The sequence below is a fragment of the Adelges cooleyi genome, unplaced genomic scaffold, assembly GCF_023614345.1.
Source record: "Adelges cooleyi isolate 19-005CV unplaced genomic scaffold, UGA_ACOO_1.1 ACOO_flye_CR_arks_rails_tigmint_CR_PRNA_108, whole genome shotgun sequence".
NCBI classification, from domain to species: Eukaryota; Metazoa; Arthropoda; class Insecta; order Hemiptera; family Adelgidae; genus Adelges; species Adelges cooleyi.
The window spans coordinates 3,289,120-3,531,090 of NW_026095761.1; the positions used below are offsets into that span (position 1 = coordinate 3,289,120).

The following is a 241,971-nucleotide window of genomic DNA, read 5'->3' on the forward strand; positions in this document are numbered from 1 at the left end:
ATGAAATTAAACATTTTGTTTTAAACAAAAAATGTACATTTTATGTTATCTCGGGCGGTATAAAAATAAAGACTGCATCCGTAAACTCAAATCATGTAATAATATTTTCATTAAGTTTGTTGTAGTCAGTAATGTTAGTACAAAAATCGTTGCATGCGAATATTGTTTCTATAAGTTTTGAAAATAATTTACAAATATAAATTTGTATCAACACGTATAGTTTAATTAATTATGGTATTTAATGTAAAAATATTGCGTTATATTTTAACATATGGATAGGAAAATAGAATCAAAATTCAATCAACCGAGTCATAATTTTCAAAAATCCTTTGTAATTGAAAACATATTATGTTAAAGCTGATATTGATATTATTGTCGACAGTTGTTTTATGTCTTTACTGGATCTTAATCAAATAATCTATTAGCTCTTAAGATGTAACCATATTTAAATTATCCGATTTTAAATATATCTAAAAGAGTTATACGTATCGTTTCTTAATGAAAATAAAAAAAATTGATTACATTTTTCTGTGAATTCCGTTTTACGTTAACTCCACGCTGTCTCCAAAAGATGGCGCTAGACGAACTAAAATTTAATTTGCAATTGAACAAATTTTATAGAGTTATGTACTTACCTAATATTATAGTGTGTTTTTAAAAGCATATTATACTTACATAAGTATCATTGTGTATAAAATGTGCGTCAACCACTCTTTATCATCGTTAAAAAATTAAGTCAAGGGCTGATGATAGTTCAATTTTGCTAAACCAATAGAAAATGTATACAATTAACTCTCGGTCACCTTAATTTTTCCAGTTTTATAATAATAACAATAATTTGTTTTATTATATAATATATATTATAAGTCACAGTTTTGTGGGTGTTTGATGTTTACTATAAAATTAAGTTAATAATGTTGTAATTGTTTATTTAGCTATTTTGTAGTCTACAATCGTTTTTTCTTTATAGATTACATTACTGGATTTATTTATATTATAAATTGGAAAAAATTCAATTTACCAAATAAAATAATGCAAAATATTGTTTTAAATACTGCGACACGTCATTAAACATAATTTGTTTTTAAAAAATACTATTCCATGAACTGAAACTCGGAATTAATTGAGTTGGTTACACGTTTTAATTAAACACTTCTAAACTAAAGAAAAAAAAAGAGCTTTGAACATACCATCGTTATTTTTATATGGTGGTTTCACATCTAAAAAGACCATTTGCCGCCAACCGACGACATTTGACCTGCGGTTAGGTTTGTCATTAAATAACTTGACCTGTGCAGTGTGCAAGAACATAAACGTTTGGTCATTGCCCGGCCATAAAAGCTAATAGGATTTTTTGAGGATAAACAAATTCGGTTCATGCGAGCAAGATAAGTTATATAGCATTACAAGTCGTAAACTATCAGTATCTGAAACTTTAGCGAAAAGTCCACACTACGATAGACATTTGTGGTCGGCTTTCTAAATTGTAGGCTCAAACATCATACAATTATACAAAGCATCAATTTAAAAATATAATATGAACTATTGATCGACTAAGGTTAGACGATCTGACTAATAAAATGTAAATTATTTCAACATAAACTATTTATAATAAGCATAACATTACTAATACTGTTAGACCGTGTTTTCATGTCAAAAGTACCAAATATTTGTTCAAAATTATTGTTTAAAAGTATCGGTACAACAAATAGCCTTCATATTGACAAATATTAGATACATTTGTTTTGACTTTGTTTACTTAACAAAAATCATTAATCAAATATATTGAGTAAACACAAGAAGAAATATATTATATCAGAACCGAGTTCTGCTACTCGAGCGAAAGAAATATAAAGTTATCTTTTTTTTTTATTTATTGTCTTTGTTGATTGTGCAGTATGTTTTGTACACAGAACCTTTTTTTTTGGACTTTAAAAATATTCATAATGTTTTATTTGTCAACCGTAATTGACATGAGTTTTTTTATGTGGTACATGTTTTTTTCTTTATTAAAAACAATCTGTACAAATAATTAAGTGCGATACTTTTTTTTTATAGACATATATTATATATGTATATATTTAATATTTACACGGCTTGAATAGAGGAAGCCATTCATCGGTAACACTTCAATGTTACAATGTTAAAATTACACATTGTTTACAATATGTTTTTTTTTCATAATACATTGTTATGTATTTACGTTAATTTTTAGCACATTAAATAGGCGAGAAATGATAGCATGTCGGGTAATAGACTTGAGCAAAGTAGTGATATTATCAGAAACCCAATTATTATTACACTTGAAGGTTTTAATATGTTATCGGCAAGCGAAACCGCTTTGAAAGTTTGATTGATAAGCTAACAGTGTAACGACCTATTCCTAATAAACGAGAGAGTATTTTGAAGTTTTCGAGTCTAGTGTCAGCGAGAAATGATTATTATCTTACCGAGTACGGTTATAATATTGTGGATTTCCCAGTGCCGGAATATGATTCACAAAGTCCCAAAACTTAATTGTTTACAAATTAATCAATCATACGAGCGCAATATAAATCATACTAGTTCCAAAGTTGTTGTTCGTGTGAAGCGACATTAGTTATCAAAGTAACAAAAGCACTCCAGTTTTGATTATGATAATTATTTATACTGTACAGTGTTTTGGTGAAAAATTATTCGCTATAATTTTGTTTATAAATCCACGGGGTCAATTAGAAATCGGTGGAAGATGTTTGTTATTGTTAAAATTTTAAACTTTTATGTTAAAATATTCACAAGTAGTATTGAAGAGCAATAGTGGAAAATGTTTTCCACAAATTGGCATGCCACCCGCGGCATCGGTGTAGCACAATTGCCTAATCAATACGCCGGGCTATCTCAAACAAATAAACATAATAATATACCCTAACATTATGCTGTAAGTTATTACTTCCTCGTCAGCTGCTGCTGTATAATGTTTATTGGCACACATGAATAATAATAATATCCAATATCACACGAAGCGTAATATTAACGTCTACTTATAATGTATAGACTATATGGACACATTTTGATTCTAAATTTAACTAACACTTTTGTAACACGAATAATATTATATTTGTGTTTAACTGCAGTTTAATTATAAAACATTGTTTACATTTGTTAATAAATAACCTGAAGGACTAAAATAATAATAATGTAATGAGACATTGAACAAACATAAGGAGACCAACGTTGCCTTTATGAAATACACGTGACTTCTAAAGTAGTTAGGTTTTATGGCCAGGGGTCAAGTTAAGTCAGTTCAAAATTTTCGTGGCAATTTTCAGAAAGATCAAAATCCGTCCCATTTCAAACATTGTTTTATAATTTTAACGAATTACTTACTCGATTGATTTATCCGTTTACTCGTTTTGTATACCCGATTAATTTACTCAATGTGTTACACATTTACTCGATTTATTTATCTATTTATTTGACATAATATGCGCTTATTCACTAGAATTAATTATTCGTTTACACAATTTCTTTACCCCATATATTCACTAGTTTACTTGATTTCATTAATCGTTCACTTCAATTATTTACCCAGTTACGCAATAAATTTACTCGTTATCGATTACTTTTATTTTATTTACAAAATAATATTTGTGTTCTTAGTTATTTGATAACTATAATTGTAATTTTTTTTTTTATTATTATAATTATATTGACTTATTTACTCGTTTACTTTATTAATTTTTCTCATTTACCCGATTTGTCTATCAGTTTACTTAATTTATTTACTCGTTTACTAGATTTGTTTAATCTTTCAATCCATTTATTTATTCAGTTACGCGATTAATTAACTGGTTTATTCTTTTTGTGTACCAGATTAATTAACTCAATTAATAATTTTCTCAATTTATTTAACTTTTTATTCGATATATTCGCATGTTTACTATAGCTGTATATTCGATTACTCAATTTCTTTACGCCATATATTTTCTTTTTTTATAGTTTACTTGATTTGATTAATCGTTCACTCTAATTATTTACTTAGTTATGCAATGAGTTTACTCGTTTACTCTATTTGATTACCAGATTGATTTACTCAATGTATTTCTCATTTACTTGATTTATTTAATCATACAATTAATTAGTTTACTCGATTACTCAAATTTTTTGCTCGTTTATATTATTTATTTAGTTGACTTATTTTTATTATATTTACAAAATAATATTTGTGTTCTTAGTAATTTTATTGTTATAATTATAATAATGCTATTTCTATTATAATTACTTGATTTATCTTGTCAGTTACTTTATTTACTTACTTTCTTACTTTACTTACTTACTCATTTACCCAATTTATCTAATCGTTTACTCGGTTTATTAACAAATTAATATTTTTGTAATTAGTTGTTTTATTATTATTATAATTACTCGATTTATTTACTTGTTCCTCTACAAGGAGAAACATTTGAAAGTCTAAAATGTAAAGTCAACATTAAGAGTAGATGGGTGCCATAAAATATATTCATAACTCATATATTTCTCCTGGAAGGGGAGGAAATTAGTGCCTTCTTAGTAAAACAAATAAATAGTTTTAAAAAATACACCTAACCTAACGGGATATATAGGAATTAAGGAATTATTATTTTGAATTATTTTCGACCATACAAGTCACCAACTTTTACACATACTTATTAACAACTTTTTTTATTATGTACTATAAAAATAAAACTTGTATACATAGATGACAGTTAACGTGTCTTCCTTGTTACCAAGCATTTAGATATTTTTGTAAGGTTATCAAAATGTACAATCCTATTATTACTGTCCATTGTTATCTAGGCGATTCTTTTTATTATTTACTTGACACTTATTATTACTTATTTTCTCAAGGAACATGATAAAATTAAAAACTTCTAAGTAAAATGTACAAGTACATAATATTATTACATACTTATTCGGAAAAAGAGGTTATTATATAGGCAACGTTTTCGTTGGTATTGTTTTATATTTAAGTATTTTAATTTCGAACCCAAGTGAAACAATAAATTAATAATATTTACAAAAATAGTTTTTTTCCGAAACTTATCGACTTGGTACTTTAGAGTTTTCTTCTAAGCCGATTAGACTATAATGTTATATGCATTTCTCGCTGTTAACATTACTTATAGAATTACTATTAACTCAATTATTTCTTTCCGAAGTTTTATTTATCATGTACATTTAATAGCGCCGTCTTCGCAGTAAAAATATTAAGCGGTAATTAAAAAAGTTCAGTTTTGAATAGCTAATTAAAAACCTAGTCTTGTAAAAAAAAAATATATATATATATATCTGCATTCTGCGAAAATTATTGTTGCCGCTGCTTGTTCTCGCTATTTGCACAAGATCCGGACATTCTGCGTGAGCTGCTAATTACTATAATATAATAATAGTTGTATGAAACCGGACAAAACTGAAAGGGAAAATATTAAAAAGAACAAAACAATCCTAAAGTTCCATTGTTCATAAAGTTTTGTAGTCTTTTCACGCTTGATTACTATACTTCCAAGAGGGTTATTATTTTTTACTTTTTGCAAAAGCAGAGCTTTATCATTATGTTATGGTTCAGAACAAACGAACTCTGTGCATGAACATGATTATTATCTGTTGCGAACCGTTTGTGTGCTTTGCGTTTGGATCCAGCTTATACCGAGATTTGGAATACAAGCAAAACAAGTTGTCCTATATCTGTATATAATAAATACAAATGATGTGAACTATATATATATATATAACATTTTACTTATTACACTTTGTATGGGAGTATAACCACATACACAAAGGTCGATATTGAAACGTATTATAGACAGGCGAGTGGGGTGGAAGGACAAACGTGTAAAAGGATGATAAATTATAATAAGGGGCCGGGGGAGGGAAAGCATGTGTGCTTTTGCGATTGCGTATGAATGGACCCGTGGTGGCAAGATGAATGTTTTTGGTAGCGATGATAATAAAATTATCACCCACAACCCTTAAATTTTGTATTGGCAGTATTTTTTTTTTTTGACAGAGCAAAAGCGATTCCATTTACAAAACACGCTCACAATGTGTGAAATATTAAATGAAAATATTATCAAAAAAAAAAAAAACATGTAATATATTGGTAAACATATATCATGTCGGTTTCTGTGCCAATAATCACACACTTTTGTTGGAATCCGTGGCGGATTTTCGAATTTTGTTTTCAACCATTTAATATATTATTTACAAAAAAAAAATAATAAATGGAATTAATCAAACACAAAAAAGATTGAGGTAATTTCGAATTTAACGAGGAAATAAAGAGATATTTTTTTTGTAAATTATATTATTTTATTTTGTGAAATCACCTCAAATACATATACCTAAGCAATAGTCATAGAGGTAAGTTTACATAGTAAAAAAATAAAAACATATTTAAATGTATTATATTATGAAAAAATACACTTTTAATGCGCACAAATTAATTTGCGAAAATCTGTATCGACCAAACCGTTCTTTACAATCGCTCAACGAGAAGTTTATACAATTTACAGTTCTCTACTTTGAAAATTATTGAACTACTCGGCTTACCACATATTAGAATACATTCGACGTTATTTTGATTACATATTAAAAAAAATCAATATAAAAACATTAACCAAAACAACTTACTAATACCAAAATGTTATGGCACGAGGAAATAAAAAATATTTTAATTAGGTAAATGAATTCTATCGAAGCACTAAGTTCAACTTGCCAATGTTGTACGCACCTATTATATATATTTACATTTTATAGATTCGACGAGGAGCTGAGAAGGTAATAGTATGACAATGATGTGTTTATATTTTATGTTTACTTTCAATTTCAAACCCACAATATCTCCTAAGCTGCAGGATCGATTTCTTTATTATTAGTATTTTATTCGGTGATAAATTAAAAAAGTTCCCAAAGTTTTTTCGGCCGTAGTTTTGGGGCTTATGGTATTGAAAATTAGACAGAAGGTAGTTATCAAACATCCGTTGGTATTGCAACAACATTTTATTTAATTAAAGCGAAAATTAGAAAAAAAACAGTTAAAAAAAAAATGTTGGCCTAAACTTCAGGTCGTCAAGTGTAGATCTGTGTGTATTCTGGAAATACGGTCATTTTACTGTATATTAGGATATAGTATCTTGATAGCAATGGCAACGAATTACTAAGTAAGACAAACGATCGACATTGAAACTAAAAATACAAATTTAAGCCCATATCATTACAAATTCAAATTTTGATTTTTTTTTAACGCAAATTTTATAATTTTACCTAATTTATTATCATTTAATGAGTTGATTTAATTTATAATACATTAATTTAGCCTAAGGAATTTTTTAAAAGTCTCTTGAAAAAAAAAACAAAATTTTGAAATTGGGCCTTTGTTTTAATAATCATCTCAATCCTACCATCAACCGATACGCATCGAAACGTTGCAATTACACCGAGTTAGATTCTATGCCTTTGGGCGTTTATTTATATAATAAAAAACAACTTAAAATAGATCACAATATAATAATATCAGTAGACTTTAACAGTGTTGTAGGCCACTTCAATAATTCTTAAAGAGTACTTGTGGAGTTCATATTGGTCGGCTTTATTTGATTATAGGGGCTATGTCAGCGTATTCTGAACAGTCAACAGGATATCCCTAGGATGTTAATACAATACGATGAATATTTTAATAAATATACTATGTAATTTTAATGTCGGACGGGTACGGAAACCGTCGGAGATCAACATAGATATCAAGGAAACGTTTACCCTCTTAAGCCCTTACAGAGGATGCCTCCTATAACTCATCATTATTTTGAAACTCCAGTCGGAGGCATAACTAGGATTTATTTTCCAGAGGGGTTAATGTGGATTCGTCAACTGTTCTTTTTAATATAAAGGCGGAAGCGACCGGATTTACTTTTAAGTAAAAATAAAAGACAATTTTGGAGCGAGGTGCTCGACCATCTCATCTGATTTCTCTACTAACCCGAATAAAGGCCAACGAAAACCGTTGAAATTATATGTTTTACTTTGTATAGTATTATATTTTTTAAATCGGTTATCTTATAAGATAAAAATTAGAAGACCGCCAAAATTGGTATGTCAACATACAGAATGATCCGTTTAACGTATGACGCTAATTTTATCCGAAAATAACTACACTTTTATTGTTTTACCGTTTTAATATTGTAAAATAACATTAACAAAAACGTTAAGAAAAAAAATACAAAATTGCTTTTATTTTAAGAAAAGATGACACCTCGTACACCTTCGCCCGGTTGATAGGTTCAGTTGGTATAAAAATAATTCGTTTTAGAGGAGGGTAAAAACAAAACAAATTGTGAAAAGTCGAGATCACGTCGTTAAAAGCACTATGAAAAACAAAAAATGAAAATGTCTTATCTTAAACCCTTTAAGATATTGAGTGATTCGCGATAAAGTGATCACCCTGTACATTCACATCAACTGCTACAATTTAATGGTCTTTCCGCGCCGTCCAATAAAAATCTATACTACATATAAATAGTCTAAGGTATTTTTGAACACTTATATATTTTCATACATACATATGCACATAGAGCATTTTTTTTTAGCGGTCTAAACGATTTATAAATTTTCCGAGGCCGCTGTCGAGTAAGAAAAACGACGAGATAATATGTATTAAAACTTGCCATGCTTCACTTTTCGCTTTTTGCAAGATATCCCCGTCCGCGATCAAGGGACGTGTGGGGGGGGGGGTACTTGGGTGCAGAGCGGGGTTGTACCATATATATATATATATATATATTATATGTATGTATATACTTATAGCATCGTGATATTTCCGCCAGTCAGTCGACAACGTCGTCCATTAATCATTTAATTTTGACAAACGCGCTTAAGGGTTAATTTTATTTGCGATTTCCGCAGTAACCGTGGCGTCAGATGCCGCCGATGGTCTTCTCAGCCTCCGGGCCGCCGAGCTTCTTGATTGTATAAAGATTTTATTTTTACTTTAATTTTTTTCTTCCAGTGTGCCGGTAGATTTGTGTCGGTACAGTTGTACATTTATGTTCGACCGGATATCCTCTAAAGCTCGTCTAAAGCAAACACAGCCCATCAATGTAATTGCACGAATGCCTTGTTCACACCCACGAGTAAATAGTGTTCCTAGAAAATCCCGTCTTCGGGCTATTTTTTCTCCCACCCCCCACCCCCCCTTCTTTTATTATTAATTTAATGTAACCCTATTAGCCGATAACTCGAGCCATCTGATGTACACATACATTATTGATTTAAAATTCGGCGTATGTACAATAATAATAAAATCTTGCAAAAAATATCTAATTTTCGAAAAATAGACATAGTGGCACAATTCAAGTACAAATTATAGACATTCTTGTACAATATTTTATATGACTTTATCAAGTAACTAACACGATATAATCAATACCAGACAAGTTTGTAGTTCATATTAATGCTGTTCAAATCAAAACTTTGCACAAATATAATGTCTAAAACGCAAATTAGCTTTTTTGAATGTCAAGCCAAAAAACAAGTGGATTTAAAAATAATTGGGTTGGTGAAAATTAAAAGTCTACTTTTCAATATTATATATTTTTTTTTTAATTCAGTTATTTAAACGTTTGTAATCCGTTTAATAGACTGGCCAAAAAGTTTTACAAATGTCGTTTTTTATCAAACAATCGACGAAACGCAAAAATTAAAATCAACTAAACAATAATAAACAAATAAGCAGCTATTTAATCTTTAAAAAGTTAAAATACCTCTTTGCAGGATCAAATTTTGGGAAATATTAGTAGTCTACTAATATTACCTCTCTTAAGTCTTTTAACAAATAGCTCTTGCTTTGTCTCCCCCATTAAAAAGGCCTTAATAATGTTATTGCTAATGATTCGACAGTTTTGAATAACTTCATTATCTTTAATCGTAATTTCGAGATATTAACTTGAGTGAGAGACATTGCATCTTAAGTTTGGAATCACGTTCATGGTATCTGTACTGTAAAGTTATGTGTAATAACAATAAATAAATTATCTAGATTATATCAATAAGTGATAACGACTTGCTTCTATTATAAAGCTTGAGGTACTTCAAGAAACGCAAAAAAGGTCAGAGATGAATTCCCACGGAATTATTACTATCTGATTTGTTTCCATCGTTAACTTGAGAATTTATTATCTATGAATAGAAGCCTGGATGACCTACTTTTGACTTATGCGTCCAGAGCGGCGATATGGCTTCCGGGCTTTTTGGATTTCAATGGCTATGGTCTTTTTTTCCTTATAAGTCAACAAGTCATCCGATAAATGTGTGTTAGCCGTTTTGTTGTCATCTTAAATGACAGGTACTCTGGTTGAGCCTCAAATCCACTTGAACCTTTCAAACACATTACATAACTAAATAAAAAAGCTCTTCTGTATCTCCGAATTATAAAGTTATAATGTGTGTTTTAAAATTTACTTTTCTCGCCGAATCTCAGGCAGAACTTTCTAAAGTTTGATACCTAAAAAGTTTGGTCACAACATACCATTTGGATATTTGAATTTTATTTATTCGGATTATTATGATGTTTTCATTTGTACTATAGGCAACAAAAATATTAATCTTCAAATAATGTTCATTTTTTTATTGAATCGAATAAATTTATATCAAAGCAAAAGCATTTTATATAACTCATTTTTGTATGCTTATATTTAATTCGTATTTTCCTAAGACCTAAATACCTATACATATCGCACTTCTAGAATAAGACAGTCACAAATCAAAAATGTATAGTCTTAAGAAAAAATGATTTGAAGTTTAAAACTAAGATAAAATGTTCTTAACCTACGCATTCGAAACTAAAATCTTAAATACTTACAAACATGCATTACAATATGACATTTTCAAATATTATGAAATACTCTCTTAAACCCAAAATGTTAGACCTACGGTGTCTTACAATATCGAATGCGGCGTTCTTATCACATACATGATATATATATATATAAAAACATCTTTAATGATACCTTTAATAGGGTTTCGCCCCTAGGTTATATCTTAAACGAGTTTCGACGAAGGGCTAACGTTTGCGGAAAAAGGTTCGGGAAGTTAACGGCAAAAAGGACAACTGAGAGTTTTTTTTGGAACGAAGTTTTTTTTTGGTAATGCTTGTTTTTCCTCTTTTCAAAGTAATAATGAACGGCGACGGGGACGGCCTTTGCAAACAATTTGCCAACTTTTTCATTTATGTTATTATATTACAGCTTACACATTGATGTTGTTTAATATACACCGCTCTCTTCTTATAAAAAAAAAAAAACTGAAATGCACAGTTTTTTCTAACCACTCGAAAACGGTACTTCGATTAGAGAACTAAAGAAAAAATAGCCCTAGTACAATAATAATACAGGAATCTCAGCTGGTCGTGAACGCAGTAATAATAACAAACATTGCATTGTTATGCGGAACACCTGCTAGAAAGTTTCAACTGTCCGGTTCGCTATATTCACAGCAGGTGCTATGAACTGTTTCCGTTGAAAACGCGTAGAAAAACACATTTTGTGACAGAGTATACTTTGTAACAACTTTTCTAGAAACAGAAATATTTTCCACCGTACAGCAGTTATATTGCTTAACCATCCGTTAAAATAATATGCAAAGTATCAAGCACGAACCATATCATGGAATAAAATTACTATAGATTATTTTTTATAGGCCAATATCAGAGTTTAGACCGACTGTTTAAGATGAGTTGACAATTTATCGTCAACAACACTATTCGCGTTCTTCATAATAATCTCAATAATGTCACAATAAGCTGTTTTAATGGTAATTAATTTACTTTCATACGCAATGGTTAGGTTAACGCTCGATGAAATTCCAGTGCAGGAAATATGCACATGACGATTTAGTTTAAACTTTTATAAGCCTTGTTGTTATTGATCAGTGAAATATAGTATGTGTGACTGTATTTATACCTATATTATGTTTATCTGGAATTTGTAACATGATTATATATCATGCCTTGATTGGATATTCAAAGTACGCTTCGGTTGCAGTATAATACATTATTGTACATAAAATCCAAACTTGAACAACAAATTTGGAATGTATTGTAGTACAAACTCAGAGACCTTAGAAGAACATCTATATAGATCAAAAGCCGACCTGATGCGTTGTGCGTTATTCGAGCATTCAAATCACGCAATGTAGTACATATTTTTTTTATTTCGATAACAACTGTGGTTTTGAATTCCATAAGTAGTCACTAGTTTGGTAAATAATAATAATTATCGTCGCAATTTTTGGTAGCGGAGCGTGGTCGTACGGCTCCTAAACGCACAGTAAATACTGAGTCAATGAAAAGTGGACAATAAATTAAAAAAAATCAAACTGTGTTGGAATTTTATCTTTGAATGGTATCTATTCTAGTCCATCAATAATATTATTGTTCGCAAAGGGTCCTTTGCTTATGACATGTATATTATAATAATATGAAAAATTCCACACATCCATCGTGCTCATCATTTATCTATATATATATTATAATGTGTAAAGTAATAAGATCTTTTCGGTAGTGTGTTTGGCCTTCGCGTTTCCGGATGCAAATAAATTCTGTAAGAGCTATTTATAAAAAAAAAAAGAACGACCATTGGAAACAGCGGGTTGCCGAATGTAAAACAAATAGTCTGCGGCGTGAAAAACATCCGAAAGCGGTTTATTTAAACGTTGTGTAGCTCATTTGTCATTCTTCGTGTTATATGTATGCTTAAAGTGTTTTGCGGTCGTCCGGTCCACACTAATAACACACGGACGTTTTACTGGGCCGGTATGTGTTTTTGCCGGGCTTTACCGTCTGTCTGCGTGTGTGCATAGCTTGTAAACATAACATGCGCAGAATGTAATGTTTCTGCTCTGAAAATGCGATTTATATGTTATAAAATACACGAAAATCGTAATAATACGAAGGGCTGCGTGGAAAAAAAGATCAATGTCAATTTTTTAACATTCTGAGAAAATCATGTTTTTAATTTCAAAACGTAATACATTTTGGCTGTATGCCTAAACTTCCGGCGGTCGTTACTCTCGACTAATCTGTTTTTTTTCATTGGTTCGAGCGCATAAAAGATACAATACATCAATACAAATAATGTGATACCAAAATCTCATTTTCAAAAAAAAATTGACATTGATCTTTTTTTCCACGCAGCCCTTCATATACATTTTAACATCGATCCGTGTTCGCTTGAAGCAAAAAAAAAATAAAATGCGGATTAACTTTTTAGTCCAGGTTTTTTTCTTTATTTTTACCGTGAACTAATAACGATTTTTATTTTTCCACGAAAAAGCTTAAGTCCTTTGCTGGAAAACGACAAAATAAAACTAATTTAACGACTTTTTTATTAACCCACATTGAACTTATTTGCACTTGTGCAGACCGTAAGGGCGCATAATGCTCGCCTTAAATTAAAATATATTCGTTAAATATAATTTCATGGAAAGTAAAAAAAACTACGTTACTTTTCCACGGTAATTAGTAAGATGTTAGGTTAAGTGTTGATAATATGATGATGCACCGTCATATTTTCGATAAATCGTGAAAAAAACAATGTTTGAAAAGAATGCATTCATGGGAATGCATACATTTAATTTTCATTCCTTTTTGGAGGAATGCAATCATGAATGCATTAGATTTATTTTTAAGGAATGTGAATGCAAATGGAAATTAATAAAATTCTCAAAATAAATGAGAATTATCTTTACAAATAGTCTTAGCCAAAATTTGAGTGGAATCATTGTACTGGTTAGTCAGTGGTCGCCTGAAGGGCGTGGGCAGCATTTCAATATGGCGTTAACGACTTTAAGTCATCTACCAGATAATCACCACAGTAATGCAATTTTGATGGTAAGGGTGTAGAAGATCTTGGCCAAAGATTGGGATTTTCTTGTTTTTTTTTTACTATTCAATCACAATCATTTAGGTAAAAGCGCCATTAAACAGGCTTAGACGGATTAGATAAGCGATAATAAATGAAAAAAAAAAATAATAGTAATACTTGGGCAATGATGTTAAACCGGCCCGAGTCTTTATATTAATAAGCTTATTCCAAAATAACGTTTTCGATGACGAGTAACGTAGAGGGGATTTGCGCTGATTTACACTTTGAACAAATGTTAAGTACATGTGTAAACTGCTTTATTCACCTAATTTTGATTTAACAGATGAAAAGCAAAGGTATGCGTTTTGCGTAGTTCAGTTAGGTTCACCGTGGGAATTATTATAATTTTTTTTTTTAAATTGTCTAAGAAAAATCAAATATATTTATTAGACGATATTATAAAAGTGATTTCGGCAAAAATGTTTGACGTGATTTATTTAAAAATAAACTCTATAATGTTTATTCCGTTGAGTATATTTATATATTTGAATGTTTTGTTCCTTTTGTTTTTTTGGTCTTATTCCAAAAACACATAACGGTAGATAAAATATAAAACTGAAATATTTATCGCTCGTTGAAAAAAATAATTAGTTTTTTTTTTATAATGGAATGTTTTGTTTAAATTGGTTTTTTATAAAACATTTTTAAAAGCCATAATAACATAATACCTGATGACATGTATTTCGCAATACACAATGTATACACGTAGAGAAAATTGTGTATAATATTATAAAAAAGTTTCAATGTATTCGTTTTTAAAAACATGATTATATTATACAGGTATTATGTGTTACATATTAAATAGTATACTATATTTTGTACTATATCAATGAAGTAAAATATTATAACATTGATACTTAAGAGTACTATGAAATATTTTTTTCAGCTCAAAAAAGTAGTGATAAAAAATGGGCCATACTATTTGACTTACTCATTGTTAATGTAAATTAAAGCAATAAAAAATAATATTTGTTCAACAACCAATTTTGAATCAATACTTCTTGAGTTTTAAACTTAAATGGCAAAATATTAAACCCCTTTTTTTAGTCCAAAAAAGTTTCCCAGAAAACTCTTACAATTAATAAACAAATAAATATTTAGAAATATGTATAATTTTGTATGCTATAACATATGGTTTCTGTTGTTGAAATAACATATTTTGTTTGATAAAATAAAAAATCTAAAATTAATTAAATATTATATCTGCATACTGTATAAAAAAAATCTTTTAAAAAGGTAATTTGAAATGTATTATAAACTCAAAGCAGTGTGTAATACAACAACATTAGCTTACTTACTTTGGTAGTGACTCAACTGAAAAATAAAACTAAACGAATAAAATCTTAGACCAGATTCGGATACAGCGATTGTTTTCGGATTGTTGTTGCCAAATTGTGTTGTAAAGTAGAAGTTTTTTTGTATAATACAAAAATTAAAATTAAATTTTCCTTTGAACGGTTATCTAACCGGTTCGGTTTGCCAGCATATAGTGTTAAGACGACGGATTGAGTGGTCCAAGAACTATAAATTTTATTCGGATAACATATTAAGCTTTTCGCTGGCATTATATTATCCGCCTTTGATTTTTTTTTCCTGGCAAACGAAAATTACTATAAGAATGCTGAAAAAAAAAATACCGTTAACATTTTCGGTGGCTAAAATGTTTTTGAATAGGTCTTACCGACAATGTGGGTGTTGTTAGTGACAGGTAATTCGGAAATGTAATGAATAATCTACCTATTGGCGGTAGTTCTAGTATTTTTTTCTTCTGTAGCATAGCCAAAACATAATTCAGAGCTAGTCAAGGGTAAACCCGATTTTCTGTCGGTGACGTAGAAGTGTATGTTTTAACAAAATTACAATTTCCGTTTTCAATACTCCTAACCGGATTGTTACGTTGCGGTTCATAGTCATATTTTCCCACACACACCAAGACCAGAGAGGGGGGGAAGAGCGATTGGGATAGTAAAAACATTAAAATTTAAAATTAGCGCTACGTTTTATTCTATTGCAACAAATCTATCTCTCGCTAAAAATTCAGTGTAGGTATATTGAAAAACGCTCATTTTAAATCTAAAGTTAACTCCACAACATGACGTGGTTGTGCCCACTCGAAAAACATATTACATCTCGGTGATTAATACTGAAAAAATTATGCCTGTGTCAACGTGGCGCAACGATAGTAACCTTCAGTAGAATAAAAACTTTAACGCTGAACAATTGAAATTGCCCATGTTTTCCCTTCCTAATCTACATCTAATGTACACGCGCGTGATTAATTGAGGTTAAGACTTTTATTTTCTGGAAAAATATTAATCATTCGTTTTTGTCTATTTTTAAGCAAGTACAAGCTGTCTAGAGTGTTTTTTTTTTTTATAAAATAAGTATAATACTCATCGCTTCCTTGGCCATTCACCTAAAAACCCTCGCAAAATTTTAATTTTAGAGTATTAAAAATGTAAGTAGAAAACAATCAAATTTAAGGGTTGCTAAGTAAATAATCCCATCCCCTGTGGGTGGGGGCCAGAATACACCCGCGGTAGTCCATGCCTGCCGTAAGAGGTGACAAAAATGGACCTGAAGGTGGGCCGCAGCGCCTTTAGTACTGGCTATAGGTGGATGCTTCATAAGCAGGTACAGCTATAGCCAGGCAGTAGTAGGTGTGCGACCATGAACACGGCTGCTATACTGCGATGTGGAAGGCAACGGGCAACCACCACATTATAGTCCCAAGACCAAATTCCTACAAACTCACTAAAGGAAGAGGAAGATCTAGAGCAAAGTTCATATCACAGACATGTGGAAACGTAGGCCTAAAATATGTAGATATTAAAAGGAAAGTAGAAGACAGACTGGAGAAGAATTGTAGGAAGGCAATACCAGTCGGAAGACTGAAAAACCTAAAGAAGAAGAAATAAATAAAATGTACGAGTTGCTTAATTTTAATAATAAAAGCACTGAAAATCTAGAAAAAATATCATAGGTTTTTAGTTGTTCGTGGTGTCGCATATTGTCATTTAGTTATGGTTATTCTGTTTCGAGCATTTACTAACTTGTAGCTATAACGTAGAAAAAAACATTTTGTTAATACCCTGACGATTAGGTTATCCATTAATGAAAAATAACCTTAAGGACTAAATTAACAATGTTATATACGACACATATCGCACATAGTTTTAGTATGATTATGTTGTATGGCTAGGGGTCAAGTTTGGTCAGTTCAAAATTTTGCTTGGCACTTTTCATCAAGATCAAAATCTGTCCGAAAAAAATACTGATTTATGTTTTTTACTCTATATATTTGCTCGTTTACTAGATCGTTTTACTCATTTACTCAATTTATTTACCATTTGGCTCGTCATATTTACTCGTTTACTCGATTTGTTTACTCGTTCACTGTATTAATTCACTCGGTTACGCGCTTAATTTACTCGCTTACTCGATTTTCATACCTAGTTGCTCGATTTTTTACCCGTTTACTTGATATAGTTACTCGATTTGTTCACTTAATATTTTGATTTATTTACTCGTTTACTCAATGTATTTACTTGTGCACTAGATTTGTTTACTCGTTCACTCTATTTATTTACTCATTTACTAGATTTTCGAAATAACACTTATCTATAAAATAGTTCTAATGTAATATTATAAATACTATATACATTATTTTCATTTTTAATAAATATCAGAATTTTTTATTTTAGAAAAATATGAGATACAGAATGTTTTATTATACTCTTTCTGTTTTGTTTGTAAAAATTATGACACTTGAATCACAAGTGAAAAATATTTTTTTCAAAATTTCATTAATAACTATTGTTGTTAGTGTATATTTTTAAGGTTTTAATTTTAGCTTCGATGATAAATGAACGTTGTTGGTTTTTTTCACCGCTAAAGATTTTTATGTTATTTTTTTTATTAAGTATCATTCTTATTATTTTAATAACACAACAATTCAAAAAGATTTTCGAATAATGATTCGACGTTATTTTTAGATTATTTACGGTGGTTAGTACCAAGTGTTTTACGTTAATCATAAAATGTCTTAGGTCATACTCCATTATCAGTCAGGTCGGTTATAAATTCCCATTTAGAATTCTGCTTTTAATAAAAACTCATGTAAAATATCGGATGTTGGAAACAAAATTACACTTTGTTTGATTATGAAATTCAACATTACAATATAATATTATGTTATTAACGCAATCATTCACTATAAAAGTCTGAATTAACACTGAAATAATAAATATTTGTAGTTGTCCGTTTATATTACACTTAATGCATATCATGATAATTATACATAAATGCATTGATATTTATTAAATAATTATTATATGGACTATATTTTGTACTTAGTTTAACTATTTAAATTAACATAAGTTGAAATATGCGCGTTAAAAAAATATCACGTCTGTTTTCTCAAAAGGATCATTTATAATCAAGTGAAATAATCCTAGGCTGTAAATTTTATCTTGGCACCTCGGGGGACGAAATTCCCGCCTCGGTTTGTTTAGTGTCGGCAAACTTAATACTATCAAACGCAGACGCAACGTCGAGGAGTTTTACAAAACGTGCCAGAACCTAAAATAAAAATAAAAATAAGGATTAAATCTTACTAAAGATAACAGCCGCGTATGATTACTGGTCGGTTTCAACGAGGCGCGTGGCCCTCGTTGTACAACCATACTGCTGTATAACGAATTCCGTTTAACGGTTTCAAGGATGGATTTTTGTTTTAAATTTTATTTTGTAATTTTAACACTGAACTCAATGTATGCAATGCGTATGCCCGTTATTGTTTTGTCCGCGATGTTTATTGTTTTTTCTATGGTTTGTCAAATCTATGACGGAGTTATCATCATATCATAATCATCACCTATCCTAACAGATATATATATAATGAACTAGATTGCTAAAAATGTACATGCCGCCAATCACTGAACTCAATATAGGGAACGCGTATTGCCTATAGACGGCTTCTTATAAAAATGTCCCCGGGTAGGAGGCTACCATTTTGTGTACTTTTATTGTTTTATCCGTGATATTTATTGTTTTTCCTATGATTTATCTTGTATATATATGACGGTGTTATCACAGAATAGATAAAATTATCATCACCTAACTTAACATTTTCAGACATATCATGGAAAAATGACGTATAATTTTTACTTTCCATAAAAATGTACACAAAATGGCTGCCTTCCAGGTGGGGTCATTTTTCAATCTGAATACGCGTTCCATATATTGAGTTCAGTGCCGCCAATAGAGATAATTTAAGTTACCGTTTTCCGTCATCTTTGTGGGAATTAGAACCTTATCGCATGTTTATAACTCTTATCACTGTTTATAACAATTGCAAATTAAGTTGACAGCACAGAATTATATCCATATACTATTTACTCTATGATCAATATATTATTTTATACGTACACATACATTTCACAAAAATGGCCGACGTCGACTTTAGGTATAATTTTTACTTTCCATGAAATTGACACAGAAAATGGCTGCCTTCGGGGTTAGGTTTTTTTTTTCAATCTGAACACGCGTTCCATATAGTATTAAATTCAGTGACTTTGAAACGTGCAATCGTATGTTTCGCTTCGTTATAATAGTTTACCTGGGATAATCAAATTGTATGGGTAAACACAACGGTTTTTTTTATGTTTGGCCGATTCGACGATTTTATTACTTGAAATAATCATGACGCCATCGTTGTGACGACTGTCTTTCGATAGGTCAACACGGTTTTGACGGAGTATACACAGCTAGACGTCAATCATTAATAAAAACGCCCTGTGTACACCATTTCGCAATGAACACTTTGTGACATTGAATATTCGGCCCATTGGCAATGAAATGATATTAATAAAAAATTACAAAAAAAAAAAAAACATACACACAATTCAAAGCACGGCCAAACCGTTGATTTGGACTTTCCCACGCAGCAATAAACAAATAATAAGATGTACACTATTGCCGCGGGGGTTGTTATCTACCTTATAATACTATTATGTTATTGTACCAAATAAAAAAAGGAAAATATTTGAGTAAAACATATATATTCTACTGTAAGCCGGAATAGTCAAATTTTCTTATGCATACATTTTCAAAAATCAAAAATTGCCCGGCATCATTTGGCCACACTAGAACTGACACAATGATAATATTATTCACACGTGAATTCGAGCACAATCCATACCGATCAAAGTCAACCGCTCATGTGACATGTCGTTTTATAATACTAAACATGTGAGGTAGGACACAATAATAATATAATATGCAATGTTAAGCGATTGCGAAAAGGCTTAAAACATCATCGTATAAATCAAATATATATTTATATAACTCGTATCAATCAAACCTCAACATGGTCGGGATTAATACATATTGTTTGCCGGGAAAAGATAAACTCGATATAAACGAAAGGAACGAAAATAGTTTGTAAGATTTTTTTTTGTTGAAAACCAAAAACCAAAAAAGAAACAATATCTAGCAAGACGACCGGTAAAGCTCTCTTTTCTTTGAGAAATTTAATATTGGTAAAGATGTGTTTAAAAACAAAGTTGGCAATGATGAATAAAATTAAAAGTACAACTATTATAATATTTCAATTTAACAGTAAAAAAAAATTAAATATTGTGTTTTAATAAATGACGAACAGTCTTTTTTTCCACTTTTAATATTATGTACCGTTAATCTTAAGTATGTAAATAGCTCTTTAAGATGGTTGTATAGGATTTTGAGATTCTTTAAAACTTCCATTAAAATCAAACGCGTCGGAACAACTCCCTAATGGAAAAGCGAGGAAACAAAATGAAACAAAACTTTTTAAAATAAAATAACAGCGTTTTCTTAAAAATGTTTTTAACGTATTAAAGCGCATCAAAATCCGGACTGAAGCATATAAAAGTTCTTTATTGTATGTATAAACTTACTACTTCAACGGAATTTCTGAACATAACAAAAAATTAAACATAAAATTATACACATTAGTAATAATTATTCGAAAACTATAAAAAAAAAATTCAACCATTACTTTGGTAACCCTTTTTTAAAATGTATATTTTATATTTCAATTTTCATAGTATAAAAATACTTGTTATAAGTTTTGTTTGTAATTGTTAGTGCAATTCGTTTATTCGTGCAATTTTGTTATGAAGTGCTATGTAGTTTAAAATATGTTGCCTTATATTTATATATTACATAGTTTTTTTAAAATAACACTAAAATGCTATTTACTTTTGACCTAAGTACTAGCATTGAGTATAATATACTGTTAAAATAATATAGTGTACTAGTCATACATAGCTTAGTGAGTGAAGTCTATTTATTACATAACGTGAAATATATTGTCAAAAAATGTTCTTTGGAAAAAAACAAAAGTTAGAAAAAATTCTATACATATTTCAACACTTGAAATGAAAATCTTCACGCGATATGACTGTCGCGTCGCTGTTTTGACGGAAGAGGCTATTATTATAGTAATATATATTTTACACATGTATGTTGGCAAATTTTTTTTTTTATATAATATTACATTTTTCCACTCGTAAAAATGAATACAAAAATTAAGTTTGTACTTCTCAATGTGCGTGCAAAAACCAAAAGAAATTGCCAAATTAAATATGTAATATTATATGCATTCGTGAAAACAAAATGAATGTTACTCAACTCAAATTACTATCCGCATAACATAAACCGACTAAATAAATGATCTGCGAGATAAGATAAATGGATATTATTTCATTATTATTATTTTCATATTTTTATTATTATTGTTATTTATGTCGTTTGTCTTCCGTTCACGACGGTTAGTTTCCAAAAAATGAAATAGGTATATTATCTTATTCACGACAAAACAAGAAAAATTATGGGAAGAACGTACAAAAAGTTTTTGATCTATATTTCTTGTTTTGTTTTATAATAATACATCAAAAGTTGATATCGCGTAGCATTAAAAATACAATTATAATATATAAACCCTTAACGTACGGTCTTAAAAATTACTACCAAAAGAATAAAAAACCGTTGGTATTCAGTAAATGGCAACACATCATAATAGTCAGTCAAACATTTAAGGACTGCATTTTGTAATATTTTAAGATATTATTATGCAGGGAGGGGCGATTAATTTATGTTAATATACTGGAATTTCGATTTATGAGTACTCAAAATTTGTTTTCTGAGTGCTCTACTAAAAATGTATGTTTTCAGTTAAACATATTACAAAAGCTACTAAATGGAAACCTACTGAGAAAATTCTATAGTTATTTCGACCCCTCCTAAAAATAGTTTCAAGGACACCAACTAATCTTATAAGTTATAATATCATTAACATATGTATTGTTGAGCACTCAACAATTTTTTCCAGCTTTGTTAAGCATTTTTAGGGAATATGTTAACGAATGTCAATGAAAAGGGTTAATATATGTATGTATATGAAGGGCTGCGGGGAAAAAAGATCAATGGCATACAGGCAAAATGTATTACGTTTTGAAATTAAAAACATGTTTTTCTCAGAATGAAAGAGAATTGACATTGATCTTTTTTCCCCTCAGCCCTTCATATAATTTGATATTTCTTATATATAGTAATCGTATACTAATTTCTATCACATTGTAAATACCTTTTGACGAGCGATCATTATGCGTTCCGTCGTTTCGGTAATTCCCACCATTGTCCCGAGCCCGTCCCTAAGCCCTAAGTATATATATTCTAATTTCTACCTAACCTTGATATGTTTACCTACTGTTAGAGTAATCTGCATTTTATCTACAAAAGTCACCTCTTGTATATCACAAAATCCGTTGAGTGATTCAGAATTTGGCGCATTAAACAACAGCTATTTAAATATGTTTATAATGTCGTTATAAAATATTTTATTCCACAAAACCGTTATATTAAAAATATTTCTAATAATTCATATTTCAAGTAGTACCCACAAGGGACTTATATTTGTATAGGATTTTCTAAAGTAAGTGTTTCAGAGATAGAACTGCCGGTCTGGAATTATTCACAATTAGTGACTCAATTTCTTATTAACTATGCCATTAAAGTATGAAACTGTGAAAGCTAAGTTGTTTGTATGATTTGACCCTGGCGGTATTCAAATCATAAGAAATACAATTATATTTATCAAATCAAATTATATTACATGTTTCCATGCGTAACACAAATTCAAAAGTCAAGGCTCACGGCTGTATAATAATGCTCAAGCCGTAATCAAGCGTACACTTGTTGAGTTTTTCTGTAAAATGATTTTCTCCTCCAATACTTTGGCAGATTTTCAATACTTATGGCCTACTATCTAAGACGTTGGTAAAAAATATTATACTTACCAGTTGAAAAATCCTCAATTTTTACGGAGCTATCTAAGTGGAGCAATATCTTACGGGTCATTAAAATTGTTACACTCCGTTTTAGTCGAAAATAATACAACTAATTGGAAGCACCATGTGAAATTATTGGCCCGAATAAAATTGAGCGCTTTTAAATTAAATATTTGCACTAGCTTGGTTACAAGTAGCCACTTATTTGTGCTCGTTGAAAACCTCTTCGAATAGTATAAATAATACTCATGCTAAGTGTTCTACAGGCGGTTGTTCTTAGATGTAATTCATAGTTATAAACATCTTCGTGGGTTCAATTGACAGTCAAGCTATTCGATTGAATAGTCATCTCATTTGTGTAAAATTTGAATAATAAATTTGTTGGGATTTGTATTGATCGTACTTCGCTGTATATTAAAAAAATAATAATAATAAAAATATTTTTCTTTCTCAAGTTCAAATATAACCTCCCGGACGACGTTATTCGCAGCCGCAAGTTAATAGAAAATGACAGTATGATAATGTGACAGATTTGTATTTGTCCAAGCCCGAAAATATTATCGTGCTTCCATATTTCTAGCTTATTAGCTAACAATTTCAAAATAATTTTTTTATTGCCAACTCTGTTTCTTGAGGCGGCAAAACGCTCGTTGACCTTGTTCGATATCGTACGGGCTTTTTACAGTGTTTGCTAAAGGGGTTGAAAATTATATAATGGCGGTACATCTCTTTGTAACGTCTTATTACACGGTCCTGTGACTGTCAAAGGGACCCCCCTCAGGCGCTTTGGCAATATCCGTTTCAAAACTGAAATGGCCGTAGACTATCTCAAGATACCAAATGCCTAGTCCCACGGTTGAGTGAGTGTATGTGGGTTGTGTGAACAGATCCGACAAGAATACAGGCTGATTGCAACTTTGTAATTATTCTTTTTGAAAAAATATTTGATCGTGTTATATTTTAATAGTATTTAAAATTACTAATTATTCACATTTCTTAATACTTTCCAGAGCTCTATAGCGTTAATACGTTTCATTGACTTAAAAAAATAATAATTTGCTGTACATTTTGACCGGTTGATTTTGGATAATGACTTTTAAAATGATTAAAATTTATAATTAAGGTCAAAAGGTGGAGTAATGCGCACAGATAAAAGTAATACTATACTTCATTATTGTTCTTGACCTAAAGTTTTATCTTTAATAAATTTAAATGTAACTATCCCAAACTGGATTTTTTTGTTGAGGGGGGGGGGGAGCGAAACGATTAGATTATTTATGAAAAGGGTTTAGTCCAAAAAGTTAAACTTTCGGGAAATTAAAAATAATTGTTTTTCTTGTGCAATTTTACTTGGAAAAAAATACTCATTTAAATTTGTCAATACCAATTTCATACCAGCTCTCATAAACGGGATTGCGTATGTATATAGAGTGATGTAAACCAAAACTACTTTACCAATATATTTTATTACGACTTTTACAATGTATAAATAATTAATAGGAATTTCTTCCTGACTTCGCAATTACATTAAATTTGACTAAATGTTTGAATAGCCATAACAAAATGAATCATATCATACGAATTGGACTCCTTTCAAAAGTAAAATACCGAACATATTTATACAAAAAAAGTCAGTTTCCACAAAATTGTGACCTATCGCCTTTCGTAAACAAACAAAGGTTTGTAAAATGCAAATTTTTATTTAAAAAAATCAAAATTCTCAAAACTGCTGTGAAACCAAATGGGCGAAACGCAAGCGCCGCCGTGACGGTTCACAACAAGTGTGTCTCGCCGCCAGCACTACAACGGCGAACGGTCGGATTCAGTATCGTCGCGGCCGGCTTTTGTCCAACTCGTTATGTAACACCTTAGGCTTTTTGCGGTGTTCGCATGTGTCCATGGCCCGTTCGCCCAAAGGTCGACAATGTATTAATTAATTCCCAAAAGGATTTCAACAATATAACAACAGTTATTATTGCTATATGCCTACCGTCGCCGTCCATAATAGCTGTAGTGCCCGTCAGCAGTAAGAACAGCAGCTATGAAATCCACAGCCAACGTCAGGTACTACCAGAGAAAGGCCCTGGGCTCGTCGGCAGACCAACCGATGAAGAGGTTGGGCGTGGACTTACACCATCAACTGGGTTGCCACAAAGGCCACAAGTACGACATGAGGAGTTCGAGTTTTGAGAGTTCCGGCAAAGTGCTACCTTGGACCGGGTAAGCCAAAATATTTAGTAGCAACCGTTTTGTACATTAGACCGATCGACGTGTACAGTGGCATAACCCTTGTGTTTTACTCCACTGGTCCTTGGTGAACCGGAAATAGCCTTAAAGATTTTGCCTTAATGATAAAAACAAAATTACACCAACAAAGCGTTGTGCTTTTTTTAAATACTCAATTCGAATGTTAAATTCGGTTCAAGCCGACGGTTAAGGCTTATACTAATTATTGAGTGTAAAGGTATCATTACATTAGTGATGTTAACTAGATGATCGCTAATAATTATGTGTAGGGTTCGGACGCTAAGAAATCATCGAAATAAGCAATTAAAAACTTATTTACAAGCACCAAATAAGCACTTACAAAACATGGAAATAATATTAAAAAAAAAAAAAATTAATCTCGAAAATGGTAACCCTCCATCAACTGCAAAAAAAAAAAATAAATAAAAAAGAGGGTATCCCCATCTTCGACGTGAAATGATGATGGATTGACATATGAAAATTGAAAAGTGTCAAATTGTATATAATTTAAAAAAATATAAATAATTTTTATAAAAAGCTAAAACTCCTAAGCTTAACTTTTGGTTTCCAAAACGTTGTCCTGATGATCATACCACGGCGTTTAACAAATATTGTTTATTTTTTAATTTTAATAGTTTTATCAAAACACACCCTGAAGAAAAAATCATAGAGTTTTTATCAGTGGCTAAAAAGGCAATATGCAAAAAAAAACAGGAAAAACTATTAAAAATAATTTTTTTTTTTTAAAACTATCAGAATAAGCAAAAACAAAATTTCATACTTAAAATGATTGTAGGACAACATACATTTTCACAGGAATCTTCTAGCTTGGTGAAAGTAGAATAAAACAAAATAAATAAAAAATAATCGTCATTGCGGTTTTAATGGGTTTATTTAAGTAGAAATCTAAAGCCTTGCGGTTGAATACCTTGTATTTTAATACCCTGTATCTTCGGGATTTAATATCAAAACCATTCGGCCTGGGTCGCAAAAATATAGTATACAATACAATGTGGTGTACACATTTATTTTTCTAGTGACATAACATTTAAAAAATGATGTATTATGATGTTTCGGCGAAAAATATCGAACGCAAAGGGCATTGAGAGAAGACCCGAATAAGTTTGAAGTTATAGATAGATACCTTTTTACAGGTAGCCGCGAGATTAACAAGTTTAGCGTCCGCACAAGTGTTGATACGCGAAGAAAATAAAGTTTTGGGGTATTTTTTCTCCACCCTTTGGAAGACGGTTAAATACAGATTCGCATCCAGGCTAAAAATATTTTCTACCATGACTTACAAGAACATAATACCATATATATATATATATATATGTATGCTTCGAGCATGATTTAACCGGAAATCGCTTCCATGCGCCGCCTCTAAGTATGAAATAATTTGCAGTCGCCTCGTTAAGTAGAACACTGTACAGTGTGCAACTTTAGAGCGGTAATAATTTAATTAAGATTAAATATTAAATTCCGCGTATTTTCGAAATTCTTACAATAAGGCTCGGTACTTAACACCGCCTAAGGGTTCGACTGAATATTTGTGCGTACATACGGTAGCTATACTATGCTGGCACAAAAAGTTATACTATTTTTTTTTTACTTTTGTAAAGCGGACGTGGTTGTTTTTTTGTTTTTTTACCTATTGTAATAAAAAAGTACTACGGTCGACGGACTCGATATGGATAGGCGAGCTTTTTACACACACACATGTATAAAATATATTTGTCTTAGATAATATGTATTACAATGTTAGATTGCTGCTACGGGAGTTTTCGTTGTTGTCGTGAAACGCTTAGAGGATTTAAGGGGACATCCACAATCCTGTGTAATACACGAGTGACACATAAACCAGACCAGGCCAGCCTAGATTTTTTTTCCAAAATCCAAAAACCAATATATAAATACTTACACGGCGTGCATCGATTTCCTCGCGTTCACGGTAATACTGTTGTCGCATTTCACCTTCTAGATTTGTAAAAGTCCAAGTCGTGCCCGACCGAGTTTATTATATACTATGTACTAGTTTCGGGTTGGCGTTTAAGTCACGATCCGGCGACGCGTCCAAATCGAAATGAAACCGATTCATTAAGAACAAGACGCTCGTTTTCCGTTGAAATAATTCTTTAAAACCAAAAAGTCAATTAGACATACAGAGCGATCCATCTGATCGTACATATAGGTATATACTTTACAGGTCGATGCACGTTAAAAGTTCAAACGCTAACAATTTTTTTAAAATTTTTTTTATACATGTTCATGAAATTAAAAACATTATGCTCCCATTTGGAAAAAAACCTAATTCATACCTTTTTTTCGTATAAATAACGCATAATATAGGTACATATTATTTTACTATATTCTTCAATGCTTAGGACATGTTTGTCTTCGTTCCTGTTTTAAATTCCACAAACACGTAGACAAAACAATTTAAAAATTGTTAGCGTTTGATGAATCACCCTGTATGTATCCGGTAATCCTTATTTAAGCCCTCGCGTTTGCCCTCGAGTTGTTTTAGTGTATACAACTACGAGTATGTACAGGGTGATTTCAAAAGTTAACAGAGCTCTGGAAAACACCAATAAAAGGTATAGTGTTTTGTTTATAATATTGTAAAAAAAACATTAATAAATATGTTTTACGAAAAAAAAAAAACACCTACAAAATTATTTTCCAATACTTTTTTGGTGGAAATCATGTAGGTACATGTAGCTATTATATACATATTATAATGTCTAGGAAATGTTATTGGAACAATCGTGTCGTTAGTATTTGATTATTTCATGCTATAAACTGCTTTGGGCTTTGGCGTGATCCGAGTTGAGTTTGAACAGATTGCTACGTCATACTCTTCTTGTATTTCCCGTTTTTAACCACATCACATAGTTTGATGAAATACATTTTCAGAGTTTTAGCCCAAAGTTTTCGACCCACTTTTCAGTAACAACATTATGTTCTCAAGTTGTACGCCATTATTTGTAAATAATATGCCAAACACATAAGCGAAAGTTAGGCGGAATCAGAAGGATTTTTTTTTAAAAACGGTTAACATAAAATGTAACAAAAACCGGTACAATAATAATATTTAAATTTCGATTTGATATAATTTTATAACAACTGTGAAAATGGTCGCTCTACCGTTTGATAAAATAAATAATCAACTTTTTACAATTATTATTTTGACAGTTACCGCAAATACTTGGATGATAAAACAATGTAGACAAATTTAAAAAAAACTTGGATATTTTTATCAGTAACTCATTTAGTGCATTTATAATTTGACTCTGTAAAATAATGTATTACATTTGTTGTTAATACTCGGTTTGAAGTTGCTCGATGAGTTTTTTCGGCTCTAATTGCTTGTGTTTTCTTAATCAATTTACTTTTCTACCGTTTCATCTGAAAGTAAATAATTAGTGTAGTTTTTAAACTTTGATGGAAAAATTAGTTTTACATTTTCTTTTTCGCCGAGAAAAAAAAATTATATTAATACATTTTTGTGCGTCTTAATATAGTTTTAACTTGAATCTTTATCTACAGTTTTTCAAAAGTACAGTGCGAATCTTAAGTAATTGTATTAATTATGTCAATCCAAGAGTAGAACGCGAGTCTGTCAACACTGTCGGTGGAGTTTTCTAAAGAATTCACCGCTCTCTTGATAAGTCAAAATGTTGTGACGTCAAAGAACCAAAATAAATTGTTTTATTTTTATAAACGGGTACTTATTTTTTATGCGATCCGTTTATTCTAAGTTTATCGTTAATAACATCGGTTGCCAATAATAAATGCAAAATATTTGATACGCCTAAATTGTATTTTAAATCATAATGGCGAGCAACTGTTGCCAATGGTGGTTATTAGCCTATCGTTATGAATACAGTGACCCCTGTATATATCATATATATATATAACATAATATTATAATACTATTATAAATTGTAAATCTTTAATACTTGAGACTTTTTTTTTTCTACCGAGTCCCTTAAACAGATGTTGTCAATTTTTCGCTTTCCTTATCCACGCAGCGATATTTCGTCTTAACTTTTGAAATATACAAGTATTCAATAAGTAAGTTACTTGCGACGCACTGCCTTTAATACATGCGGAATGAATATTTTTATATAGACATAATTTCAAAATCAGGATAAGAAGAAGACGAGATTTCCAAAAAAAAAAGTCGATGACATGATCGAGTTTTGTTTTTTTTTTTTAATACTTAATCAATACTTAGTAACTATACTAAGTTCACTTCTGATTTCTGCCCATTAATGTATTGTAGCTTGCAATCTTACATTATTATTATTATTATTATTATTATGAGAATACTTTGTCGCGTGGATGACATTTTAATGTTTTCACAGCGAATAAGCAGTGAAATAAAACTGTTGTAAATCTACATGCACTTTATAATTATATATAGATACAGATGAACGCAATAAAAATAGGGCAGGGTCGGGTGTGCAATATTATAATGTTTTGTACAACATCACAGCGATGTTTCTGTTTTTTATCAAGCACTAGGTCAAGTTTTTTTTTATGTTATTATCGCACCGAACACGATCTGGGTTGTAACAAGTGATGCATTGTACAAAAGACTTAAGGCGGTAGGAGATGGAAAACGAGCGTAGACATAGAGTCCATAACGTGCTTAACGAGAGTTGGAAAAACTTTGCCTTATCTCGACAATGAGATTATTTGGCAATTCATAATTACGACCAGACATCCCAACTTTGCAATATTCGAATTGTTGTCGTTGCATTTAACACACAAAGAATACGAAACGCACGTGAACAATATATAAGACCGTCGGCCGTGATCGGTTTTCAAGTTTTTTTTATACTATACAGTGTGATCCATTCGATGTAAGACACTCATTCCATTGGTAAATATAAATATTTTGAAAATTATTTTTCCCTATCTTTGAAAATGTCTACCTTCATCCCTCATACGAAAAACAAGTATAGACTTGGCTTTTTCAAAATATGTGAACATGTATTATTTTTAATTCCATAAATATGTGGACAACATTTTAAAAAGAATGTTGGCGTTTGAATTTTTCATTTGCATCCACCTGTTATTTTCTATGACTTCGTAAAGATTTGAATTAAGATGAATATTTTTGTTGGGTTTTTACAACAGTAACGCAGCAATTTCCCGTTAAATAATAATATTCACCCCGTCGATAACACCGTCATTGTGTTTGAATAGGTAGATAACTTGTCTATCATTATCTCAAAAAATTTCATTGTATCTGATGATCAATGTCAAAGGCTAACATTATTTTAAAAATTGTTGTCTATAATTAAAAATATACGTTCTCGTTTTAAAAAACAAAGTTTATACTTGTTTTACATATTAGGGATAAAGATCAACATTTTTTGATTACTGAAAAATATAGTAAAATATGTACTACCGAGTAAAGATGAAAATAATGTTCTTATTTTTCGAGAAAATTATTGGCTTACGCTAGATGGATCACCTGTATGTATTCGTTAATCCTTATTTAAACTCTTGCGTTTGCCCTCGAGTCGTTTTAGTGTATAAAACTATGTACAGGGTGATTCACTAAAGATAGGGCACTCATTTAAAAAAAAAATAATTGCAATATTGTAGTTTTTATTTTTGTGAACACATTTATGTTGTTTTACAATATTATAAAATTACTAAATACTATTATTTCTTTTAGTATTTTCCATTTATTAACATTTGAAATTTATACTCAATAACTAGTTTTGGATAATTACTTTTGAAATTTAGGACTAGAAGAGAGGTGGTGGAGTGTAGTATTATTTTTATCCGTGCGCATTGCTCTACCGCACTCTATCTACCGTTCTAAAAGTTAAACTTTAATAACTTTAAAAGTTAATATCCAAAACTGGTTGTCGACCATTCAACATTTTCAGGAGATTATTTTTAATTTAAAAAAAAAACTATATAAAGTTACCGTATATACGTTACCGTTTAAGTTTCAAAACTTGATAGAGCTGTTGTAAAAGGTGAAAAAAATAAAAATGAGAATATTGTCTAATATTGTAGAATTATATAAACTAAAGTGTTTTCGAAAGGAAAAACTACAAAAATAGCGATTATTTTAAGAGAAAATTATAATGCCTTGTGCGTAATGAATCACCCCGTAAGCCTCCATTATACAACCGGGTGGTTTAATAATATGTTAATCTTTGCGAGCGACCCCTTTTTTTTTGGCTTATGCACGGTAAAATTATAATCTTCGCACAAACATTAGAAAGGTGTACACAAGCATTGTGTTCTCTTCTCTGCGGTATAATCTGTACTATTATAATAAGATAAAATCGGTACCTAAAATAGTGCTGAAGTAGTAGAACGGCAAAGACAGGCGATAAATAAATAAACAGATAAATTCAACCGAGTCGTAAGTTCTCGAGTATATTCGATTGGGCATTGTTTTACATCGGCAGCTACCATTTTGGATACTCTATAATTTAATATAATACTATTATACAAATCCGAACTGGATGACCCCGTTAGGTTTACCGCAGAAATCATTCAAAGCCGTACGGTTAATGTTGTACGCCGGACCGGACATTATGCGTGTTGTCAGTATTGTATTATTGTAATATTATATTCCCGGATATTATGTCGGGTTGGGTAATTCACTCAAACCGAACAGAACACAATATTAAATGCCCGTAAACAGCAGCCGGTAATATATGCCGAGTATTTGCAAATACCGCAGAAACGGTTATTAATTGACTCGGCCGATTAATTATTATCGATGAAAAAAGTCAATCTATAAATGGGGTTTCTGTACTTAAACGATGGATTCTCAATAAATATAAGTATAACTAAAGTTAATTCTCTACATTGTAACGGATAATATTACCAACACGTTCATAGGTAGGGAACAGACCCGTTGCCTATCATAGGAAACTATGTCTACCGTTATTGACCACGCTCTGCTACCAAATGTCGTTCAAAGGGGTAGCCCCTTGCGAGACTCGAAATTACAGGTCGGGTGTGAAAGATAACAATTCAAATAGTTACCAGAAAGTTAACAATATTATCATATCATTATTATGATACTTATCGATTGGCTACGATTCTACGTACAAATGTCAATGCAACCAACTATATGTTACTATATAATTTATTAATAAAACCATTTTGGACATTTTTGCCAAAACGTCCTTTATACAGTTATTACAAAGTCCACGCTAAATCGATTAAAACAATAATCTATACGATTCTCAGTCCTTATAGCTAACATAAAATAGTTTCTCTACTATTTAGTCGTTAGTATTGCGTACGCGATTGTCATTTATCTACCATCTAGTACCAAGAACGTTCTGACAGTTATTCAAATGTAATGAGATCTAATATGGTAATAATTGTTCTCCATTTTAATGTATTAAAATTGTCTCCGTTAAAATGTATTATACGATTGGTTCAAAATAGAAAGCTACCGGCAAAAGCAGCTGTCGAGTAATATTCTCCTATTCGACAATTAGATAAGAAAGTTAATGTTTCCAGGCTGTGTAGGCGTCACTATGTTAGCTATACGGATAATGCATTTTCATATCACCAAAAACTTTGTCGTTCAACTTGGATGTATTATATTATTAATTGTTGTTTTTTGCCATAAAAGTAATTACGTTACATTAGTCAACGCGCTGTCACGATATAATGCTTGGCTTTTAGATTTTAATTACTTAGCATAATGTCGGACGACTAATTGACCGGTTCAAAAGTTTCAAACGGTTCATTTTTCAGTTTTTAGTATCCGGAAGTATATCATAATATAGTCGGAGTGACACTCAGTTTTATATTCGTGTAACTTTTCAATATACTGACATATAATTATTATGACATGAGTGGACTAACATAACATGAATGTAGTCTTAATGTATAATGTTCTTTAAATTGTATACAAACTCTGTGTCTGTTTTCGGCGTAACAATTATTTGGAGTACTTTGTCTATGAGATGTGAAATAAAATGTGTATTGCGCGTTAAACACATGTATATACTTCATATTAAACTAGACAACTTTTGCATTGAGTTTGGGGGCCCATATGCTGGTAGAGCAACGTTTACATGTATTATCATTGTAACACAATGAAATATTGATAATTTAAAATCTATAAACATTGCCCAACCTGCAAATAGCGGCTTGGTATTATTTTTGAGTATACGTTTAAACACTTAGTCGGCTATCTAGGTTAATATATATATATATATATATCAGTGGTGTTAAATGAATAAAATTACTCTCACACCGAGTGCTACCACTAGAAGAATGGGTGGTTGTCGTGTATCGCGTGCACTTCGGTGATGTTATATACAATAGCTCTATAATAATAAATCCCCAGTAAAAGCGTAGGTACTTAGTGTAAGTTGCCGTTTTAACGTGGGCAATTTCAAGTAAATAATCCCTTAGACGAGTAGAGCGGATTCATAACGTTTTCCGGCGTTTCTGTTTGAAAAACATTTTTTATCTTCGAGCTCAAAGTGCACATATTAGTTGTCATTTATATATAAAGGTACACCCCGTTATTTATTATCATTAAACGGCGAAAGAACCATAAATCACCGCTATAGTACGTCGTATTAATATTTTTTTTTTACTTTTACTACAACGAAATTTTTTCACTATTAATATTATATTTTATACACACTTTTTTTTTTTTTTTTGCTCGAAACGTTTACAAGGTTTTCGCATACGGTACCCACCGCGAACTTGGCGCTACTCGGGTCAGGAAATATCTTTCTCCGGATTCCTAACAACTAGAAATTGTAATATGTTCCACGAAATCGAATACCTAATGCGTGTATCGAAAGCAACGAGCACGCGAAAACGAGTTGACCCTATATTGTACCGTCGGTGGATGTGTATTATCCTTTTCCTTCTTGTAGAATAAATCTCGGCCGCCATCGTTGTTGGATGTTACCAAACGTCGACTTATGTCTGTATTTTAAATGAACAAAACGGTAGCTTGTAAAAATGTCGACGAGCCTAAAAGTATTTCTCATTTCAAATCCATTACCGGGTTAAGATAGGTAAGCGCGATGAGTGTTTGTCTTAGTTAAAAGCGCAATCATTTATGACGGTAAACAAACTTCGCTCCGGTTAAAATAATAATAATAATAATATTATCTTTGCCTCGGGTCTAAGGGCGCCAATGTCAATAATTATAAAACTAAACAACTCCTCCCATAAAGGCGCTTGGCTCTTCTAGACCTGAGCTGCGGGCGGAAAAAAGATAAAAAAAAAAATAAATATTTACACTTAAGGTTATACAAAGTAAAATATAAAATTATTAATATTGTGGCGGCAGAGCGTGGTTCAAATCCAATACATTGATATGAATGTATCTCGAATGATGTATCTTCCTCAAACATTTACATCTATAAAATTACCGATACGAGCGTTGCTTACCAATTATTATCAATTACGGGTGACTTTAAATATAGTTCCACTTATGTTGTTATTCCGGGCCACTGCATTTTCAATACGAACCTTTTGAAGTAGGTCGTTGAATTGTATTTTCATTTATTTCCCCTTTATCTTACACAAGTAATGTACGTGTAGTGAGGCCCGGCCATCCGTGTTTCGCATTACGAGCAATTTTACCCTTATACCATGTCCGACGCTTTGCACACTGTGTCACATATGTTGACTATCTTGTAATTATTGTAATACGATTACACGGTATTGAAAACGATAGAAAAAACGTAATATAGTCGTTCCAATGGTAAAAATAATTCGGAGTAATGAGACTAAATGTATGACAAAACGTAGAAAATAATAATTTCTACATTTAAAAAAAAAAATAATTAATTAATATTCCAAACAACGTAGTAATTTGTATAATATGTTTTAAGCTTTTTAGCCGTTGAGAGATAATACCTAATGGAAATACTAAAATTACACGTTTGGTTACGAACAAAATAATAACTAAATAAATAATATTATGTGGAATTATGTTGACATGAATTTGATACCCGGATTAATGATTAACTCACTCAGAATGATTAGTAACAATGTACTTAACATTGTTGTCGGTTGCGGCCATTGTTCGACACAAATAAAAGCCAAATCGTTATGAGGGTTATTTTTTTTTAGCTAGCTTTTATCTACATAATCCCAGGTCTGAATATTGTACGGTATACAAATATGTGAATCGCCTAACAAAATATAAACTATGTTATTACAGTTCTGCGTGAGAGATTTAGATTTCATTGGACGATAAAATTAAACCCTGGTGTTTCGAGTAAACAAGTATACCCGCATAGACCGTACCTATACAACTTGGCGAGAGTGCTTATTTTTTATCTGCAAACTAATAATGTTGGCCGTAAAAATATTATTTTAACCTTTGAACGCACACTTGACTGGGAATTGTTTTCTTCGTTCCGGGCGGCCGCACAAGAAACACCCTTGGTCACTTTTGTTTAAAGAAAACGAATAGTGTTTGTACAACTGTTGTCGCGTAGCCTTGAATAGATACAGCGCATTATCCACACACACACACGTGTCTCCCTCCAAACAAGTGAACTTCAAAAACGACCTATTATGTATTGTGCAATTCTGAAAATATTAGTTTGGCGAAAACTTCATAATTTGTTTACAATAACAATAATAATAATATGTATTGTCTTCTAGCCGTTCAACCCTAATGTCCTTGTTGAATAAATATTTATAGCGAACTTGAAACATGACGTTTAAAAAGAACAGAAAACAAAGAAAAATATAATAACAACAATTGTATCGAGTCCAACATTTTATTACAGTCCTTACGAATTTTTCCGAACAAATTATGAATTGAAATGAATATACACAACAATTTTTATGACTGAATAGTAATTGTAGTCGATAACTTTTTTTTATTAAACTACGAGTCATAACCGATCTCATTTGAATAAATTAGATTAAATATATTTTGACCATCCGGATTTTGGATAGTTTAGCAAAAACAATGTTTCATAGTACATAATACAGTATGTTAAAAAAATGACAATCGATCAAAACGTGTGCCCTTTTTTCCAAAAAAATAACTCTGTTTTCGTCCAATGAATATATATATATAGCTGTTTACATAAAACAATAGTCATCGCGCGACTTGAATAAACAGTAAGAAATGTCAAGAAGGCGATGATAAATCATAGGGAAGCTTGTATGATGAATCAAACGTCAACGACGCGCGTTGGCATGGAAGTAAAACAATGTTATTATGCATTTCAAAGTATAGTGAACGATAATAACAATATGGTTTCTAAACAACATGTTCAACTTAGGCTGTACATGTTATTTTGACGGCTCAAACACATTGTGATGTCAACAATAGAGCTTAACTAATGACAATGTATGGTAATGTGTAACACAGAATTTGGACTTCTATAGGACTGGACGTTTGAACAACTTCGTCTCCAACTAAACAACTAACGATGATAACGTTAAACAAATGTATTAATCAATAAATATGATAAATGAGTTTTAAAATTCGATTAGTGACGATTAGAAGCTGTAGAGCAAAATATGATGTGTTTAAACAAAATTTGTAAGATTTAGAGTTGAAGTTAGAAAAGTAGAAGCATAACAATGTACACGAGTAAGCAAAATTAAGTAAACGAGCAAATAAATTGAGTAAATGATGAATAAAATATCTGGTAAACGAATTGAATAAATTGGAGTAAAGTCAAATTTTCACAAGATTCAAATGCGTTTCCTTGTTGATTGACGAGAAAATAAATCGAGGTCATACAATGTTAGTAGTACGACGGTAATAGCTAATCACACAAATGTTATTCTGTAAATAAATTAAATAAGAAAATCAAAAAACAGTTTAGGTATTAACGGACATACTTTGCTCTTGAATAATATGGCACCCACCCACTCCAAATTTAACTGAACGTTGCACGTGGTCCAAATATTTCTCCTGCTTGAGGGACGAGTAAATGAATCGAAAAAAATAGAAAATAAATAAGCGTGACGCTAAAAATGGCATTTAGCAATTTTCTTGATGTGACCCTCAGCTGAAAAACGTTATTATGTTAACGGTTTTTTGTTTTTTTGATGTGACTATGTATAGCTTGGTTTTTTTTTTACCGGAGACAACAATAATAATAAACATTAATTCGAGGGCATGTGAAATGTTATAAATCGAAACGCGTGGATCCTAATTATTAAATAAATCATGATTTACCATAAAACAATATATTATTATTCAAAATCTGGCCCCAATTTGGAGCAATCGACAAACATGTTAAATTCATAACTCAAACCGACTCGAGTAATTATTTATAAAACATTTTTTTATAAAATTAACTGTTACTTGTTTAATATTTCGCTTTTAAATGTGTATTTAAATGTATTGTAATTCGTGTTAATCTAATTTGATGTAACTCAATGGCTTTTACTGTCGAGGATAATAATAAAAAAAATGTTTTAAAAATATATTGAAAAACGGTTCAGAAATTATATATTTAAAAAAAAAATACAATATGAACCAAATCGATTTTATCGAATGGATATTCTAATAAAAAAGTATACTATAATTGGATCAATGAGTTTGGTCATCGAGTTTTATTCTTTTAATACGAAATGTGTTTTTTAAATAAAAATATTTTTCCTCAACATACACATACAATGTTATAATAATATTATTTGGCCAACAGCACAACTATAATGGTAGCAATGGTTTGCATTACATATCATATCGGTTGTGGGTAAATAGAGTATAAATAAATACAATATACACAATAGAATTATTTCAAGGTCGCCGAAATCTAGTACTTGTCTACAAACACAGAATCGACAGCTTTCCTGGATTTATACAAAGGGATGTCCCTAACATTGGCCAAAAGAGTGATGTGGGTCAAAGGCTGCAACTTTGAATTGTCCTCGTGGCTATTAATTAATAAAAGCGGCAATGCCGAACTTAAGCGTTTGCCCACCACTCAAATGGACAATAGTGGGTTTCATCGATATACTGTTAATGCTGATTCTACTATTGGCACTTCTAATATTATAAATTCTATATTAAATTTCATATAAGATTATATTTAATCGCTTCCTTTTACACTTGAAGCCAAAGTCTTTGTAAAATTAATTTCAAAAGATCCAATGATAATGCCATAAAATGAACAGCATTGTGTGTTGGCTTGTGTTGGGGAATTCGATAAACATTAGAGTTCTCTTGGAATAAGCACAGATATTGTTAGTAACAATTTGTTACATAATATCAAGACAAAGTTAGATGCTGTTAGTTAACACGAAATGAAAGATAGTTTTGCAGATATGCCCATGCAGGCATCTCAGGTGCTTTTGAATAATTTCGAACAATAATGAACACTATTGAGATATGCATACATCAAGTGCTGCGGCGGAAATTTGTTAACTTTACTACGTTTAAAACTCCAAAGTCTAGAATGTATAAATATATATTAAATAGGTTAATGTAAATTTCAAGTCGCAGTTTTACTATAGTTTTCTAAATGTTTCAAAAGCTGTATCACATGTTTTACAAAAACCCAAATTTTGGATGTAGAATGTTCATAATGAATTATAATATTATAGCGATCCGGTATTATAGGGTGGCTTGTACAGTATATTATATTTATTACTCCATTCGCGAAACGTCTAAACGGTCTTGAAAAGTTATAAAAGTGTTAAAATGTAAATTGAAACCTTTTTTTTTTTTTTAATAAAAGGAATTTCGATACAATATAAACATGAAAAATATCCCATCAAAATTCGTTCAGAAATCTAAGAGCCTGTCACGCATACATATATATTTAATGCACTGCGTATAGTATGTGTGACGATGAAGTATCGGGTTGGATTCGGTTAGGAAGATATTTTTATTTCTCGCAGTTTAATTTATTATTCTATATATAATATACCTATGTACGTTAACAATGGAAGTTTATTTTCGAGCGATTTATCATTTTACCACCCTAATCCTCATAAGCACTTATGATTGACTCTCGATTTTGAACCACACACTCATCGCACCGCCATAACTATAAGGCTTAAACAACCTACAAACTTATTTTTTTTTTGATAGGTATTATAGTGTAAAAATCAATTAACTACATAAATGTCAATTAACTACCAAACATTAAACGAGAGTCATCGTTATGAATAATAACAAGGAATAAAACAAGTAAAGTAGGATCTGGGCAAAAGGGACGCGGCGCATGTTGGGGAGGAAGAGGTCACAAGTGTGTTTGAGTTATTAAAACCGAAAATGACAAAATCACTTTCAAATAAACACTTCTACGCGAATCTGTAACGGTAGAAATACAAATATCGATAAAAGCGTTGTACCTATAGTGCCAACAACAGGCTTAAAATTGTGTTTTAGACCTAACTTAGGTCTAATTTTCAGATTTTAAGCTTTCAAACTACCCCTAAAAGCGAAATGAAGAAAAAGTTCTCAACCCTTCTAATAATGATGTTTTGTTGGTTCGCAAACGTTTATCGGTTGTACTTATCTGTTGGTGTTTTTCTAAAGAATATTCCATACAAATGTAAATCTGATTTGACAATTAATTATAAGTTGAAAAATATGTAAATTTGTTATTTACATAAAATGTACTATTCAAAAATGAAAAGTCATGTTACAATATTATGTCATGAACTTTCCTATGTTGATTTGTTGTACAAGTTCTTTGCACTTTCAGTACAAAAGACAAAATTTTAAGTATGTTTGATTATCATTAAAGTTTTCATTTCCCATAAGTGTGCGCGTAGGTATTAAAAAAGTTTGTCGTTAAAAGTATCATTTTTTTAAACTCATTACATATTTAATTATAATTTTTTTTTTTTTAGATTAAGTAAACAAAAGTGGTGTAATTATGATTAGTAGTCGAAAAGTTTTTAATTTCACTATGTCCGACTATTTTTCTTTGACAACAAAATGCGTCATACATTTTTTAATAACAGCACTTATATAAGTAGGAAATATTATGCTCTCTCGCTACAACAAACAAAAACTTACACACAACACTATTCGATTTACTTTTGTTTGTCTTTGTTATGGCGTTTCTCTTGGAAACTAAACGATGTGGCGAGCACTGAAAAAGATAAAAATGTGGAGTTTCTAATATTATTTTAACCTAATAGAAAAACGAGATGAATTTGTTTCAATGCATTCGCGTGGTGATCGTTTATTTAACGTGATTGTTTTGAAGAAATAATAAAAAAAAATCATTGATAGCTGTTGTTTTCCAAGGCGCTTATGTACAATTCTTCTTGTTGGTGTGGCTGTGCTTAGATTTGGACAATCTTAGATGGCGCAAACGATCGATAAATCACAAGCCCACACAAAGTTGTAATTATATTTTAATGCACGACGCAGCCATTAAGTACTATTTTATGTTCGTGTAACGATTTAACCGACTGAAACAATAAATTGTCTATTTCGCAAAACGAACATGGACAATTTACACCGTTCTTGAACCGAGCAAATTTCACCATTATTTGTGTAATATTTATAACACAAAATGTGTAAGACATAATATTTTATCATTAATTGTCATGGAAATAATTAAAATAATAAAAGTGATTTCGGATAGAGAAAAAATAGATTTAAAAAGAGTGTAAATTTCATACAACGAAACAACTATGCAAACCGCGACACTGGACAACTGTAATTTCATAAAAATCAATCAATCTTTCCCCTAAAAAAAGACATTAATGAATGTGATGCGTCTTGTGATCAGCTAATTTTGTTTCACTTGTCAGCCGATTCTTCTGGTTTTCCGATTTGATAAATGCCCCTCCTTTCCCCTCACTTTTGAGTTTTTTGTTATGTATATATACGATGTCACGACTGTCCGCTCAAATTTTGAATTGATCTACGGCCAAAAGATTTACTCGAGACAAAATGTCCATCTGTATCCGTGGGATGGATCTTTTAACTTGAATACTAAAATCATCATGAGAGTAGACGATCAGGATGTCATGTCGTGATGGTTTGAGTGGGCGTCACTCGAAGTAGCCATTTAATAGGTATTTATCTTACCAGAGATAAGATGACAGGAGACATATTAAGACACGAGAGCTTACTAAAGAAAATAGTTGAAGGATAGATTAGAAGAGAAAGGGCATAGTGTGGAATACATCACTGAAATCTTAAAGGACATATGAATACAAGTACCCATGTACAAGCGGCAGCTCAGAAAGGCATGGATAGCTGCAACAAACTAATCTAAGGATTAATAACGGGAAAAAAATAGAATAATAAATTGTTATTACAGCAGAATTTCATCCGCTTGACTCGAATTCAGTAGACCTAGGACAAATCGGATGCCCGCCAATTTTTTTCGTCGACGATCATTTTTACCGTGCAAACAAATGGTTTTTTAATGTATCCATCGCCGGCTTAAGCGCACGTGTAAAATTTATGGGACGACCGGGTTGGAACAATGGCGGATACGATAAATTCATTCGGTGATGGGCGGCTGTTTGAAATGGAAAACAAATTATATTCGATAACGCTAATGTGTTTCACACGAGGTCTTGTTCATTGGCATAGCGAAACGGGATCTCTGGGATATTTTCAAATTTATATTACATTGTTATCAGACAAAACGGATCCCCCCCCCATTTTGTTTTGACGGCAATGGCAAGATTGTTGTCACTGTCACGGCTACTCGGCATTATCATAGATTAATTATTATTCCAAAAACCAGACGGCGCACTTCAATCGTTAACTGATAACCGAAATCCTCCTCGACGTTAGCGTGACCACGTTCTGGAAATGAAATTATTGTACAGAACATTTCACCATAATATGTAATCAAAAAAGTGTTCATAATATTTGAGTGATAGCAGTCAATAAGTCCAATGATGTTCGCAGTTGTGAAACAACAATTTCTCATGAAGAATTTTATTTTTCTACCAGTGGTCGCTCTGAGTCGATGAGGGGTTTGGTTTGTTTACATTTTCAGCAATTACATTGCTTTAACGGGGAGTGCAATATCTGGTTTTTGTCTAATCTGTGGGTATTATAAAGTAATTTGGAAAAGCCATCCGGTAAAAAGGTTTAATTATTACAGCAACAAGCGCTAAATATAACAATCAGTTTTACAAGGCAACCACATCTCGGACAAATGACAACTATATTAGATTATATTATTTTGTATCGGTGAAAACCAAAAGGGTAGAATCGATTTTTATTCAATTTTACACGAGAATAATAATTATAATTTAAATATTTTGATAAAAACGACATTTGTTATAATGTTTCCTTATAGAAATTGTGTAACCAATAGAGAAAAAGGATTCATTGGTAAATATTCTAAGATTGAAAGCTTGTTTTTGAAAAAAATGTTATTTGTAGCCTTTTGGTTTAACTCGTCATCAATTAATTTATAAATAAAGGTAATAACATTTTCCTTGAAAGTTATTTCTTATCACTTATCACCATATTGATATATAGATATTTTCAACCATCGCAATAATTATTATAAAATATATTTATTTAAGTATCGAAGTATTTCAATATTTGTACCGATTAAGAGAAAATTTATATACAATTAATATGTTTTTTCGTGTTTAGACAATATGATTTATTAAACGAGCATACTTGTGAATATTTGTATCAATTAGTATAAGAAAACTAAAATTGAATATATTTTAACCAATGGTCAGCTAAGCGATGGGATGAGGATATATTTTCTTGAATGACCACCAATTTCGCTTAGGTTTGGTCGAGTCAAAAACCGAAGATTTATATCAGAATACTAATGGTTTAAAACTATTTTTGAACATAGCTTTGTGTCAGTTCCATCCCTAACGATTATTAAATTAATTAGATTGGCGTCGACGTTATGGTTACAATATACATATATATCATGGACTTCTCGCGAAACTTTTCACAAAAGAGTCATAGATGCTTTCACGGGCGCCAAGAATAAATTTACATGGTAATGACCGGCTGTTGTTTATGTTCTTAAGTCCCGAACACCGGAATGCCGCCTAAATAACACGGGAATTTTGTCGCCGGGGACTTTGCATATAAACGACAACTGCAATTCATTTGCGACAATACGATGATTTACAAAATGTAAGCAATTACACCAGTGCGTATTATAAACTTTACCGTATATACTTAAGTTTAAACGGCGTATAAAATGTGTATTTACTTACTAGAATCAACCGTATTCTCCATTGATATGTTGCACAATACTTAAACGCTTTTTTCGTTGAAGGTATATGATCACTTTTATTTATTTTCATTAATTTAAACTTTAATGCGAACCTTATAAAAGTTATAAGTAAATGTACTACAATACTTCGGTACAGAGACAGTGATTAATTTTAATCGACAACTTTTGGTCCTCTACACAACTCGATACGGAGGTATTCTCGACCAAATAGAGAAGACTATTGAAATTTTGTGGGCATTTTAAATTATAGTTAATCGTTACTAAAATTTGACATTGGATATAATATGCGAGTCATAATTACCATTTTCTTAAATAACCCTAACTTTTATCATATGCTAGTATTTGATGAAATTCATAATGCATTCACCTTTCGGTTCAATGAAAAACAAACCACAACTAGTAGTACCAAAATCCCGGCACTAACATTGTGTATAGATCAAGAAAATTTAGGCTAATAAAACTGCTATGCTCAGGCTTTTACCTCGAATAAAAAAATGTTCAACTTAGTCGACGCATTGACTGTAATTCGACAAACCGGTCGAGTAGAGTACCTGATTGTCCTAAATAAAAAATCAAGTAATTAAGATACTCAAGTAGACCTTTCGGTGGAGAATCCATTAACCGCCGGAATCGCTGTTGGAAGGCTTTTGAGGATTTTTTTGGCTATATAACACTGTTAATAAAATTGAACCCACGCGGTTACGCCGTGAAACCTTTATTATATTATTATTTCGACTATTGTTCGTGACAAATGATGGAACGGCCACGGTCGCTATAATATAATGTAATATCATTATCCCGTTGTTGCCAATCAACCGAAAAAGCAATTACCAACAGTTCTTCAGACTTTCAATCAACCACTATACCTATTAGCACACACACACACTCACACCGGCCAAAACTTGTGTACAGTTGCAACTTTTAAAATTACACAGACCTGGTCGGATTCGATACATGTCTCTGTATCAACGATAAAGCCATAATATGGGTATGACACTTTTTGCAGGTTATTTGCACGAATCCAATTTTTTCCACTTAACGTGCAATGTTTTTGACACCTGTTCTTGGCATTACAATCGACGTGAAAACTCGTGGCGCGCACACGGACATAAAAAAATAATAATATAATTTTTTCGACAACAATGCCCTTGTCCAGAATACTGTAATACGATTTCCCTGTCACTGAGCTTGTATTCAAATGTGCGTATAAATATTTACGTCAGAAGACTTATATATACCTACTAGATACTGATCTGGGCATATATGGAAGTTTTCAAAAAGAGAAGGAAGGCAAAAAGAAAATGTATATATTATATACAAGGTGATCATTTTATGGTAAACCACTAGGCCCTAGTGACTAGGGTTTTATAAGAAATCTAGTTTTTTTTATCATAATTTTTTACACAATGTGATATCAATTTTTTTCACAACTTGTGTTGATTTTACCACCTTCCAACTTAAAAACTTTTGAAACTTAAATGGTAACGCATAAATTTCATTAACTTTTTAAATTTAGAATAATTGATTAAAAATTCTTATTAGGTTGATCGTGGAAAGTTACACACAAAATGTGCGTATCTAACATAGATACAATTTTATGTTAAATGGATTTCCGGTACAGGGTTATCAAAATTGCATAATCACTTAATAATTAAAAAACTACTAGTCTATAACCATTTTTGAGTTTTTAGCATTTGAAGTTTAGATGAAGAAGGGAGGGCGCGGGTAAGTGGTCGGTGTGGGTGACATTAGTCTATCTCAATCCCAGTCTATACTTGCTCTAATGCTAATAACTCAAGAAGTATTAATCTCAAACTGGTTACCGACCAGTCGTTATTTTTATTACACCATTGTGGCTTTCATAGGTGAATCTAGTACATAGCCCATAGTCTTGCTATTTGGTTCTTAACAAAGGCATTCTTTGAAATAATACTTTTAACCTGAATTTAAAACAATTTTTTTTTATCATTAAACATAATAAAGATCTTGTTTAGAACTTTTTTTTTTTTTTGATATTCCAAATACCTATTGAAAGAATGTCACAGAGGATTGGGAAAAGTCGGTCAAGGAGAGAAAGAGAGCATATGCACAATATAGTAGCACAAATCATTTCGGGTCACAAATGCCTGATTATATTTATATTATTTATTGTATTGGGTATGCGCCGCGTTTGACGGATGATACCAATAACATAACATATCAATACCATTATCTCGGTATTACCAATATGGTTACATCCGCATGCGATTCGCGGGTTTTCTAGGACCACATTTTTTCGTATAAAAAACCGTGCAAACACAGCAATACTACCAATGGTATCTACCTTGATCTTTTTATTATTTTCCAGGGAAACAACGAAACGGGCTCATGTATACCTACAGTATAATATATTACAATAAAACATTCGACACACGTTGTACTTTTTTTTTTCATTAAACGAACATCGCATTTTTTTTATACCGGTCAACTGCAGATCACCAACATAAACCCTGCTGTCTATAAACTGTACGTCGATCCGGATGTTTTGAGTTTTGACAGCCGTTATGTTTCCAAATGATTATCGTTGGGACCGGAAAAATTGTCAGTGCATACGTGTCGCCAACGTAATCTGTATGTAGTAAAATTTCCGGATTATATTATGATATTATACATTTTAAACTAAAAAACTGATATTATCAGAGAAGGATCAAGATAGACTGCACGGCTTGTACAGTGTACTTTTCTTACATCTCATTTTCGATACAGCCAATATTAAATTATATTAAATGATACAGACGTAGCAGACTTAGATCATACATAACGTTATTAGTAATCCCAGAGTAGTGGAAATCAGCCCTGATAATATACCCTATACACAAAAAGGACGTTTAGGAGTTATGTGATAATTACAGAAGCATCGCTCTATTAAACGTTACTTATAAAGTTCTATCCAAGTGTATATTAAACAGAATGAAGCCGTGGGCAGAAGACATTTCAGGGGATTATCAAGCGGGTTTTAGACAAAACAGATATACTACAGACCAGATATTTATTTTGAAACAAATTTTCCAGAAAATGTAGGAGTTTGACAAAGAAGTACATGTATTATTTATCGATTTCAAGAAGACGTATGATTACATACATAGAGAATCTCTCTTGAATATACTAAGACAATTCAAACTACCCCAGAAATTAATTTACTTGATAAAAGCAAACATCAAAGTTGACAATATTGTATCACAAGGACTACCAGTAACGACTGGGTTGAGGCAAGGGGATGCCTTGTCACCCATACTATTTAATATAGCGTTAGAAAAGAGAAAAGAGGGTACTTTAGTTCGGATGGTTCGATGTGGGGCACCGCAAGGAAGTGACTTCTTGGGCGACCGCGACTAAGATGCGAAGACCAAGTCAGGAAGGATGTACAAACGATGGATCCAAATGCTGATTGGCATGTTTTAGCGATGGATATGGGGAAGTGGCATGATCTGTGTTTGACTGTATGATCTCAATGGTCTATTACAAAGAAGAAGAAAGCAGCAGATCAATGGGGACTGGCGAAGCCTTTTGTGATAATTTAAAGCGAACAATGCATGTATAGTACAACTGTTGATTAAGATCACATCAAAGTGTGACAGACATTATTAGCTATTTGTTACCAAAGGTGTTGAATTATTTGAACAACAATAGACCGAAGTATAAGCAAGTCAGCACGGCTTTCATTTTAGATGTTCGACTTAATCATGTGTATTCTCACGACAAGACAAGTCGGGCCTTTATTAACAACCCGGAACACCAGTCAAAACAGATCCTTTGATAGTATCAGGTAAGTCCGTTCGTCTTTCGGTTGACCTACATAGCAAGCAGTACATCTAAAGAAAAACTCTTTTGTTTTGGCCAAAACCAAGAAACCAAATACATGTATGCTGCTATTTTATAAAAACCGTTTTATACCATTGTCTACTATTATACTTGCCTACATGTACTTACTGTAATGGACAACATTTGTGTAAAAAGGTATAATATCTTGGCCGGCTATGTTTTTGAATACAGAATGTATATATTCTGCTTTTGCTTAGACAAGCGGTCTTTTTGTGTGGACGAAGTGAAATCCCGGCGAGCGGATGCAACCGACTCGAAAAGTCAGAACATTATCAATTCCAGTCATGCTCTCAAAAATAAATATAAATAAACTCATATACATATCTGTATATACAGACTGAGAACCCTGAGGGAAGTTGGTTTCACAGACAGTATCTGATAGATTGTTATATTGTATATACAGGGTGAGCGCATGATCATTTGTAATTTTCGCAGACGTTTACGCACAGAACGATGCCAACTAAAGAGAGTTAATTTTTTTATTGGTATAAAAATAAAATTGTTTTTTTTTATTTTTACTTTAATCATTCGGATAACATTAACTTGGAGTGATATTATATTAGTTCGCTAACCGCAAGTCGTCTGGACGACCTCGTTTGAAACGCTGTTGAAGTGGCGGTGGTCAAATATTTGCTCTTTTTGATTTCTATAGTGAGTGTTGGGCATTTTCAGCTAAATATTTAATGAAGTGTTGCATAGATTCCAAAATTCGGTCTTGGTTTAAATGGTGGTGCCTTAAAAACCATGTCGAATTGGTTATAATTATTCTCAGAATTTTATTTTGGAACACTTGTAGTTTATTTGAGTGGTTTGAATATATTAACCCCAGATAGTTCAAGCATGCGTAAGTAAATAATGGAGTATTTATTTGTGTACAGGTAGTGGGCAGTTTTTTTTACAATGTAGTTTTCCAAACATATTCTACTGAAACTCAAAAATTATTTACACTTTGACGCAAACGTCAAATATGTACATGCAATTATTTAAAAAATACTTTTAGCTGGAAAATTAATAACATAAGTAGAATTGTCTTTTTACTTTTGATCGCCTTATCCAAATAAAAATGTAATCTTTCTTTCTTTTCCAAACGTCTCCGTCCATTCTTAACCTCGCTTTTTTTTCTTCTTCGTTCCAAACTTTATCAAACCATCTCACCATCTCGCTTTTCATGCAACTGCTGCGACCAATATTCTTCTACCTATGTGTTAATTTATTTGTTATTCAAGGGTACATCGCAGTCAATGGCCCGACCACGTTCAATACTTATTTCTATACATCATATTGACATGACGGTTTTACTGGCCACTATAACGGTTTTTAAAAATGTCTTTTCACCCTGCATTCATCGCTACATTTCCACATCTTGCCGACTACAAAAATATTTTCATTATTATTACACTCCCCAACCACATCGTGTTCGGTTCCGGTTATTTCCTTGCTGTAAAACCACTTTAGCCGGGAGAAAATATAATAACAAAATATTATACAGGTTTGTTTTCTATTTTTTTGTATGAATTTTTTTCTCATATTTTTTTATCCATCTTCGATAACGTTTTTGTCGCCTTTGCGCTGTTATATTCCTTATGGGCGAATCTCTCCCGGGCGACCGGATCATCACGGTACCCAATAGTAAGTGTTCTCATCTGGAAGGGCCACAAACAGAATAATAAACTACCCAGGACACAAGGGTAAGGTGCGGATCGACCTCTCGGGCATAAAAACTTTATCGAATGTTCACTGTTGTATGTATAGGTTGTGTTTGAAGCCACGGCAACGTTATTTGGCCCTAAAGTCCTAAAGTCGCGCTGTACACCTTTAATCGCTGATTTTCGTTATATTTCTCAATCGACTGTGTTTAATTGACGGAAACAAACAAACGTTTAACAAACGCCTTTAGTACAAACAAGTTCTGAAAAAAGTAAATTTTACACGCCATAAAGTACCAAACGCATATTTTATACCTCTTCGATTTACAACATATTTTTACAAGTGCAATTATGAAACTCGAAACTTCAAAAATAGTTATCCAAAACTGGTTATCGACCAGTCAAAATTGTTAGTGCATTATTCTGAATTTAAAAAGTTAATGAAATGTATGCGTTACCATTTAAGTTTCAAAAGTCGACATAAAAATAATTAGTTTAGAGAGTAGGGTTAGGAACATAAAAATTTGTGGAAAATTGAGATCACATAATATAAAAAAAACACTCTGTATAAATATTATAGTATAATATTTTCAGTAAAACCGCATAAAGTTATTTTCTGTGTTATAACATTTAATTTTTTTTTTTTAATACAATAACCACGAGGTTTCTAATTGTATAGGTAACATATTTGACAATAAAAACATTGAAAGGTGAATAAGAAATAACAAAACGAATTTTTCCACATTAACCGCTTTTTAAATGTATAAAATACATTTTTTTTCGTCAGTCTTTTAGGTTTTAATTGGAAAATAATTTCTAAATCAACATTTTACACGTTTCCACATTTGAAACATACATTTTACCGTAATTATTTAATTAATATGTATAAATCAATATTGGCATCGCAGTGTTCTTGTTAAGAAAATAATTTGAATTGACGCCATTTCTATAAAACATATTATATTATATACATTATTGAGTTTCTAATGGGTCTTTTCTCTTCTCTCTTTGTGTAGACAATTTCTGGGAAAATACTATAACGAATATGGCTCGTGTTACGTTTTAACAAGGTTTCACTTTACATATTTTAATATTATATTTTTTTATGCCAAACCTTGTCGGTGGTTAACAACAACAGAGCTCTGTGCTTCCAGGGCAAGTGTATGTTGGGATTGCCCGTAGCCTTTTAAAACGAAATTACTAAAATATTCTTCTATGTTTTACTTGACGGTCACTCCAATGCCATTTTCAAACCATTATTATTATTATTTTTTTTTTATAAATCATCAGCTAAAAAGAGGAAAAGTAGATACTCAACTGCACACTATCAAACAATTTAACGCTGCTATATTATGAGAGAATTTAATAAAAGTCCCTTCTTGACACGCGCTTTTGGCTTTTACTCAAAAACAACTGAACACAAAATTAAACACAAACCATAAGTTTGGACGTTCGAGCAAAATTACCAAAATTCACTTGCTAGATTAATACCGGAGTAGGTATCATTTATCTAAATTAAAAATACTTTTAATTTCATTTAGAATGTAAATGAAAAACGGTGTTATGTGTCTGCGCGTTTTTCATAATACTAAAATATTTGTATATTTATTTTTTCTTTACAAGGTGCATGCAATAATATAATTACAACCGGGGGAAACGCCTAGTTACACGTGTGTGGATATAAAAAAAATATATTTGATCTTTATCAGCTATTAACGAACTGATTACACACATATCAGCTGTATAATAGTAATTACATCTATTGTGTCTCATACGTATACACATATAATTTGTGTAGACGGTATTGTAATATTTAGACTTATCTTTGTTCAACCTTCTTTGTGCACCGCTATAGTTATTTTGTCAAGAATTTAGACTTTAAAAAATTGCCAACAATTTGTTGCACAGTAGTTTAATTTGGAAAACCATAACTCTATTAATATTTCCACAAGCTTATACTGTGCATCGCTCGAGTTTAATTTTTCATAATCTTTGAATTTTCTAAAACACACAATCGATGCGGTACGACAAATCAGTGGTTGGGGAGCGGGGGTTGGAGGGGAGGGTTGCCTTTACATCTCATTAAGGGAATAGAATGGTACACGAGGAAACTGCATTCCATTGCTTTTGAACGAGTACGGTTCAATTAAAAAACACTATACTTCGAATACTCAGTTATGTGGAAATTTCCAACGGGAGATAAAAAGTTATTGGACTCGTAAAATTATAGTATGCCGTGTGCAACGGCTGACAAGATAAGAAAGAAAACATTCATAATGGCAAAAAAAAAAAAATTGCACAAACAGCAATTCGATCTAGGTAAGCTGGAATTTATAAGTGGGATTAGTAGGCAGCAATAGTGGCAAATACTACAACTGGGAGCGTTAAATTACTGATATCTTATCTGATGTAGCCGTTTACTTTCGGATCAATATTGCATTAACGGTTCAGACATAATAATATTGGCGGCGTTCAGTGAAACAAGTCGTACACCGAATTTGTGTAACGGTTTTCAAATATAAAACGCCTTTGTTAAACGAACAATACAACAGCTAATTTACCGGTCAAGCGTAATTGGTTTGTACAAAAAAGTAAAAACCATTCCAAACACATGCGTCGAGTTTCTCTACCGGAAAACAATTAAAAACATCAAAACTCCGACCATTAGATTAATTAAACATCCGTTCAATAACAATGGCAAGCCACTTACCGACTTATGTGTTTAGTAGAGATAAAACTACCAAAATAAATGAACAAAGTAGTGTAGAAAAGATTAAAAATCTTTTGATCTACCGCAACGGTTATCAAACGCTGAATTTCTGCATATATAATATTGTGTAAACCATAAAGTTTGTGGAACAGTTTTATCATTTATCAGGTTTAAAAAATTTGTAAAAATCAAAAACTTGTTGAATTTTTAAGTGGATTCAGCCGTTTTTTCCACGATGATGATAATATGTAGATATTAAATAAGGTCTTATATACTTTAAAAATATAAAGTCTTTATATAGTGTTTTACAGCATCAGAAGTTTAAAGTATTAGCGAGTTTGAAAAATAAGAGCTGAATAAAAAATCAGACGTTGGAAAAAAGTATAACTTATACGAACACACTCTGCTAAAAGTAATTACCCAAAACCGGTTATCGACCAGTCAAAGATTTCAAAAAAGCCAAAACAACACAAAATTCCAATAATTTCAAGAAGAACACAGTGTCTTACGTTAGACTGATCATATTGCGGTATTGTAAAACAATATAATCAAAAAACTTCTTAAAAAAAAAACACTATAAAATCGCATTTGTTTTAAAAACAAAACGAAGAGTGTCGTCTTGTGCTTATTGAATCGCCCTGTACATACATATAATTAAAAATACACTGTTCGAGACGGTCGTTGTACGCGGTTAATAAACTTTTAGCGGTAAAGTATGTATAAGACTATGTGCACATTATGTATACGTTGTGTGCATATTATTACCGACCACGTTAGGGTTTTTGGTCAGAGTTATAATAATGCTTCCGACATCTACTTGGGTTTTCTGGAAAACAAAAATTCTGAGGTGGCGGCCGCTGCCATGCAAACGTTTGCGTTGTGGCGTAAATAAGATAACTAATACCTTTTCGTACAACGTTGTCTTTGTAGAAACTACCGGCCAATTATAATGATGAACTGAAAAATAAGTACCCGTCCGACAACAGCCATAGCGTATAGGGATGACCTTGTTACCGTTTTTACACTTGGACTTGGCGCGCTGGTTTGTGGGCGGGACATTATGTATTTTGTGTACGGGAAACCTAATGATTTCGGACAGTGCCCGAGACGGTGATAATATTATTATAATCTGTGTGGCCGAAAAAGGTTATTCCGGGACAAACAACCCAGTGTTAACGAGTGCGTTTGTTAGGACCTACATTATACTATATAGTGGTAGTGACGGCGACTTAATTCAAAGGCGTGTTCCACCGTGCGATTTTACCACAAACTACAAACCCCCCCCCCCGTTCCCCTGTTCAGTAGGGGTCCCCAAGGGTCCAAGGTTGACAGACATAGAAGACAATTACAGAATTCCAAACGTCGAGACCACAATTTCTTGTGGACATTCTTATTGTACACATACAGTGCCCCGTCGGTTGACCCGCTGAAACATAATAGTTTTTAAGAAGGTTTTTTTTTGTCCATTTCGGTCAATCGAAACACACCTTTTTTTATTACTCAAGCAATCACAAAGTCGTCCGGTCCTACAGGATAAAACTCTGTGCGAAACATGATAATAACATGTCATTCGCGGTAGTCTTTGACTAGCAAACGAGCGCATCTTCAAGGGAAAGACTAACATGGCTAACGGTGCAACTGTCCCTTCAACGTCAATGGCGATGTTTACAAATCTTTACTCTAAGTAAACACAATTTAAGGTGTATGAGATTAAATTGTCAAAAAATAGCTTTACAACAAAACATATTATAGTATAGTTGTATAAGACGTATAGTATACTTACTCTTAAGCCCTCAGGAGCTAATGATATTTTTTTGGGTTACCATCGTTTATGGGTAGTATTTTATCTAAATAATATTCCATATAAATTGCGAACTAATTCGACATAAATTTAATTGTTTTTTTTTTAAAAGAGAATAATATCTGTAAATAGTTCTAAACGTATTATTGGTCTTATTGATTATTTTTTTTTAGCTTTTTAAAAAAACTTTGCTATCGGCTTACAGTTTAACGAGACTTTCAACTCGGCACACCCGCTCACATTCTGCAACACGATTAATGTTGTATTTTTTTTCTTCTTATCGTTAACCGTACAGGCTTGCGGTTTTTTAACAAGATTTTTTAACTAAACCCATCTAGCACAATATATATTACATAGACGTTATCACTGGACAGCTGTATCGCTTTAGATCAGCATTACCGCCAAGGCCCTTTCGGTCCACTAGAAACGTCTAACAACGTTTTCTCGGCTTATCAATGTGGTACACTATTTTTTTTTTCCACTAAAAGTTGTCGAGAACAAAAAAATAGACGTGGAACAATATTAGCCGGTGGATAACAATTAGCGGAAAATTACTCATAAACAACAGTTTTTTTTTCATATTCGGCCGGGAACCAACCGTAAATTAAACAGAGTTGAGATTTATAATTAAAAAACTTTATCAATATCGCCCAACTATACGGGGTCCATTTAGAATAGTAGTGTAATATAATAAAATATTGTACAAAAAAAACGAAGCGGCGAACAACATGTTTAGTAACTGTTTTTGACACGTTGATTTTTTACTTTAAAACATAATTATTTTTCTGAAAGTAACATAATGTTCAGTTATTTGCACAACTTGAGCAGACCACTTAAAGTGTTTGCGATTCATTAAGAACAAAACAATCGATTACTCTTAAAAAAATTAGAATGATTTAGTAGTTTTTATTTTTGGAGACATGCATTTTACATTTTTGGTATTTTACAATATTCCAATTTTTATATTTTCCAGAAATCTACCGACTATTATTGCTTAACCGGTAACGTAAAATTTATATTTAATTCACTTTTTAAATTGAGAATAATTTTCCAAAAATGGTAACTGGTCAATGACCAGTTTTGGTTGATTTTTTTTTTTAATGTTATTAAAGTTTGAAACTAAGGACGGTAAGTGGTAAAATTGGGAAAGTTAATTAGAAATTGGAAATAAAAATTAGAAAGAAATTAGAAGTGGAAGGCGTGCAACTAAATGTAATACTGCACTCCATCCTTTTTACAATTTTAAAGTTTAATACATTTAAAATAATTATCCAAAACTGGTTATTGAATTTTGTTAGAGCTTGTGTTTCAAAAATTTCGATAGAGCTCTGTAAAAAATTAACAAGGTGTATATAATATATTTAGTAATTTCACAATATTTGAAAATAACACAAACAAAATTTGTTTTCAAGGAGAAAACCTGCTAAAATTAAAATTATTTTAAGAAAATATAAATGTTTAATATCTTAATTATAAATAAAATATAGGAAACAAATTCTTATGTCATTATAAATTGCGAAAAATCAATTAAAATAAAAAATAATGTTATCTAGAAATTCTACATTCAAAATCCTCTGCCTACCAAGTACACAGTATTAAAATAATAATATAATCTTTGCTATAGGCACGTGGTCAAAAACGCTTATATCATAAACTCCAACAGTATACTATTTTAAGATTTTCATTTCATAAAAATCATAGCACATAGTTTTATGGACTCCGTAAGCAAAGCCAGTTAAGCCGGGGAGTATGTGATACAGCACGCAAGCAAGATAAACAAGCAATAAATGTAACACATAAGTTCTAAACGACATGTACAAATTTGATAAACGCATAAACGAGAATTAAGAACGGTGCATTCACCTCGCAATAAATAAAACAAATTCATTTTAAGAGAATAACGAATAAAAGAAAAGATTTACAAACATTGTTAAAAATTGTAACTTCTTATTTATTTATTAAAATTATAGTCATAGCTGACAGAAATATTATTAGAATAATAATTGTAGACCTTACGATTAAAATTATTTCTATAAATTCTAAGACTTATTTTTTTATTTTAAGACGAGTTATTGTTAATTATAATATTAAAAAACAATTATTTTTTTTAATTGTCTGATCAATCACCGTTTGTGTAATTTGTAAAATTAATTTTTTTTCTGATAGCTAGTACAGCACAAATATATCCAAGCCATAGTAAGGTGTTGGACGCGACTTGAAAATAAATCTAAATATGTACAGAGTACACTATTGTGTGTTTTTTTTTTTAAGTAATCTGATACAGTTGTACCTATAATTGATGGACCAAAACGTATTTTCACAAAATTAGCAGATAGCTCAAAAACACCCATCACTGTAACTACTAAGTACTATTTTGGATTCACGCCGAAGCATGAGTTATTATTCAAGTCAACGAAAAAAAAAGTGTTGGCGTAAAACTGTTTTTAAAAGAATTTTTTTCGTCGCCGGTTAACGAGACAAATAGGTTCATTCAACCGAAAACTTATTGTCTGTGTTTTAGGACCCTTAAGGGGGCTCGAGAGACTCACGTTCCTGGAAATTTCATGAGTTTTACAGGTACGGATTGTTTGACAGAAATTATATACTTGGAGTTTGAGCATTTGAAAGTATTTATTGTATATTTATAACGTATGCCAAAATGTCACCACCATCTCTCATTAGTGTTTAAATAATAATTCATTTAATTTAACTAATTAACATTATTTATACATTTATTATATTATTTTCTGTTAATATAAAATCATCTAGATTAAAACGGTTGATTTAAGTGTTATCATCATTAAAATTAGTAGGAATTAATTTTAAAACATTTTTTTTTTACTTAAAATTATCACGGATATATACATTACACTACTCGGCAATACGATTAACAAATAACACTATTATCAATTACATTATCAATGAAAACGTTAATGGTGCACTCCTTCCAGTGAGGGTGTTGAGTTTTCATTTCAAACTGGTCTCAAAAGTAAGGTAGGTCTAGTGTTTATTTTATCGATAAATTCACTGTACCTAATGATAATTATGAGCTTAAAAATTAATTTTTAGTATTAGGGTGGATACGGTTAGGGTTTTAGTTAATAAAGTTCGACTATAGATTTTTGGGAAACCTATTTTTAGACCTAAATCCTTAAAATTTGCTTGAAGAAGTGAAAAAAATAAAACAATTCTATCCCCTCTAAAGGAAAGGGGTTATGATATTTTTTTGGTTTGTCAGTGTTTATCGGTAGTACTATTCATGACGAATATTCCGTACAAATGTGAAACTAATTGGACTATTTTTCCAAAAAAAGTTATAGACCATCGTAATTTTAAGTTGAAAAAAATGTAAAGTTTTGGTGTGTTTTTCAATTTCGAAGGGGGGGGGGGGTGACTTTTTAAAATGTTTGGCCCAATAAAGTACACTTTTCTGGTCCTATAGAGTTGCTGCACGAAGAAATCGGTTGAGCGATTTAAGATATCGCGTATGTCCAGGCACGAAAATAAAAACACATCATTGTAAACACAACAACTTCTGAGCTCCGCGTGGAAGCTGCTAAAATGTGGCGAAAAATGTTTCATAAAAAAAAACGTCGTTTTATTCCAATCAAAGTGTTCGTTGAAACGTAAATAGAAAATAAATTGGCGAAGAAGAAACAGTTAAAAAAACCGTCGGCCAGGACAATGCCGGTTTGTGCGGTGATGGCGGCAGCTAGCCTATGTCGACGCTACACTTTGTCATGATTTCCACGTTACTCTTGGTGACGCTGCTGTTGGGATACTTGATGAAGTGTCTCATGGTAAGGAACGGATGCGACAGCGCTTCGGCAGCCGTTATCCGTTGGTCCGGCATCGCCGACAGCATTTTCATTACTAAGTCGGTGAACCATTCGGCGTCTTCGCGGTTTTGCACGTGTGCAAAGCCCGTGCTGAAACACTGAAACAAGACTTATTATTATGCGTTAAACGGCAGACCGTGTTATGCCCTTCCATTAGTTTAACGCCCATCGCCGCGGCATTGCTGATCGTTCCGAACGACCGTGGTTAAAACTATTTTACAATAAACACACTCGCACAAAATAGGAGAATATATTATTATTATTCGAAACGCGGTTAAGGTGGTTCTGAAAATATATATATATATATATCATGCCGAGCGAGCGAATGTCTAGTCTTGTACGCCGCATTTAAGAATGCTATGCTAGCTACAATCCGTCAAAAATGACAGCTAGAAATTAGCCGTTCATACGGTTTGATATTAAATAATTGCGTGTAATCTATCGTGATTGCCAATCACGATTCCTGTTCGAAATTATAGATAGATCTGCGTGACGTACATTTGGCTGGACTCGGCAGACACAAACACATGCTAAATGTACCCGTCTTCTCTCCCGTCCCGTCCCCATTATCATTCTTACCACCCCTCCCCTCCCCTTCTACTTAAAATCGAGCCAGTAGTTTCAGAGATTATCGTCACGGTATGGGGGGCATGGTCTAATTGAATCTACGAGTTTACTGGCCGAGTTTAGTGAATTGGAAGTGCTATAAATACATTTAAACATATTCAGCGTAAATTTGTATATTTTGCTGGGTGTATATTGATAATTGATCAGCCGCCTCTCCTGTGCTTTCTATTTTGCAATTATTATCCTCGCCAGCTTGTAGAAGATTCCAAGCGAATATATGTTTTCTTGAGAAGTTACTCTCAGGTAAAATAAACTCACCATATCTCCTTAGTTGCATTATTTCCGAAGTCCTTTTTTTCCCCTCACGTAATAACTATCCATTTTATATTCCAATATTTACCACAAACTATCCTACAAATGAACCCGCTGCAAGAAAGATGCGGATTGTCAATTTTTAACCATCTTTCTCTTCTTTGTAATATTGTACTGTCTTGTAAAATTTCTTTTATTTGTTATTATCAATATGTCAAAACTACGTTTATACGTGAATACTATACTCATAATAAATAAAAAATAAACGGTTTAAAAGGAACTCACTTTAAATCGTTGCCAACCTCTGGACAGCTGATGTGCGTGGAAATTCCGATCGGGTGTGTCGGAACTTAAGTAGTCGGGCACGGGAAGCACAGTGGTTATGACTCTCATAAGATGCTCCTCGTCGGTCACCTCGAATAACTTGACGCCGGTCACGATTTCAGGCATGATACATCCCAACGCCCATATGTCCAGAGCGTGATCCAATTGGCCGCAAAAGCACACTTCGGGGGCGCGATACGAGAGCGCTTGGAGTTTTTTGAAGAGCATTTTTTTCGCGTCTTTCATTTGAAACGCCCATCCGAAATCGATTATTTTTACCAAATAATTGTTGCATATGCTCGCGCAAAACATTATGTTATCCGGTTTGAGATCAGCGTGCACTATTCCCATGCTCTTCAAGCCAACCAAACCTGTAAGTATAAAAATTGTTCAAGATATTAAAGATCTATATTCAATACCGATTGGCAACAGCTACGCAAAATGTTCTTCTTCGTGCCAACTATTTGGAGACGACCATGACGACCGGCCTAAACCTCCATCTTCGCATACACCAGCAGTGTATTTTCTCTCATTTTGTCCGCCATCGAAGCCATGTGCCAATGCTACCAATCTAATGTCATCTTGATTCTCTCTCTCCGCACATAACCAAGTGAAGCCGTACACAATATCAATAATTATCGTGGTATAGTTTGTACCTTGTGCGATTTGCCTGACCACCGTCCTACACACGGACATGGGAAGTGCGCCCACGTTGTGCAGAACCGCTTGCAAAGTAGTGCCCAGCCTTTCAATGATGAGACAATTGACTCCCGTCTGCAATTGGACGGTATCGATCAGTCTGGCGTATCGCGACCGTAACGAGCACCGGTTCAATCGTTTCATGATTTCCACTTCTTTCAAAAACTGATAATGGTCCAGGGCGGAATTCTGTTCTTTCAACACCAAAGCTTTGATGACTACGGCTTGGCCCGTGGTCGAGTCAATGGCGTGGAAAACGCGTGAAAAACGACCGGAGCCCACCAAATGCTGTACGTTGTACACTGTCTTTGCGGTGCACACTTCGTTCGATTGAAATATCTGCCGACTAAAGCAAAAACACAATACCCTTTTTGAGTCGTTCGATACCGTACGAAATAAATAGCCTACCGCCATCATACCTATATTGATGGCAAAGGCGCTTTCCAATAATGTATTAATATAGGAACTAATATTATTTGCTTATTTTGCACCTCACTGCAGTAATTATGGTGTACAAACCTGTTATAGAATCAATATTATGTTATATACAGGTCATGTTCACCCACTACTTGAAAACTGGAAATATGCCCGGGTATTCTTAACTTGAACGGTGTATAGTAAAAAAATAAGTTAAAAAATTAAGCTTCGTTTTTTTTATCGTATAAAATTGCGTTGTTCATTATAAATAATAACGACGTACTAATAAAATGTTTCAAAAGTCAATGCCTATCGACGAATACTTATTAAAATATACAAAATTGTATTACTATACATTTACACATTTAGACAAAGTAGTTTTTCACATTAATCCAGTTACTTTTTGTTTTATATAATGACACAATATTAATTTCGGTAATATTGTTTTTGTTATTAGGGTAAAATATATAAATACATTTTTAGTAATCTACAAAAAAATATGTTTTTAATAATATTAACAGTCAACACTTTTTATCATAAATTATATATATTTTTTTTTAACATTTGGGAGTTTCGAATAATTTATGTTGTTCAACCCTAAAAAGAAGATCGTCTACAGCTATCGAGTTGAACATAATATTATGGACTTAGCGTCTCAATATGTCACGTGTAAAATAAAATATTAACTTTGTTTCGACGACAAATTGTATACAAAACAATATTTCACTTACGGATGATTAATTACGTTTGTCATTGTTGATTGCTTAGATAATATCAAATTCGTTGTGGCACGTGACATTAATTCTTTTATCGAACAACAAAACACAATAACTTCATAATCTGACTTGAACTTGTATGTTAAAGAGTTACAACCAATAATAGCTATATCTTTTATTATATGCAATACAATAGCGTACACTGTATGTTCACCGTGGTATATTAAACCAAATGTACATAACGACCAACAGGAAAATCGTGTGCCGGTATCGATGACTTACATTGTATTATTTATTTTTTACTATCTTATAACCAGGGAAGTATATTATTATCCGACAATAATAGCTGCATTGACCGAGTATCGATCGCCACGGATTAACGTCGATCAAAGAAATTATAAACGACAATATTATAAATTACAATTACTGAAAGAGATTTTACAAGAATAATTTGTTCAAAAAAAACAAATCTTAATAAACTGAAATAATTCAGTCGATTGTTGAATTTAATAATTGTTCAGATATAACATATTGACTGTTATAGGGATACGAAACATTAATTTAAAAATTAATAATAATTAAATTATTTAACATTTATACAACAACATATTATAATATGTTTTGTGCTGTAACACTGTAACATTAAACTTCTTAGTAATATTATATAATAGTTATTTGTTCTGAGAATTTTCCAGAAATAAACGTTTATTTTGGACATTTTTCTAAGAATTTTACCTAAATAACAATATATTTTATTGATATCTAATTGCAAGAAACTCGACGAAAATAGAGTAATTTTGGAAATAATTATTATTGTACCCTATATTAAACCCAGTTATATAATATTTTAGCAATTAAAGCTGAAATATAAGTTAAACGTACGGTTAATGTTGAAACATTATTATGTGAGACATAATAGTATTATAATTATTTAAATAAATGTTGTTATAATACAAATATTATAATAAAATCAAATGCGTAGCTCTTTTGAAAAAAAATTGTCGATTGGACTTTGTTGATTTCTGTTTTTTCATTATTTCCACAACACTTTCTATTGAACGTACAACATATTTTAAAAGCTGGGATAAAAGCGTTTTAATAGTTTGGAAAAAAGTCATTAACTACCTATAACAATAATTATTTAGCACCGCGGCGATTTATTATAATACCGTAGCACGTTTAAAACCAAAAAAACACACTGTTTTTTTTTTCTTTTAAAGGCTGACATTGACACCTTTATAATTGTAGTCGCCCTACCAAGTGTGCAGCTCTGTTGTCGACCGATAACACGATTAAAAACCGATCAAGCTAAACAATTCAGCTTGCAGAATGATTATTTAACACCGCGTGGAAACTGTATATTATCAATCATCGTATAACAGAGTATCGTTTAACACACCATTTTACATTGTTTTTGGGCGTGCTCAGTAATGCCATGTCGTTATCGTCCGCCCGTTAACGGTGTTTACAGACAAAGCATTAACTATTATACATAAATGCACGTTTTATAATAATATACTTACGGCGATACGAATCAGTAAAAGTATAAAGCATGTTTCATGGACAGAAGACCGGAGAATGATCGCGATTGAGACCTCTTTAAAGTATCAGTTACCTAACCGAATGGATCCACGATGAAGCTGCATCATATACGGTGGAAAAAGAATTGGCCAAATCATTTCCGGGATGGGACAATAGCTGGGAACGTACAGAAAACGAAGAGGTCAAGATTGCCCTTTACACAGAGAAAAGAAAATATGAAACAAGCCACATATCGAAATAATGGGGGGGGGGGGAAGGTCATGGTCATGAGAAATATGCGAGAGAGCAAAGTTTTTAAGACATCGCCAAAGGGTCTATTATTCCAAAACGCTCGGTAGTGCAAGAGGAAAATATTTTCAGATATGAGAGTTGTAAAATAGAAGGGTCACATCTGGTTTGTAATCACAATAATATCGTTTATTTTTAAAATACATTTAGAATATACATATATATAGTCAAATATCTTTACACACGATCAGAAATAATTTTAAAAAGCCAACACGGCAGGGATTGAGCATATCGCAGGTCTTCAGGAATTATAATAACTGTATAAGATGAAATAACTTAAAACATTATTGTACTTAGATACCTGAATGTCTCAGATACCTGTCATAGATAGCAACCTAGAAATTTACTATTTAAAGAGTGCAATTTTTGTTATTTGTTTATCGGTAGTACTATATCTAAAGAAACACTAATTTTTAACTAATTAGACATTTGTTAGTTAAAAAATATGTCTTTTTTTTTGTGTTGTTCAAGATTTAGAAGTGGAATAGGTGAATTTTTTTTAATTATTAGCTAAATAAAGTACCTTTAATGTAAGATTTCTGATCTATAAACTTGTTACGTTAAGTAATCAGTTTAGAATTTAATATTTATTGTAATTTTACACACACAAAAGACACACCGTTGTATCTCTCTCAGCTCCGCATCGAATGTCAAAAAAAATGGCAGCGACTCCTTAAGCAGCATTTTTAATGAAGATTTTTGAAGTAAACCAAAAAAAAAAAACAATTAGAAATTGATAAGCTTTCGTACGAACAAATATAATATTATTGAAGATAAAATTAAAGTCTATTGTAATGCCGAGTATGTTGTTAATTATCTCAAGATAAATTAATAATTATTTTCTAACTTGACTCGCTACCGTGAAATATTTTCCCAAAAATATGTGTTTGTTTTGTTCCTGTAAATGATTTTCACCCGAACAAATCTGAAACCACCCACGCCGAGCTCTCTAATTACACATAAGAGATAATAATTTATTTCCAAGTAAATCATTTGCAAGGTTTCGTTATAGGTAAGCACCCGTTTTATATAACAAAACACACGCGTGGTGTGTGGTACAGCAAAATTATGGCGACGCTGTAATAAAAAATTATTTATGTATCCACTTAACGTGGGTCGACGATCGCATAAGCCCGGCTCGAGCAACTTGTTGTTTTTCGAAATTATTCGGACGGCAGTCTCGCAGGTAGGTATATTGTAATGGAATTGTTAAACTCAAGTTCCCATAAAATTTTCAATTAAAACATTTTAAAAGTGTCTATTAAACCCTTAGAAACGCTTATGATAAAGTACTGCGGCAGTCACACTGTAAACATAATTAATATGTTATAGCTTGGCTCGTTTTTAACATAAGCCCCACAACAAAGATGGTTAAATTAACGTGGCTTTTCTATAGGGATGCCGTAGACTTTTTTATTCGATTGAAACATTATAGAATACCTACTTCTGTCATAGTATAACATTTTACTAGCCGGTATGAAAAAGGTTAAGGTTTTGTTGAATTTCCATATGAAAACCATTCAACTAATTAATAATTCATTTTTTTTTTTTGCGGCATATTTAAACGAACGAAAACAACATGGCTGATAACTATTTTAGTTAAAAAGGCAACCAAAAAACAAAAAAACAAACCCTCAACTACAGCTAAACTATTTCATATGATCGAAAACGGTATACCATAGGTATCTCGAGTATAATAATATTATACTTAGAAGGTATTTCAAAATATTCTATAATTATTATAAATCCTGATCTACCGATTGTATTCACTAATTTCATGTGTTTTCAAATGTGTTATTTTTTCAATTTTAAGCTTCGGCTTGAAGTAAACGCATAAATATTTCTATAGGTTTTAATTAAATTTGAATCCTTTCAGAGGTCCAAAGCAAAACTTTTAAAAAAACACTCACTTCAATAAAAACCCGAAGCTTAAGTGTAAACTATACATTACAATCAGTATTTCGTTTATCCCAAGTTGGTTTCAAGTATAGAATAAACTACAAATAACAAAGTTGAAGTCTTGGCTAGAGGATCGATGACTGCGTACGTACTCATACTTAAAGTTTAAACTTAAAAACGGAACAAACTATTTAATTACACTTGAGTTTCAAAATAGGAACACGGTGCCACGAGGGTTACTCTAAAGGATTGGCACATACCTGTCTAATGTGACCACTACTACCACATTGTGAACACACTTGTGTTCATTAGTAGAGTATATTTCGGTGTAACTATTTTAAGATGTAATTCCAAGTAGTTTACGTACATATAACAGTTTAAGAGCACAGTCTTAACAAATTCTAAACATAGACAATATAATAAAATATATTGTACAATCAGCTAATATATACTAAGAAATGTTTTTTCTTTTCTTTAAAATTTATCTTTCAAAAATATAATATTTGTTATATATAAATAAAAAAAGTTATAATCGCTAAAATTAATGAAAAAAATTGTTCGTTTTAAAAATGGAAGACGATTTAAAATGAATATTACTCGGTTTGGACTGGCCAAAGAAAAAAATCCAATTGTCGATTTCTTACAATAATGCTTTGCTAATAGAAAGGCAAAATAGTGTTATGTTTGCGAGAAAGCGCCGAGTGTATAATAATGTATTCAGTTTGATCTCTTCATGACCTATAGTAAGAATATAAACAAGTCGTTAAAATGTCCCTTTGGTCCAATTCTATGTTTGTAAATTGATATAGGTCGTTTTGAACTACCCAAAGTTTTCTTAGACAAGAAACGCTGTACTTACCTATAAAAATGTTTTATTTATTTTGAAAACGAGTTTATAGTTGTGTTTTGAGTGTATTTACTTTACATAAAAGCTATGTGATTTGATATCAACCAAAATGTGTGTGTACGATTCAATTTTCGTCCAGCCCCAATTTTCAAATTGGTATTTTAAGTTTTTTCTTTACAACTCAAGTACCTTGTTTCGGTAATTATTATTTATTGTGTATTGTACAAAATTATTATTTAAATAATTATACTAAAAGTAAGTAACACACAAACATATTATTTTGTCCTGTGAAAGGCCTAAAAGTCATTATTGACATGTAGTTTGCCAGGCTATATTTGTCTAACTAATGTCTAACAATGAATACCTGAGCCTTACTTTTTGAAAAACAAAAAAAATACTTTAGAAAATATAATACATTTTTAACATTATTATGGCCAGTTAAAATGTATTAATATGTAACAAACTATTATTAAAAAGTAAGACTAAATATTATATCATAATAGTAATAGTAGGTATTTCATTCGCTTTAAAACAATTAACTATACAAAGTTTACTAGTAATTAATACTGTTATAAATGACTTGACACTTGTAAATACCAAATAAACAATATTATTAAATCAAGTTGTATTAAATAGATTTTAAAAATGCGTTATTTATTTTCCGCAATAGTATCAATAGTAATGCTAATAAAAAAACCACTACACTTTATCTTCTAATTTGTTTAATGCCGACCAAAACGTTTCGATAAGCGTATAATAGAAATTTTAATACTCTATAATAAAACCGTACTTCGGAAATTAAAATGGCGGACATAAAAGAAGAAAGTAGGTGGATGGACGTTAAAAAAAAATCTATAAAATATATATTGTGCAATAAAGATAGGTAAGATAACGATGGTATACGAAGTAAGGACAGCTGGTGTATCGAAGTTCGTGGTATTCAGAATAACAAATAAGTTGAGCCAAGTACATAAACTTTATAATGTAGCCCTGTCACAAGTAAACCGTTAAAATCTGAAAAATCAAAGAAAAATAAACTTTTTTGCGCCAAAAAAACCAGACAGGCGTAAAAACTGAACTTGGAGTAAAAAACATATATAACATTACCTATGACATTTTCTCATCTTTCAAATATCTGACATTTGGATTCTTTCGCGTTCAGTTAAATCATCTACTAACTCGAAATAACGATGCTGTACGCAGGTAATAAAAAACATATATTTAATTGTAAGTATTATTATTGGTTTTTATACAAAATTTGTAATCGCTATAATATTTGTAATAATTTTGTGCTCTCATGCAAGCAAATACAAACGGTCATAAACACAAGTAATAAAACAAGATACTGGTAAAAACAAATTTTTTTTCCATAAAAAAAAAAATGTTAAAACTACAAAAATTGTGGTTATTACCCATACATGTATACAGGGTGTCCTACAAACATTTGAAAAATGAAATGACTTTTGTTCCAGTAAATATTTTGAAGATTTTTTTTTTAAATTAATTTATACGCATTTGCGTTATAAACACCACGTTTTTTTATGGCGCTTAACATTTTCACTGGTCGACAACCAGTTTTGGATAATTACTTTTAAAGCTATTCAAGTTTAAAGTTTAGGATGGGAGGTCGAGTGTGGTTGAGTAATGAGTACAGATAAAATTAACTATACCGCTTTCCACCTATCGTCTTAAATTGTTTACACTGACACTTATCACTTAACATAAAACCCATATAATTTAAATATATAGCTGTTAAAATTAAAAATTAAATAATATATATTAAAAACTATATTTTCCCCTACCGCGGGTCGTCTGGTAATACTATTTATACTTAAAAACCCCCAGCAAAAATTATTGTTCCTTTAGTGCTGATATTGTATAGAATAACAATGTTATTATTCTTTAAAAATGTACAGGAATGTGTTTCATCTCCGTTTATAACAAAAAAAAAACTGTTTCCATACTTTCTTTATTCTCCGCTTCCATATAAATTTCTAGTGCCTTGCCATCAAAGTATCTATAATATTTTAGGCCGTTTTATATTACAATTTCTGTTAAAAAAAAAAGAAGATATTTTTTAGGTAAGAGCGGTTGTTAATATTTGATATTCATCGAACAGAAAATGGTTTTCTTAAAAAATTGTAACATAAAATCTCTTAAGAAACTCAAATTTCAACACCATCAAATCATGAATGAAAAAATACAATTTATAAATAAATGCAATATATTGTTATCATAGATATAGTGATAATATGACTTATTTATTGAAATCCGTTTTTTCTTCTTCTCCCTCCTCATCTGGCTCTTTGTGCTGGTTGTTGTTGAATACGGTGACTGTCTTTGTCTGTAATACAAAATATTATAAGATATGGTAAAAGACTAACAACAATACTCGGAACAACCCTTGGATACCAGTAGTTCCCATACACACAAAAGCATGAAGCACTTCACCGTAGTATTCTTCGCTAAAAAAACAGTTACATCTTTATGCATTAATTGTGTATTTGTCGGTGAAATACACTTACAAATCAAATAATAGCTCATGCTCATATTTTACATTTTGTCTATAGCATTCATGTTTTATTGAATTGACATAACAGCTATATAATGATATAATTATTATAGTAGACAGCGATAAAAAGGAACAAGCAACATCAACAAAATGTGTTTTGTTAATACCTTAAACCTTTTAAGAAAAGCAAACGTTCAATTCATTTTCGCTAAATTATTTTCGAAACAACAATGGAACATCAGGTCAAAGTGTATTATGAAGACAATAGGTAAAAGATTTAACATACTTGTTATTTTAGTCTAATTATAATGTTTCTCAATGCCCACTCGACAAATGACGTGAACAACAATATATAATTATATAACTTAACAATAAACTTAATGCTACTATCTTACTTATATTAGCAACATAAAAAAAAATCATTACTTACTCCACCGTTATATTGACATCTTCTTTTATAAAAATAGAAAGAAATTTCAATTACTTTACAAAATTGTATATATTAAAAACCAAAGATTTGCCTCAATTTTTAGAAAATCAAACTCAATAATTTTATCCTGTTTTCTTTTTTCTTCATTCTCTTATTCACTCAGCCAATTAGAATTGGTCACCCTCGAGTTATCAATTTACAGTCCACATCATCTGTCACATCTGTCTCCACGCACACATTGCACTTTCTCGGAATTTTTTAATAAAATCTTAATTACAGCCATAACTATTTATTTTGTTGAGTATAACTTATAAATAAAAATCTTACCTGCGCATTCGGGTAGAGACGATGTATATTAGGTATATGTATTATTTAATTACTAGTTTTTTATTCTACCATCTTGTATTCGGTATGGAACATTTGGCATTTTAGTATAATTAAAAAGATTATAAATACAATTATTCATGATAAATCGTCAACTTAGTGTTGTATGCTAATTAGAATGTTATAGATCATAACGATACACCTTTTATGTCGACGAGTGTTTATTTCCATAGAAAACAAACGAATGAATTGTAAAAAAATGTTGTTTAGTAAAAACATTAAATGATCTTTAAAATTTTTAAGATTTGTCGATTTATGAGTAGTAAAAAACTTTTAGTTTTAAACGATATATTTATAGATAAAATAAATATAACATATTATGATTGTAATTTGTAATTTAACAAAAAAAATGACCTTAGGTTTTTAATTTAAAATTAAATTAGTTCTTACGTTGGATCAATAGTTCTTTTTGTTTCTGTAAAACAAAATACATAAACAATAATTCAAACAGAAACTCTTAAGGATTTAACTCTTTTCACTAAACTCTCTTTGTACCAATTTAGCCGGTCATTCACGCACTACCATTTCCGATGTAGCTTTTATTTGATGTGTATTCGTCAAGACCATAGACATTTTACTAAATGGTAGTTTATGACCCTAAAAGTTACAAAGAGAAAAAGAGGCAATTCGTGTGCGCCCTGCAAATTTTGAACCGACTCCCGGCCATAAAACTTATCATATTATGTGTTAAGAATTATACTTAAGACATTTTGAAATAACGAGCTTTTTGTCAATTAATGTGTATGAAAAGCAATACAAGACGTGTTCATTCACAGTTTTCTATTTTGTATTTATTTTTGCATTTATTGGTGCGACTCAATTAATCACAAATATGTATATTTTAAAAATTTGGAATTACACCAAATTTAAAATTAACGACCCATATATATTTATATATGTATTTTTTTATGCACTTTTGGAGTTACTCTCAAACTGATTTACTGATTTATTAATTTCTATCTAATTTTATCCGACCCCACCTGACCTAACCTAACCTTACCGCCATTTTCAATCTTATCTATCCACACAGTACTTACTATACTATTAAAGAAGTCAGCGCCTGGTGTAAGATGAAAGATAGACATAACAGATATATTTTCATACCTCGGGTTAAAAGCCGACTTAATTTTCAACCAATGAGTGAAACAGTGAGTTTTTAGATTTCAACATTACAGCCGTGTTCTTCATTTTGGTACAAAACTCGTTAAAAGTTTTTCAATTTGTGTCCCGTGAGTGCCATATTTTCCATGAATTATTAAAGATTTTTTTAATTTACATGCTTAATGGTCTTTTTAGTTATTTGGCGAAAATCGTCTTTTGTTCTTTTAAAGTACAAAGTACAGATTTATTCGACTATTTTAGTTGTCAAATAATCGACTCAAGTTTTATCAAATTTTTACCTACAAAAGCGACTTTCCTAAAAAAGCAAAAATATAGTAAAATTTATACGGCTTTTGGTAATTATGAATGAAAAACTATTATTACATTGTTATTTATATTATGCTTAAGCTGGTGTGATATTTTTTCGACTTTACAGCTGTAAAATTTCCATAAATTGTAAAAATGTAACCAATTTATAACATTGAATGAGTCCTCGTCATCGACAAACGGTTTAAACCCTTTAAGATAGCTTATTTATAAGATTAAAACAAAAGATACGCTTATTATTGTTATGATAATGTTTTGTGTTAAATTTTTTTTTTACCAAGTAATCCCTAACTTGTGAGGGAACTGTTTGCACACTACTTCCATTATTTTGTATTATCATCACAGTGGTCAAAGATTAGCGTTAAATTAAATCGCAGAATTATTATACATTTTTAGCAGTATTTATTTTAAACGCAATAATGTATAAATTATAATATATATTTGTATATTTTTTTTTCAGGTGAGTAAATATACTGTTTATCAATATTTACTAATCTTGGAGATGTGCGCAGAACTCGAGACGCTGCTCATTACCGTAAGAACGTTCTTTTTTTTTTCTCTACTGGCTGTATAAAATTCATATTTATTGACTGTTATTATTATATGAATAGAACCGGGGAGAAAAATCTTTACCTAAAAATATGATATTATGGAAAATTCATTTGAGACGAACCCATAAAACATTTTCTATAGCTTTGGCTTTTGCATATATTTTAGAATATTAAATTTCAATTTTTTATTACCAAACTATTGAAGTAGAGGCTAACAAGAATAACCCCTGAGAGTTGCTTATTTAATAATAATTTATGGCAGTGAAACTTAAGAACGGCTGACATCATTAAAAAAGTTGTGTACATATAATTTTATACATATATATATACCTAAGCATTATTAAAATGTACATACATAATTTACCAAAGGCGCAGAAAAGTAAGTAAATAATGTACCTAATATTTTATTTAAAATATGGTATCACCAACGGTGTGTTTAAAAAGAATACATAACTTAGTTGACTTAATTTACTTGAACCCGAAAAAAATGACCAACATATTGTTACATACATAACTAATATAATATTTGTTTGTTAAAAATCATAAGACATATTATTATTAATAGTCTTTTCAAGTGTTTGTCACTCTCGCTCATTGTTCAATGTTCATATAAGAAAACTTAAGGCAGAGTGTCGTGAACGATTAGTGGGTAAATAATATAAGTATCTTATTGTGTCATCAGTACATCTAGTGACATAATATTTAGGGAACATCCGAATGAGTAATTAAAAAAAAAACCACACATAATTGGCGATTGTTGACTAAATTAGATTATGACAGACCTCGTATCTCTGAAAATAGATATTTTGTGTCCTGTGATCAAGTCACAATGTACCTGCCACTAAGCACCGCTTTAGGTCGTCCATGAAATGTATACTATTGTTATTCAACGATGCATTTGATAACCATGACTTTTGCCCTTTCACAAATAACTGATTCATTTTATGAAATTATTATTGAAAGAGGGAAAAATTTAATGTTGGATTACCGCGAAAAAAGATTTAAACCGTTTTATAGTTTTTAGCTTCGCCGCGTACCCGAAAAGGTTTGTTTTTGTAATGAAGTGTTTTTTTATTTTTGTTTTTTTGTGTCTGGTTCTAAGCCGCCGAAACGATTTTCTCGTGTAGCCAGTCTTTGGATCGGAAATCGCACTTTAAAAGCACTTTATTGGGCCTAAAATGAAACAATTTCACCCCTTGAAATATCCAAACAATAGTAGAACTATACCAAAAGAATACCGTACAAAAGTCGTTTTTTTTTTTATTTACTGAATTATTATTACTCACAGCTCTGTATTTTTCCATCGTGATGTGCATATTATATGTTTTAATTAGACAAGACAAACGATATTTAATTTGAGATTACAAAAATAAGAATTTCTAACAGAGCTGTTCAAGTTGATGATTACATCAAACGGGTAGTACTTTAAGTAAACAAGAAATGGCAAACGTTTCGGTTAATCACAAGTCTATTGCAATTTGAATACATAATGGTCAATATCTGCCAAGTAGAAAAACAAAATATGTTTTTAAATGTATTCCTTTTTTACAGTTCAAAGATAAAACAATCCAGTCACATTATACAATATATTTTTTACCTGTAAAAAATATTATATTTCCACTAATACAATAATAAACTAATAACTAAACAATAATTTTGCTCTAAACAATTTTCATTTTGTATAGTTTCAAATGCTTTTAGTACATAGTTGTTGTATCGTAAAACTGTATGGAATCGATTAATTCTATACAACAAAATATAGGATGATATTAATACTTTAAAAATAACATGAATCTAATCTGGCCACAAACATTTTAAAAGGATTTAACAACGTTTTTATTACTACTTTTTATTTTCACCAACAGTTAACTTTGTACAATAATTATTATATATGTAACATAATCTCAACAAATATTAATATTTTTAGTACTGAAGACATGAGTTGTTATTTAAATGATTTAATATATACGATTTAGTTCATTTTTTAGGTATTAAATTATAGTTGTTTATTATTTTATTAAAGATGATATAATATATTGCAATATAAAGATTTGTGGGTTTAAAGTAAATTAATTTCTGTTTTATTATTAAGAGAAAAATTGTTTTATTGCTCCAAGTACTTGGATTACTTTGATTTATTATATCTTTTGTCCCGTGTGACCACTTAAATTCTACATTAATCCTATAGATCGGTGATACACCACTCCTAAGCCATTTTAAATTGCACACACAATAACAATTACCATTAAAAAAAAATTACAGAGATATTTTTTAAGGCAAAGCGGTTGTTGATATTTTTAATGAGCAGAAAATATATTTTTTTTAAACATTTTAATAAAATACCGCTGGAAGAATTTCAAATTATAATACCCTTTCGGACCATACATGAGCTCAAAAAAAAAACAATATTAATTTTGTTTTAATGTACTATTTATTATATTGCTATCAGAGATAAACCGTTACACGACTTATTTACATGAAATCCAGTTCATTGAGCTAGGGTTTGTTGAATATTGCGATCAATAATTAACCTGCAATAAAAACGTTAGTATTTGTTGAGTAACATTATTAGCTTCAAAAATCTAAGGGGTCGTGGTAATAGCTAACCGTACTACTCGAAGTAACCCTTGGATCCCATCAGTTTCCATATAACCAAAAGCCTCAAGCGCTGCATCGTAGAATTCATCGCTAAAAAACAAATATGCATCTTTAGGCATCAATCTGGTAGATTTACTATCTTACGTATAGCAACATTAAAACATTATTGTAATGAAACACAAAAAAAAAACATTCATTACTCACTTATCATCTATAATGAACTCTGTCACTATAAAAATAGAACGAAATTCCAAATACATTACAAAATTGGAGTTATTAAAATTAAAAACACAAAAGATTTGCCTAGGTTTTTCAGAAAATCAAACTCAATTATATCCTGCTCTCTTTCGTTTTTCTTTCTCTTGTACACTCAGTAAAGAAGAATTGGTCGCTCTAGTTATCAACATCCAGTCCACGTCATCTGCCACATATTCCTACATGCAAACATTGCCCTTTCTCAGATCTCTATCAAATCTTAATTACAGCCAAATAACTGTTCTTTTTGCCTTGCTCCATCACTTAACATACTACCACCACCTCAATTTATTCTTCCTCCCCCTTAGCGCCTAATTGAACCTATTAACCTGTCCTTAAGTTTTATCTCCAATCAGGAGCCAGATGAAAATTAATTGTCGGCATAAGTTTCTTCTATTTGTTTTGTTATAAAAAAAGAGTTCATCATTTGATGTGTTTTGTTTAAATTTGGAAAATATTAACGTATTGCGTTCAAAAGTTTTTAATAAAAAATTCTACAAGTTACAGTTCTCTCAGTTTAATTCAATAATACAGTAAATAAGAGCCCATAAAACAAACAAAAATATAAGATTGACAAAAATGAGAGGGTAGTCTGGCATGATTTTGTTTGAAAACAACTGTTGAACCGCACTCTAATCTCTCACACAGTATTTCAATTCAGAATTTACACCAATTATAAGTGAAATGAAGTTCAGTATAAATATTATAAAGTATAGTAATATTACTTGCACCCTCGGGTAGACGAGACGATTCTGTAACAAATTATAATAATTTAAAAAAAATATGGATTAAAATATGGTTCTTTAATGGGTATATATTTTACGTATGTATGTATTTTACCGGTATCGATTGCCAATAATTCGCTGTCTGAAATAAAACAAATGCATATTCCAAACAATAATAGTATGTAAAATATAAGTGTTGACTGTAAGTTGAAAGAGCGACATCAATTATATTAGTATTTTAATTTATTAAAACCAATGTTAGATGAAACAAAGTTGAGTATAATTTACAAATAATATTAACTATGATTTGAATTAAATGAGATATTTCTGTAACAGTGCTATAAATATAATTAGATAAGCAATAGGAAAACGAACTCAAAATTTAACACAATATATTTATCATTATCATTACACAAATATATTTAATATAATATAACATACAAACCTATTATTAATTAATTATTAAGAATGATAAAGTCAAAAAATGGGCAACGGCATTGTCAAAAAAACTTTTACCAATACATACATAAAGACATTTTTATAAACCACAAAATAACAGTTGTTATTGCTATTTATGTACACGTGTGTTTTCGTGCCTTCGTATATTGTACATTATAGTCGAGAACAGTAATTTTGCTTCCGAAAAATATTAAAATTACATTTGTATAAATAATAATTCAGAAGTATAAAAAAGCCGCCGGGATATCGATAAAAATTGCAGTATTTTTGGCTTTTTTTATCAAATAATTTTAATTTAAATGCACATCGAAATGTTTTAATGAAAATGAGTAGTTATCAAATTTGTATACGGATAGAATAAAGTTTTTTTTTTTTTGTAAAAATTAGGAGTTTTCCATTCTTAATTAATTGTTCATTCCATTCCTGATCTTCTCTATTTCCGTCATTAATCCTAAGATTAGTTTATTGCATCTCTCCGTGTCTCCTTTCTGTAGCTAGTCAATTCTTTAAGGTCATATTGTATTTTTTCTTCTTCGTGTCCTTCATAATAATTTAAGTCATACACTCAACAACGTCTCCCTAGATTATTGTTTTCAATAAACTTTCATGTCTTAATCTATGACCTACCTATCATCTTATCTCGTCTAGATTGGATACATCAATATAAATTCATACACCATTTTTTGACTACGGTACCAGTTATTATATACAGATGTAGCAGTCAATTTTTACACACCAAAAATATATAAAATACTTGTAATTATACAAGGGGTTTCCACCCTTGATAGAATTATTGATTGAACTATACTATATTCTCCCAATAAATCAAGAAATTGAAGGAAATTTTCCGCCAAAACACATTTCATACTTACTCTCCGGTGTAGTGTAAATAATGATGTCACCAGAAACAAAGGACCCTGTAAAGGAATAAAAAGAACAATTTGATTACTAAGTTGTTATGGTAAAAATTTTGTCGTTTACGAATACTGTTCTTTATTCTACCTTGCAACGCCAATGAAAAACACGGAACCAAAATTAAAATTGTCAAAATATGCATGACGAGAACTAAGAACGAATTACACCAGATGAACTACTATGTGAATAAGTTTACGGTTCGAGTCGGAGTACACTGATAAACGCAAAGTGCCAGAACATAACTATTCCCGAACAAAATAATAATTATTATCGACAACTATGCCAATATAACATTTATACACAATGTACACATTTTGTCAGAAAGCAATTATGGTTACAATAGTATAAGTAACATCTCTAGTCGTCAAAGTCGTCTACTAAAATGTGCGGTTCAATGTAAACAAGCTAAATCCAATTGTTTTACAGTGATGTATTTGATGTAGACAAATTTTCACACCCGAACGCACAGTCGATTATTATTAAATAAACAATTAAATAAAAAATATAATATTTTACAAAAAAAAAAATACAGTTAAATCTTAATTTGTTGTATTTGAAATGTGTTAAGAAGAAAACTAAGTGGAAGGTTGAATATGATTTATAATAATAATACGAATAGCGTTTGTCAAGTATTATTATATTATTTTTAAAACTCCCGAGAGACGTAAATAAGGTAAAAAGGTTTATATCCACCCGCAGCAATCTTTTTGAAACCCACTTTAAAAAACGACTAACAGCTTATAAGTCTCATTCTCATTCTTGCAGTTAGGTTTAATACGTAAAATGTATAAGACATTTTAAAATTTGTTTTTATTTTATATTTTGTTCTAATCGATATTCGTTTTGGGTAAATAAAAATTTTTTTTGGTACTTAGGTAGTTATTTATCGTTATATCCTAGAACTGTATGAAACCTATTTAAAGCCTTCAATGATGGTATTGAAGGCCTAAGCGATCTATACCCAGCACCAAACTGTTATTGCTTTTTTTAAGTTATAAGATAATATATTTTTAAGAACAAAAATAAAATAAAATGGGTTTTGGTGTTCGTCCATTATTGCACTAGAGGCCTCATTTCTTTCATACAGCATAATATTGGATAATATAAGTACTTAAAAAAATATATTTTATACTATTAGTTGGACCACACCTGTTCACTGACTGACAATATTTAAGTTTTAATAAAACCGTTTTGTTCTAAAAAGGACATTTCCTTGGAAATCTCTGTTATTTGATAACTAAAAAACAAATTTCCATAAAGCCAATGATAAGTGTATAAAAAAAGAAACTAGGAAAAACATTTAGTAAGAAGTTGGTGACATCTGTTTGTAAACCGGTGTTAAATTCCAGTTGTTCAACTACTGTCGTATTAACTCAAAAGATTAATTTCGAGAGAAATTGTATTAAAACAATATCATCTGTAGAAATTGTTTAACTTTAATGATTTAATTTAAGATATTATAAATAAAAATAATGATGAGTGATATATTTTTGTTTTAAAGAGAGGCATATTATGTTTTATTATTTGCATTAACAACATATTGTATAGGTCGTAAAGGCAAATGCGTTTTGCAAACTATAAAGATTTATATTTTCCTTATTCTCTCCTATGTTGTTCGCTTTTCAAATTATGCGTTCCCCACCTTGCCTAATTATTATCGGTATGGCGCCACAGCTGTACATATCGACGGTTTGGAAATCTTTTCCGAAAACCGAAATTGACCACCCGAATTGTATTACCGGAAACGTCTCGTCCCGGTTCGCGGTTTTCGCTTATTGTTTGCCAAAAGGAAAATCAATAATATATATATATATATATATTGTAACGATAACTTTACCGGCACTGTCGTCACTCACTCGCTTTCCATACAGTCTATGGAGATAACCTGTGTAAATATAAGTTTGACGCCTATACATTATACTTGTAGTGTAAATAGTACCGATGCGATTTCATTGGTGTCGACCGAGAAATCCATGCTATAGCATGTCAAAGGTAAATGAAACACTATCACCGTATCATAGCATCTTTTTGTGTACACTGTTCGATAGTGTAAACAGCTAGAACAGTTTGGGTATACCTTGTGTAAACATCAACGGTATAATATTGTATTTCATGGTGACAGCGTCACCTGATATGTCCATCAATTCAACGGATGCTACACGACGATGATATTTGAGCAGGTACTAACTAACTAAAGGACACGATTCGAGGCACTAACGAGTCAATCTGATTGCAGTAAATGTTAAAAAAAAAATACATATAAATTGACACAAAGAACTAATCGTGGGAAATCAGGATCGTTCAGAACTCTTTTAGTTTTACAATATTAATTTTAAAAAAACCTTGTCGGTCCAGTTTATGAAATTGTATGGAAGCTTGAGAAAATTTTAAAAAGTCCTAACACTTTTATTTTGCTACGGACCAACAGAAAACAAACATAATATTTCATAGCATGTTGACTCATAATATATTATTGCTGTCACAAGCCCGTCAAAACTGACATAAAAACAAGGGGGAGGATCATGAAGAAAGAGAAAAAAGGATAAATCAGCAGATAAGAGATAAATAAAAAAAGTGATGAGAATAGTGATTGATATACTTGATAGGGACTTGCTGTAAACCATGTTGTATGCTTTATAATTTAAAAACAATTCTGGGAGTTTTTGTATTCTGATCAACCGTTAAACACATTTCGATGATAAAATCATAATGACAACATAATCCATGCGAACAATTTGGACACCTAATAAGAAACAAACCCCAGATTAAACATATGTATTGTGAACTATTTGCCACGTATTGTTTCTGACAAGTGAGGAAGGTGATCAAAAGTGTAGTAAATTAAACAGCAAGCACAATAAACTCTAGAAGTACCACATTAGGTACAGTAATACTCATGTTGAAGATGGGTTTTGACGCGGTTATACTTAAAATTCATGTGAACAGACATTTTAATTACCTCGTCAAACGAGAATAGAAACAGAAAATAACATCACTGTTTCGTTTGAATTTCAACTACTATAAATTAATTTGTTCGACATAAATTGGATGAAAATGTTGCGATTTAGAACATTTCTCTGCCCATTGCACAATTCGCTTATTTTTATTTTCTCTTTGCAATCTTATACGATCACGACTGTTGTTATTTTAAAAGAAAATTCGCATTCAACTCGTTAGACGTTACAGACGGCGCTCGGCAAGAAATTCCCATGCGAAACTAGCAACGAAGTTTACTTAGGTAGTTTAAGATATCGTTAACTTTGTAGTGTATTTTCTCTGAAATTATTTAGACGAGAATGTCCTGAATAAGTTTAAACTATGCAGTAATGTACACTTTAACCTAATAAACGTCATCGTTGTTAGTTTTGCACTTTTTTTTTCTGCCAACTTCCCCTAATGAGTCTTACCAATAATATTGTGGAATTCATTAACGTTAAACAGAACTCTTGAGACAGCTCGAAAAATTTAATATAATTTTGTAGTTAAAAATAAAAATAAATTATACAATTATCTATAGTACGCTAATTGTTTTATTACATAATGCAAGTAAAATTGTTTAGAATAATTATAAGTATATACTGTTATGTGTACGGATATGGCTCCAATAAAAGATAATATGATCAGTGAAAACATGCGAAGAAGAGTTCACAAGCCTAAGACGAGTATTGTATTGCGTTTAAGTATCAACTTGACTGTTATTGTCAGTTTTTTTAATTTTTCTTCAATTTTGCAAGGAACAAAACGGATTAAATGAAATTATTCCAAGACAACCAATGTAAAATCAACCGTTTAAGCGTTCCCGCAACGCTCAGTCCTATATTTTGTGGCCGGACAAAGACTTAACCAAATATTTTTAACTAAAAAAAAAAATATCATGCGAGACGCGGCGTTGTTAACGGTAAACACATAAAAAAAATTATTATATTGCTTTTGTCAAATCAAAGAAAACGCTTAAACCCGGTAATATAATAACGGCTAAAAGTAAAAATATAACCGCAATAGTGGCGCGTGACTTAGCCGTTTTTAGTTCTTATTTTAACTGATAATAAACAATAGTGCCGTATTCTTCCTTCGCGGGTTCCCAAAAGATTATATCAACACCACAGAAAATAAATAATTAAAAAACTTCACAATTTTGCATTGGGTTCATTTGTGTTTAAGATACCGGGAAAACCCGTCTCTTCCGTTGTAGAATAATGAAAATTAATTAAAACAGTCAACAAAATATGATTGTGTCATATGCAAGTGCTTGATCTCGCTCTTAAAATTATAATTGATATCATTTCATATAAATATGTAGTTTAAAATAAGTATATATATATATATGTATATATACCTATACATATATATGTACCTTAAAATACATTTAGCGTGTGTTTGAAAATAATTGAAATACTTAAAACGTTAAGTTCACGAGAATTAATCCAGTAAATTCCTAAAATTTGAGTTTTCATATAAAAATGAAATGGATCATGGATGTATTTTTACTTGTACAACCGACATAGTCGTGGCTTAAAAAATAAAATAAAATTAGCAAACATAAAACTAGCTTTTATTTAACTTGCTTATAATAATATATTAAGTATATAAGTAAATATAAATAAAGGAATACTTTTAGTCACTTAATTCTACACAAAATGTGTGTCTTTAAAAATTATAATATTCAAATTTTAAAATAAATTATTTTTCAAAACAAAAAAAAGTTTACATCGTTTATAAGAACTATATAAATTTTAACACAATTCATTTTTTTAAAAATCTAAGAAGGATGGATAATTAAAAAAAAATTAAGTGGGAGGGTGGAAAATACTAGGTAAAAGAATTGAAAGGATGGTATCACCCCTTTTTTTGTTGTTTTATACATTATTTTTATTATTGAATTTTCAGAGATTCAAACATAGATAGACAGTTTTACAATTTCTAAATCGTTAATAGACCTAATGGACAGTGAACAATTTAAAACGACTTACACTGAAGCATATTTTCCCGAACATCTATTTTGTATTTTACTCGGTTGTCTCCGCTTGACAGTTATTTATTTTAGTTTTTTGCTTTCGAACGCAAACACTGTCCAAGACTTATTTAATATTACTTAAGTAATAACAAAAAATCACTGTAATCGATGTGTCGGAGAGCTTTCTGTGGTTCTTTAATCAATAAACCGTTATTCCATTACTACAATGTACCTACGACGGAATAGAATTGGGGTAAAAATGATTGTATTAAACTTAACTACCGTGTAAGTCTGAATAGTCATACAATGTTGTTTTTTTGATAAATAAGAAAACGTGTAATAGTAATATGTTCGGTGGTTTTATATTTTGTATTTTTTGCAGTTATCTGATAACAGTACAACATCACATGCATTTTTTTTGTCCATTATCCAGCTGTACAAATAAAATATGTCTAAATGGATTGAACGAAAATATTTTGTTATTCATTTCATGGTAAACCGCTTAGGAAATATATAAATTATGTATTACATATCAGTCTTTGGTTCGGTTTTTTTTTTTTTTTTTGTGAAAACAATATGTCTTAACTAGTTTCCGTTCGGTACAAGTCATTGCGAGACAAGCCCTAAAGCTTTTTAAAATCGTTTTTAATATTTTAAACTTGAGCGCTTTGATCGATATCCTTTTTCTGTTTTTCTCTAACACTAAAAAAACCGTATAGATTTTTGTAGCCAGCCGGAAATTCAATTATGTACGATCGTCCGATAATATTGTTTTCCTATCAAATAGCCACAATAATGGCTATATAATATTGCCAATTACAGAGTATCTGTATAGTATTAGTATTTGATTATTTCCAGTAACAAACAAAGTATACAATATTATATTATGTTTTTTCGTTAGCCGATAAATTGTCTGCAAATAATAAATTCACTCTGGATAGGTTAGGTTGGGTTTGACAAATCACATATATTCCGCTATTGCAGTTCAATACACTATTGCAACAATACAAATTGAGCAATTTCCGCTGGGAAAACTTTTCTGCTTATCTCACACGGTAATCCCCGTTCGGGACTTAAGTAATTCATTCCACTCTCGAAATAGATTTAGATTCGAATAGGGGAGATTATTATCTCCGTTTATGGATAGCCTGTACGCTACATACGGACATGCGAGTATGTGGCATGACTTTTCGGCATAAGCCTTTAAACGGGACATTAATTCCAGCTGTTCTCCGAAGTTTTTCAGAAACCAGCGCAATAAAGAAATTACAGACTTACATATTTCACGGGTGAAGTGTCCACCGTTAATTTAGCTAATTGTTTTCTGTGAAAAACTTATCAATCGGATATGACAAAGCAAAAATAATAATTAAAAACACGAACACACCCGCATAATTATAATTAAACGGAATAATACCAAACATTTTAATTTACACTAGAAAATGTATAATGATTCTAAAAATAAAATGCAATCAAAACTGATTATTGAACAAATGGTTTATCGGCGGAAATATAGTTGTTATCGTTGTATTTAACTAGTACCATAAAAAATGTGTACCACAGATGATTAGCATAGAAAAAGAACTACTGAAATATTAGAATAAAAACGTTCACAAAATCGATGGAGATACTATTGTTTAATTAATCACATTTATCATTTTTAAACTTATATCTTAAAAGGGATAAAAAAACAAACGGCCAAAAAAATAATTTTAGTACATAATATTTAAGGAATTTGTGTACCTTTTATTAAATAATTTATATTACATGAAATTATTAAATAAATTACTATTATGAAATGGACTAACAATAAATAAACTAATATTACAGAATTCTATACCTACAATAAATAAAAGATAACAATAACTGTCTTCGATCAATAGAAAATGGTGCCCAGTAGAGTTATACTAGTTAATATGTAAAACATAATATTTAAAAAAAATGTAGACCATAAAAGTGATACAATTTTGGGTTTCTAAAGTATAATATAAGAACAAAACAATAAATTCTAAATAGCTTATTTGTATTTTGTTATTTGAACAGAGTGCATAAATTATTAACAACTATTTAATATTGTTTAAGGATTTTTTCCACAAATAAAAAAAATATCGATAAAAATAAAACACATTTTATTTTTAGTAATACAATGAATAAGATTTAGTCAAATCATATAATTCGGTCCTCATTATAAGATTTTTTAATCAGATATTAGCTTTTAAATATTAGCTATTAGCTAATATCAGATATTAGCTTAATTTACGCTTTTTACAAAGCATAACTAAAATTGTTTTTGTCCAATATTACAATTTAAATAATACTTTTCTGCATCGAACTTGGAAATTATTAATTTTAACACAAGACTTTTTTCAATAAATTCGACTTTTGGTCACAGATTTAATATTTTCAAGTGTAAATATACATATTAAACTGAAAATATTTTTAAAATAATTTTGATGTTTTTTGAAAAATGTATTAATATAAGTTCTGTGCATAGTATTGTACATGTATATTATTAAACATATAATTTGTTTTATAACACCTTTATTTACAAAAGAAGCTTACACAATTTCATGGTCTAGACAATTTTCCGTTGAATTCATTTAAATTTTAAACAAAGCAAATTCTAATATCTTTTAGGCGAAACCCGAAAATTATGTTGGATTATAATAACACCTAACTATTTTATAAGCCAAAAAAAAAAAAGATGTTCGTCGGAAAAATGTTGAGAATTCGACAGAAATCAAATGGAGAGAACTGACCAAATATTATTAACTAGTATATATAATTAACCAAAAAACAAAAGTTGAAGATTGTTAACGGAGAAGAGTCAAAAATCATTTTGGCTACAATTTCTGAGCTTTCGACTTGCTACATGAAGAAATCGGTCCGGTGAATTAGGAAATATCATGAATCTTATTAACATGTGAAACGCGTTAAATACACACATTGTCCAATTTGTAATCTATCACTTCATATAAACGACACAGAATAAAATATGTAATTTGTCCACACTTATCAATATTAAGTCCAACTGCGTCTTATGAAAAACTTCGTCAGATATAACTTCAGCGTAGAATTATTTTAAATCATCAGCAAAAAGCAAATATTTACAAAATTTAAAAGCTGAACCAACGTCGTTGACAAATAAAATAAACAAAAGCGGCGATAAATAAGGAAAACCTGAAGTCAATTGAATCCATTCAGAATTGTTATTCTCATTTAATTTAACACATTGTTTCCTCCTAGTCAAAAATTATTCTATCCACGACAATAATGGACCACCTATAGTGATAACTTTATGTTAAACAAATATTTACCAACAAAATGTATCATATTATTTAGTATGGTAAATTATTGTCTATATCGTTGTGTTGTCTTGCTTCGGCTTGTATAAAATGCCACACAAAATATGTCGTCGACGGCTTACCTGTATAAACAACTCAATATCGGCTGGCATTTAAGACGTTTGCCTCCTTGGCGTGTTAACATCTTTATGCGTTGTTTGTTTAGGTTAAGGCAAATATTGTATTAGGGGAGCGTGCGAGAATAACTGACACTAAATTATTTATTATTTTACAATTGGCAAAAAACAGTGTTGAAGACCGTTAATGGAAATGGGTAAACTTTTTGAAATTTCTTTGGGCTTATAATGAACATTTTGACTACAATTTCTAAGCTATATGTACTATTTACTCGAATAAAGCGGGCGAGTGGCTTAGGAAATGCTTAGAAATATGTTTATTACATAATTTTATTTTGTTAGAACATTTTTATTTAAATTAGGTGGCGTCCTATAGTTTTTTTTTTTAGATATTATATACTTTTTTAATTATTTTTGCCAAATTACTGATAATTTAATATGCGTGAAAAAATGATATAAAATTTCAAAAATTGTCCATTGAGGGGTTCAAATGAAAACACATCATTGTAAAGTGTAAACCTTGTCAGCTGTTGCTCGTCGATGGTAATGCAATAGAATTTCTAGACACAACATACAAAGGACAGGACCTGTGTTTTAGGACACCAAGTACTAAGTACAAGTTGATCGGGACACGAACTACCGAAAACTATTTCAAATACAATATTGTTATCCTAACGAACTGTACATTTTTTGTAGTAAATAGTTATCTCGTTATTAAAACGGGCAAAAAATAAAAAAAATTAATGCAAATTAGCACCGAGTTTAGACGGCCTGAAGTCAGGAAAACCCAAAAAGAATTCCAAATACTGTGCCCATCGCCGACTAGGTAATATTTGATTGATGATAAATATATTCGTTTGCATTTTCTGGAACCGAAACGCTGGCGAATTCTGTCGGCCGGCGATGAGCTTTTTCCATCGCCTAAACTGTCAACCAGGTGGCGGTACTTAGATGACTTGACAGGACTTTGGGGAAGCGTTGCCGACGCCTTAGTTGCGGGTTGGGCCACCGCAAGCGTCTACATAGGCTTTTGAACTTAACCGCAACGGCGAAGGCGGTCACCGTGCCACACACGTGTTCAGTGGAAATCCGCGGTCTGTCGTTGTCGGTTATTCGATCGGTTGTTGTTTGTTGATCGTTTGTTGACGAAATGTTTTTTTAGTTTTTCGCACCATAAACATTAAGTTGTTCATATTTTTCGAAAACTCTATACCGCAAACGGCTCGATAAATGCACGCGCGAGGTCGACGACAAAAAAAAATAATATTATTATAATATCGTTTAGGTATGTTGAAATTCTTCTTTTAGAATTCAGGTACGTTTTTTTTTTTTTGTGTTTTTTAAAGTGTCAAAAGTGCATTTATTACCCATACTTGTACACGGTGCTCGATGAGTATTGTCGACTGCCATACTTAACTCAACGGTAGAGTCTTAATTTATCATAAAAAAAACATGATTTTTTTAAGTATTACAGTGCCTATGTAACACTAACCGCTTGCGTTCCCAAAAGCTATTTGAATAAATATTAAGTATTATCAATTTGTTTTGCACACTGTGGGACTTCAAAATTGGGATCGACCGTGTAAACGTTTAGTGGTCAACGATAAATAATAATCAGTATTAATTAAATTATATTAAATCTAGTGTAATCATATAATTTTAGTTTTTTTTTTCACGTGAACACAATGTAAATGGCGATTAAAAGTTCAAACAAGCCAAACAGATGTGACAATTCATATTTTTATTATTGTACTTACATAAATTAATATTTATTAGATAGTGGCTATTAACGACTTGGCTTACGTTGAACGGATTTGTTTTTAATCTGAGGTTATGCTACCATATCTAAACATAATATAAGTACTCGAGTCAATAATACTTGCTGAATTGACTGAACACGAGCTGTACATAATATTTAGCCTGGATAAGAATGATAACAGTGTTGGCCTATGATAAAATATGTGAGGCACTAGTTTTATCAATATTATGATTATTTCATCGATGGTATAATGTTATTAACGTTTACTTTTATCCGGTTGATACGTCGAAGGACGAAGGTTTCTTTTTTTTAGGAATTGATAAAACTTTTTAAAAGAAAATGCCCCGCACGAATTAATCCGAGTCTATAAAACTCCAAAGTCATACATGCCAAGTTCGGAAATCCAAAAATTAGTTGAGCTTCTATATATATATATATTTTTTTTATATTTTAATAATTATAAACGTTTTTATTGTTTAAAAAAAAAAAATTCTAACCGTCCAATCTTGATGTCGTCGGATTTATTGGTTTTTTTTTAGTCGCTTACTTATTATTATTTTTAGTGGCCGTTAAAGTGTCAACTAAAATAAAATTTAAAAAAAAACATTGACTTTACAGCCTTCTAAAAATGTTATCTGCCCAGTTATTTAGACCTCGTATAGAACATACTCATTAGTTTTTATATGGTAATCATTATAATGTATAAGCATTATAATAACGTGTGGTCACTCCAAAACTCGTTAAATAATGCCATATGGCGTTGTGTTGTCACCAACAACTCTGTTATTTGTTTGACATTATATCAACGAAATAAATATGCCTTTTTTTTTAATAGTATTAATATTTATAGATTGACTCAAGGACGAAAATAATATGACTCATAAATACCGCGGTGACAGTTGCAATAATTTATGCATTATTTTAAATTTGAAACGTTTGTTAATGATTTCACAAATATTTTTTTAAATTATTGATTGGTAAGCAAACATTGGCTACATTTTAAAAAATGCATTTAAAAAAACTCATTAAAATTCAGTTATTACTTATAACTATTGTTTTTGGATTTTTTTTTCTTTAATTTGGTACTCTATTAAAATTTTTGCTTTTATACAAAGAAATCTATGGGGGCTGTAGCCGCTACCTTATGTACTTAAATTGTATGCATTAAAAGGATATTCTAAAGTTTAATTTATTTTTATAACATAATATATTGCAATATGTATTTTTTTTTTACTTTGTAAGCTTTAACAATTGCTTGTATGTTTTTGAAGTGATTTTTTTCTAGCCCCCTCTCCCCCCTTTTTTATCTATAGATCCGCCACTGTGTACATCTTAATAACACGTTCACTGTTGGATGTCTACACAGACATGATCGACATTTGGCATTTTAATCCGTTTACACACTTTTAATGCAACACGTTGTCCAAAGCTCTTAACATTTGTTCGATACAGTTTTGAAAAAAAATATCAAAATATATTTCAAATTTCAATACCAAATTGTAGCCTTTTTACATGTACAATAAACGGTTACAAAACAAAACTATGTATATTATATTATACTATACACTTATAATATTATATTTTGAGCTTTAACTTTACATATATTATATCAAAACTGTTTTTTTTTGTGTTTCCTTTAACGTTGGCCAGAAGCTATCTCTTATGCTAAATAATAATATCATTACTTTTGAGGTCTACGGGTAATATCAAAGATAAAAAATACAAATTTGCATTTCTAATGTAAGTAACACATTACCATAGATATCAATCTTTCGTTCCGTATTTACACACACATACATTGACATATGGCACAGTTCATTCCAGTGCACATGTCCCGTGTTATCAACGTTATAAAAAAAAATGCAAGGTCTCGTTTCGCAGTAAAAAGTTAGACAAGGAATAAGAAAAATTATGCGTCGTTTTCTATGTAAAAAGCATTCTCGGCCGTCAAGTCCTATTTAGTCTATTTGTAAGCCATCGGCCTGCAAACGGTGATTTTTTAACAAATCCAACATGACAACCGGAAAGTGTATGTTGTGTACACAATATTATCATAAGACAATTTTCACACATTTCAAGTCCAACGCTGAATTTTCCATTTTTTTTTTTTTTGTTTAACAGCTACCCTTTTAATTCAAGCCGAAAGTGGCAATTCAATATATAATATGTAGGTAAATTTTTTTTAATTGTCACCTAAATAGAAAAAAACGCAATTTTATGATATTTTCAGCGTGCTCTGAACGTTTGAATAGATTTCTAAAATGTATTTCAAATAAAATTTTTGTATCCCGTTTTGTTCCTGACCTAATCTCAGAAAAAACTTAGGATTTCTAGTTTTTATCACCAAAAACAATAGTTAACACATTTCATTTGTTGTTTTGTAAATTGTTTACAATTTTAGTGGCACTTGAGAAATTTGTATTATTGCTGGCTTCGAACAGTTAAATTATGTTCTATTGCAACTTAGGAGTAGGCATAGGTATTAAAAGTTTTAACAAAACCGTGCGTTTTCAAATTATCAAGAAAAAAACTGTTGTGTTTAAACAGTAATGTAAAAATACTTTCAAGTTCAGCTATTTCAACAAAAAACAGACGTTGTTTTGCATTATCGTATTTTGTAACGCTCGCCTAATAATCTTGTACGGTAGAATGAAAACACAAACTCTAAACAGGAGGTCCCCAATTGGGTTGAAATCTAGAAATAATAATTATTTTTTTGCGTTTTACAAGCTTCAATATATACTCTACACTTACTCTAGTAACAGGACAGCAGCGACATTTTTTATCGAATAAAACAAAGTAAACTAACCGTTATGGGTATTAAAATGTAATAATAAATAACCCAATTCTTTTGTACCTTTTATTAAAACACTATTTCAATTGTCTTGGAAGTCTGCAAGAACTAATAACTAACTGTTAACTACACACAAATCGACAATACCCACCTATATGATATTATTATCCAGTTAACCGTAGGGACACTTTATAATATTATTATTATTATTATTATTATGTTAAGCATCGGGTCAGGCTAGGTTAGGTGCACAATCAACCGGCGGTAGACAATGGAATAAATATAACCCACTTATACATTATTATTATTATTATCATAGTCGGTACAATGTAATGCAAACCGGTAATTTTTGGCACACATACCCGCACAACATTAACAATTGAGTGTAAGGCACTAATAATATTGTGAATCTATTACAATAATAATTTTCTGAATGTTTAAATATTTACCTACCGGTTTTTACTCTCACAGTTGTTGTATATAATATAATAATTATCGGATTCTGAAATTGCAATTCCAGCTTAAATGTTTAATCGAACCGACCCCGTGAAAACGCAGCAACAGATCTGTTTGGATAAGTTTTGAAGAAGAAAAAAACTAAAAGTTTAGATGGAGAGAATTCGGGGTGGGTTACAACAGGTTTACTGGCCAGTTGAAATTTTAGTAGATCAGTTATTGTTAAAAAAGTTAATTACATAATTTTTTAGAAGTTGCCATTCGATAGCAATGTTTAAAAAACTGCCGTAAAGGGTAACTGATCATTTTTTTTTTTTTTTAATAACGATACGAACTACGTTGTTGATGTAAAATAGTCGAAAACAACATGTGTTCAAAAAAAAAAAAATTGCAATACTATAATTGCTGAAAAATAAGTATCTCGTAGTCGACTTTCAACCGTTTGTGAAAACTTCTTTTTTTTTAATAACGAACCGTGAAATTGTTTGAAGTTTTCAAACCACATAATATAGTACAATTATATTAGTAACTGACAATATTCGTAATTGTTTTAAATGTTATCAAGTGATCCGCCGGGAAGTAAAATAATAATCGTAGTTTGCACGATTGTTTTAAAAAAAAAAACCGTCAAATGTAAACAGTATGGAATACACTGTGCGTATTATAATATAGGCCAGACAGCTGCACCTGTTGGATTGCGTTTACAAGGTACCTACGGTGGGTGATTACTAGTATACTACGGTGCACCTATACAATAATAATAATAATTAAATTAAAATGTAGGTATAAAAAAATTCTTGTTTACTACTAGACCACGACCATAGGTACGAATAACACACACACACACGTGCGATAGGTAATAAGTATAATAATACAAATTCGAATAAAAATATCGTCGCGTGCATTATACTATTATTATGTAACACGTTTTGATACAATTTGGCGCCCACAAGGTTTTTGTGGTGAACTGGTGTATTCCTCGATAATTAGGCCCAATTGCATTGTGCCCTAATATTCCAATCGAACAACCCCGACACGATTGAACGGTTTTTTATTTTTTAAGTCCTTGTACGGTTTGTTTGTTTTTTTGTCGAACAAAAAAGCCACGCTAAAGCAACGACGGATCGAGGCACGTGTAGTAGGTGGTAATTCTTTGGAGAGTTCCCGTCTGTCAATACCGATAAACACAATTACATTTTTTTTTTAAAACGCGCTAATCCAATAGGTCGGAACATTTTTTTTGCAGATAACCGCAATCACCTGCTTGTGCGAGATATACGAATTTTGTTCTAATTTCAAATCTCTAACGTGTCCCAAAAACCTCTTGATATATATATAAACTAATTATAGTAATAGCGTTAAAGGTTACATGGGGGGAAAAATATATATCCTTACATTATAGGCTTCGGCCTCTGTAACTCCACACCCCTCGTATGCGCTCCTGCACTCCACCCTTAATCCCGTCACAATTTTTTAGCTATGTACTGTCGCCCGCACGTTACATTAATTAATTACATCTCTGTTGTAATTGTTTTACCAATAAATATTTTGTTTTAAGTGTAGCCGTTTAGCAATGTTAAGTGTTAGCTAGCTCCATATTTTTTAAACAAAGTTGTTTATAAGTAGTTTATATTGAAACACATTTGGGATGGGGTTATATTTTTCGAAAAATATATCAAAATTGAACGACCTTTATAATATTATTAAAAAATAATAATTTTATCCTAACCAAACACACGGTCTACACTTATTTTGCACTAGTCGATAAGTGTGTACACGGTGTAGTATGTACATATTATAACACCGGTCGTGTAAAACGATCCGGTCGCCGATAGTAATAATATTATTTTGCTCGGTCGTTTTTCCGTGGTATAATATGAAATTCGTTTCCCCATTACAACACCTACCGGTGTAGCCGTCATAGATGTACTATGTGGTGTTGTATTTTATCATACAGAGAAGAGAACTTTTGCCATTTCAACATCGCCGGCGGCGCGCCATTCCCAATGCGGCCCGCGGGTACATTTTTATGCAATGATAATTTTACTGTCGGCAGCCGAGCTAAACGGTTACAGCCCCAAGTGCCAAGATAGCAGCCGAGATCTCGTTTCGATATCGTGTGTCGATTTTCGATAAAAGAAAACCAAGTCCACGCAAGTAACGTTTTCGAACCGTTGGCGTGAAGTGAATATACCGTGAAGTCTCATTGGAAACCGAATTCCCCGGCGAAATTCCCCAGAGGAGGTATAATATACACTGGTCTGCGGCCGGCGACCGCCCCTCCTGGTACTACACTTTGGGCGTACAACAGAAATTAGAGAGCTATCCTGCCCTCCCCTTCTCCGGCCGATCGAAAAATATCCGCCCCCACCCCCCCCCTTTGCTTGACACATGACAAATGGGATCCACAGATTATTTCAGCCCGGGTGGAAACGACACTTGTTTGTGGTCGCACACAACGCACGCAGCACCCCTCGTGCTTTGTCCCGGACGCGTTGGTTTTGTTTCGCCCTCACCTGTATCACCCCTCCACCCCGACGCGTCTGTCCACCCCTACCCTACCCTCCCTCTCATTGGACGGTATCGGTTATTAATCCCGTAAGATTTTGGGGAAAACCCTCGGGACGGCCTTCGAAAACTCCTGCGATCTCTGCGATTGAAAATTTCCGTTTCGGTCTAGCCGACCGGAAACGCGTCCCGACGACTCGGAACATCCGTAATTCATACGGTATTCAAGTCTCGGTAGCCGATGGTTTTTCTTAATCTAATTTGAGAGTTTTTTTTTTAACGTAACAAAGTTTTTTACCCGAGAAAATTCGCGAGATTTGTTTGGAGACACGTTTTTCGCGTCACACCAAAATATGCGCAACCACGTTAATGCGCTAACAAAATAATAAATAATACCTGACCATCGAGTACGGTACAATGTTTCGATTTATATTTTACTCGTTTATAGTATTTTTTTTATTAATTTAATAGATTTATATACTCGATTTGTCTCGATATGTTACTCAACAAAGCCAACATTATCTACTTCTATATTTCTAGCTTAAGCTCGATTTTATTCTCAATTTCACGTTTGTCTGCTTAATGTTTACCCAATTATCGGCTATAGAAGTCGTTGTTATACATAAACTTTACACCGCATACACGCATTGTTAGTGGTTTCGGTGTCTATTTACACTAATTAATCGTTAACCTGCGTTTGCAAGTGTATGTACGCACTTTATGCACAGTTGTTGCGGCTCGATAGAATTATCCCAAGAGGGGACTCTGTTCAAACTTCTACATTTGACAAAACAACAAGCCTAATTAAATAACTCTCCATTTATTATCGATCAGACTTCCCGGCCTCGCGTTTATATAGCCTTAGAACGCTATTTTAAGACCCACGCTTGAGTTTTTAGCAAAAATTTTCGGCATACCAATCTTTGTAAAAATGTTGCTTTTTAAATTTTACGTTTTTTAGTTAGTATTAATTAATTACTCCCGAGGGGGGAGGGGGAAGGTTCACAAAACTAAAACTTAATCGACTTCTACTTGTCAATCTAACGTAACCACTACACCCAAGTTGGAATTTCCAACTATTAAGGGTCCCTATTAATTAACCCCTACTAATAGGGTCGCTGGCCTAATGTTCAGTTCAAATAGGTCAAATTCTATAATATACTTGCATCAGCCTGTCTAATGATAACTTTAATGCTATTCTATTTTTGTAACACTTGTTTTTACAACTCTTCGGTTATTATAATATGACTGTTTCCGTAATACCGCACTTGGCGTTTTGCAATTTGCAAATAAAAAAATATGTACTCATCATGTATGTAAAAATATTTGTCGCCATTGCGATAAGTAGCTTCTAATACTTAGGGCTATCGGTTTTGCCCTTATCTGTGTGCGATTAAGTCCTAAGCAATTATCATCCATTCGTGCAGTAATGTAAAGCTGGATTAATGTAAAAAAAGTCAATACATGATAAAATGTACAAGCTATAACGTTAATAGCTTGTAATTATATAACGTTAATATAAGTAGGTACTTAATTCATTAATTTATATTTGTACAAATAAAAACATATTTTAGCTAATATTAAATGCTCAACTAAAAATTGATTTTGTCTTTAACGGTAGTTGTTTTAAATAGATGACATGTAGGTAGTATTGAACTTTATAAACGGATATTTACATTTTATGAGTCCCAAATAATTATAATACTGTACATTTTTAGGGTGTATTTTAATGCCACAATTGCATCCGTTTGAAAACTCTTTAAAATCGTTATTCTGTCGACAAAACCGAATTTTAGCTTTCGACTGAAATATTCGTTTTAAAGTGACAAAATAATATTTATTCTATCACACTGTTTGTCTTGTTGAGATTTTAACCGGCAAACGCCATATATTTTGAGTACAAATTAAAATGAACTGATATATTTGCCATTGATTGAAATATTATATTATATTTACTACTAAAACTAAACATATGGTTTATATAGCATGTTAATGGTGAAATAGAAAGGAGTTGCTAAAAAAAAAAAATGACCATGCTTAAGCTTTGGGAATGCAAGTCAAGTGTTTAATATTTTACATACAATTTTGGTAGTTATGTTTGTTTACTTTTGAAGACTACTTATTTCCCGCAGACACAAAAAACTGTATAATTAAATTAACTTTATTTTGTATAAGAGTTACTAAGTACGAACTTGTGTATACATATTTTTAATATTATGGACTTAAATGATCCGACTGCTCTGATATAAATTTTGATATACAAACTAGAAGGAGACGAGGATATATATTGATTGTTTGATGTCATGGTGGGGTGGGGAGATAGTTGAATTCTTGTACTTTTTTAGCACTTCCCAGTGGGCTTTTTATTTTATTTTTTTTTTTTTTTGGCTATGCAGTGAACGATAACCGATTTACCATTATAATATAATATACACAATTTGATTTACATAGTTTTTTCCTTCCGTTTCAAACGTTACAGACCGACTATTAAGTGTTTTTGCTGCCAAAACTAGTCTATAAACTCTATTCCGTTTTGGTTCCATTTCCGGCATGTATTTTGGACGGCCACGTTCAGTAAATAATTCACTTTAATAATTTAAAGACCACTTTTTTGTTTTTACTATAAATTCGGTTAACTAGTATAGTACCTACATTGTGTTTTTTGAAAATATATCTAAACATTATTGTACATAATATTGTAGTCATGTTTTTTTTAATCTTATTTTTTACACACACAATGGGGAAACCGCGATAATTAGAATACGGTAATTATTGGCCACGGTCGAACACCGGTGAATTGGCAAATTACTTGGCAGTTTTCATTAGGTATATATTATATCCGGGCGTTACAATGGAAAATAATTAATTGTCGGTAAACGTTTTAGCGGGAAAGCCCTCACGAATCGACTCGAGTTGACTGACAATCAATGAAATGGGCAAAATAATTACTAGATAGATACAATGGCACAGTTGGCTCTGTATATTCATCAGGTGCAAAACGAAAAAAACATTTGGCCGTTTGGATTAAAAAAATAAATTTTAATAAAAACGCTGCGCGTGACCGGAAAAATTAAAAAACGACCAACACTGCATTTTCAGGGGGTGCTAGCTATTTTCAAAACCCTGCAAGCTTGAAACAATAATGAAAAATATATATAATCTCTTATCACTGATCTCTAGTCACTAATCCTCTATCAAACGTTAGATTTTATACATAATAATATAGTATATGTCTATATTATTTATGTATCACTAATATTTCATTGATACTATCTTCTTCTTCTTTGTATTCGACCATTAAGATCACACTGTCAAACATAATTCTTGCCACTTCCCTCTATCCATCGCCAAAATATGACAAGCAGTATCCTGCTCCACCATTTCAACATCCTTCTTCACTTGGTCCTCCCATCTTAGTCGCGGTAGTCCCGAAGGTCCCTTTCCTTTCGGAGCACCACATTGCACCGTCCAAACTATCTTTTCTCCATGCATGTCCTGCCTATTGAAGTCTCCTTTTTTTGTTTCCCTAATTATATCAGGCATTTGATACAACTGTTTAAGCTCTTTGTTTTTTTTTCGAGTTCTCCATTCCCCGCGATTTCATATAAACATAGTCCGAATATTCTTCTTGATACTTTTCTTTCAATAATCAGAAATTCGCTTTGCTCAGATTTCCATAATGTCTACGCTTCACATACGTACACTACCACTGGACAAATGAGAGTACAATACAGCTGTATCCTGTGGTTCTTCGATATTGTTCTTGCCTTTAACAACTTATTTAATCTGTAGTAACATTTATTGCCGGATTGGAGTCTCGCTATTATTTCGGTAAGTTCATCGTTTTTTTTTAGTCAAGATCGATTCCAGATAATAATTTTAAACTTTTTTACTCTCTAAAACTTGTACTGCCCAACTTCTAATGTGTGGATGCACATGATCCGCGACCTCTCCTCTCCGCACGATCATATACTCATTTTTTTTAGCATTTATTTCTAAATCTACTCTTTTGGCCGTATCTAATAATTTGTCCAGTGGCTCGATAAGATTTTCCTTACTTTCCGCCAATAATACTATGATTGATACTATCGTCTGGTCATAATCGATAAAGTATTTCCCTCTAAAAGAAATTAAATGTGAATAAGGCAGGCTTTTTGAGACTGTTCTGACTTAAAGTTTATTAGTGTTTGAATATAATATGTCTAGCACCTCCCTGAAAGTGCACCAACGATGAGCAGTTTTTATTGTGCCGACGGTGATTATTTCATGACGTTTACTGACGAACGAATGACGCGGAGTTTATAAATTAAAAAAAAAACTATCAACAAGACCGACAAAACGGAAGAGCGGACGTGGCGACCAGCTTCCGGTTTCGGCGACGGTGGTGGTGGTGCCAACGGCGGCATCAGCGAACGGCGGCGTTCATCCACGACGGCCACCGCGGCTGCCATGAAGTTGGTGTCCCGTCTCAGGGGCACTGACAACAACAGGGACAGCGGCCCTCTGCCGCCGCCTTCCACGCTGCCCGGCGGCCGGCGTCTGAGCGTGGCCGCCGCCCCGTCGCAACCCCCGCCGCCGTCGCCGTCCGCTTTTGTGGCCGCCAGGGACAGATCGAGGTCGCTGTGCGTGGAACGCCTGGGTCTGGCCACTCTACTGCATCCGGCCGCGCTGCCCACCAAAGATCTGAGCAAACGACGAGCATCGTCCGCCCTGTGAGTACAAAAAACATTAAGAAATTATTTTCTCTTGAATGGCAAACATTGAATCATGAACATATCTTATGGTATCATTTCCCTCCTCTATCCCTACCCGTCTTGTCACTGATCTCTTATCACCTGTCTCTTATCAGGAGCCATTATCAGTTATCTCTTCACACTAAAGGCTAGTCCTCAAGTCGTCGTGTCGTTTCGTTTCGTGTGTACTGAACACGACGTTTTTTGACTGCACGAAATAATAGTTACCAGTCGTTCTACCAACATTATCAGTTATCACTGATTATTAACATTATCACTGATTTTTCAATTATTTTTCACTGATAATTATATTGCTATCACCGTAAATAAAAATAAAAACTAATTATATTAATATATAATAACTTAATTTGTTATCAATTTAATTAAATGTTGTTGTGGATTTTTAATCGCAATGACTGATATGATGTAACCAGCTACGACTAGTACGGCCATAAGTTGAATCTAATCAACTTTGCGGTAACCGCTGTAACGTCTCGGTAGACACGATCAAAATGTATCTACTATGATAATATGAGTCAGTCAGAAAGGAGTATTTAACACGAAACGAAACGACGAGTTGAGGACTAGCCTTAACTGTGGATGGACCACGATCTTATAACCGGGTCGCTGGTAACTTTCTACACGGAAAAGCGTATCCGTTTTTTTTTCAATATGGCGGCCACCGGCGTGATGTTTTACACACACACAGATTTAATATAAACATACTAGATAGCGGACGACCATTTGCAAGGTGTTAATGAAAGTGTGTCTGAGGCGGCCATTTGCTAAGACGGTAATGTTTACATTGTTATATATTGCCGTGTTTGCATATGGCGGACCATGGAACACCTTTCAGATGGTTATCCGCTATCTGGTATGTTTATATATTATCTGTGTTTACACACAAAAAAAAAAACGTGTCGACTGATCAATGCACGCCGTATGGGGGAAAAACGGCTGCACATAACACATTTATGTAAAGGGAGTTGCCAGACCTCGTGGAGTGAACACATTCAAAATTTAAGACGGTGCATATACTACCACTAAAAACGCGTCGTGGCCATCTTTTCGTTTATCAATCGGTATAATGTTATTTCTATATATTAGTTGTGTATGGATATAATTTTAGGATAAATAAGAAGATGGCGGTCTCCATCCGAAAATCATTGCTTACAGTGTCCTCTCCGATTTAGTCTACTCTTACTACTAATCCTTCGTCGTCTGTATCTTATCAGCATCCAAAATCACTGTCGGGAAATTATTACGTAAACAAATCCCAGCCATAAGATAAACTCATGTCGAAAATGAACAGTGTAAACAATTGTAAAAGCACAGAACAGGTTCAGTTCGTTCAAATCTATTTTGTGTATTTTTACATTTTGGCCATAATCTTATTAAGGAATTTTAAATTGTATATGACTTATCTATTTTGTCAAATATTTCCATGACTAAATAAAAAACCAGCACAGTCCAAATGAAGGTTAATGTAAATCGGTGCTGAAAAACTTAGCAGAGTTGGGTCAGAGCAATTATTAAATCTGAATGTGATTTGACCATAGAAGAATTCAATTATTAATTAAACCCGGTGAGATATTGAGTGGTTCACGATAAGTTGATCACCCTGTAATATTATAACAACATATTTGGACTTCATTTGTAATACCTTGTCGTTTTAATATTCTATTAACGCCTTGGAACCGATGTTCGGAGTAAGTCCTGTATTGTGTGTTTTTCAAAACAGTTTGGGCGGACTCGTTTCTCGGCATACAAGCGATGACTGCGGTAATAATAAATTCATAAGATTTGAACAAACGGTACACTGCGACGAAACCAGAAACAATTTCTAATAAGAACCTGAATAAATAATGAAACACCAACATACTGTACTCGTATTATTATGTATATTGTACATCCTGTCACTCTAAAAAAAAAAATTAAATAAATAAAATACATAATTTACTTAAGTAAAGTAGTGCGTCTTCGCGAACCGTGACGTGCATACAATTGGATTAACGAATTTTTTTTCTTATTAATGTTATTCAAATTGTATTAACCAACTGCTAGGTACTAAAGCTCGAGTGCATGATTTTGCCATTCTAAATTCTTGAAAAGTTACACGTTTTTTTAATTTCATCCGTAAATAAAAGTATTTAATAAAAAAAATCGAGTCTTCTAATAAAAGCCTCTAAAATGTTTTTATAAAAAACAAACATCAAACGCGGTATATGTATTATATTTTCTATTGCCTAAGTATTAGATAAGTAGCTGATGTATACGAGCGCAAAAACATCAACTGTTATCGAATATTTTTTTATAATTTTAGTTTAACCTTAACAAAAAAAAAATTTAATTAAATTTAGTTACGTGATCTATGTGAACCATTTTTAGCGATTTTGTCTCTGTTGTAATTTATTTTCCAAGGCAATTGGGACAGAATAAATTATGTATATTTTTTTTCATACTAATCAACCATTACATCGTAAAAAAAAAATGTTTTATTTATAACTCACGGCAATTTTTAAATTAAAAATTTCGACCGAGGGAGTCGCGGTAAACAAACCATTTAGTATTCTTTATAAATAAGTCCAGTGTTTACTGTTCATACTAATTTGCACGGGAGATTACAGAAAGAGGTGGTGAATCTTTTATGCTAATTTAACAAGTGACAGACATAGAAAATATACATAGATTATGTTTAAGTGTTTAGAAGCCGTTAAATACAAGACAATTATTGAAAAATTAAAACAAATATTTGGCTGGTAAATCGAGGTGTGAATGGGAGAGGTAGAGAGAAGCGTCAAAAGGTGTTTGTTGTTGAATATTAATAAGGTGTTATGTAGGGCCAAAGGTAACTGTATGAAAATGCGGTAAAGCTAATGAAATAAGATATGAAAATAGAAAGTGAACGAAATTAAAAGCTTTACTACAATTGGTCATTTTCACTTTCACACAAACACATCGATAATGTGCTTTATTCTCTACCGTTGTCTATCAAAAGACCTTTTTTATTTTCCAATTAATTTTCTCTTTACCAAAGGCCAGTCCCCGCCAGACTATAAATATGCTAACATGGCGAGTACGATGATAATTCAAAATGCCACAAATAGCTTCTGAATATATTTATATATTTTTTTTTGCATAACCGTGTTATATTTAAGTATCTATTTGGGAAATACTATTAGATAATACAATATACTTGTAACTTATAAAGTGACATGCAGTTGCACAACTGAAATCGATATTGGCTTTTCTACAAAACGTCATGTACAGTATTATTATTTCCACCTCATTCCATTGGCATTTAAAATGTAGATTTTTCATTTATACTTTCATAGCAGTTAAAAGGAAATAAGCAAAATTTGTATAGATTTCTTAGCGGCCAGTGAACCTCAAATTTAAATATCAACTCACGTGTAAAAAATCTTAAATAGAATTTCAAGAAATCTAAGAGTCGCGGAATACATGTAATGTAATCAACTAATAAAAAATATTATGCTTGAAGGGCATATTTCCAATCAATGTGAGTGTTTCAAAACGATCAGCATTGAGTCGATAGTTGTTTTCTTTAGCAGTGAATAAACTTGTGTACAATCGACGTTCAATGCGAAGCATCTGGATATCTTTGTGTGGTATGCTTTCTTTTTTTTGCCATTTTTTACTTATTGCTCTTCTTTTTTTTTGCATCTGCAATTTTCATTTATTTCGAAAATATCTGTTTCTATTGTTTGGCATTGATCGGTTGGTTTAATATTTGTTTCTTTCTTTTTTTTTTCCTGTTGAATAATTGGTTTCTGTGTATTACTCATTTTCCTACCGACTTCCCTATTGAACTTTAGCGGGCATTTTTCAATTTATTTTCCTCATCCAACATCCTTTTTCCGAAGTTAGCTTCTTTTTGTTTGGTAATTTTACCTTTTTCAAATTCAATGTTATGTCCGCTATTTTCTACATGTTCGACCACTACAGATTTGTACAAGCGATGAGTAACAAAACAAACAATATCATCTATTCAGTGATATCTTAATTTTAAGAATACAAAACTATGACTTGGATTTACTATGTGGTATAAGTTTGTTAGTACATATATATATATATATATATATATATTTATTTGATCAACGTGAACATTTAATTCTTTGTAAGATAATATTTTAATACTCGACCTTATAGTATATTTTTTCTTATAAAAAAAAAAAATAGTTATAAGGATATTATGGGTCTTGCGTTGTGTTCGCGTTAACCCTTACCTAATCAGAGAAGGCAACCGGTTCATTTTCAAAAAACCAACGAGAAGATTTGTATCTTCGAAAGTAACATTCATTAATAACCATCCACTAGTGAACGGGTATAGTTTTAAGAAAATATATTACACTATCCGAATTTGCCAAAAAGGTTTTCTCCGCAAAAGTAATAATAGGTATATACGCATAAATTTCAAATTAATAAAGCGATAAAGAAAAACTTTACGAAAGTATAGCGCCATTTATTTTCGTTTAAATTCGTTCCAAAAAAAGGTTTTGAATAATAAAAATAAATAAATAAACGCTTAAAAAAAAGCAAAAGCTAAAAAGAACCAATTTATTGCTGTACTGTGTGTTGGTTTATTCTGTACTTACTAAAGCAAGTAAAATCTAAAGACTGTGCTGGTTTTTATTGTACTTAGTTTTAGTGGTATGGTTTTCTGCTGTTTTCTTTGCTAGTAAAAAAAAAGTAAAAAAGTTGTGTTTTACTATACTCGATTATATAATAGTTATTAAACGTTAACACAAGTATTATTATGTTTCACCATTTTCAATAAGACATATCAAATATAAATATTAAATAAGATATATTATATGTTTATTAAATATAATTTTAAACTGTTGCTTGATGTATTTAATGCTTTAGCTAATAAGAATAATAATTACCTAACAGAAATTGCGACCTCAGCATTCAAACACTCGATATTCATTTTTTTTCATTATTATTTTTGTGTTCTCTTTAAGTTAATTGGATATTGTCATATTGATCTTCAAATATATAATTATTAGCTAATATCTTTAGTGTTAAAGATAATACTACACACATATTTTATGCTCGAGAACTGATCAATAATCTACTGTGTTCAACCAAATCTAGTATCAAATAGACATGCGGGAAAAAAAAATGGTAACTTTTGTTTAAAATTTGGTATACTTAAACAGTATTTATATAATAGGCCGTATATCAAATTTCAAGTTTATAAACTTTGTCGACTTTTTCAATTTTTGACCCGTCCACAGCTCTTACATAGTACTTACCTCCGATAAACCGGCCATTTCATATTTTCATCAACTAAAGTATACGATACAAAACGAGCTCACCGGCGGCACCGATTCAATTTAATCTTCAAATAACCCGGGGAATAATATTACAGTGGCAGGGCACTGACGCTTTTGAATTTCAATTTACCGTGGGCGTCGTAGAATTGTAATTGTGCAAACTCAGAATTATTATTGCCTTAATGAGGTCTCAAGTACAGCAACTGAATATCAACACATCTTACGACACGTCTTACGGTTCGGTCGGATTTCTATTCTCGACAAACCAAACGAAACTCGACGTTTTAATACCGGGTTTCGATTGTTATCGAAATTCAATTCAATTGAATTAATATAAATAGTATATTATTTTCAAGAGACGCCGCCGCTTTGTTAACAATAATATTATGATCTATTACCATATTGTTAAAACGCGCGATTCTCACTACAAGTCCATTTGTCTTATTAAAACTCTTATTTATATATTTTATTAAGGCATGTATTGAATGTACAGTGTAGTAAATAGACAATTGGTCGTTGTCGAATATTATTAAAATGACTAAAAAGCGAAAAGAAATAGTTATAGAATGGCCGTCTTGCTCATGCGGAACTCAGACTTGGAAAAAAATAACATCTAGAAAAGTAACAATAAAAACTTATGATAATTATTTTATTTAAAAAACATAATTACATAAATATTCTAAAACTATAAAAAAAAATCGTTTTATTATTATATAATTTAGTTGTCTCCATTGTTATAATCGTTATTAATATACTACATGATTAAGTTTACAGAATATAATAAAGGATTAAAAATAAATCATTAAATTAAATTAAACGATTTTCGACTACGGTCTATGATGATGTTTATTAATTAGTAAAAATGCACAAAATATTAAATCCTAAAAATAGCTGATAATTACATTACATCTTATAAGAACTAGTATTTTAGTACTAATTTTTTAATCTATTTCATTAGAAATTTGATAATAAAAATTGATTAACAAAATAAACTACATATAATAAGGTTACGGCTTGACACATAAAATATATAATTTAAGAATTTTGTATATTGTATACATTAAATTAATTAAATTGATTTCTTTAATTTAATTTAGATTTTGTATAGAATTGTGAAATATTTCATAGTGAGATAAGAGAACAATTTATTTATTTTTTTTTAGTTATTAGTTTAATCGAATAGTGGTAATTAGTCTATACATTATTTACTTTTTACAAATATCAACGCCCTAAATTCCAGCCTCAATTCTGACAGATATTTTGTGTTTTTTTTTAAGTGACCGGACGTTTTGACCAAATTTAATTTAATTATTATAAACTATACTTTCGTCAATTGAATTTAATTTTGAATCAGTCCATAACTTCTGCATAAATCTGTCGGCCATACCCCAAAAATATACTTAAAAATAGGTAGGTAGCAGTGTAATATATAGACTACAGAAACTTATCTTAAACCCATCATATTTGTATGATTTATGCTACGACACGGTATCGTCAGAGTGTGGGTATACAGCAAAGTGACATGTTTAGGGGAGTTTTCAGAACAAAAAAAGTTCAATAATTATTACACGTGGGAATTGACCGGTTCGATCAATGTGATAAATGCTGAAAACAATTTTCGATTCCCTCGACGGGTTGTGCTATCAAATATTATCATGGCGCCCCCCCCCCCCATCCCCCTAAAATATTGTTTGTACTATGCTACCATAAAAAACTATGGCAACAACAAAACCTCCCTGAGGACACTTTTTGACAAAACACCGTTACGTTTTCAATTTTGTATCGATTTATCCAGATAAAATGTCAACGTTATTTTGTAAAATTTAAATTTATAATATTGTATTCCATCCGCGAAAATATTATAAATTTTAATATTTTTGGCACTGAATAATAATCAAAAGTATTATGCCCGGGTAAAGGGTAGTTTTTGTGAATGATTTTAATCTTTATTTTTACACAATAACGTGATCTGGCCACCGTACCGTACCTACTGTGGCAATACGTGCAAAATGTCTATGGTACTTCTTAAAAGCTCCCATGTTTAAGAAAGAAGACTTGAAATTAATCTGTTTGGAAATAATGAAGGAGACATAGACATTTGTATTCTGTGTGATTTATAATTAGTGTCAAGATACTGATAAATATATTTTGTATTTAATACTTTTTTATTTATTTAATATACTTATGCTGTTTATTCGATTATTTTATGTGTCCTAAATGATTAATTTTACTATTACTACTTATTATTTATTAATAAATGTTTTTAATCTCCATGATTATTTTACAACCTATAACCATTGTCGTCTAAAAGGTATATTGTGTCACTAAATACAGCCTGGTAGACAAACTGGAGCCGCTTTGGGTTTTTTTTTTTAAATAAAAATTGTTCTCTATATTTTATTATTAAATATATTAAACCTACATATAATACCAGACCCTATTATAGTTAACCCAGTCAAGTATACGGCTATTCATATTAAATTGTTCATCTCTTCTATCGGTTGTGTGCTTGTATATGGATTTTCTATAACGCGTTTTCTTAACTCCTTTCACTATTGTTTTTTTTTTTATGACCCATCTCGTTCATTTCAGTTTATTCCAATAAATAATATATATTTATAATATATATATATATAATATGTTATAAGCCAAGTGCTAACCGTACTTTTGCAATTTTAAAATTTGGGTTTTTTTTTTGGTTATTGTGAAGTTTTGTTTAAACCGCTTTGGTTTTTTTTTAACTGAACGCTTTGTTCTATTTCTATGAATTACATCTGCGCAATTATTGTTTTAAAGTTAGACCTATATTTTTTTGTAATTGCATTTTTTATTATTTTTTTAACTCACCATCGACTGACATTGTTTATTCAGTTTGACACGACGCTACGGTTAATGCATATTTTTGTTTAACAAACAACTGGAAAAAAAACTCTATCGCGTAACCCGTCGGTGGATTATCAACTTTTGTAGGACTATAACTTTGTTTGTGACCTCACAACTTGCTTTGAATTGTTATAACTACTTTAGAGAATATACCATATTGGATATCCAACATTTTAGAGGTTTGATCAATATCGTGTTGGTATGTTATAATAAATAAACAGAAGAGTTTTTATTGAAAAAATACAATTAAAAAATTATACTTTTAATTTAAAACCAATTCAACTAAAATGTTAATAGGTTAATTGTTTTTTCTATATTTTTTTTTATCTGTATTATACACACAACATTAAAACCAGTACTTGTCTATAATTTACAGCAAATATAACCAAACTTCATTGGCAGTTTGCTATAAATGTATTTTATTAATGTTATCGTAGTGATAAATTGTCGATATACGTTTGCATTTTACTGTTCTGGTCTTCATAAGCACGTTGTACTTAAGTAGGTACAATACGCTAAAATATTCTAAAAATCAAATGTCCTATAAGTAAATGACGGTAACATGATAATAATATTTAATGGTCAGAAAAAAGTAATTTTTTTGCAGTGATTTCCAATTGCAAAATGTCCAAACCAAACTTCGGAGCAATAAACAATACACATACAGTAACAAAATATTGTATTTTTCACCGTCCTTCTTTTATTACCATATCAAACAATAGTAGCATTCCAGACTTAAGGTCTGAAAATTAATCTGAATGTAGATCTAGAGTGGGGATAAATCGTGCAGGATTTTTTAACAGTTAGTATTTTTGTTAGTTTCTTACAACGTTATAAATTGACCAGTCAACAGTCGATATACTCATTTATTTATTATTGACTTTAGTGTATTATTTTTCGAATTGTTTTCATTCTTATTTTTAGCGTGTATTTTTTCTTAATAAATATAATACAACTGGGTATAATACTCATTATTATTATTAAAGAGGCTAACGTCTCAAATGCCAACAGAGACTTAAATGAAAATGGTTTTGTGTGGCATTTTATATTATAAGCCAAAGTATGACAACAAAATATCGTAGTGGACAATAATTGTTTTACCGTCAAATACCAGAACTAATAAAATGATAAAGTTTGTTGATAAATATTGATGTAACAATATTTGGAGATTATTGTCGACATTTACAGCAATAACACAACAATTAACCTATGCATATTATGTGATGTTAATTTTTGTGCCGAAATTGCTGACCGGTTGCAAAGGCCACTTTTAGAGACTTAATGTATTGTAGTGTAACTGCATTGTAAAATTGCAGTAGCCTGACCGTGACTAAACCCAATGACAATAGAGACTTTGCTTTTGGTCTTACAATTCAGCTTGAAAATGAACACCTTGTTGCATCTGACTCCTCAAATACATATATTGTATGAATAAATATATGTATACATAAAATATTTGCTTTATGGATTTTTAAATTAATTTTGATGCATAAGGCTTTATAGTTACCGTTGTATTTTTTAGAATTTTCCATCGCTAAGGTTGTTCGACCATCGGCTTAAGCCGTTAATAATTATATATATATTTATATATATATATATATACATAAGATATGCTACTAAATGCTGATCATTATTTCATTAACATACATATTTTAGTTGAGTACTTTCTTTGGCCTACAAACATTTTATGACCAAGCCAGGTAGTTTGATAAAATAATGTAAATCTGAGTCGTCTTAACTAACCGCAATATACGTACAACATTATATGTGATGGACTTAAATGTAAAATGCATAAGTTGAGTAGATGAGCGGATAAAATAAGACATAATAGACAATATCTAATTTAAACGGACATTTCTTAAAATAATAAATTGTATTTTTTTTTTTATAATAATTCCCTTGCTTAATTCAACTTTTATGCAACTGGGTTTTCGTCGTACTTAAAAAACGCTATTTATTAATTTTTAAAATTTTTAAAGAATATCCCTTTTTGGAATATTTATTTTACAAAACCTGCATGTTTATACCGACGTTTGTGTGTAGCTGAAAATATATTGTTTTTTATTTATTCATTTTATTATTTGTCAATACTCACAATATTTGTTTAGCCGCTAGACCGAATTCTTCATATTAAATTCAAGTCCATAAATCAGAAAGCGTACTTTATCAGGCCAATCACTTTCAGATATAAAAATTTCTGTAGACCTAGTGTGGGCTGTAACCTCTCACGCTCTGTTTCCACAATGCCCCCAAACCCACGTAGTGTCCTTTTCCTCGTTATGTACATAAGTTGACCGTTTTTGAAATCAATTTAACGTTCCAATGTAATTTCTATATGCAAGTTGTCAAAAGCATGTACGGTCTTGCTGACTAAATAAATTAAACATTAATAATAATTAAACTTTAACAACTTCTATATCCAGGGACCGAGTCGAATTCCCAACAGTCCGTCTGTATGTGACAATGTGTTTTATCGCGCTCGAGTTTCCATTTAACTTATTCTAACCAAACGTTGTGCTAAATATACATTATAACCAAGTACACCATTAAAACTTGGACGGTTGTAAAGGAACAAAACAAAAATAAGAATTATTTTCTAATAATTATGTTGCATTCTACTATATGGATTCTTCATAAAATCTAACTACTCGGTTGAATCCTATAATGTATACTTCCTGACACAAAAGAATCTACCAACGTCTGACCCATATTTTTGCAAACGTTATTCAAGTATTGACCAACTTAGGATGACCATGCAATGATGACTATATCAAATTATTATTTTACAACTGTATACAATAAAATTTGTTGCCGTTGTTATCCATTGTCAATATAATGAAAACATTATTCAGAGAACTGTTTTTATTTGGTTTGTCATCGTTTGTGGAAAGTACTTTATCTAAAGAATATTCTATACAAATAGTTATAGTTATAGTTATAGTTAGAAATAGTTTGACTATTTTTTTTTTTAAGTGCCATTAACAAATATTTTGTACATTTTTTTTTAGTATTTTTCTCGATTTTGATAGGCAAGGGGTGAAGGTTTTTAAATGTTGGCCCAATATTTCTGATCTTTAGACTAGCTACATGAAAAAAATTGTTTCTGCGTTTTAAAGACAAAAAATAAAATAAAAATACATCTCGTTAAACGAAGCAAAAATATACTTTTTTATAAAAAAAAAACTAAAAATGATTAATTACACAGTACTATAGATTTTAAATGTGTTAAAATTTGACAAACAAACTTTGTTAAACATTATGAATCTCTGGTGTAAAAATGATTATCGATGAGTGTAGTATTACAAGAATAGCCCGATTGACTCATAGGTAGTATTAAATAAAAATATTATATGGATACTAATCCGGCTGTTTAAATAATAATAAATAACAATGATTTGTTAGGATCTTCGGTGTTTATATTGTACGTTACAATGCACGTACTACAACAGCATTTGTAATTTAGTAAGACATGCATTTTCCATTTGTCATTGTAAATCTTGGCGTCTAGACGCGATTACTTGAGATTGCTAAGACTTTTTTTTTTATGCGGCACGCTTTATATCCTTTATATAAAACGTACACTTGAATATTGTAACTCTTGTGCATTTTGTATAAATATCAAAAGCAATACAATAGTCAACAGCTATACCATGTTACCCAAATCGTACATAGATAGTGGATTTTATTTGTTATTTTTTACACAATGACATAATGTATTTCACTTGAAATGCACATTGATCAAAAAGCTGTAAATATAAATATTATGATCTTGATTTTTTTATGATAGGTATTTTTTTTTTCCAAATACATTTAGAAGTTATTGGCAGTAAGTACGGCAATAGAAAATAGTTAGTAACAACAGCTGATGAAGCTAATACGATTAAGTTGTTGGTAAAATACTAAAATTATCAAGTCATTAAACAGTTATCTCATCAAGCAGTTATTGAATAAGAATCAGGCTGTAAGACAGCAGAGCAAATACCATGTTACATTTCTTTGTTAAAATCAACCGCAATACAGAAAAAATGTCTAATGTATTATGTATATATATATTCTACTAACTCGGTTAATTGTTTTACAAAAATCTATTAAATTTTGATATATTGACTATTTCAAGATCTGTTTATAATAATTGAGGATTAGATGATATGGGGAATGTGTGTCAGCCGGCATGATCATGTTGACAGAAAAAGATCAGCTGATTAGTTTTGATTTAGTTTTCGGGTGACTTCAGGCGATAATCAACATTTTTATGGGTTTTGAACTCAGTTTTAGACTATGTCGGGTGGAAAATATTTTATTCGAAACCGTTAGCGATTTGAAAGTCATAAATGGTTTTATTATCGGGGGAAAAAATTGCTCGGTAAACGACTAGAAATTTACATAAGCGACACGCAACTCATCCATTTGTTTCCGGCTATCTCTTAAGCCTGCTCTCGTTTGATCCGTTCCTTAAGGCGCATCTTCCTAGATCTTCGGTCAATCACGTGCCATTCATATATTTTACAATATGCAATGGGTGGTGGGGGGAGGTACCTTATTGTAATACCAGATCGTTTGTACTCCAAGCGAGAGTTGTGCAAACATTTGTTTTCCAAAAGGATTCCCTGCGGACAGAGACTATAGTGCAATGATATCTTATCTTTAGCCGGATTTCTTATCAGTTTTTGTACAATAAAAACTTCTATTAATCAAATTTTAATTAAACTAAAAAACCCACTAAGTATAAAAAAAAGTTTGTTAATACACTTAAATTTCTTTAAAATATGTTTGAATATCGAACTTCTGTAAAGTAATGGCCAAAACATTCATACAATTTTAGTGATCATTTGAGTTTTTATTTGGACAAAATCCATCTTCTATTTAACAAATTGAAAGGCTTGTAAGGATACATGAACAATTCTTATATAGGACGTTATATAAGAGATTTAAGAATAGGTTTTTACTTATGTCATCAGAAAGTCGAGAACTTTATGTGTGTCGCCTCGACGAGATTTTAATAACAACTTGATTATTAAAACCAAAATGAATGCTTAAAATATTTCTTTATTCTTTTACCTTCATTTTAATAATTTTGGGACAGCTGTATCGAGAAAGCCAACTCATGCTTTTATACCGTAAAATTGCATGTGAGGCACTCTGTTGAATGTTGAGCGCTTTGATATTGATACATTATGATAATAATGTATTATATTGTTTTAATGTATATAAGTTACCTAATGTCTGCCGATACACCGTTTAACAATATTATTTTCCAAACGACGAATCTTACATTTCTATTGAACCATAACTATTATTGTTTTATCGCCAAAACTGTCGTTGTCGGTAGGTATATTATTATTCTGACTGGCGTTTAAAAATAAATATAAATGAAATGGTAGACCGGGTACGCATAAGTTGCAACCCCAACAGCGTTAACCCCCGTCCCTTAAAATCCCTCAAGGCCGGTGGTTTATTTCGCATAGGTCACATCTCAGACCCGTACCGATTATTAAAATCGTGATTTGGCGGGGTTTTTATTGTTTTTTTCTCGGCTCCTAAAAATAAAAAAATACCTATCTTAAAATGTTTTAAATCATTTGTAAAATATTTCTATGCATTACTATTATTATAATTGTAATCGATAATTCCATTAAAAAACGCTACAACGCGTTATGTTGTGCTCGTCTTTTTTTTTTTTTAATATATATCTTATTGCTGTAAAATAAATTGAAATTTTCATTTGAACGGAGAGTTAATCGCGTCTTCCCCGTGGATTAACTTGAACTGTGGAATTTCCGGTATCTTCAATACACCGTTGTCAGTAAAGGAAGTATACAAATCTATACATGTATATAATAGTGTTGGAAAATAAATAATTGGAACTTTACCAATTTTACTGTGTTTTGTGAGTTTGTTTCCGAGGCGAAAAAAAAACTTTTAACGAACCAAATTTGTCTTATGTTTGCTGTATACGAATTTGTTCTTCGACCGTTTGCTCAAGGCAAAATCGTTCAAATGACACGGGTAGTAAAGAAAAAACATATTTTTAACAATGTCTCTAATTAAAAAAAACAATATCGAGTTCGAAGGGTTATCTGGTCGGTAAAAAAAAAACTAACGATGACTCCAATTATTAATACACCAGTCCTCTCGTTATCGATAATGATGAATAATTCATACAAATATTATACCATCGAGATGTTTATTTTATTTACCCCTTGTAAAGCGAAAAAAAAACATTTACAATATTAAAATAAAATACCATATTTTTTAGTTTCCTATGAACTCTTAAACATTTTTTTTTTAATGAAACCGTTTTCTCTTTTTTAACCCTTTCGTTAGGCGAGTGGTCTATAGTGTTATAGACCAGTAACGCTCTATTGAAATCCAGGGGTAGATACAAGGGGAGCTGTCCCTCCCTTATGAACTTAAATTGTATACATTAAAAGCGTATTTTTATGTTTATTATTTTTTTTTTTTATATACAACATGTTACAGTATATATATTTTTTTCTACGTAAGCTTTAACTTGATGATTATTGCTTATAATATGTATTCATAGTGATTTCTTTTTAGAACCCCCTCCCCTTTTTTTATCCCTAGATCCGCCACTGGAATATTTATGATACTCAAATAAACGTCTTATTATTTGTTGTGGCTCAAATCGAGAAACCCCACTAGGGTTTAGTTACCTTAGTTCAGTGCCGAGCATACACATCCACTGCGTGTAACCTTGTCATTACCAAAACACACATAATATATTATTTCACTGGCATTCCCACAGAGTTGGACCGTGTACGTATAAATGCCTTTGCGCAGTGAGGGGTAGCAAAGATCGCCCATTATGGGTCATTGAAAATCACAAAGTATAATAATATTATTATGATGCTACTAACACCGTATGGCTTTCACAAACGTTTGACCACAATAAATATATATTATATTTTGCTCTATGAAAATATTGATCCAAACACTAATAATTACCCACACCGTTGCTGTTCGTATGGACGGCACATTCATATTGTAAAGTATAGTAATAATAATCAAATTATTCACTTTTTTCAAAGCATAAAACCAAATATACAACCGGTGATGTCGAACAATTTTAATATCGCCTCCCCGGTACAACAATGACACAACTGCAATAATTGAAATTTTACAGAAGAACCAAAAAACCAAATTATTTTTCACTAAAATGTTAATAATTCATGAATGCACAATTAATTATTACAACTACAGTTACGTCGTTTTTCTACTTTATGCGTTCGCTATATCTAAACACATAAAATCATTAAGTCCATTTTATCAAATTTTGCAGTTGTGTCATTGTTTTACCGGGGCGGTGATATTATTTATCAGTTGTTTTTTTTTTTAAAGATATTTGTATTCTAAGCACTTAAATGTACTAAATTTAACATTTTTGGTAAGTTACAAGCAAGAAGGGAAGGTATTATATTTTAATTTTAATCAAAACTAACAAATAAAATTGTTGATATTTTTAAAATCGATAAAAAAAACGTCTACGGTAGGATATAACGCGTAAGTATAACGAATGAAAACCTAAAATTCAGTAAGTCTTTATTTACTTCAGGTAAATTGCAAATACGAGTGAAAATACCCAAGGGACACCTTTTATACTTTGTGATTTTTTTTTAAATATTTGTTGTATTTTTCATCTCCGCAAAGTACACTGAAATCAAAGTTGTCGTTATAAAAGAACCTTGATTATATGTTGCACAATATGAGAAAACCTAGAATACTCGGTTTAACGTCGAACGCAATTCAACTAAGACTTAGTTACTAAGTGTATCCGTATTGAGCGAGCGTAGAAACATAAGGGTGAAATTATTTTTGACATTAAATATATTTTTACTTTTATTTTCAGATCGTCGTCTAATGATCTCATTTCTCGGCGAGGTGTGTTCAGCCGGCGTCACTACGGATCCGTGGAACTGGTAAGCATAACCGACGGTTAACATTTAAATAATATTGTCAACAAACAGGAAAGAGAAAATAATACAATCCAAATAACGATCAGAGTGCAATCGTTTTGTCGTGATCCAATATGGCGATCAACCACGGTGTGTGAGCGAGGTAGATAAATAATTACAAAATATATAGGTGCTCTGCACTGGAACAGGGGAAATCGTTTTGCGAGGAAAACATTCAACGGTGGTTTTATATTTATTCTTTTTGGATTGTTTGCGCGTTTTTGCGATATCGTCTCCGACACTTAAGTACAAATTTCCGACGGTGAAAATACTCGGGAAGAAGTTGTCGGTGTACATGAATGGCGCAGTCCGTCGGGCGATGGTAAATGTAATTCTCTTTCAAAAACATATCCTGTTATGTGTGTGTTGGTATACCATTTACATTATGTATATACACGTATAAATATAATATTATGTGTATGTGTGTGTTTCATATTGTAACCGCCCGGAGATTTCCATTACAGAGACTCCTGTGTGCAAACTCTTCACATCCACTCGGCGAAACTCTTGTATAAATATTATATTCACGTTTATTCTTTGACCGTAGTTTAAAATCGTTAATATTCGTTTTATTAACTGTGCCCCCTCCCCCTCTCCGGTCCGTGAAATGTCGAGGCACCGACCCCAGCTGGTTTTGTCCTACAGCACTGAACAAAATGATATATGGAACGCGCATACGGATTGAAATATGTCCCGACCTAGGATGCAGCCATGTTAGTTTTCCATGATAAATATTAAAATGTTAAATTAGATGACACAACGAGGAACTGACGAAGGAGATATAACAAAGAAAGGTTGTACGATATGATGGAACAAGCACCGGTAACAAGCTTTGTTAAGGGCCAAAGGGTAAAATGGTTAGGCGACATAATGAGAAGAGGCGAGAACGAAACAGTTAGAATAGCATTGGAATGGAAAACAAAAGAAAGAAGATCAAGAGGAAGACCCAGGAATGAATGGATTGGCGTGGTAGAAGAAGATCTAAAACTCTAGGAGACTGGAGAGAGGCAGTTCAAGATAGAGACAGGTAGCTGAGTGTAGTAATGGCGACAAAAACTCTTAGAGAATAGGCATGTCAACAGAAGAAGCAGAATATGATAAAAACCACGGGTAATAAAAAAATGAATACACCGTCAAGCTTATCATCTGAGAATAAAGTGATAACGACAGCTAACAAGGGACCGCAACAGGGATACGGCTACACCTATGGATACCCCTAGGCCAGAAAAAGACAAAGATATTTCAATGGAAACCGCAACCCCGTGTGTTATTAGTACAGGAGTGGCCTGTCCATTATTTCCATTATCTATGATAGCATGGTGATGACAACACGTTCGTGTATTTTGATAAATCATGGAAAACCCAATTAATATTCACAATATAGCGGCCTCCCACTGGTGGACATTTTCATAATAAGCCGACTCTAATGGCAATGCACCTTCCATACATTGAGTGTCCCACAACCTTTGCCTTTGAAATATATTTACATAACACACTTTCTTATCACAACCCTTGTTCGGTTTGCCCAAAACGAATTTCGCTCGTCGAGTATAATATTTTGTATTTATCCAAACCATAACCTACGCACTTTTGAAAAGAATGAACAAACATCCTTCACGCGGCGCGGGTTATGGGAATTACAAACACCTGTGCCGGATGATATATTGCACTCGTGATCGTGTACAACCCGTCCAGTTCATCTCGACACAAAGACAAATTGCAGAGATTAAAAATCACAGTATCCGTTACCGGTAGAGTTTATCGAAAAAATTACCTTCACAATATTGCCGGTTAGGTAATATTACCAAAGAACGTAAGATCCAGAGATAAAGAAAAAAATATAAGATAATGATCGAGTTTAGCTTAAATGTTTATTACAACATGAAAGTTGTTTGAAATCTTAAACAAAGTATTGCTGCAAAAAGATCAATTTCAATTGAGAGGGCGTTACATTATATTACATAAAGACACGCAGATATGTTTTTACAGACTGTTATGTGGTTTTAGAGTCTATTATCAAACCTAGAAACCCCTTTAATGTTTTTTAATATCCGCCAACACATAAACCCCAGAAATTCAACCTGGGCATTTTTTATCAAATAAATTTGATGATGAACGTTTTTGCTCAAAACCCATCTAAAATCGTAGCCAAACAAAACGGGTCCTGCTTAGCTATTTTAGACAAATATATTTTAAATCTGGTAAAAAAAAATAATTGCCAAAAAAGACTCTTCATTTCTATACTAATAAACGTACGTATAATAAATAAAAGTGTAATGTCGTCATAACTAATTTCGCATTTACATAGCTAAAAATACTGTTGGCCGTTGTGTGATTCATAAATGTATTATTTGGGAAAACCTACCGGCTAAATGTAAATGAATAGATAAATATCTATTTCGTGTCTACAAACTATTTGGAACTTTGTTAGATCTACTTCTAGGCCTTGCTTGTTTCCGTTTTGAGTTTGATGTATGAAAATTACTAGCCAGGTATCTAAATAATAAACATTACTAAACTTCTCCTAAACCACGGTTGGTATTAAAAATAATTATTAATTTTATGTTATTTGTACAACAACAATAACAATAAATGTGATTTGCATAAGAAAATTAATCATCTAAATCGTTTTTTATGACCTAATTGTTAAAAAATATTGTCGTTCGATGACAAAGATAAACGGACGTAGTGGTGAATTACTTGAACGAATGGATACCTACTACCTATGTATATTTTGACCTGTGATAATGATTAATATGATTTGTATATACTGTGTACAGTGTTTAGCGACACAAAAATCGCGTGGTTTTTTAACATGTATATATTGTTGGGCTCTGGATACAAGAAATTTCATCTCGCCATTTTTTCGTTACACTTTCACTTTCAGTTAGAGATAAGAAATAAGTGAAAAGAAATGAGTGATAAGAGATAACATATCCATAATTAAATGTTTTTTAGAGGAGCGGAGAAAATAACTAGGTTTTGTTTTACATGACACTTTTATCATTTTTTCGCTTTACTAGTATATTATAAAACAATCACTTGACAATATTGTTCATAACGGCTGATCTTATAATTTTATCTCAAGCTGGTTCATTCGTCCTGTAACGTTCAATAGAAAATAACTGTGATGATATAGTCAAGTACGCGTGCGTTGTCGCGGTAATAATGTGAGATGACAGTTTCTGTGTCTTGTCCTACTCTTGACAATAAACTGTCGTCCTTTCTTTGAAAATGATTAATTTGGTTTCCTTCATTGTTTATTTTGTTTTAATCGTATAAACGCGAAAGATTAAAATAACGTCTTTGTCAGCAACAAAAATTATAATAATATTATTGTTATTTAATGTAATTAACATGGACTAATTATCGCGGTCATAAATCAAACATAATAACATTTTAATCTAGTATTAAAAAAATATACTCGTAGTTTATTATATTAAATGTTTGGTGCGCTGTAAAGTACTTTAGTGAAAAAATGAATTCAAGTCTATTCAATTATTTTTAGTACCTAGGAAAATAAACACTGAAGTTTACTCTAATTTCAATTATTTTATCATCGTTGACAAAAAACAGAACTTTGGAATGCATGCAATTATTCTTATAATATTCTGACTCTATGGAATTATAAATTATTTAAATTGTCTATTCAATAACGCATACATAAAATACTCTGTTCGACCAATGGTGGTCGAACAGTAAATGAACAATTATGTTAATTGTTCTGTACTTCATTTTATCGTTACACGTATATGGTATACGCTGTTATATAGAGCATACGCCATACAGTGTATTTGGTATTAACAAAGCTTGGTCGAACTGGGTTTATTGTCATTGATAATATTGATAATATTATTTATGAAGACCTGTCTAGAATGCCAAAGTCTTCCAACAACGCGAAAAATCCATAACTTAAAGTATAAAACACAAATATATTTCAAAATAAAAACATCAATCTTTTGGTGTCGTTACTAGCAACATTTTTCAGATAATTTATAAAGTATTTTAAAAAGGTACTACAAAACAGTTTTATTTAAAAAAATTGTACCTTATTCTATTCAAATTTAATTGGACCTAGTCTTTAAAGTAGAATCGGATTGTTAAAGTATGTCTTATTTTTCTACTCGTTAAAGGTTTGTTTTAATTATCAAGATTTTCCAAGTAAACCGTCCATGCCTACATCTTAAAACAAAATTCCGGTACTATTCTTTTCCGGGGCCCGAAGATTCCTGAATAAAAAAAGACAAATTTGAAAATAAGAATTCACTTTTCATCTAACGGATTTGACCCAAACTTTGCACCCCCATGAACGTTTACAACAGGTTCAAAAATCAAAAGACATGGCCGTGTATTGGTCCGTTAAATTTTAATGAACTATACGCTTTATCAGTGCACCGAATGCGGACAGACTTATTTCTTGCCGGTTATTTTAAATTGACATAATGTGATACATAAGTTTGCTTCATCATGAACATCATCAGAGACTGACAAAATACAACAACACCTATAGACTTGGCATTTCTTTTCTTACAAATTACTTTTACCGTGGTGATATGGACGAACAAATGATTTGTGTAAATCCTCCAGACAGACGTTATTGATGTCGACACAAACCAAACCGAGTGCATTGTAATGCTAACCTGTATCATACCTTTCGGCGGGTTTTTTGCATTGAACACAAATTTCACACGGCGATAGTTCGAACGTACACTGACAAATTGTGCATGCGGATATACCGATGACGCGTTTGCCTGGGCACCGTTCCAGCCGGATAATTTGGCTCTCGTTTTGCTAGTTTAAGAATATAACACAGAGAACCTCCCCCTTTGGGTAGGGGATCCCCGGGGGCTGTGGGGACGTATATTTTACACGGTAACGCTATACCGCCCCACGCCCACGCCAAAGAGCTAATGTGAAGAACGCTCGGGGGGGGGGGGAGACTTCAGTGTAGTTTGCTTCTTTTTTTTCTTTTTTTTTTTTATACCCATGAGGTCCTCCGGAAGATTGATGGCTTGCTAGAACCGTAAATCTTAGAGCTGCGGGGCGAGATACATATCTAAACGGTAAACGCAAGCGATTCTCATAGTCATGTTTCAACGGCCTACTTTGAGCGCCGACAAACCGTAAACTGACAACGTTCGCCACCGTGGTCGTCTGTACCTCAACATAATATTATAGACTACTTTTTTTTTTTAAACCATTTTCTTAAGAATAATAAATACAGCAGAGTATAAATTATAATACTATCATGTTTACTCCGTGTACCTCCTGTAGGGAAGCAACCACGTACTTTGTACGGGATGATGCCAAGACGCTGCCCGTCATATCGATCCGTCACCTTTCTTGAATAACATTAGTTGATAAAAAAACTTGTACGGTGTGCGGTAATTTTGTATTTGTATTCTTCAAACTATTTGTAATTCATCCAAAAGGTTTTTATTGCAAAAAATAAGCAACCAATGTATAAATAGTACTTTAGTTATTCAATATCTTAAATTGCTTTCCAATAATTCGCGCTTGTTTGTAAAATATATATATATATATATATTAGGACCTTTTTCTTTCGTAGTCTGTTGTTGACACCAAGACCAAAACAGGTTGATGTATTCTATATGTTTTTAAACACCTGTTAATTATTCAGTAATGACCAATTGAATGTTTCGACTCATTTAATATTCTCCTTTCACATAACATTATGTAGAACCAAATATGTCAAGTTATGTAGTCGTTTGGCTAACTTCTCATCGTTTCTGAACCTAAAACAAAACATTACTTACTGCAATAAATGACAGAAAAATATTTGGAAAAGTAAAATGTGTTTAAAACGGATATGGGAAACTGACCGCACGTGACTCAAGTAATTGGGTCAACCGGGGTTATTTTAAAGTGTATACAAAATATACAAAAGGGTGTATAATTGTGTAGCTTTTACTTTTAAAGTAGCAAGTATATTTTTTTTTAAATTAATTAAATCGTGTAGTTTTTTTTTTTTTTGTACAAATAACACTAAAATTGAAAATTACAATTTTTAATAAAACCATCATGTTATTATATTAGATAAATAAAAATAAAAATCTATAACTATAGCAGATATACAGGGTTCGAGCATGAAAGGTAAGTAATAGATGATTCGACATCTGGGGGACCCCCAAATAAGCCCCCCATTTTCATTTTTTTGGTAAGTCAAAAATTTAAGGTTTCGACAGTTCAATAAAAAAATAATGACTTACAAAAAAAAAATTATTCACTGTTGTTCAGTGCAAAAAGCTCACCTTAAAAGAGGGTTCACATCATTTTCAGTCCATTTCGACCCCTAACTCTTCTCTTATCACTTATCTTATCATTTATTTCTTACCTCTAGCCTCTAATCATTTATCTCTTATTATTAATATCTTTTCATTTATTTATTATCTCTTGTTTCTAATTATTTACCTTTAATTTCTTATCATTTACCACCTATCTCTTATCATTTATCTCTAATATCTCAACGTTTATCTCTATCAATCATTATTAATAATTTATCTTCTATCGTATATCTCTTATCAATTATTTCTTAGCATTTATCTTTTATCACTTGTCATTATTTTTTTACTTAACTTTCGAAACCTTCAATTTTTAACTTACCGAACAAATGAAAACGGGGGGCTTATTTGGGGGTCCCCCAGATGCCGAATCACCTATTACTTACCTTTCATGCTAGAACACTCTGTACATCGTGTGCTTTAACAAAATATCATTTTTCATTTAACAACTGTTGTTTTTTATGCTTAAATTAATTTATTATGTTTGTACACCAACGGGTGTATTTTGATAGTTATTTTACTGGCTTAGGTATTAAAAAATAATTAATTTAATTACAACAATAATATTGCACTAACCGGCTTTGTTGTTGAAAAATTTAAATAATTTATTTCGAGACTACCGTCGCAGGACCACTTCGAGAAGTTTGTTAGGGCTCTTAAATTATAAGTACCTAAGTGTATAGTGATAAGACTTGGATACGTTCCGAGAATTAGTCATGAGTTAAATTAAACTCCTCGGTCGGTTGAGCGTTTTATTCCACACAAAAAATAAGAATAACAAATTAATAATAACCACATTTTTCTCAAGATTCTTTTTTTTGTGTCAGTTGGCCAAACAGCTAACATATTGTGCTCTTTTTTTTCTTCTCCATAAATTCGGTTTTGCACGACTAATACTGTTTGTGGGACTAGAAATATTCTCGCCGTCTGTAATGGGAAAACGTCAGAATGGAAAAGTCATCATTCAACGATACATTAGATCTCGGATAGCAATACCAACTGTCTGGGTACAGAGGTATTCTGTCAAAGTAATCGAACTGCTTGGATGTATTCTATATTATATATATTATCCTTTGTTAAAGCTTACCTCGGGCATATCGTTTGATATTGTCTCCGATCTCGACTTCTCGCGAAAACGGATGACAAGTCTTACATAATAAGATACACGAGGATGTATAATAATTACTATATTGGTGGTTATATTAACTGACGAAGAAAAACCCGAAAATAGCTTGTTAATTCCTTGGGAAATACCCGATGACACCGCCATGACTGACGAAAAAAATAAGTGTTTTATTTAATAAACCGATGGGTGTTTTTTTTTTTGTTTTATTGCCGAAAACCTAGAATAATATTTTTGGGTGTTATTATGTTGTTGGTGTTTTTTTCCTCTCTCGAAAAGATAAACATGTCAGCAGACTAGAGATTGAGAATGGCCCGTGGGAACAATTTTCCGCTCAACAACGTGGGCACCTTAGAAAACATTATTTTCTCGAGATAACACAACGTTAACGCTGCTCTCATTGCTGCGCTTGTGGCTGCATCTGGTGTAATCATAATTATTGTTATTATTTGCCTCGCAGTGGAATTCGCACGAGCCAGACTCTTATTATCGTATCCGGGTATAAAGAAAAAAAAAACACAGTATCTGTAGAAAAATTAATTAGTTAACACAGTTCCAACTTATTTCTGTACATTTTAGACGTCGTTATTTAGAAAAATATCAAATATCAAATTTAATTTTAACGTTGCCAATTAAATGCCGACGGTTGATCGATTATTTTTTGCTTTGAACATTTCCCAAGAAAAACGACTGAGAAATTCTATTTCAACGTTAACTGTAGAATAATTATTACTGTGCGATTATTTCTACAATATAAAACATATGACAATCATATCACGGTGAAAGTTCAAAATAATTACAATTCTTTGAATATCGTCGAATCTGCTGGACTCGTTGGTAAAACTTCTGGATTGTTCCATAATGGTTTGTGGACAATATTAGTAGCGGTAGAACTATCAAAATTCGGCATGACCCAATAGTATACCCTTTTCACAATGTATTTATGATCTAAAGTTGCCGAAATCCAAATCGTTTTGTATAATTTGAGGATTGGATTGCAAAAGTGTAAAGCCCGACTTAAATCATTTGACGGCTCGCTGACATATCGACAATGAACGGATTACCGGATTGTACCGTTAAGGTATAAAGTATACACTATTTCGAATTCTAACCGACAGCATTTAGCTACTGAAATGTAAATTTCTAGAAAATCGTTGTGAATGTGGTTGCGCGATAACACAAACGAAGTACTAAACTTAGTAGAACTTTGCAAAGATCCTTGTTGTTTAAAAGCAAACTCATTTATTTTTGTCCCAACCTATTTGAAAGTAGGATGAGTATTTCTCGAAATGTGTGTTTCAGCTGAATATTCTTCACTAAATTTGGACTTAAATAATAATCCACGGTTAAAAACGATGGATTAGCGACATAACATTTTGTCTAAAAAATAATTAAATAAGCTGGAACGTCCACACAAAGATAAAGTTGATAATTTAACCTATTCCCAAAATTCCTATACTATTCATATATATTTTTGGAATACAAAATAGGTCTTTCACAGTTTGCCTGTGTGTTATTAAAATGTTACCTGAACTTTAATATGTACAAATAAATCATTCAAAACCCTCTCAATGTAGTAATTAATTATGTTAACAAGTTTTGTTTAATTGCAGCTCATTGGTAGCCACATGTACAGACTGCTTAACTATTGAACTAAGAGACTATAGCGGTTAACATAAACTATAATTGAAATTTAAGGCTAATTAAAAAACAAATACAAAAACTGTAAGTTAACTGTTAACTTAAAGTATAGTTGGAAGCAGTAAACGACCACAGTCGTAGATTTTTTTTATTAAACAATAAAAAATGTATTTAACACATTTACTTTAATTACTTATCAATAACACATGCCTCGATGACTATTTTTAGAACATATTTTCTTATGTATACCGCTATACCTCTTGAATCCTTTTCCCGTTTTACTACATTAAATTTCTATTAATTTTGTCTCTTCTCATCTCACCCAACAACACATTATTCTACTCACATGGCACTTATGGCATCTTATTTAAATCTTGAATTATCTTGCACAACCCTATGTTTAAATCGCTCGATTTTATGTATCCGCCATAACACTCAAGCATGATAAATTACTTCCTTATTTAGCTCTCTCTCGTTGTTTAAGTTAAAACCCAAGTATTGGGTTTTACACTTAATTATTTTCATTCAATTTCGCTGTAACGTCACATACTGTGTTTTCTTATACTTTACCGTTCAACAAAACATACAAATAACGTATTGTTTTTATTATAATACTTTTTTAAAATAAAAATATTTAGCTTGAATTATATTTTTAAGGTTATGAACGATAATAACCTATTTCATAAATATAATATTTCAATTTGAACCGTACATCTTCTCTCGAATAAAAAAAATTGACTTGTTTATAAATTACAAAAAAATAATATAAAATATAAATCACTTGCCTAACAGGGCCTTAGCTACTGGCTTTACCGAACAATAATTATAATATTGTTTTTATTATCATTCATGAAGAAGGGGTGTGATGTTATGTCTCTTGGCAGAATTCCAATCGAATTGCTATCAATATATTATGTATATTCAAGATGGGTAATGTTGAAATAAACTTAACCTATGCCACACTAGAAAAGTACACTGATTGTGGTGGCTTAGACATAATATTGTTGTAGAAGTACCGAAAGACGTATCTGCGTGGAGTTTTGGTGTTGAAAGTAAAAAGGATTTGAGGGAAAGGTGGCTTAAGGTAAGGAATGGTGGTGAAGGTAATTGAAAAGGTAATAGAAATGTGGCAGGTACAACGGGAAGAAAAAGAGAGCAGTTTTTTTATAGTGTTGGTGTGGACGACCCCATTGATATCAAAAAACGGACGAGAGAGGAATAAAAAATGTGCTTTACACTATAAATCCAAATATAAATGTATTTACATTGGATTATAAAAAATACAATTGGTATGGAAATCGTGTTTATAATCATCGCGTAATGCGACTATTGATTTAATCGTTATATATTTAACAATGCTTTTGAAGTATGATTTGTTCGAAAAACGATAATAATAATTAACAGAATGTTTCTTATCCAGAAACAGGAATTTATAGCGGAAAACTAAATCACAGAGAAAATAAAAAAACTATATAATTATTTTCTCCACTCCGCGAAAAAACATTGAATCATGAATATGTTATCTGTTATCACTTATCTCTTATAAATTATATCTTATCACTTATCTCTTCTCGTATTACGTGGTGCGTGGAAGTGAAAATGTAACGCGAAAATGGTGACATGAAATTTCTTGTATCCAGCCCAATAACATATCCATGTTAACAACAGATGGAGGACTTTTGTAATAAAATAAACAAATATTTCACTTAGTAAATCTTGGTTGGTTTGTATTTCAATGTTTAATCCGGGTAGAATTTCCAATTGGAGACAAATTATAAAATCACGTCAGGTTCTGTTGTTGACTTTACCAGCACAATATGTTGGGATGTTGGTGAAAATTGTCACGTACTTGTTGGCCCACAAACGAGTTGGGTAATATTGTTTTATTTGAGTAAAAGCGTGCGGCGTCATAAAGGTCAGCCGAAAAGCATCTTTACTTGTAGATCAAGTTAAATGGGTATCCGAGAGGCTTTCGAATTTGCAATGGACAAAACGAAGGGACACGGTCAAGTGTAAACAATAAAAGGAGTATTGTTACTCCGTTTATACTTAAATGTTCGGCCATTATGTTATTGGTATCTATACAGTCTGGACTTAGGACGTCTGGGCGTCTGAAAGTATTCGCAGTCAGCTAATTGAGCTTTAACAATAGAGAATAAAATATAATTATAACGGTAACGTGTATACTGATTTAGCTTTTTATATTAAGAATAATTTGCTAAAAACGTTGACTGGGGTCGATAAACAATTTTGGACAATTACTTTTTCAGTTATTAAAGTTTAAATTTAGGACGGTAGAAGAAGCGGATTGTAGTATTATTTTTATATGCCCGCATAAGTCTACCGTGCTCCACCTCGCGTCCTAACTTTTAAATATTAGTAACTTTGAAAGTAATTTTCCAAAAGCTATAAAGATAATTTCATAAAAAATCAATTAGTAGTTATAGTAAGTAATAAGTAATTATACACAGGCCATCGACCAGACAACATTTTTCGGCAAATTATTCTAGCAAGTTAATCGAATATATAAATTACCATTTGAGTTTTAAAAGTTGTTAGAGCTCTGAAAAAAAAAATAAAGACATACATTTGATTATTGTCTGATACTGTAAAATAAAATAAACTATAAAGTATCTCCCTCAAAGAACTTACTACAAATTGAAATGTAGTATTTATTATATTTATACGAAATAATGTTTTAAAATATAGTTTAAAAAAAATAAATACTTTCAAAACTATTTATCTAAATACTTGCAAATTACTTGAATAACTATTACTTGAATATTGTGTTACTTAGATGATTAATTTAGATAACGTTCTATTCGAATTATGCACGACATTCATTATAAGTTATTATTTAAAAACCGAAACTGTCTAAATAACTTGGTTTGATAGACAAAAATTAAATAACGAGTTGCTTATAATAAAATAGGAACTTTGCCAACACGGTCACCCTCTTATTATTGTCTTATTGTTGTTAAAGTTTTCGAGTATATATATATTTTTTTCTCCTCCTCCTAACAATGGCCATAATATTATTATACAATATTCTCACTCTATTAGTCCGTCACGTCATTAACTCGGTTCGCGTCACGTGGACGATAAATAATTACCATTCGCCGCGCCGTGATTAATCCTCGCTGTCTTTAACCACAGCCCTGACGCTGATTCTCGAGGGTGGTGGTAGTATTTTTCTTTTTTTCCAGCCATCGGGAAATTATTCATAACAGTGCTAGCTGTGTAGATATATTATTTTCTCGGATGCGACGACGTGCCCGCCGTCGTCGTCGTCGTTAAGGGTTACTGGTTTTGCCGGGAGACCTAATGGGCCGACTCGACAATCCTATCTTGTCTTATAATATATAATTGCTATTATTGTTATTAAGGAAACGGTCGATCGGTCGTGTCGTCTTCGGGCCCGCGGCCGTGTGGGTTTGCACGCGACAGCAGTAATTAAAACGCTCCGAACGATTAAATCTTTCAGAGGGGCGTGCTGCGGGAACCCCTTAGACTTCAGAGGCAAGTGTCTGGTGGTGCACTGGCAAATAGGTCGAATTCACTCAACTCGCCGTATTATTCAATAGCCAACGATTGCAAGCGTTTACTCGCGAGAATCACGCGATACAACACCTATAAATATCGTCGGCTTTGCGGAACAACTGCTGTTTAGAAAAAATAACAATAATTATACAAAATTTCGGTGCGCCAAAAATACACATCCGCTTACACATTTTAGCTTAGACGCTTAGCCGAGAAGGTATATTGGTTTTATGCGCAGATTAGATAAAAACAGATGGTGCACTGAAAATGTAAACAAACCGGATCCCTCCTCGACTCGGAGTAACCACTGGTAGAAAAAAATTATGTTTACGAGAAATTATTGTATCAGATCTGAGCGTCGCTGAACTTATTGATTGATGGTTTCACCATTATTTGATAACATAATATTATAGTAAAATGTTTTGTACAATAATTTCATTTCTAGAATGCGGTTTCTCCTTTATCAATAAGTAACCAAATGCGCCATCTGGTTTTATCTAGTCAGTGGTTTTACAACGATGTGTTAGTTTTTTTTTTTTATTAATTTGGTGTCTGGACATTTTATCGAAAATTTGGCTTTAGCTACTGTCGACTTTGTAATTGAAAATTACAAAATCCTCTAAACTAAATACTGTTAACATCGCGCTGTAACGCTGGGAACAAATACTCAATGTCAACATAAATATTTTTATACATAAATATAAAAACAAATAATATATAATGGGACTATTAAACTGCGGGCTAAGAAATTTACATTTTGCTCTTAGTGATTGGTATTCAAAGTTTTAGCACGTTTTAAGGGATAGCGTGATCCTGCGTGATCAGCCAAATGGACGATTAAGTATGACCACGCAGGAAAGTTATTTTAATAAACGTGATAAAACTTTAAAAATCCAACTCTCATTACATAATATTTATTTCTTGATACGCAATTTGCTGATTTTTATATTTACTGTGATGTTTTTATAATCCAAAAATATTATGTAACTTTTGTTTGGTTAGTCATTGCTTTTCAAACAATACCGTAAAATGTAAATATAAATTTTAAACGTGTAACATATTATTATACAGACAATATTATACAAGTTAGTTTCTGGCTAAAACAAAACTAATATTTTCCTCGTTCAAACCTTCCAAGTAACTCCCGACTAATTTTACTTGACAGTTAATTATTTTTCACTAATTGCAATCAATTAAATTTTGGAGAATTTGTATTATTGCCGTTCCTGAAAATCAATAATTTCGTACAGTTTTCGGCGACTCGTAATAATTGTTATTGAAAACAAATGGAATTTGGTAAAAAATGCATTGAATAGATATTTAATAAATTTCTGCAGCATACAATAACAAATCGTGCTAAGCCCCGTGCCTAGCTTTTTTTTTAAATTAAAAATTAATTTAATGTACATCAACTGTATGTTATACAGTTTTGAAAGTATATTTTGAAACGACCTTATTAATTAGCTTTCGATTTAAACTATAATCGTTTTATTTGTATAATAGTAGCCATTGTAGTGAATATAGCATTTGCTGCTTCACGGTAAACACCGAGTACACATCCCTGAGTGCGACATTCGTTTATTAGGGTTATTTGAACACTGTACACAACCGATAGAATTTAATTCATCGAATTGGAAACGTCGAATACCTAGCTAATTTCGATGAAGTAATTCCGCGCAATCAGATTTCAGCGTTTCAGGACAACTGCAAAAATATTTAGTGCAATCAGCGCCAGTGTTCAGTGAACAGTATAGTCAATAGGAATAATATAAATAAAAAAATGTCCAAATAAAATTGTTGAGGATAAAAAAGATACGATTCCATATTGCTGTACAAAAACGTCGAGAACACTAAGTACAATCCTCGCCTCTGTTAAGCAATAACGTTAATCTGGAAAAATCATCAAAATACATTTCTATTGACATTTTTAAATAATCTTAATAGGTACAACTGAGTCGGTATTAATTACATATTTAGCAGTAGACGAGTTTACTCTATTCGGTTATGTTTTTTTATTATGTATAGAACGTAGTGATAATTTATTGAGATATAATAATTCACTACGAGGTGGATAATTAATGTGTTGACAAACTAATTACTTGTTGTTTACTATTATATATTTATTCAAATACACAACGAGATATACGTGGTAATAAAATATGGTAAAATTTATTGTAAAATGTGTATGCTCGCTCACTTTTAATAGTCAATTTAATGTAAACCTAGTGGTGAAAGGATGCCACTATAATGATATATACACAAACATATACATATGAATGAAAAATGAATTTAAAAACTACACTAATATTTTATCAGACAAACTCATTAGATATTTTTTTTTGCCCTCTTATTCTTAATAAATTATCGAGTTTATGTAAATTTCCAACTGTGGTTATAAGTGTTTGTGGTCTTTATCTTAATGGTTTTTGATTATTTTCTTTGTTCGATTACACTCCTTTCACCTCCTAGCTGTGTCTAAAACAAGGTGATCAATTTAATGTAAGACACTCATTTTCTTAGAAAATTATTACATTATAAAATTTTTTTTTTTTTTGAAAACACTTTTATTTATGTTATTGTATGATATTATGAAATTACGAAATATTATTTACCTTTTTTAATATTTTCCAGAGCGTTAAACATTATCGGTAAAGTACCTACATATTGAATTATCTTTTTAAATTAAGATTAATTTGTTGAACATTTGACTAGTCGACAACCAGTTTTAGATATTTACATTTAAAGTTATTAAAGCTGTGAACAGGAGGGCGGGTACAGTGAAGTATTATTTTTATCTAATTAAATAATATTATTCTTATAATTTGTATAGCATAATTTTTGTCTACTTTGAAAAGTAATTATCGACAACTAGTTATCGACCAGTCAAAAAAATGTCCGGCAAATTTTTGTTAATTTTAAAAGTTAGGTTAATTTTAGACGTTACCGTTTCAATTTCAAAAACTGTTAGCGCTCTGGAAAATACTAAAATAGGTATGTATTTAATAATTTTATAATGTTGTAAATAACGCCGTATATTAAAAAAAAAGCGTTTTCAAAAAGAAAAACAATAAAATTGTTATTGCTTTCCGTGAGAATAAGTGTCTTACGTTAAATTGATCGCTCTGTACCTATATTAAATAACTTCGGTACTCGTTAAGGTCGTGTAATACTATATAATATTATTATTGTGTACGAAATCGCAGCGTCACGCATTATTAAATATTATAAAGATATTAAAAAAAAAATTATAGTGAAATACGATGCTGACGTATATACCGGATAAGTTGTGCACCCAAACGCCATTTTCTTGGTACGAATTCACATAAATTTTCGGATATTGTCTTATTATTTTAATGTTCTTATAACATTGAATTTACCTACGGGGCATACCTATTCAGTTGACTATCGGATCAAAGGCGTATCGCTCGACCTACACTATATTATAAGGTAGTATATTATTATGCACGTCGAGAAAATAATAAACTGTTTACTATTCCGAGATGTAAAAATATTTACATTATTCATCATTTATTTTGACACAGAATTACCTTCTTTTTTTTAATTCTTATATTTGACATGTCCCCTTTGGCATTTTGTAGGCAGTATTCCTGAAAGGGTCCTTTATTTTTTATTATTTTTTTTTAATACTTACTATTCATAACCGCTCTAACGTGCATGTCCTATAAAGTTGTTTGCGCTGTCGCTTTCGCGCCCTGGCCACTTTCTATAAACAGATTTTCCCTCTTTTATAGTTTTTCATTTCGATATAAATATTGTATTATTTTGTTCACCTGTTATACAATAGGACCTATTGAATAGGTAAACGCATAAACGAAACGAGACGCGTAACCCTAATACTATATTTAATATATTCACCGTAAAGGATTTGTATTCACAACGACAAAGGTAGACTTTTGGAAATGTTTCTTATTTTAAACATTTCTTCTTGGTTATTTCCGAAAGTGATAAAATCACTTTCACTTAAACGCTTGGAAATAGAATACAAAAATAAAATAAAAATAGTTATTGTAAAAAAATACCTTCTTAGATCTACAACGAAGCTAAAACTGTAAATCGTTATGTTTCCTAAGTATTCTCCAATACACAAAATAAAGCTATATTATTAAATATATTTAATAATATGACTTTGTTTTTAAATATGCTATTAGAGAGTAGAAACAAATTAAGAGTTGTAATAATCACAAATCAGTTATTTTTTAATTAACTAAAATATGTTATTAACTGAGTTTTTTATAATAATATTCATGATTACTAATGTAATCGAGGATCAACTGATGATTTTTAATTATAATTACATATAACTGTTAATTGGTTTTATCGCGACTTTTTTTTTATAACATTGACAACGTCTCTAAAAAAATAGTTATACTTTAAATAATAATAAAAATGAGGGGCAATACAAACCCATATCGCAATAATATATTTTTAATTAATTAAACATTTTTTTTTTGTGCGCCATGTTTAACAGAAATATTTAGTTTTTTTTAATAACATACATACTTCAATTATGTTCGAATATTATCCTACCCCAACCTAACTGTATGACCCGACTTGGATAACTTACCTGATTTTATTTTTTTAACGGTAACTGACCTAATGAGATCAAACCAATAAGGAATAGGTGTATACTTTCACGAGTCTGAATATCTTGTGAAATATTTTCCAGTACAATAATTTCCCCTAAATTATCAAGTCATGTTTATATTCCGGTTATTTATTGTCCCTAAAAAATATAATTTCTCTGTATAAATTATTCTCGATCGTCGTTAACGAGGCTTCTCCGATTTTTTACACACCAGCTGTTTTGTATATAAATGCTTCTTATTGTTTGTAATGTTGGTCCGAATGCGATTTTTAGGTGCTTTTTAAATTACACGATGCAACGGCAAGAGCCTATGCGATGATACTATGGTTATGATGTTTTATTTGGTGGATGTGAGTGTGTAATATCGTTATGGTAAATTACTATTATAATAATGTTAATGCGCCGAGTGTAAAATAAAGATTATTCGAAATTTAATCTCTATAAACATTTTGAAAAAAAATACAATCATTGTCAAAAGCGCTTAAAGAAATCTGATTTCCAAAGGCATTCGCTGGATTCGAACACAGGTGTAAACGCGTATCGAATAAACGTTTTAAACAAAGGTGATAAATCGCATGTATTTATAATGACTGTAATAAATCATATTAAAACGTACACACCCCCTACCTATTGTAACTACAGTCACTCCTTTCAACAGCGTTTCTCGAGCAAAACACCGACTCGATTGCCTTGATTTTGACTTTGATGTGCTTTCAACTTACACAGGATTTACATCCGAGTTTGTGTTAAGCATATATCGAGTGACATATTATTATGTTTTTACATTTTGTGCCTTAATGATTACGCGTTACCAATGAAAATAAGGAAGTGAAAAATAAATCCAAACCCGACGGTGGGCGTTTATTGTTGTTGTAGTCTTTTCCGACCCGCTTGCCACGTCTTGTGGCATTTACCAATTACTCGCATGTATTTTTTTTTTTTTGACGGGGGTAGGAGGGGGTAAGCAAAACTTTGGTATAAGTCGTGTCAAAAGATAACGAATCGACGGGTCTACTTGTTTTATACATATATATATATATATATTATAAAGTCACGTCAATGTAGAACCTCGGAACGCGGTTTCAATACTACAAACTCAACTCGACTCAGCCACTCTCGGTTATTGCATGGTATTTGCGCACACAACAAAGTCAACAAAACTGATTTCCACACAAAGCGAATGGCAGCCGAACACACTCGACCTTAAGTACAGTTAGGTTGATTGGGATCACACGTGACTCGACAACATTCGTCGCTGTCCACAGTAGTGATTATTAGTGCTGTTACAGGTTGAAAACAATTCCGTAGTTTAGATAGTGATAGTTAATAAAACAAGAAAAAAATGGTAAAGTTAAAAAACCAGCACAGTGGGGTCAGGGGACGTAAAGGGAACGGAACATGTTGCGGGGTAGGGGAGATCACAGGTCTTGAGAAACTGAATGTGATACAATAGCTTTCAGATAAACGCTCCGATGCGAATCTTTAGATGGTAGAAATAGACAATTCGATAAAAGCCATAACATATTTAAAACTGTATATTTTTAAGTATTACGGTAACCCCACTCTAGATATACCTTCAGACTAATTTACAGACCTTAAGTCTTATGACTTTGTTTGAAAAAGAGAAATAAAAAAAAAGTTTCCGTCCCTTCTAGGCGAAACGGTTTTATGGAATTTTGGTTTGGATTTAGATCTCTGCGCTAACAACGCTTTAGCCCTCATTGAGGATTACCTTCTAGAAATTGAGTCACAGTCTAATTGAGAGATAAAGGGATTTGGAATATTTGCACAAACGACTTTGTAATGGTTCCAGAGAGTAAAGGGTGTGCGGTTTGAACACATTTTGGAGCACTACAGATATTACATATAATAGTGTCGAGGTTTGAACGTTTTGTAGCTTACCGTAGTAAAATTCTCTCAGCCCACCCTAAGTGTTTTATAAACTTGCATCGCTGTTATTGGACCATATATAAAACGCATACACAACAAAAATACAAGTAAACAAATATTGTTCGTTTTATTTGTTTCAGTTGCCACAACTGGATGCTTCCGGTCAAGAGCCCGGAAGGAGGAGATTTCGGATAGAAAACGGCGACTCGCTTGGAGAGAAAGAAGAGGTAAATGCATTAAATTAAAAATCATATTTTAATAGTGTTTAGGTTAAAGCTTAGATGGGAAAGCAGTTAAAAATCAGATGTTTGATTAAATTTTATATTTTTTCCATATTATATTGTATAATAGATACTCTTTGATACTAATGACTTTTAGTTTCAAGTTCCATTGTAGTCTTACCTTAGATCACTAAACACACCTAGTTAATAGATAAAAATATCAAACGATGAAGTATTCCTTTCTATCTCACTACTACTTCCGATCAAGTAAGACAACGGACGCCAGCTAAAAAAAGGAATTTCTCAAAAATGTGAAAAACAACCTTGTCATTTTTACATATAGCATCCGACGTTTTCTGGAAAATACATTCACACGTCAAGGTTTTTGAGTAGCTTTAACAATTTACTAATCCTTCTTTTCTATTTAACTCTAATAACTGGACTGTAAAAATATTTATTATTTTAATACTTGATTGCGCGTGCCATGCTCGTTGTAGTGAATATGAATAACACAAATAATTGTCTCTGATCTGTCGCGCATTAAAGCATTCAGCTGTCGTTTGCAGACTGATGTACCTATGTTATATCCTATCCTAGCATATAATATATTTATATGTATATATAGTGTGTACAAAAGCTAAAGGTAACACTGAATATGTCAAACGAGTGACCTTACATATAAATTTGCTATTTTCATGGAATCGAGGACATAAAAATACACATACTCACAAACAATTTTAAGTTATTATTATTTAATACAAATTAAAAATGTTTCACGCCGGTCGTTTTTTTAAAATGTTATTTTATCATTAAAAAACCGGGCGTTACATGAGATTTTGAACTCCTTGTATATGTGCTTTACACCGACCACGTTAAAACTAATCTATTTTTTAACAAAAATATGTTAATACTTTTGGTATGCGTTGTGCTCATATATCATTAAATTTTAGTTGCATTGTAACAATAACAATTATGGTTATTGTCTGAAGAAATTAAATCAATTATTTTTCATCTAAACTTTCGATTGCACGTCACGTTCATATAGCTTTATGTAAAAAATTGATTTACTCGAACAAAATAAACAAAGCGCTAAACTACAGCTTGAAGTGTAGTGTCAATTTAATATAAAATAAAATAAATTATGCAATCGGTTAGGTTAAATACAATTTGCAGTCAAAAATCCTATTGTATATTTTAATTGAAATAATATGTAAATTCTATAGAGAACAAAACGAGCGCTTGAATTGAAAATTATGTATGATCCTTTGCTGGACCTACAAATAAATGGGTGTTGTATTTTTTCAACGCTATTATTATAACAATTTATGTTCGTGACAAATCTTTTAACCAAGCCGTAATTACCAATGTATAATAAATCATTTTGATGTGTACAATTACCCGTTTGTTTGGTTACAACGTTAAAATGCTCCTATAGTAGTCTTCGTTTTTTGTTTTTTTTTTTCAGAAGGCCTGTCAGTAATTTATCAAGTTTAACTGTTAAACTAATGACCTATACAAAGTGCGATCTCAAAGTTCGGTGTTGAGTTGCGACACTTAAATTTACCCAACTAATAGCCGGAATCAGTATTCCAATCTGGCATATTATCCATTTTTAGTGATTTTTGACAAATGAATTAAGGGATGGAGTTTCTTTCATTTTAAATGTATATTATTATTAAGCCTAACTTTATAAATATGTGTTTTCTTAAAGGGACAATAAATTTCAACTAGTATTCATAGACTAGTTTTTCTTCACAATAATAAATTGTCGACTCGTACCTACCTACTCGTTAACAACCACAATAGCACAATAGTAATACACAGTGTTATGTTACTCAAGTTTATCGTCTTGAAATATAAAAACAAAATAAACTTTTCAAAAAAAAAAACACAAATAATCAATCAGAAACCTTCTTGTTAATACGTCCAACAAAAGTGAAACGTATTGACTTTTCGGCAAGCAAATAAAGTAATTACAACAACACCGTTTATTTGACGTGTCGAAGGCAAGTACAAAATTACAAGGGTAACCAAAAAATCGATTCAACAGAGTCAAAAACATTCCACGATAATTATTATTGACTTGATTTCCATACGGATAACATGAATAATAAATATCGACAGTGGAATTGCTATCGTTTTACTAATGTAAAACAAAAAAAAAACATGTAAAAATAAATGAATATACATTATTTATTGCATTTTATTTAACGAACACGAAGCCCAATAGAACAAGCTTGCCATTGAATTACAATTAAATAACACAAAATACAAAAAAACAAAGTAGTTAAAAAAAAACAAAATAAAATATGAATCATTAAGAGGACGCTATCCAGGCCTCGTTTCTAATGAGTAAAGTACAGGCAATTTCGCAAAACCTTAAATAAAAGTTAAACTGTGATGTTTAGCTATTACATCAATAACTAGGACGGTTTTTTGGTAGTAAATTCTTAATTAAAATATTGTATCGCCTACTTTATTTTTCTAGCCAATCTGTAATCGCTATTTAACATGTACAATAAAAACTATTTTGTTTTTTTATTATTTTAAATATCGGTCGGTATAGAAAAAAAGCTGTTACTCAGGTTTAATGTGCCCATCGTAGACACCTGCTGTAAGCGGTAGGATATTGAGTTATCGACCATACAGCTTTAATACATTTACCCAAAACCTTAATGGTAGCAAACCTGTATTGTATAAACAAACGAGCACACATGCTACCTTCATAAAAATACAATATATGTACGTTACAGTAGTATAAAACGAACTGTCGACACGCCGTTAAAACTATTTCAACCCATTTGGTTTTGAATTTAAAATATAAACAGAGAACGGCTATCGGTGTAGGAGTGACAAAATATTATAAGAATTTCATATTCCACCAAAAGCAAATACCATCTAGTAAATCGTTGAATTATAATAGTAGAGTAGGATTTTTGTGATAATCCCCAAAAGTATGTAAAAGTAAATGTAACGTTTGAATAGAAACAATACAATTAAATACCTAATTTTAAAAACGCTTACTTAAATATCTGTCTTCTCACTATTAGTGTTTAGAATTTTAGTTTTTTTCCTACAACAACATCAACATTAATTTTTTTTTTTCATTTCAATTACCATAATATACTAACTTGATTTTTTTTTAAACTAAACAAGTAAAAAAGTAATATCGTTTAGAACGTTTTATTTTCAGTCATAATAATAACTATATTATTTTGCATACGTGTGAAGTAATGTTTAGCGAAAAATCATATTATTATTATTATGAGACTAGCCGTATACCATATATGTATATATATTTATATAAAACATAAATTGTGCTCTGATATAATAATTTTTGAAATGAAATCGTTTTATATTAACATCATACACCATAAATCATTTAAATAAAAAAACAGCAAACCACGAATAAAAATTTTGCGTTTCGCGTTGAATAATATACACAAGTGAATACTTTGAATGAGCATATTATTAATAGTGTGCCACGCAGTCGTTAATGGTCAACCGGCGTCCATTGTAACCGGCAAACGCCTACCTGTAAATGCGCTGAATTCAACGACTCGAGTGCTAGGTATATATAGGTGTTCTTTTTATAATTTAAATAAAATACATTACAAGTTTGCCTATTGTTATGCCAATGAGTTCCAAGAGGTCCTACGATTTTTTAACGGAGCAATACGAGTATAATGTGTTTTAAACGCTAATATAGATTAACAAGAAAACAGCGAAAGCCAATATTTAAATTTAGTTCTTAAAATATTGAAAGGACAGTAGGTAGTCGATTTTAATTATTGACTATGGAACTGTGATATGGAGAAGAGTGGTGGAGAACATAAATAAGGTAGTTGATTATTAAATCGTATTGTTACATCTTGTGGTGTTGGTGAAAATTGAAATAATTAAATATTAGATATAACAAAACTCAGTTTGCGGGTGTGTTGAACGAGCAAACAAGCAAAAACTGAAATAAAAACTCATAAATAATAGCGTAACCCGTCAGCACCGACCGAGTATGACAATATCACAGTTTGAATAAAACCAGATAGTGACACTTCATAGTAATATAATACATTTTTAAATAAAGATTTTTTATTGGTTTAAACTTAATAATGTAGTTGGGCCAAATTATAGTGCCGAAAATATTGTACACACTATTTACAATAATAAAATAAATTGACAAGAATCACTGATAACAAGTAGTTGATAAACAAGGTCAATAGATAATAATAGTAATAGATAATATTATCTATTGTCCTTGGTTGATTAACGAAGGTTGATGGTGATACAACATTACAGATGTTTGTTATAATTTCACAGACCACACTATATAACAGAAGAATTATTTTTTTTTACATTTGTTGGTCACGCTGGACTGAGATTATTAAAGCTTGTTTACATTTTTCGATTTTTTTTAGAGTGCTCATCTGGTTTTATTTAATTTGTGATAAAATGATGACTGACATGCGTTGAAAAATATTGTATAACATCAAACCAAGCAGTTAAGTGAGTGTTTACTATACATTTTGTACACATACATACGCATGAGTGCACGTGCTCAATCTGACCATTTGACAGGACGTAATGATATTACAATGTGTTTGTTTAAAAAACAATTTTTATAACGGTCTAACGTCGTACCAACAACCGTCAAAGTGGTATTATTAAATATAAACAATCAATAATAACGATATAAAACTAACACGCCGTAACTAGACGTTCGCAAATTAAAATTTATTTCATAAAAAATAACATACCTATAATAAAACGAAAATTAATTAAGTCAACAATAAGTGTTAAACAATATATATAATATGTTACATGGGTATTAATCCGTAAAACGCTTCCGTTGTTTTCCATTTATATTATAACATTAATGCTGTACAAATATTATCGTTAATTCCGTCCTTTATAATTTCCAGTCATAAATTATAACACATATATTTTGGTGTTTTCACTGCTTCCACTCGTAATAGGTATCTATTTACCTTTTATGTATACCTACGTCGAAATATATGATATAGGGTGTTTTTGGTTTTATTAATTTATAGTTGATGCGTTTAGGTTATAAAATCAAAACTATTATTTTCCAGTAAATAAATACATTTATAATGTAAACATGTTAACCATTAATGTTATCGATTAATCTCGAAACGTTAATAATAAATGTATGCTTGTTATACATAAATTGAACTACGCCTATATCACAACCAACAGAGATAATAAATAAACGGATAGAGGTCATTCTATATTATAATTGAAGAGTACAGTAAGTTACCCATGTGGTAACGGTGGTTATAAATGCTGGCTATTAATAATTTCTAATGACGATTCTTATCAATGGTCAAGACACTGTTATCAATAAACTGTTATCATACATCACAAGTTACCATTTACTATCGCTAGACTCTAACTATTTTAATAGATACCTATTTTAAATGATACATTATACATAAACAACATTGTTCGAACAAATATTTAAAGAGTTGCGAAACAGACACAGTATACTATTCATTAGAGTTAACTATACATAGACCAAGATATTCAAAATTATTAGATAATAATAAACACTTATTAGTGTAGTAATAACATTTTCTAAGTGTTAGTTAAATGTTTATCAATGACAATACATATTAGGACGAATTTCTATTATTTTAATTTTTTTTCGGTTAGTTTAATTTCTAAATATTTTTAATTTAAAGAAAAGCCATCAATGTATTATTTTTATTTTTATTACACTGGTCACACATGGCCACGAGTCCGCCATGATAAATGTATTGTCTGTCCTCTAGTACATTATGTACTATATCTGTATCCGATTTCGTTCAAACTAACGACTCGACATTTTCCGACACCCGAGTAATATTAAATGTGTATAGACAAAGTGCGTTATACGCACTTAAAGTAGAATTCGGTAGATAAAAGAGATCGGTTCGCACGTTTTCGGTCATTAAAAAAGGGGTTTCCGGCGCGATACTGTGCTTTTATGGTGGCCAAACGAAAAATCCGTACGTTTATAATAATGTAAAAGAAACTAAGGGAACGTCGTTATTTTCCAAAATGGAATCATTATTATAGTACACGCTCGCTTTGTTTCTTTCAACGGCCAACAGGCCATTTTATATATTTGTTATATTATTTTAAATAGGCCGCCCTTAGTAAAAAAAAATTACCACGTAGTTATATTTTATTTTATCGACATGAAAAGACACACACACGCACACACAATCGATCAATTTCCATTCGAACACTCTATACTGCGCATCACCATAATAATATAGAAACAGACATATAGATATAAAAAGTATTTGCCGTGTAGGTGACAGGAGCTTAACCAAAGAAGATTTAAGGTAAAGTTGAAATCCGTTTTCTTTTTTACCTCGATTCAATATATATAGAAAACAACAAAGTCTCCAACCGAGAATATGTAAATCTCTATTGGAATATTATAATTTTTATTATCTACTTCCGGCAAAGTTACATGGCGACTTTTAAATAATTCAAAAACGAATACCTAACAGCAACTTATTGTTTGAGAAATTCTTCTGAATTAAATAAAATCATTTTAGTTGTTTATGTTCGATCGAATCGAAATTAGATAATTATTGAGTTTTAATTGTAATTTTTTTTTATTATTTATGTAAAAACAATATTGTAGGTACATATATTGCGCAATAAAAATCGTTTAAAAGGTTTTTTTAGTTGTTTAATGCTTTTATAGTGCTTTAGCGTGAGTCTTATTCAATTTTCATATTAGTCGGTAACACCGCATCGGCGAGGATAAAAAAAAATGTATACACACCCACCGCGAAAACCGTTGAATAAATCATGTCAGACTAACAAAATATTTCAACAGATTTTGCTATAATATAAAGTGTAATACGTCCCACATTATCTTAAAGATCTATCATGTGTTGTAGGTACCGCGCCTTGTTATTATTATTTTGTACAATAATAATTACATTTTATAGTAATAAATCATTTTTCATAAAATTGAACCTAATTCACTAGTATCTATCACGACTTTGGACGTTTACCTATAAATTTTGTATTATGATAATAATTTATGTTACTAAAATAGGGGTAGTATAATATATATAAATTATATTATAGATAATAACGTGAACATCAACATAATCTAGCCTGGGTAAAGTTATGTATAAAGTAAATGTATCTTAAGAATACATACAATAGGTATACATTTATCGTTTAAAAAATTCTACATTATTCATTTTATTTCCGACGGATAATCAAATATTGAAAAGTATACATTGCATATAGTTTTGGGAATATAAAATAAGTCTTTATATTTTCCGATAATATAGTTATTTATTTTTAAGGAAATATTGGATAGTAGGAAAGAGTCGTCAATATAGTTATTAAGTAGTTTAAATAGAAATCTCATATAGTAAAAGTCTCTTCTATCTTTTAAAGGTTTTAAATTTAAATAATTAAGAATATCGTCATAGCCTGGAGTGAGGGGGTCTTTACAATTGGATTTGAAACAAATAAAACGAAGACAAATATTTTGAACTTATTCAATTTGACCACTATGGCCTAGTGTATGTTTCCTGTATAATTGAAGCATATTCCGGCTGGGGACGAATAATAGAGGTGAAAATTTTAATTTTTTTGTGAAAGGATCATTCAAGCAAGAACAATTTCGCTTGATCATACCAATTATTATACATAAAACAATGTAAAAGAACAAGTTGTTTTAACAATAATTATAGTTAATGTACCTTAAGAATTACATTATGCGTTGTACTGGTATAATTTATTAATTTGCTTTTATATTACCTAATGTATATTATATTATAAAAAAAAAATGTATATTATCTGTACTGGCTGTTTTAATAAATAATAATGATAAGAATGAATACATTTTTGTTTTAGATGTTCGGTTCTCCTTGTACGCCAGTTTTGGAAAACCCCGAGTTCCAGACCAGATGGTATTTCAAATACTTCCTAGGAAAAAGTGAGTTGACTGCAAATTTCTGTCACGATCGCTCTTGGGGTGGTAAAAAAAATGTATAATAATAATTAACCACAATTTAAAAAATGTCAACAGTTCACCAAAACTATGTTGGCTCGGATGCGGAGAAAGTACCGTTTTTCTTATCCGTAGTGCTGACAGACGCTAACCACCAGTGTGTGCCTCAGTACAGAGCAATACTATGGCGCAAAACGGTAAGCGATGATTTTTTATATTAATTTATCATTTTATCGACAATAGACTTGTAAATGTCATAATTATTATACATGAAGTTTTTAAAAAAAAAAACTTTTTGACTTAAAAAACATTTGTAAAACCGTTTTCGAGTTGGAAGTGACGGCTCGTACAAATTGGTTTTGAAACTTAAAATAAGAAAATCGTGATATCTGTTATACAAGGTGATTTTTTTATCGTGAGGGGCTCAATAACTCATATAGGGTTAAATTATTAATTGATTTTTTTTTCTTTTGCATAGTTTTTATAAACAATGTAATCTCAATATCTCACACATTTGTATGTTTGTAACCCCATACCAAACTTATTATTTTTATATCAACTTTTGTAACTTAAATGGTAACGTACATATTTTATTAACTTTTTAAATTAAGAATATTTTACTAAAAACGTTGACTGGTTAGTAACCGGTTATGAATAACTATTTTTAATGTTATATAAGACTTTAAAAGTTAGGACGGAAAGAGAAGTGCGCGCAGAAATGTTGAACTCTTATAACTTTAAAATAGTTGTTCAAAACTGATTATCGACCGGTCAAAATGTTTAGTACATTATTCTGAATTTTTAAAAAAAAGTGAAATGTATGCGTATCCATATAAGTTTCAAAAGTTGAAATAAAATTAATTAATTTTGGAGGCTGGTAGGAACATGGAAATCTGTAAAAAATTGAGATCACAAAAACACTTTGAAAAAGAAAATTTAACTATTTTTAATTAAACCCTATATGAGATAATGACTGGCTCACGATAAAACAATCACCCTGTATATAAACCCAACGTTTACATGACATAAAAACAGATTTCTGTACACCCTGAACTTAGTTATTATTTTCTTACATTTTATTATATTTGCACCCGATATTAAATTGTACTATGACTTTTTCTTATTATTATTATTAAAAAACGCGTTATTTATATACTTTTGTTTTTTTGAAATTGCCTTTTCTCTCTGTTAAGTACTTGAGTTTTTTTTTTGTAACGGCAAGCATCCGCAAATGAAAAACATTTAATAAACACAACAAGACCGCCTTAGGCGACAAATACTTCACGGGACAATGCGCAGAGATGATCAGAGACAAATAGTGTTTAACATAAAACATAACGCGGACAATTTTCAGGTCATTTTATTATGATCAAAAAAATATATATTATATTTTAAGTACAATACTAAGAATAAAACGCACAACGTGTAACATAATAATAATATACAAAAAAATATTGTACACTCTTTCAAATTAAATTTTTTTTTGTCCGTTCTCCATTCACAAAGCCCAAAGGTATAACGATTCGCGTTACAATTATTGTCTTATATTTCTTCTTACCCTCACGCCCATCCGGCATTTTAATTTCAAACTCGAAGTACGTTTTAAATAAATAAAAATAAACAAAAAACAAATATTTTATATTAATTGAAATAAATGTAAACAATACTGTTGTCGTAGTAAACACGAAATTACTTACCGTTCACTTTGTTTAACTTGAAGAACCTTTTTACAAAGAATGTAAAACAATTCCACTGCTGGAGTGACAAAAATTAATTAATTTACTTTTGCAGGGTGCGCAAAAAATATTACTTCCTCACATTCCAAACAAGCCAATGACAGTCAAACAAATATTGAGGTAAGTCACACCTTAACGCGTTTCGTTTACATTAGAAATAATAATTATACTGCGCCGAATAAGCGATGGAAACATATTACACAGTTGTTGGATTATTTATTTTTAAGACTTTTTAAAAAACCGTCCGAAAAATGCTTTTAAAAAAATGCGTTTAGACATTTAATTAGGGTTTCAAACACTTAGCGTTCAACTGCAGTGTTGACACAACCAAACTTCAATAACTTGAGTTTTTTTTTTCGGGTTAGAGATAAATTAATATATTTATCAAAGTTTCATCAAAGTCAATATAGTGATAAGTTCAATATCGAATATTTACCGTTCTGCTGCTTTGAACTCGAACATTAAACAATATATATTATTTATTAACTTTCGAGTACGTGCATATAATATAATATTTACCGTGGAACGCAATATTCATAAGGAAATGGTATTATTGAAATACTTTGAGTACATAAATTAAAAAAAAAAAAAAATCGTATTAAGCGTTTAGATGGAATTGTTCACTCGAAATCAAGCTGTGGTGAATAAAATTTAATTTAATTTTAAAAAAAACTGCTTTTTTATGGCTTTTCTGAACATTTTAAAACGCTAGTCCGTTTTCATTTATGAATTTGTATGGCTTAAAAATATATTCATTACTTGCATATTTTTTATCAATACAGTGTATACAATGTGTACTTAAGCAATAGCAACCTCCCCAATATTTCGGTGTGATTTTCTTAAGTTATCATCAACCATATTAAGATAGTAATAAGACTTGTAGGACAAAATATAAGGACTTGAGGTTTGAAAATTAAACTGAAGTCGAACTTTTTATTTATTAGGGAAACCGCCCTTCCCCAAACAAATTTCTATGTTGCTCTGTGTGAGTGAAGTTCCAAATTTGTATAACATCAGACACAGTAATACCGATAAACGTCGACAACCCAAACAAATATCTTAAACCGTCTCCCCTAGAAGGGGTGGAAACTTTTTCTTTATTTCGATTTTTTTGTTAAATTTTAAGGTTTTATGACTAAAAATTACACTGAAGGTAGATCTAGAATGTGACTCTAACATATACAACTTTCTCAAAATTCTTTAAACTTACCCACTTACTACTACTACGCAATTACGTATAATACTTTCTTACTGTAGTTGGTTTGGACTACACTGGTTTGAACCTAATATCCACAGATTCGCATCGAAGCGTTTATAATAATTCCTAAAGACACGTGACCTCACCGACCCCACTGTACTGGGTTTTTAAAAAAAAATAAAATTACATTAAAAAAATAACTTTTTTATTTTACTGCACAAAAGAAAAATTCGAATTTCGTCGGGTGGACAAAATGTAAACCTTTTCTTTCTTATGTTAATATATTGTTACCGCGTGCACTAATATAATATGTAAGGATTCGAGTTCTTTGTACACACGTTAAACTGTACACTCGGTAATTATATAAAACACGTACATATATTATAATCTATTCTGGCAAGCTTCGGATTTGGTAACGATGATTAAGTATGCAAGTGTACAGCGGATTTAATCAATGGCGGCGTCCGTGGGATTTCAATATTACGGAGATACAGTGCAAAGTTCACACGGTGTGATTATCGCGGGCGGTCCTTGCCGGCTTAAGAATCGCATACCGTTGTTATAATTGGGGACATGCCATTTAAACGTATTGTCCCTGGGGAAATTTCACTTGTATCAATTAAGCTTTACCCTTAAGTTACAATATACCTTTAAACAAAAAAAAAAAAAAAACAAATTACTCACGTTGTGCCTACTATATATATATTATATAAGCTACTATACTATCTTCTATGTTAACCTGTTTCCCATTTGAAATGATCTGATTGTTTTTTTTATTTTTCAAATATTGAAACGTTTTAACCGAAATCAAAACCTCGACAAACGTCAAAACCAGGCGGTATCGTTACGAAAATACTCTTCTTCTTCTTCTTAACGCAATTATTATTATAAACTTTGAATATTCAAATTTGGTCGCTGATGCGTGTCCACGTGAATTTCTTTACCGCTATTTTCGAGCTGAGCCTTTTGATGTTGGAATGTTTGAAACTGAATGGTCTGGTTTTAAACTAAAACACATTCTCTCAACCGGAAACAGTCGGCAAACCGCCCGACAAACGAAAAGTGCTTCGATGAAATATCGCATAAGTTGTCTTTGGAACAGTTCTTTGAAATAATATTAGCTGCACATTTAAATCGTTTTTTTTTTAGCTTCTGTGCGGACCTGAGTAGGTATTGTTTTTTACAATAATGACGTGTACCCACGATAGCTTCTATACTGCTTAACCGATTCCTTCTATAGTAACTAATCTACCGATCAGAAATCGCGCCTGAATAGTACTTTATATGGAAAAGAATTTTGAAAAACTCACCCTTTCCTCTTCGAAAACACCCAAAAAGTTTACATATTTTTCAACCGACGACTCATACTCGAGGTCTGAAATTTAGACTGAAAGACCTAGATATAACATGGGGTTATGACATGTACAATTTTCTCAACCACACTTAGACCGTACGAAATGTCCAGATTGTGCTATGTGCCAATGTATCAGCGGTCAGCAGAAAAATATTGTCATCATGTTGCTGACAAACAATGGACCCCAATCGTGTATCCACCCTAATAATACTAAAAAGACAATATTGTAAACACATTTTAATGTTTTTGTCGATATTCAATATTACCACCATCTACAAATCCGCATGGATCACTTTCGGCTATGATAATTTACCTGAAAACCTGCCCCGCCAACTCCACTGTGCTGGGTTATTCATTGAGCAAATATAGAAAACCGGACGTGTGTCAAGGCGAAAAGGGCTGCTGCGGTAAGTAAATATATAATATATATATACATATATACGGGTCTAATATGCGTTCACGTGAGCCTATCGACCTGGTCCCGTTCAATGCGCATGTTGAATCAACAAGTATTCCCCAGGTTATTCATCGAGGGTCACACTGAACGCCGTAAACAACAATTACTCACACAGGCTCAAACATAGTGTTATTTTTTAACCATTTTCACATTCACATAAGCAAAATCGCCGACCGCTGTTCAGCTTGTCCCAAAAGGATTATTTAGACGGAACCGACGAAAATGTTATGTCGTTTACTAGTTTCACAACAGTCGTTTACACCCTTCGGCCCTAAACAATAAACACTATCAAATATATTACAATGCTTTATCAGCAGGAGTGTTGGAAGAATTGGAACTTTGCAAAAATAAAATAGAAAATTCCAATTAACCCTGCTGGTCGATCATTACTTTCACAACATATATTTATTTAAATTGAAAAAGTAATTTTTTTTCAAAAATGTATTTACAAACTATTATTACAATTTGTTTTGTTTTAGTTTAATAATATTAATAAGGTGGATTTTGCATTCTATAAATGATTTTTAAGTGTAGTTCTATTTTTTTTCTATTCATTTTGAATCTTTTGTTAATATTTATTTTACCTTTTTGGTTTTTTTTTAATTAATTGAAATCATGCAAAATTTGATGTTGATAACGTTAAGAGCTTGTGAGTAGGAAATAAAATCAAAATACTACACACTAATAGTGAGCAGATAGAATATATTTGTCAGTGTGTTACATCTTATAAACGCTTAATTTTCAATTTTCCCTTTAACTATAAGAAATAAAAAGTTGACTATAAGCTCATTAGAAAGACCAACATTTCTTGTCAAGAAGATACAAATTATAAATTTAAAAAATTATCAATTTTTGCTAAATTTTTCTTTAGTCCCGCAGATTTCCAAAACCATTGGACGTATTTTGTTATTTAGGGTCTTATTACAATTAAATTGGCATGTAAAAGTGCAGTGAAGAGTTTCAGAACTGTATCCGATATAGCTGTTCATTCACTTAAAGCTTTAAAGTTGCATGCCATAAAGACACGTGTTTTCCCCTAAATTTCCATATTTTTTTTAATTAATTGCTTATTATGAGATATATTTTAAATAATTCTACAAAAATATAAAATCAATAAAGTCTACGTGTCGACCTCGACTTAGGAAGTTTTAATGTAAACTGATTGACTTAAACCGGTATAATTATTAATATATCTTTTTAAAATGCATGTCAATTAAAAAAACGGGTTTGTGATTAATTGCTTCCATTTGTTGAGTACCTTTTATATTTAGATTCTATCAAAATAAATGCAACCTTTAAATTATTTAATAATGGCTATTCTGAGAAAATATACAGATTCATGCCGGTTGACGTTATAGATGTATAATTTTCTTGTTTTTATTCCTGTGAAAAATAGAACCTGACTTTACGATTGTTACTTCCGTAAAACAGCAGCTAAGTAATACGTTTATATTTAATATTTAAATAAATAAACACTGTATATTAATTGATAATATACAGGAAACATTTTCGACGACTTCTTGGACATTAAAACGTTTCATATTCTTGCTAATATGAAGTATATGTAGCCGTGTGCGGTAGACTTGTAAAACAGAATCATCAGAAACAACCGGAATCATTTTATTATGTGGTATTTCCATAGACTTGTTGGCTGTGTAAGTTTGCGGGTATCTGATATTTAGTTTGAACGGCTCTCCGGTTAGGCAATTTCGGTACATAGCTGTCGTGTTGGTATTTGTGGCGGCATAGTAATAATATTCTGTTCAGTAATATTTTCATTTCATTTGAAGTCTTTTTTTTTCTTTTTTTGTAAGACCTTGGAAATAATACAATAACTACACAGTATTGTTACACAATACTGAAAAATGTCCACTGAAATCCGCATTATTTCGCTGTTTCCTGAATGTGTTTTTAACATTATGGTTTCACGTACTTAGACCACAGATAATATTGATTGATTCAAATTCACTAACGACCAAGCACAATAGAAATTCGACCGAATCGTTTATAGCGTTAATATTACATAACTGTGACAATTCTTTTTAAAAAAAAAACCTTCCTGTATCAAAAATTAAAATTTGCACAATTTTCGCCATAATTTTGGATAAGATATTATTTGTGTTTTTTTTTATTTTTGAACGAAAACTTTTTTTTTTTTTTGAAGTTTTCGCATTAATTGATCATGAAACTAAAAAAATAGGGGAATATAATATTTGTATACAACAAACGTATTATCGGTATATTACATTTGTATATTCGTTCGAAGTATATTGATCTCTATTTTTATTCCGAGTAGTAATTTATGCATATTAATTCGTTGCTCGAGTATTTTATTTTAATATTCATGAACGCTCTTTTGCCATTTAGTGCAAACACCTGTATTTTGGCGATTTATTTTACATGATAATATTTTAATATTCATTAATATTTTTTATCGAAACGCAACTAAGCATATTATATTTTTTTATAGTTTCAAACTACGTGGCTTTTATAACGAACTGTTTTAAATATCGGTTTTTTAGTCACTTGTTTGTATTAAAAATTATTCCAATTTTATATTCGACTACCGTCGATTCGAGGGATCAAGTCTAAAAATATAAATGCCTACACGAACATTAATTAAAGGTGCTTAGAAAGAAACGCAGCGGTCACGGCTCGTGTTTATTCGATAATTAGGGTAACAAGATGTCGGCATGAATAATAATAATCTATTCTGTCTTCTGAAAAGGCGTTTGTAATTATTGTTGCGTTAACAGGAAGTCTAAACAAATATGTAGGACTAATTTATAACGAAATTGTGCAAATGTATGCAGTACCATTAAGTATGAAAACAACGTTGACTTGGACATTTCGTAAAGTCAACAAACTTAAAAACGGCATACTTAAAAACACCCACGGTGCGCTGTTAACCGGTGCCTAAGTAATGTTTTAATTTGTATTTACATTTCTATAGCGGCGACAAAGGTTCAAAATTTGTAAAGAACCTAGTCGTATTCGGGCTTTAGGACTTTAGCGCTCTGTCTTTATTGTACCTACTAAATAAAAATAAAACAAATACATCTCACACAAACTCCCACACATTTTTCGGTTTACATATTATTATTTTATTGTTACCTCGACTTTTATGTATATGGCACTGTTTCACTGGTCAAAATATTTTTGCTGTCAAGTTAAAATACTATCTCAACAACAAGACGTCCATTTCACTAAGCAATCAAAAGTCATTAATGCGATCCGCAATGCAACTTTTCTAATTATATTTGATGTTTGATATAAGTCATTTTTTTGCCTATTAAAATTGAGACAGGATTAATTTAATAATATACTGACAACATGTTTGTATATAAAACATATATTCTGCCTAGTTTTATCGCTTTTTATTATAATCTACGACTTGTTTAAATATTTTATCCTTTTTAAAATTGGCCTTTTATAGTTATCTCACAAACAATTCGAAATGCAATAGACATTTGGACATGCTCTTTTATTGTGATTTGACCACTGCGAGGAAATTCAATAAAGACTTAAATGTAAAACAAAAGTATATCAGGGTGTATTGTCAGAGGTTTCGGAGAAATCAGGTCACAGTAAAGCGGTTCTCTTACTTACACATTTAATATCGTTTAAATTCAACATCCGTCTATCTTGCTCTGAGCTTCACGAATTGTACACACGATTCAGATCACAAAATCCAGTGTATATTGTTTAGTTCACGGGTTGTTTATTTTCCAATCTCTTACCTCTTTCTAATACACTTATTTAAGTATCAATTTAAGACAGTGAGCCACATTTAAAGTGATCAAATATAATGCACTATATATATTCTCAAAATATTGTTTTAATGGTATATATTTTAGTTAAGCATAAGTCGGGGCATTTATATTAAAATTATTAGAATTTTATCTAGAGTAGGCAAATAAATACATTTTAAAAAAACATAGAATTAAAAATCAACCTATACGACTCAATCATGGACATTTTCTTTTAGGATATGACTTAAGGGTACTTTTATAACGGTCTAACAGTATAAAACTAAGGAGACATTTATTAGATAATAGAAAATACATAAAAATTACTATGTGAAGCAAAAAGTTTTAATAATTTTGAAAATTCATATTCATTTATTCCAAAAGTTATAGAAATTGTGTAAGATGTTAAAAAAACTAAGTATAATTTAGTAAGACAAGTCGTACCTTCGTAAAATTCATCTGCGCGTCTAACAAACGACGAAAAAGAATATTATTTCCAAACGAGTTTAAATTAAAAAATTAACAATATTAGGTTAATGGTCACAATCAATAATTAAACACATAAATTATTAAAGAAAAGTTCCACCATTAAGTAGTATTGGTTGAATTACACACTCATTTAATATACATTTTAACTATAACAATTCTAATTTTTTTGAATTTATTCAACACTAACTCATTAACTTTTTTCAAAAGTGTCCGTTAAACAAAAATTATGTTTTTTTTTTAACAAATGCTCAGACTTACGTTTAACCAAAAAATATGATTAAAAAAAATATATACTTGAGCTTTTTTAATGTGGTTTCTTTACACTGTGTGTAACTACTAGACGTTAAGTGTCCTTTCAATTGCCACACGGCTGCTTTTTAAAATGTTGTCACATCAAAATAACCTCTTCTTAACCGGCCGTTGACACTTAAATTGTTCAATTTTCGAAAAAATATAAATAGTCTAAATACATATTAAATGTCATTAAATTATAAAATTGTAAATACATTTTTTTGCGACAAAATGCAAATCATTTTTTTTTTTTAACTCACATTTACCATTGTGCTTTCATTGGTATTTTATTGACATTGTCGTTGGATGAGTTTAGAATAAAAAAATATCAATTAGTACAAAACTCGTGGGACGCCATTTCTAGGAATTTCAAAACTTTAGCCGAGATAACTCAATTTATATCTAATTGCTACAAAAAAAATTATTTTATTCTTTCGAGAAAGAGAGTGGTATTCTTTAAACTTCTGAAATTACATTTTTTTTAAAGTTAAAGCGTTGATAACTGAACCAATCTAATCGGATAAAACATATAGTTGATATTTAACACAAAATTGCTAATTTAACAAAATATAATAAATTTAAAAGAGCTGAAATAACCTTTTTTTTTTGGTGTATTAATGAAATATTTGTAATAGTGTTTTCACCTTGAGCATTACAAGCCAACACACCCTGCTGGTTTCAAACCCTCTTGATAAAAATTACTGTTTATCAGTAGAGTAATTGGCCTTGTTGCACAATACAATGGTTAATATGCTTATCACAACATTTAGTGTGTATTATTAGGTTACACTTGCAATGATTATGATAAAAATAGTACAATGTTATTGCCAAGTCACAAACTTGACTGTCATAATAACTATGACACCGTGTTTTACTGCTTCAATTCTATTTCAGTATTTATAAAAATCCAACAAAAAATATTTGTGTATTATAATGTTTCGTTTTGGAATACAAAATATTTTAAGTTTGAGCGCTTGCATATTGACAATCTTATAATCTTATATATTGCAATCCATTTGATTGATCGACTATTTTAAGTATGCAACTAAACGACAAACAAAATATTGTCTTTGCTTTTTGGCTGAGTTTTCATCCTGATACTAACTAGGTTTAAAAAAATATATAAAACCGGTCCACTGTGACCGGTTTTGAATTGTTTTTACAGATGTAATAAACGAATCAATTTTATGCTAGTCTGCCTATTATTTCTACATTTAACCTACGGTTAGCAGCTTAACCGTATCGGATTGAAGCCAACGTCCAATAGTGACTAGCCGTTGTCTAGTTCTAAATTTAAGAAATGTGATAAGTTTGAATGAATGTGTGTGTGTGTGCCCAAAAAAAAAACACAACATCATGGTCTGCATATACATTTAAAGGAAACATTATAATTGTTTACTAAAAAAAAACTGTTAAACTTTTTTTGGGGGGAGGAGAGGTAGAGGAAAGGGCGAGTGTAGGTATTGTCGAAACGATTATGAATCATCCAGACAATTAGACCAAAATAAATATGTCCCATTTAAAGGAAGAGTATTCCCGACGAGACCTTTGCCGTGTGTACAATAATATTTATATTATGTACAATATTTTATCGGTGCCTCCGCGTGACGGTTGCAAATTATTATTATAGCTATTATACAAGCCGGAACATACCCTTTTTTCCAGGTACGCGGTCCTAAATACAACGTTATTTTTTCATCATTAGCCGGGAAGTGACCGTTTCTGAAATCTAATAGCTTGTTGTGAACACCCAGGGCAAACGACATGGCCCCAAGCAAGGTTTTTTTAATAGCTTTTGTTTTGTGTATCTCGGCGGTCTCTTTTTCTGTTCCATTATGTAGGTACGCCGACCACGATTTCCAAGATAAATTGCATCACAGAAATCATTTTTGCCAAAAATGTATCAATTATGCGATCCGTATAAACACTACGGCGACACCAGTGGGATAAAATTATTATACTACTCTAATAAGAGACCCGGCGCCAGTTTCCTATGTGAACCGTATTTTAGGGTGCCTCGAAATTGTCGAGGATCAGAGATTTCAAACAATAGGGCTAGGATGGACCGTGAGACTATTGTAATGTGAAATGTTAAAAGAAAAGAAATAATCCTAGAAGAAAATGGTCAGAAGCAAAAAAATCTAAGAAATAATAGCACCTTATTTTGATTTTTTTCTTCTTTTTAATGATTCTTCAAGCACGTTCGGACTGCGTGTCTCTTTAGATATATGTTATGTTACCCGAGAAAAAGGGTGGAGTGTAGTGTTATATATTTTATTCGCGCGCATTACCCTATCGCAGTCTGCCTCCCGTTCTAAATTTTAGTATTTAGCAACTTTAAAAGTAATTATCCAAAACCGGTGTTGAGCTAGATAATATAAAAAAAAAACGATCTAATTACGGATAAAGATAATCTTACCGGTTAGCGGTAAATTCTAAAATATTTATCTAGGTAAGATGAAATATGAGTAGTTAGTATAACTTATCTAGATAATTTCCAACACTATCCGAAACTAGCAAATTGATTTTAATTTTTAAAAAAAAATATGTACCGTTCGAGTTTTTAAAAATAATTAGAGCTCTGGAAAAAAAGAAAAAATTTTAAAGTTGGAAGATTGTAAAATAACATAAAACAAAATGTCTCCGGAAAGAAAAACTGCAAAATTGCAATAATTGTCTCAAGAGTAGACGAGTGTCTTATCCTTAATATGAACCACCCTGAACCCTTTTGGTCCTGTAACACGTCTCGTTATGATAGCGTTTCCGTGCTCGATACTTGTATAATCCAGTAGGTCTTGTCCGGGATATATGTTGGGTGGGCGGCATGAAAGGGTTATAACAAGTCGCTTCCACGAAGAAGAAACGCACGTTTGTCGTAATCCCCCGCCAATCAAAACACATGATGCAGGGTAACGTTTCCAGAAACTACACGGGGACTGCCTTTTCTGGACCGCCTTCGTCTCGTGGACCTTGCGATTACCCCTCCCCTAAAAACGGTAAACGAGGATGTGCCAGCGGCACCTAAGCCCGATTTTGTACAGTGTGCATGTGTACTTAGCTTGTCTACATGCCACCCCTATCAGCAGGTGTTCCCGAGCAACAATATATAGCGAGGACAAGGTGGCCAAAGAAAAAGCCATAAGCCACGGGTCAACTTAGTTTTAACTGGTATGCAAACGTAAATGATTAAAGTCCAAGAATAAAAAATGCTTTGTCGTCGTGTCTGTTGGTATTACGTCTTACAAAAAAAAAAAAAGCATGCAGTATTATATAGCATAGACCAAACATCATATATTACAAACTATAATATACTAAATTATACCTGCATAGGTACCGTGTAGTGAGTGCATGTCCAAAATATACGAGGCAACACCTCGCAGAGCAATAAAGTCAGATACAACTCTGAACTACTGAGAATTATCCACTTCAATCACTCGAATTTACTAATATTAAGTATATAACCATTGAAATCCTAAAATTAGTTCTAGTCATTAAAATAAACGCTGTAAAATTACAATTGCTTAACATTTTTTAAAAGTAACGCTATTGCTTGCCGGGTTTTTAATATGTTTATCAATTTTTACAAACCAAAAACTATGTTTTTCACAAGATTTTCGCTCACTGGTTCTCTCATAAAAGACAATTGAATCAGACACGTTTATTTTTAATCTAATTAAAATTTAACCTCCACCTGACTGTACATTAATTATACTGAACTATTAATTATATTGTAGTGTACACGAGTGGTAAACCGTGCCGTTGTCTTCTGGTTAATATTATGTTTACACAATATAATTTTAACACCATGTCCGGCCCGGCGTTGCCCGGGATATAGTTTGCCAGGGCTGAGTAAAATAGTTCCCATTCAAATTGAATAGTTTAAGGGTTACAACAGCTTTTGTATTACATTGCTTCGTTGTAAAATGGATAAAAAACAAAAATAAAAGGCTGAATTCAAAATTCTAATAAGAATGACCACACTTGAAATATTTTCCAATGAACGTTGAAATTTGGTGGGAAAACTTAAATTGTTGGTTCATAAATGATTGTTAATGTTTATACATGTACAAATCGTAATTAAATAATAAGTATAATATTGCTTAGCGGAGCGTCAGCCGGAATTATTCGACCCACGCAATTCGACCCACAACCACGGGTTTAAACAACCATGGTTTAACAATAACTCGATATGCACATTTATTATAATAATATGACCCTCTGTAGTAGTACTGGGATTTATAAAATATTAACAAGCCGCCGAATGCGATAACGGCCTTATTTGTTGTAAACGACCGTTTAAATTATGCGTGCCCGTTTAACCCATCCGAAAAGTCATTTTAAATAAATTTTGGCAAAACCTATTTAAAATTATCATCTCAACGCGTATATTTTAAACGGAATTTCGGTAAATGAAAGAAAACCTATAAAAAGGCATGTAAAAATGCATATAAAAAACTAATAAAATACACGAAAGGTTAAAAAACAATAATTGTGAGTGTGTCTGATAAATCATAACAATTCCCAACTAAAAAGTATGCCGACCTAGGATCGAATCTCAAGTAGATAATTGTCTTCTGCAAACTGGACAAACTTTTATACAAGAGACATTTAGTCAAGTTAATTTAGAACAAAGAATTAAAACGTTTAAGAGCAATTCATATTTGACAACAATAAGAAGATGCAATGTACCCTCCACCTTAATAAAGCTTCTTGTAATTTTAATCATATTCTCTTTGACTGTCCTGCTATGTACCCCAACAGAAAAAATTTACTTTCCCATCTCATTTTGTTCGGCTATACCTCCCTTGATCTCTTTCTTCTTTTAAACTCCCGTTGTCCCTCAGTTATCGTCCTCCTAATTTCCTTTCTTTCCAAAGCTGGATTTCTTATTTAATAGTTCTTTCGCATGTTTTATTAGTTGTTAAATTTTATTTTTATTGTATATTAAACAACTGCAACAAACACTTCTATGACGTTCCATTTGAGACGACCTAGGTCAACCTGATCCGGGCAAAGTTCATTTAATACAGGAAATACACGACCACAGCTCGGACACATTGCCAGTACCTTCGAGAAAGAATCTACCACCGAGGAATTTACCTCAGCCCAAGTGTGACTAACAGCTAAGAATGAGTTAGGAAACGTTCTTCAACAGACTCGAAGACAACAAGGGAGTACCCTCGTGCATTTGATAACCGCCATCCGCGATGACGTCATATTCATTACTGTATTAAAAAGATATTTTACAACCAAAACATAAAACATACGCCATTTATTTAGATAATAAATTTGCTCAATATGTTATAACATTTTTCCCTGAAACTTAACACTATTTTTATAGTAATTTGTATTTGAAATGTGTTTGCATATATTTACACGTTTTGCGGTCAATTAATTACAGTAATTATTTTACTCATTGAAATTACACAGTCCACGGTTAGTAACACATTATTATCATGTTAAATCTTTATAACGACTTTAAAGATTTTGGTGAAACGTGGCAAATCTGCTACTGTGAGGGATCTAGCTAAGAATTTATTTTGGAAAAATTGATGTAGGAACCGAAATTGGAAAAAAAACTTTCAGTGTGTAAAATATGACAACAATAATCGCCGGATTTTTTACACTTCCTAGTAAAAATGAATTGTTTGCAGGTGCTATGGAATTTATCATGTAGTAGAAGTAGATAATTGGAAAATTGAAATTTACATAAGATAATCTCTCGACTGTTTATAGTGTATGATTTATCCTTTTATTTTTTTTTAAATTTGTCTAAAAAACAAAACGGTAAATATTACAATATTCAATTAGACTACTGGAACGATTGAATTATGCATTAATACTCTAAACGTCATAACTATAGAGCATCTTAGAAAGAGGAAAGAATTGAGTAGCAATATCGTTTACCCGGCAATATCTTGATTTAAAGAATACAAAACCGTGACTTGAATACACAAGTGGTATAAGTACGTTTCGATGTGATTACATTTTTGTTTTTTAATGTTTTCTCATTTTATAGACAGCGTTCTATTAAATTAAATACAGGTAACTTCAAAGTTGTATCGTTTGTATGTTTAGCAGTATCAGAGAAACAGTAGACGTTTTTAATGTAATACATTTTTACTATCTCGTTTTTGCCCATTGGCTCTTATGGACCAAAGCCACAAATATAATCTCCTTTGGCATCTAATTTATAGTTTGACAATAACACTGTAACACTGCCAAAATAGAAACAAAGCTTTTAAACATAACAGAAAAAAACTTCATTGTATCGTCGAGAAACCATTATTCTTTGAGCTGTAAATAAATTTGGACCTTCTTATATTTTTCTAATTAAAAAAAAAATTACACATCAGTGCAAGAATAATCTTTATTGCTTTGTGACGTTGGTTATCCACGTCTTACAGAATCTTAGAGGGCAACCGTTTCATTTTCATCACAAAACTAATGAGAAAAGTTATCGCTTCGAAAGTAATTTATTGACACCTCTTGAATGCACCGAGAAAAACTTTAAACTAGTTAATAATGATTTTCAACAACCTTCGACAAGGCAACGGATATTATTATCTCAAGAAATAGTATACTTATCATTCGGATTTGTAAGAGAGATTTTCTCCATAAGATACATACGCATAAATTTGCTTTGATTTTTAGATTATGTTTTAACATTTTTCTGTGCAACTGTTCAACACTATTTATATAAAGTAATTTGTATTTTAATTTTAATATATATTTGAACTTATAACTTGTATTTGTATACACGTTTAGTGGTCTCTTTAGTATATTAATTATTTTACTCATTGAAATTACACAGCTGTATATTGAGTAGTACATTATTATTGTCTTTGATCTTTAAAACCACTTTAAAGATTTCTGAAAAACGTGGTAAAGCTACTGCTTTGAGTGGAAACACTTATGTAGGAACCGAAATTGGTAAAAAAAAAACAAAAAATATGTAAGGCACTATTACCATAGCAACAATAACGACGGATTTTTTACACTTCCAAAGTAAAAATAAACTTGTTTGCACGTTCTATGGCATTTATGGTGTGGTAGATTATTAAAAAATGTAAATTTTTACTTTTTCTATATTGCTAGTTTTCAATGGTTGTTATTCGGTTTTTTTGGAATAAATTTTTCGTCTTCACATCAAACTTATTTTTTTTCTACAATACCTACTTGATGAGTTCAGTATGTTTGTGATATTATTATTTTCTAATAATCCTTTGGACTTTTTTTTCTCTTAACAAAATAATGCTTTATCTTGAACTGTTCAACTTCATAACAAAGTAATTGTTATTTTATATTTAAATTTTTTTTACTTCTATACGTTTTTTTTTATGGTGAAATGAATTAACTTATGAAACCTATAATTTAATTAATTGAACGAAGTACGCAGTTGTCTTAATTGTTTTATTACACTGAGTAATAAATTATCGTTATCCATTATCAATTATCTTCAAAACAATTTTAAAGGATTTTGACAAATTGTAGTAAAACGAAAAATCATTAAAAACTATTTATAAATTCTGGAAAAAGATCATTTAGGAAATTAAATTAGAGACACACGATAGAGTATATGTAAATGACATCAATAAAACGTGGAATTATTCTTTTATGTTGTTTTTGTGTTTATATTTTTGTGTGTATGATAACACGTCCAGGTTTGAGTTTAAGCGACAACCCCTAAACTCAGTCACTTCATATTATAATAAAATAATATTTGAACATCTAGTTTAAGAATTAACATAACAGTGGTGTCTAAAAGGACAAACGATTAATAGCGAGCCAATGCCAAAATCCATTATAATCTGGCTCGTTTCAGCCTGTGTATTATTATATTATGTAAATGGGATCAGTCGGTGCCCTTGTTATGATATCGTCCAAAATCAATGACATGAAATAATTTTCCATGTGTGTTTGGGTATTTTCAAAGTCATATCATTAACTACCAGCTCAATGGAAGATTAACTAGTAAGCGATAAAAAAAATAAAACCACACCAAATAGTTACAATATAATCAATGACTTTTATGTAAGAGACAATTCATTTAAAATAGTTTCAACAATTCCTAAATGTATTATTATGAGGTTACAAAAAATATAACAGCTTTAGGATTTCCAATTATTATATTATATTGTACCCAAGTCCACTGCGTGTGCCGTATACTTGTAATTCCCAAAATGTTTTTCTATGTTGTCTACCCCAAAAACAATTTCGTTCCCGGACGCTTTGTACGGTAGATTACAAATTAAACCTAAACCGGGTACCTATTTCGAACAAATACACATGTATACTTTAGAGCCCAGACCATGTTTACCGTTTAAGCGTGGGACGCGCGTTTCCAAAGTATAACAAAAACCGACATTATACCAATAACACCACTATATATTGTACTGATTTAATATACTAGTATATATTACCCGAGAACGTTTTGAGCGGATCACACTTTAATGACTGATTATAACCGGAGAGACTAACGAAAATGTCCATGTCTTAAATTTAGCATTTAAAATGACTTTGAATCGTATAGATGAAAATTACCTATTTTTGCCAAGAGGGCAAATATTAAACGCCTTAATGGTTATATCTACAAACTACTTTGAAGCAATTTTTTTATTTTGTTTTTTGACTAAAGTCTGGTCGATGCCCCGAGTCTTCAATTGCGTTAATTTGGCCTTGTGTATGCATTGCTTAAAGTTGAGCTCGGATGATTGGTTTTAAATTAATTTATAATTTAGCTGTTCTGTCGACTATTTCTCCTTCGTTACTCCAATTCTGAAATTCAAGTTTTCTCATTAGCTGTAAATATTTATTAATAACCCGATTTATATCAGTCATGTCCTGTGTCCTTAATTATAATAAACAATTCAAACAATTTTACATTTTTATATAAGATGATCTCAATTTTCCACACATTTTTATTTCCCTAACCCCCTCTCAAACTTATTACTCTTTTACCAACTTTTGAAACTTAAATGGTAATGCATACGTTCCATTAACTTTTAAAATTTAAAATAATGTACTAAAAATAAGCAGTTTTGGATATCTATTTTTAAGTTTCAAAAGTTGGTGTACAAATAATTACTTTGGGAAGGTGTTAAAAACATAACAAATTCTAAGATATTGAGATTATATTGTTTAAAAACACTATGCAAAAGAAAAATTAAATTATTAACTAAACTCTATATGAGATATCGAGTGGCTCAGGATAAAAAATAATCATCCTGTATCCTACCGACCGTGCCCCTGAGATGAACTCTCAAATACGCCATCGGGTTACATAATGCAATCATTGAACTCAAAGTCTCGATATGGGGTCGAGGGGGGGGGGCATTATTTTGAATTGTGCGATCAGTTGACTGTCACCCGGTTTGGATAAGACTTGACGGTGTTAGATGATAACCGATCCGGCTAGGAGGCGGGAAATTGATTTTTACCGAATTTCCGGAATTCATTTACACCGTGTGTTTCTGTTCGTTTGACGGTTGAGTAATAGGTACACACGACATGAGTGTTTTTTTTTATTCTTCTGTAGAACCGCCCAAAACACCGAAAGTGCCTTTTGCAGACCGTATAAAGATATCGGCGACACCGATAAATAGATAACTTACATATCCCAAGTTGTTCGCCGAACAAACACTTGGCCGCGTAGACCGAATGACGTAGTCGTCGAATTTGCTCCTATGACCTATATTATACCCTTCCGGAGAAAAAAGACTAATAAAAAAAAATAATAAATAAACCAAAAACCTTTCCGTTAACCATTCGCCGTGACATCCCCCCGGATTTATGTTCATCCGAAAACATAATGGATAACGGATATCCAATAATGAGGCGCCATCTGACAGATGTATAATTTACTCGTCTTAAGACGAATTCAATTTGCTAAATTAATATTTTCCGTATTTTCCGATTGTTGCACTTGGTTTGAGGATTTGAGGAGAAAAAAATATTCCTGCTCAACAACAGCATTATTATTATTATTATTATTGTTGGAATATTGTTATGAGAACATTAATCATCGTCGAGGGAACGCCACTCCGTCCATTTATTATGGAGTTGGGTATAGGCAATTCCTTACACAATATTAACGTAAAAGCTAAACTGTGATGCGCAAAAATTATTAGTTCTGTAATGAGAAATCTTTTTTGGTAGTTAAATTATTTTTCGGACTATCGCAGCATCGTTGGCAGAGATTTATAAAGAAAATTTGGAAAAAAAACTGTCTCCGATTTCTTGATAAAAAAAAAAATTCCTTCTTCTCTTCTTCTTGATCTTCCAAAAATTGTCCGACAGGAGAGTTACTTATATCATCTGAAAGTCTAGAACTTGATCAGTGTCGCCTCGACGAGATTTTTATAATAATTTGATTGTTGAGTGCTTAAGAATTTTTTTCTCCATATATAAATAAAAGTTTAATTGCGTTATTAAAATAACTCGTCGAGGCGATTCAGATAAAGTTCTGAACTTTCAGACGACATAGGTAACTTTCCTGTAAGACGATTTTTTGAAGAACTGTATCGAGAAAGCCAACTCATGTTTTTAAGATTGCAGAAAACGAATTAAGATAGAAATAGTATTCGTATAAAAAATAATATTATAAGTAACAATCCAAAATGATTATTATTATAATAACAGTAAAGACAGAATAGGTTTGATTATTGAGCCACGTTTTTCGAGGTCGGCCTTGAATAAGATATTACTGAAATTAATAGAACTCGAACGAGTAGGTACTTCGTAAATGTTTCCTTTCAAATTAATAACATTTAATTATAGCACTTATATTACTGTGCGTATTTACGGCATAATTAATATTTCATACCGAACATTATGTTGTATACTGATAAAATGTATGTGTATTCGAATATTATATTATATAGCTAATAATATTAATTTATTGTATACCTCACAATTTATGAGTTCCAATTTAATCGAGCTGTGTTAGTTGGAAATTTTAATTAGAACTGTTACAATATATGTTTCAAAAGGATACATGACGTTTACGGCGAAGAAAGGTTGACGTCATATAGAATAAATTAGTGTGTTGTATATATCATCATATTTTATTGAGTTTATTTAAGACAATCAAGGCTACGGTAAGATGAGATTCAAATTTGTAAATTGAACGAATCACACAACAGGTTATTTTTATTTTTATTTCTACAAATAACAAATAGTACATTGAAATACATTTTTATTTATAGTTTCACATAAAAAAATATTTTAATTAAACACATTTTTAGTTGAATATTTCCAAACGAACTTTTATTTGAAAGTTGAAAATGAAGAGTTGAGAAATTGAAAATACATTTAAATTATTTCGTTATTTCAATTCGTTGAAATAAAAATACAATTATTGTACTTATTTTTTATTATTCTTAACGAGACAAATAAAAATATAAGGAACATTCGAAAAGTATGAATGGGAAAAGTTATAATATTCAACTTACTTTGCGGTGATTTATATAGAACAGAGACCCATTGAGGAATTCGTGATAAACATGAAAACAAAGTCGATTTTGTCCGAAACTGAAATTGGAAAAAGGGGGATTTTATTTGTACACTAAAGAGAGAAAGTTTGTGGAATTTAAAGTGTTCCCGTTTATTGTCGACTTCATTCCTGGCATGCTTGAAGTTTTAATAATTTTAACTAATAATAATATTACTACATTTCCCATTATTGGTTTATTTGATATTCGAAATACTGATTTATTTGATCAAATATCGGATTTCATCGTTAATAATATTCAGATTGACTATGAGGAAGCCACTCGGCTATTTCTAAAGAGAAACGTGTAGGCAATTTTAGGCAACTCAGAACTTTAATTGTAATGGGTAATTAATTCATTAGTTCAGTAATTAGGACTCTTTTTTGGTAGCAGTATCCTTGACAGAGATTTAAAACAAATTTGTGAGAAAAAACTGTCTCCGGATTTTTGATACGGATCTTCCAAAAATTATCTGACAGGAGAGTTACTTATATCATCTGAAAGTCGAAAACTTTTTCTACGTCGCCTCGACGAGACTTTTATAATAATTTGATTATTGAATGCGTAAGCAATTTTTTTCTATGTTTACCTTTATTTAAATAAAAAACTAATTTCGTTATTAAAAAAAACTTGTCGAGGTGACACAGATAAAGTTTTTAACTTTCAGATGACATAAGTAACTTTCCTGTAAGACGATTTTTGGAAGAGCTGTATAAAGGAAGCAAACTAATGTGTTTACATCGTAGAAATGCATGTGAGACGCTTAAGATATTTATTTGTGATGTCTCATTTCTTAAGAAAACCAAAATAAATACAATAGTTTATTCTATCATCGTTTTAAGCTTTAGCTACACCGTTAACCGACGATTGACGTTATTGTCGTTTAGTAATTGCCAAAACTGACCTTTACCACTTCTTTTTAACTGCGAAAAAAACCACCATTTGTGGTAATAGTAAACACATACAAAAACCAGCCCGGTCGTTTTATTTTGGGAAAATATCTACTTTCAACGGACAATAAAGGCAATCCAGATGTGCCTTTTCTCACGTCTCGCGCTAGTTTAGCGAATAAAGAACCAATAATAACCTGCGTTCAAAACTTTACACCAAAACTTTGTCTGTCTATATACTTACATAAAACTAAATATTAAAAAAAAAAAAACAGTTTTTATCAGACATTGTGTAACACTTGATAAAAGCGGAAGACCAAATGAAAACAAAATTATTCATTTTTATTTGCCAAAAATAAAAATGTTTGTATTAAAGGCACACATATTATGTGTTTTTCATTTTGAAAAATATAAAATTTAATCGGAATCTGTTATGTATTTAAAAAAAAAAAGTATTTACTTATGATGTAAACGACGCTTTAGTTTTAATTGAACAGTTAGTAAAGAATTACCAATGAATAAGTTCAATATGTAGAAGTATCAATATGCCATAAAACGAATTTTTAATTTTTTGTTTTTTTTTTATGTAAACAAATTGCGCTTTTACATTGAAACATTTATAAATTTAATTTATATACATAATTACAAAAAAAACTAAATTTTTTAAAACTGAAAATCTGTTTTCACCTAATAAAGAGGTCAACAATAATTCCTTTAATGATTTTAATATGGGTTGACGTATTGTAAAAATTGAGTTGGGCAAATAGAAAAAAAAAATTATCATTTTATTCTACTATCAAATAATTTCCTCTTGTTCCGTTCACGTTGGCCATATTTTTTGGACAATCGACCACGAAGCACTTGGCTATAACAAAGCGTAAAACAGCAAAAATCATATTTTGATAAGGGCGTGCCTAAGCCCTAAGTATAGTCTAGAGATAACTCACGACCGAAACTCGTGAAACGATAAAACCAACACTTGAAAGTGCGAACACGCGAATTTCAAATAAAATTTTACTAGCTAGGAACTACAAAAAATAATTATGTCAAACAATGACTTCAGACCGCCACTTGTACGTCTAACAGGCTGTTAACACGCCAGTGTTGGTCTTGTGTGTAATTATATTTATTCAATGACCTAACCGGCGAAGGGTAAAATTCATATAACAAACTCGTATTAGGACAATATACAGGGTGATCAATTTAACGTAAGACAATCATTTTCTAGGAATGTAATAACAATTTTCATAGGTCATCTTTTTGAAACCAAAGACACTGTAGTACAAAAAATAGATATTATTATGTAAATTCGATATTTGTAAACGTACGTTTTCAAAAGGATAAAAATATGTTAATCGTTTCCATTCAACAAGCAGAGAAAGTAACCACAAAACGATTTTTTTTTTTTTACCCGATTTCAGGGCAATATGTTCTTATCTTAGAACGCGGTCAGAGCAAATCGTTGGCATATTGAAATCTTACACAAACGGAAATTTCAAATCAAATATTATAAAGCTTTACAGCGAGATACTTGCCCAAAAAAAAAAAAAAAAATGAAGTTTATTGCGATGCTCGTGACGTCGTACGCGATTCTCGGATAAGCACCGCACCGATTTAGTGTAAAAATAATACAACAATATCAGTCGATCTAGGCTACCCCCCGGAGTGTAGTCTAGCTGTGCACAAACCATTTGAATTGTCACAATAGAGCCTCGAGGAATAAGGTAAAAATGTAAATTCTCAACGCTTATAAGTTATAACTAAACTTTATTCAAATGTCTCGGACGGTATCTTTTGGGAACAAAGCCAAAAAACGACTTATAACAACGGCAGCCTTTAAACGGTGGTGCACATTCAATGTCAATTCCCGGCACAAAAGAATGGCGTTAAATTATTAAAGTGATTATCGTTTAATTGACACGTCTAGACGAATAATAAAGGACCAAAAAAGAAAAAAGATAAAATGTGAATCTCGAGAAACAAAAACATTTGTTTGATGTTATTGTTACGCTTTTGAGTGGACGACAACTTTTGAAATCACTCTCAGAGTTGCATTCAGTGTTGTGTATTTTGTTTCTAATTGGATAACCAGCGATAAAAAAATAATACATTAGCCCTCTTCTGCCACCTACTAATGATAATTAAGTATAGCATCATCCCGGTTCGTTGACAATCAGCTTCGGATTAAAAAAAAGGGTTGAGTATATATTTTAATCTCGAAATATAATTTTATAAAATATTTTCCCCTTTATATCGTCGTTAAGCCAGAAACGTAACCAATAAAAATAAAATTGTTTAACAAAATAAACTTTAAAATACTTGAGATTATATTATACAGCTTCATTGAGATAGATTTTAATATTCTTAAAAAACGGTTTTTGCTTGTAATTTTATTTTAATCTACTTAGTTAAATCTCAACTGGGCCCCAGAAATTAAGGTTAAGCAATTTAGCAACTCAAAAATGTAAACTTCCACATTTGTTTTTGTAAAATTTCACCATTTAAAATCAAATATTTTATAAGCCATAATAAGAAATGTGCAGTTTTGTTTTCTTATTAAATTAATTAAACGCTACAGCGCAAAATGTGGCAGTTTAATATTTTTTTTTTACGGGTGTCACATCCGGTTAACAATTATTATGTTAAAACACCTCAAATCGAAATAAGGAAGTCTCGAGTTTTTAACCGTAAAATTAAAGAAATTCAATATAGATACAAATTTGTATTATAGAGGCGTCCTCGGTTGGGTTATGACTTGTGCAGCAGACCATTTTGTAGTTGATAAAAATTACAGCAATAGACCTGTAGCCTTAACTAAAAGTAACCTAGTTATTCTCTACGCCTCATGGAAAAACATTGAACCGTGGATATTTTATCACAGAATTTATTCTGTGATGTTATCTCGTATCACATGAAAGTGTAACGCTAAAATGGCAACATGAAATCACTTGTATCCAGCCCAATAACGTATCCATGTTAAAAATCCAAATTTTGAGTTGTAGTAGTCTTTCGTCAAAGAGTGCGGCGATATATGCTTTGGTTGTGCCGGATTAACGGATGGTTATTTTTTACACCCTGTGGGTCAGTATATAAGATTGTAAACTCATCAAGATCATCAAACAGCAAGGACGGACCGTGACAAGTTGATGGATCGAACGGATGACCGGGCAAGTAGGTACTACCTGCATAGTGAAAGGCCTCTGTTGGGGTCTGTAACTCGAGACCGGATTTTGATGTGCGTTGTATGTCGGACAGCATAAATAAATCCGGCCGCGTTAAGTAATTGCAGTGGATCGCGCCCCACTAGTAAAAACGCAATTAATTCCGGCAAACGTCCAATGATCGAATTGGGGTTTGTATTTGATTAAACGCTCGCCAATTCCAACAATAATAATTATTCTGCCGGACAGCACAAATCGTTCGTGATAAGACTTGACGATGGCGCGCAAAGTTAGCTATTATTGTTTTTATTTTTACCATTAACTAAGATAAATAGTGCTCCTGCCGGAAATTACGGTCACGGTTCCGGTGTTCAGTCCCTTTGAAAATCCTGTAACACAGGTTGATTCGTTAAGGATAAGACACCGGGTTTTTCTTAAAACAATTATTGCGATTCTTCGGGGTTTTTTTTCTTGAAAAAAATGTTTGTATATTTTATTTTGTACTATGTTTATATACATTAAACGTAGTACTAAACGTTTACCTTTTTTTAATATTTTCCAGAAACTTGAAAATGGTAACGTATATAATATTTAATTTACTTTTTAAAAATTAAGAATAATTTTCCACTTTTGGATAGTTACTTTTAAAGTGTAAAATATACAAAGAGTTACTCCACATCCCATCCTAGATTTTCACAGCAATTTTTAAAGTAATTATCTAAAGCCGATTACGACCAGTCAAAATGTTTAGCAAATTATTCTTCATTCACAAAGCGAATAAATTATATTTACTACCGAGTTTTCAAGTTTTAAAAGTCTACAGAGCTCTAGAAAAATAAATAAGAATTTAAAAAAAATTAAATATTGTAAGATAGAATCAACTTGAGTGTATCGAAAAAGAGAAACTATTCTTAAAAAATCACCTTGTCTATTGTCGCAACTATAGAGGGGGTTGGGGGGGGGTTAAGAAAGTTCAAATCCTTTTAAATAGTTTGGACTCTAACAAAATGTCAGCAACTAATCAGGCATAGCCCCCTGAGTAAGGTTCATCTATTTTACTGGGATCAACTTAAGATATTTATAAATACAAATGATTTTGCAGTTAAATAAATATCTTAGTATAAAATAGCGCGAAGGTATGTTTGTGTATATATATATATATATATATATATATGTGTATATAGTTAGGTTAGGTATTTTTAAAACGGACTATTGAAAATACAACTCATAAATATAAGCTGTTACAGTCGTGTTCATCTAATTAGCGAGAGCAAGCTGCTTAATTAGTTTAAAAATTCAATCTGTAAAATTGGACCTCTCGTTTTGCATTCGGATTTAACGCGAATGCTAATATCATTAAAATTAAATGTCACAAACTTTGGTCACAGCAGAATTTGTGTGTTTCGTTTTGTAATTTTTTATTTTGCTAAAGTTTTTGTCAATAAGATTTATTTGACTCGGTACGAAAACTTTCTGCTTGCGTTCTGTAATTAAATGGAACGTTATTCGTCTATTTGCAAATTACATTTTTATTGTTAATTAACATTAAATGTATAATAAATTAGATAAAAATATCTACATAAAGTGTGCCAATTTTTCTAAACGCAAGTTCATAACAATTGTATATACTTAGATAATATTAAGATGTATATGTACCTTAGAATATATTTTAGGTACCTATTTATATATATGAGATACAACGTGAACTGTGCTCTCGATATCTTTGTTAATTTTCCTATTATAGGAAGAATAAATAGGGCAATTTAGAAGAAAGAATGTCTGTAATGTTGAGCCAATACAATAACTCGAATAATCTCAGAAGCCAATGTTATCAAATAGGTCGTAAATTAAAAGAGAGAAAATATTTCATACATAAATAAATGGACATTCTTTATACTCAATATAATAATATATGCAAAATAATAAATTAAAAGTAATAATTGAAATACATTGTGTTATACATTTATACATGGGGTTTTTAAATTTTATGAAATTGGTTTTTGTAAAATAAATCTATAAAATATTTAAATATAATAAAAATAGGACCTCTTCTTATAACTAATTACAGAATTCAAAGGTTTAACGTTTAAACATATTGTCCTTTATCTTTAAAAAAAGTTTATTTATTAACAATTTTTTTTATCTATTTAGCTAAAAATATTAAACCAAACAAACATACAAATAAAAAAATATATATATATCATAATATAACGGGTATAAAATATATTATGTAATAATTATGTACAAATTTTATATTATTTAATGTATAATACATTTGTGCATTTCATAATATATTCATATTATGAAATGCTCTTATTTATAAGAGCATTTAAATATTTTATTTAAACGTTTATTTATTAACATCTTTTATATAATTGTAAATCTGCAAATTACAGCTATGCGGATTAGTTAAATCGCCAATTATAAATTATCTATTAAAAAATGAATTTGAAAATTCCACATAAAATATTTCATACTGAAACCCCTAATAATTATGCATTTATAAGGTTATAATAGATTATAATAGTCTCACTAAGTTCACAATTATGTTTCCACTCGTTTATTTACAGTTTTCACAGCAAATTCTAAATCCTGATTAACTTGTTTATTAATTGAATACTTTTATTTTTCAGCAACTTTCCAGCAATGGACAAACTGGAAAAAGGACCAAAGGAGATCTTCGCACCAGACATTCAAAAGGTATACAATATTTCTGAGACTACTCTTATTGCGCATAACAATTAGTTATTATCATAATATATTTATAAGTGTATAACTATTTGATATTTTAAACAGGACTTACTGTTGCTGGAAGAACAAGAAGGTTCTGTCAACTTTAAATTCGGTGTCCTGTACACCAAACCTAATCAGCTCACTGACGACGAGATGCTGAGCAACGGTATGTTTATCACATTTCTTATATTGAGAACAAAACCAGAGAACGCGCAGTTTAGTTTTAATAAAAAATTAAAAAACCTAAACTATTGGCGTTCGTAAACGGTATTATCTGTAAAGGAAAGTAATCGACGATTAAACGGAAAATACTAAGTAATACCGTCCAAAACAACAAACTTAGTTTACACTTTGTGTAACTCAATTAGTTTTCGAAAAGTACGTTTGCGGTTTGTGTGAAAATTGTAACGAGCGCGTTTCGGTTTGAACTAGATCCAAACGTGGTATAATCATTATTCCCTATATTATATTACTATTATTATTATTGTTAGTAATGACTGTTTACAAACTTTATTCCGAAAAATTTCACTCCTAGTCGGCTATCTCGTACTATTTGACCATAAACAAAGTCCGCTCACGTCACACTGTCGCCAAGTAACTTGTTACCATGTTGGATATCTAGAAAGTAAAAGTTTGCACTTGGTCGGGATGTGCGGAGAACCGTGAAAATATTCTCTTCCGGTTGCCGGAAATATCGGCTTTTAATGACGTATAATATATAATATATACGTATATAGTATATACATATATGGGACATTCTGGGTCAAACCACGCGGTCGTCGGGCCGACCTCTTCAAATTTTTTTTTTTATTAACTTCTTTTGGTCTAATATAAGATCTTTATTTTTTTTAAATCATATTTACCCCTAAAATAGAGGTTTTTAAAGTTATTTTTCTCGAATATATTTCGACCAGTTTTAAAATTCTGAAATGTTTATCATAAAATCAGAGACTCAAATCAAATATTTTCGTCTAATAACGAGAATGGGCGGAGATTTATTTCTATTTTATTTTTTTTTAGTAATGAAAATTTTTAAAATCTGAAAAAAAATGTATGATTTTATTTTTAGTTTTATTTGTAAGGCACATTTTTCACTTTTTTCTCCCAAAATATGCAACAAATCAAATTTTACCATGACAAGTTTTATTTTATTTTTTTAAATAAAATAACTAGTCGAAATTTGAAAAATAACTTAAAAACCTCTATTTTAGGGATACATATGAGTGATAAAATTGTCGAAAAAATAAAGGTCTTATATTACACCAAAATATTTTTCTTTACGGCGACGGTTATCCGATGTTGTTTTTTAGTGTAACCGTCGATTGCCTTTGGTTCAAAAAAATACCTTTAGTTATTGTGTACTCGACTGTATTTTCTTAGGCGTGCTCGTCGTATTTATACGTCTCAATTGGTTTCTTTTCGTCGAACACGATATAAGTTTTTTATAAATAATAATAACAATAACAATAATTTCACACTCGCCTAACTTTACAATGTGTAGCCTACCTACGAAAGTAATACCTATAAAAATATAAGCTCAATAGCGAACAAAGTTAAAAAAAAAAAATTGTTTTTATTATAAATTGAAAATCAACCTCTATGCTTGTTAGGTTTAAAAATTATAAAACAATTTCTTTGGATATTGAGCTAAGGCTAGACATTTATCACAAAAAAAACTAATTGAATTTAACAATATTTGTTGTATACTTATTAAAATTAAATTGTTATTGACCAGTATGTTGTGACATTTTTTTTAATATAATTTGAATCACACGATTAAATAGTAACCAAAACGGTAATCTTTATGTACCTGGTAACTTGTGAACCTAATTTTTATTTTCGCGCCAAACCCTATCGTTTTGAATTTACTAGATGTTTAAAAAAACCTCTCTCTAGTCTCTGGGGGCAACTTGTGTGGTAGCGTTAGGTCGGTAGACAGCTATAAGCCCAAAAATGCTAAATCTAAACCGTCTAAGCCCCAATCGGCGGGAATAACGGACGTTAAACGTAAGAGAGAGAGAGAGAGATGTTAAAAAAAAACGTACCTCCTAAATAATGAATCTAAATCAGTAAAACATTTTCTCTTGACTTATAGACTTAAGTCATAAAATTTGTTTAAAAATAATTGTTGAAAGACTCCATTAAAAAATGCTGTATATACAAAACGGCGATTTTAAAGTTTTTGCTTTTAAATTAGTTTACAGTACTCGACGCTCTCCAGCGGTTTAATTATGGTTATCTATTATTTTAACTACCCCGTTTTTACCGAACAAAAACCTTGCTATTTGCTTGATCAGATTATACAGTAAACCGGATTTGGCTAAAAATAATTACTAAAACATTTTTTTAATCAATCAAGACGTCGGCACAGGTATTTTATATAACTACCAAATGTCTGAGACAGTGATAACGTCAATAATTTTATTTATAATTACTTTTATTATTATCTTTTTTAGGGGGCCTATCCATTGCGGTTTTCTGTGAATGGAAAATTTGTAGATTTGACTAGGCTGGGTCTAAGGGGGAGGGGGGGCAAAACACCAATCAACCTGTTCCCAAAACGATTGATAAACCGAATTTTTCAACATCGTTTAAAATACTTTCACATAAAATGGCATTCTAATTATGTAATTTTTCACTATTTCTTTCTCGTTAAATAACGGTTTAACGATATTACGAATTCTTATAAATTACTGTATCATTCCTCCATTCATAAGATGAATAGGGATCATAGGGATGATGGGCTATGACTCAAATTCGACGAAGGTAAAATAAATTGTTAACCATTCACTCTATATAGTAGTATGTGTGTTCGTTAGTCGTTACACAAACTTTCAGACTAGGTTTTTGTGAACAATTTCGGTTAAACGTATGTGTAATGTGGGAGTTTTCTCTCGATTGGCCACTAATATGTCGACGCCAAGATAGTAATGCGTTCTCCGCCTGTATTCGGACTCGTTGATGAACAAGCGCGGTGCTATATTATGTGTGGAATGGCAGACGTGGGAGTCGCCTTCGATAGAAAAATATCTAAGTTCACCCACGTGTCCGCATATAGTATATTTTATAAAAAAAAATTGTATCCTTGCGCAGTTTCTTGTTTTTTTTTTTTTCATATATTATACTTTGTCTTCGCAGAAAACGGCAGTGAGGAATTCAATCAGTTTGTCTCGCTGTTGGGCAACCGAGTCCGTCTGAAAGGCTGGGACAAATACCGAGGAGGACTGGACGTTAAAGGTAATTAATATTAAGGACGATTGTTACCGACGGCGTGCCCTTTAAAGACGATATTCGTAAAGAAATTTCCAATTTACTATCATGCATGGTCGCTCTGGGAAGAAATTCTGATTCAGATTAGGCTAAGACCGGCTCTTCGAATCCAACTTCATTTGTCGGGCTATTTGCATTACCTCTATCTAAATTAGGTACTCAAATAGTTGGACAGACGGTGCTTCCAAGTATTCTCCCTTTCATTGTAAATACCGAATAAAACAAAGAAACTATATTGTTTTATAGTAAAAACACGAATAATGCAAAGTTTAAACTATAAGATAGTTAAATATATATTTTTTTGAAATTAGTATCCACGGAGAAGGGTTGACTGCGTGGCGAGGAGAGGGTGGTGAAAACGGTGAGCCTCAGGTTGTTGGAGACAAGTTCAGTGGTTTTAAGTTTTTCGAGGGGAGGGCCTCGAGTGTCCAGTTGTGCAGTTGACCGTTTGTTGCCAGACCCTCCCCTCTCCCCCTCTCGTCTTGTAAAAACACACACGACGAAGGCGGGCTGTAATATATATATTTCACAAGCTCTTCACGTGGTACCCGCCAAAATCAACACTAGGTTGACTTGTGTGTTTTATATATTATATATATATATATATATATATATATTTTTTGGCGATCCGCAGGGGACATGACAGGCGATTACTCGGCTTACACTATTTACGAGGGTCACGAAATCATGTTTCACGTGTCCACCATGTTGCCGTACTCCAAAGACAACCGACAACAGGTGATACTTGGCAAACTGTTTGTTTTTTTGTTTTTTTTTAATACAAATTTGTAATTTGTTTTTCAGGTCGAACGAAAGCGTCACATCGGAAACGACATCGTGAACATAGTGTACGTGGACGGCGGTACCTCGCAGATGTCTCAGTTTAATCCGGCGTTCATTAAGTCGCAATTTACACGTATCCTTTTAATCTTTGTGCCAAAGTCCAATAACCTGGCGACGAACCCTAAGGAGGCGCTTGCCGGGTTCCCGTGTGTAATCGTCAACACTTTTGGACGGAATTCCCTCGCAGCGTTTTGTGGTGTACCTCGGGTGTTGTGTAATTAGCTTCGTAGCCTATAATTAAACACAATTTCGCCGAAGTACCTATATCTGGTGTATCTGTATCTAGGTAGGGCTATTCCTGGGAGTACTTGTATTTCCTCAATCGGTGTTAGTTTGAGCTACAGATGTGTTGTTGTGTGTCAGAGCATAGCGTAAACATATCCAGAGCTGTAACATCATAATATTATAATGCCCTGTATTCAGCAACGAAGCAATAATAAATAAAGGCAAGCGACAGTGAGACCGCTTTAAATATAAATAAATAATTTCCCAAAGGTCGTTAAACACTGCACAGTATAATCCGTATTCCTTATCGACCATACAAATCAGTATATAAATTCAAGTTAACCGTTAAGTCATATTATGTTTACCATCACAAGGTAGTGAAACAAATTCAAAATATATACATCAAAGCAATGTAATTTCGTCATAACGGTCACACTACAGCTTGCCTTTTCAGAGTGAGAGGGATGAATCGCCCTGAGCTCGTTTCTATTGGGATAAGAACACTAGTTGTATAACATGATATTATAATCTACCCGTGCCGACAGCGTCATACCAGAGACAAAGCCAACTGAAGTGAATTACAAAGAAAGTGCTGTATAGATAGAAAATTAAACGATAGGTGATTATTAGGGATGGTCGAGGTCGTTTCAACAACATGATGGGCTTTTAACATGCTAATTTATTGTGATCGCAGTTTGAAGTCTTCGTTTCGCTTAACGCTTAAAACCATAAATTATAGAGGTAATAATGTCTAATATAATAGTCAATACGGTATCCCAGTTACGGTATTCAGCGCAACGCTGTGGTGGAATTTAAAAATAACTACATTACTAAAGAGACAAGTTTTCCTTTCAATTTCAAAAATAAAAACAGACGTGTTTGCTTTGGTTGCATATGATTCTGTAGAAAAATGGTATAAACTAGTGATTTATTCCGAAGAATCAGTGCCGCTTTTTGGACCCTCGTTACCTTGCCCGCCAATCTTCAAGGACCCACAAGAGTTCAGAGAGTTTTTGATTGTTAAAAGTAAGTACGCATAACGCATAAGACTGTACGAGAAAATTTCGCTTTTTTTTTTTTTGGAGTTAGGGCCAGAAAAATAAAAATAAAATGCGAAATTTTGTTGTACATTGTAATTATTGCTTAAGTATATAACAATAGTAATAACAATAATAATAGTATATAGTCAGAACAAAGTAAGTTAATAAAAATAAACTCTGTTTGAAAACAAATTTTAAAAACACATACGAAACAGGCGGAAAATACCAAAAACAGTGATTTTTTTTTTTTTACAACTTGGGAGGCGATTTTTAAAATAGCTAGACTTGCCAGAGAAACTCTGAGGTCAGATTCCAAAAATATAGTTCCAAAATCGTGTTGAACAGTGTAATCGACGATTAATTAATTTTTAGTTTGCCATACTCGGCAACAGTACATGTTTTAACCTAACCTAACCTTATCAAGTATGCGCAGTATCATGGAGGTGGTTAAAAAATGCATATAATTATTGTACAGAAAGGGTTATGGCAGCGTATAAAAACGATAAATGCCGCGGCCGTGTGTGAACATGCCGTTAAAGTTTTACACTGGTTATAATGTAATTTTGTCCCCTTTTGGCGGTGGTATTGTGATAAAATTTAAATTTTAAACGACCCAACGGTATGACCGACAGAGTGGGCCTTATCCCAAAGGTTAGACACATGCTCGCACTTTTATGTTTCAAAACGCATTGTATAAAATATATTATAATGGCAGCCGTTAAATAAAGTCGGTTTTTTGGTTTTTACGGCTGTCTATTGAAATTCCATTCACGTCTCGGCGTCACAAGAACTGCAATTTTATACAATTTTTGTTTTATCTTAAAATACACATATGTATAAGTTTAGCATCAATAAGATGTAAGAAACCCGCACTTAATGCACGACTCGTTCTTATAACTGTTGCACAATGTATTTATTTATTTTTAACGACCAGTGTCAGCTTTACCATTGCAATTTTTTTTTTGTTTCAATTTTCAGTGATAAATGGCGAAAAGGCGACGTTCAACACGCCCACCTTTGCGAAAAAACGCGAACGGACACTTGACATGCTCATCAAGGACCTCTACTCGGATTACATGACAGACTCCAGCAAAGTGGTAAAGTTCAAAAAATGATAAACAATTGAAATTAAATACTTTCGGCTTGCGTTTCTGTATAGCGAGGCGAGATTTCAGACAATACAATATAAAATACTATTGTTATTATTATATTATTTAAGCTATCGAGATACAAACAACAGTCGAAATTAATAACGAAAAGAAATAAAATTAATAAAAAAAGTGAATATGTTTACAAATTACAACAATACTATAAAATAGATGTTATGGGCAAAGGAAAACAACAAATTTGTTTAATTTTAAACAAATAGTAATTAAACATCTTCAAACTAAATACTAAAATAGATGTAATCGCGTTTCATTGAAACATCCTTCGAGCAATTTATTTAGACATTTTTGCTGGTAAACTTGTTGTTAGTATTCAAACGGCGACCGAATATAAATATAGTTAAATTTGTATGTCGCATTACCTTAAGAAAAAAATGCAGACCTAAATAAAAACCGATACATGTTGGGAAAACGTACAACAAATTACAAGTACTTAATGTTTTATTCTGGTTTAATGCTCGTTTAGAAAGTTATACGAAAGAATAGAAAATTGAGGTTAGTACAAATGCGATTCGCCTTGCTCCCAAGAGTTTTGACTTTTACTAAGAAGTATATTAAATGCTCCGAGTGGTTCATTTTTTATTTTTACTTTTATATTTGTTATATCATTTGTATGCCCTGCTCGAGTACACACATTATGTCACATGCTGTGACCCCTCTTTTAAGATAAGCATTTTGCACTGAATAACAGGGAATAATTTTTTTTTAAGTCATTATTTTTTTACTTTAATTTTGAAACCTTCAATTTTTGACTTATTGAAAAAAGGAAAACGGGGAGCTTATTTGGGTGTCCCCCAGATGGCCAATCACCTATTACTTACCTAAATATGTTTATGTATTATAAAGTCAACGGCAAGGGTTTCTGGTCGGTTTGGCTTGGAGTTTGACGAACCGCGTTTGTTTTTGGTGTTTTATTTTACTGTAAACCGTCAACAGTTCTCACGGCGATTAATCGTCGTTAAAAGTGTTTTAATTAATTGTTTAAGTCTCAAGCGTTAAACCAACCTTTTAGTAGCTATAAAGTGGCGTTTCTCGTGACGCAAAAGAAAGAGGAAAAGAAGAAGAATGAAAGAAAAGGGTTAGTGATAAAACTTATCACTGTGTGGTTGAGGCGGCGAGGGGATGATAATAATAAGGGGGGATCGATCATTTCTGGATAACTGATTAGAGATAGAAAGATCATCTGATCATAAGACATGTATATTTTATTTGGCTATTTTTAATTTCATGTTGCCATTTTCGCGTTACACATTCACTTTCAGTTAGAGATAAGATATACCATATCAATGATTAAATGTTTTCCCGTGGAGTGTGGAAAATAATTAGGTTTTTTTTTATACTTATTTACATTAAACAGCCGTCTTTAAGTGCTGGAACCATTATTGTTTTGCAGACAATGTTGAACAGGAGGGCATTTAGTGACGTGCTGCCGGACCCACCGAGAAGTTCCAGGCGCAAAGAAGAAGCCAGGCAAGTGGAGTTCGTCCGGATCGGACAAGCGCTGAAGTTGGACACGATCGTCAAAGGAGACGCGCCGACCAGTCTGGCCACGACCGGGCTTTTTAAGCGCGCCCCTTGGGAACCTCAGTGTTTCTATCCGGACTTTTGCTTTGACATCGCTTGCGGCGACTCGTGGGGCGACACCCGGTTGATAATAGCAGCCGAATCCGGCGGAGTGTATCTCATCGAAGGTAAATATAATTTTATTATTTTTTTTTTTTTTTACCGATAAAACCACCACCCAATGCAACGGCACATGCCTTTTATCGAATTGGACGATACGGACAAGATGTAACCCTGGCGAAATAAGTGGCAAATAAGTAACTTCTACAAGTTATTTTCGAGCTGGAGAAGTTAGGTTCAGCCAGACGTAAATATTGTGCAAATTTCAGACGTCAAATGAGATTGCCGTCAATATAAAAACATTATCCACCAACACACACGCTGGCAAAATTTTAGAGAAAAATTCAAATCCGCATAGGCACTATCGATGGATATAGGAATTGCACACACACGCATACACAGAATGCCAAGTTGTTCTCTTACATATGATACCAATTATTATTATTTCAGGGAACCGTAGGTTTTTTTTTTAAGAGAGTTTAACATTATTCCTTTCTATATCTAAATTCATTTAGAAATTGTATATGTATATATATATTCTATTTTTTGCTATAAACTGCGGTGATTGATTTTGACAGACGGCGTGTCTCAACGGCAAATATTCGATAAAGTCATCCAGGCCAATCAGCTGAACGTGGTCGAGGCTCACGGCATCCTTTTATTTAGGGCGGAAAAAGGTACGTGATGTATAACACCTTCGTTAGGTCGTTATAGTGAACGTTTCTAACGTTGGTTTTTTAACGGCCGCGATACAGAGATGGACTTCGGCTTTGAGTTTAATTCTTATTTCTTTTTTTTTTTATTATCGCAGGACGTGATAGTAAAATATACGTGTTTAGACTGTCCGAGTTCGAGGCGGACGCGCAGAGAGAGGTGAAGAACAAACTGGACATAAAAGACCATAAACTAGAACGGACCCGAGGATGCAGCATGTACGCCGTCAGCAAACAAGGCGGTTCGCGGCTTAAAATGGTAAAAACTCTTAACGGTTTATAGGAATATCTATTTTTTGTGCACATAAACATAATAATATACTGTACCTACTCGACCGACCGACTAAATCGCGTTAACAAGCAGTTCAGACGGGCCAATAGTCGAGCAGAGATTGAATCCGTAGAATCCCTGACTGAGGGGATGGGGAGGTTCGAGGGGCGCATCCCTGAGCTCGGACATCTCTAACCTATCGAACAGATAGGGAGCACGTTCTCGATAACCTGTCCCGAGACGTTTGCTTATTCGCTGACGATTTAGATGGAATAAAATTACCGAGCGTAAAGATTATCTACCGCCTACTCGGTTAAAGCGCATAAAATTAAATATATATATTAGATATATTTTATTTTAATGATGTGACCGACAATTGCAATTTTAAAAGTTGTGAAGTCTACATATAGTTGTCTAAATATAATTGACTTATGTTCGTTTTTGCTTATATTAAAAAGAGATCTTTTTTTTTATAAAAAAAAAGTTAAAACTATTATCAGTGTCCGTTCATCGAATTGTAATGTCCGTAAATGTTTCGACCGACATTTATTGCATTCAATCCATTTCCCAAATAAACAGTTCATATAGGGTATTAAGTTATATTATTACATGCAAATTATATTTTGTCATTTTAAATGCAGTATTGTTTATGTCGAAAACGACCGAAAATTAAAAATAATATTACGGTAAACCACGTTAAACTAGCAAATAGCCCACTATATATTCGGACACCGCTTCAGAAGGGGTAAAGGGGGAGTTTTGACTGTATAATTTTGCGTTTACATTAAAATATTATTATTGAATCTGTTTGAAACTTGTGTCAATAATAACAATAATAATATTTTTTAATAACGTGGCACAGGTGGTTTGTGTGAACCGTAAGCTGACGTTGATGCAATGGAAACACTCGGCGGCTTGGACGGCTTGGTGTCCGGCCAGCGATACCGACACTGTCGAAGGGTTCGTCTGCCTTAGGGTAAGTGTTGATGCTTTCAATAACAACAATAGTATTGCCATAGCAAGCAATGCCGCGACTATAGATACTCGGAGACCCTCTTAAGTCATATACAAATCAAGGAATCATCCCAAAAGCACAGTTTTATGTACTCAAATATGTATCAGATACGGTAATTCCGTATCATCGTATTTCCCAATTAAAATAGTCGTTATCCAAGGCAGTGTGATCTTTCTCCTGATCTATTCAATGTTTTTGTTTACTATCAAAGCCACTTATGCAGATGACTGCAATACTCTACCATGGAAACGACCCCAAAGTAATTTCAAATTCCGCTCAAACACATCTAAAACTATGATGATGTCATCTACATGGAGAATTAAAATGAATTCCGAAAAATCCATATGCGTTAGTTAATCAAAACTGCCCACTAACTTGGCCACTATGGCGCCTATCACTTAAGTAAAACTGGTTATCTACAGTTTATTACCTTCTCTATCACAGAGTAATAACAGAATAAACTTTTGTTTTTTTGCCAGCTTATACTGCCATTGGCCCCTTCTGCTCGTTAGAACCCTTGGTTGAATAATTAGGAAACAATAAAAAAATAGGGACTTCCAAATATTTAAATACTTTTTATTGCTTGTACCGTGGGCGACCACTTTTGTGAACCTCAAAATCTCACTTTACCAATTAACTTTCTGTTGAGCCAATGATAGCAGCTTGGCGTACATTGTTCTCGTTGTTGAACTATACCTTGTATCTACGTCTGACATCGGTAACTAGTGTTTTAAAGCTCAGTGGCTGTATTATTTAGTCCATAGACGCCTATCATACTTGTACCTACCTATATGAGCATCTCGTTTGATTAATTGTACGATATATTAATGTGATTTGGCCTGGTCTGAATGATGCTTGCCTGCCTCCCCGTTAGGATAAGGGGTGTATTTAGTTTTCAACGTACGGATATTATTTAGGATCACCCGTCATTTGTCTAATGGATTGTTGTTCGTAGGAGTTCCAAATAGCCGAGCAACCATCAATCATAACGTTAATTGAGTCGGCTGGCAACACGGACACTTGTAGCATATGCGTCGGATACAAACATCAGTTTGACATCATCCAAGACGGTGCGGGTACGGCGCAACGGTTGTTCGCCATCCAGGAAGGAACCAAAGCGCATCTAGTGTCGGCAACGGATCTGCTCGAAGACGAAGAACCCGAATTGGTGTTATGCTACAACAGTGAGTGTGTTTTAGTCAAATACAATTTATATATTATATAACTGGACGTCGAGTCCATCTAAAGCAAAATCACAGGGCACATACTCCACAAATATTATCGCTGTGCGTGTACTTGTACACTCCCACCGCCAGTTATACACACACAGCGATGATATATTTTTCAAAAATAATGATAAATACTTAAATAATATTTCATTGAACTAAACTATTTTGACAAAATATAGCATACCCGAGACAAGAGTCGAGATAGTTATCAAGAATTTTATTTTGAAAAAAACCAACAGTCTTATGGAAAATAAACGCTTTTAAACACTTAAGCCAAAGTGTTCTTTTTTTTTTGTTTATGATTATTATAATATAATTTTTATAATAATAATTAATAACTGTTACGATAATTTGTTTTATATATTTTGACAGAAAATCAAATAACATACTGAAACTACACACATGTTTCAATAATATTGCCTAAATATTATAAAATTGATTCGTGTTTCAGTTATTTGTATTTATAAACATTTCATTTCCTGTCAAAACTCGATTAAAAAATATATTTTAGATATTTATAAACTTTTTGACAATATTAAAAAAAAAACATTCACATTTGTTGAAATAAACAAATAAAGTGATAGTTCAGCGAATTGTTAAACGTTTGATTAAAATTTTAACATTTTTTTTCATTCTTGAATAATTGATAGATTTTATTTATCATTTAATATTTTGCATTACCAAACACAAATATCACATATTCTTAATATTGTCCATCAAACCTTAACAAAAAGTATAGAAATTATTTTTTATCTATCTATCTTAGCGGGATCTAACGTGTGAATCTTTAAAGGAACTTCATTCGAATGAGGGAGTAGAGCAAGATTACTTTTTTTCCGAACACACTCGGATAGTAATAAATTATATATTGATGATGAATAATATTCTATACTGGTACATTATTCGATTGCCAACTTAACCATTTCTGGTTAACTTTCAACGCGGTAAATAAATAAAAAAAAGCAGTCCTCCGCCCACTCGTGCGCTTACTTATTCAAGTTTCCTGACAAATATTTCGGTAAAAAAAACCAATAATATTATCATACCGAAATCTTGGTGGAAAGCCACCGTCGAAGGAGCAAATAGGTCACCCGTTTTTCAACCGATATTTTTTTGAGAACGCGTTGAGATTTTATTTATGACCGTAAGGCCGGCTTTCGCCCCCTTTAAAAACCACCACCGAATAATAATAATTATTGCTGTTTTGCTTTATACTTATTTGTTGTTTGTCGCTTACTGGCGGTATCGAAACGTTCTGTACACCGTCATAGGCATGTCTGTCTCTCTTTGGCGTTATTAAGATATAGTATATCATTATATTACTATTGTGGCCCAGGTCGTACGACCCTATGGGAATTCCCACGACGAGGCGTTCCCGAAATTATCGCGAAGAATTGATTTATGCCGCCCACGGGACGACCAGCTCGACGGAATGATCTTTATGGGTTTGGACTATGACATTATTTTTAAAAAACGGTACCGGAGTTCCTTATTGTTCATTCTCCGCATAAACTTGTGTGTCGTAGAATCGCCATATAATCTGTCTGAGGCGTACCCGGAAAACGGTCGAGCCTCTTGTGCGGTAATAGAGCTCCCCCTCTATTTCCGCCCGCTCGGAGGGCCCAAAAAGAATCCATCATATATATTCATATATATATATATATCCATCATATATTGATTTTGATTGGGCCAAGGTCGAATTACAACTTCCTATAATCCGCATATTATGACCCTCGTCCCTTAATAATTGCATTCCCTTTTATAATTCTTAGCTTAGAAACTGCGTCTTAGAATGTAATCTAGCTGTACAATTAGACTGGTACATTGAGTTGAAGAAAGTGTGTTTTTAGAAGGTTTGGGTATATATGTTGAGTGTTGTCAGAAGAAAGAGACGAACGGGTGTGGAAATGTGTGGGTGTTATCAATAAGGATGTGTAGATAAATGCTGACGGATGCACAAGTGTAAAGAGGGAAAGGATTTAAATTGCCCACAAAAAAAAAAACAAATAGTATTGTCTATCACAAAAAGCTGATCCCAGTGGCGTGCGCAGAATTTTGTAAAGTGGAAGATGATTTCCAAAAGAGTTAAAACTTATATTATTTCTGTATAAGTGACCCCCCCCCCTCCCCCATATTACTACCATAGTGCGTTTACCGAGTTAAATTTGTTTGTTTATTTATCTTAATTAATATTTTATTCGTGTTGGTATTTAATATATAATATTATTATACTCGGTAGTCCAACATAAAGGTGATTGTTTTTTTTGTGTTATTATTAGGCTTTTTATTTTTAACTAGATATCGAAAAACTGTACTCTGTAGAATAAAATCTAATTCGTTTCACACCTAGTTTAAAAAAAAGATAAACCCGTAAAAAGAACCGTAATCTTTTTAATTTAATTTCACGAATTTGATCGATTGCGAAACGCGTGGAATGATTTACAATTTTAATCTATACAATATAATTACTTTAGGCCGTGTATACACACTAAAATATAGGCTTTTGTGTTGAAATGATAAAAATATATATTATATTGTACTTGGACGGTGCGGTAAAATTGACACTGTTCTTTTGCTTTCAGACACTTGCCATTTCCAAAAGCTCAGCGACATGACCAACTCGACCGAATTCGATTTCCACTGGAATTCCATTCCGAAGGACATTGGTAATTGATAATGTGTACCACATGGTACCTAACAAATTGCCTTCGAACTTTATGCGAACACTCCGTATTATATTTTTAAAAATCAAATTCTATTACTACTCTTTGAAAACGCCAAAAAAATGTTTAACGAGACAACCGTGTGTGTTGTGTTATCGCACGGAGGAGAGTTCTAAAAAAAAAAAAAGTGTTCTCGATAAGTTTGGAAACTTGACGGGTCTCCAAACTTGTTCTACACTCGATAAAGCCATTATATAAACGAATGAGACAGAGGTAATAGAGGTTGTAGAGGTAATTTTTGGGTTTTTCAATTGTGTTTTTTTATCATTAAATATACAATTTACAATATGTTAGCCTGAGGCAATATTAAATAAAATAAAATTATAATTAGATTATAAATTTAAAATTTTAATTGCTTAATATACACCAACACACACTTATATTAATATGTTTGTTCGAATCGTTCTAGTGATAAAATTCAATTGATTATCGCATTTAGTTAAGTTTGCCTCGTTTGTTTCCCGCTTGACCATTTGGTTATTATTATTATTATTATTATTACTATCGTTAAGTCTGTTCTTTTTTAGTTTGTTCTTTCCCGTACATCATAGCGTTCACCTCGGACACGATGGAAATCCGACTTATAATCAACGGCAACCTAGTACAAACGTTGGGCTTGCCCAAAATGAAACTGATATCCTCCAAAGTATGTATATTGTTGGGTTGTCATTGTATTTGATTATGTAAAGCATTAATGAACGATTAAATTATCTGTTTTGTCATTTAGAACGACATATTTTTTGCCAGTACGGCGCCGGAGTTCTTCCCCGGGAAAACCGAGAGACTGCAAATGGACCAACAGAAAGCAGAACGAGACAGCATGTCGCCGCCGGCATCGCCTCACTGTAATTATTATTATTTTCTTAAGTCGTTTAAATCCAAAGACGATTGACGATTATCTGGTTGAATATATATTATTAACGAATGAATGAACGAATTTTCAAAGGTTCGCTAAACGTGTCCTCGCCCAGGTGCGCTTCCAGCTGTTATATAAAATAAAGATATTTGTTTGAAATGTTTAATAGGTAAATTTGATCGACAACCGCTGATTTGGCTAAACTCAATTATGTCTTTGAATTATTCAAATTTGTTTCGCTCGACTCGATAAGTCAATCCTGTCTGTACGTTAAGGTCATCGCGTCATCAAACTCCTCGAGTAAACAGTGTTTTTGAAAATAATTATTAGCCGGTGTGTGAGCTTCAAAAAATAATATAGAGAAAGTAGTATCTTATGAACATTGTATTATACTTTATAAGTCCAAGTATTTGCGTCCAATAAAAAACTCATATGCCATGAGATACAGAAGTAGTTAATTAAAATAATCTAGGGCAATTAATAACTCCTTTATTTTTTTAAATCCACCCTAATTCTTTTTGACGGGGAATTGAACAAAACCCTATCAGCCCGGGGGGGCCCGTCCCATAAATATGCGCCTGTCATGATTCGATTCAATTCTTTCTATACTATTGAAAATAGATCATCTGCCTTATAAATAAAAATTATTTAACACAGTTTAACGATATTACATTTATTACTTAAAAGTCAAGTCGTAGACGGTTACCATAGCTTCAAGATATTGTATGCGGTGTCTGTTTAATTTCTTTCTTCCTAATAGATGACCGATTTGGGTCCAATGCAATTTGGACCGTTTTCCAATTTATAGCCCATAAAAATAAATCAAATTTCGTAATTGTTGTTTTATTTATTATGCAATTAAAAAAAAAAAAAATTTAATTTATTTTCGATTAATGAACCGCCTTGACTAAATTCAAATAATTTTGATTATTATTGTTTTACTTGAGAATAATAATGATTTATTACACCACTCGCAGGCCCTCCGATACAAATTATGGATTCGATGTAGTAGTTACAAATAAAGTTAAATATTAATTAATCGTTTTTAAACGTTAATTATAATATAAACGGTTGTCGATAAGATATATATATATATACATATTTTCAATTTGAATCGTTAATATTGTATTCCTGTCAAAACTTATCTGTCGTTTGCAGGAACAAAAAAGATCTTTTTCCAAAATCTCAGAGTACCAAAAATATATGTATATATATTGTGGCTATTTGTTATCCTTTATACAGTTTTTTTCTATTTTTTTTAACTGTTAAACGATCCTGTTTCTTGGCAATTTCAGCGACCACCAGATAGAATAATTCAAACTCAAATGGCCAATCGATAAAACGTGTTAGGAGTTAGGACTATTGATATATATGTAGCTATTAAATGTAACTGTACAACACGCTTGGTTCGATCCTAGAAAACCAGCTGATGACACTTAATGTGGGCTCAATTGAGGTCTAAGTTTGCTTTTAATGGTCGCTCCGTTTGACAGGGTCACCGGTGTTTAAGACAACAACGGAATTAATAGAGCAATTATCTTTTTGGCAAACGGTGTTTGTGATAGGTATGGAAACCAAAAGAAGGCCTAAAGTACGTGCCAAAAATGTAAAGTTTTATAACGCCGACCGAGAACGTATTATTTTAGTTGTGATTTCCACGGTATCTATATTTTTAACGGGGAATACTAATTACAATTTAAATAGTTTAGATGCTAATTATGTAGTCCATCCATTTATTCTCTTTAAAAGCTGTTGTACAACTAGAAAATCTTAATATATTTTTATTTGCCTTAAAATTGGTGGACATGTTTAAAATGGTTACTAGATAAATTTTTGTCAAATATTGCCTATACTTACCCCTTAATAAATAACCTTATCCGAACATGATGGAAGACACTCATCGGACAAAATGAATATTTTGAAAATTAATTTTTTCCTTTACTTGTAATACACTCCCATATAAGTCCATACTTCGTTTACGTATAAGCGACGAAGGTAAACATTTTCTAAGTATTTAAATATATATATATATATACCGACAATATGTACAAGTATAAGAACAAAAACAATTTTCAAAATATTCATATTTTCCGAGAAAATTAGTGTCAGACGGATCATCCTGTACATAAAGCATATATTTTTTCATATAATGTCATACAATGACTAATATAGCAATATGACAATGATTAATGCAGCTGTAAAATGCAATAATTCCCATTTGGGTTTCATAGTGTCGCCGGAAACGAAACCGCTGCGGCTGTACCGGATACCCTTGAACGCGCTCAGCGGTGTCGTGACGCCTTACGACAGAAAGTGCGGCAATGAGACGACGGACGACCAACGGAGCGGACGCAAGACCGTGGAAAGCCTCAAACACACGGACAACAAGAGGACGTCGAGCCGCAGTTGCACGGCGTCGCCCACCATCGGTCTGAACTTGCATAACCACAAGACATGAATGAATTGCACTCCGACGCACTCGTACCACCGATGGCTTCCACGCACCAACCCATCCCGCCCCCATCTCCTTCCGCCCCTGTATCCTCCACCCAAGGCCCCACTTCCTCCGCCCAAAGATGAGCGGTAACCGTTTCCGGTGGCGGCCGGACGGACCGGAACACGGCCTGAAATATTTGCCAGCGTAAAGACAAATAAAACTATATTGTGTATGTATATATCACGAACCCCTCCCTCCCTCCCCTCCCATCCGCGTCTAGTCATATTCGCCAATTTGTATAATATAATATTAATACCAATAGCTAAGACAAACTATCTACTTCATTCTAATGTCATAAGTTATAACGTCGCCGTTGTATAGTATTATATATCAGTGTACAGCGATTGTATTCGAAAATCTAGGTGTGGACAATGAAGGCTGTCGTTTGGGTCGGTAAGTTCTTTTTTTTCAGTTAGGTTAGATCCTTGATACAGCCAAATAATTTTTAAAAAAAACCCTTTTGGTTTTAATATTAATTATTCGTGCTACGTTTCAATGGAAACTACACGACACACAGAGTTACCTACCCGAGAATCAACTGTGAGCCCACAAACGTGTATACATATATCGGCCCTTATAAACTGTACCATTTGACTATATAATGTGACATTATATTATATTTTAATTTATGAAAAATGAAAATCATAAAAATAATTCGTCTTTCAATAATATATTTTATTGCGTTACCGAATCGTTTCGTTATTCTTATATTAATAATTATTCTCATATTATTATGATAAAAAATATATTATATTACGCATTGTATTCCTTACAAACAAATATGGACGGATTTAGTTTTCGTTTTTTGTTCTTTTTTTTTATTAGTCCTTAGTAGATTATAAATACTAAATCATATTTTTCATTCTTGAGTATATTATATAATATATATATATATATATTTATTGTAGGTAGAAAATGTGGGTATATATGGTTATGATTATATTATATTATATTCTAATAATTAAAACTGTTTTATTGTACTAATCGTAAGTTAACTAATTATTATTATTATTATTATAACTCACGAGTGTCACAAAAATGACTAAAATGTGACTAATTTTTATTATTAAAAAAAAAAAAGAAAGAATCATTGCGACGCCACTTTGATCTAACTCTAACTCGGGATTTACTTAACGTTATAAAATACTCAAAAACTTTTTTGATATGTGTTTGTTGCTATTGTTAGGAATACACAATTTTTGTTTTTGGGTAGTGCGTGTATCGTCTTCCAATATGTAGAAAATTATTGAAAGAAAAAAAAATATTTATATAGGAAATGTTTTCGAATTTCTACAAAAATATTTGAATAGCAGAAAAACTAGTATAGAATTAGATTAGTAGAAAATTGGTTTCGGCTGAAAATCATAGTATATTATGTGAAAAAGACAACGATTTCATGGAAAATAGGAAATCATTTTTTTTCATCAATAACAAAAATAATATAGTATTTATTCCATATAGAACTAGCTGAGGGTAATATTATTATATGTATGATTCGAAAGCCATATTCCAATAGGTACAAAACATTATCTAAATTATATTTAATATTAACTAATGGGCGTGTCAAAATATTACTTACCTACTTAAGAGTTGACCTATTTCTTCTACCTTTCTTATGAATGGTCTGCTGTCTTAGTAATTTTTAGCTTTCGCGTTGTATTTCACACCTTTGGACCGAATGTACCATTATTATAATTTTTGTGTAAATAAAACTTTGCGAGTCCGAAAAAATATTATAGCAAGAAATTAATATTGTTTACTTCAATTTACCAAGTATAATTAATGACGATTCAATGGTCAGGGGTGTATTTTTTAACTTAGTCTAATGGGATTAGTCCCATTAGTAGGTACTTGTCTATTAGATTAAGTATATAAAAAACTTAGTATTTTTGATCTAATTATTAATAATCGATAATAATATTAAAAAAAACAATTATAAAATATTGTAACAACCAAATTAAAATTTAATCATTTTTTTGTTGTTGTTCAAATAAGCGAGAATAAGAAGTAGTGGAATTATAGACAATATCCATTACTATTGGTTTACTGTATTTTTTTTTTTTTTTTAATCAAATAATGAAGAACAAAATTTGTTCTTAAGTAGGAACGGACAAAGGAACTAGTTCGATTCTTCGAGGCTGGAACGAGAACTGAACCGTGTTCGTTTTGAAGGAACATTCCAAGCATTGCTTTTGGGCAAAAACGGTACTCGTATTACCCAAAAACAAAAACTGTACCTGTAAAACAACATAATGTTACCTATTATCGGATGTGAACATAATTATTTTGATAATGTACGTTGAATATTGTGCGCATACAACCAGAGTAATTGTCAATTTGAAATGTACCTTCTCGTACCTAAATAAATTCTAATTATTATATTTAAGGCGATCGGTGAGAAACGTATTTACCATCACTTCTTTTGTGTTATGACTAAACGTAAAACCATCAACTATATTATAATCACTGTCTTTCGGGGTTTTTAGTTTTGCTATAACATTGTAAAGTTTCACCTATTGTTACAAATATATTATATAAATTCTACGACCCAACAACCTTTTATCCTGTTGTGTGTACAATTTAAAAAAAAAAACATTTAATTATATGAATAATATATTACTTCAAGCGTACAAGGAAAAACCAGACTTCACTTTTTCTTTGAATTTATTAAGTAACACATGTTCAACATCCATTAATGTTTATAGAAAATAAAAAATGTTTAAAAACCTAAAATGCAGTTCGCCAAAACTAGTTTTAAAATTGCCATTTCGATAAAAATAAATTGAGTTTTCTGGTTTTTTTTCTGTATCTTTGATTTGTGTTTAAATTTTATACTGTGTTATTTCATTTGAACGATATCTATTTTTTTTTGTTTGTCAGAAAACTATATTATATTATTATGATTTGTATATTATATTATATCAACTATTATTATAATTATTGTTTTCTTATACATTCTAATCAAAATAACAGTATTGTATCAGATCTATTGTAATACTATATTATTTAAAATAAATTCTAATAAAAATGAAATACTTTATAATCGATACTTATTTATATTTTATGATGTGTACACTTGATACTTGTAATTATTTTCGATAGCACATTGTCCTTTGTGGACTACTCTGTATTAGAGTAATGGTAAGTCAATAAGCCACTCGCAAGGCAATTAGACAGTCGTATGCACTAAATAAATCAATCTGTATTGGTTATAATTCATAATTAATTTTATATCATAAGGTATACTTGATTTTAATTAATTAATTAATTTGAATTATCAATTACCTCACAAATTTTCAATTATATTTACCAATAAAATACGACGTGAATGTATAAATTGGTCGATACATTTTTCAAATGGAATATTATAATTATTATTATTAATAATATTATATATATTATCTGATCACAGATTATTAGTTTAAGTACAGTGTACTTAAGTTCATATAGTTGTTAAATATACAGGAAAAAAAAAGTTTTTAAAAATAATTAACTATACTCTTAATAACAAGTAAAAAAAAAAAAAATTCATTGAAACAGTAATTAAGTGTTTTCTTCAAAACGTACTTATGTAATAGTAGAAAAAATTAGGATTGTTCTTCTGAAATTAGAGCCATTGGACTGTTGGTGTCGTTTTCCGAACTGTCGTAACTATTCGAAACGTCGAAACATATTTCCTTGAGATCTTTGATGTTCACATATTTAGGCGCAGAGTTCAGCGGCACTACTACGTCGCCTTTCATCATCTGTGAGCTGGTACGACGAGCCGGTTTGTTATGGACGTTGGTGTGTTTAAGCATGTCGTTTTTCTGCGTGAAACCGCGGCCACATATTGGACATTTGTAAGGCCTTTCTCCTGTATGTGTACGCATGTGAACTCGTACTTTTTCCGGCCTTCCGAATCGTTTTAAACACACTTCGCATTGGAAAGGTTTCACTGGCGCATGCACCATTTCGTGTTGACGCAAATTCGCGAGACAGCGGAATGTAGCGTTACACTGTTTGCATCCGAATGGCCTCTCTCCAGTGTGAATGCGTCTGTGAGTGTCGCGAGTTAATTTTGAATTGAATCCTTTTCCGCAAAATTCGCAATGGTGGGTTGTTTCACCTGTGTGTGTACGTTCGTGATACTGCTTGGATGATATCTGTAAAAAGACAATGAAAATTAATAAAAACTAATTTTAGAAGAACTTATTATTGACAAACCTGTGAAAATGTTCTGTCGCAAAATCTACACGCGTGCGGTTTTTCCCCGGTGTGCGTCCTTTGGTGAATGGTAAACGACAGACGATTGGCTAATATTTTTCCACATTCCATGCAAGTGAATCTTTGCCGATCGGTTTTATGTTTGGCCAAGTGGTCGAGTAGTCCGGATACACGATTGAACATTGTAGGACAAAAATCACACAGATACTCGTTTCTAGTGAAATGTGTGGCTACGTGACGCTCAAAGTGCAACATTGAATCGTACTTGGCGAAACAGTGAAAACATTCCATCTCGACAGGGTTGTGTTGCATAAATATATGACGGCGCATTCTGGTTTCAGAATCGAACACACGCTGGCATTTAGAACATTGAAATTTACCATTTTCATCGCTATCGTCTATTGATTTTTCCATTTCCATTTCTTCTTCCATCGACACATCATCACATAGATCATCAGTGCCAATACTAACTACATCAACGTTTTCAAGCTGAAAAATAAAATAATAATAATAATTTACAATAATATTCAATTTAAACATTAAAGTAAATATATATTTGAAGAATGGAAACAAAAAAGGCTGTAAGTGCCAATCGACGAGGAAATTTCTGCCTTCTTGCGTTACATTGGCGTTGCAACATACATCCTTTTTGGCTGAAAAAATAATTTTTGGACAAAATGGTACTTAAAACCTTTTTTGATTCCACTCTTCATTTTACAACTTACAGAATAATCTTCTTCTTTAACCGTTAAAATATTTTCTTCTTCGCCTGAATTTATGTCCATTATTTCCACTGACTCTGCATTATTTTGATCCAAAGCGATTTCTTCAATAGCGTTATCCTCATTGTCCTAAAAAATTCAATCAAAAAATGAAACGATAGTGAAACTAACAAATTGATCAGATCGTAAGAGAACTTAATACTTACAAAATTATAAGTATTGTTTTTTATTTGTCTTTTCTTCATAACCTCTTCAAGCGTTTTATTCATTTCTATCGTAGATACAATAAGATGGTGACAACTTTCTAGTCGACTAACACAAACACTACATAGCTTAAGAGGTAGATTATCATTGACTGATACCTAAAAAAATATATATATTGTTAGTAAAATGTTTTTGTGCAATTTAATTATAATTAAACATTCAATTTAATTACTGTTATTGGTAAATAAGTATTAATTTTTTCTTCTAATTGCAAAGCAACACCATCTCGGCCGAATATTTCAATATCGCCCGTGTTCCCACACGTTCGACAAATGTCCCATATTTTATCTTTTTTTTTGTTCATTTTGATTAGATTTCTGGAATAAGAAACAAATAATTGATTCAATTGATTTTATTATTTTTTATATAAGTGTATCATATTAATTATAGCTGTTGAAGGTGGAATAATTTGACTATCTAAGTGTTAATATATTTTAACAGTTTTATAATACTGTTCTGCTAGTTTATGTGTCGGATCATTTAACGTTCAGCTAAAATATTGTTTGGTGAAAAAATAGATTTGCAATTTCTTATAGACTTAAATGTTTCTCGGCCATAATACAATTCTGTAGAATTGAACAGTTTAGTGTTTCTGACTATTTAGTTGTTGGCTAAAATATTGTTCGGTGAATGAACTGTTTTGCCGATATACTTTTGGTTTATTTACGCATTTTCATCAACGCTAAACCAAAGCACCGGTGCTTTGCTGGCTTTTAGTTTTTTTTTAATTCAAATTTAAGTTTAAAACAAAAATGATCAGCGCAAGGATGATATTTATGTTTAAAGTTATTATTGTTTTTCGCCTCGTTTATATTTTGTACACAAGCAAACAACGCTAAAGTCGATCACCTATTTTACGCTATACTCGTTGATTATTGATTAATTAATAATTTCATATGGTCGGTACGTAAATTGTAATTACATTTTTAACAATATCACGCCGAATCATTACCGGGTTTAAGCGTTTGTACGGAATTTAATAATTAGATTTCGGATCCAATGACATTTCAAACAACGGCGCAAAGACATCACTAGTGCAATCGCAAAGACCATCATAACAAGGCACGGGCCTAAGTACGGTTATTTTATATTATTTCCTATAGCTGCTGTTGTTTTCTTAACTTACCCAAGGAGAATTGATAATAGACAGACCGCGTTCAGTGGGTACACCGTACGCCTGTAATCTGGTTCAACGGATCTCCCGACAAACGTCTCCGGCCAACGGCTTTGGCTGCACAATGTCGGCTTGCAATACAAATATTAATGTGATTTCGATTATTCGGTCGAAACTAAAAAGGACATTACTTTTTTTTGTTTACAACAGCATACGGCAAAATATCTGATAATGCAGTGTTTCGACGGGATGTCAACAAAATCAACGGTCGGCGGCCATTTTCAGCGCCCGTCGCCTAACCGCAAACGGTTAGGACCAAAGTCACAGGATCCCAAATGATAACAAGTTTTCCAGTTACCACAAGCTACCAAGTTATACCATTTGTAGAATAGGCAGCTGAATGTATGGCTGAGAAGTGAGAACGTATGAGTTATGACAGTGTGCCCAACGCGTTACACCGTTCAATTTTCCACCGACCCTAGAAACTCTTGGCGGCTTATCGTTGCTTGCCGTCGGGAATCGAATGTTTCGTTATGTAATAATATAATAACGACAAAAAAAACAAAACAAATTATCCTACAACGTATTGTACTTTATAGTTTATTCCCATCGTGAAGCAAATTGACGTTTGGTTTGAAGTTTGAACCGTACGACAATTACGTTGGACAAACGACATAATAATATTAATTTAAAATACATTACACAACACCTCCTTATCACGAAATCCTATTGGCCGCGGTCAGTGATAAACGATAATGTTATTATTATTAGCTGTTTTGGTTTTGTTGTGAAACGATAGGAGCTGATGGCGACCAAAGTAAACGATGCGATCGAATATTTTGATTAAAATAGGTATATTATCCAATACAATTTAATAGGTGCTGCTATGCCTTTTAACGAGTCATGCAAGTGCGTTTGACCGTCTGAGTCGACAATCGCTCGATACACTTTGTTTGTTCCATGTGTGGGACTCGACGACAATGGTGTCCATTGCGGCTGTACAGACACTAAAGTAAGTGTGATTATCTCAATGTCTGAATTGTGTTTTTAATACATTTATCGTTTCATTGACGTAGAAGAGCTGATCAACTCAAAGAACAGATTTGCGCGTCCAAGGACCTAAACAATGCCGAAACCTTGGCCTATCAACAACAGCTGAGGGTATGCGGTTGATACCAGTCGGATATGTCGTTTTTACTAACGGCGCTTTTTCTGTGATATTTCAGAATGTCTACAAGCAATTGTTGACGTTGGACCTGGAGTATGCGTTGGACCAGAAAGTCGAACAGGACCTATGGAACCACGGTTTCAAAAACAACATAAATAAACTACAGCAGCTCGCCAAAGACAAGAAGGTATTAGACGTTGGGTATATTTGTTAAATCGACCGCTAACATTATTTTATTATAAAAAATGCTTTTTTATTATATTCGATTAGAATGCAAAACGCAATGAATGGAACGCACTATTCTTATCTTGTCTCGAATCAGCTTATGGTTTTTACCTTATGCTTTTACACAGCATATGCCTGACATTCGATTTGGATTTACCATTTCATAAGTATGTTCCATTTTTAAACATATCTTTATGTATACCTCTGTCATACATCAATTTTTTTGCCACAGAAAACTAAATGATTTTTGTAATGCGGATGACAAATTACTAAGTTCGACGTACCTAAGAAAACCTCAAAAAACCTCTTGTAATTACATATGTCAATATTGTTTAGTGCATTTAGGCGATATTGCTCGTTATCGTAACCAGAATAGACAGGCAGAATCATTTTATAAGTATGTAATATATTTTTGCACATTATCATGACTCGAATATGTTAAACTTGATAAGTATGTTTTTTTTTATAAGTTTTTTAAGTTATATACTTTTATATTTCAATATAGGTATGCTATCCAATTAAGTCCAAACAGCGGTCAGCCTTACAATCAATTGGCATTGTTAGAAGCATCCCGGGGAGACAGTTTAAGCACGGTTTTCTTTTACATGAGAAGTATAAATGTCAGACATCCTTTTTTAGCAGCCGTCAACAACCTAAATGTTACTTTAAACAAGTTTATCAACTCTAGGTAAGTAATAATACCTCTAGACTAAAAAAAAATTGTGTCACTTTAAGTTATTAATTAAAACTCTACTTCAGTCAAGACTTGCTGTACAAAACCAAAATTTCAAGTACTGAATTTATACAACTATTTCTTGCATTTCACGGAATTTTGATGTCTAACGATAGTATGAAACGCCAAGCTTGTGAAGGATACATTAAAAGTCTTGCTTTATCATTTACTCCTCTTATTGCGACTGAATCGTTTACGTCGTTTAAGCTTCAACAGGTAATTGTTTAGTTAATACAGTCACATCTTTATTTATTTTTTGGAATTAACCAGGATTGTAATATGAAAGTTAAGGTACAGTCACTGGTAAAGAAAACAATAATAACTTTACTAGAAAAACACTTTATTGTTAGAAACATTTTTTTTTTGGAATTTTTTAGTTAATACACAAATAAAAATATATATATATATATTAGTTAGTTTTTTTTTCAGACCAAAGTACATAAGTATCCTTCCGTTCTAACTACTAAAGGGATTATAGAAATTTCTATTTGTGTATTAACTAAAAAATTATATATATATATAAATATTTTCAAGTAAGAATATGAGAAATAAGTAAAAAGTCAACACAATGTTGAAAAAGAAAATATACTAAGAGTACAAATAATCAAGTTTGATAATAAAAATATTACTAGGCTTGAATTTATGAAAGAAATATTGTTTAAATATTTGCTCATTGAATAAGTAATTATTTATAAGAATAAGATAAATATAATTACCTAGGTTCTATACATTGAGATTAATATAAGTCATAAGATAAGAATTCAGTTGAAAAAAATTAGTTAAGTTTATACTAAAAAACAAAAATGTTCAGGAGACTTTCCAACCAACCTCCGTGTAGTGTCTCCTGGGTAATGCAAATAGGCTTCAGTATTTAATTTTTATCTGGGACTCAATTTATTACTTCCTTTTTAATTTTTAGACTCAATTTACCTAAAAATGTTAAAATGGGACTCAATTTACCAAATCTGTATGAATATTACCTCATGTTGGCATAGTATTCCAGCAAAAAAAATTCCAATAGCTTAGGATTTTTTAATTTTGTCCGAACCTTACAGATGGTTGCTATCAACATGTTGGCTTTTAACTACATTGGTAAAGAAACTCCATCAATGAAAGTTCATTGTTATCCTGTTGTCGATTTATTGGCTACCTTCTTAAATGCATTTTTACTTCCACTATATACTATAAAAGAAGGACAAAACTTCTCGGACTACTACACATTACCAGCAGGTAATATATTTAAAATAAATACATTTCAACAATTAAAACAACATATTTTATAGTTAAACTTATTTTGGATTGGATACGTAATGATATAAGCGTTTTAAACTCTCCTGGATTCAAAACACGTCTACAAATTTGGCCAGGTCTCTGCAAACTTCTCAATGGCTTAACAACAGATTTAAATCATGAAAACTGTAAGTTGTGTTTATAAATTACCATAATTTATTTATTTAAAAAGTTAAATCTTGTGTCTTTATTAGATTCACATGTACCATTGCCAGAAGATAGATTACTTCAAGGTTTTGTGATGTTAGAATCGACACATTCAAAACTCATGTAAGACAAAAACATTGGTTACTACAATTTTTGTATTCTTATCATACAAATTATTGACACTATTTGATTGTTATAGATTCAACTCAGACGACGACCATACAAAAGTGAACATAAATGCATTGAGAGCTAGTCGTTTGATAGAATTTGGCGTTTGGTTTTCTTCCGCTTCGTATTCATTAATTAAAGCAATGTAATGAACACTGTTGATTGTTTCCAAAAATCTATGAATTATCTCTAATCGTGTTAATTTTGTACAGACCAAACGAAACTGGAAAATGGAATTTTATTGTTCCAAATAGTACGGCCGGATCTCATTCAATTGATCTTGCAGCTGATTTAGAAACATTGTCATCTTATCAACAACGTCTTTTGATAAATTCTAGTATGTTGATGTCACCTTCATCGATCGGTGAGTAGTATTTTTGCTGTTTTCGGTTAAAAACAAATTGACGTCAACTAACTAGTTAAAAATATTTAACATTATAAGGTGACAAAAAAAGTGGTATTTTAAAGTTTCAATCATCAAATAACTCTGATACCACCAAACCAGTACTGCGTAATGATGACTTAGAATCGGTTATAAAAAAAAATCAAGAAGTAGAGGCTAAACAGGTACGACCAATGATTAATTGAATAATATATTTAAATATATATAGCGTTTAAGTATAATCATTATCTTTTCTAGGTCAAATTTCGATCTCCTTCGCCGAGTTCATCATCTAGTAGTGAAGCAAAATGGTCCTTAGAAGATCTTGAACAGACATCGTCCGAGTTTGAGAAAGATCAAAATGCTATCAAACCTACACCGATTGGCTATCAGTTGCCACATCCTGGCAGTCACTTAAAATCTAATATCAACCCTGTAATGAATGCTTTCAACCAATTGCATATGAACAACTTTCCTTCGTCATCGGACAACTCGTACAGGTTTAATCAACCATTACAAAATTTTCCTGCGTGGCCTCAACCACCCGCCAACTGGATTGACAATATTAAACAAACGCAAAAGTAATTAACAAATGTTTAAATTGTTTATTTTATATGTCTTGATTCTTATGATATTTTACGTTTATAGCAATCAACAAAAACTTCCAATGTTTCCGTTTGTACAAAATCAAGCTCCAATAGGACAGTTTTCAAATACCACATGGTCAAATGTCAATTCTCCTCAAATCTCTCACAATCCTCAACTACAAAACAATATGAATGTAATAATTATTTTTTTCATTTTATTTAGTTTGTGGTGTTAGGTATTTCAATAGTCTAATGGCTTATGCATTCTTAAATTTTAGCATTTTAATATAAGAGACGATCAACAGCGCAATTATTACAGTAACACTAACAATAGCAGTCCATATTATTCACTGTTTAACCAACCTAACGTCATGATGCCTCGAAACATGGACGCCAACCAAGAGGCAAACAATAGATCATTCTCTACGTTTCATCAACAGGTATTGCATTGTGTGATAGTGTAATGCTATGGTGTTACATTGTATACTAAAATTGAAATGTCATTAATTTGTTAAAATTTAAATCAGTGTTGGGAATGTTTACGTATCGTGTCAAAAAAATACATTCTCAGTGGTTGCGTTCACATGTTGCTTTAATAAAAAAATATATATATACTCAAGAAAAGCAGCAGCTGTTTTGCGGTTAATTTATCAACACTATTGATTCAACTCTAACCTATCTTATGTAATAAAACTTTAACTTAACATTCTGATTTTTTCTATGGAGTAATCAATTTAGCTAAAAAGAATATTTATAAAGTAAAATCTTTATAATATTCAAATATGTAATTCCTCTTTTAATTAGAAAATCAAATAAAATACTAGGTTGTTATTTGTCTTTTAAAATATTATTTTCAAGCTTAACACCAAACATTATTTTTGATAATTTAATATAATAAATAGGTATTTAATTTTAAAACTTTTTTAGCAAAAATAATTATTTCATAAAAAAGTAAGCAGTAAAATAGCTGCAGAATAAAAACTTGATCATCTTGTATAGTCTTTAGATATTCCATATTACATACAACAAAGATATTATTTTATTCTGTAAGGAATAATGGGATATAGTATTTTCAATTGAATATAAAAGCTATCAGCATCACTTGTTTTTTCATATTTATAAGCCTAAAAACAAAAATCTTTGTCATCGAAAAACTTTAAAAAAAAATAAAAATTTAATTATTTACATTCGTCCAAAAATTAAAACGTGTTTGCTGAATCATTTACAAAAGTCAAGTGTGTTGAATATCAAATGCTTTCTTTCCAAACACCGATTTCAATTTTCAACAAATTTTGAATAACTACTAAACGTTTCAAACTAATAATTTCTGTAAATAAGTTATGCCTATTATGACTTGTCAACTTTTGTTGCTTTACACAAATATATTTGATTTAAACATGTTTTTCCCTTTAGTCTTTATGGTCGGGTCCAGGGCCTTCACCACTCGAACGTCTATTGGAACAACAGCGTGGCCGCGGTGCTCCCGAAGGAGGTCTCTAAATATGTCGTAAACATAATCAAGTATTTGACTTGACAAAAAGATGTCTACAAGTTTAGTTAAGAATGTCTGTCTTTGGAATAGAATATAACGAATAAAATAAAACAGTTATGAATTTATCATCACAGAAACCATCAAATAAACGTTCGACCGGATTGAACATCGAACCTAGTAAGAGCATTACCTACCCCAGCTTATTCTGTGCAACAGCATTATTTATCTAATAAAATATTATCATAACATTGATTTATCGATAAAAATAAATTAATAATCAAAATGAAATGTATTTTTTATATGTAAACAATTTGTATTGTTTTTGATGCAAAATTACATCATAATCTTACATTTTTTTGTTTTTTTTTTTCATGATTCATACATATTGTTTTTTACTACGCAGAAATAGATAAATTAATAAAATATTTACGGATAATAAGTTTTTTCTCGAAATTAAACAATAATAGTTTTAAAATTAAAAGTCACTTTTTAATTCATCTTGAAAATTCTTTTTTTTTTTTTTATGTTTTCTACAACTTGATTCATTTTTTTTTTTTTTATATCGATGCACATAATATCTCATGTGGTAATATCCAATGTTGTTAAAGAGTTAGTAAGAATTGTTTTGATTGTTGTTTACATACTATTATGTTAAGAGTAATTTTTATTCTTACTTCTGTTTTTTTTTTTTTTTTTTTAGAAGAAAGTGCCTAAATAATAATGTGATACATAGTAACAAAAATCTATAATAAGAAAATGATTGTCAATTGAATATTTTTAGTTTCATACGAAAATTTATGATTTTAATGATTCGTATTCATAAAAAAAATAATCTAATATTGTTATTCAATTTTCGACATTTGTATCGATTGATATTTGAAAAATGACTTTCGGGTATCATATTTTAATATATATATAACCACGTATAAATATATATATATTTTTTTTTTAAAGAATTAACAACTATATTTTATCTTTCTACAATGATTAAATAAATGTAGAAATAAATGTTTGCAACATTGTTAATATTTGTTATAAATTAAGGGTGAAATTGTTGTATACTTGAACTAAAAATTAGTTCCTGTACAATACCCGCTCGTTTATTATGTTCAAGTTTTTTTTTTTTTGTTAATTTGTTTTAATAATAATCAACCTAAACGGTATATGTACTTCTACTTTCTTTTTTTGTATACAACTTCTGTTCTAATTTTGTACTTTATTTTATTAAACTGTTTTTAAAGTATTCCATTGTGGTCAGTGGAAAATGTTTAATAATTAACTGCATAATTGTTTTTATAAAGTTACAGAACCTCTTTAAAATAAATGATGTATTTAGTTTAAACTCATAATAGATGTTTTCCTATGATATAACTTATCACAATTTTTTAGTACTCGATAAAAAAATGTTTCGATTTTATTCATTTATATGATTGATCAAAAATTATTTTTTACAAATTACTACAATTTCTATAGATTAATATTAATTAAATACAATAATAAATATATATTTTAAAGCTTAAAATGGCATATTCTATTTGGACAGCATTAACAACTCTAGACGAACAATTTTTTTATTTATTTCAACAATAATGTCTTTGGTATTTGTTTCCCCTAATTGCACTGCAATTTTCAAATGGGTTTTTTTTTTTTTAGAATTGTATAAGTACTTTATAATCTAGTTGGGTTGTGCCTTATAATTGTCGCTCGTTTAGTGTTCTCATTCGAATCTGTTTATCGACAAGTAACGGTAAATATATTTACGTTTTAAAAGGCTTTTAAACAATTGAGTTTTTTCTTTGTAAAACTAAACTAAATGTGCATTTTGATTTTGGATCAGATTTAAAAACCTCAATGTATGAACCATTACTAAGTTGTATCTTAACTCTTTAAACTTTATAAAATAATTATTAAATCTCGTTATTGACCAGTCAAAATTGCTAGCAAATTTATCTTCATATAAAAAGTCAATTGAATTTATAATTACACGCTTTCATTAAAAGTTGATAGCCCACTAGAAATTACCTACTAAAAAAATAAGTAAATATTGGGTTATTTTATAGTACTGTACAAAATAACACAAATAAAAATGTATTCCAAAAAGGAAAACTACAAAAATTTAATTAGTTACTGTGAAAATTCAATCTCTTCTTCCAATTGGCTAATGCACTCCAGTAATATTATAATATTTTGTTGATAATGTGTTAACATTAACGCAATTTACTAAAAAAAAAGTTTAATTTTTTTTTCAATTACCAAACTTTTTTCTTTACAAAACAAGAGGTTCTCTTTTTTAGGCTCAATGATTTTTTTTTTTTTAATAATATCCACATATGCTTCATAGCTGGATAACAATTTGAATATTGTACTGCAGCATAAACAACAATGTTTTCCAATAATAAAATTTTTAAATATCAATTACTTTTAAGAGATATAATATTATATATTATGTATCGAGTTACTTAATCACACGACGCCATCCTTAAACGACTGAATAAATTATTGTATATGTAAGATTTCATATAAGTGTATTATAATATTATATCAAGGAATTCATCAAGAAACCATCTAATGATGGCAGCGTTTTTTTGTACGACAGTGCAATTATTTCGGATCATAACCTTTGACCTTTTTGTCGAGTAGGTATTTAATTTTTACAATGTTATGTAATAATAAATAAATAAATGTACGTATAATCATATGGATTGATTATTCAAAAACCGACCGTTTTATACTTGATACTTATTTTTTCTTAATTAATGTTATCTTTTCAATAATTTATTGTTAGAAATTATAAAAAACAACAAATGGGTTGAGCCCGTCCCTTTTTTTTTTTGTTAATAAAACGTAAACTTGCACCTCAATAAATTACGATAGTTAGCAGCCTCGGTGATGTCATTGAAAATACACAGGCTATGGTCCACGGATGAGACCCACAACGATAACCCCGTGACACAACAATAACACTATAGCGAGTACGGACAACGAAAAAAAAATTTAAAAAATAGTAAGTACATTTAAACGTATACAGATAGGGCAGCATTTGAAACCAAATTTTATACGCCTCTAGTTTTCAAGGACTAGGATCGTTTTTGATGACTGAAGTAAAAGAGGTATTGTTCAGGGGCCATTTCCTATGTAGATGTAGTCTTCTATGTAGATATCTATTCAGAAATGGCATCATAGTAAAACAGTTAACAATTAGTTGTCAAATATTATAAGGTTAGGTTAGGTTCGGTTTTTGGCAAAGGCTTAGGAGATTCTTAAACTACCATCTCCCTCTTTGCCACGGTGACTCCCACTTAAGGCGGTATATTATGTAAATTTTAATTAGCACTTTTGGTTATAAATAAAAAATCTGTTCTTATCATAAATAATAAAATATCAATTCAAATAGCCGACGTCCCGCCAGTCGCCTAATCGTCTCTTCCATGGGATTCGTATAATACATCTGGCTCATAGACAAGCATAAAGGCGGCTTGGGCAGCGAGTGGCGTTGGCGCGCGTTTTTATCATGTCACGACGTTATCGTATCAAATAATAACGGTGACGGCGTGTGTTGTTTTTATTGCCGAGTTTGTACTTTCCTTAAATTAAACGTAAAATTATTATTATTATTATTAATTACACTGTTGTTCATTGTCATACGTGGTTTTTTATTCAATAGTGTTTCCCGGTGTGTCAAACGTTATCATATATATAGTAATAAAAATTAAAAACGGCGAACGGCGTGTTTTGTTTTTTTTGGTGAATTTTTGTCTTTGTAGTTTGTTATATTATATATATACAATTATATATTAAACGTATAATAGTTATTATTAATTACATATTTGTCCGTAATTCGCTCACGGTTTTCGTTCAAGAGAAATCGACGTGTTTCCCGGTGTGCAAACATTACCTATTAATATGCGTCGTTGGATGTCGGTACGTTTTTTAGATTTAGAATATATATAATAATATATAGTATAGTAGTATATTACATTTTGCTTAAACCAAATTATCAAATTAATTAGATGTACAAAATTCTTATCTTTTTCAAACCGCTGTGCGTGGTGATAACGATACATTTCATATTTTTTGTGGAAAAATTTGTTGACATATATATCTACTATTTATTTTCAATTAAATAACTTACTGACTTATTTTATAAATATGTAAATTATTTGTTTTAGGCCAATACTATAGTGAAATCATAACCGACGCGTGTCCGTTTAGAAGATTGATTGCTACTTCTATCTACTCTGTCTTTAACTAATACAATAAGTAGTTATTATTGTTACCATCGGTTACAACTGTTATCCTATGCCGTCACCGATTAATTTGCCTGCGGCCAACAGAGAACTTACACCGCAGAAGTTGATTTTTTGTTATTTATGAAGTATTTTTTAATAATTAGTGCCTATCTAATCTCTATACTCAACCCTAATTTAAATTGACAGTTTTTTTTTCATTATACAGTGTCTTAACCGACTTCTCTTAACGCTTTAGTTTCTAAACGTGCACACACATACGATACTGATGTACAAATAATTAAAACATTAATTATTTCACATTTTTTTGTTAAAGCTGTACAATTATGATCACTACATAGAATACAAATTATTTTAGTTTTTTTATATATTTTTTTTTAATGATATTTTATTTCACGTTAAATTAACATTATTTGAATACATTTTAATTATTTCATTTAGTAGGATGATTTACCTATATAAATATGTATGATCACTATCGAGTACTATCACTAACCGTTTAGGGTTTTTAAAATTGTTTTTTGACTTAATTTGTGGTTTTAATATTTTAACTTTGGAAAATTCAGACATTGTAGGTAAGCTATGTGGAAATCAACAATTCAAGCTAAAAAATCTAATAATTGTCATTAAAGTTGAAAATATAGTTTGTATTCTTTGAAATTGACAAACATATAACTTTACTTTTTTAAATCATGTATCTGATTTCACTTTCCAGATAATTTTTTTTTTAGGAAGTATTATTGTAAATTATTTAGTAGAAAAACATTTATATACCTATCTAAAAATAACATAATACATGGATTAATTAAAAAAAAGTTTACTGTTGTTAAAAATAATAATATATATATATATATAATGAAAAATATTTTTTTAAATAATAATAATAGTATATTCGATGCACTGAATAAAAATTGTTCGGATCTAAAAACAATCAATTTTTAGTTTTTTACACCTGGGGCTACTTTTGTGTGCTTAAATTTATATACATTATTGACATAAAATATCTATGTGTTCATTCCGCTCTAATAAGAAATAACTATATTATATGATCTAATTTATTTTAATCACATTATACATAGCAACATCTTATGCTATTCATATGCTCTAATCATTCCAGTTTTTACTCCCTGGCTTTATAATACTTATTCAACCAACGAATAAATGCATTTTTACACAGTCTTATAATAAAAAATTATAGGTATGTTTTTTAAAAGCATCAGCAGAAGTCCCTTTATCATCTTTTTAAATTCTTAAAACAGTTGTCTCTAGATTATTTTAGCGTTCAACATTTTGTGTTCTTAGACCGTTTTTATGAGTAGCAATCAAAAATCAAAAAAATTGTCTGAACATTTGTTTTTACTAACTATTTAATGTTAATTTTTTATATTATATGTATGTATATATATTTTTTTTTTGAGCTGCTGTTGATATAGCTTGAACTAAATTAGATACTTATTAATATTGATATTTTGGTTTTTTGGTGGTGTGATTTCAGACATAGGGCATTATTAAAACATAAAAATAAAATATTAATTTCAAATCATTTTATTGCATTTTAACATTTTGAAGCATGGTGGTATAAGTAATATACCACTTTTTCAAAAAATAGCCTACTCTCGCACAGTGGTATATATTTATTACCACCTTCATAATCATGTTCAGAGAAAATCGGAGATAAAAATGCTGTGCTTCAAAGGGTTAAAATTTATATTGAAAATCGACATTTAATTTACTATTTTATTATTTATAGAAGTATAATATAAGTATTCGCTCCACCCTAAAAAAGTATAGTAAATCTATAGATTTTGCTATATTTTTTTAAATTGATACTACATAATGAAAAATAAAATTATTTAAAAATTTTTTATTATTATCATTTAGTAGGATGAATTGTTGGTTAGCCATCTAAAAATATATCAACATATGGATTTATACCTTTCATGGTTTACTTAAAAAAGTATTAATGTATATATCAATTTATCTATTATGTATAAAATATGTCTGGATAAGTATCAAATAATTTAGGTATTTTATGCACTGAATATTATTATTATTATTATCATTTTGTACTCTGACCGTTTTTATAATCACCGCCGGACACTCGAATAATCAAAAATATTTGTTACAAATTATTTCAGACATTTCATTCATGTTTTGTACTCTTGAGTTCCCAAGTAACCGTCACACAAACATATCATTCTTCCACACTTTTAAACTTCTAATAACCAACAAACGTCAGACCTTAAGTATCAAAGTACCTTTAGCATTAAAGGTCCAGATCCAAAAACTAAAAGATTTGCATCGAGACATTTCATTTAACCTCTCTTTGGACATTTTTATAAGCTCTGCCAAATAGTCGATCAATAAAAATGTATTTATCACTCTTCACTTCTTTCCCTTTTAAGTTTTAATATAAACTAGACATTTCATTCATGTGATTTACTCTTGAATTCTTAAACACTTATGAACTTCTGTTAAACCACCAGACCTTTAATATACATATTTAATGCATTATGCTGTTGGTTACATTCTAAATGTACAGTACGTCATTACCGAATAGTGGCATAGACGGTGATTTCTGAACAAATAAGGATTTTAATTCAACCAATATCTAGACATATAACGTATACGTTTGAAAAAGTTTTGTTGCACATGGGAACACCATATCAGACATATAGCCGACTGACCTCTAAACATTTCTATCTATTTTTAACCATAGCTATTACCAAGCCCGTGAAGTAAACAACACCTCAAACAATTCAAATAAAAAAAAAAAATAATTGTACTTTAAGCAAGTAGCACACTCGCTTTAGTAGTAGGACATTTCTGATCTGACAGATAGCTAGACTTGCACTACAGTTAACCGGTACTTAGCTTGCAAAACACTTTTCCGAAACTAAGTATAAACTATGATTACTGGATAAAGGTACGATGAATTATAACGGTATACTTTAAAACGTAGTGAGCTGACTCGACACCGTGGCCGGCGTAGCCGGGCACCCCCCTCGGAACCGCTGTGTACAGACATATAACATACTACGTTTAAACAAATTTTGTTTCACAAAGGCAAACCTTAACAGACATTTAGCTGACTGTCCTCTAGACATTTTTATCTGTTTTCAACTCATAAAGTTAAGCGGGATTACACCAGCCTATATTGATGACGTGGTCTATAATATAACAACTTTTACCAAAGACAATTTCCATTATACACTTTTTCCCAATGGCCAGCTTCTTATCAAGTCTCTTTAACTTTTTAAAATTTTAATTTAAACTTAATTTTAAACCTGTTACCTCCTCATAGACTGTAGCCTACAAACCTAGGATATTTTTAGTTGGCGGAGCGAAGCGACGGCGCCGAGCGAGCGAATGCTAAAACACTCGGAGACCTGCCGTCCTTATCAGTTTTCAACACGAATTCCGCCCGCTGATAAGGAACTGGACATTGGTAGTAAAAATTGGTAAAAGTGGTAACAACCCAAGTAAGCAACACCGGACACTTGATATTTATTAACCGTCTAACTTCTAGACTATTCTTTTCAATTTAAAATTTAAAAAAATTACAGATACATAGCTAGACTTACTCTACACTTAATCAGTACTTAGCTTGCAAAATATTTGTCCATAACTAGGTATGAATTCTGATTACTAGATACAGCCTATAGGTACCGTGAATTATAACGTCATTCCTTTAAGACGTATTGCGATGGCTCGACACCGTGGCCGGCGCAGCCGGGCACCCCCCTAGGAACCGCTGTGCACTGACTTCCACATACCGTGGCCGGCGCAGCCGGGCACCCCCCTCGGAATCTGTGACCTCCCCGAAAATACTTTGCAGCGAGGGGACGTGAGCGTGCCCGGCGTAGCCGGGTACAGTACCGGGAATCTGTGACCTACCCGCCCGACTCGGGGGCCTGGGGGCGGAGCCCCCAGCTAGAGCGAAGCTCTAGTATTATAATAAAAGTATATAAAAAAGCCAGTACAGTGGGGCCGGGCATAGTGGGGACGGAGAGGTCACAGGTCTACAGATTTTATTATAACTGAATGTGATAAATCACTTTTAAATAAATGCTTTGATGCGAATCTGTGGATAGTATGTTCAAACCAGTTATAGCGGTTTAGAAGATATCGTAGAACCAGCAATAATGTACTTAAAATTTAATATTTAGTCTTGTGCAGGGTGGATACGATAAGGGTTGATCGTCTGTCTATAAAAATGTACTGTCATAGTTACCTATATATTGTAATTAACAATATAATGAAAATATTTTCAGTACCTAGGTATTGACTGTTGATTCACTCACACAAAGCAACCTAGAAACTGACTACGGCTAAAGTGTAAATTTACCCTATTTTTGGTGCTTTTCCTTAATAAAAAAAATTTTACTAAAGATTTTTGAGAAAATTGTATATGATATAGTTCCATTTTAGATCTACCTTCGGTCTAATTTTCAGAACTAAACCTCTAAAACTTTACTTGAAAAAGTGAAATAAAGAAAAAAATTCTACCCTTCTAGGGGAAAGGGTTTATGATATTTTTTTAGTTTGTTAATGTTCATCGATAGTACTATGTTTGAAGAACACCTCATATAAATTTGGAACTTTTTCGACCATTTTTAAAAAAGTTATAGAGCATCGTAATTACAAATTTTAAGTTGAAAAATTTGTAAATTGTTTGGGTGTTTTTCTCGATTTTGATAGGGAAGGGGTGACTTTTTTTAATTTTTGGCCTATTAAAGTACCTTTCAGGTTTATGGGCGTACCTTGGCTTTTGTGGTTCTCCCCAAAGGGGCTCCCCTACGACCACGGACCGACTAGTAGCGCTAGGCGCTAATTGCGGGCCGGGGAAGGTATGTCGCAATACCTTTCAGGTATGATCTCTGATCTATAGAGTTGCTACACGAAGAAATCGGTTCAGCGGTTTACGAGATATAAAAACCCATCATTGTAAAAACAATACCTTCTCAGCTCCGCACCGAAGCTAAAATGTTTTATGAAAATGTGTAATCTTTCTCGACACAGTACAAACCTGTGGCCACAAGTTACCTATAGAGAAGTTATTGTTATTTGATTGACATTTGCGTCATCGCTAGTATTTTTGATCAATACAGGTGTCTTTTACCGTGCAAACTTTAACTAGGGGTTATTGGCTTGAAATGTGAAGAAGTAAAAGTATATTTTATAGTTACAATTTTTTCAAATTTTTTAAATCAAATTACCATTTCTTGGCACTATACGCAGTATTGTACTATAACACCCGTTGAATATGCTCTAATTTTTTTACAGGCGGTTTACATTTTTTATTTTTCTTTGCCGACGTTCCGAATTTATCATTAGACTATTTGTTAACTGTTTTATTTGTACAAACTGTCTTAAAACCAATGTCGATTGTAACATAATCGTTGATTTTGGTCCTGTATAAGTATTGCGAAAACACTGCATATTTTAGTTCAGTCGAATTATTAACAGTATATTATAACAGGATAACACTATGAATATTAAAATTATTCTTTTGCTTAGTCTAGCAGCATACGTGGCGTAAGTATTTTTTCTAATTGTTACTTTTTCAAAAGTTTTGGAAATATTTTATTAAATCTAGAGTTTTCGTGTATTCATTTTTATTTTAAATATAAACGTTGGCCTTTCAGGTGTAGTGGTAGTAATGTATCTGACGAAGAAGATAACTTTGAAGAAGGTAACTATAAAACAAGATTTAGTATAAAAAAAATTACTGAATGAAGTCGGCCTATAGTGTGATCGAAGCATATTGGTGACGCGACGTGGGTATAATAGGTTTTTTTGGTAATTGTTATGACTAAATTTGTAAATAACCTTTGATGGGCAATTATGGATGGTAAAAACTGTTAATTATAAATAAAAACATATTTTAACTTTTGGATTATACGATTATTTGTGGTGATAAATAATTAAATTGAAATTTGAAAAAATAAATAGATGCATAAATAAATAGTATAAATAACCATAAACCCATAAATAACCATACAAATAATGATGAATAAATTACCTAACTATTATTCTTGATTAATTTAATTTAATCATGACTAACTTAAATATTTCCCACGATTAACTCTAACCATGGTTAATATTTTTAATCATTGTTATAATTTTTTTATTGTAATAATCGATTGATTAGGATATAATTAATTTGTATTAACCAAGTAGATTTGCAGAAAACAAAAAAACATAAAAATGTCTTATTTTAAAATCTGTTTATCTCCATTTATTTTGTAAAACGAGTTCTACGTAGTTTTTTAGCTAAAATCCTATTTTTCATTAAAAAATAAGTCAAACGCTAAATAATTGTTATAAACGCATAGACTAGTTTTTTTATAAGTTAAATGAAAACATAAATAAATAATTATTCCATTGTACAACAATTTTTTTTTAAGTCACTAAAACTTTATTCGGATGTATATAAACATGTTAATATTTTAATCATGACTAATATTATTCGCACATAAAAGTTAAAATTTGTATTACTGACTAATTTTGTTTATTATTATTAGATTAAAAAGTTAACTTTATATATTTACCTTAAATAAAAAATTCCCAACTGGCAACTATGCATGTCAATAATTTTTTTTGACAATAATTTATTAAAAGTTTGAACCGGTCGATTGAGTACATTATAAAGTTTTAAACAAATCAACTAATAACTAGTAATTTTGGACTACATTCTAGATAACTTGCAACTATTTGGGACTTCGCCGCAACCACTCGAATATAATAAATACATTTATTACAAAGGATTAAAAAATATGAAAAATAATCGCTATACCGACAGTAAGTAGAATTTTGTTATTTGGTATTTTCATTATCAACGCTAATCATAAAAATTTGGCATAGTTTACCCGAGTTTTTGTGATCCGAAATATCTATTTAGGGGCTTGTCATTTATCTATCAGTTCTATCTAAAACCATCTTTGTTGCTACATCGATTTTTTCATTATCTCATCTCTTTTTGTGTTATCCTATCGCCTGCTTTCACTTTTTTATCAGGACTTTCGCCTCCAGATCTCTATTGTGGTCTTTATTTGTTTAATTCTGGAATAAGGCATTGCTGTCTGGAACACTATTTCCTCGAACTCCATTATATATTAAAAACAGTAAACGTTAAAAAAACGGTCCATGATTAAACAATAAAAAAATACTATTGTACCTACGTACTGTTAGAAAGTAAATTAAATCGTACAAGACAATATTTATGAATGGTTAACTAAGTAATGATGATTTTTAATGATTTAAGTTATTATATTTTTACATTATACCCGGTTGATTTATCGTCAGGTCCAAATATATGTATATATGAAGAAGGAGTGATCATCAACAACAAAAAAATTCCAATGGATATTGGAAATAAAGAATTTCGTCCAATTGTAAAATATAATAAAAAGGATGGATTCACAGTCAACGGAAGAAAAGTTCCAGCAGATGCAGACGGAAATCCTTTAAATTCACAGAACGAAATTGGTGGCTTCGACTCTGAATGCCAAGGCCCAACAGAAGGTATAAAGAAATTTCATTACCTTAAGGTCGAAACAAATAAATCATTGGAACAGATAATTTTGTCATAAATAATATGTATGAATATCTTTCCTTAACCGTATATTAATTCTGAGAAAAATTAAATCGCGCAAAGCAGTTTTGAGGGGGAAAAATTGTAATTTATCCTATAGAAATGACTGTGATAGTCTGACAAAAAAAAATGGCAATCAACAAAGTATCCTCATTACTGTATTAATAAGTATGCATTATAGTTCAAACTCTAAATTAAGATTTTTCGAAAAATTGCCTATACTTTACTCCTTAGTAATGGCCGGTGTGGTGTCTCGGAAAAACTTTTAAAAAAAAAGTTTACAATTACACTTGACCCGTAGTAGGATAATATGCAATAGTGAATCAATAGTCAACAGGTATTTGAAAAACAATTTTATTATGTTGTGCAATCCGATAAATGGGAAAATACGGGTAACCTGACGTTTAGCCCTAACGATGTCCGCGCTGTAATACAAAATTTTTAATTTTAAACACTTTATTGTCATTACAATGCTTTTATCGATATTTGCGTTTCAACCATCTACAGATACCCATCGAAGCGTTTTACTATAACCCGCAATCCCAAGCACCCAAAATAAATCCTCTAGTTGCAATTATCCTCCGGCCTCTTATTCGCTGTCGAATGTCTTGCATTAATAGACGCATTAAATTTTATAGATGAAATTGAAGAAGATAATGATGACGATGACGATGACGATGACGATGACGATGACGATGACGATGACGATGACGAAGACAATGACAATGACAATTTTACATTAGGTAAATTAAAATCAAATGTCTGAGAAAATTTCTTAAAAAATGTTCTACCCGTCAGATTATTAAAAAAAATCCCGTCATTTTCCTAAGTCTATTATTTTCTTTTTTAATTTTTTCAATTTCGCTACTCACCTAGTTCAGTTACAATGCTTGCAAAAATGGTTTTCAAATTTGGTTTCTTACCGTACGTTTATATTACCTACAATTTCTAAAGAATTTGCCGTATAAGTTTGTAATTTTTTTTAAATATTTAAGTGCGTGTAATTTTTAATTAAGTAATGTAGTGATCTGCACACTTCCGATTAGCGGTTTAAGAAATATCGTGGGTCCTGATACAAAATTAGAAAAAATAAATAAAACCAAATAGAAATGCTAAAGAATAAAAAAGCTCCGGCGAGGACATGATAGGAGCCGAACTAATAAACAAGGGAGGGGAACTGATTGTTAATGATATGTGGGAACTAATTAAGAAAATATGGCAACAAGAACAGATACCAGAAGAATGGAAGGTAGCAGTAATATGTCCCATATATAAAAAAGGTGACCCACAAGATTGTCATAATTACAGGGGTATATCACTACTCAATGCAGCATATAAAATATTATCAAATGTTATCTTAAATAGACTGAAACCATATGTGAAAGAAATAGTAGGGGAATACCAATGCAGCTTTAAACCAGGAAAATCCACAGTTGACCCTGTGTTTACACTAAGACAATTAATAGAAAAGCATTACGAGTACAAGCAGAGACGTATTTAGGAATTTTGCGCCCCAGGTAAGAAAAATAAACACCCCCTTCCGAGCTATATTTCTTCATCAATAGGTGTATTTGTAAAAAAAAAACACATGATAGTGAAACCAATGCATTCTTCGCTAAACTCATAATCTGAAAGGTATATTAGGTATACATAAAAAAAAACGTTTTTAAAAACATACTTTTCTAAAAAAAAAAAAAAAATTAAAAGTGAACTAAAAAGTAAAAATAATTTTATTACAAGAACAATTTACCAATCAATTGTAGCATATTTTATTTTAAAATTAAAAATGTTTACGCCGAGCTTTTTCAATAAAAAACGCCATTAAAAGGCGAGCAAAAGCAGTAGAATTTACGCCGAGCGTATCAATGATATCATCATAATCTAACTTCTTTGTTAAATCTGACTCTATAGTTAAAACAGCCAAAGAATTTAGCCTTTCGTCGGTAGTACTTGATCTCAAATAGGACTTGACCATTTTTAAGACTGAAAAAGACCTCTCAGCAGAACAGTTAGATGTAGGACAAGAAACAAAAATTCGTAACGCAATTTCTACATACGGTTACAAATCTTTATTATAAATTGAAGTATTTTCAAACCACAATTTCGGCCCTTGTGTACACAAATGTTTTAGTTCATTTTTTTTTACTGCCATTTTTTTTTCATGCACTTGTTAGTATTATTTTTTGTACATTAAAAATGTTCAAAAGTTATTACAAATCATTAAAAATTGTAAATTTTATCGAATCAAATACACACGATTTGCGCACATAGATATTTTATTATTTTGCAACTACTGCCTTACCTAAATAGGCCGTAAAACAAATAGTAAGTTTTAATTTAAAAAAAAACCTTGCCCAAACGATTACAGAAAATGACTACGTGTATTAAGTATGACTGTTGACGGATATGCACAAATCAAAAAGCCAGTACAATGGGTTCGGGACTTGAGTTGGACCGAGCTGGTTGAAAGTGATCAAATCACTTTCAAATAAACGTTTTGATGCGACCCAGTAGAAGTACAAAAATCGATAATACTATTGCAATGACAATAATGATTTATGTATTTAACTTACTTTGAGATTATGGCTATGTAGCAATAGGTTTTTTAAAAACCCAAACTGCCACGTTTGGTTTTTTTGTGGTAGTTTACCATTTCAAATAAAATATTTCGTACTCCATTATGATAAATATGGCAATTTTCTTCTTTTTTTTTTTTAATGACCGAAGATACTATATAAAAAAAAGATAGGTATAAAAGATGTGTCAAGAAAAAAACTCAAAATACTCGTCAAGGCCATGGCCAAGATAATCGATGACACATCCAAAAAAATTTTAGAACACCTTTTTCATCGAAACAGGCATGTAGTGTAATTTTCAAACAAAAAGGAGGAGGTTCACTCTAAAGTTCGTTCATATTTGTCGCTTTGACACGTATATAATATGTCTAACCCCGTGGGATTTGATAACCGCAGTATACTTGATGGTTCGTCTTGGCCTAAAAAATTGCCCCCAAACTTTTTTTAATTCCCACCAGTTTAAGTCTTAAATTTTTTTTTGGTGGACATTTATACGAAAAATTAATAAAATATTATTTTCAAAGAATTGGTCATTCAAAACATAATATGTTTTCATCGTAGCCCGAAGATGGGGGATGAGTAAAACAAGTACTTTTTAAACGTTTTTTTTTTTTACAGTTTTATAAAAGTAGCTCCTCGCTTCAAAGTCTTACAGCGAATCGGGAATTGTTTTTATCATTTTTACTCTTAAACCAAAAGGAGAATCAAATTTTACCCAGTTGGTTTTTGGTTTTCTTATTTAACTACACGTAACTCATTTGAATGTCGAGTATATAGATTTTTTTTTTTTTTTTTTTAAGTAATAATTTCGTACATTGGCGCGTGTGTTTCAAATGTGACACCGAGTTCAAAAGTAAACAAGAATTTAAAAACATGATTTTTTTTTTTAAAGTATTGCTCAACTTAAAAACATAAAATTATTTTACTTTAGAAATACACTTGTGTGATTTGATGTGCGTTTCCATTTCCATTGTTTACATATAAAGCAAAGTTTATAGCAATGGTCTATATAATTTTTTTTTTCACGTTCAAAAGACTGAAAACATTATTTAAATACCCATATTGAGCTTGCGTTATAATAATGTATACCCCAACGTCGACAACAAATATAGGGTCTATAGAATTTGATGGCCAACCTGACTTATTGACGATTTTTAAAATTGTTAAAAAAATACTAATTATGTGAATAATGATTGGTTTTTACCGTACAATGATATTTTTAAGTCATTGTAATTTTTTCCCTCTTCGGTATGAGAGAACGCTTCCTTTCCCTAGTTATATTTGTAACAACTGTGAATAAGTGTGTAAGTTTATTTTGGTCAAAATTGACTAAGTACGCTAGGCTGTTTGTCCGAGGCGTCTAGCACACCTGAATAAATGTCTAACTCGTTGGAACAACAAGAAAACCTTGAGAGAGATGTGAGTTATTGGCTAAGATAGGTTTTATGGCAGCTGGTCAAGTTTAAAATCGCTCCCTTGTAAAATCACTGAAATCGACTTGCACGCTTATTCACAGTTGTTACAGATATGTTCTATAATTCCGGCCAAGTAATACAGATATTATGTTAAGGCCTTATACATTTCGACTGAGAAATAAAAAATCAAAAAAAAATTTTGAAATAATGTTTACACATGATCAGAATTCAGAGTTGCGCATCATTCGAATAACACATTTTTCAAGCAAAAGTTATTCGAATAATTTTTAAAAATATTATTTAAATAGTTAGTACGTTTTTCAAGTAAATATATTTGATACCTAATATTATTTTTGTAAAAATTTAATAAATTCTACATTTAGAAAATATTATATAAAACTAGTATAAAATATAGGAAAACTATTTTTTATTCGAATAATAATTTGTACAACTTTGCATATTATAATATATACTAATTTATAACAATTTTTAAGATAATAATATTTTTAAATGCTATATTTCATTGACAATACTTGGTCGGTAACGATTAACTTAATAAATCAAATACTGGCATATTATTACACAGACATATCACCAGAGGTTTCCTCTGGCCGCACCCTCGTCACTCACTTTGCGACCACCCTTAACGTTATACTGCCTGAAATTGAGCTGTCCACAACGTCCTGTAGCGGGCGTTTGAGGCACCAGCACGTGTGCACCGTGTTCCGGTCTAACGTGCATGTGGATTTTAGCGAACCGTTAATGCGAAACACCGCGACCTACGCGAATGCGACTTACGTGATCGATGCGTAGGTTACTAAAATAACAATAAACGTTAATTATTATTTCAGCCGACCCAATTATTTTATATTATTGTTGTGTGCAATATGCGCATGGATCTCGGGTACGGCGATATGATTGGACGGAGACGTTGGAATTATAATATAATTATGGTTATGGTTATGACACGAGAGAAGAAGAGGCAGCGACAGGCTGTCACCGCGCATCGGACGGAGCCCGCGTAATTCGTGCGGACACCCGCCGCCGCGTCATTGGACTCCTACCAAAACGCGACGAGAACACCCCGATCCACGCGCAAGATCAAGGAGGCGGTCTCTTGTTTATTTTTATAGAGTTTGCCTCCTCCTCCGCCTCCTTCTACATCTCCTTCGCTCACGGAGACGTCTTATTATAATACTCATCTTCTCGTTCGCGCCTCGTTCTTGGGCCTCGTGTCTGTAGCGCTACCGCTTGTGCCGCTCGTCGAACATCCGCAAACGCGCCATGCGAGAGTCTGATTTTTATCGCTGTAAGTATGGCATACGTGGTATAGGTACAACAACGCAGTACCCATAACCGTGCAGCAAACGGACCTAGTACCGCCTAGCCGGACGACACCCGAGTTGTACGCGGCCGCCGACGGCACCGAGTTATCAGCGGTCGTCGAGTTTGTGCAGCGTAAAAGTACCGCAGTGGCCGACAGTACGGCGAAGATGCTCGGTGAACAAGACCGGTACAAGCCGGTGACGGAACAGGATCAAGAATACGCGTCTGAGAACACCAAACGGTTCACGGTGGACTCTTTGTTGCAGATCCGGAACACGGTCATCGACAGGCAACACTACGACGGTAATAATAATTATGAGTTATGACATTCACATATTTTTTTATGAATAAGATGAAATCGCTTGATGTTTACTTTTAGCCAAATGTCAGATCTTTCACATTCACCGAATAAAAGGATTCGATTATTTTTCTGTGTCTCGACAATTATTGAAGTCTTTTTGAAGTTATTATTTTTTTACACACTTACAGCGGTTTGTTTTCACGGTTAGGTTCCATATGATTTGAGTTGGAGCATTGTTTTACTAGTCTTTAATAAATAGTAACATAAATAAACAACACTAATACAACAATATTGACGTAACCGTAGGTATATTATTGCTTCACATTTTCTATACTTCACAGAAGCAAACTACTATAAAAGTCAAAACAAGAAGTAAATACATTTATAGACATTGTATAATGCTGGCTCCCGTCAATCTTTGTTGGTACTTGGATACAAAAACCGTGTTTGAACCAATCACTGCGAATGAAGTTTGACCTACTATAATAACAATTCCATCATAAAAATAAAACGTTTTGGCGGTTTTCACGGAGTGTAGAAAGTCGTCTTTAATGCAAATCACCTTAGCGCACGAATTGTTGTAACATTTACCTTACAAGAATGAAGTCAAACAAAATAATAAAATGAATTATTTTTGTTACAATAATTTGAATTCTGATGTTTTGTTTTTAAATTATTCGTTAGTGCATTTTCGAGGGCTGTAAAAATGTATTTTTAACTGTAAGCTTGTTTACTTTTTTCCTTGGTTAAACAAAAAAAAAATTCTCGTCATCAAGTTTCTTAAAAAATTGTTTTTTTTTCTTTTTATGCGATTTTAGACAACATGATTAGTTGATTTAAAAAAGACTTTGGTACTTTAGATGCTTGGAGCAGAAAACAAATTACAAGCTCTTTAATTATTTCCCTACCGATTTATCTTAACGTTTTCAATGTTGTATATTTTTTAGTCGATCTATTAATTTTTCAATTTACTTCTGGTTTTTAGCTTCGGTGAGTAGCTGAGAAGGTATTTCAAAGGTACTTTATTAGGCCAAAAATTTTAAAAAGTCACCCCTTCCCTATCAAAATCGAGAAAAACACCCAAACAATTTACAAATTTTTCAACTTAAAATTTGTAATTACGATGCTCTATAACTCTTAAAAATAGTTAAAAAACATGTTTTTTTTTTTATTAAAAACACCAAAAATAGGGTAAATTTACACTTTGGCCGTAGTCGGTTTATAGGTTGCTATGTGTGAGTGAATCAACAGTCAACAGGTACTGAAAATATATTCATTATATTGTTAATAACAAATTACAATATATAGGTAACTATGATTTTTATAGACAGACGATCATCCCTTATCAGACCTTTATCGTATAACTGGTTTGAACATACTATCCACAGATTCGCATCGAAGCGTTTATTTAAAAGTGATTTTATCACTTTCGGTAATAATAAAATCTGTAGACCTGTGACCTCTCCGTCCCCACTATGCCCCGACCCCACTGTACTGGCTTTTTTATTTCTTTTTTTGGTATCTTATATTCTTACTATTTAATTTCGTTTGAGTAACTTAATGTCGCAATATATTCGCATAATAAATAATAAGACGGTGGGTTTATCTGATTCATCAATTGATGAAAAGACAACATTTTTTTATTTTTAAATAATTAATTTACTCCATTTAGTGTAAATTCCGTGGTTTATTTCTTCTTTTGTTTTCTTCATCAGTGGAAATCCTTTGACAGTAAAGAGAGTCACCGTTGGACAAATAAAAATGGACGATTAAAAAATCAAAGGCTTGTATGAGGAGATGAATTAGAATGTTAAGAAATTTGTGTTAAAATATACCGCAAGTTTCAAAAAAAAAATCCGTTGTATTTTTAATAACATAGATTAAAAATAATTTTAATAATAAGAAACAAATATTATAAACGTTAATGCTATTAACTGTTACTGCATTATCGGATATATTATATTGTTAATTGTCTCATTAGCGTATAGGTACCTACATATAAACGCTAATTTTTATCTTAACTTAATATAATTATGTAAACATATTATAATATGATTTATTTTAAATCGAACGATAATTGTCTGTGTAATCTAATTATTGTTCGAATTTGAAGTAAAAAAAAAACAAAAAAACAATACCGAAGACGGTGTACTTATATCTATTAATTCAGTGGGCGCAGAGGCTGAGGAATAAAATGAAATAGATAAGTTACACTGTTTGGCGGTTTACCGCGAATTTCCGATAATAAATTTGACTTAGGCCTTTAACGTATTTGATATGTTCTGTAAAATACTACAGGTGTTGCAAAATTGAAGATTTCCCATATACCTTACTATGTGTAAACTATAATATGTGTTCTGTGTACCAGATAACCCATTGGCCACTGGCTAGCTGATAGGTATATTTTAATGCGCACCAGTTATACGGAAAAAATGACCTGCGAACACAATATATTATATCCCATTCGGCTAGATTAACCAAGTTCTACGTTACACCGGTATTTTATAATTTCCTAAGACGTGTACATAGATTTGTTTTTTATGAAAAAACTCGAATAATTGAATAACCACACGTGACCTCTGCGCAGTTTAGATAAGCGTTTCAACCTCTCTACTTAATAAAAAAAAAAAATAAATCCAGTGCTCCTTAATTAGGTAATTACCGAAAAATCGGTAATATCAAAATATACAGTGCTTACAATTACATCAAGACGTTACACGTGGATTCTACAATTCTTTTAAATTACAATAACTTTTTTTCTTAGGTAAAACAACTTTTTTTATTTTTATAAAGACAATTACCCCCCCCCCCCCCAAAAAACAAAAAAGGGGGAATTACTCTCTGACCGTAGTACATTTTTAGTTTCTGTGAGCGTGTGAGAAAATTTTGTGAAAGTGAAGCAACAGTCGACAGGTGTCAATATTTCCATTTAGTTGTTGATCGCCCATTGGCAATGCCAATGAATTATTAGAGAAGGCAGACGATCCACCCTAAAATCGTACTAACTCTCAATAATATTTAAAACACAGTTTTAAACACATGTTTGCCTTTACAATGCTTTTATCGATATTTAATAGTCCTTCCATCCGCAGATTTGCATCGAAGCATTTGAAAGTGATTTTATCGTCATATTTAATAAACATAAATAGCCAAGGGAGGTTAGGACGCTTAGTAGGAGTATCAAACCAAATTCATCTATAGTTGCTTCAGAGGGTTTAAGATATCTAAAATATTAATACTAACTATAAGTAGAAGCAAGGTGTCTAAATGACTTCAAAGTTTTCGAGTTGAAAAACGGTTTTTGTAGTTTTCTGGTTTCATTTTCAGGTAATAACACTGGTTTCGATTTTTCCCTGGGACAACAGAGGCGTGCTTACCTGATTATGTGCCTAATCCAGTATTGTGTAAATGGAATAAAATTAATAAATTACGATATTTTATTAGGTTAATCAAAACTATGACACATATTCGTTTGCAGGTGTTTAACAACTATTACAGTAAAACAATCTCATGATTCTAAACCTTGGTCTGCTATTGGTATATTGTAGTCCACGCACAAACTACTTTATTGTAAATGTAAAGGTGCCACTTGCAAATGATATACGTTTGTTTCTTCTATAATATACAACCGATCACCGACAATACGGTATAATAAAGGAGATGATTCTGCATTCGCAGACGTCTAGATAAAATTAGCTGTGCGTTTATATCTGATACCGCACCCGAATGATGTATATCCTTCTTTTGAAGTTGGCGTATGAGGTAAAACGTTAAACGAAAAGAACAAAAAAACACTATTTTCTCCGCTCCATGGAAAAACATTAAATCATGCATAATATGTCTATACCATCACGATTAAATTGCTTAACATCATTATTATGATAAATTATTTTATTTTTAAACTCTGAACATTTAGTTACAAGGTTTAACGTTTATTTCCATCGCAAAAACAGGAATTCAATGCAACAACACAACAGAATGAAACCTAGTCAACGAGTAAAAAAAATTATAGTAAATGAGTAAAAAAGTCGAGTAAACGAAAGAAAAAATTGAGTAAACGAGTAAGTAAATCAAATAAACGAGTACCGAATCTAGAAAATGAATCGAGTAAATGAGTAAATAAAATAACGAGACGCAAAAAACCTCGCGAATTTTCTTAAACCTCTTAAAAACATGTTGATAAATAAAATAAGCAAGTAAATCATAAGAAAAATAATCTAGTAAACGAGTAAACATATTATGAAAATAAATCGAGTAAATATGTAAAAAAATTAACGTGACTCAAACAGTCTCGAGAATTTTCTCGAATTACGTTTATATGCAGTCGCTAATGCGCACTTAAAACACGCAAAAAGTCTCAAGATTATACTCCGGGCTTAAAATTGTACTAATAGATCGAATAATTAATAAACGAGTAAAAGAATCAAGTAATTGAATAAATCAATCGAGTAAAATAATAGGATTTTGAAATTAACAATAACAACTAGATTAGAGGAAAGGTGTACAAAGTGGCATAGCGGGTAAAGTGGTCTTTTACTATATTTCTGTTATTAATGTTATCAGCTATTCAATTCTCTTTCCATATGTTTATTATTGTCATTATTATTGATTGATAAATCATAAATAATAATAAAATTCGCTGTTGAAGAGTGATAACAGAAAAATCATTTTGCGCCCGGCTGCTGTAAGGTAACAGTTACGTTTAAACAACGTTATTAATTATTTTGGCCACTCAATTACTTTGATCTTTTTTTTTTATTTGACAACACTTATTTGTAGTTACAATAAAATCAACTTTTATTGAATTTAACAGTTGCTAAATTATTTGTCCAGTAGTTAAAACAATAACTATAAAAAGGGCAAAGTGGCCACTACTAATTATTATCCATTTCTATTCAAGTTATTATAAGTAGATTATTTTTTTTTATTATTATAAAACGAATTTTGCAATGTTGACTACAAATACTTGTAATAATAATAATTATTATTTATATGTTTTATAGCAAAAGATTTCTGTTTGTTTATTTATTTGTGTATGATTTTGTTGATTAAATTTATTAAAAGTTTGATGACAAATATTGTGTTTTGAGTCAGTTAAAATAGAAGAGTTAATTTAGGAAATAATATGACAATATTTTCTAGTTGAAAATAAAAATCTCCTACTATTGGGCAAAGTGGATATAGCATGGCCAATTTACCCTATGTGGGTGGGAAAAGTGGCCAGTTTCATATGTAATTAAAAAAAAAAAATCAATTAAATCATAAGCTAAAATATAATTATAATTGTAAATAATGATGTCTAACAAGTAAAAGTATACATTCCCATAGTAAGTAGACAAAAATAAAGTTAAAAATCTAAGTTCAAGTTGATAAATTTCCTTAAGATGGCGGCTTTACCCACCTTTCCCCTACTAGGTTACATTTCCGTAACAGATTTCTCGACTAGAAAATGTCCACGAAATTTTTAGAGCTATCCACGTTAATTATATAATTAAGTAAATAAATAAAATAACTCGTTGTCGCGCAAAAGATCGTCGTAGGCATAGTCGTTTCTATTTTAGGTGGCAAACAGGAGTGAAAACATATTATAATAGGATACAAAAAAACGTCTACTGTACTTACTGCTGTTAATAATAGGTGCCGGAGATATCGCTCATCGAACGGGATAGCAGAGGAGCAATTTATAACGTCTTTATGTGATGGTTTGGCTTTAATATTTTAACATCGCCATAAAGGTCAGGAATTCGCATCAACGTCGGCGGCGACGGCCTGCATGTCATTGATGGAACGATTTTTAATTGATCCGCTGCACTATCGAAATCACTGCCAAATCCGACTGGCAAAGCACAGTGATTTTGTTTACGGTGTAACACAATCATTGCGTTTATATTTGCACCGTTTCTGTACAAAAATTATTCGTTAGCGTTTTACCCGAATATTATGCTATTAAACAACCGTACAACCGACGATAATAAACTTAATTACTGCGTAAAATATAATTATGATAAATTCCTGTATAGCTAACCAGAAAGTGTATGATTTATAACCGTCCATCTGTGGCACAAAAGGGATAACGTAGAAACCCTTTCGTCGCAGCACCTGCAGGTTTAAAAAGACATTCATCCGTGTGCCGTACATAATTCTAATGACCATTTTTTAAAATTTATTATAGCCGACTAAAAATCTTTCTCCGCGGTTATTTTTATAATTATAGTCCAAGTCTAATACGTGTTTTGATAAAACACACAATGGAAAACATCAATTACGAGAAACGTCGGTATTTTTAATAGGCTGTTACTTTTTGTCTCACCTGAATACAAATATAATAAAGAATATTTATACATACTATTAAGTATCACAATATATATAATATCATATTAATAAAGGCAAATATGTACAATTATTAAAATTTGTTAGAGATACAATATTATACAAGACGTTTAATCGCATTACCCTTTAGTCGAAATAATTAGTGAAGTTAAACAAATGAGAAAAACTAATTTAAAACCCAATATATATATATATATATATATATGTAGCCTTGTGTTTCAAAAGCGAACAGTCTTAAATGAGCGTTAAAATGACCTATTATTATGTATAAACGTCTTCGAGGCCCAAATGTCGTACTGCACCGTCTGCCTGCATTTATATATATATATATATATATAATGTTGGTGGTACTCGACACAAGAGGCGTGTGTGATATATGTTTTCGTTAATGTTATTTATTAGGCTAGTTAACTAATATATGGTTAATAGGCTGAAACACTAACGTCGTCGTTTATGTCATTGGACGTGTTCCACTGCATTTGTCTACCGTAAATTTAGAATATTCCCGAACCAAGGATCCGGGGGCTGTGTAAGATACGCACCGGCGAGAGAATTATATTAAATTAACGGTGATCTTATTAATTTAAAAAATAAATAAAACATACCTAATTGAAGAATGGTGTACGCGCGTTGTAGGCAAAAAATTGTTTACAACAAATAAGATGTATAATGCTATTAATTAGCATCTTGTTAAACTGAAAACAACATGAAAATTTAATTTATTTTTTTACAAATAATTTACATTAAAAACAAATATTGTCTCCAAACTAATTTCCTCGACTATTTGAAGTACACGAAACATATATTATACTGTTTTGTGCTCGGTTCTTTTTTTTCTTTAAATTGTTTGCATATTCTTAGTCGCATTTTTATTCTTTGGATGCTTGACAAAATCGTTTGTCTATCAATTTTATTACATTTATAATAGGCACCGATTAATAATAATATTGGCTACTACATTATTATAGCAAAAGCCTCATATAATTTTGAAGAGTTGGAAATATTTGCTTTTTTTTTTGCTTAGAACTTGATTAACTAACAACTAACTATTAATAAATTACCACTTTTGTATAATGTGAATTAAATATTGCCAAATTCCTTTGCCTGTCTGGTTTCGTTGTACTATACAATTTTTAATACTACAAATAAATATTTGTCCAAATAGGCTGTTTTCATAGGCCATAGCGCACACATGAGTTGTTTATAGATAAAATTTCAAGAATTTATAATACAATTCATGTTGTACAACGCATCTAGTTTCAAGTCATTCAAAGCAAGCAGACTAACCTGTAATACTTTTAAATTATGTTAAAGGGGGTAATTTTGTTGGAGGTATTTTTTTATCAACAAAGGGTACTCATTCAATTATTATTTCTGTAACTGTTCGAAGAACTAAAGTATGCGTCTATCACCTATATTAATGATGGAATTTAATAATATAGGTAAAAATACAGTTTTTTAAGCTCGAAGAAAATATAAATACACTTATAAAAAATGTGAAAATGTTTTTCATAAGTTTATATTATCAAAAAGTTAGGTATATACAAAAAACAAAATTAAAAAACATTACAGACTCTGATCTGTGTAATTTAAAACGTACATTTATATAATTGTTATTTTAGAATCAAGTTCAGAACCGGATAACCAGCGAAAAGGTAAACCAAGAAGAAATAGAACTACATTTACTAGTTGTCAGTTAAAAGCGTTAGAAAAAGTATTTGAACGGACACACTACCCAGACGCATTTGTCCGCGAAGAACTAGCCAGAAGTGTATGTCTTTCTGAAGCGAGAGTTCAAGTAAAGAATATATAATTTAATAAATATACTAATCTTGAGTTATCATTAGATATACAGTAATCGCCTAATTGTTTTGTCAAAATATATTGTCTATATTTTACTCACATATTATTAATTCCCCGAGGCTTTTTATACATTAATACCTTCATTTCACCATTAAATTTCGAAGTTGTGCAATCAATGTAACATCTAAAAATTAAAATTTCGGCTCGATTGTCATGATGAGCAACCCTATGGCCTATAATATTAGCCAGGACCGGCGCAAAGTCCAAGAAAAGCAAAGATATAGCGCAGAAACAAATTGTTTTATCTTTATAACTTCCATGCTAAAATGTTAATAAATTCCTAGATTTTACATTATAATACATTATTCATTTATTCTCAGATAGGTAAAATGTGCTTTTTTTCTTAAATGAACAACATTTTATTTTACTCAAATGGCAAATCTTCTTTAAATTTTAACTGTAGATTTACATCAAAACATTGGATTAAAAGTTTTTTTTTTTTAAGAATACTTAAAAAAAAATATACATTTTTGTGATTCAACCCAAATGCCTCCATATTATGCGTGCTAATTGAAAATATTTTAGAATAATAGGGCCTTGCAATCTGTTCTGCCGACACTGGCCATAACATTCATTACACCGATGGCCATTCAAATAAGTTTTTGATTTTTTGAAACAATAAGCTAAAAGAATTCGTGAAATTTTGAGTTTAAGTTAGAAATTTATAAACATCATAAAGTTATTGTACCTTGTTAAATAAATCGAGTAAATGTGTGAACAAATCGAGTAAGCAATTCGAGAAAATTAATCGAGTAAATCAAACTAGTATGCCACTAAAAATGTCTCGGTAAAAAATCTCATTGGTTTTCTTGGTTGACCGCACCAGCCTAAAGACATTATAATTTTTGAAAAAAAACTCCGTGGTATCGCTATCCGGGAGAGTTTTTTTTTTTGTCAGTAGGTAAAAACTAGATCCTAAATCATTTTGGACGCGGATTCCGGTTGTAGCTTACTTGACGGCTGACGGTTTTCGGCTCAGAACATCAAGTAAATTGTTGGAGACTTCTGACTACCTCTTGACTTGTGTGCGCGATATGGCGTCGTGTATGGGAGAGCACGTGGCGTACATAGCCACATATATAATAATGTATAATAATACACATATAATATTGTGTGCGAGCACCGAGTACAGCACTGCACACATGCTGACATCTGTCCCTAATTTGACCGACCATGATAGGCGCCTGTTTAACAAACACTAAATCAAAGGAAGCTCGGCGTGCGTTGTAAAAGGCGTCTGTCTGTCAACACTGAGAATTCGCGGACCGATGAATTTCTGACATGAAATCTTGAATCCGAAATGACAACCTCCGGCGAAAAAACCAGAAAAGATTGTAATTTCTCGGCCACGACAACGACTCGGGTCTCTTTAAGTCCGGATAGATTAACGAAGACGTGCTCAAGGGTTTTAGGTTTTTTTTTTTAATAACCTTTTGTACTTTATCTTATTTTCTCTGGGCACTCATTTGGCTTTATCCCAAAAACGTTATCCAGAACACAACAACTATACGTTTCCTCTGTACAGTTTATAATATACACGCATAAGTCATAATAATAATAACGAAAAGTAAAAAGTTATTTTCCACAAAAATAAAGTAATTTCATAAACAACAAAAAAATTCAACATAATTTTTCAAGGAGTTTAATTGAAGATTTGTCATTACCAATACCAAATTATGGGTATATAACGAATGGTGGCATTGGTAGAAATTTTGAACCCGAAAATCCCCCCAGCCCTCTTTTGATTACAGTCAGGAGCGGATCTAGGAATGAAAAAAGGGAAGGACTAAAAAAAAAATGTCTTTAAATTATTATTAATTTATTTTTATTATGTACAAATTAGTAAGCCGGTCTGATGTATTTTAGGTTACTTATGTGATATTTTGTAGCTGTACAATATACCTATGGAATATGGATACATTTTATTTCACTATAAACTGGCAGATTATAATTAAAAATTATTGTGAGTGTGGATTTATCCCTTTTTAATTTGACCACAGATTTTTAAGAAAATTATATGTACCTATTAAAGCACTCTAGATCTACCTTAAGTCTAATTTTCAGACCTTTAGTCCTAAAACCACGATAAAAAAAAAATAAAATAAGAAAAAGTTTCCACCCCTTCTAGGGGAAGAGGTTATGATTTTTTTTAGGGATTTTCACTGTACATCGGGAGTACTTTATCTAAAAATAATCCACACAAGTTTAAAATACCTAGTAATTAGACTATTTATATATAGTTATAACGTGTCGTAGTTTTAAAATGATATATGTGTTAATTTGTAGGGTGATGTTCTCGATTTGGAAGGGGATGGAGTGAACTTTTTAAATATTTGGTTCAATAAAGTATCTTTTAGGTACAATTTCTGATCCATAGGCTTGCTACATGAAAAAATCGATTTAAAGGAAATATCTTGAATATGTTTTAATAGACATTTCATGACAATACAACGTTATTAGATGTACTAAATTAATGATATACCTACTTATAATAATATATTTAATGTTTATCGTTGAAGGTGTGGTTTCAAAACCGACGGGCGAAATTCAGGCGAAACGAGAGGAGCTCAATGTCGAGGACAAGTGACACCGTGACGATGGTGCAAAATAGATCTCTCAATATCGAACAACCGCTTCTACCCAGGTCGACTTCAAACATTCATACAGAGTCGTTTACAAGTAAACCTACAACCGGGCTATTTAACTTGGAACAATAATCTAAGTAGATTAATTTTACAATGACGTTTATTTTGATTAACAGGCTCTGGTTTTGGCGGACTTTTAGAATATTCAGGATGGAAGCCCAACGGTCTGTCCCAATGCGGCATGTTCCAACATTCTGCCAACACGCATAACTATCCGACTTTTCTACCCGTCAATGGTATTTACAGTACATGTTAATTAACATAACAAAATACCTATATAAAATAATATCAATTACAATGAGTTATAAATCGCAGGCAAAATAATTCAAAATAACACTGTACAATACGATTTTGGAACAAGAACCATAATATACGTCAATGTTAATTTTTTACTTTTTTCGCCGAATCTACATCTGTCTCAGAATATTCTTCTAGCGCGTTTTAAATCCCCTTCAAAAAAAGGTTCAAAAGATTTTATTTAGTGAACAATTCTACATTAATTCTAAGACCAGTTTTGTATTAATCAAAGGCAATAGGATAAGAAAACTCTATTTGAAATAGATTTTAGAAAATTATGGCATACATAGTTTGATCACACATTTTTGATGGGCTTATCCCCCACATCCTCCATTGACCACCCGACAGTTTACTGAGGGTATAATTTTTTTATTATTACATTTTAAGAAATGGCTAAAACTATCACGAAACGGTACTTTTTACAACTTTAGGTGTCATTTATGATAACTAAACGTGTTCGAGAAATTCCGTATCGGCTAAACAAATACAAATAAATATATTTACTTTTTTGGTTGTGGGAAAAAGTGGAATTTTCGTTGTACAGGGTGTATAGTCAATATACCTAAGTACGTTAATGAGGGTGTTTGCAAACAAGATAAAAGAATATCACCCTACTCAGTGGCGGGTTTAAGCTCTACAAAAAATTACCAGTGAATTTGATCCGAATTGTTTCACTGATGAACGAAAATAAGTCCTTCTTTGTCTTTTATATATATATATATATATATATTTGTATTTTGTGTCTAGTTAAAAAAGATCCCTGTCATAAGATAAATCCCCATGTACTGGTATACATATTGGTGTATTTTCTTACTAAGTTTCTAACCCGAACGCGATTAATGTAAAAATGTTATTGTTCAACAGGTCCGCATGTCAATCATTCAATGTCGGCCATGTCGGTTTCGAACTGCTTAGTACCAAATTCGAATTACTTGGTCTCAACGAATTTGACCAACATCAGAATTCGCCCGCAGGATTATTACATAGACTCGCACATGTAGATGCACACCATGCAAATTGTATTTGTAATTTTATATCAATAGAATATTGCACAAATCACAATTGTGGTGGTACTTTCAAGTTTCGACCGTACGTACAAATAGCAAACCAATAAATATAGTACCAAGTTTATATAGCGTATGCAGATGCTGTAAACATTAATATTATTGTATATTGTGCCAATATAAATACACTACCTATGCTAATTCACATAGGCCTCTGCCGAGAAGGTAAGGGGTGAGCAATCTCTAACCTCTCCCGTTAGGGAATTTAAAAATGCCTACGAGAACTAAACTAACGATTTTATATAATAACAGCAATTTTTGTGTTACTAGAGTTTAAATATAATTTTGTCAATCATGTGTTTGACCGCTATTTTTGTAAATTACCTACCAGACGGACGTTTATGTGATTTATTATTGAAATATTTACTTGTGAAAAATGTGTCCGTTTTACCATTTATTTACTTGTAATAGTTTTTACCCGCCCACTCTCTCAAAAATGGTAACTACTGTATATACAAATTAATAAAAAAAAAATGAATATACTGGTTTATTCTTTATTATAATTTATCAAAACTAATAACAGGGTAAATTGTTTTTTGTTCATCATGTCTACTTATCTATGCATATTATGCCCTCCAAGCGCTTTATCCTTAATCATTTTAAGTGTTCTAAACCGTACATAGAACTGACCTGCATTGCAAGTTGAGATTTCTGGGGGAACAGCAACATATAGACTTAAAATTATCTCTATACCAACTTTGTTCAGTTGTATACCAGAACTTGGCAAATATATTAATGAGTAATTTTTATTACTACTACATGAATCATGATACATTAAAAGAAAATAATACGTTAAATCTAAAAAAAAGAATAATTCAAATACTGTTTTTGAAAAACCTAATAATTTTAGTGGAAAAGAAAATATCCGAATGTTTGATAATACTATATGGCGACATCTTACTCGCAGAATGATAGTTTTGTAATATCGATTAACTACTTTAAAACATCAACACTCGACAAAGAACACAATAATACTTTGAATCTAAGAATATTCTAAATGCAAAACTTTTAGCTTTAATAACTCATAAATCATAAACAACTATTTGTTTATTGTACCTATTTTAAAAATATATGATGATACCTGCATACTAGGTACAAATTATACAGCACTATATAAAGTATAAATGTTATAATTTATCACAATAGGTAATTAGAAAATGCTTTGGAATGATTATTTAATAATAACAATAACATAAAATTCAAATTACACATTCAACATGTCTTGAAATCATTAAAACATATTAATGTTATTGTATTATATATTTTACTAGTTATATTATTTATGTTTAATCATTTGTATAAAAATACATTACAGTTAATAGTCCGAATAAGAAGTATACAAGTATTACAAAAATCTATAGCTAATTATTTAATATCGATATAATATTATATCTATTATCTATATAAAAAGTAGTTAATTTGATCGAAAATTAATAGAACAATAAATTTAAGTAATTTTTAAGGCAATTATTAATTTAAAATTAATTATTTGGTTTACCAAAAATTATGTAGTATAGAATAAAGAAATATGACTTTTTTAAAACTAGTAAATACGAAGTATAATATAATACTGAGATCTAACAATCATAAATAAATTCTAATTTATGAATTACAATTATTAATAAAAAAAATTATAGAATGATAAATTAATTTAATTTTAGATCCATTAAACAGAGTAGTTTTTAGTAAACACTTAACACACCATTTTGAATTATGAACTATTATAAAATGTATACATTTATAAAAAATGAATTAAATAAGAGTTTACATTTGTTTACAATAATATAATAATGGTATTAAAATAATTAACAACACAAAATCATAAGTCGATACTTATAATCATAACAATCTTATTTTAAACACAAAATTCAACTGTTAGAAAAAAAAAAATGTAAATTAAAAAACGAAAAAAAACTATTAAAAAAGTAGTATAAAATATATTATTAGTTTCATATAAAACGCCTCACACACTCAAAAACAAATTGTGTACTACAACATTGAAAACAGCACTACAAACACAAGTTCTGTAGTTTGCTTTTATTAAAATCCTTTTAAGATATTTGCTATAGTAAATATATTAAGACTGCAATGATTTGTAAGTGAAAAATTATTTATAAAAGTATGATGTCAAAAATATAGTTAAATTATTAGTTAGGATTATAAGAATTGGTGAAATATAGATTGTTGTAGAAACCTCACCAGTTACATTTAATTGCCACATTACAATGTTTCTGCAACTATTGATTTTAATCAATACCTTTATAAATATTATTTTTTTCTATTAACCAAATTTAAAGCTTTCTTGGCTACAAACGTATTTTACGGCCTTCAATATCTACAAAATGGTTTTAATCTAATCATTTATATACAACATTTTGTATGATCATATAAATAAAAGACTTGATGTTATTTAAAAATGTCGAAAAAACAGAGGTGTTGTCTTTTAATAGTTTTAAAAAAATTGTACAGGATATTTTGGTTTTTGTAAATTTTTTTACAAATTTTAATACATAACTGGTATGTACATTTAGGTATATTTAATGGATAAAATAAAACATACAAGCCTCACTATTGGCTACATATAAAATAAAATACTATTATTTGAAACCAGTATAAGTATTTTCAAAATTAAAAAAAAAATGTTAAGCTAGGTAACGCAACATTATTTTTATAAGTTGTCAATTAGAAAATAATCAAACACAATAAATTATTATTAATAGTCTATTTAAATTTTAAATTCTTTATTTTATATAATATTATTTTCAAATATTATTATTTAATCACTCCTAAAAGTGACCAGAACCCTAGAAGTAAATAAATAACTAAAATTAAAGAACCTAATAACGATAAACAAAGAGAAATAGCTAATCGTACACTTAGAAGTTCGACGTGATCTTTAAGCAATGTATTTACTAAGACTCTGGTGATTTTGTCACCGTCAAAGTAAAAGCATGGTATCACATTGATGATAGCTAACCCTCCAGCAAACATCAATAAATATTTACAGAACTTTTCTAAAGATTGAGGTAATCTGTATGATAAGTAATCAGTCTTTGGTACGTATTCTGTCACAGACACGAACGATAAATCCATAGGTCGACCAAGGAATAACACATCGTTTCTCATTTTGCGCTTAATGACAACTAACTTAGTGAGATTATTGAGCGATGGCCGAAAACAATGAGCGTATGGACAATGGTGAGATAAATCACAAAACGACAATGAATTTTCAGTCACCTTTCTGACATTGAGACAGGAATGTTGTGGGAGTTCTTGAGGATCTGACGACGATTCAATATACTCGAAACATAAATCTGTTAAAGTATTTGGATCGCAGCAAAGTAGCACACCGTCCAAATTGTGTTCAACTGAAATACATAAGCTAATAATAATTTATTTCCAATCAATAATTATGTAGTAGACTCTACCGTGCTTTGTTAAATCGTGATCCTGAACGAATTCCGATGATAAACAAAAACCAGGTTGTGTACTCATTAAAGTGTATTTTAAACATTCAGACCATGTTTTAAAATCATCCACTTGACAATCTCCCAAATGTGTTATGACATCTTCAATTTCAAGTCCACCTTTGCTATGCAAACCAGATCTCTAAAAAAAAAATTAAGTACTACGTTACGTTCGTACTTTATTTATTATTTTAACGTTGATATTTCTAAATAACAATACATTAATAATTTTTATTATGTAAATTATTAAGATAGTAAAAAATATTTGAGCTTTATTATTTCACTAATAGGGTAAATTTACAAAATTTTTACCTGATCGACATTAGTAACACTGACTCCATAACCAATTGAATAAAAAGGTGACATAAAAGTTGGTAACAGTAACAAAACGATATATGCCAACATAGCTTGAACAACATTGTGCCACACACCAGCAGACATTACTCGGAGTTGTTTACTACATGGTATTGATGCTATATCCTCTAAGTGAACATAAGCTACAGGTAATATTAAAACAAATAACATTCCAACTCCATCAACGTGTAAATCTTCCCTATAGTAAAAAATATTATTAAAACAAATTTTAATTATACATAATATATTAAAACTCGTTGACTAGTAAAAATTATTTTTGTTGTAAGCTTTGATTATTTTAACTTTCATAATTTTTAGTGAAGTATAAAATGTATTTTAAACTTTTAAATGGATTGAAAAGGGGCGGTTTTTAAGGAGTTTCTTTAGGCGATATTTATAAAAAAAGTGATTTTAAAAAATTTTGACCATGTCAATTTATTTTCAACTTGGTATGATCTTCTGTATATTATTTTTATTCTATACAATAGGGGTGGCCACTAACCTTAATTTGGGGAGCCGCAAATTTATAAAGCTAATTCAAAACGAGCCACATTGTTAAGAGATGTTTATAAAATGAAGAAATACAAATTTATTAATTTTACTCTAAGCTTGGTTTCAAGAGCCGCACGAAACTGATTTAAGAGCCGCATGCGGCTCGCGAGCCTTGTTGTGGCCACCCATGCTATACAATTTTTTTTTACGAGTAAAAGTAATTTTAATGATAATAAAATGCTTTCGTTTAGTACAAATATTTAATTTGTTGGCCTCTCTTCTGGGTGATGTTGAAAATCGATTTTCATTTATAAAAAAAAATTTAATTTAAAAATTGTTCAAAACTGAAATGTAAATTTTTTGCATAAAAAATCATAAAATCTATTCCCAACATAACCTAGTAAAGTAGTCAAAGAACTTGTATATCTTTATGGAATTGAAATTGGATCATCCTAAATAGTAAAAAAAATGAAATTTTTTGGTCTTTAACTTAAAAAAAAATAAAACGCTTTCAATCCCATTTAAGTATACACATATTTTAGGTTATAATTTTATAGACGGTAATGATTTATTTCCATCAATTTTTTAAGACAAAGAGCATACAACTAAATATTCTATTAAATATTTACAAAAATACACTTTGATTTTCACCATATAGTGCATATTATTTACTTTTAAAATTAAATATAATATACAACTCTTTAAGTCTTCAATCTTAAGAAATTAGGGATTTTTTAAGGTACTTATTTATTTCATTAGCGGGCATACATAAAAAATAATAAATATTAAGTATTATATTGTTCAAATACCTAATTGCTGCTAAAGCATGGCCTAATTCATGAAATATTGTAGATGTCATTAATGCTATAATGTAGTATCCGAAATCTGCCATTGGTAAATTTATACCCGGAACCTAGAACGTATAATTAATTTGAAATATAATTTTTTTTTTAGTTAGCTAAAAAACTACATTAATGTTTCATACAGCTGGTTCTAAAATTGGTGTTTGTTGTTGAACTGGTTCAGTTGATGGTACTGAATACATTCTGTTGAATATTTGTCCACACGAAACAATCACTAAGCATATTGATGGCACAATAAGACAAATAGTAACCCAAGATCCAAATGTGAACCACAGCGCTTGAAATTTAGGATTCCAAAAAGATATTTTCAAAATCATCCGATTCAAAGATGTGGTATACCACTGAAGTTGAAAAGGTCCCACGGTCAGTCCAGTCTTTTGGAGAAAAACAATGTACGGATAGTGAGAACACGACTAGAAAATAAAATTACAGAATTTATTTACCTAATTACAAACATATGCATACATTTGGGTGTGCACTGTGCGTTACCTTAAACGTAACATCTAGAAACAGAATTACTACGTAGAATAGCATTACAATAATGAGTAAGCCGAATAAATCCATGGTGACAGACAAAACTTGCCGCCGTTGAACTATTTCAAAAGAACGCAACAATTTTAATTCGTGCGTATTACATTATAATAATGGACAATGGTATGAAAATGTTTAAAAAATAAATTATCATAATAATATAATATTTCGAAGTCGGGTGTTTATAAATTTTACATCAATATTAAAACCGGGAAACGTATCAAATAGGTACTTTGAGTAATTAACTTTATAATTAATATTGTAATAGAATGTAAATTTATATTCATATAATATTATATGTATTATATAATGTAATGGTAAAATGTAACTGTATTTTGTCGTTCATCGTTAATACTTAATATGCTAGCTCAGAGCTCTACCGCAGCCGGGCATATCAATAAAATGTAATAATTATCACCAGTCTGTTAACATTGCCAAAAACTATTACCATGCCAGTGTGGAAAATATTGTCGCAGTTGGCTGACTTGTACGGGATATCTGATCATGGTGAATTTCAGTGGTTGTCGATTATAATTTGTTTAGATTGGACTTTTTTTTATCAAAAACACTGCATAACTGTACCGTATTATTACGTATCATCACAGGAATATCATCGCCGAATACACTATCATCATCGACATCATCATCATCATCTTCGCTGTTCAAAATAATTAGATATTATCCTGTATACTTTTCAAACAAGTGTTCGATGCTGTGCACGGTCCGAAACTAGTTTCGCCGATTTTTCGCGTTTTAACTGACCGGTCGGTGTTACGTTTCTCCCATAGGGGACTCTCAAGGCCGACAAATACAATTAATAAAAACGTCTCATCCTTAGCTCTAATAATATAATTTCGTCTTAAACCGATTTGACTATCAGGCAAAAACAATGGTAGACACTACAGCAGAAGCGACCAGGCGATTGAATGTGAAAAAACAAACCTTGGACGACGCTTATGCCGCACCTGCCAACTTCTTAGAAATAGACATTCTCAACCCAATCACTCACGGTGTTGCCAAAAAGCGATATACCGACTATGAAGTTCGTATGCGGGTAAGTCACTGTGCTCATAGTAATTATTGCCTAGTGCTCAAAGTTGGTGCACATTGTTATACTAAACTAATAATGTTTGAAAAACATTTTCTTTTTAGACCAACTTACCAGTTTTTAAAGTCAAAGAATCTAGTGTTCGCAGACGTTATAGTGATTTTGAATGGCTACGCAATGAACTAGAAAGAGATAGTAAGGTAATGTAAATGATTTTGTTCAAAAGTGTGATTGTTTTTTCAGTTTATTATCGTACAAAACAAAATATTTTAAATAATAATAAGTGTATAAACAGAATTGAAAAATATTTTGATAAAACACTTATACTGATAAAATGTTTTTATAATCATGCAAAATTTCTAGTCATTTCCTTGTTAAAAATGTACAGTATCTATGTTTACTTAGGTGTTTAATGTTATATACATAAATCATACATACATAACTTATTTTCTTTAATAATTTATTGATAGTATATTTTACATTCAAAGTTGTATGACTACATTTTATAAAAGTTTCAATATAATAGTCTGAAAATATTTAGTATTACCAGTTACGGGTCCGTAAAACTAATAAACTCCTATTATTTCCTCCTGTTATTTCTATATTTTAAATTAACTGATAGTATTTAAAAGTAGCATTTTTAATTAACTATTTTAAAAAATGATTTATGTTAAGACAGGTATAACATTTTATAGTATAAAAATAAAGAGTATTTTCATCTTTAATATAAATTTTTTTTATGATTTTTCATCTAAAGTAAAGCACAATTTTAAATAAAAACAGAATTCATCATTAACATGTAGCTTAACACGCCTTAAAGACCCAATGCTGCTATTATAAGATGGTATCGTCATAGGCGCAAATACGGGGGGGGCTAGGGTGGGCTTAGCCCCCCCAAAAAAATTAGGTTATGCATACAATTTTGAAATACAAAAATATATTTACTTATATATATTTAAAAAAAAATTCCAGCCCTCCCAAATTCAAAATTGAAATTGCGCCTATGGGTATCGTGACAAATTCACTTTCGACACGGGTCATCATAGAGATGGCGGCTCCATTTTACTAGTGTGTTTCCTACCCAGTAAACAGTCCGCTTGACCTAACATCAAACTGGTGAAAAAACAAAATTAACCAATTTGAATAGCATTTTTTAATCAACAAATAAATTATTTATATACAGTTTCTATTAAGTAAACAATAATTAATAGTAAATTGAATGATTATTCTTTAAAACATTTCTTAAATACTTATTTACAACTTTTTTTTTATATATAAATTACAATATTTATTTTGCGTAAGATAGGTACCGTTAGGAAAGCCATCATAAAAAATACAATACAATCTTATTAAAAGTATTATCATACATTTAAATTGCAGACAATAATCGTACAAAACAAAAGCCTACATTGAGTAGTTCATTACCGTTGCGACGTTGTGTTCTACTAAATGCCTGAATTCCATTGCATGCCTATTCCTGTTATGTTTCATACCTAATTCATCAGCTATAAGTGCTAGTAAATATGTTGTTTCTTTCAATTCAGCTATAGCTTCTGATCTGTGAAAACTTTTAGCAACTTTACACAATTTATTATAAATATTGTTTAAAAATTCTGGACTATGTTCAAAATCTTCCACTATATTGGCCATCATTTTTGATTTAATGATTTGTAAATTTATGTACGCTTTGTCATAAACGTTAATACCACTGTAAATACACTGTTTTGTCTCTTGTAATAGTCTTAAAGCTTTGTGTGGAAACTCATGCTTCATCAAAATAATTGCTATTTCAATGTTTATTATTGCAGTGATGTAAGTAAGATGGTATTCTATAGCTATTAACTTTGCTTCCATAAGAATATTCAACGCTGTACTTTCATTTGCCTTTGCGACAATTAAATAAGCTCTAAGCCTAGTCAGGATCGTATTTTTGTTATTATCTTCCATTAAGTGTTCAACCATTTTAGTAGCACCTACATAGTCTTCTTTTTTCAACAACAGTTCTCCTCGTCTTAATAAACTTTCGGTGACATTTACCGAAGCCATTTGTTTGGCTGCAAGTTCAGCTTCGGGCCATTCTTCTTTGTTCATAGCCATTTTAAAATAAAAGTATTGTTCGGTCATAATCCATAGGTCGTTATGTACATAAGGAAAGATCTGAGATACCTCGTTTATTAATAAAGGCGCAAGATAGTAATCCCCTCGTGCGATCAAATCATTAATAATGTTACACATTGCTATACACTTGCTTTCTATATTGTGTACATCGTTATTGCTTCGATCGAAATCTAAAACTAATTGGGAAAAAACTGTTGATATACGTTGATAACCATACGTATTCCAAACAGCTGCCTTTTGAGTATTATTCGTCATACGCAAATCAGTTAATCCATTAAAATAATTATACAGCTCACTCTTTTTTAATACCTTAAACACTAATGCTGGAGTTCCAGCATTCTCCACTAAATATTGAGCCAAAGCTTGTAAACTGAATGAAGAAATATGATGTAATTCCAACTCTTTACTTCTAGTCACAGAACATTTTAACATAGTCAACTTATCTTTTTTACTTAACGTATAAAGCCACATGAGTGCATGTTGCAGACAAACGTGGTCATTTACTTGATGCGCCACAGCTATACTTTCCCTTAAGTAACGGATAGCTTCATGTTTATAATTAAAAGCGGCATATAATAAAGCCATATTGAGTGAAGTATAACGATAACCTCTACTTTTCTCATCTATATTTATTACCCTAGATGTCTGACGATTGAAATAATGATGAATACTACTAACGGCCCCGCAAAACTCTTTTACTCGTAAACAATTTAGGTAACTAAGATAATGTGCATCAAAGTGGTCTGGGTTGGCTTGTAGTATGTCCTTAATTTTTTGTTGCAATGATATTGGATCGAGGGCAACTGGCTCATTATTTTTTAAAAGTTTAATTTGTTGTGCAATAAAAAGCTCTACTTGTCTCGGAGACCAAGAACCTACTTTGGTATATTTGGTATTGGAATGCTTACTACTTTTTTGTAGATCCAAAGTTTTGATCGATTTTATCGTGTTCATCAAATCTTTCCATTCTTGTTTCTGATCTGATTCTTTAGGGCTCGTAGCTAATGGGATACTTTGAAATTCCTATAAAAATAAATCATATAAACAATTGAACACCTAGTTTTTTTTATATACGCATAAATCATATTAGTTATTAATTATACAGTTATGTCTTACTGTGTGTTCGTTAAATACTGGATCGCAATTTTTTTTAAGTTCATTCATTACAGCTGCCGTTTGTAAAAACAACATTTTATCAATATATACTATAACGCGTCGTAGAAATATACCGATTGGACTGCCACTGTTGATTACTGTAACTTGATGGACTTTTGGCAACCCATTATCCAGAACATGGGCGTCTAGATTTTTGAACATATTCATGACGACATCTAAATTGCTGTTGACCGTTTGATAAACTTCCCGTTGAAATGTTCGAATAAATACCGATGGCAGTTGATACTTCCCGCAAGATATTAAATTGTTCAATTCTCCAAAAGTCAAATCAGGGCATTGAATTAAATGTAATACTAACATGCTAAACGTACGGTGAAATTTTGAATTTATAGTGGCCTCATTTTGGTTCTCTTCGAGTATCAAACAATTCCTACCATACCTCTGTATATAATGAGTTATAATCACAACAACGAGAATATTATGCGTTGTGACATTTTCTTGGATTTCGTTCGCATTTGTATTTGGTACAGTAGTAAAATCTTTCCCAGTCATTTTAGTAAAACGTTTTACAGACAATTATTGTTCAGTTAAGTTTATTTTTCTAATAAAACAACTCGATTTAATTTCAAACATTTTAATTTTTAAATGCGGTTATTCGATTATCAGCATCTATTCTACATCAGCAGATCAGTTACCGAATAACGTAATGATAACATGCAGAACAACATTAACAGTGTAACCAACTTAAGAATGTGGTATTACAATATTATATCACATTTGTATACAATAAAGCTGTTACATTTTATATTATAAATTAGCGAAACTATGTTTCAATACCTAAATAGAAAGATAATACATTTAAAATATATATTTTTATTTTTAATTATTATTAATGATGTAATATTATAACATTATGTTAATTATAGTTTATCATATATAATTGATTTGCTTTTTTTTTTTTAGATTGTGGTACCGCCTTTGCCAGGTAAAGCATGGAAAAGGCAGATGCCATTTAGAAATGACGATGGTATATTTGAAGAAGAATTTATAGAAGAACGACGAAAAGCACTGGAGGTTTTTATAAACAAGTAAACCAATATTGTTTTTAGTTATATATTATCTCTATTAAACTTTCAACTATTAATACCAATTTTTTTTTCTTAGAATTGCCGGTCATCCATTGGCACAAAATGAAAGATGTCTACACATATTTCTACAAGAACCAGTGATCGATAAAAACTATGTGCCTGGCAAAATAAGAAATACATAATTTTTTATTTATATACAATTCATATATTTTATTATCTATTATAAGTTGTTATGTTCCACCATTTAAAACACAGTTCTCAAATATGTGTGTTTACCGTACTCTTTATATCAATATTTTATTGAAACTAGATAGCAATTATTATTATTATTATCATTATTAATATTATTTTTATTACGACACATTATTATGTTGTATTATTTTAATTTAAAGTTTTTCCGCAAAAATGTTGGTTATAAAAATACCTATTTTATTCAAACTCATCAACAGTATAATTTTATATTAGATTGCCTTTTTTTATTGGTTATCAATTATATATTTTAAATACTTGTAAGTATAGACCTATCTAAATAATTTAATTATAATATAGTAAATTATTACATTTAATATATTATTATGAAAAAATAGTTAAATAAATTTATTTATATTATATAATTTACTTGTTTTGTTTATTACTGTTTGCCTAATTAAAATTAAGTTCAATACACCATTACCTAGTTATTACAGAACTAACGGACTACTGGGCATGTAAATGTATTTAAATATTTGAAAGTATTTGTTATATTTTCGTTTGCATTCTAATAAAATGTATTATATTTCTTTTTATGGAAGTAGTACACATTTAAACACCCCAAAATGCTTTCGCAGTATACATAATGCTTATATAAACTTAAAATTAAAAAGTAATTTAATTATAACATAACTGATTTATAATGATATAATTTGTTAATTTCTACTAAATTTCGAGTGATATTTGTCCAAAAGATGAAACTGACATTATCCGTTAGATATTTCCACGAAGAACCCAAATCTGCTTTTTATAATTATTTTAAAAGTTAAAAAACTCAATATTTTAAAATATTTATGTATATATTTCAATCAGAATTTCAAAAATTGAAACCAGAAGTATAAAATTTTACTCTGCGCGCGTTGTCAAAAGTTGATAATCTTTTTTTAATCAAAGTATTTGATTTTATTTTTAGCGTTTTAAAGAATACGAAGGGATCGCGTTATGATTTTTATGAGGAATTTAATATGTAAGAGTTTTTTTTTATCTAGGTTCAATTTGATGGAAACATTTTTTTTTAATATTAAGTTGTAGGCATGATTGAATTAAACAAGGTTATTGCACATATACCCCTTCTTCATCAAATTTTCGATGTAAAAAATCAAACATGTCAGCGTAACGGCACTCAGTCAAAATCAAATATATATACTCTGTTCTTATTCCGAACAGAGTATAAGTACACGGTAATATATTATATAGTAATACTATTACTATATAATACTATATACTATATACTTTACTATTACTGTAATAGTAAAGTATAATATATTAAAATTGATACCCCGTTATGCTGTCATTTTATTTCTGAAGATAACAATTGGAGACGATGTGCAATAACCTGTATATTTCAACCATGGTTGTAGGTTTTTTTTAACATATACATTGCCGTGCTGGAGCTTGGAGCGATTTTTAAGGCAGATATGTGTTCTTTGTGAAACTATCTACTGGATAGTGTCGGTTTTTTTATTTATTGGACAAAACTCAGTCGAAGTTTTGTAGAACTGTGTCAACCAATTATCAATCTACAATAAACAATGTATAATTATACATTTTTATAAAGAAAATATATACATACATACACTGTAGATACACAATGTATATAACTATAAATGTATTATATACTGTATAAATTATTTTTAAACACGGATTTTTGCAATTAGGTTTTTTTCATCACAACAAAAAAAATTACAAATTGCTCATAATTTGATAAAGTAAATAAACTACTATAAAGTTACTACCTCAAACTCGGTTCGTGATGTGCCATAAAATTCGACCACGCGATTACTTTCAATACAGCTAACATTTTAACCTTCACACTTACTATTATATGAAATCGTGTCGAAATAAAATAATGCAAAGTTTTGAAAAGGTGAAGGATAATAAAATAATATTTATCTACATTTTATTCATTATTATCAAATCCAAATTGGAATACGATGCGTACAATATCGTCGTTTTTAGTATACCTTTGACTTGTGAAACGAAAACTCATTTAGTAAAAATTATAAAAGCTAAGATTAAATTCATAGGTCCATAAATTAAATTTTAAGGGGGGGAAATTAAAAATTTCTCAACAAATTGTTTTGTGCTTTCTAGGATTTGGGTAATATCTTATATCATAGTAATCTTTATTAAATTATAAGTTTATATTATTTTTCAAGAGCCTCAATGGGCGTCCGTGTTTAGATCCAAACGTGTATGGAGTTGTCAATTGTCACTTTCAGTGAGAACTGAGATGGCTCCAATGATCGATGACCTAATGAATGAATAGACATAGTCTAAGTATTTAAATTATCTTTGAATAGTGTATTTTACTGGAGAAATACTAAGTCACGATAGTTGGTCACTAGTGACTGCCATCTGGTACATTTTATTATTATTAAATATTTATTAAAACAAAAAAGATATTATTATTTTTTTTTTTACATTTTTGGTTGATAATTATTAATGTTAAGAGTAACGACACGTCGGGGTTAAGCTCCCCACAGATTTGAACCGATCTTAACTACCGCTATTAAAAAAAAATTTCGACCCAAATTGAAAAAAATTTTAAATGCTATAACTATCGTAGTATTCAAATACGTTGTACAAATTATAAAACAAACTATCATAGACACACTTTGTTGATAGCTTGATATGATTAAAGTTAGAATTTGTTTTTTGGACACAGGTGGGTCGACTACTTTAGCTCTCAGGAAAAATACATTTGCCCTGAGCCGCCTCATTTAAAAATAATTATGGCGCCTCGCTGTGCCTGGTTCGGTTTGTCACATGACACATCTGTATAATTTTTAGCTAGAAATACTTAGAGTAAATTGCAAAAACGTTAACGTTAATTAGTCAGTATAATAATATACTACAAATACTCTTATTTATAATCAATGATTATTTGTATAAAAGTAAAATTATAGGAAACTAGGTTATTGGTGTCATCCGTCAACCAGCATAACCATATATCAACATTTTGCATTGGTTCTTACGGTCATGGTCACGGTATTTGAATATGAAATCTAAAAATAAACCTACCCAGTGGTATATAACGTACCATATATACCATAATAATATAATAATATTTTTGGTTATACAACACCTAATGATATAAAATATTATTAATTGGGTCGTTATTTTTTGGACATGCATTTTTGAATAATTTTTTAACAAAATTTAATAGCTGTTTATTAATAATTAAAAAGCGTTTTTAATTATTAAGCAAAAAATAAATAAATGTTGGACATGCCGTTGACTCTAGTCTATGATGATTATATTTTCACCTAGATTATAATATATTATTTTTATACTCTGTGCATAAAATTACCAATGTAATTATATAAATAGAAGTTTTATGTTTTTATTACATCAAAATTATCATTTATAATAAACGAATAAACTACATAAACTATAATCTAACTATAAACATTAATAAATAAAGTAGGCGCCGGTATGAGTAGATAAGCAAAAATAAGTGCATTAATTTGGTTCATAAAATCATTAGTTATTTCAAGTAGACATAATAGGTACTTAAACATAGGTATCAACACAAGTAAAATAAAAAAATATAAGATGACATCATAATTCATATTATTTTTAGTTAATAATTTGTATACTACTACTAGGTAGGTCATAAATTATAGGTTTGTCAAAATTACATAATATGGATTATTGTTGGAATATTTGACTGAAGAACGCGATTAAGAATGTGATTTATGGAAAACAGATTTTCCAGATTTTTCTCTGTTAAATTATAGTTGTGATTTATTTGAATAGGTCATAGGTGTATTTAATATTATTTATTTTTTATAATTTAATTATTGTAACCTTAAGATGATTATTTAACACTCTATGGCATTGTTTTTAGCTTTTTATATAAATAATGTATTATATTTATTATTTTTAGTTTTGTGCGTTGAATAAAAACATAAGTGTTTTAAAAGATTAATATCTAGATTGCCGATCATAATTATCTAGATACGGTTA

The 241,971-nt window shown here is 31.1% G+C and overlaps 9 protein-coding genes and 1 long non-coding RNA gene across 13 annotated transcripts; 5 read left to right on the plus strand and 5 right to left on the minus strand.

Moving 5' to 3' along the window:
- Positions 1–57,404: 57,404 nt before the first annotated feature.
- Positions 57,405–60,604, minus strand: LOC126840555 (homeodomain-interacting protein kinase 2-like). The gene is made up of 4 exons (XM_050576391.1): positions 60,582–60,604; positions 59,391–59,779; positions 58,696–59,105; positions 57,405–57,629 (listed from the first exon to the last, which is right to left on the minus strand). The coding sequence occupies exons 1-4, from the start codon at positions 60,602–60,604 to the stop codon at positions 57,405–57,407; spliced, it is 1,047 nt and encodes a 348-aa protein (XP_050432348.1).
- Positions 60,605–73,073: 12,469 nt separating this feature from the next.
- On the minus strand, positions 73,074–116,880 carry LOC126840931 (uncharacterized). Its single transcript, XR_007686114.1, has 3 exons — positions 116,725–116,880; positions 75,357–75,401; positions 73,074–73,135 (listed from the first exon to the last, which is right to left on the minus strand). It is a non-coding gene; the product is annotated as an uncharacterized LOC126840931 (long non-coding RNA).
- On the plus strand, positions 95,726–184,713 carry LOC126840925 (GTPase-activating Rap/Ran-GAP domain-like protein 3). Its single transcript, XM_050576947.1, has 22 exons — positions 95,726–96,003; positions 112,075–112,144; positions 131,423–131,509; positions 139,397–139,478; positions 139,572–139,690; positions 141,285–141,349; positions 166,944–167,010; positions 167,107–167,209; positions 170,182–170,280; positions 170,948–171,051; positions 171,118–171,229; positions 172,255–172,407; positions 173,400–173,518; positions 174,981–175,278; positions 175,789–175,887; positions 176,022–176,182; positions 177,057–177,170; positions 178,165–178,393; positions 181,021–181,104; positions 181,689–181,807; positions 181,889–182,006; positions 184,249–184,713. The coding sequence occupies exons 1-22, from the start codon at positions 95,741–95,743 to the stop codon at positions 184,473–184,475; spliced, it is 2,892 nt and encodes a 963-aa protein (XP_050432904.1). The 5' UTR covers positions 95,726–95,740; the 3' UTR covers positions 184,476–184,713.
- Positions 184,714–187,827: 3,114 nt separating this feature from the next.
- LOC126843782 (zinc finger protein 391-like) lies at positions 187,828–191,083 on the minus strand. 3 transcript variants are annotated; one of them, XM_050581550.1, is made up of 7 exons: positions 191,012–191,083; positions 190,833–190,951; positions 189,879–190,023; positions 189,649–189,804; positions 189,446–189,571; positions 188,721–189,209; positions 187,835–188,659 (listed from the first exon to the last, which is right to left on the minus strand). In XM_050581550.1, exons 3-7 carry the CDS (start codon positions 190,008–190,010, stop codon positions 188,102–188,104), a joined length of 1,461 nt encoding a protein of 486 aa, XP_050437507.1. In that variant the 5' UTR covers positions 190,011–190,023; positions 190,833–190,951; positions 191,012–191,083; the 3' UTR covers positions 187,835–188,101. The 3 variants fall into 3 exon arrangements, with proteins under 3 accessions (XP_050437525.1, XP_050437516.1, XP_050437507.1); XM_050581568.1 differs by lacking the exons at positions 190,833–190,951; positions 191,012–191,083 and adding an exon at positions 190,659–190,789 and having other exon boundaries at positions 187,828–188,659; XM_050581559.1 differs by lacking the exons at positions 190,833–190,951; positions 191,012–191,083 and adding an exon at positions 190,629–190,753 and having other exon boundaries at positions 187,828–188,659.
- Positions 191,084–191,314: 231 nt separating this feature from the next.
- On the plus strand, positions 191,315–197,813 carry LOC126843774 (nonsense-mediated mRNA decay factor SMG7-like). Of its 2 annotated transcripts, XR_007686484.1 has the most exons (19): positions 191,315–191,637; positions 191,699–191,832; positions 191,897–191,981; positions 192,047–192,175; positions 192,259–192,380; positions 192,446–192,610; positions 192,719–192,901; positions 192,973–193,162; positions 194,002–194,176; positions 194,230–194,364; positions 194,431–194,506; positions 194,583–194,696; positions 194,764–194,915; positions 194,994–195,118; positions 195,192–195,514; positions 195,582–195,714; positions 195,799–195,960; positions 196,934–197,189; positions 197,713–197,813. XR_007686484.1 is itself a non-coding variant. In XM_050581531.1 (18 exons), the coding sequence occupies exons 1-18, from the start codon at positions 191,626–191,628 to the stop codon at positions 197,018–197,020; spliced, it is 2,502 nt and encodes an 833-aa protein (XP_050437488.1). In that variant the 5' UTR covers positions 191,315–191,625; the 3' UTR covers positions 197,021–197,488. The 2 variants fall into 2 exon arrangements, 1 of the variants encoding a protein (XP_050437488.1); XM_050581531.1 differs by lacking the exon at positions 197,713–197,813 and having other exon boundaries at positions 196,934–197,488.
- Positions 197,814–206,750: 8,937 nt separating this feature from the next.
- Positions 206,751–209,622, plus strand: LOC126840596 (calsequestrin-2-like). The gene is made up of 5 exons (XM_050576453.1): positions 206,751–206,797; positions 206,908–206,954; positions 207,962–208,063; positions 208,568–208,786; positions 209,495–209,622. The coding sequence occupies exons 1-5, from the start codon at positions 206,751–206,753 to the stop codon at positions 209,620–209,622; spliced, it is 543 nt and encodes a 180-aa protein (XP_050432410.1).
- A 4,433-nt stretch (positions 209,623–214,055) lies between these two features.
- Positions 214,056–227,117, plus strand: LOC126844153 (paired mesoderm homeobox protein 1-like). The gene is made up of 5 exons (XM_050582055.1): positions 214,056–214,476; positions 222,427–222,602; positions 225,187–225,346; positions 225,429–225,548; positions 226,474–227,117. Exons 1-5 carry the CDS (start codon positions 214,341–214,343, stop codon positions 226,608–226,610), a joined length of 729 nt encoding a protein of 242 aa, XP_050438012.1. The 5' UTR covers positions 214,056–214,340; the 3' UTR covers positions 226,611–227,117.
- Positions 227,118–228,339: 1,222 nt separating this feature from the next.
- Positions 228,340–232,766, minus strand: LOC126839593 (membrane-bound transcription factor site-2 protease). The gene is made up of 6 exons (XM_050574989.1): positions 232,339–232,766; positions 231,972–232,262; positions 231,796–231,899; positions 230,453–230,693; positions 230,102–230,282; positions 228,340–230,041 (listed from the first exon to the last, which is right to left on the minus strand). Exons 1-6 carry the CDS (start codon positions 232,411–232,413, stop codon positions 229,446–229,448), a joined length of 1,488 nt encoding a protein of 495 aa, XP_050430946.1. The 5' UTR covers positions 232,414–232,766; the 3' UTR covers positions 228,340–229,445.
- A 177-nt stretch (positions 232,767–232,943) lies between these two features.
- On the plus strand, positions 232,944–238,224 carry LOC126839603 (sorting nexin-12). Its single transcript, XM_050575001.1, has 4 exons — positions 232,944–233,434; positions 233,533–233,628; positions 237,626–237,750; positions 237,827–238,224. Exons 1-4 carry the CDS (start codon positions 233,270–233,272, stop codon positions 237,930–237,932), a joined length of 492 nt encoding a protein of 163 aa, XP_050430958.1. The 5' UTR covers positions 232,944–233,269; the 3' UTR covers positions 237,933–238,224.
- Positions 234,208–237,351, minus strand: LOC126839585 (anaphase-promoting complex subunit 5). Its single transcript, XM_050574978.1, has 2 exons — positions 236,663–237,351; positions 234,208–236,569 (listed from the first exon to the last, which is right to left on the minus strand). Exons 1-2 carry the CDS (start codon positions 237,212–237,214, stop codon positions 234,833–234,835), a joined length of 2,289 nt encoding a protein of 762 aa, XP_050430935.1. The 5' UTR covers positions 237,215–237,351; the 3' UTR covers positions 234,208–234,832.
- Positions 238,225–241,971: the final 3,747 nt, after the last annotated feature.

Coding starts and splice junctions, on each gene's coding strand:
- LOC126840555 (XM_050576391.1), bottom strand. CDS start 60,604: ATGACAAACGTAATTAATCATCC. Junction 59,780..60,581: donor ACAAACGTAATTAATCATCC/GTAAGTGAAATA, acceptor TTTTTGCTTTAG/TCGGCAGATATTTCAATCGA. Junction 57,630..58,695: donor GAGGTTGGCAACGATTTAAA/GTGAGTTCCTTT, acceptor GTCTTGTTTCAG/TGTTTCAGCACGGGCTTTGC.
- LOC126840925 (XM_050576947.1), top strand. CDS start 95,741: ATGAAGTTGGTGTCCCGTCTCAGGGGCACTGACAACAACAGGGACAGC. Junction 167,210..170,181: donor CGACGAGATGCTGAGCAACG/GTATGTTTATCA, acceptor TTGTCTTCGCAG/AAAACGGCAGTGAGGAATTC. Junction 171,230..172,254: donor CATTAAGTCGCAATTTACAC/GTATCCTTTTAA, acceptor AAATAAAAACAG/ACGTGTTTGCTTTGGTTGCA.
- LOC126843782 (XM_050581568.1), bottom strand. CDS start 190,010: ATGAACAAAAAAAAAGATAAAATATGGGACATTTGTCGAACGTGTGGG. Junction 189,805..189,878: donor ATACTTATTTACCAATAACA/GTAATTAAATTG, acceptor ATATTTTTTTAG/GTATCAGTCAATGATAATCT. Junction 189,210..189,445: donor TTAAAGAAGAAGATTATTCT/GTAAGTTGTAAA, acceptor TTTATTTTTCAG/CTTGAAAACGTTGATGTAGT.
- LOC126843774 (XM_050581531.1), top strand. Junction 191,833..191,896: donor GCGGCTGTACAGACACTAAA/GTAAGTGTGATT, acceptor TCATTGACGTAG/AAGAGCTGATCAACTCAAAG. Junction 194,916..194,993: donor GATGTCACCTTCATCGATCG/GTGAGTAGTATT, acceptor TAACATTATAAG/GTGACAAAAAAAGTGGTATT.
- LOC126840596 (XM_050576453.1), top strand. CDS start 206,751: ATGAATATTAAAATTATTCTTTTGCTTAGTCTAGCAGCATACGTGGC. Junction 206,798..206,907: donor AGTCTAGCAGCATACGTGGC/GTAAGTATTTTT, acceptor TTGGCCTTTCAG/GTGTAGTGGTAGTAATGTAT. Junction 208,064..208,567: donor AAATAATCGCTATACCGACA/GTAAGTAGAATT, acceptor ATTTATCGTCAG/GTCCAAATATATGTATATAT.
- LOC126844153 (XM_050582055.1), top strand. CDS start 214,341: ATGCTCGGTGAACAAGACCGGTACAAGCCGGTGACGGAACAGGATCAA. Junction 222,603..225,186: donor TTTCTGAAGCGAGAGTTCAA/GTAAAGAATATA, acceptor TTATCGTTGAAG/GTGTGGTTTCAAAACCGACG. Junction 225,347..225,428: donor TCATACAGAGTCGTTTACAA/GTAAACCTACAA, acceptor TTTGATTAACAG/GCTCTGGTTTTGGCGGACTT.
- LOC126839593 (XM_050574989.1), bottom strand. CDS start 232,413: ATGGATTTATTCGGCTTACTCATTATTGTAATGCTATTCTACGTAGTA. Junction 232,263..232,338: donor TTCTAGATGTTACGTTTAAG/GTAACGCACAGT, acceptor TTTATTTTCTAG/TCGTGTTCTCACTATCCGTA. Junction 230,694..231,795: donor CATGCTTTAGCAGCAATTAG/GTATTTGAACAA, acceptor TTTTTACTATAG/GGAAGATTTACACGTTGATG.
- LOC126839603 (XM_050575001.1), top strand. CDS start 233,270: ATGGTAGACACTACAGCAGAAGCGACCAGGCGATTGAATGTGAAAAAA. Junction 233,435..233,532: donor ACTATGAAGTTCGTATGCGG/GTAAGTCACTGT, acceptor TTTTCTTTTTAG/ACCAACTTACCAGTTTTTAA. Junction 237,751..237,826: donor CTGGAGGTTTTTATAAACAA/GTAAACCAATAT, acceptor TTTTTTTCTTAG/AATTGCCGGTCATCCATTGG.
- LOC126839585 (XM_050574978.1), bottom strand. CDS start 237,214: ATGACTGGGAAAGATTTTACTACTGTACCAAATACAAATGCGAACGAA. Junction 236,570..236,662: donor CAGTATTTAACGAACACACA/GTAAGACATAAC, acceptor TTATTTTTATAG/GAATTTCAAAGTATCCCATT.